Raw genomic sequence first — 267,650 nt, forward strand, 5'->3', positions numbered from 1 at the left:
ACTGATTCCAGGTGACTTTTCAGATAGCCGAAAATCATGCTGTTTGTGTGAGCCGAAGACTGAGCCCACCTCTGGACAGGTGAACAGAGTTCAACCCACAGAGACTGACAATCACATAAACTCTCATTCACACTAAATTTAAACACCAGTTAACCTCAAACATGTTGTATTGGGACTTTGGAAGAGACCTGCGCATGCACAGGGGGAACGTGCAAAGTGAAAGTAAAGGCTCCTGAGACAAGACTCAAACTAATTTATTCATGTATTTGTGATGTCGAAATAAACTTTTGCAAATTTAGAATAAAATTCCCCCCAAATTTTACATTTCTTAACATTACATTAGGAAAATGTGGTGAGTGCGGTTGTTTACTATAAACAAACCTCATTATTCTTTAGATTGGCGAAAGCTGATAGTACTGGTCTTCATCACCAGGAGGCAGTATAGGCCTAAAGAAAGACAAACACTTATTTCAAGTTGCATGTGATTTTAACCAGCAGGGGGCAGACTAACAGCAGCACTCTTCCCAGTAACGGCAGGTCCACTGTAGAGAATTACACATATGAGTATGATTGGCATTTAAGTTGCACGAGGGCTACTTTTTATTAGACGACTTCAAGGGTCCTGCCGATGGCAAATAATCATTGATTTGATCAATAACAGAGATTTCTTGCATCTTTCTTAACTGCATAAAACTTCCCAGCAGGAGTAATGATGGATGCAATAACAGTATATCGGATGGAGGGTTTTTATGACAGGGCATGTTGGGACACACAAAAGCTTTTAAACATGTGAACATGTTACGATCCAGAGAGGGGAAAAGTTCCTCTCCAGCCTGTGTCCTCTCTCCAACACTCCCCCTCTTCCTCTCCTCTGCTTTCACCCCTGTCCAGCCCATCATCCCCACCCTCCTCTTCCTCCTTCGGCCTGCACAGTGTTGAACCGAACTCATCTGCTGTCCATCTGGCTGCTGTGCCGGGCGCTAATACCCCCTCATATTCCTGTGCTTCCCAAGCACCCGTGGACAATCCATTCTCCCCCCTCCACACACCCATTTTTCTCTGGCTTCCCCTCAAGTTCCACTCCTCAAATCCTCCCCACCACCACCACCACCACCACCACCCCTAGCCCTGATCCCCGTCCCAGGACCGAGAGGCAGGATCCGGTGTCAGTGCCCCAGAAAGACCCTTCTCTGAGGAACATGTGGGGGGATCAGCAGCAGTGTTGCCCAGAGGGATCACTTTCACTGTTGGGGATTCTCACAGTAGCGTGCATGTATCCATTACTTCCCAGGTGCTGGCTCGCAAGCAAATCTTACTTTTAAGATAGCAATCAGCTGATGTATTCCCACCAAGAGCATGAGAACCTTCACTTGGACGAACAGAGCTTGACCACCCATCCATGGCTTGAGAGTGATTTCTTCATTATATTTCAGAGCTGTTGGTTCCATCTTCCTTTTTCACCCTGTTTTTTATGTTGAAGTGTCATTAAGCAGACGAATGGACCCCAAATTACTGACTGACGAAGGAGGTTTGGTGGCTTCTATGGCTGCTGTGAGTGAAAACTTGCCATATGAGTAACCACTGAAATAACTTCCTGTATGCCTTTCAGTCCAGCAGTTGGAGGCTTTTCTTGGATGCGGCTCCATTTCCAGTTTCAGTTCATTGCAACGGGAAGCAAATCTCAGGTAGATCATTGATGGCTTTTTTCAAGTACTAATTCAAATGACTAATTATTGTCTTGGTGAAGGTAGATAAACCTAATGTTTTACACGCGGCCAAGCAGGGTTATTATAGGATGCAGGATTCATTGTTGAATCAATGACTCTGCGGTGTCCAGTCCATAAGGTAATGAAGCAAAGCGAAGCCACAGCATTCCCACCAACATGCTTCACTGGTATGACAGTTTTTCTTTAAAATGAAGTTGTTGGTCATCATCATTCACGTCTGCTGAGAAGTCTGATTTTACTGTGATGGATATTTCATATTGCTTTTTCTGGAGGTATGTGAAAATACTAAGATTTGACTGTGATGTTTTGGATAGAAAACACATTTCTTTTGTCAAACCTGTCATGCAGAGTCTAAATACAAACTAGGTCACTTATTCAGCTTTTTCCAATTACACATTAACCTCAGTTCAACCAGTGCTCCATCCAGCTCAGATTATTATCATGATATTTTAACGAGTGTTCACCAAAAGTCCACAAATCAACTGCAAGTTGTTAAAAAATGTCTTTTAACAAAGGCTGAAGAAATGCATTAGGTTTTAATATTTCTTTTTTGGCTTCCTTCCTGTTGGTTTTGGGGAGAGGCTTGAAGATAAGAATCATGACTTGTAAAGCTCTTCATGGCATGGTCTCAGAATATCCATCAGAAAGTCTTGCACGCAGACTGACCAGTGTGTAACCTGAGATCTTCTAGTAGCCACACGCTGGCAGTTCCCACTGCACGATTTAAAACAAAAGGAGAAAGAGTCTCGACTGTGAGAGCAGCACAGTTCCAGCTCAGCCAGAGGAGCTCCGAGTCTCTTTTCATTTTTACCGAGGTGTCTCCAGACTCCATTCAGTATCTGTTTTAGGCCTTCCCTGTTTAGATTTCCGACTTTCCAATCATGCCTTGTTTTATTTCACATGTTATGGAGTTTTTATCTTTGGGATTTGGTTGAAGAGGGAAAATCTATCAATCACCAATATTATCTGAATTTGGATCAGGGAGAGCTGAGGTGGGAGGCAGGGTCAGGTCTCCAGTTCATCACAGAGGGACACACAAAGGACAAATATAAGCAATTAAGGACCTGTTTACACGGCAACGTTTTCAAGTGAAAACTGAAAAAATTACTTGGGGTTTTGGGTGTTTGTTTACACAGAGGGGCTCAGAGCCAATGAAAACACAACTTTTTGAAAACAGCTCCCAAAGGGGAACTTTTGGAAAATGATTCAACTTTGTGGAAACGAGGGAAAATGCAGATTTTCTGAAAATGCTCCTACTGCGCCTGCGCAGCCGTAGTAAATAGTTCTTCTGCACATGCGCAAGTAGATGGACAATAAGAACAATGTTTCCTCCAGAGTGTCATGACTCCCCCGTCCATATTCTCCTGGGACTTGGTAGTTTTAATAGTCGACAGTCATCGTGATAACAATCCAACCTGGCCGTCTGTCCACATGAACGTCTGTATACTCCTATTGTTAATGTTTAGAATTTATTGTTATTTGCATCCATGCATATGGCTGTGGTTTCATTGCAAAAACAGCCAACAGCACCCACTACTGGCCCAATATGCTAACCACATCATTATCAACATTTCTGTCGTTTCCGTGTAAACAGACATCTTTTTCAAAACACTGCAGCATAGACTTGGAACTTATCTGAAATTAAAACACAAAACAATGTGTTTTCACTTGAAACGTTGTCGAGTAAAAGGCGACCTTGCGCGTGAGTGACCCAGTGTTAGATAAAGTGGTATAGAAGGTAGATATTTACATATAAAGATGTACAAAAAGGAACAAAATGAGTACAAGAGGAAATAAAAACCGCTTGTGAACATATGTATTCGGGATTAGTAAATGTGCGGTCATGAATATTAACGAGCGTCCGCCACATTGGGCCGTTTATCATTAACATTCAGAGTTTAGTCAACGATCCTACACAGTTCATCGAGTCAAAGTGATTCAGCCTGGAGGATGAGTGGCTTAAAATACAAATTAAAGCTGGATATCGAAAGGAAGTAACGCATTTGAAATAAAACAGATTTTTATTTAAATATGTTAATCAAGTTCAAGAGAATACTGAAGTAAAATCCCAGTATAGTGTATGTTGAGTATCTCTCTTTGGAAACAATGAGTCACTGAGGATTAATTGGTGTCATGTTGAGATCCACAAGAATGAGAGGTTTCAATAACACACAGTGTGATTATGTACATCTCACCTGACACTACTAAGTAGATTTGTATGGACTGCACAGTTTAGGGCTACTTATTTGTGTTTTGTATCAATTCACAAGGTTAAAAGTAATTTCACAATGTTAATTTGTTGTGATAATCCTATTTGTTCTGGTGTATCTGTTTTATCTGCCAGTGCCCAACTACTTCCTCAGGATGCCATGTCTCCCAGGGCTGAAGCTACATTGTTATATAGTTAAAACCAAACGGTATTCTGGACAGTGGCGTTCAGACAGGCCCACAAAGAGTTTTACTCAGACTCGGTAGTTCTCCTCCGCTGTGGAAAGCCTTTAAGCCTTCTTCAGATCACTATTTTGGTCTTCCAGCCCACAACTTTACAGTTGAGCCTCATCGCTGTCATCAGCCTTGTTTTCAGCAGCAGCAGGCAGCTGTTTTCAGTGAAAGAGAAGTTTTAAAGCTCCTGTTCTCTACCTTCCAGCAACACGGAGCAGGCAGACACGGCGACTGATCAGTTTAAAGAAGCATTTTAGCAGTTTAAGAGCCACGTCACTTCATCAGACCCGAGAAAACTGGACAGAGGATAGAAACAGGACTCTAATTGTTGCTTCACATGTGCTTCTGGAAACACAAAGCTTATCTTGATTGTGCGATTGAAGCTAAATGAATAAAATAATTATTGAGTGAGGACATTCAGTATTTTACATTTGCATTAAATGAATCGACAGAGGAAAATATTCTGCTTATCTGCATAGAAAATAGAATTGAGCTTTATCAGCTGTGTGAATATGTAGTTTCCATAATAACTAACCAAATGGATCGATTATGTTTTCATTATACAAGTATAATGATTATTATTGGGTACATAATATTTCAGCTTCAGTGAGTATCCATATTGCATTTTGAATATAATTATAAATTATTCATAAAAAAAAAAAGGCCACACTTATTTATATGAAAACATATTTACTTGAAATGTAGATGTGAATATATTTATTTTTGGAGTGTATATTTCAATAAGTGCAAGTAAATCATAGTGTTTGTGTTAAATTTTGGCAACTCGACGTGTAAAAAAAAAAAAGAAAAGTCTTATGAAATAGTTGAGCAAACTAGGACAGCTTCGAAACATGTGTCAGTGGTGTTGGCAGAGCTCCACAATGTTCATGAGAGGGATCAGTGTTTGGAAATATTCTCTTCAGCTCTCGGTCAGACTGGTACAGCGTATGTAACATCTCACGAGGCCGAATGTGATGCAAACAGCCGGCCGAGTGCTTCTTCACATCACCGTTTTTAAATATATATATGGACACAGAAACATACCGGATATTGTAGGGGTTATTTTTTATGAGGAAGGTTAATACATTTTAAAAAATGCAACCTTGGTGCATCATAAAGGTTAAAAAAATCGTAAATGAGATAAACATCATGCGTTCAAATTGAAAGATTAATTTCCTCACCCATTCATCAACACAGTTATGATAAACTATAGTAGAACTATAGTAGAATGATTGGACGGCTAAAGAGCATGTCGGTCAGTGTGTGAGTTTTATTTTTCTGAAGTCAAATTCTTAGAGATTTAGACGTAGCTGGATTAGGATTAGAGCCAGGAGCAGGTGAGAGTATCTGTCACCAGTGCATCAACGATGTATCTGAAAGGTGTTTGTCATAATGCAGGATTTCTAAAATGTTCAATTGTTTATAACAAGATTTTTTTATTTTTTTTATTGAAGTGAGCCTGAACAACGTTGTACGTGTAAAGCAACTCACACCAAATGGCAACTCTGGCTGATTAGTAATATTTTTCACACTATAAGATATTATTGTTAACAGCAGCTGGGAGACACAGGCAATAAATAAAATGACTTCTTCTCCTGCTCGTCTTTTTACAGGTACATCTCAAAGAATTTGAAAATCATGAAAATGTTCAATATTTTTTTTTTGTCACTCATTTCAGAAAGTCAAACCCATATTTGATATAGGCTCATGACACATGGAGTGAAATATTTCAGCCTTTATTTCATGAATTGTTGATGATTATGGCTTACAGATAATGAAACCCCAAAAATTCAGTGTCTCCGAAAATTTTAATCTTGTGGAAAACCTGCAAAGATTTCCTGAGCCTTTACATGGTCTCTCAGTCTTGGTGAGTGGGCTACACAATCATGGGGAAGACTGCTGACTTGACAGATGTCCAGAAGACAGTCATCGACACCCTCCACAAGGAGGGTCAGCCACAAAAGGTCATCGCTAAAGAAGCTGGTTGTTCACAGAGTGCTGGATCCAAGCATGTTCATAGAAAGTTTGAGTGGAAGGAAAAAGTGTGGTAGGAAATGGTGCACCAGCAAAATGTATGAGTGCAGCCTTGAGGAGGATTGTCAAGCAAAATGCATTGAAGAATTTGGGGGCGCTTCACAAGGAGTGGACTGAAGCTGGAGTCAGAGCATCAAGAGCCTCTACGTACCGACCAATCCTAGACATGGGATACTAATGTGGCATTCCTGGTGTCAAGCCACTCCTGAACAAGAGACAAGGTCAGAAGTGTCTTACCTTTTTTCACATGAAAGTACATTTTGTATATCATTTGGAAATCATGGTCCCAGAGTCTGGAGGAGGAATGAAGAGGATCAGAATCCATGTTGCTTGAAGTCCAGTGTGAAGTTTCCTCAGTCTGTGATGATTTGGGCTGCCATGTCACCTGCTAGTGTCAACGCAGCCAACGCAGTCAACGCAGCCAACGCAGCCAATGCAGCCATCTCCCAGGAAACTTTAGAGCACTTCATGCTTCCTTCTGCTGACAAGCTTTATGGAGATGCTGATTTCATTTTCCAGCAGGACTTGGCACCTGCCCACACTGCCAAAGGTACTAAAAGCTGGTTCAATGACCATGATGTTACTGTGCTTGATTGGCCAGCAATATGGCCAGACCTGAACCCCAGAGAGAATCTATAGGCTGTTGTCAAGAGGAAGGTGAGAGACACCAGACCAACAATGCAGATGACCTGAAGGCTGCTATCAAAGCAACCTGGGCTTCCATTACGCCTGAGCAGTGCCACAGGTTGATCGCCTCCATGCCACGCCACACTGACGCAGTAATTCATGCAGAAAGAGGCCCAACCAAGTACTGAGTGCATAGAAATGAACATACTTTTCAGAAGCCTTCCATTTTTGTTTAAAATTCTCCTTTTTTTTTTGATCTTACGTAATATTCTAATTTTCTGAGACACTGAATTGTGGGTTTCCATTATCTGTAAGCCATAATCATTAACATTTCAAGAAATAATGTCATGAGCCTATTTCATATATGGGTTTGACTTTCTGAAATGACTGACAAAAAATATTGAACATTTTCATGATATTCAAATGTTTTTAGATGTACCTGTATATAGTCTGTGACTGTCATTACAAAGGACTTTTTCCCAATACTTTAATTTGTCTACAAATACCAAAATAAGCTAAAAGCACAAAGTAAAGCTGATCTATTTTTATTCCCTTCAGGTTACATTTGGAACTGTGACTGAGTTGAAAATTACACCTTGAAACAAATGACAGAAACCCCTTTTGATTTTAAAAGGCCAAAAGTGTTACATTCAACATATAATGTATATTTTAAAATTATAAAAAAAAAAAAAAAAAAAATTAAATATTTCCACAATATGGGATGATTGATCATGAAGAAATTAAGACAAATTAAAACCTGAATGCATTTTTTACTGTGGAAAAACTGGTGAATGAAAGTTTGAAGCTGTAAGCTGAAGTAGCACCAGTCCACCAAACACAACGAGACGGAGTGTGAAACCAAAAGGTTTATCCTCAGAGAAAAAGAATTAATCATTATAGAAAAAACAAATACACTTTATTTTACATCGAGTGGTGTTTTATGAGGCTTACAGTGGTAAAAATCCATCTATATTTTTGTCTTGAGGCCCACCCCAGGATTTACATGTGGCCCTCATCTAATTAGCATAAAAATAATACAATATTGGGTTCACGTGTAGTGGAAGGAAAGCCATTTAAACTACATTTGCAATACATGTCTGGTCTGAACACTTTTTCAATGCAGTGATAAACTCAGTATCAAAATCAAATTAGTAGCCAAAAATATGACACACCCTTGTGTGTTGTGCCTGGTCATGATTTTATTTCATGTAGACTAGATTACATTTTTGTGGCTCTCATAAGTGTGATAAAACTCATCTTCGTTTGACCGAGTTCAAAATATGTGTTTTCTGAACATTGGCCCACATGAAAAGGCTCCTCTCTGTCTATTTGTTCCACATCTATCACTAAACATGTTCTGAAAGTGGTCCGCTGCTTCTCAAAAATAGCCCGGAAGATGCAGGCTGTTCCCGATACGGATACAGCTCTGTGGAGGAAGCTGAGCAAGTGCTCCACCTCTACAGATCAACCAGGTTCTCTGCTGAATATTGTCGCCTACATACAGCACACAGGAGGGACTGAAATAACCCATTGTGCCCTCTCTGAGTGGTACTAGATTTCTGCAACGTGCCAGAGAAAAAGGATGGGGGCCACTTGTCAGAACTGGGTTTTTTAGCTCCTAAGTGATGACGGCTCTGCAAGCTCACTAATGTACAGTAAATGTGATGGGTGGGTTGAATTGTTGAGTTATGCAAGGCTTTCAGCCCTCCGTAATAGTGTAATACTTTGGTGTGTTGTGTAACAGATTTGTCCTCCTCGCTTTTTTAATGTGGGCCCAACGATACTTCCACTGTCCCCGGTCCATATCCATCCATGCCCTTTAACTTTGCATAGCAGCATTGCAGCGATTAATTCACCTCTTCAATAACTGAGAGCTTTCTCTTTCTCGCTCTTTTTTTTTTTATTGGTTGGCGAAGAGTATGTCATTTTACAGCAATGCAAATTTTAATAACTGCTGGATGTCCCTACACTTTGAGTGTCTGAAATATTGTGCAGTAGCTACCAGCAGGAAAAATCAAGAACATCAAAATATGATCATAATAATATTTAAGTCCAACCAATCATCCGTCACCCAATGGATTTTAAAAAATATAAAATTTTTCCAGCACAGTGAATGCAGAACAATTTTCACCGGAAATTATGGTTTCCTTTTGAAATAATAAAAGAAATATATATATATATACACTTGGTTTATATTAGTGACACTAAATGTGTGTGATTTTCTGTGTCATTGTGGCCTGTGCAGGCTGGACGTGCCTTCACCCACAGTCAGCTGGCATCAGTACCAGCATTCATGGAGCTATATCTAAGAAGAATGGAATGAATACAGACCATACTTCTGCTGCATTCCGAGTCTAATTTGGTGTCTGGTTTATTTACGTGGTAGAGTGAAATGGTCAGAACAAGGTAGAACCAAACCAGTCACTCTGCAGAGTACAATCATTCTGATGACAAGAGAACCTTCAAACCACAGGCCTTCTTCAGGGTCCCACTGGTCTTTTAAATCTGTTTTAATGTAATTAAAAAAAAAAAAATGCAAGTTGATATTGGAACATGTATCATTCAGTTGTGGGTATTCTCTTAACAGCCTTCTATGATTCTATCTTCTGTCCGGTATGATTCAACTTAGACCCCATATAATAAGACAGTGTTTTCAAATCAAATTCAGAATTTTTGTCATGTTTTGGGCATAGGTTTACAAGACAACGATGCTCAGAGCCACTGGATACCACTTTTTGAAAATGACTCTCAAAGTGAAACTTTTTGAAAATGCTGTGACTCTGTGGAAATGGGGGAAAATGCAACTTTTCTGAAATGCTTCACTTTAAACATCATGTAAATGAAACCTTAGGGCGTGTTGACATTTCCCTGTTTGACCGGACTGGAGTTCTCTTCAAGGCAAAACCGTTTCTTTTGGGAAACACGAACACGCCCATAAACTCTGAACCGGAGCGAACAAGCCATCTCTGGTCTCCTTGAAATGCTACGTCTCGGTTCGTTTAAAAAAACGATCTTTCTAGTGGACGGGGGGGAGAGGACGTAGTGTGTAATGCATTCTGGGTAGTGCACAAACAAAGCTAACGGCGCGAACCATAAGAATCAGACGCAGAAAGAAAAAGTTGGAAAATATCTTACGGGCAGACATGGAGTCGTGAGGAAGAATTAGTGAAAAAGGCGCTTATCGATATCTGTTCTGAGGACTATATAATGCGGTTGTTTGTGGCTACTCATTAGCCATGAGCTAACTAGCCTAGCCACCACAGGCTAAAGCGGCAGGACTTCGGGTGTCGGTCTGCACCAATCAATGAGCTGTGTTTCTTCTTGGCACTTTCTTTTCTGGTCAGTGTTTGTGTCAGGTGACAGCGCCCCCAAACGTGCAGCTGTTGTAATTGCGTGACATTTTCCAGGCGGTTTGGTCCACTCTCAAAAGTGAATATGAACACCACCAGAACCAATTGAAGGTGCGAAAATTCTTGGCTCCCCTCCAAGTGAACCGAGTCCTGGACTATCCAAAAGTGAAAGGCTCCTTAGACTGAACTGTGAACTGACGATGGGCAAAAGAACCAGGACTGGTCAGCAGTCCTTCACAGCACTAACGAAGAGGCCAATCACAAAGATGATTCGATCAACAATTAACCAAACAATCATGTCTCTGGATTGTGATAGGGTGCCTGAGTACTTGCAGAAAAGCACAGAGAGAATTGAGTGCTACGAGTCAGGTCAAAACAAATCCCAAGAAAGCAATCTAGTTTGAGTAAAATGATCCAGCATGTCTCACCAGCTAGAAAGATAAATCAAAAGCAGACACAGAAGGCTTCAAGCCAGAATCAAACTAGCATTGTCTTCTTCTGTTAATCAAGTTAACAACTAAACTGGTATGGCACTTGATCATATTGCCAGATTGTTGCAAACACTTGGCCATTCTTGGTGCCCAGTAAAATTTTAATCTAGCTGTGTAATCAAGCTACACTACTGTGCAGCAATAACAGCACAACCAAAACACAAGCCTATTTAATTTTGAAGCATTTTCCTTTTCCATTATCTTGAATTGCCACAGTGGTTTGTGATCTGCAGTGTGACTTGGCACAAGTTGGACACTGAATCCTCCTCTGTACACGACAGTCAGTGGAAATTTGAAGCTGTGGGATTCAAAAGCCGACCCTACACCCTAGAAGCAAACTGCTCTAATACTCGACCCTGTCGAGAAAAGGAATCTAAGTCAATGTCTTCATAATGTGTGTGTTAGTTTAGTGTAGTTTTCTATTTGCTTCAGCTCTCCTAATAGCATGCAGACTGGTACATTTAATTCCTGAAGACATACTGTTGATTAAATGTGAGAAAAGGCAAAGCACCGAGTCTTGGAAACATATGGCTTTTTATTTAATTGGAATGAATATTGTAACATTAATTGAAAAGAAACACCTATCAACAAGTATCAGATTTTGCTCCTTTCTCTTTTGAAACAAATCCAAACATTGAACAAATGGGATCTCAAATCCGGTCCACTGTATTTAAATACGGAATGAAGAAGGAGGAGAAAAAAAAAAGTCAGGATACAGAGCAAAACCAGGACATTAAACCATGGGGAAATAATCAAAAATGTACAACACAGTGTTTTTGTTCATTCACTTAAAAAGAAAAACAAACATTAGTGGTGAAATCATCCTATTTTATACTGTATATTTTTTGGTTTCTTTGAGTTTACAAATTACTCTATTCACAGAATGTACATTTCCATAAAGATTTTTGTTTATCTGTCCTCTTTTAAGGGTGCGCTTAATGTTTTGGGCCCACTATAGCAAACTGAATTTTCTCAAGAATATTTCTCAGTGTTTGACTCATTCACAGTACATGCTTCTTGCCTCCAGACGCAGCGTCTCTCTGCTGCTCGTCCAGTCAGTCAGGTCACTGCACGAAACCACACAAATAATACAAGAGCAATGCCTAAATCAAGTCTAATCCCAAGAGTGAATCTCTTTCCAAACAAACCCCACCCCCCCTTTCACCCCTTCAACTTAATTATTTTTCTTCTGTTTTTACAACATTGCCCATGTCTGAATACTGCCGTTAATCACATAGTAGATGAGCGTAAACTGGGGGAGCTTCTTAATACTGCGTACGCCTCACCACACAGTGTGAAGGTTTCTATACACACTGGTGAACGAAGAAAAAAAAATCTTTGGTCAACATTAGCAGTATGCAAAAAATACAGTAAAGACAGATCATATAACACCATACAATAACTTATTGGTCAAGCTCACAAACACTATATCTTTTCAACAGAGACTCTTTTTGAAGACCGTTTTCCTGATGAATGAAATGTTACATGTGGAACTTATTTTACCACAGGTTTTTTTTTTTTCTTTTTTTTTTTTTTTTAATCAGTTCAATACAATATGCACAGCTTCATGAGGAAGATGTGGACATATGACAACAAAGACACAAGAAAGAAAAAAATCACTAACATGATACAGTTTCCTTGATTCAACTGGAACAACACATGAAAAGATTCAGTCCATACAAATGAAAATGTTTTGATCTAACCTGGAGTGAAAGACAAACCAGTACACGGAGTTCAGTACTACCTTACAAGAGGTGGGTGAAACAAATCCACCGACAGATGTGCTTTTTTTCATTTTTACTTATGACTCATTGATTGACTTACTCATTGATAAGTCAATTTAGTTTATTTATATCTCTTCTTTTTTTTTACCAAAACATGATAAAAAGTTGGACTAGTATGAATTTAAAAAGTGCTAATTGGTGAGCTTTCTTTAGGTGCCCCAAAAAGAATGACGACGACGACAATAACAACAACAAATACACATTTAAACAGAAGAAATCAGTCATGTTGGCATTGGTATTAAAGTCCTACTCCTTTTCCATCGTGGCCCCTGAGCTAACAGCTAGGTTCCTGTGGAGGTTCGGGTTCTGGCTGTGTCGGTTTCTGCTTCGCACAGATGAGAAGGACGTATCACAGCCGGGGACTTTACACTTGTGAAGCAGTCGTAGATGGACAGTCTTGTAATGGGCTCTGAATGTGCCCTTGTTGCTATAGACCTTTTGACAGATGTGGCATGTTATTGGAGACCCCCCTCCTCCTCCCTGAAGCCCGCCTTGTCCTACCCCTGCACAGTCCAGGGTCCTCTCCCCCCCAAGTGGCGACTCCTCGCTCCCAGCCCTCCCCACAACAATCCCATCGCAGCTTTCATCAGTGTCCTCCATGGGGAGCGCCTCCTCGGTCTCTTCAACCCCCTCCCCTTCCTCGCTGCCGGCTCCGTCCGAGTCCCAGGAAGAGCGAGCATTGCCGCTGCCGCGAGGCGGAAGAGTGGAGGTGGTGCTCAGGTCCAAGACTGCCCCGTCTTCCCCCCCACTTCCACCGCCCTCTCCTCCTAATCCCTCCATGTCTCCTAAGGGAGACGCCTCGGTGCTGTCTGGCACGGCAGATATTTTGCTCATGGGGAAGACCAAGCCCATGCGGTTGTGTCCTCGAAAGATGACGGAGGTCTGGCTGGTTTGGTCGCGATGGGGCAGATCTCTGTCCCGCTGGTCTGGGCAGTAGTCCATGCCAACAGAGTCTCTGTCTCTACAGTGCGACAAGGGTGAGTACAGGTTGTTGACTGGGCTGAATGAGTCTTTGGTCAGCAGCTTGTGATGCAAATTCAGATTTGCACTGTGCCTGCAAATAACAAAATACATTTTCCTTGAGTCAATTCATCAAATCTTAAAGGAGTCAAAGAAAAATGACAAATATTCATATTACGATAATGAAGCTGTGTTAACTGTATTAGGTTTTTGAGGTACAATTTGCATTGTGTATGTGTAATTTACATTTCTACTTTTAAAATGACCTGAATCAGCCGATTCAACCAAATCTGAACAAATTACTTTTTGTAATTTCTATGTACTTTTTGACAAATGTGTTTCAAAAAAATTAAGTGAATTGCTCACTTTTGACAATGCAATAAAATACAATCAAAACCAAACTAATAAAAATACTTCATATTTGGGTTGTGATTGAGTGCAGTTTAGGCAAAACAATAATTTAATATTCTCTGCAACTCTGAGTACCTATTAAGCAATAACTATCATCCCATAAAGATATGTTTTAAAGTGCCTGTAAAGTATCCTCTATTGAGAAAGTTTTTATTTTTGATATTGCTTGATTTTTTTCCCCCCAAACCTAGCCAGACAATGGAGAAAAAGCTAACTCCATCCACTTAAAAACTATAAAAACACCACACTGAGCAATGAGTTTACCTTTGATCAATGTAAACCTCTATGTCTGTGTATTTTCTGGGCTCCACAACTGATGGAGAGAGTAGCTGAAAGATGTTTTTCTACTACACTGAGTGTGCAGACCTGTTAACACATGAAGATTGTTCATATTGTTTCAGCTGCAGTTGTAGAGCTATTAGACCAATCCCTCACAAGCATGGGGAGAAAAGACTTCTTTTCTTCAAGCAGCTAACTGAATAAAGACAATTTGTATGAAGTTTAAAGGCCCAAGAATCTGCCATTTGTACCTCAACCAAACTAAAGCAACAGCGTTCACATGCTCGCCACCCTGCCTGCACACTTGCATGTTTGAGTAGCACCGAGAACCCCTGATCCAACAAAAGGCAGTGCTAACTAAATACACACAACAGCACGACCTTCAGACGTGCAAAGTGATGCCCGTACTTCTTTAGAAACAATAAACTAACTTGTGACAGAACATAAAGAAAATATAAAGGCTCCTCACCTGTCTCGACTCCTCCGGGAGGGAAAGGCAGCGTTGCAGCCGTCCACCGTGCACATGTGCATCTCCTTCAGGTGGACGCTTTGGTAGTGCATCTTGACACTGTAGGGGTTCTTAAAGGTCTTACTGCAGATCTCACAGTGGTGTGGGAGATCAATCTCTGGGTCCAGGTGAGACAACTCTGAGTCGCCGTAATGGTCTGCAAACCCATCAGATACCTCCCTCTCCATGTGTTGAAGAGCGCCACCATTGGTCAGCCGATGTTCACCGTCGTCCCATTTGGGTTCTGAGATCTTGTCAGGCGCATAGAGCGCGTTGGCATGCTCCCTGTCCTCTCGTTCTTTGTAGCCGTTGGGTTCCTGGCAGAGTGAGTTGTTCTCACAGTGGTTCTCTATCAGGCAGTTTTCAAATGGCGATGATGCACAGGTGATGACTCTTGGATCAGTTTGCCTCAGTCCATCGTCTTTTTCTCCTCTCTCCGTTTCCCGAAGTATGGTGTGGTCCAAAAGTTGCTTGCTACCATTTCTTTCCCTGTCTTTGACAGTGTAAGCTTCTCTCAGCTCCCTCTCCTCTGCAGCTTGTCTTGCGCACAGATACTCTTCGGCTTGGTTACCATCACACTCATCCTTGTCTCTGGAGTGCAGAGGGGCCTCGTCCTCAGAGCTGCTCCCCTTATCCATGAGCTCATCTTGCTCCACCATTTCCTTTTCTATTTTTATTGGCATACTTGACTTACGAGACTTCTTCTTTGGTATTGGGTCTGCTAAGCCATGGTCAGGAGCTGTGATGGGTTTGATGGGTACAGATGAGGACAACAAAGGGAGGGATGGTAGCGTTCCCGGGGTGTTAGCAAGCTCTGCCGGGGTCACCAAGCTTCGGTAGAAAGGCAGCACTGGTTGTACTGTCTTTAAGTTGGGAAAGAGGATACCACTCTGGCTCATGCTGGGAAACGAGCTGTTATGGAGCTTCGAGCCCGTGTCCATATGACTCACCATGTAGCTGGGCACTGACTTTTGGCTATCTGCAGAGCAGATAGAGATGGGGGTTCCATAGTCTGACCTTTTCTCTCCTTGAGAGTTCTCATCAGCGGATAAGCTACCCCGCAGGTCTTTGTCCCGGTTGTTTCTGTTCATGGGCATATGTAGCCGCGGGTTGGGGTTGGCACTGTGGCGATTGCGACTTCGCAGTGAACTAAACACCATGTTGCAGCCCTCAATGGTACACTTGTGCTTAATCTTTAGGTGGACTGCATTATAGTGGATTTTCAGAGTACCCTTGTCATAAAACGTCTTCTCGCAGGCGTTACAATATACACGCCCCTTCTTCAATGAGCTTACTCCCACAGCACCACCTGAGAGCCCCCCACCATTGCTGCCGTTCCTGTCCAGAGAGTGCACCTTGCCCTCGGGCGACATCTGCGTTACATCAGAACTCATAGAAGGTGTGCATGGTGTGGAGGGCCCATCAGAATAGTTGTCACTTGCAGAAAAATCCTCAGCCTTGATCTTGGTGTTGGTGGAGAGGCTGTCCAGTGGCTTGTCTCCGCTTCGGTCGAGCTCAGTGGTGAAAGAGATGGTGCTGGAACCAAGAAGGTTGCCTTCTGAAGGGTGTGAGAGAGAGAGGCAACTGTCCCTCCCTACACTGTCCCGTCCTTGATCATCCCGTCGCTGGCTCTGCTGGTCGACTGAACCATGGCATGACTGCTGATGCTGCTGGTGTTGCTGGTGCTGCTGTTGCATGGCTCCTGTTGACGAGCCCAGAAACGGTGCAGGAACAGATCCCAACAGCTGGAATGGCAGCATGAATGCCATGCTATTGATGAAGTTCTCAAAGTGGTGCATACTGCTGCCGCTCAGCTTTTCCACTTTGGAGGCGGAGAGGTTGGCAGCGGTGCGAGGGGTGTTGCGCTCGATGAAAGTACGGATGTCTGAGTTAGTGCGGGTGCTGGGAACCAGCACTGCCTGTCCCTCTTTGTCCTGTAGTGCCATCAGCTCCACTATTGACTTGGTTTCACCAAAACGCAGGAACTGCTGCAGCGTGGCAATCTCCTCCTCAAATGTCATGATGGCCCACCGGTCGAGCACCTTGCCTGCAACATCCTGCAGATAGTAAAGAAAGAGAACAAGAAAAAGGGTGGGGGAAGCAAAGGGGTAGAGGGTGATTGAAGGGGATCGGGAAGAGGAGGAGGCGAAAGAAAGGAGAGAGTCATTTCATCATCAGCATTAAATTTGTCTGTTGGTTTGCTCATACATATTCACACAGTGGGTTGTATGACACACCTTATGAAGCAGATTGGCAAGGCAGCTAAATAAAGGAATCAGATGGAGTGTTAATACGAGCGGGCAGTGCAGAACTCCACGAACCCTCATTACACAGACACACAGTGTTTCATCTTGCAGGTCATTTCTCTTCATTTAAATCATGAGGATTTGCCTGCTCTGCATCAGTAGGAGACAGAGCTCTCTCGCTCGCTCTCTCTCTCCCTCTCATTGTGTAGGGAACGTGGGGAAAAGTGTACTTGCAGACACTCCCAAAGGCCCGAGAAAATATAAATACGTGAACAACATACCATACACTACACATATGATGAGGGAGGGCTGATCAGAAGGCGGCTCGCATTGATCAAGCGGTCCTCTCTCCCTTAGCCCAGCAGTAATCACATGTGAGTTTGAGGGTCTTTGAAAGTGAGGAGCAGCTTCATGCCGTAACCGTGATTAATATTTCATCACAGAGCATTCATTGGGTGCCTGTCGAGGATTCTGACTCTACATTCGCCATTAGATGAGCTAACATGAATTAAACGCAGCCCAACTTGAATACTTGATGATGTACTAATCGAAGTTAGATCTTGCACTGACACAGTGTCTGCAGCCCGGGCCTTGGCCAGCTTGGCGCCAACATGAGAGGAAATCTGGAGCAAAAGACATAATATTTACAAATCTACCCGGCACAGTTTGGAGACCTCCCCGAGCCGGCGATGCCACAACCGGGTCACATCAGTCGGGTAGCAAGAGAGATCAGGGCATCAGTCACTACATCGCATCCCTGATCTCTCTCGTCTTAACTCAGGCTTTCCTCACAGTCCCTTGTGTTTCTCAGAAATTCTTTCAGTGTCTTCCTTTATATGCTCCCTGGGTACTCTGAAGGATTTTTTCAGGTCTCCAACATGCAGCGTGTCTGACAGAACTGGCAGCTTCATATTTGAGTCAGTCCAGTCATCAACAGATGCATTCACTCATTTTGCTAAACCTATAAGCCCATAAAGACATTTCAAGGTCTATTTTCCATGTAGTCCATACAACTTAATGTATGTGAAACAATTCAAGGTTTCTACTGCCATAGAAACGACACAAGGCTGGTTCAATGAATATTTATTATTTGTTCATGTTTGTCCATATACTGTGGTTAGGCAACTTCCACAACTTTCTCTATTAAGAGACTTACATTTCACCTCGGACATGCTGTATACATACAATACCATTAGGAGGTGCTTTATTAAGTCCCATGTCAATGCAGATGATATTAACGTCTAATTGTAATGAAGCCCAATGAAATCAGCTTGGCTGTCTTAAAAAAATATGTCTGAATTATGCATCTATACTTCAGAACTCATCAAAACTCTAAGGTCTGTATCTGGTTTTGAAAATCCTACAAACACCACCGTCTTTGAGCGTCATTTTACCCTCAACGCCAACATTAAGTAACTACTGTTCCGCTCTTGTGGAACCAGCTTCCAGTTTTCATTGGGAGAACACAGACTCTGCTTTTAAAAGTACACCTCAATTATTTCAGCTTGATGTGGCTCATAGTTATAGTTGTCTCTGGTGATCCCAAACATTTCATGAATTCAGCTGCTATTTAAACAAAAGGGCGTTATGTTTATTGCCCTGGTCTTTACTCCCTTTTCCCTCCACATGCTTCTTTATGCATTATTAGTTGTAATAACTTAGTCTTTCTCTTTTAGTAGTCTGTGCTTTATCCTCTCACTCTGTACCTTCCCGTAGGAAGCTGTAAAAGTTGTTAATATGTAAATTTTTCGGCCATGCATTAATTGTTGTCTTCTATCCTGTTCTTCTCAGCTGCATCATTTAGGCCTGATTTTGCATGTGAGGGTTTAAACCCGGCACCACGGGACAAAAGGTAATAAAACCCTGGAAGAGTCACAAAAGTGAATCCCAGCAGACTATATTTAAAGTCAGGGTCCACTCTGACTGGTCACCGGTTAATCACAGAGCAAAGACAGACTAAGACAATCACACACACACACTCCAAATTTAAACTTATGAGGAGGCTTAAAGTCAGCAATTAACCAACATATGTTAGAATAGTTGGAGGAATGTACCTGAGCAACATTTCTTTCTCCATATGATGAAACTGAAAACCACCAAACCACAAGAGAATTTTCCTCTGTTCTTCTAGTAGGATTTGTTGATTTTTTTTTTTTAATTACGTAGGATTTCTTCTCAGGGAATTCATTTTACAATGTGCTCCAATGTGCCTTCTTTGAAAACTTAAATTGAATATGATTAAAATCTAGTGGACAATTTCCAGATGTGACCAGCAAAGAGCAGGCGCTGGTTCCCTCGACTCCAGAAACAAGGAACGCAATCTTTTTGTGAGTGAACAAGTTTTCCAAGGAGCTTTACCATCCTAAAACAATACACTCCTGAAGGCACAAAAAGACAACAAAATAACTTCTTTTTTTTTTTTTTGCACCGCTCACCTGCAGCACGTATCCTCGTATGTAGTCCTGCAGCGTCCAGTCCAGAGCGTTGAGGATCTGGATGACCTCCTCCTGCTTGAGGACGGAGAAGAGGCGATCCAGCAGGATCTTGAGGCGGATGGGGATGGCCTGCGTGCCGTACAGCATCAGGCTGCAGATATCAAACACCACGTTGGAGTGCACGATCTCCACCTGGCTGCTCTGGTACATGTGGTGCACCTTCAGCTTGCTCAGGGCTAAAACACAGATCACATTTTTGCAGCATTAGATGAAATGAATGCAGGCTCGTTTCTGAGCTGGCAGGAGGACAGTCAGAGAGAGGAAAATAGACTACGAAGTAGCATGCGGGAACAGAAACGGGCCTGACAAAGTGCAGAAACCGGAATAAATACATTTGTGTGTAATCATGACTTCAATTTTGATATCTTACATGTGTTGAAATTTGTTTCGTCACTTCCATTCATTCCCATTATATATTTTAACACAGCGGCGATTAAACAAACAAAAAAAAAAAACTGTCCAAACATCACACACAACATTACGGTGACTGAAAAAAGTGCACAGCCGTCGGAGACGCCAGGTGTACACAAACGTTAGCGCCGCGTCGCATTTTAATAGCAGCCATCTCAGAATTTCTCAAATCTCCAAAAATCCTCCTCAGAATAGTTTTGAGAGAATTACGGCGTTACCGCGGCTCAACAGTATGACAGCGTAACAAATAGTTTCTCCTAATCATTGTTTTCACGGTTTACTGCAGGTATGCATTTACAGACCGATAGTGAAGGTATGCAGGCTACCGATTCCTGCTTTAAAAACGCACGCAGTCAATTAAAGGCTCTTTTTTTTTCTCTCTTTTTTTTCCTCAGCGCCGCAGTGTTTTCTTCTAGTTATAGTTTAAATTAAATGTTCCACCTCGAACAAGGTTCGTCATGACACAATAGAGATGAACTGTTGTTTGTTAAATTCCACTGTTACATTTGAATAAAATTATGTTCAGTTTTTCTCTAGTAAATTAACAGCAGGATGCACTAAATTCATCTATAAAATACAATAAAGGTCATATTTGTGTTGGCAGGGATATTACGACAGAGCCGCTTGTCTCTGTGCTTCTGCATGATCTCAAGTCTATTTAAAACAAACAAAAACAAAAAAAAACAACCTGTGAGCATTAGTCATCCAAACACAGGTTTTACACAGACCCTTCGTTTTGTCATGACGATTTAAAAGTAACTACAAATACTCACATTACTGTAATTCTATCTACATCATCACCTTCATAGCGGAAACGTTTCTCATACCTGTGGATAATTTTCATTTGGTCATAAAATCACAAGTTGCTGCCGAGAACACCCACGATTTGAATCGCTATCAAACCTTTCACCTCTAACAAGTTTATTAGTCTGACCAAGAACACCAGGTCTACATTTGTTTACCGTTTGTCTGAGACGCTCTTTGAACGCGTTGGAAATGTAAACCGAACGCCTCACGATGGACCCAACAGTTTAATACTTTCACTCATTTTTAAGAGGACTACTTTCTACATTCTCTTCCGAATAAATGAAACAACAGTACTTTTACTTGCGAATACGCACAATCTATGCCACGGAAAAGATCGGGCTATAAATTCTACTGGTTATCCACAAAAGTGCCTCATCGCTTCTCACACAGCATTCGAGTACTTGACTGTTACTGTAACAAGTGATTAAATGTTTTTGCAGATTTTTTTGGGGGTATAATATGGTGCCGTTTGCATTTTAAAATGGTGTTTTGTCGTACATATTTTTGCAGGCGGTAAATCAAATTGTGCATGCTGGAGGACATCAGTGGTGAGTGATTTCTCCTCTCTCCTCCCCAAAACAGAAGAAATGTGTTGTTTTCAGACCGCATTGATTTTATACGCGCGCAGAACTGCGTCGTCTTTTCATCACAAGCGCAAACTCTTGCATTGTGCTCTCACCGTGTGCCACCCAGCCATGCTTGCAGTTTTCACACTGCCTCCTCTTCAGCTTCCCAGGCTTGAAGCTGTCACAGTTACAGTTCACCAAAGTGCAGCAGATCGCCTGTTGGTACCAAAAGAAAAGAAAATGAAAAATGCATTTTATACAATTCAATTATCTATTCTCTTTTTTTTTTTTCTCCTTTTCTGTAGCGCACCTGGACTCACAGAAGAAGAAACACATAGTCCCCATTTTTTCAGCCCACACAGTTTTTTGTTTTTTTTTAACACTTGATTATCACTTTGAATTATTTGTCACTTCAAAATGGACTCAAATTAAGTTTCAGGATGTTATTGTTTCCTTCATTTCTAATTTCCAGCTGCACCATTTTATGAAATTAAATTTAAAAAGTCTGTGAAAAATATCTATTTGAGCTTCTAATGTAGTTGATGGGTTAAAAAAACCCAGCAACAACTGAAGTTTCATTTAGACAGAATTTCTAACAGTAACTATTTGATATTTGTTATTTCCTGCTAGTGATCATGCAAAAGTGTGTACACATGCATACATCAAGGACTTCAATATAAACGCATTAAAAATAGATTTTGCCCTCCCGTCTTGCGGTTGCGCTGTCGAGGGAAAATGCTGAATGTGTGAGTAGTTGCAGTGCATAAGAGATGCACAACTGTCAAGTAGCCCATAGAAATGGAAAGAAAGAGCATGATTGCCTTAAGTAATTTGTCTCCCGTGTGTTTCTCTTATTGCCCTGTTTGCCCTGCCAGTGCAGAGATTGTACAGGTGTGTGTCTCTCACATACACACACTCCCACACACACACACACACACACCGCCAAGCCCATCTCAATCAATCAATCACGGCCTGAGGCGCGCGCACACACACACACACACACACACACACACACACACACACACACACACACGCACACACACACACACACACACACACACACAGGTCAGAGGACAGGTTTGTGCCGATGGTTTTCATACATTCGTGGTGCAGTTGCAGGAACGTGGACGTAGTCAAAGTGAGAAGTGGATCTCGATAATGAGTGAAGTTTTACTGGGTATCTGCTGACTTAGCAGCAACCACAAGAGTAGGAGGATTCCAGCACACTCCCCCCCCCCCCCCACCCACCCACCCCCCCAGTCTTCTCTCAGCTTTGGACACACACAAAAAAAAAAAAGATCATTTACACACCAGGAACGAGGGAAAAGCATCATCAGATTTATGATCAAAGCCGCTGTTGTTAGTGGTACATGCTGAAAACCTCGGGGTGGCTAAGCTACGCCACCTCTCTCCCTCTGCATCTATAATGCATGATCAGCGGGGTTTTAGTATACATGAGCAGCATGCTTAGCTCCTTTTGCCAGAGTCGACTCCCTCTCCACGGGCAGAGCGGGAGGAAGAGTGTGGGTGGAGGGGCAAGGAGAGCCTCCTCCTCCTCCTCCTCCTCCTCCTCATAGAGTCAGCTGCTTGGCTCTGTGCTCCAGGCTGGGCTTGTCCTTGAAATGTGGGATCACATTATTTCACCTTACAATAACCTCTCATCATTAGGACGAATAAAGTGACCCCAGATCGAGATGACGGCAGGTACCCGGCCTCGGAACGCAGCGGGGCAGCTCCGGCCTGCCGTCCCGTGACATCCACTCTCTCTCCCTCTGTCCAGGTTTATCTCCTGACCGGCCAACTCGGGTTCTTCAAACCAGCGCTGAGGTGTAAGAACCCCTTTGCTCATCTCTCAGCGACATAATCCCATCATCACAGGCCAACCAAGACCCAACACAGCCCAATTAGTCTAATCCCATCCCACTGTGGGCGCACACACACCTCCTGCTGCTGCTCCTCCTAATATACATCTCAATCAGGTGCCCCGGCTCACACACACACACACACACACACACACACACACACACACACACACACACAGCAAAGGAGAGTGCGCTCACAGTCGTTTATCTTAATTAGTGATTCATTTCATGAGTTCCTGAGAAGAAGAGGAGGAGGAGGAAATATGGCATCAGAGGGCAGGCCGACACTGCAGAGCCTCCTGGTGACCAACACCACCCACCCACCACCACCACCACCACCACCTCCACCTCCCTCCAACACGTCTTTCTCTTTGCTGTTGTCACAACAAAGCCGTGGCTGTTCGCACGCATCAATGAAGTCGATGACAAGAAGACTAATTGCACAAAATGATGCCGCTCCGCCAGTGATTCTTCTTTACTTCGTTCTTTTTTTTTTTAAACACCGTGTCACTTTCTTATTTCGATCTTTGATGCGCGACAGGGTTGAACACACTTCACCCACCTCTGCCCGCACCTCCGACACAGATCTCTAATTAGCATGTTGCTCGTTCGCGTCGTCGTGTAAAATGTAAAACGATCTTGCAACCAGTTATTTTTTTTTTTTTCCTGGTAGAAACTACAAAACTAAGTTATATATTTTTAACAATTTAACCAATGAGGAGGCCACAACACGATCTCCTATTTGTATCGACTCAGAGCTCTTTTCATCTGCCGTTGTTCACTCTTGACCTTGAAAGTCTGAATAAAAACAAGAGAGTGTGTGTTTTTTAGTTTTTTTTGATAGCTTTCCTCCACATCTCAAGGTTTGGAACCGGTGGGTCACATGCCGACATCAGCAGATTGTGAGACGTCGTCCTAAGTGAATGTGGTGTTAATTAAATCCGATTCCAGAAGTAAAAAGACTTTTTTGTGGCACTGCTGCGTCCACTCCAGATATTATGAACCTATACATCCTTGGTCGCGCTGAATCTCTTCTTCCCGATACTTTTGCTATGTGCATACAATTATTTACACCCCAGTGAACTATTTCTTTTGTAAATCCTCAATATATATATATATTTCTTTCTTTCTTAAATGTGAAAACATATTCAATCTGGATGTGTTTTGACTCTGCCACCAGTCCTCAGTTCCTCAGCGGCGGTCTATTTGTTGCCGTTGAAGCCATGGCGTTTGAGAGACTGCACAAAGGTCAGGCTGTGTAGGAAGGATAGATGGAGGCCGTGAGGGGCGATGAAGAAGAGAAAGAAAGGAGGTGATGTTGAGAAACGACAAAAGTGCGAGGTGAAGAGAAGGCAGGGACATCATGAAAACAGCGTCCACACAGCGCGGCGACCCGGTGCCGAGCCGCAAGGATGAAATACCGTTCAGCAACTGTGGGTGAACGCACGCACACACACACACACACACACACACACACACACACACACACACACACACACACACACACACACACACACACACACACACACACACACACACACACACGACGGATGTTTCTGTTCCTAGTTCAGAACAGATTAACTCGCCAACTTCATCAGATTGAATGTAAGCACATGAATTATGAATCATTCTTATCATTATTGAGCAAACTGCAGTATAACAACTAAAAAGCTTTAAAACTATAATTTATTTACCTTGGACACCCCCTGACTGTAACTAGACCGACTGACTTGGAAAGATGTAAACGCTCCTTCTTTCCCAGGTTTCATGAAGTGGTCACACTCCCCCTCATGCTCAGGGTCACATTATGCACAACCACCAGACGGTTTTGCCCCGGGGCCCCCCAAACGATTTTCAACCACCCTAGGACTTCTGGCATTTTCCACTTATTTTATTTCCTCTAAGAAAAGCAAACAAATTCAAAGACACCTGTGTGGGAATTTTTATATAATGTTTAAATGAAAGTGCAAAAAAACTGGGTTTTAATCAGTTTTCCTCAGATTGTGAACAGAATCTAGATTATGATGCAGGGAAATTAAGTACAAAATGACTTTAAACAGTAAACGTTGTGCTGTACAGTCAAACAAAACAATGCAAAATGTTGAAGTTGTATTTACATCGAAGCCAAAGCCCCCGTGACCACTGCAATTGATTTCAGCCCGTCCATCAGTGTAAAAACAGTATGAAGTGACCTTTATTTTTCTGTAGTGCGTGAAGACCTTTCTCTTTGGCTCCGATCTGTATATTTGTAGTGTGGGGCACTTTGAGGGAGGTCACTCTAAACCAGGCGCGCTCAGGCTTTATTCAGTGGGTTGTGATAATAACAAATAATAAAATAAACATGAAAACATCTTTTAACGCCCTTTAGATATGAAGATACACAGATCAATAAAGAATCTAAATACTGGAGGAAATGTTCCAAATCAGAAATAGAAAAAAAAAATAGCCATGATATATTTTACTGATGGCGGACTGCTCACACACACACACACACACACACACACACACACACACACACACACACACACACACACACACACACACACACACACACACACACACACACACACACACACACACACACACACACACACACACACACACACACACACACACACACACACACACACACACACACACACACACACACACACACACACAAAGACGAGCCACTTTGTGCTTCTCTCTGGCCCTTCAAATCAAATGTCTCCATACGTCCGGACAGCGAGGCGGCTCGGGGGACGGCCAGGGACTTGTTGGACTAACACGATGGAAAACTTAATCAATTAGCAACACAAACTCACAGCGAATGAGGGAAAGGAGCAGCGCTCAGCGGTGCCAGAGGAGCGAGCAACAACAGCGAGGAGCTACCAGCAGATCCGAGCAGAAGGGGAGGCTGACATCCGAGCGAGAGGGGATCAGATTTTACTGTCAGCCATTAATCAGTTAACAAGACAATTATAGCAGGTTAAACAAAGCCAGGTTTCCTGGTGGGAAACGGGAATGATCACGGAATTACGAGACACATTTATCACCCGGGGGGAAAAGGTTTTTGGACTTATTGACATAGGGTGGGTTGAAGGCAGGAAAGTTTCCTCGAAGCAGCAACAGACTGGGAGCTCTGCTGGAAAATTTGATTTACACCTGCCGAAGAGAAAAGTGCTCAGAATTTACGACTATAATAATTATCATGAAGCATTTGTATTCGCTTTTGTTCCACGTGTGATCCTGGAAACATAAAACCTTTCACGCAAGTACATAAAAAATAATACAGCTACACGTCAAAAGAAAATAGCCACTCTCCTCAAACCTTTTTTTAACAGTGTAACCAATTTATCAAAAATGATTAATCTGTTGACTAATTGTTATGCAAATCAGCTACAAAAGGTAGATCTCATAATTTTAACTATCAAAATAATCAATAATGAGGCTGTTGATTATATATATATATGTCCTTAGAATGGTGAAAGCTTTTTGTTAATCATAATTGTTTTCACATTTTTAAAAAAAATATTTTAAAAAGCCTCAGATTGCTAGTTTTCTTTTATATTGCTTTACCAATAAAATAGCAATTACGGTATTGGAATAATTAAAATAATAACAAAAATTTTAAAAGAGAGCAATAATTAATTCTATAAATGTAACTATGATTAAAAATATAGGAATAAATTAATAAGAATATGCAACTTTGATGTAAACACAAATTAAGAATCATAGATAGATAGATAGATAGATAGATAGAAATAGGAAATACAACAAATGCACCCCACATGTGTTGCACACACACACACACACACACACACACACACACACACACACACACACACACACACACACACACACACACACACACACACACACACACACACACACACACACACACACACACACACACACACACACACACACACACACACACACACACACACAGAGGAAATTAATCTTTTATCCCAGCCAAAACAGAGAAAACACTGAGGAATTCAGAGGGAGGACAGAGTTCCTGGTACCGCTCAGATATCCCACTAACAACATTGACTTCCAGCCCCCAAAAACCTGCGACTCTGCTCACTACACCTGACCTCATACCCCCCCACCCCCACCCCCCCGTGTGTGTGTGTGTGTGTGTGTGTGTGTGTGTGTGTGTGTGTGTGTGTGTGTGTGTGTGTGTGTGCGGCGCGCACAGAGCTGGAGTTAAGCACCCTGGCCTCATGAATAAATCACACCCTGAACCAAGTTGCGAGTGTGACAGCGAGGTAGTAAAACGTTAATTGATGACAAGTGTTAGTTAAAGTGAGGTTACGATACATGAGCTGCTCAGCAGGCGTCGTCATCCCGGCTCAGCTTATGATTTATTTTCACTCCAACCAAGAAAGAGGAAGCACTTCAACACAGCAGCGCCAGACAAAAATCACCCACTTGAGAGGTTCTCTAAATTAATTACAAGTTTTTACACTGAATATTTATATTTTCATACAAAAAAGCAAAGAAAAACGAAAAAAAAAATTAAATAAAATATCTGTGTGCTTGCAAACCTGTTCCACTCAGCTGCTTCCTCTAAAGCAAACACAGTGTCAGTCATGGCTTTTGAAATGTACTTCAATTAAAAAGAAGAGCTTAAAACCCACGAGTGTTCTTCAAAACGTGACTGCAAAGGAGAAGACAAAACCTGGAGAAGCCTGCACGAGTACAAGTAGTGACAGGCTGTGTTTGAGCCTATTAGGAGTCCATACAGCCCAAAGACAGCGTGAAAAACTCATTATTTCAAACTCATCCAGCAGTCAATCACAGGCTCACACACACACGCACACACATACATACACACTCACTTAAATATGCTGCATGTCGGGACACTAAAACAAACAAAAGATGGCACAAATTTACCTGAAGGTCCATGAGAAACTGCCCGGCCTCTTTTAAGAAGAATTCTAAAAAAAAAATGTCTAAAGACAAAGAGATCGGATAGTGGCGGTGGTGGGGATGGGTGGTGGTGGTGGTGGTGGTGGTGTGTGTGTGGGGGGGGGGTAGAGAAGGAGGCGAGCCAAAGTTTGCTTGGCTTCCTGGTGTATGTGGCTCCCCGTTAGGAACTCGGAGGGAGTGTTTGGCTCGGAGAGGGAGTAAATGAGGGGAACATGTTAGTACACTGAGTCTGAGAGAGTTTGGCTCCCAGCTATGCTCTGATTAATATCAGATCTCCCCCTCTCCTCGCCTGCCTCTTGACAATCTTGTCACATCTGGCTGACAAATCCTCACAAGCCTTTTGGTGGCAGCGCAGAGCAGATGCAGGGGTGGCTGTGTGTGTGTGTGTGTGTGTGTGTGTGTGTGTGTGTGTGTGTGTGTGTGTGTGTGTGTGTGTGTGTGTGTGTGTGTGTGTGTGTGTGTGTGTAGTTTGGGGGGGGTTTCGGGTTGGGGGGATAGGTTGGGGCTAGGAGGGGCGTGTCGCAGCTTGAGGAGACGCTGAAGGGGGTAAAAGGCTGGAGCACACACACACAGACACACACACAGACACACACACACACACACACACACACACACACACTCTCACGGACGGACCATCCTGAAGCTAATGAAGCTGATGAGGCTTGCAGGCTACGGTCGCTTTTTAACCAACACACTCTTGTGTGTGTGTGTGTGTGTGTGTGTGTGTGTGTGTGTGTGTGTGTGTGTGTGTGTGTGTGTGTGTGTGTGTGTGTGTGTGTGTGTGTGTGTGTGTGTGTAGGCCTACGGGGCCAAGACATTCACAGAAAGTGTTTGATAGGAAACAAAAGAAAGAAGAGAGGACATATGTGTGTTTTAGAAAAAAGTGGTCACTCTACTCTCATAGAGAGAGAGACACACACACACACACACACACACACACACACACACCGTATAAATCTAAATAATTTTCATGGATTACTGGAGTAATGGCTGCTCAGTGGAAAATAAGACAGCCAACCTGTTACTACAGGAACATAAAGCGAGCGCCAAAAAACACTAGAATGATGGCTAAGATGGATAATCAGTCTATTTATTTGTCTTACTTTTTAGAAGTATTTCTTACGAGTATATGAAGCAATTCCAAGATTACACTTATTGTCATTGCTGAAAACAGTTACACTTTACAGTCCGTTTTGCGATACACTGGGGAAGAACATCTGAAAGTCCGAGAAAGTAAATATTTCTTCTTTTTTTTATTTTATTTACTGCACAATAAAAAAAAAAAAAGCAAAACAATCCATAAACAAAAACTTAATGTTATGTATTGTTTGGGATCGTTCCACATGTACTTTTCATTCATAAAATCCAGATTTTTGTCACTTTCTGTTGAGAAACTTCAATCACAGCACGTCTAGGCGCTCTGCCACGCTTTGACACACGCTAGTCTAACAGTGAATAAACCACAGTTGTTTTTCCTCCAACTGTTTACCACTGTTTACACAAACACACACACACACACACACACACACACACACACACACACACACACACACACACATACTGTACACACGCACAGGGTGTTTTGCTGCTACCACTACTACCACCACCACCACCACACACCGCTTGGCTAATTGTTACATTATGGCTGCAACAAAACATTAGGCTGCTCTTAAATTACATTCCAATAGACTGTGGCCAACGGCCAGGAGGCTGCTGCAGGAGGCTGCAGGAGGCCGAGACGCTGCACGGAGTGACGGACAACCAGGTGGAGAACAGGCCCAGGTAAGGACTGTGAGCTGCTTCTCTGTTCTGTTCTATTTGTTGTTGTTTTTTTACTATAACATAAAAATCCTGCCGTCACACAGTTTGATTATTAGCCAACATCACATTATTGAAAAATAATGTGAAAAGACAGTCGAAAAGTGGTTCAGTCGGGGGAAACATTAGAGCAGAAGGGAACTATCCTCTACACGTTGGGAAGCCTGTCTCGTCTGGACTGTTATTGTTTATTGGGAGTTGTCTCTAAATTCTTGGAAGGCATGTAAGGACAATCTCTGTCCACGCCGACTAGAGCAAAGATTCAGATGTCTTCATTACTCGCGAAAAGACTCCAGCAGTATCCGGACACACGGCACTTCCAGTGTTTTATTGCTGCAATGTTCTTGTAGGCTGGACTGAGTTTGAGACAAAAAAGCTTTTCGTGTCCCCCCCCAAAAAAGTTCACTTTTTGGGGAAAAGGTTAAGAGTTAGGGTTCGATCAAATTACAACCAGACTTTGTCACTTCATCTTGTCGAAAAATGTGGTGACAACTTGGCATCGAACAAGAAGTAAAGAAAGTACATGTCAAAGCAAATATTTCGGGAAAAACTGTTCAGTTTTCCCTTCAGAACTTTACAAGGATCAGCTCATCAGACGTTACCTGACCCACACATGTACAACATCAGTCTGCACGACTTCCGCCTGTCACCACAGTCTGCGTAAAGTCTGAGCAGTTTGCCTTTGTTGAACACATCATGATCACGCGTTGCAGGCGAGCCGGAGAAGAGCGGTGGCAGACAAGAGAAGAAGAAGAAGAAGAAGAAGAAGAAGTAGAAGAAGAAAAAGAAGCGGTGAAAAGCTCTCTTACCTCGGCCATTGTCATTTAGTCAGATGTTTCCAAGGAGAGCGCCGTGGAGTTTGCCATTCCCCGCCAGTCCCGCAAAACAACTGCCTCCAACTCTCCCTGTCCGCACAAGTACTAACGCAAAAGAGCCATCACACCCAGCAGCGGCTCCTTCAACAACAGACACACATGTACTCCGCTTCTCTCTCTCTCTCTCTCTCTCTCCCTCTCTCTCGCCCTCTCATACACACACTAAGCCACCAACACTCACCCTACAAAAAAAAAAGAGAGAGAGAGAAGTCACTGTGCTTTTACTCTCACTGCACAGATGTACACACACACTTAAACACACACACACACACACACGCCTCCTCTGCTTTCTCTCCTCTAACGTCGCTGTGGACTGGCTCTAAACTACTCAAGATGTTGAGTGTGTGCGTCTGTGTGTGTGTGTGTGTGTGTTGAAACTGGGCACAGGGGATTGGAATGAGATCCTCCCACTCTGCATTCTCACCTCAGGAGCTGCCTGCTCCCTCCCTAGCATGCACACACACTCACAACACACACACACACACACACACACGTGCACGCCCAGAGGTGTGCATGGCCTTTCATGCGTGCAGACACACACACACACACACACACACACACACACACACACACACACACACACACACACACACACACACACACACACACACACACACACACACACACACACACACACACACACACACACACACACACACACGTCTACCCTCTCAGAGTCACAGGGCAGTCCCCTCACAGCTGGCTGGAAGAGGGCATGACACTCATCTTTCACAGAGATTTGATCAAAAGGAATCACAAAGGCTGGAGGCTCTCCTAATGCAGTGAGGGAGACTCTCCCTTTCCCCCTCTCTCTCGCTCTCTTTCTCTCTCTCCCTCTTCGTCTGAGTAATGCTCTAAATCAACGCTGCCCCTCTGAGTGCACACAGCCCTGTGTGTGTGTGTGTGTGTGTGTGTGTGTGTGTGTGTGTGTGTGTGTGTGTGTGGATTCACCTTAACACAGCTCTGTGAACAGCCTCCATAACAAGTTATGCCTTGTGCCGTCAGGAATGTGTAAGTGTCTGTGTCGAGCATTTCTCAGGAAAAGAGGGACTTCACACATGACAAAACCAAATCTGTTATCTTTGGGGAGATGTGTGTACCCGGGGATGGATGTCAACACCCCAATACGTACGTAACACGGGGTCTTGACAACTGTGACCAATGAACAGCAGCCACAGAACAAAAAAAACACACACAAAAAAAAGCAGCATTCAAAGCACAGTTCAGAGTAGGATATTACAAACCCATGAGTAAGTACAAATTACAGTACCCAAGGCAACTAATGAGGAATGTGCTCTGTGGGTAGAGAAGAGCTTCTCGTAAGTCCACAGTGAACGTATGGAGGAAATACAAAGGAAAATCTTTGTGTCCTCAGGACATTTTGAGGAAACTATGATCATGAAATCATGGTTACTCATTGACTTCTAAAAATATTGAGTAATTTACCTGTTACAAACAACTTTTGGAAAGTAACTCAGGTCTGTCATAATACTGCGCCCAGAGTTGTATTATTGTTGTGTTTGCTGTGACTCTTCACTGACTCACTCGTTAGCTGAACTTGCATCAGTTAGTTGGAGGAAGATGCTCTATAATCTACCATTTTGAGAAGACAAAAAAAAGTTAGATATTGAAAACACGCAGCAATGCATGAGAAAATACCCATTTTTGCCGTTTTGACACATTCACGCAGCTGGAAAGCTGAAAAATCACCAGTTGGGGAAACTCGCATGAAAACAAGACACAGCTAATGAGTCCGGGGATAAATGACACACACACCATTGTTACCACCCCTATAAGTCAACAGTTGAATGGATATATACTTATAAAATTTAGAAGTTGTTGCTCTACAAATGGAAATACTTCTTTTTAGCAGGCTAGGCTAATAAAGCTCTGCTTACATTTTCAAGTGAAAACGGACAACCTTTGTTGTGCTTTTGGTGTCCACTTACATGACAACGGCGCTTGGAGCCACTGAAAACAAAAGTTTTTTAAAAAAGGTTTCCAAGGCAGAACCTTTTGAAAACGCTCCCAGTCAGTCTCCATGGAAACCGAGGGAATTGCAGCCTTTCTGAAACGCTGCTACTGCGCACATGCACCGCGGCTACAGTAAATAATTTTTCTGCACACGAGCAAGTAAATGGACAATACAGTCCAGAGTGTCATGACTCCCAGTCCATGTTCTCCTGGGACTTGGTAGTTTTATAGTTGACAGTCATAAGTAATAACAGTAATAACAATCCAACTGTATCATCTGTCAGTACAAAAGTCTGAATACTCGTCATTGTTAAAGTTTATAGCGTATTGTTCTCTCCACACGTTTGTGTATCGTTTCATTATAGAAACAACCAACCGCACATGCAAACCACATTGTTTTCTGCGATTATGCCATTTCCATTTCCAGACATAGTTTTCTCAATGCTGCGGTGTAAACGTGAAACTTTCCTGAAATGAAAAAGCAAAACTTACATTTTCACTTGAAACAACATCCTGTAAACAGAGTCCAAGTCTCACTACTTTCTCTTACTCTAGTAAGATTTGTAGATTATATTAATCCTCATTAATAAATATGGTTTCCCATGTTGATTCCTCACTTCAATGTTATTATATTAATAAATATCTCATTCTTCCCGTTCTACCAGTGAAAATTTGATCTTTGCACGTCAGTTATTTGTGAAAGCACCACCAGTTTGAGATTACTGGGGCGATACAATGGTAAACAGGAGTTCAGTGAAATAGTAACTTAGCATATCTTCACTTTCAACACAACCACTATCGACAATGCTAAAGTTAAACCTGGAGACAGATAGCGGCTCTGCAACTGATTCACACGACCATTAAAACTCAGAGTGTAACAGCATCATTCATTTACCAACAGCAAGCAGTTACCAACAGGTGACTTCTGAAAATAGTGGCATTGCAGTAATGCATTACAACACAATGTGTTGTAACTGCTTATTAGTCATTAAGCCTAACCTTCAATGCTATATACACTTTTTATGTGGGGTTCAGCATTGAGCATTCAATAAATACTGAAGCTCTTAATTGTGATGAATGTTGGCTCACTAATTAAAACCAGAACGTCACCCAGTAGACTGCATACCTTCGCCAACACCACATCTGTTTGCAAAACCGAGTTAGCATCGCAAGCATGTTAGCCATTAACTCAGATTAATGCTAATTAGCCTGTCAGGTAGCATCATCACTGTGTGAAACACTGAGCATGGAGTGTCTCCATGGCGACAGACGCTGATCTCCTGTGGTCTCCATGAGGTGCCTCTCCCATCGGCTTTGTATGGGATATTTTTTCCACAGTTTTTTGAGATTTATTCAGAAACCTTCAACATCCCAAAATCTGATCGATTGGTCCTTGGATGACGACAAATCATCCCTCAAGATTTCATGCAATTTGGGTTAATAGTTTTTGCCAAAAGTTGGTGAAATACATACATACAAACTAATATATAAATAAATACACGCAGACAGAAACATAACCTTCCCTCAACATTCGTTGGCAAAGCACATGAGGACAAACTAAGGTTTTCACCTTTAATTTCTCAGATTTTTGGTCAGTTTTTATTCCGGAAGTTAAATGTCATAATGACAGTTCAATTGACTTACAAAAGAGAAACACCACCATAAAGGGTTTTAAGAGTGAATTTGTGTAAAAATATGTATATTATAAAGCAGCTTTGGGGTGTTTTGGATTTTATAACCTTACTTAAAACTATTAAAGAGATGTGGGTGAAAAAGGAACATGAGAGGATCTCCATCTGGATAAACCAGACCACTTTAAAGTCTAATCAAGAGCGTCGGACAACAAACAATGTCTTATTTCTAATAAGGTTTCATGTTAAATCCAGAAGACACAAATATAAAGAAGCGTCCTTATGTTCTTACAATAAATAAATCTCATCTCACAGCTTAATAAAGGGAATGGAGGCTAAATCCTTCTGAAAGATGGCTGATTTTCACCCGCTGCCTTATCCTTCCCACTTTGCTGTCTTCCCTCTGTCGCAAAGGGAAAGCCCTGATGATTTTAGCCATTAGAGGCATCCACTAATCCACAAATTACACAGCAAGTTTAAACAGGTACACCTGGTCTGCTCTACCTGTGGCAGCTTAAGGGAAGAAGGGAGGGAGGGAGGGAAGGAGGGAGGTGTGTGTGTATGTGTGTGTGTGTAGTGGGGCCATCAAGTGAAGACACACTTAAAACAGTGCCAAACTGCCTTTCATTCGTCTTTCTTTTCTGAAAGCCTCGGCCTTACCCACAGAGTATCAACCATTCCCGGCAATTCACTGCTCCACATTTATATCATTCTCCTTGAATAATCTCATTTCTCTACTTTCACCCGTTGAAGCGGTGGGGGTTCGGTGCCCTGCTCAAAGGTAACTCGACTGAAGTGCTGTAGGGTGGGAAGAGTGTTACTCATCCACTTTCCCCACCCACATTCTCCCAGCGAGGAACCAAACCTGACAACCCTCCAATCATAAACCTGCCTCTCTAACCTCTAGGCGAGCAACACCCCCTGACTGCACGTTCACATTTCTCTCTCTCTTCTTCTTCTTCTTCTTCTGCTTTTTTTTTTTTTTTAAGCGAAGCAGCCTTGCTAACTGATAAAAATGCAGCTAATGGGCCTTGAAGTTGGACATTAAAACTGCATTACTTTCCACAGGAGATCAAAGGCGTTCTTATTCGTGAAAAGCCCAAAATGTTATGAGGTTACATATATGGATAAGAGACATCCCGTCAAGGCATGTATCGTATGGTTGGAGAGCCCTCCACCCGCTCCCCCTGCGGTCGTCCAGGCAAGCAGATCTGCTTACTGGCCTTGTATTTATTCCATACCTAAGGGATGCATACCAAACACAGCCCCAGACCTGGCCTGGATTAGGTCTGCGCTGCTTGTCAGATTGCTGCTCCCTGGGCCGGAGCGCCGCAGACATATTTGTGCCCCGGGGGCTGAGGGTGGAAGCTGCAGCTAAAAACCACAGCAAATAAACTCCATGTGCAGCAGAACAGGTCACGCTGCCTACTTACATGTCTGTCATTAGCCTTCCTGCGGGGAAGAGTAAAAAAGGGGGCTTGAGCACTTGAGCAGATGAGCAGCTTTGGGAGAGCATTTACACACTCTTTTTACACTTTCTTTAAGTGATGAAGCGGAGCAAAACCCCGTTGTAGTGTAGTGACCCGCGCTCTGTAATTATTAGGTTAATGATCAATTTGGTCGACTGGTCTTATTTCGCACAAGATAACACACCCGCGTGTGTGATAATGTGAACGATCAGAGTCACAGCCTCAAGTCTTCCACTACAACATCTTTAATGATAGAAGAATGCACGTTATTATTTCATTCAGTTAACTGACTTAATCTGCTGGGAAGTGTTTTTCTTATAAATATACATATTTGTCCCAGGACCTCACACTTTCACTTGCTTGAAGTTGCACGTCATTGATGATCTGATTCAATATCTCTGTGCCTTATGATCTAAGTTTATTTATTTATTTTATCTGCAGCGCCCCCAAATCCTCTCTGGTTCGCCAAAACATTACAGTGAATCCACAGTTCACATCCTTTCTCAGAGATCAAACACTGGTGGAAACTCCAGTTCTCATGATCTAGTAATAAAAGCAACAAGTAATTTTCCAGAATTGTTTGAACCAAAAGAAACTTGTTTTACTTTGGTTTCCTTTGACATGCCTCGGGCCTCACTATGATCTGTCACAGGGACCACAACCCAGGTTGGGAATGGAGGCCTACTTTTTCTTTTCTTTTTTTATGTTATTAGGCCCTATTTACACAACATTTCAAGTGTTTTTGTTTCAGAATAGTTTTGCATTTACACATCAACATTTTAGTTAGGTCCATTTACATAGAAACGGCAGAAACGCTGAAAACAATGTCATTTTAATGTTGGTCCATGAGTTGGTGCCGTTTTTTTTTTTTTTTTTAATGAAACCACAGACACTTGCAGGGAGCAGTTTTCAAAAACTTGTGTTTTTAGTGGCTCCGAGCACTGTTGTCATGTAAATGGACAACCAAAACACTACGGACGTTTTGCGTTTTCACTTGAAAATGTATTGTAAACTGGGCAGAAGTGACAAGAATTCAATGGAGCAGATTGGATGTTAAACTAGAAATACAATGAAGAAAACGTGCAGAAAAACCTGGGTGTTAACAAACAGTCGCTCTGTTTGTGTTGCTGGAGGCAAAATTAATCTATTTATTAAGTCAACCAGTAAAGGAACATAAGTGAAAATGCTCAAACCCAAACTGATATTCTCTATATTGCTTGAATCATAATTATGAAATTGATCACAGCTTAAAAATGCCTAACATGAAAGAAATCAAATAAATGAGTGGAATTTATATATTTTAAAAGTATACTTCCATTTTTTCTTACAGGAAAGAGAAACTAATAATCATACTTGAATTTGTTATTGTGAAACTGCCAATAAAACCCATTTTTACTGATTTGCTTGTAACCAAGCATGAGTTTGCTTGTTTTTACAGTTTTTTTAAGGTGTTTTCTAATTGCTTTGCGTTTTTATGGATATTTATGTGTAGTTGCGATGTTGCATCAATCGTGTCTTTGACGTGAAATAATAAATTGAAATACTTTAAAGCTGGCGTTGGCTAACATGGTTCAGCTGTGCCGGCCGTTATCTCTCCCGTCCGACGACTGTATCAATCACAACCTGCAACAACACAACCACGCATATCGAGTAAAAATGGTACGTATGTCGTGTGTGTCATCCAAGGGTCGGTCTGCCTTTCCTCACAGGAAAAAAAAAAGGGGGGGGGGGGGGGGGGATTTCCTCATTGTTCTCTGCGAACTGTGCGTACCAGGCGCCGGTGTATCCAGCATCTCCAGGTTCACGCGTGCAGATGTGCACGAGCGGCGTGAGCTGCAGCCATGCAACAACGAATGTGCACGTTACGTTTGAAGAAGATGGAAAATATTGCACGAAGAAAAAAGTGAGGAGAGCACTTTCACCATGCAGCGGCGAAGGGGAGGTCAGAGCTGTTCATGTGTGTGGGAGGCGCGGGGCTTTCACACAGATTGGGTTTTTATATAAAACAGCACCAGTGAAAGCAGCGCTCGCCACTGAGTGCACTTCAAATGTTAACAGAAGACCACGCGATATTAGTGCTTACTATTAATATATTCTTCTCTCTTTAGCCAGCGAGTAAAGTGCAGAGGATGTACTGCCGCAGTAAATATAAATGAAAGTCACGCTGCTGGTCGCAAGTGCAGCGCTTACATGGCAAAGGCCACATTTTAGCACACGGCATGTCAAGAAAACGGTTGAATTGTGTGTTGTTGTTTTTTCTCAAACTCGCCCTGACAGCATGGCATTGATTCTTGATTTCATAGCAGCATCACTGATATCTCAGCCCGGAGATCAGTTTTGTGTTGTGTCCACTACTCTTACAGAATGTTCAGGGGGAATTTGTACAATTTGCTTGGTGGTTTAACAGCGAGATTGGAGCCTCTTTCAGGCCAGTTTTAGCCCACAGGCCTTATGTTTGACACCCCTGCACTGAAGTGTGCACAGTGAAGTAACATTTAGCACGGGTTTGAGTAAGTAAGCGAGTGAATGAGTAAAATCGATTTAAATAGCACCTTTCACAGATAAATATCACAAAGTGCTTTACATCAGTGAAAGCATAAAAGATAACGGGAGTAAAATCTGTGAAATGTATATGGTAATAACAGCAGGGTGACAGCGAATTGAAAGAGTGGTAAAACACAGATGAGCAAAACAATTAATAAAGAAATTAAATTGAACAGCCACAGATCAATTAAAGGCATGTCTGAATAAAAACCTCAGAGCCTGGAAGCTTTTCTGAGGAAAATTAAAAAAAAATCATCTTAGGTTAACTGCTTACTCTAAATTAATTGAATTCCATGAAGTTGTTAAATGTTACATTAGGTGATATTTACTTTGCATGTTTATTTCATAGAAATATTGCTGCTATTCACAAAATGAGGTTATTAGAATGGAGTGGTGTGTAAGTTAAAAATAAAACACCAAACAAACATGGCAAGCAACAAATCAATTCATTTGAAAGTTGATAAGAGCAAGAGAGGTTTGATTATTTGGCCTGTTTTTACAGTGATAGGTGTGGACCTACCTGTAAACCTGTTCAGTGTCTTTTATCTTCGCTCACCCTGCAAATCAGGACTTCCCTAAATAAAAGGGGGAAAAAAATCTGGAAATTGAGTCCAAGTCTGTCAGCAAGTAGATTAGCTGGGTTAAACTTCCATGACAAGCAGTCATTAGGGGATTTAGCCAATTGAAGATTGTCTAAAATGGTCATGTGACCCTCACCCAAAAGTTTTTGGTTTTTCTTTAGGGGAGTGTCCATAAAGTTTGGGGATAGAATTTGAAAAAACTTTGTTTCACATTCACATGGGCATTTTTAACATTGAACCAAAACATGCATTGCGGTTGCGTATAATCTGAGACAATCGCTCAGAACAGGGCTGTCCAAAACTGTCAAGTTTAAATTTAAAGGTTTTTATAGCAATATTTTACTGTATGTATATATATATATATATATATATATATATATATATATATATATATATATATATATATATATATATATATATATATATATATATATATATATATTCACATGCATAGGTTCAGTGATGTGCTTTTATATAAGTATGTTTCTTCCATACATATTTGGTTATTAAATGTCCCAATGTAGTATTTAGTAGTCCAGGATGCAGTAGAATGCTCCATTTAAGGTCTATTTTTTTTCTAAATCTTCCCAGGGAAACCACATGTGGCCCATGGTGAAAAAAGTTTGGACACCCCTGGCTCAGAATATACCTAAGTGCAAGAAAGTGCTTGTTGGACTCACCGACGGCCAAGAAAGTGCATAAAAGTCAAACCGGTGGTAGAAATCCTCCATTTAGCAGGATTCAACACTTCTAATGGATGTTACATCCTGTGTTTGGTCCATTCAGAGTTCGATAGAGACTTTCACCAAACCAGAGTTCATTTGCAAGGACATTAACCATTGGCGCACAGCAAGGGGTGGACTTTAACATAAACACTTCTACCAATGGACTACACTAATGCAGAAATAATATCAGGGTCCATTTTAAGGGGGCTGATGTTGTAGAGTTCAATAGGAAACTTTTTCCAATCCATTGTTGTGCAGCTACTGACAGAGTTGGAAACCACAGACCAAACGATATTTCCACTTCAGCTGCAGATGCTTGCAAGTTGTCAGATTTAGTCTCTATGCAGCCATTAAACATACGTCACCCTCAATTGTTACTTTCCATCCAGTACCGAACAAAAAAACAAAAAACATGTATAATAGAAGTTATGTCGAAGACGTCCTCCAACATGGGTCCATTTCAGATTTGGGGTCTGGACATATGGGGAGACGTCTGGCTCATGTGAAGGGAGACTGATGGGAACCAGCTGCCTGTCTGTTCCAACTGCCACTGAAATGATGTGAGGACAACCCTGCAGGAGACACGTGGGACACATCTGCAGGTAAAGGCATTAGCAGGAACACAAAGAGCTCAGCAGCTTGGCTCCTTTACACACGGACGACATAAAAGCAGCGAGACGGGAGGCGCTCCTCCAAAGAAACAACTCTCCCTCACTGGACAGTAATGGCAGGTACACTTCTTTTCCAATGGCGCTCATGAGGATTTCAAACTGCAATCATGAGATCATAAACATTTATATAAAAGAAGAGGAACCTTTTATGGAGCAGCTCCTGGATGTAACTGAAGAAGTGATACACAATGGTTCTATAAATAACATTTTATTCATGATATTGATTAACTTGTTTTATAAAACCCTTTATGTGAAGAGTTATTGCTTATTTTGTGTATTTTTTCCTTTTAAAAAAAAAGGATGCGTAAAAAACCCCCACTGCATATAATTGTGCTTTTTTGCACACAAATTGTGGTATTTTCTATCTAAATATTGTGGGTTTATCTAAATAAGGCCTGAAACAATCCCATGATTTTGTTGCACAAGTCTCACAATGTTTGTGCAAATATGTCCCCTGTTAATGCTCGGAATGTTCAAACCTGGCTGACAAGACATGTCACTATGAAGATCTAAAACTATTTTTTTGGCACTTTTGTCCTATTTATTTCAGCTGATTGCTCCATTTAATGGCTATTTCAGGCACATAAGAAATAACTAATCCAGTATAAATTGCAGACATGTTTGGTAAATGTAAATAAACTCAAGCAAAAATCATTTCAACCCTAAATTTATGTGAAAATGGCACCCATATACAGTATATATAATGTGTACGTATTTTAAGCTGAGAAAATCTGAAAAATGTTGGTATCATTGTAACAAAGAGCTTGTGCTACAATAAAATAAGGTCTTCTTACACAATTGCAAGTTAATTTCTATGCACATGGTGCAACAATTCAATGTTTCTATGCATGAACTTGTAAAGAACTTGGGGATTTAATCGTCCATAGATCATTAGAAGACGTTGACAATCAGGGGAAATCTCTGTTCACAGGAGACCGGGCTAAAAAAAAAACCTATATTCGATGGCCATGATCTTTCAGCCCTCAGGCAGTATTTTTTCCCCCTCGGTCACTGACAGTAATCTGCTTTTCCCAGCCCTCCAAACAGTCCTCGGAAGAATCTTTATCACTCAATGTGTTATTCTTGCATTGTCTCTGTCCTGTAAAAGTACATTTAAAGCACTGTGTATCAGTATCTGCTCTTCTCATTGTACCTTTTTGTTCATTCTCAATAACTGAGATACAATTCCCCAGAAGGCTCAGCCTCCACTGACAGCGACCTGACGTTCACCGTCCGGCTCAAGGATGCTTCAACATTAAAAATGAAAGAGCTATAGATCAAATCACAAAAACTGACAAAGAAACGAGGACGGGCTCTAACACCTGAGCCACCAATACTCAAGTTCTACATTCAAAGTCTGTATTTTCTAGAAAAAACAAAAAAAGGCAAGAGCGAGAGAGAGGGATGAATAAACAATATACATCAATTCATCTAGTCTAGTTAAAGGCTCCATTTACAGGACAAACTTCAGTTGGATTTTGGGGTCCGTTCACACGACAGAGTCACAGAAAAAACTACTTTTCTTAATAATGCACACGCGCACCACAGCTGTAGTAAACAGCTCTTCTGCACATGCTCAGTAGATGTACAATAACAACATTTGCCTCCATAGTGTCATGACTCCTAGTCCATATTCTCATGGGACTTGGTAGTTTTTAGTTGACAATCATCGTAATAACAATTCAAATTGGTAATTCGTCCATACGGATGTCGGTGTGCTCCCATGGTTAGTGTTAATAGTGTATTGTCCTGTGCATGCACGTGTGTCTGGTTTCATTTGGTAAAATGGGTACTTTGAGATAACAGTTAACATATGACTTTGAAAGAGGAAAAATAAATCATGCTGGCAAAATAACATTCCCTTGGTCAGCCGACTTTCCTGCTGCTGAGCCACACCCCTCCCCTCACCCACCTGAAGCTCTCTGGCGCCCCCAGTGGAGGCATCTCCCACACTTAAAAAAAATCTCATGCAATACAGGTTAAATGACTAAAGTCACAGTTGCAGAGGAATGAAGTCAATTTGAGCAAACATGGGGTGAAAACAAGAAGGTACCGAGGACAGCTTGTTAGTCCATCAGTGTGTGAACTCATCAAGGGAAAGGAAATACCACTGACCAGTGGACCATTAGCACTTTAACTCATTCACTATTTGCACTGAGTCTGTTTTTTTTTTTAACTACTTTGGTAACTGTTGTGGACTAAATCCATCTGTTGTTTTACTTATGTTGTGTGATTTTACCTTTTTTCTATAACAAAACAGTAATGTGAGAATCATCTGGAATCAAAATGAGCGGTGACAAACATACAGATTTTAAAGTCGCATGTGAAGACCTGCATGATGAAGGTTGCTGAACACTGCAAACAGATTATTTTTTCACAACAGTACTGGCAATTAAAAAAGAAAAATCAGTTGAAGTACATTTAAGATTTTTTGTAGTGTTTTTAAAGCTCCTTGCACTAAAACACAGGAAAACATCTAGAGTTGTCCAAACATTTTTTTTTTACGGTTGGCCATGCGGTCACCGTTAGGCACCTCGACCGTTCTTAACCACATTTCAATGATTCAGAGGATAAGAGGTAAGTTTTTTCTAAAAACTATCGAGTCACCTAAGACTAAGAATAAGAACTGGGTTTATTGATTGAGTGTTTAAATGGACAATTTAGCTTGTAAATGTCCTTATACACCTTTTCATTTCATTGTGTGCCAGTTCCTTATTCACAATACAAGGAATTACTAATTCGATTCAACAATTTCTGGATCTATTGGAGATTTTAAATCACATGACTTCTTGCTTGAAGAAAATGCTTTCCTTTGGATGGTACTGTAATGCAAATTGTCACCAGATTGCATCAGACCACGAAAAAGCTGATTTTTCAGACTCCGGCTTTTAGTTTGTGCCCTCCCTCCACCAGTCGCTGCCATCCCGCGGTGTGGCGACAGCGCGTTCATCTAATAAATAAAGCTGCTCCCTTTCCTCTCATCCTTCATCCATCCATCCCTCCATCCCCTCCCAGGAGTCTGGTATTGATCAGACATGTCCACATTAGAGGGAGGGGAGATGCTTTTATGATAATCCACCCACCCTGCCCGCCACTCGTAATGGCTGCATTAGACGCTCATCCCCTCCGCACCCGACACCTGGCCCTCGCTCTCCTCGGACTTACTGTTTGCATTACAACACTGTTTAATGGGCTCTTTAGAGGAGTTGAGGGGGCTGGGGGCAGGGGAGGGCAGGAAACTTTCCAAGAGTTTCCAGTAGATGAGGACCCAGCAAGGAGCCACTGGGAAGGTCCGGTGCAGGAGTGATAGATGGCACCATGTTGAAGTGGAGGGCGGAGGGAGCTGGAAGTGGGGGTCCATTACCTATTAGTGAATGCCCTCACTGTCTAGCCACGCCACTCAGCTGGCTGTCTGATGGCTAACAAACTCTGGGAAGTGAAGCATTGGACGCGTGTGTTCTCTGACCAAACCCAGACACAGCGCCAATCAATAACTCTCTCTCTCTCTCTCTCTCTCTCTTTCCCTCATTACTTTCCAGTCAAGACGATCCAGACACTTTCTGACACAAACGTATAGAGTCTGTCCACAAATGTACCGAAGCTGTAACTGAAGATCCAGGTAGGACACCTATGTTTGTACGGACAGGTACTAATGGGAATATTATTACCTTCCCACCAGCTTGATGGGCTTTGCTTTCACTCTACCCCTGCATTATTTACCAGGCTGGCCAGAAGCAGCAGGAGAGACGAGGTGGGGCTCTCAAAATGCCTGGCTCAGGGAAAAAAACACCCAACTGAAAAAAAAAAAAAAAGTGGAGAAAAAAAGAGAGAGAGAAAGAGCCACCTGGACACCATCAGTCTCGGCGAAGGTAAACATCTCCGACATTCCTCCCGGCACACTGGCCTACAAGGGTTAAAGGTCATGATGACAAACGAGTGACCCACAAGCCCTGAAAGGCCAAGAGAGGAGCCTCTGGAATCTCTCAGCAGGAGGACGGGGGACACAGAGACACATTCACCAGCCCAGGAGCTATGAATAAAAGGATCGTGGACTTCAAGGTCTACGGGCCACGATGCAAGACCAAACCTGTGGCTCCTCAGGGAACAAAAAAAGAAGCCCTCCGAGCACACACTCGCCCATAGCAAAGCAGCAACACACCAGACTGATCACCAGATGTCTTTACATCTCCAGCTTTCCCTCAACTACCAAGTCGACCCCATTACAAAGCTCAAGCTCGGCTTAGAAACAAATATCTAAAGGGTTGATTACCTTGACGAAAATACTGGAAAACGGGTGGATATCAGCCACAACAAGCGTGACAAATTTCAGCCAGGAGTCGGTTGCAGTGAAAGAATGTGTAACAACTATATTTCCTGTTCGAGGAACAGTGTGTTTGTGCAGGGGTGGAGAGGTGCAAGGTTGACAATGATGAGCCACAACTGGAAGATGATGTTCTCCACGGTGTCAGCCGTCAATACAGAAAACGTGACTACTCGCAAAGGGTGTGCAATTATATCACACAACATTTCAGCATTAGCCAGTCACGCCCAGTGTGATGCTGGGATATAACAGAGACAGTCCTTTTAATTGGACTGTAATTGGGATCTTAACATCGTCTGATGTCCTTAAACCCAAAAGTCTTCTAATTTCACAGCAGCCTATTTTCTGAACTGTTGCGAAATCTCTTTCAAACTCTTGTCCTACTGTTCCTTTAGGAAACAAGTCCAAAGGTTCATCATTTGCAATGTGGAATTTTTTTATTATATCTAATAGGAATACAGTGCTACTGAAGATGATAAGTTGTGTACTACCAATAGTGCCAATAGTACCAATGGTGAAATGCGGTGAAAATATGGACCAAGTCAACAGTTGACATGTTGATTTATTTTTATTTTTTTTTAAAGGACAGCGCATGACAATGTGGATGGTTGACCAATTTCAGTTGACAGCGTTTCCTCTTCTAATAGGTAACTAACTTGGAAAATGTTCAATGGTACAGGAGAACAAGGGGCAGCACACTGATCCTCAACCATCTTTATGACCACCTGCTTAATGTTGTTCATATTCATGTTCATTAGGACATGGACTCCACAGATCTCTGAAGCTATTCTGTGGTATTGGGCACTAAGATGTTAGCAGCTGCTTTAAGTTCGTTTGCAGTTTGCAGTTAGAACACAATTCCAGAACAATGTTCAAAGATGCCAGATTCTCATGAATATTTCTATACAAAAACAACAACCAGCTCCTTTCGCCTGCTGCTGTGCAGCTTAGCTCAAGCCTTTGACCCTTGACATCAACAGGCTCTGAACAGTTTCACAGGTACTGCCAGTTCTACTCACTCCTTTCTTCTTTCAACATCAGCTGGTTATAGAAGACAGATGACAGAAGCTGACCAGATACAGTGAGTAGGAACCCAAGTCCGTCACAGATGTGTGTGTGTGTGTGTGTGTGTGTGTGTGGGGGGGGGGGGGGGGGGGGGGGATTTGAGCACTGGAACGAGAAACACCAAGCCCAGCTTGAACTGGGAACTCAATGTATTTTCCTTTACACATATCACACCCCAACAGATACATTCATCCTCATATTCATGTTGGCAAAATAATTCCAGAGAAAGCTCATAGATACTGAGGAATGCGATGACTCACACATCTGCTGCTTTTTTTTATTATTATTATTCAAAAGAAGAATCAGGGAAAATAACTTTTTTTGTTATTTAGTTGTTGTTGTTTTTTTTTAATTTAGATTGGTATGTTGCTCATGGATTTTCCTTTAAATATGATTTTTTTTTTTCCAACCAGAGGGCCACATTAGGGATATACAGTATCCTCATAAAAGAAATGTGAATGTTTTATGGCATCATTAGGAACACAGAATGATGATACAATGTGTGTAATTTATTCTTACCAAAGGAAGAAAATAACTCCACGTATTCTTATGTTAGCACTCCTGTCATGTCGTTAGTTGGTTCAGCTTGAAACAAAGAATGTCTTTGGCTGTTTTGATCAGTGCCACAGTTATGGATCAGGCAAGTGGAACCTATTATTATGCTAAAATGTTCCATCTTTTGATGGGAGGATCAAATAAATCCTGTGAGAGAGGACAGAGAAACCATGTGTTTCGTTGGTCAATACACAGAAGACCACTGTTATGACCACTGAAAGTATATTAATAAGGTATATATTAGTGTAAGCTGTCATCATTATATAATCAAGTCATCATCTTTAAGACAACAATAGTTTTAATAATTCTCTCTACATGATTGTTTATTGCAAAAGCCAATAAATTAAAAAGAAAATCATTACTGGTCAAAGCTCCTTACAAACTCTTCCGAAGGTGTGGGGCAGTGCTGCAGGTGACGTGGTCTATGAAGCCACAACAAGATGTCAAACAGCCCCTCTTCAGGAACTTCTATTTGATATCTGCTTCTAACCCCAACACTGCGACAGTACAACACCTCCTCTCTCCACCCCCGCCCAGGTCGGAAACATTCTACCCCATTCAGTTTCCTCGGATGTTTCCTCAATGTCTTTGCAGCCCAGGGGACCAACGCATCTGCCTGGAATTACCAGAAATACAGAAACACACTGCACTGTGTTGAATGTGTGTCATGCGTAGGATGGGACACCAACGTGAAGGTTTGTGAATACGTCACATGATAAGTCACATCCACCTTTTTCACTGATATACTCATTTTGACAGTGCTGCCATTGCAAATTGCTGGCTTCAGAGCCAGATAATGAACTTTTCCATTGAAGAACCTGTTGTCCCACCTGACCTATGGCCAACACTATCTGAATACAGAAAAAAAATAAATAAATACTTTTTTAGGACGAGTTCTGATTAAGCCAAGAATTTATTGTTAACAACTAGGCTTCCTCTACTGTTGTCACAAAGGGGCCTTGGTTTGAGAACAAGAGAACGGTACCAACTGTAACTTTCAACAGTTCAGGTTAGTTCTGCAGTTAGTCCAGAGTAACTGCAGCTTCAGTTTAGGGTTTGTTTTTCTGCAAAGCTAAGTTGGTGCTAAACAATTGAGCAGTGCACACTTGACTGTGATTGGAGATTACAGTAATTACTATTTAGGGTTGCCGTCTCACAATGTGACATTATGAGAAGCCGCAACAGACTGTGTGTTTAAATACCAAGAAAACCCTCAACGTAATGTAGCCTCTGACAAATTCTGATCAAATTCAAAAAAGAGGACTACAGAGTAAGGTGGGGTTTTTTTTTTAATGTTTTGATAATAATTGTGGTCTGGAAAGTTCACCTTTTAAGAACTTTACTGTATGGCTCAAACTTCCCTAAGGATGTTCATTCTTTCTTGGTGAGTTTTGATATGCACTTTAGAGTTGCTTTGTGATCCTCTGCAAGACGTACAAGGTTATGTAACTTTACCTACTGAAGTTAAGATATTCTATTGTCCTGAATAATGAGTAAAAATCCAATTTAATGCCCATGTTGTACTAAACTGCATCTCAGCTGGAACGCAGTTAAAATCCATGAAGTATTGTTGCTCTCCCAGAGGTTCTGTGCTATCAAAGCTACATATGGCACATTCAGCCCTGACCACTGGGGCAGATCAGCATCGACAAGTGGTGCTGCCTTCAAAGAGGAAATCAGTGCTTTTGATGGGGAAGTGTTACGTACATCTCTCTGTCCCCACTTCTGACAACCATGTGATCTCAGTGCAAACTAAATTAGCAGACACACTCTCTCACACACACACACACACACACACACACACACACACACACACACACACACACACACACACACACACACACACACACACACACACACACACACACACACACACACACACACACACACACACACACACACACACACACACACACACACACACACACACACACACACACACACACACTCTGGAGCAGGCAGGCAGGCTGGAGAGCCCGTCATACAGCAACTCACAAAGGGAATAATTTAATCAGTGAGCAGCACCTTTCATAAACTCACTTTTGGTGTCATCACATCAAACTGGGACACTGGTGTCAGAAGAGGCGGCTAATGATGAATGACTTAAGTCACATCAAGACAAAGGTTCAACCTTCCTGGACTGTGGGTCAGTGTTCAAGTATTGTTTGCCTTTCATTTACATATGTTATAAGTATGAGGCATTTCCACCCATCCGTTACCTCTGAAAGTGTCTGGTGGTACCAGACCCCAAGACGGGAGCACACGCTTTCATCCTTCTTAGTTGTGTGGTGAGGTCTTTATGAATCCGATTTGTTTGTCCAGCATGCTCGACTTGATCAAGATCCGTGAGAGTTAGAGGTCTTTGAACTCATTGTTGTGGTCTTTAAGTCATTACTGAGCCATTTTTCAGTGTCGGTTCAATATCCTGTTGAAAGAGGTCAGTGCATCGGGGAATACTCCTTCCATCAAGGGATGTACTTGGCCTGCAAGGATGTTTGGATAGGTGGGATGGATGTTAAAGGTCTACACGAATGTCAGGACCAAGGCTTACCAGCAGCACTGTGGCAGAGGCATTACGTTCTACTTCAATGCCCCCTCCCGCCATGTACAAGTTAAGTGATGCGCGCACCAAACGATCACTGATTAACTCAATGATCGTCCTCCATTTGAAGGCTTTTGGGATGTCACAAGTCGTAAAAACCAGTAACACCCAATGGGAGCTGCAGTTATGGTTATAATTTACACCAGTTTTAAGATAGACAGCTTACACACTGAATTCATTGTCAAATTTCTCTCTGTAGGCTGACTGAGTGCATATCTTCGTCAGTGCAAATTGAACTAGTGGGTATGCCGATGTAAGGAGAGCATGTTCACCCTATGGAATATTTCTGTAAGAGAATTATGCTACAGAACACATAACAGCGCAGCCCTACATGTTGGGGCCAAGGTCAGAGGCAGAACCGGAAGAGGCTATAATACAAAAACTGTTTTATCGAATAGAAATGTAGAGTTTTTTTCACCAGATATCTCAGGCTGAAGTGCCACACATTCAGTGAAGACACAGCTTCTCTAAGGCTCTGTTTACATTACGTTTTCATTTCAGAAAAGTTTTATGATTAGACATAAGCTTTTTCAAAATTTTGTTTGTTTACACGGAAATGGCAGAAATGCTGGATCATGAGTGGGTGATGTTTGTTTTTGTAATGAAGCCACACAAACATGCACGCAGAGAACAACACACTATAAACATCAACAATGGGAGAACACAAACATTCATACGCATAGGCGAAGTTGGACTGCTATCAACGGTATCTCCCAATAAAAAAAAAGCACCATCTACATGGAGATGGAGTGTTTTCAAAAAGTTCCACCTTGGGAGCAACCTTTAAATAGTTCAGTGCCAGTGACTCAGAGCACCATTGTTATGTAAACAGACACGTAAATGATCGAATTTTTCATTTTCATGAGAAAATGTTGTGTAAACAGGGTAAAGGTTTTGGCATGAAGTTTGAAAATCTTATAAAAAAATCACTGCTGATCTTTGCTCCAAACTTGAAACACAAATCAAAGCAGAGGTCTCCAAATTCAAGGTCTTGAACCAGGATACCACTGTAGCTGAAATATTAAACTTTAAATGAGGCTCCCATATCTGCAGCAGATTTTTGAGGGGAAAAAAAAAAAACCTCCAGAAATGTCTATTTTGAAATAGAACACTGAGTTGAGCTTCTCCTGTATAGTTTTTAGCTCATACTGTACGACAAAAAGCCAAAGTTCACGACTATGAGTTCACAATCTGACTGCTCACACTGTAAACAAGTTGAAGTTTGTTTATGGTTGTTGGATATATCAGCGGTGGTTGGGAGTGCACCTGAAACTTGTTTTCTGACAAAAATCTAGGAGGAAGGAGGAGAAGGTTGTTGCCAGAGAAAGAGCATCAGTTTGGTTGTGGAGGATTCACGATGCTGACAGGGCAGAAAGGCAGTGCCTGGTCATCTGTGCACTGAGATAATTAAAAAGAAAGAGATGCCAAGTGGAGAAAGTCTCGCTAGAAAAATGTAGGCTGTATGGCTTGTCAGTTTTGCAGAGAGAGCAGGAGCAAGGAACTGTGTTTTTTAATATCCATTATGACCACTTTGCATTGGCCTAGTGCTTGACCATTCTGCTGTAGAAAAGCCAACACTGGGAGTTTTAAAGGCTCAACTTGTAGCTTGTTTCTGATGTTTGGGCATCATTCCTGAATCCTGCAAACCAGTGGTTCCCAACATGGGGGCCAAAGATCACCAAGTGAGGGGGTGAGGCTATGTTAGACCCATAAGAAGTCTTGGAAAAAGCAGGTGTAGGAGCAGAACGTACATTTATTTTTCTATGGTAAACAGTGTATTGGCGTCACGGGGTTATTGGCAGGTGGATTTTAAATTAGGTAAGTTTTCTTTGTTGGTCAGGCATTTCATCCGAAGTAGAAAACAGTTTTTGAACGCTGAAGTGATGTACATGCATGGCTGTATTGGAAATATGAGCGTGAGTGTACTGGCCACTCTGAGTTTTGGATATGAATATAGGAACAAGGTGATTAATCATAATTTAGGACTCAGGGGTTTAAAGCACGGGCTTGGCCTTTACAGCAGGTACAGAACATAGATGTATGCATGATTTGTCCACTTTGCAAGTTGCCAACGGCAAGACACCTTGGAAATATAGCACTTAATGGACTTTAGAGTTGTTGTTTTTTTTTTTATTGTGAATATTTTCAAAAACTGCAGCCTTCTTGAAAACTGAGTCATCAATTGTAGCTGGTCAGCCAGGTCATTTTAATTCAGTTCAGTACAATTTTATTGTGAATGGGTCAGATCTTTATAATGATAGCGTGAGTGTAGAATTTTAAAACGTGAACTTAATGGAATTATTTTTGTGCAGTTGTATGAATACATGACCCCCCATGCATTTGTGTTGTTTTTTTATACACTTGTCAATGAGCAGTATATTTAACAACCCAGATTTAGACACAGATACAAGACTCTATGTAGATATGATTGTATCCAAGTAAAAGTGTGCCATTGATTGTACAGCCAACAGATTTTCATTAGATAAATTACAAATACAAGGGCAAGTTTATCAGTAAAAAAACTAATGCGTTGTCCCAATTGTGAATCTGCAAACTAACCAGCTGGACATTAGGACCAGATTTCAGTTTTATTTTATGTACCAATACAGAGTTACTGAAAAAAAAAAAAAAAAAAAGCTTGTGGATAAGCTCAAAGGCTTCAGAAAATTATGGGGGGTGAAAAAAAAAAAACAACAAAAAAAAACATCCTCATTCCACGATCACGTCTGCTCTCGCTTGATCTTGAACCCCTCAGGTCATTCAAGTCTCCGGGGAGTTTTCAGAGGTAGGAGGTGGCGCTGCGAGGTGGGGCGCGGGGGGCTTACCAACAGGTTCATCTACAGGCCTTTGCTGCTGTGACACATTGTGACCTCCCCTGGGCTTTGGGCACAGCGAGAGCTCGGAGAGGAGTGGGGGGGCGGCAGCGAACGAGGGGAGAGTCAGAGGGGAGGGGAGCAGGAGAGAGTCTGTGCGTGTCTTCATGGTGTTTAGTTGTGATTAGATTGAGCAGCATCTCTGTGGTGGCTGTATATCCATCTGCCGCTCGGGGCTGAGCGTCGTGTTCCTGTTGCCATCCTCATGACCTCGGACCTAAACACAGCAATTAACCACCATTGGACTTTCCACTTTTCCTCAAACTCTGGTCCAAACAAACACACCACTACATCGAACCCCCCCCCCCGCCTCAGTTCATCTTTTGATCTGCTGCGTCTTGCTCTGACCTACAAGAGAGAATATCGCTCTCTTTTAGTCAAAAGCAGACACAAGCCAGGACACACATTCACTCGTACTTTTTAAAGCAGCTTTTTAGACCAAAAAAATTAATAAAAAATAAGCTTATTCATGATGTGACAATCTGAAATTCACCTTCACAGCTATTCTGACTTTCAAAGATAATACGATTGTTCAGTTTTAATGTAACTTTTTCAAACTCAACAGCCTCTCTATGTGATTCTTTTGACGTCCCTCAGCTCGTAATAGCTCCCCTTAAAATGACAAGATGAATACACTCAATATAATCTGTAAAGGCTGCTACCTTGAGCGCTGAGCAAAAGAGATCTTTAACTTCTTGTGTTTGTGTTCACAAATGGCTATATCCCAAATGAAATACCGCCGATACAAATTGAAATCAGCAGAATGTGTTGAAATGGTGAAACCGTAAAGTGCACATGTGCTAATAATGTGGACCGATTCCTTCAGGAGCGGTACTCAGAAGCTCCATTCACTCACCAGTTACATTGGATGTTTAATACCTTCTGTCTTCCCTCGGAGTGCAGTGGGTCAAGTCTTGACCTTTCCAATACTACAGAGCAAGTTGTTGACTTGCTGTAAAAAGGACCAGTCGAATACACTCTTCATAGGTTTATCCCTGAGTTACTAAATAACTTGTGAACTTTGGTGCAATATCATGTTTATATGCAAAATATGTTACTTGGAAAGTGGATACATATGAGCAACAAATCATTTTTAATCTTTTTTTGTCGTGTACTTGTACAAAAATGAATGAATTTTTTTTTTTTAAAGTCTATTAAATTAAAGCGCTCTCAGCTCCTGCATCAAGAGGGAAACTTACATCTATATGCTCTAACCACACATTTTACTTTGTGTATTTTTACATAAAAAAGGTCTTTAAGTTTAAGAAAGATTGTTGTATACTTTTGATAAACATCAATCTGTCTCTGTTGTATCTGCATTCAGTGTAAAGCACCTGTTATCAGAAAGCAAACACTAAATGGATGCCATGGCGGGATGTTATTTGACTGGTTTCTTTTGCAGCTCAGTGTTGGAAACAGCCTGTGGGTGGGGGCGGGGGTGGGGGTGGGGGTGGGGGGGTGGGTGTCCGCAGTGAGTCTGGTGGAGGTGTTGTCTGGCGTGGCCACGGTTAGCTCAGGCAGTGCCGTTGCCTGTGACAGTCACTGGCGGTGGATCTGGCCTTTAGAAGTCTGTGCTCACAGATCACCTCGGGGCCTGTGTTGTGAAGCGGCTGTGTCGGGGCCGTGTTGGGACATGTAACGGCTGAGTCTTGACACGGAGCCCAGCAGCACCCGAGGGCCCCCCGAGCATGAGAGGTTGGCCTGTGTCAGGGTACGACAAGATGACAGCGCCATTCGTCACCGTCGGTGTGAGGGGGCTGCGATACGGTGGTTGGAAATACTGGTAAAATGAATCCGTGTTGGAAAAAGTGTGTTTCCAGTGACAAACTACTGATGACGAGTCAAATATTTGAAATCAATATAGACATAACAAAAAAAAAAAAAAAAACACCTCCTGCTGCATGAAGAGAAGCGACGCTACCACAGAAGCATTTTTCTGACATGATGCTGGTCTTCTCAGGACATCATGTGTCAGAGCTTTTAGGATTCGAGCTGTGGTTTGTTGGATTTAAGCTGGGTGGAGTGGACTCAAGTTGTGAAAATAAATTAAAGGTTTAAAGGAATTAGTTCTGCCTTGATCAAACTGTGCATGGTTCATACATAGTTACTGCTTTTCAATGGCTTGATTAGAGAACATGTCGCTCCCGGTCGGACATATTACAAAGGTGAAAGGAAACAGGGACCGTGTTAAATCAAGCCATGAATGGCTGAATGCAACAAGATGATGAAAATACAAAAACGCAATTCAAAAATGCTTTAAATATTAGAGGACCTAATTTAAAATGTCTTTATTACAAATTAATTGTTTTGTGTTTCAACCTGTGTTATGTATGTCACTGAAAATTAGTAGAATGGTATTCTATTACTATAAGTACTATTACTTTTAAAAGAAGCAAACTTAATTTTTGTCACTGAAGACATATAATTAGTTACATTTTTACACCGCTTTTCCTGTTTCTCAAGAACTAACTTTACTTAGTTAATAACATTGACAGATGACTTCATTTTCAAGTTAATAACTTGTTTTTTGTAGGACACTATGCCACTATGTGGTGATTGGGATGAGAGATCAGTATTGTGAAAGGTTTTTTTTCCAATGTGAATTTTATCCTATTTACTGATTTATTTTGTTTATGTTGTTTTGTTGTACACTTTCTAACAGACTTCATTGAAATACAGTGTTGTTGGTGCCCAGAGTCACTGAAAGCAAAACCTTTTGAAAAAGACTCCCAAGGTGAAACTTTTCAAAAACATGAAAACGCTACCTCCTCTGCGGAAACAGCGAAAATGCAAGTTTTTGAAGCGTGTCGTTTCATTACAAAAACAGCACCAACAAGTGGCCCTAAATGTTCTTTAATTAAACCCCAGTGTTGAAATTCTCAGTTTGTAAACATTTATAATATCCCTATATTCACATGGTTGTATTGTAGTTGCAGTGACACATTATCTGAGCTGTCAGCTCTGTGTGGGTCCGTCTGAGGACTGATTCAGAGTTCAGATAAAGTAACACTGAAATGAACATGAATACATTTAAGACTGGTAATGCACCGCAGCTGAGTTGGATAAGGGCTGATGTTATTGTTACTCGTCTCTAATGTAATTCTGAGGAGATCTCAGCTTGTTCAGGATGAAGCAGCCACTTAAAAACAGAAGTTTATTGAAATAGACACTTGGGTCAGTGAGCTGCTTGAAGAGAGAGACAGCAGATCTGCGACTTATCAGTCACTTTACACTTCACTTTAAGTATTACAATTGTATGTAACTTGGTAACTCGTTCTCTGTTTGTCAGTTCCACTGCAAAGAAGAGGAACTTCAGTTGGTATTCAGCTAAAAAAATACAAATAAAAAGCTGACGCCTCGCTCCCCCAGGTTACTGTGCTTGAAAGTTGAACACGGCGAGGCGACTCTGTTTGACTCTGAGTGAACAAGCCTGTTTTCTCTTCCAGCTGAGCTTGACCTAACATGGCATCGGTGAGGCAATTTGAAATGAATACAGCAAGGTAGAAAATTGGATTGTGGAAGCTGTTTTACAAGTCTGGACTGATCGATGCTCACATGGCGCGAGCACAGAAAATCTTCTCCGAGGCTATCATTTCAACATGAGAGGCGAGAGGTGCCTCATTAGGAAGCCCGGCATTCGCCGAACCAAAGAACCTTATCGGGAGACGGTCGACCCGTTTCGGGGGGCGTCTGCGGGACTCCACGCAGCCACTTTCGACTCGATTGTTTTCCTGGCTGTGAGTTGGGGGCGAACGCGTGTTCAGACCATTTACACCAGCAGACAAAGAGACAGCGCTAATCTCCAGGGTGTGTGTCGGGTTGTTTACTGTTGCTACCCGGGCAGCCTATGTGACTCTGGCACAAACAGAGTCGCCTCTGAGACGGAGCAAGACAAGGAAGAAGAAAGAGTGGGAGTGTGACAGACACACACACACACACACACACACACACACACACACACACACACACACACACACACACACACACACACACACACACACACACACACACACACACACACACACACACACACAGCCAATCAAGCCTCACCCGAGTCCATGTCACTCATCAATCACATCGTCACTCGTCGAGATGCTTGTCCTGTAATGGCATTCAGAGGCGGATACATTCTTTAAAATGCCAACTCAACGCACTGTGGCACCCAACACAGGACAACCTCCTCGTGGATAAAAATGAGCTTCCACTTGATCTTTCTTCTCCCCTTTTTTCCCCTCAATTTCAGTGTCGCTCACTCTCTCCCTCGTTTCTGCTTCTTAAGTGAAATGTGAGACTCCAGCAGCATTCCTTTCGAAATAGACTGAGAGTGCCGCTGAGCGAGTGCGTGCGTGCGTGCGTGCGTGCGTGCCTTTCCGTGTGCGTGAGGGTGTTTGACAAAGAAAGGGCAAAGCACAAGAGAGGGATGCTTCATACAATGATTTTTTTTTCCAGCCAAAAACAAGAAAAAACATATTTTCTATTATTTATTCTAGATTTATGTTTAGACAGGAAAGAAGTAAAAAAAGAAAGTCAACCCACTTGATTGGCCCACAGCACAGCACACACACACACACACACACACACACACACACACACACACACACACACACACACACACACACACACACACACACACACACACACACACACACACACACACACACACACACACACACGATAGCTGTAACATGGCTCACCAGCTCGTGAACAGGAACACATCATGTAAAACCAGAATCTGTACACACACGTGTGCGCAGGCCTTGCCGCGGCTCGTCGCTGCCGCTGCAGCTGACGAGTCCACCGGGACGGCCGCTGTTAATCAGAGCAAGATGTTTATTTTCATCTCTTTAATGATCGGGATGGGCTCGTTCCGCGCGGACACCGGCATGTTTTCCGCCAACATACATCTGTTTGTGTCATGATCAATCCACTCTGACACATGCAACTCCCATCAGTCGACCCCCTTTGCCCTCCCCCCTGCACCCTCCCTCCCCCCTCCTCCTCCTCCTCCTCCCAAGACCAGAACACACACACACACACACACACACACACACACACACACATGCACGCACACACAGCTGGGCCTCCCCAACAGCCATCAGGCTAAGGGACATAATTACCCCGGCTGCTTGTGACATTCCTGTTCAGGGGTCAGAGGCGAAGCCCCCCCGGCCACATAATCATATTCCCTACTTTTTGCACAAACACGTGCACACACAGATTTTTTTTGTCCTCATTTACTTTTATGAAAGAGTTTATAAAACATACAGAATCAAACAACACACACACACACAAAGCACGTAAAAGTGGGAACTTCACGGGGGTTCAGATTATGAAAGCATGAACTCAGATTCAGGTCAGGTGGAGCAAGCAGAATATCACAGTACCCCCCACCCCCCCTTCCCCGAAGCCATTCTGGATTACCTCTGAGAAAGGCTGCGGACCCCGTCACTGATCTCTGATTTGTCAAAACATCGCAGCAAAGCCAAATGCAGGTGAACCCGCCGTAAATCACAAAGTTAAAGAGAATAAAAACAACAACTTCCCCTCAGATTCTACACGAAAATATCCAAATCCAATGCTCCAGGTCGGCGACAACGCAACTAACTTCACATCACATTCAGTTTTTAAAGTTGTCTTATAGACATGATTTAAACATGAGACGGCTCCTCTTTTAAACTTCCCGAAATCAGCTAAATTTAGCCCAATATTTTTACATGGACAGTGGAGGAGACGACTGCCATTCATCAACATCCTGCAGAAGTTCCAAGCTGGTCTTTTGAGGTTTATGGTAGTCTTATGCTGGTTCAGCTGGTCCGTCAACATGATGGCTGTATTGGTTTTGCTTCTGGATAATCAAAGTGCTGCACAAGCCGAACCAGTGGCAGATCAGTATAAACCAGCAAGAAAGTCCTTGTTTGTGGATGAACACATAATGCTGTCACTATGACTCTTTTCAGCAGCTGCTGCTGGTTTTCTGTGAAAAAGCTTTGATAAAGTACTTGTAAACTGCCTGCTCAGCACTAAATAACAAGACAAAGCAATCTAAGAGCTAACAGCAGGTAGTGGGAGGAGCCCATATAAGAGCTAAAAGGACTGTGAAAATTAGACTTACTGTATATTCATCAAGTGGCTGCAAGAAATTACAAATTCTTGCCGTCTGCTAACATAATGCGTTTAGTGACTCCGCGAGGTGGCCGATTTGTCTCAGCTTGTTTTTCTGCCAGAGAGCAGAAGTGGAATTACCCCAATAAGACCCAAAGGAACATCTGCATGAATCTTTGATGATCGCTCACAGAGTCACCGTGGTTCTTCTTGTAGAGCTGGAAGCTTTCTGCAGTGCACAATACAGTGTTGCTGAGCTGAACTGAATGATGATAAAAACCACTGAATTTTATCTTTCCCCACAATACTTTTATGACCATGAAACACTAAACTACTAAACTGTTTTTTACAATGTTCCAAGACCTCAATAATTAGACCTATCATTAAATATAGCCATCTTAAAAAAAAAGCCTAATCCTCCCCCCCCCAAAAAAGGTCTAGGATTTCTCCAATGCCCGTCTCATCTGTACAGTTCTTTGATAGTGCAGGTCTTTTAGATCATCTATCTTGCAAAGTCATGTCACCTGGAGTGGGGAGGTGCGGTAATTGGGGCACAGCAGGGGTCAGTGAGTGGCTGGGGGCCGTGGAGAATGTGGGGGAGTGGGAGGCGGCGGTGGTGATGAAATTGGAAAAGCATGTGGAGATAGATGTGACTGTGGGACGGATCCAGACACTTCCAGATGCCCGGGCGCTGAGGGGCCGAGGGCCGCAGCAGAGCCACCCTCCCGTGGGACGTGACTCACCTGGAAGGAGGGCCAAGCGCTGCCAGATGTGGAGGAAGCCGCCTGGGTCCCTCACGCCAAGCCCGTCTAACACTGTCTCGATTGTGCTGCAGCATATGCTTCCAGTCAAGGGTGAAAAATGCAGGCACCAGCACATGCCAGAAGTCTTTCAAGCATAGCCCAGCAGTCAGCCTCCAGCCTAACACCCACTCTGATCCACACACACACACACACACACACACACACACACACACACACACACACACACACACACACACACACACACACACACACACACACACACACACACACACACACACACACACACACACACACACACACACACACACACACACACACACACACACACACACACGCACACACACGCACACACACGCACACACACACACACACAGAGCAGATCCTCCCAGTCATTCACTCGGTGTAGTGCAGACATGTCACCGCACAGCAAGTCAAGGCTGGTTAAACTGTGAAACAGCTAGAAGGGACCCAGTCCAGACACCCAACCCTGGGGAGGATAGCACTACCGCTCAGACAAACACACACACACCCTTTGAATACAGTCCACCTCACCTTACTTTAAATGTCCCACATGTACGGAGGACAATGATAGAGAGACGGAGGCAAAGAAATAGTGATCTCACAGTAGACAAAGAGCCGAACGTGTCAGCAGGGATCCAAACAGATGCCACTGAGTCAGTCCACGTGACTCCAGTCCTGTAGCAACATCCTTTTTCCTCCTAATGGATCGGGGGGGAGGCGGGGGGGAGTCGGGGGTGCAAAGCAGTGCAACCTTGACTACATCAGAGACCAGAGTGACATGGTCGGAAAAAACTCAGCCAGCCCCACTTAACCCGACGCCCACTCTCTCTCTCTCACAAGACGCTGATTTTGCAACAGTGGAGAATCGTCACTTGGCCCATTCGTCTGTCTGTGTGTGTGTCTGTGTGAGTGTGTGTTTGAGCCCTGGCGCTTTCCCAGAGTGTGTAGCGACATGCAGCTGGTGAGCACACATCCCATTCATACAGCAAATCTCATCCAAATCCCCCTCACCTGGAGCGACGCGCGCACACACAGATGGCTACCTCCAGCCTGTAAAAGTCCGAGGGCCCTGCACAGGAATGCGTGTGTTGCACAATGACCTCATTGTGCCGTGATATGGCTTGTCTGAGCCGCGCTCTGTGGCAGAGTCACACCTGTTCCACCTATGCCAAAGGGCTGACAAAGCCAGAGATACATCAATCAGCATTTAGAGCGCATAGACACACGCGGAGATGAACACGCACAGATGGGAGACGCATGCATACACATGCAGAGACGCGCATACACACACACACACACACACGCACAGTGCTGATGTGGCACCGTCTCCTGTCTGCAGCAGGGTGGCTCCTCCAACGCCATTACATCAAACGAGCTGGGATAGGAGACCGTGGTTCGCCCAATTTAATTTGCTTTGACTGGTTGGCTGTTTGAATAAGTTCACAGAAAAACACAACGTGGAAAACACACAAATATTTGTATTTATTGTAAATCTGAAAGTTGCAATTATTTCCCTTATCTAACAAAAGAGAATGTAGAATTACATTTACTTCGCTGAACTTGATCTGGAACCTTTCATCAATCCATCCATAATACAAAGTTTATTGGAAAGAATAAAGGACTCTGTGAAACATGAATCTGAGTGGTATTTCTATCCATATATTTAAATATTTTGGGGAGAAAAAAGTCCTTAAAAAGTTAATCAAATCTGGAACAATACCACTCTATTTTAGAGTATCCAATCTGTTCCTGTTATATTTGAAGCTGTCCCTGCTGTCGGTGCAAAGGACAAACCCCGTGAAGTGGTGCGTGCACGACAATAGTAGGGGAGGGGCTTCAAAATTCAAACTTTGCTATTTGATACAGAATTAGTGAACTCCCTCGACCGCAGCATGACTCAGACATTTCAAAACTTTTTTACAGAGAAAAGAAAATGAAGAAACTTGACAAATCAAGAGAAAAATTAATGATTGGCCCATTGGCTCTGGACTAAAATGTGGGAAATGTTAATGACGTGGAGTCTTCAAAGATGAGAAACAAATCAGGTCAGCTTCCTCCTTCACAAATCTGACACGGTTTTATATTTCATTGAAACATTTGAGCACCTCTGAACAGGATATTTACATATAGAGTCGGGGTAACGTGGAGCTGGAGTTAAAGTCACCACTCCTCCACATTCATACCCAGTTAATCCGAACTAAGTGTCTTTGCACTGTGTGGGCAATATGCACGACCTGCATACAAATGAATGATTATTAATATGGGTGTCAATCAAGTAAAAGATTTTTTTTTACAGCTATATGCACACTGCACAGAGTAAGACCCCGAAATGTTATCAGGTTCATTCTTGCTTTGCGACAGTGCTATCCATGTCCACCAGCTGGACAGAGAAAACCAGATATTTGTTTTCTCCAACACTTGGTATGTTCGAAAGGGATATGCTGAATAATTCATTATTGATGGTTTGATGATGCAGTTATTAGGATTCTTAAAGCATGTAAATAGGCTCAATGCACGCAAAACCCATATATGAATGCTGCTGTTTGCACATGATGTCAGTGATGGAGTTATTCTGAGTCCATCTCAGACATCTTTGTTTCTCATGTCATGTCATCTTGAGCATCTGTGTGGATATTCAAAAGGAAAGCAGCTTCAGTTCCTCAGGATCCATTCAGGTACAACGTTTGCTGCTAGTCAGTATCTTAAACCTGTGCTATATGATATATGAAGGCGGAGGTGTGGGTTTGGTTCCCCTAGGGTTCAGGAGGAGGCCTTTCGTTTAGTATTAGGCATTACTTTGAGAATAAATAGTAAAAAAATAATTGAAGGGTAAAACTAATTATTGTATTAACAGTTGTTAATTATGCATAAAATTGACAGTAAAAACATGTGGTTGGAACAGTAAGACTTATTGTTTTGATTATTTATTAATCCCTACAACCATTCTAATTACACGTGTCTATGCTATCTGTGTGTACATTAACAAACTGCACAATGACTTTAGATGTAGAAACGTTCCCGTCCATTCAATTCTTTTTGTAAAATCAGATGATCTGTTGTGTAACATATGAGGCCTCATTACCGTTGAGTATATCAAGTGTTGGTGTGAGCAGTACGTTCTCCACAATGTCCTTGTGGCACCCCTAAAAGTGTCACAACATTTATTGTTTAGAGTTTAAAATAATCATGTATTGTTTTAGGTTTATTGTATGTTCTAGTTAATCAAGATAATTTAGAGTGTACTCATACTTGAGAGAGGAGTGAGGTTGGAGGGGGGAACCTTTTGTGTCACTGGGGTTGCTGGGGGGACTGGTTTAGGGAGCGCACGCCCCACTGTCTCCTCAGAAATCATTTGGAATGACGTGTTGCACCTCATTCTCATTTCTCCTCATTATCCCACCTATTGCAAGGTAACAATATTTTTGTGTACCGTCCCTCACCCTGGGACCCGTAACGTCCTCATTTCAAGACAGATTGTCTTCATCCTTTGTTTCTTGAAGTAGCAATCAGTGACCTTGAATCCCATTGCTTTGTCTCGAGTTCTACCTTAGAGGTGGTCATGTTCACCAAGAATGTGCAGTGAAAGGGAACGGATGGTCTGCTTTAATCGTCTCTACCCACTTTATCAACAGAAGAGTTGTGGGAGCCGGTGACTGTCCCAGCCAATACTGGGAGAAAGCCAGGGAACACCCAGACAGGTCACCGTTACTTCACACAACACCAAGAAACAGAAACTCACCCAAACACACACACACACTCACGCCTACAGACAAATTTAGAGGTAAATTAAGGAACGTGCTTGGATTAAAAACTGTCAAGAGTATTAGCGGAAAATAATGACACACAACCATAATGCAAAAAAAAAATTAAAATCCTCCAGGTTAAAACTTGTGGTCCATTTTGTAAAGTTGACCTTAAAATATGCAGATGATCTATATTTTACATGTTAAAAACTGTGTTGGAAAACTAAAACCAACACTGTTTTGATAGATACCGATGTTGGTTCTAAAGAAAATCCTTGAAGGAGAGCACTCTTTAGGTTTTTAATCATCACTCCCCTCCACTTTTGAAAAACCTAAACATGTGACAGTCACTTCCTGTAGCCACGACAGAGTCATTAGGAGAGTTTCCAGAGTGTCATTTGATCCGCTGGCTCGTCGGTCTGACGGGTCCCTGGTGCCGGAAGAGCGCTTCCAGTAAGCTTCTGATACTTGTGTGATAAAGGCCTCACTGGAGGGCCAAAGTGATGTTTCAGTGGGAAATGACTGCTGCTTGTCACATTATCACCACCACTCTGAGAAGAATCAATCAATACCCATTTTGTGAAGGTCCATCTGGGAGAGCTGCTGCTGATGCTGATGCTGATGAGGATGAGGATGATGAGGAAGCACACACACACTCATGAGGAGCGGTTCGCCTTCATGTGTCACTCATGAAGGATGCTGATTCAGATACAAAACACTTTGGGATAATACCTCATCAGTAAAACAATAAAACCGAAGAACTAATCAATGCTATAATTCAGAATGGAGAGTTTTATTAACCTCTGAGTGAAGATATAAGAGAACTTAAATCTGCCAGAAGTCTTATTCTGTATCAAATTGGACTTTGCTCACGTCAAAAGGTGTATAACTGATCGTGCATAATAACAATTTCTTGTCATAGACATTTTTTTTTTCACAGTGTTTGATAACTTAATGCTCAAGTGCTAAAATTATCCTTTTGAATAATAATTTACACATTGCAAGTGTTTGTGTGTGAATATCTGTCAAGTTGTGCTCCCTTCCTTCATTCGTGTTTACATTGTCACTTTTAAGTCAATCTAATTCAAATCTTTCCAACAGAGAGATCAGGCTGTCCTGTTTACATGAACGCTGAATAAAGTGATCAGACTAGATTAGTGGGGTTGAAACGCATCAAGAATATCCTCAGATTAAGAGAGTGGATCATTACCATGATGCTTTGCACTAAATGTTCAGCTTTACTCAGAAGCTTGTTGGAAATAAAGATGGATTTGTTAACTGATCGAGCATTTTATTTTGAAACTACAGCACAGAGCACTCCTGTCCATGAAAGCTTTCAACAACTCACAGTCTTTTCATCAGGTTTGAGAACAACGTTGTCTCTTCCTTCAACCTGTTCCTATAAACATTGCATTTACTCAAAACTATGTGTGAAGTGGTGACCATGCACAACACACATTCAGGCAAAGCTCAGTGTGAAGTAATCTGATGTGCTTTTACATGAAGTCTGATCGGATCATAAACAGGGTTTCATCACCGCCTTTGACCAGATTATAATTTTAGTCAGATAGGGCCAATCTAATCTGATACAAGTGTTGACATGACACTGTTTTATTCGGATTACTTCTGGTCCATGTAACAGCAGCTATTGTACATGATCCTACAGATCTCAGAACTTATTGGCTTCTTGTCTCTAAAAGCTCTGCAATAATCAAGACATTTTACTATTTCATAAGAAATATTTTCTCTTTCAAAAGTCTGGAGGTGACACATTGAGCAGTGTATAGGCAGCAACAGGCTAAATAGGGTAAATAGATAGATGTAAAAAGAAACTAGCATTTTGTGGCATTCTCCCCATTTTCAAAAAATTCAATCTTGGGCGCCGTTATGAAAAAGCACCATTGTCATGTAAGACACAGAAAGCACAACGAAAGTTTTCCATTTTCACTTGAAAACATTGTGTATTTGTTCCGTCATGCACTCTTTGGTGCTGTGAACTGAAGCCACTCACAAAGTTTGTCTTGGTCCATTTGTAAGTACTGTATTTAGGTACTTTTTAATTTCAATGCAAGTGTGATGAAAGTAAAGGTCTTCACAGTCTAGTGTAACTTTATTGTGCAGAACAAAAGAATCACTGCTGCTGTTTCAAATCCTTTGTACATTTTATTTTGCTGTTTGTTAAATACTAGGTGGTTAAAAGAAAAACACCAATAACCCAACATGTATTGTGATGATTTTTCTGGTCTGATGTGAAAAAGTTCATTGTGAGCATGTTGCAAACCTGACTGGTGTAAAGTTTGGTCCAAACATTGTGCCACAAGTCTGAACACTTCTTTTAAAGACTGTTGTCATATGAAGAAATACTACTCAATGGACAAAATGCAAGTTTAGAATATTTGTAAAGCATTGCATGCTGTTTATATTTATATTCTATTTAAGTTGGACACATTGTTCACCGTTGGAGTTATACATATATTCTATTCTTTTAATTAAGATCAAATTAAATGTAGTTTCATCTATTCACACTAACAGTAATTGGCAATAGTGATTAAAAAACTGTAATCTCACACTGCAGAAGAAACTAAATGTGTTTATGTGTACCAACAGTACAGTAAAACACAGGCACAACACAAAAAGTGTTTTGTGCATCGAGATGTTTTCACATGAAAGTATGAAGCCACCAAACCTCACGAGACGTCTTGACCTACAGCTCAGTGGAGATCAAATTATTTAATATTTGTACATGAAATACACACCTGAGACTGTTAAAATAAAACTGAAAAGAAGTGAAGACTTTGGGTCATTTTAAATACATCTAATTAAGCATAAAAATGAATAATTCTTCATCTACATCAACATTTAATGCTATTTTCATCACTGGACGTGCTTGGGGAACTTGTGATTTAGGGGTGACAAATTGTTGCTGTCATTTTCATTTGTTATTGTAGTGCTTGAGGTAATTCTTTAACCTAAAGTTGGACTCTTTAGTTATAAGTGTTTTTAGCATGTGTTACTGTAAAAACAGACTATATAGGCTCCACCAAAGCTACAGAACAGCTGAGTGAGCTGTAACACTGCTGCAGATGCCGACAGCGACCAGGTCCTGGTGTGCCGGCGTGATCAGTGATCTGGGTGGGTACGAGAGCACGGTGGGTTAGTGCCGGCTCTGTGGAGGCTGCAGCTGAGAGCTGGGAGCTGTGGGATTGTGGGATTGTGTCAGGCTGAAAGGGGATCCAGCACAGGGCAGAGAAACACAGCAGCTCCCCCTCACTGCTGGAGCACACCGCTGACACGCTGCCAAGTTCTCAGGGCTACACGCACACACACACACACACACACACACACACACACACACACACACACACACACACACACACACACACACACACACACACACACACACACACACACACACACACACACACACACACACACACACACACACACACACACACACACTACATATTCATACACTGGTTCACAGACACGGTCACATGCAACCCAAACACAATACGTCCACAATATCACACTCGTTCACAAAGACACACATGCAGCATCACACACCCACACACACACACACACACACACAGACACACACACACACACACAAGATCATATGCACCCATATCCAAAGCTACACACAAAAGTACAAGCCTTGCACTTCAAATATAAGCTCAGCTGAGTTACTAAAAGCACACATAATATCCTCCATCGTGCTCCTCAGTGACATTCCCTTCTTTTTTTTCCCAGAGTACAGAGAGATAGAGAGATAGGGAGGGTGGATCAGGGAGGGAAAGAGAGTGTTGGACGTTTTACCAGCAAATGGATTTCTTTCTTTTTTTATTGCTCTTATCTCTGCTGCCAAGAGTCGTATGATTTTGTTACGCAAACAGGCTCTGATTTTATAAAATATAAGAGTTTGAACTTTAGGGTCAGAGGTTTCATGATTCAACCTCTCACTTTTTTAGCAACCAGTACCTTTTCCCATGAAAAAGGGACTTTACACTTAGAATGCACATTGTGACTAAACATCCTCTAACACCCGTTTAACCGCATTTATGCACTCGTACACTAAAACATAACCTGTACTGACCTCAACCTAACCCTAACCCGAGTCTGACCTCAACACCTGACTTTTACAAAGTGATGTTTTTCCTTTAGGCCACTTTCTTTTTTGGCCCCTGAAGGATGAGACGTCCCTGTGATGTGAACTGATAAAGGTCTCCACAACATCTGCACACACAAGACTCACACACAGTGGTGACAGACCTGCCGTGCAAGGTGCAGTTCGGCTTCAGTCCCTTTCACAGTGACACTTTAATATTCAAGCAGGTATCGAGCGACCAAACTTGTGCTTGTAAGACAGGTGGTTGTGAACATGGTCAACGCCAAAAACGGAATCTCTCTGAACACTACAGGGTTCCACGTGAGGGTATTTAGACATTGACTCGATTTGTTCAAGACTTAATGAGTTAAACAGGTATTCCAGACGAAAACAAATTTTAAAAAAAGGAGGTTGTCTGTGTTCGGCGTGTGCATGAGCGTGACACGTTGGGACCGATTAGTGTGGGGTATCATCCAGCTGTCGAGTCACTCTAGTCCTTCTGATGACTTCCAGACTGGCTTTCAGTCCCTGTCAACCTTCCCCCCACATAAAGCCTGCCTCTGGACTCCCTTCATCCCTTCCTCCCTCACTTATTCTCCCATGTGTCCCATTGCCGCACATCATCAATACCCCTCAACTCCTCAGTGTTCCCTCCACTACCCCCACGCCCCGAAACACCCCCAACACACACACACACACACACACACACACACACACACACACACACACACACACACACACACACACACACACACACACACACACACACACACACACACACACACACACACACACACACACACACACACACACACACACACAATCCTACTCCTCACCCCTTTAGCACCCCTCTGGAACCCCTCACTTCAAAAGCCTGCCAGCTTAACATGTCATTGATTACAGCAGGAGGGGCCTGCAGCCTGCGGGTAGTAGTGGGGAGGTGGGAGACGGGGGGGGGGGGGGGGGGGGGGGGGTGTAGGGGCTTTGCAGCAGTTATCTATCACGACTGGGGAATCACACACACTAGTGTTAAGATCGAAAATGAATTTACACAACGGCCCACTGTGGTCTATTTCCCTCTCGTTTTTATCCAAATATCAGTCCTCCAAACAGACGGAATGCAAACACTGATAACAGCAACATTTTGCAAGCGAACCATTTTGTCCTGCCAAGTGTCATCAATCATGGGATCGTGTCTCAAGCGCGAGGGAAGCTGTTGCTCCTCTCTCTGTGCCAGTGTGTGACTGTGTGTTGTTAATGGTGGGGTGACTAAGGGTATGGGGGCCTGAGGTGGTCGCGGTGAGCAGCACCCTGGGGTGGTCCAGTAAAACATCCCTGTTACACCTGCACACACACCCAGACATGGTTATGGACCGAGGTATGCTCACCAGCACACACACAATGGCTGGACATGTGGCAGGCCACCCAGAGCTCCTTGGTTCTTTTTCCTTTAAAACACATCTGGTAGCTCCATTAACACAGTGCAGGAGAGAGAGAAGGAGAAACAGAGAAAGAGTTTCCCCCCACCGTCTCCTTCAAATCCTCACTCGCAGTGCCTGGTGGAGACCACACCACCTCTACGATGGGGATAATTGGCCAAATGAGATGTTTGCACACAGCCAACTGTGTATGTCAACAACCTATTTAACAGCGATTATGCCTTGAGCAATGATGTTGTAGCACAGGTTTTCCCTGGCTTCCCTCCTTCCTGCCCTGCTCTGGCGCTCTCCTCGCTCTGCTCTCATGCACAGCAACACTCTCAGGTCTTATCAGCCTCTGAATCTCGCTGTTTTCCACATTACTCCTCAGCAGAAATACAACAACGGGGGTTGTTTCTGCCGGGTAGTGTTGGTGTCGTCATGCAGCGTTCTCCCAGAATGTGTATCATGTTCATGGGGCCAGTAACAGCTACTTTAACACGCCTACACACACGCTGTTTATGCATGAGACAATAGCAACCAGACAGATCCACCGCGCTTTTTCTCCCGGTTATCAGGTCCACTTATCGTCATGTTCACTTCCTCGAACTATTCACATTCAGGTGGCTCGTCTTGTAGCGGCACAAACCTGTTTAAAGTGGGAAATGAGTCTAAATACTGTCCCACAAGACATTTGATCCTCAGTTTTGGTTCATCCTGCTCTTTTTTTCTTTTGTCTTTGCTCAAATAGCTTTCTCCAAAGAGGCCAGCAATGGAAGCACAAATGGCTGAGCAATGGACTCGTAGAGAAAACTTAAAGCAGAGGCGGGAACTCCTACATGATTTCAGTAAACAATCAAAATACTGAGAAGATGTTGTTTCTTTCCCACCGCAGGGCAAGATTGTCTCCAAAAATAGCTAATTATACTGAACACTGGTTGATTTCAATATTTCCAAAGGCAGCAGTGTCCCTCGCCACTGTATGACCAAGTATTGATTTAAAGTTTGTGAAAAGTTAAGTGTAGTTGGTAGCAGATTAGCTTGAAGCCATGAGCAGATATGACAGCAAAAGACCTTTTATTTAAAAAAAAAATCTAAAATGAAAAGTGCACTATTAAGAGTTAAAACTTCCAGGTTCTGAAGTAAGAAGCCCACAGTCACATTGTGCTGACATTCGTATCATGAGTCAAGCAGTTTTCTACATTTTTTTTTTCAAATTTATTTTGTCCTTTGTTTTTTCCTCAATTCTGCTATTTTTTAAGGTGTTTGTCACGTCAAGTGTTTATTTGTGGTTGAATGTTGGACTTCTTGATGTACACATTTCTCACATTAAAAGATTGTTTTGACCTCAGTTTTGCACTAAATTCCAAAGGTATTTTATCATTGTAGTTGGTCTGTATTATACCTTTAATAAAGTTTGTTGTGAAATTTATGTTTTCAATAAAAATGTATAGTTTTACTCTTCATGTGTTCCTTTTTATTGCAATTTCTTTAATACGAATTACTGAGGCCCGTTTCATAACAATGAAAACGGAAAACTTTTCTTGTCTTTTGAGGGTCAGTTTACATGATAACAACGTTCAAAGCCAATAAAAATGCGACTTTTTGACAACGGTCTGACGGCTTCTCCATGGATACTGAGCACCATGGCTGTTGCAAATAGTTCTTCTGCACATGTAGATGGGACTTGGTAGTTTTAGGATTTAGAGTCGCCATTTATAGCAAGCCAATTTTGTTGTCTGTCCATAAAAATGTCTGCGTAATTGCCACAGTTAGTTTCTATATCATATTGTTCTCTGCGCATGTGTGTGTGGTTTTCATTACAAAAACAACCAACAGCACCAACTAGTGACCTGACATGCAAACCACATAATTTACAGCACTTCTGCTGTTTCCTTGTAAACGGACATTGTTTTCCAAATGTTGCCTTGTAAACGTCAAACTTTTCTGAAACGAAAATGCAACAACGATGTGTTTTCAATTCAAGAGTTGATGTGTTAACAGGGCCTCAAGCTTACTGGTGCTCCCCACACTGAAAACCAGAATACTTTATTGGTGGATCGTTCTGGCCACCATGATACAAAACTGTTTATCAGGCCAAATGTCTCAATTAAACAAAAGACTCATTTTCCCCAGAGTGAGGAAATTAAATGTATACACAGAAACATTCACAGTAATTGAAATATTAACTCTCTTCCCGGCTGTGGTTTGATCCCCACTTATGTATCAAGTTCAAGACTGATTACTGTTACAATTGCATTTATTGGACTTTTTTCCATAACAGAAAATTAGTTAGCATAGTATGTAAAGGACCTATTCCTCACATGGTGGGTGTCACAACTTCTTCTACCTGTCATAGTAATATAAGCTAAGGTTGTAGAAGTGTCCCACTAAGCTCATCTAGTTTATAGAAATAAAGATGAGTGATGACATTTTGATTCCTTCTCGTGGCCCATCTACTGTAGAGTCCAAGAGTCATTGGACAAAACAGTGAACAAATCGTTGCACCCAGTGACATGTGAGGATTACTTAACAGCTGTCAAGTTTGGAGTGTGAATGTATGAATAATGTAAATAACAGTGGAAAGCTCTTAATGAGCTCTCAACGTGAAACTGAAGACCATTTACTCTTTACCAATGTTCAACTCCCAGCTGATTAACACTCTTTGCTAATTACAGATTGTGACCGTTTCATTCTTTCCCACCCGAGTTGTTTTCTGTGGGATTTTTTCCTCCTGCTTTCCTTCAGTTAACAGCTGCCCGCTGATGGAAACAACACAGATGAGAGCAGTGAGAATGAACTGACCCAGTAAAACCAAAACAAAGCCAAAACAGATGCTGATCACTTGCTGAGAGGAACAGCGGGGCTGACGACCATATTCTGGGAGTTCACGGCAAGCCATGCACAGGAAGTTAAAAACACAACTTCCTGTTTAACACAGTGCTCATGCAATGAGGACTTTTGAGCCAAACTTTTCACTTGATTTCATTTACTTAAAGTCTCAAAAAGGTTTATATCATAATAGCCAGCTATATAGTGGATAATCTTTTAAACTAAACAAATCCCAGAATGCTTTCTTTTGCTTTGTCAGGATGACCGATCAAAGGAAGCCATGAAGGAGAGACTGCACTGAGTCGCAGGAGCTGACAGCAATGGATGTGACCTCAACATTAAGCTGCTCCTCTGCAGTCACTCCTGAATTTTCTCATGTCCTCATGACTTTTACTAAACCTTAGTCAAAGCTCTTTATGTCCGGTTGAGAGAAAAAACTTTTCCCGAAAATGAAAAAAATAAAAAATAAATTGGAGTTTGCATTCACAGTGCACCTTATTTGCCAGAGAACATCAGCCGAGCTCCCTCCTCAGCGGTGTGGAGGTAGACAACTGTATGGATAGACCATGTCTCTGGGCTAAGCCATCAGAGATGTTCATCTCTCCCTTCAGTGAAAGCGCTCCAGGTCAGTGAAACCAGAGGGGAGAGAGAAGAGGGGGGGGAGTCAAGCTGACCAGACCCTGAACAACTTTCATCTCTGATTACACAGCTTCTCTCTCTGGAGTGTACACTTCTCCACCCCAGCATACTGATCAGGCAGATTCAGCCCTCCACCATCACTCCGGTTCACAGACAGACTGACTGACTGACTGGAGCGCCGCTGCCTCCTCCTCCTCCTCCTTCTGCTTCCCATCGCTATCCTCCATCCCCCAGCTCACTCCTACAGTACCTAGGGTTATCGTCAGAAGTCTATAGCCCCTCCAAAGTCTCAGTAGAAATCAGTCGGGCTGGATCGGTGAGAAGGCCCGGGCCAGAGGAGGCCTTGGAGAGGAGGAGAGGTGCTCTGGCTCTTAAGAGACTCCCCTCCTGGCTTTTTGAAGGGGGAGGGCGAGCGGAAGGAAAATCAATAGGCAAGGAGCAGGAGGCCTGTGATGGCATGGCTAATCGGGTTTCTGCATTAATGTTTCAGACGCTGGGAGAACTCGTTGCCTGTCTTGCTACACTCGGGGCCTCAGCGCAGCCTTGCACAATAAGCAGCGAACACATAGACACAAAGGACCGCTGTGTAGTTTGCAGGTTCACATATATTTACTTGTTCGGTGTACGAAAGATGAGGCCGCATCAATAAGAAGCCCCGCTTTGCGTTTCCTCGCACATTTTTCACACAATTCACTGAACGTCATGCAGCGGGAGCCTGAAACTTTTCTTGAATGAACATCAAAATTTTAAGTCTACTCCAACGATGCAACATTCAACTTCAAGGAGCCAAACTGATAACAGGAGGGGTCTGGGACAATTAACCATGTAGAATAAATGAGAAGGAGGCTGAAGTCAACAAGGAACTGCACTGAAAAAAAACACAATCCACAGGTCACTGATGAGATAAGCCCTGAAAACAGGGAGATCGCTGGTATGTGTGTCCACATGTGTGCGTTTGAGCCACAGAGAGCGGCCAACATAGCTGTGTTGGAGGGGCAGTACTCCCAAACACTGAATCATAATCTGTAAACTCTGCTGGTATTCAGTGTTTATGCCACAGTTTCCACATTGCTTTCCTCTGACATTAGCCGTGTATAAATCAAGCTGCGACAGACAGGCAGCTCCCTTCCAGAGGCTGGTACGGGAAGGGGAGCCGCCACGGGCTGCACCCTGGGCCCCTGCCTCACCACCAGATGTGCACTGCTATCTGCCGTACACCCCAGTGCTACTACGGCCCCCATACGCGCACACACACACACACGTACACACACCTTCATCCCACCACTCATACTGACAACCACTAATGCCTCCAACCATGCTGAAATATTCACTCTCTGCTCTCCTACGCTCTGGCTGTGCTGGTCTGCAGCTTTGTCTACAGCAACTGTGATACTTCAAGGCTGGAAAAAGACACTCAAACCCATGATGCATTCAAGTGCTCCTCTGCCATTACGTTTTTTTTCGTTTTCATTTAAAATGTATCTGCAAAATGTCTAAGTTACATTTATTAAAAAAAACAAAACAAGATAACTTAATGGGTTTATGTGGCTGTTCAAGATGCTGATGTAAAAGTTTGCATCACTAACACTTGAGAGACATTGAAATTCTGAGAAGTAGACACATCTGATGACTTTGCATGCTTGATATTTATATTTTTCTTTGTATCATCATATGTTTTGTATATAGATTCTGGAGGTTTCCATAAAGTCTATCTGCTCATAGAAATCGGACCTGTATTTCTTCGGTCAAGTTAACTAACCTCGTTTGTCAACAATACCCTGTACATAAAAATGAACAACGTGTCAGAAAGTCATAATATTCTCTTTTCCATTCTTCCATAGTGGAGCCTATCCCAGCTGACAATTACTCACATAGAGTCACAAATGAGCCCAACTGGAACAAACCAAAACGCACACAGGCAGAGGTAGAATGTGCAGACTCAACACACAGATTCAAACCAGGGACATGCTTAATGTGAGGAACGATTGGTGAGGACAGCAGTCTGTCACACATCCAAATGAGTTTTTGGACTGTGACAAGAAGCCACAGATAGCAGAGAAAATGCTCAGGGAGAACCTCCAATTAAAGTCCGAACCACTGCATTTTCCTGTAAGATGTAATACAGGATTATACACTCAGGGCTGTGCTGTAGAGCTGGAGTATCTTGCTTTACCTCTAGTGTACTAAAAAAAAGAAATATAAATCATATGTCGATAAATTATGTTTAATGACTGTTGAGGTCAATAAAAGTGGATGACTGGCCATAACTTACTGCATGTTGCAGGTTTATATTTGCAGCATTCTGTATGTACGCTTTTATTTCTTAAAGGCAACTGTACTTACTTGAAGTTTCAAAAGTTTAAAACAAAGCAACTGATCAACACTAAACTGATCAGTACACTACAGACTCAGGTTATCATGTGATCACGGTTGATGAAACACGCTTAAAACAGAAAAAAGTAAAAAGAGTACAGTGGAAAAAACACATTTACTCATTCACTGAGCAGGTGTAAAATATGCAAGAAAGATTCAAGGAAGGCATTAAAAAAAAAAAAAAAGAACATAAATGGATTCTTTTCTGCAAATGTGCAGCTCTCAAACCTGGATATTTCTTGTTTCAAGTAAAGTGGGTTGAGAGTTAATTTGAGCTTTGAGTTAAATCTTTACAATAAAGCTTTGTGGAACACAAATTTATGACAGGAGATGATAATGCCAAGAACAAGTCATAGCAATATATATTCACTAAATCCACGTGATTGCAATACGAATAACAGAAAACATAGGAAAAACCTTCCCAGCAGGAGCAGTGTAAATATAGTCTGAAAACAGCTGCAGCATGAATTTAATGTTTTCACTCACCAGTGACATATTTGAAGAAGGTTTAGTCCTGGCACTGCCACAAGCGATCCAACTGGAACAGGCAGCATTCATTCACCACATGAAGGCCAGCCACAAGTTTTCAGGCACCACAGGTACACAGCACCTGCAGCTCATCAGGTGAAGTGACAATTTAGGCCCCTCCCACCTCGTGGTGACACAGGACACACATGCCACAAGTCAGGAAACCTTAAGTCATATGGAATATTCTGTACTCATCTCTGTAAATGATCATTCCAAACACAGGTTTGATTTAGATGCGTATTCAGACGAACCTGTTGATCAAAGTGTTGTGTCCCTTCAAGTGTCCCAATCCCTCTAAACGACATGTTAGTTTAATTAATTACTCTTAATTGTGTGTGTGTGGCCTGTATGAGTGCATCCTAGCCTGTTGATGTCAAAGCCAGATTCACACACAAACAGACTCACACACATTTTCACCTTGGGGCAAATTTGATGCCACCAATTAAGCTAAATTAATCCAACACACAAGCCTTTGGGCAGTGGGAGGAAGTTAGACACACACACACACACACACACACACACACACACACACACACACACACACACACACACACACACACACACACAGACACCCTGCTAACTCCACGGAGAAAGGTCCTGAGATCAGAATCAAAGCGTTTGGTCACCTCACACAAAACAGCTCCACCTTTGTATCATGTAACCCATTATGAACACCTAATCATCCATCTTCTATACCACTTGCACCAGCTGATGTTAAAAGGGAGATAAACAGTCTACAAGTCCTCCTAGACAACTCACGCACACACACACAGAAAAGCACGGCCCGGATTCAAACCCATGACATCCTCACTATGAGGTGAGAGGGCTTACCGCCTTACCGCATATGAACATTTTGACATAAATAACCTCACAACTCAGGACAGGAAGGTCTCATTGTGTCCCACGTGCTTCGATATACTTGTGTATGTTTTAGTTTCATGTGGCCATTTGTGTTGGCATCATTGAGGCTATCATTGATAATTAGACATTAGGCAAACATCAACAGAGCAGTATTAGACCAACAATAGACCACCATTGGACAGGTACAGACCAGAGTAGTCCATCAGAGACAACCGAAAACCAGCAAAGAACAATATCAGTGTCTAACATTATAACAGCAGTGACCAACATTAAACCCACATAAACAAGCTTAGACTACCATCAGACAAGACTAGACCAGTGTCAGATCAAATTAAATCAGCTTCAACCCAACGTAAACGAGCATAGATAACCAGAAACCAGCGGAAACCAACACAGACAAGCTTTAGAAAAAACATGGACCAGCGTGAGACCAGAAAGGACCCCATAACACCGGCATAAACCAGCATGAATCAACATCAGTGCTAAATCAGTTCAACGTCAGACCTACCGACATCTACAAACCATCCTAGACCAAGACAAACCGACATTGAGTATTCAGTATTTTGTATTTTTGGCATTTTAACAAACAATCTATCAAGTCTATGTATTTTCAGGCAAAATTCAGTCGGTCGTTGTGGATTTCTTCCAAATGATACTCACCGATCGATACACATTTAAAAGCAGAAACATGTCAGAATGCACTGATTCTGTCTCTACAACATGTTTGCAAGCATTCAACATTTTTGGCTGAAGATTGATTTTTTATTTTTTATTTTTATTCATTTGGCACGGTTGTTGCGTTTGGCAAGTTGTCCTTGTGAATAAAGCTTTGTGGTGTCAAACAGGCAGCCGTCCTTTGCCACTCGCTCCAAACCTTTATTGTGCCAGTGGATTTTAGTTTTCCTAGCTGGCTCATGGTTGGCTGAGTTAAAATGTGAAAACTGAACGTAGAAGCGAAATCCTGCAGAGTTCCTTTGTGGTCTCTTTGCACTGGGTGTTGAAATGCTCTGCTCTCTGTCAGGACTGTAATGTTTTCATAGCTGAAAACGCCTCTTTCTGTGCGGGATTGAGAGCCGTGTCAGGTTCATGCTCAGCCTTGGGGACACCTTTCATGCTTCACTGTGTGCTAATTAAGGCTATTTGTTGTCTCTTAAAAACACACAAAGTGCATGTGTTAATACGCTGCACGTGCTGACGATCCAGCTCCAAAACACACATAAAGCCAATCTCTGTACTTCATACGTGCACTCAAAAGCCCCTTTCTTTCTGAGGTGCTCTCAGATCTTAAGGCAGTGCCATTCTTCAGTGACAGTATTGATTGTTCAGCTGTAGACACTCACTTCTCCTCTACCTCGACTCCCAAAGCGGTGATTCTGGGAACTTGAGTCGCTTCAACCCTGGTCTTTGTACTTTGTGCTTGAGTCTGCCATGTTGCTTATTGCCTTCCTCAGGGGGGCCTTGCCCCGGACACGGGTGGACGTGAGGGCTGAAATGCCTTATTCATGTTACTGGAATGTAGTCCTGCTGGATGGCAGAAAATAGTGGTGCACATTTATACAACTGCCAATGTGAGGAAATAAAAGGAGAGCCAAAATACTGGCCAAAAGTGCAGCTGTACTGTGAGTGAACTAGTCATATTTTTATCTCTGCATATTTTGTTCAGCCATGGAGCAGGATCAAGCAAAGACATAACTCCTTGATAGCACACGGAAATCATTGTTGTCTAAAATGATGCAGGTAAGATCGCTTATTGAAAGGATTAGATTCATTATATTATGACTTCATAAATTAATTCTGTGTGCCTGCCTCTTTTAGAAGCAAGCGGCAAAGATTACTATCCTAGAGCCCCGTTTTTATGGAATTTCGGCAAGTAAATAGTCCTGCATTATTGGGAGCACGCACACAGAAAACACATCAAAATGTTAAAATTAGGGAATAGTGTGCTATGACTTTTGTTTACGATTCAGCAAACCTTTTCCGAAAAAAATGCAAAACAAATGCAAAAAAATGTTTTATGTCAAAGCAGATAGGATATTGATAGAAATCGGAGCATGTCAAAACATGCCAACAATTCAGTAATTGTGTACTATGACTTTAGTTAATAATTCAGCAAACCCTTTCTGCAAAACACTGCCAAAGATGTGCCATTCAAAGTGGATGGGAATTTGGTGAAAAACACTCAATGGAGGAGGGGATACTAGTCAGCAGCAAGTGGCAGGCTCACACCAAATTTCATCTGAAATTCTCTAGTTAGGATTGCTATTTTAGATATGCAAAGTTATTGTTTCTCATGTTTGTCTCAGGTGGTGCAGGAGACAAAATGGTTAAGTCCTCAGGTAATCACACATACGTTTTCAAATGTATTCATCCTCTGGCTCTGATGAGTGTTTAACGGTTAAGTAGTGAGCTAAAATCAATAAAAACTGAATCCTGATGATTTTCTAAACCCATGTAGTGAGTTTGGTGAATCTCTGAGATATTAAAAAGCCTTGATAAAACTGTCAAATGTGCCAGTGATGCATTAAGGCTGTGGTTTCCTGGAGAGATGGGGGATGAGGTCTCAGCATCTCCACCTTCTGCTGGAATACATTTTCTTTGTCACAGCAATTAGCACATAAATAAACATCAAATTAATCTAAATCTTAAGATCCGAGCAAAGCGACTGTTTTGCATTGAAACTCATATTAAGTGCAAGATCACACACTTTGCGTGCTTGCTCCATGTCTAGTCTCTTTTCTTTTGGATAAATGATGGATTTTCTGTTTGAATCCAAGTCCATCAAGGCTTTCCTTTTTTTTTTCTTTTTAAATCTATATTTACTTCAAGCATTAGGGCAGGCTGGAGGTGACCACAAATTACCCATCACTACACGCTGCCTTCCTCATGAGTCTACACAAATAGCATGCTGTACATATTAAAATTTCTATGCATAATTTTGCCCTTTTTTTGGAGAACCTTGTGATAATTAATGTAAGTATTGTAAATGTGAGTAATTTAAAAAAAATGTTAAAAAGCTATTGCTATGATGAACCACTGCTTGCAGAAACCATTAATTTCTCTTTAAAAAGCCGGGCAGCATGTCAAGTTACTCTTTTGAATTTCTTTGAGTCCATCTGAGTCCCGTTCGGTGTTTCAATCTTCATTTAGTGAGAGAATAAAAATAAGATCTCCATCTTCACAACAGGACTCTTCGAGAACCCTGCAATGAATTTCTCCTCTGTATGTCTGTTTATAGCGATGAGTGTGTGTGTGATTATTGACTCTGAACTGCCTGTGAATGGGTAAGTGTGCGTGTACGTGTACGTGTGCGTGTGCGTGCGTGCGTGTGTGTGTGCGTGTGTGTGTGTGTGTGTGTGTGCGCGTGTGTGTGTGTGTGTGTGTGTGTCCTCTGATGTACAATAACACCTAAAACAGCTAAAAAAAATTACTTGTTTTTATTAGTATTTTTAGGATCATGACTGTGTGTTGGGATGCTGCTTGTTTGTTTGTGCTGTAAATGTGCTCATGTCATCTCAGTGTCAGCCTCTAGTGGACTGAATCCCTACAACACCTGACCTCCTCCTCATCCTCCTCTTCCTCCTCCTCCTCTCTGTGCTCCGCACCGAAACTTCAGACAGCAGCGTTCACAGTCACTACACCGTACATATCTCGCACTCAGCTGCAGATCACCACATCCTTAATCCTCACCTCCTCTTATTCCTAAACAATATGTGCCTAGATTTAATGATTTCCTCTCATCTCCAGAGGATTAGAGCTATATTTCTGTGTTTTTTTCATGGGTTGTGCTGATCATTTGAAGTAGATGTTGTAGATACACAATGTAGGATGAACCCCTGGAACTTGATATATTTGTATGTATTTTTTTCGAAACCATCAACCATTCATTTGAGACAATCTTGTACTTGACATGGACTTAGGTGAAAGGAAAGGCAGCCTTCCAAATTGAAAAGGTTTGTGGGTCACCTCTCCTTTTCTTTGTGCTGAATTGCCTCTGGCCCATGTCGAAAAAGCCTTCGTTACTCCATGAGGGATGAGTGGGATTAGAAGAGAAATTGTAAAAGTATGAAGCATGTTGGTAAAAAAAGAACAAGATTTAGTTTTTTGTTTCTGTCAGAAAATGTTGTAAAAAAAATAGTTTGAATGTTTTAAATAGTTAGTTTGGTTCCAAAATGTTGCTCCATGATAGAATTGAACTGAAGTGGAGATCGTGAGGAACTTCATATGTCATATCTGCGTTTTCAGAGCCAAGTGTGACCTCATGGGCGTCGGGTTCAGGGTCAAGGCCGGGGCAAGGCATTGGCACATCCCCACCCAAAGGAGGGGTGTGCTAATCCTCCCCGGGCCCAGGAATGCCACCACTGGCCCAGCCGCGGTCAGGTCCCGAAGCCAGCAGCGGGGCGTCCGATGCTAATTGGAAGCTCTGAAGCATCGGGGAGGCATGCAAATATCTCCGGCTTTACTCTGATACCCTTCTGTTCCACTTCCAGTCCTCTCCAATCCCCTCATTCCACCTGACTGGAGGAGAGGAGGCAGAGGAGGTGAGCACAGCTGCTGGTTTGTTGCCTCCTTCCCGTGGGCTCTGGCTTTGCTTGGGGGGTGGGGAGGCGGTTAGGAGGGGGGTGCAGCTGCTGTTGCCTTGATTAGGGGCTGGGCTTCCAGGTCCATGTCATGTACTGTACATCAGAGGAGATCAGCAAGCCAGCCTGAAAGTCAGATGACACCGAGCACATGCACAGCGCTCCTTAACCCCAACCCGCCCCCACCTGCACCCCCCCCCCCACCCCCCCACCCCCCAGTACTGCTTTTATCCCCAACCTCACCCCATCATCTCTTACTGCCATTTCTCATCTCTTTCACCCCCCCCTTCAATCTGTCCTCCCTCCCTCCAGTTTCATCTCACATGTCCCCCCACAACACATGAAACTCCCATCCTCTCGTGGGACGGATCAGAAAAGGAGAACCTGTGAATCCGAGCAGTTACCAAGGGAGGATAAGAGAGGGAAAGACATAAAACAGAAGAGTGGCTTTTTGATGCGGGCCGTCTGTGTAAAGGCCCAGAACAGACCAGGCACGAGGAAGATGTTTAGACTTGGCCGGAGAGCTTGTCAAAACCATCAGGCTTTAGCCTTTGATGAAGACCTTTTGGTTCAAGACTTGAGAGTCACTTGACATTCAGACTGTGTTAGCAGAATAATTGTCCAGAAACTGTCTTCATTATTTGTCCGCAGCGGTATCTTTGGTTTTCATGCTGGGCTCCTTAGTGTGGAGGCAGAATCATGAAACGTAAGATGAGCTCAGTACCTCATAAAACAAACAACAAACTGAAGTATCTTACCCTGCCAGAGAGAACGCACTGTGGAAATCAAAGGTACGCTTCAAGTTAATAGCAGGGACAACCCTATAAACTAGATCATATGAGGGTCTAGTTGATGAGTAGTGGTTAAAAGAAAGTTTCACATACTCACAGGAATATCATATTGACTGTAAAACACAATATATGGAAAGAATGTGTAATTACCTGGACCACCTAATCCTTCAGTATTAAGGTTGAGCAGCACTAAACTGGTCTTGTAGACATTCAGATGCCTTTTGTCTTGAGTTGCTAGTAGAATCATTTAGATACTTTCTGCATTGACAAATTTCAATTATTCCAAAAATGTTTTTTAAACATCCTTCAAGACACAAAAAATGCTCCACAGTTGACTTTTGTTATGTATCCATTGAGGACCTTGGCCCTGTTTACGCAACAATATTTCCCAGTGGACAGAAAACTTTTGTTTTGGATGTCGATTTACACAACAACGAAGCTTGGTGCCAATGAATACGCAACGTTTGAAAACAGTTCCCAAGGCACAACTTTTCAAAAATGCTCAGACTCTGTGGACATTCGGAAAACACATCTTTTTGAAGCGCTGCTAATGTGCATATGCACCACGGCTGTAATAAATAGTTCTATACATGTGCGAGTCGATGGACATTAACAAACATGGCGGCCTTAAGAGTGTCATGCCTGCCACTTCATATTCTCCAGGGACTTTGTAGTTTTGTAGTTAAGAGTCACCTGTAATAGAAAACCAATTTGGTCGTCTGGTCATAAAAAATATCCTTGTACTCTCCATTGTTAATGTTTACAGCGTGATGTCCTCTGCGGGCATGTGCGTATGGTTTTCATCACAAAAACAAACAGCACCATCTCATCGCCTATCATTTCAGTTATTCTGTCTTCTCCGCATAAATGGACATGGTTTTCAAAACGTTGCTCTGCAAACACAAAACTTGTCTGAAACAAAGACGCAAGAGCGGTGCGCTGTCACTTGAAATGTTGTTGTGTAAACTCTTCATGTAGGCTTGTTGAGACGTTGCATTCACAAAACGGGGAAAGAAGTGAGATTGCTGTGAGTTTCACCTTTGACCTTTGGGCCTGAATTTGGCCAGTGCTGTAGCTGTCACATCTGGTTCTTGAGCTGCTTGCACACATTTGTACACCCCTGGGCGTGGTCTTGGTCTTAAAGGTCTGTAACATTGGCTGTACCTTGCTGTCTCGAATATATAAAAAGTGATTGCTCTAATAATCAGAGCCCAACTGTTGTAATAGTGCCATTATTTGGTAAATCCTAACTCGGCTATAGTCATGAATGTGTGTCTGTACCTCTCTGATGAACCAACGAAGTTCACAAGGCGTTTGTTTTGTCTTGGTTGAGCAAGCCTCCGGCCCTTATGACTTTTATCAGAATAAAACTTAATGTCACTTTAGATCTTCCATGCGAAATCTAACTCAACGGTTTTGAACCTTTAACAGTAGCTATCACCAAATCTAGGAAGTGAATCGTAGACTTAGTGAATACATACTTGGCTCTGATTGAGAACTACTTCAGCTGTTTTTTGCTGCAGGGGACGTCCTCTAACAATTCAGACTCTTTCACCTCTTGATTTCTCCCTCAGAGCTTCAGAGCTGTGTCCACTCCCGAAATCCTGACCGCCACACATGTGACTGCCATATGCAAAGAGTGCTTTGTAAGGAAGACTTTTTTTCTTAGCATAAATCAGTCCGTCTCCCCTGGGTTGCGCTCTCTTATCCCACAGGTCCCCTCTGCTGCACATGCACATGGCCACTAACTAAGACAAGTGTCCAACAGGCCATCCTCGCAGCGCTGCCACACACTTTGCTTCCTGCTCGACTAATACTCACCGCCACCCCTCTGCTCCTCCACGCTCTCAGAGGAAGTCCCCCTTTCCTGGAGCTATCACTCTTGGCACCGTGGGGTCAGGACTAAAATGTGACTTATGGGCTGAGGCAGGGACAAGCTGCAGCTTGTGTTTGTGTAGCAGCAAAGAGCAACACATATGGCCGAGCAGTGTGAGGTACTCATTTCTAGCGCACAGAGTTGTGGGCGGAAACCACCATGTTTTCTCGGCCTCCCTTTGATTGAAAAGGAGTCTACATTTATGTTTTTCCAAAAAACGAGACTCAGCCATTTGACCTCTCTTCGAACTGCCATGTACTTATTGGTGCAGCTCGTTTGGCCCGCGTGGACCCACCGGGACTATGGCGCTTTTGTCAGTTGTACAAAATATGACAGTATTTTGCCAGCTTACAGCCAAAACAACTTGAAGCAGCCACTCTGATGCAATTCCAAGCACAACTTTGTGCGATTTGTTGCAGAGCAAAAAACAAGACATCTGTTAAAAACTTCATGTCCAGCTTTTGTCATTCATGCATATTTCAATCAGCCATAACATTATGACCACTGGTAGAATAAATGAGTAATGCAGATTTTTTTTTTCTTCTTCATGGCACCAGTGTCTGGGATGTATTAGACAGCATGTGAATATTTTGCCCTCACATTTTGTGTGTCAGAAAAAGTTTAAGGATTTTATCAAGTTCAACAAAGGATGTTTAGATGACTGGGTCAGAGCATCGTCAACACCGCAGCGCTTCTCAGGTGTTTCCAGTCTGCAGTGGTGACTTTCAGATTATGTTCAATTGTGAGAGAGGACTGAAAGCTAATCCGTCTGTTACAAATCCAACAGACGAGCTACTGCATCTTAAACTTCTGGAGAAGTTCATGTTGGTTCTGACTGAAAAGTTCAGTGTAACCACTATTCACTGCCGAAAGCACCAACAATTGGACATTTGCGCCACAACTTTGGTACTGATCTGCATCTAATCCATACCTCGATGGATCCAGAGTTTTATAGTCATATACATACAAGTCAATTGTTTAGTGAGCCAACTGAAACACATAATGCATGTTTCAGTTGCCTTATGGGGAAACCAACACATTCAACAAACCTAAGTTCCTTGTTAATCTTAAAATTGGGTTATTGCCAAGTTGTTCGTGGCTGTATTGTGAATCAAATTAACTGTGCTGGCATATAACTAAGAAATGCAGGTTTGTTTGTTTTATCCTGAAGCTGTTATGTTGTAATATTTTCCCTGTGGATGTTAAAAGGTAGACTGTGCTGATACTTCATTCATTTGGCTTTGGATACCGCATGAACTCTGATTATCAAGGGTCTTCTTTGTTTGTACTTTAATATTTTACTGTTCATCTGCATGAATTGCATGTACGTATTGTGTGGGCTGTTTGACACGTGTTAAAATTTCAGAATCAATGACTTACACTGCACCTATACATTTGCAAAATAATCCCATTTCTTGTAATTGATAAATGTTTTGTTTTAATCTTTGGCAGAAGTTATGCCCATGCATTGATGTTACGTGTGCTTTGTCCTGCTTTATTTAGTTAAATATGCATTATTCTGCCTCCTTCCTCCAACACCACAAACATCAATAGTTGCAGATCCTGACACAATCATGTAGAAAACAACCTAATCACTTCGGACAGATCATCTAGTTGCTCAACCCTCCGACATAAATTCAAATCAAATACATCAATCCACCACCTGTGGACCCCTGAGTCAATACATTAGCTTCACACTACAAAGTGTGTCTTACTTCAGCTCTCAGGCTGAAATCACCAAAGCATGGAGGACCGGGGTCCTGAAGTTCGTAGAGCTCGAGCATTACAACAATATGCTGAATGCTTTTTTTGTTTAGTTTTTTTAAACAGATCCAGCACTAACTCCTACAATAATTATAGCTAGAGTAGCTCACCTATTGGATTGGACCACGCGGACTTCACTCCCCACATGCATCAACTAGAACAGGCACTTGGTAGAGCGCATACCTTCGCCACATTGGTTTGCAGAACCGAGTTAGCATCACTAGCATGTTAGCCCTTAGCTCATGTCGATGCTAACTACGTTGTAAGATAGCAACATCACTGAGCAAAACGATGAGAGGGAAAAACACAATTAAACCACCCCCCGAGTCGATGCGCTCACACCAGTGTTTCTGGACACTTGTCGAATGTAGAAATTAGCTGCAAGCTCTGGAGGGGAATTAGCAGTGTGTTAGCAGGCGGCTAACGGCAGCTTCCTTGCTGCAGCCCTGACTGATGGCACACCGTGGAGTAAATATCCTACCTTTCCAGGAGCTCTTCAATCTCAAAATCGAATTCATTGGTCCTTGAATGTTGCCAAATCATCCCTGAAGATGTCATGCAATTTGGGTCAGTAGTTTTTGCGAAAAGTTGGTAAAAAACATACATACATACAAACCAATAAATACATGCGGACAAAAACACAACCTTTTCCCCAATGTTCAATGGAGAAGGTAATGACTGTTGGCTGCCTATGACTTTGTTGGCAGTCCAGCACCTTTCCTTCTTTAGATCATTTCTAATAGATACTGACTGCTGCAGGCCACAAACGGTCCGTTAAAGATACAGTCATGAAATTGTTTTTCATAAAACAGCATTTTTTATAATACTGCCTCATGTAACCAAACAGGTGTCATGATCATCATCATTATTGTAGACTTCACTTGTTAGTGGTCATAATTTCATGGATGATCAGTGTATATAAATCCATTGTTGCCCCTCTAAAAGTCACAAGGACTCTATCAGCTGCGTACTCTGCCATATATTTCTTGCTTGTGCTGCACACAGTGATAGGATTCTGCATATGTTCGGACAGACATACAGACACAGTGCTGCAGTGTACAGGAAATGAGCAGCCATCTCCTACAGCTCAATAATAACATCTGACATCCTCTTTTGTCTGCAGGACAAGGATTATTGCAGCAGCCAGGAAAACCATGTGTTGTTTTTGGGGACACGCTGTTAACCAACAGAAGTGTCTTGAACTGATGCACAAAGTAAAAGAAAAAACAGAAATGTTCTGAGAATTAGAATATTATATTACATTTGGAGACCATGTCTTTTTTGCACTGAGCTGCTTTACTAAATGGTGGGTCCGTATAACTATGCAAAGAGGCAACACACAGTCAATGCAACATTTATTTGAAATTCATGGATGGCAACAAAGGATTCTCCAATAACTTAAATTATAGTAATTCTGTAGCACAGCTGATATTAGCAGAATTCTGCTCATTGGTTAGTTAGTTTATTCAGAGCCATCACTCTGAAAGACACCAGGTAAAGTACATCTTCATGGGCTTCATTTCATAAAATGATGGTGTTATGACTGTGGGTTTCTGCTACATTATATCAAATATTAAACATTAATCATTAATCTTAAGCTCACTGCAGAGGTGATGACCCCACATGTCTCATCAAGTCCACCAACTACCTGTTGTTGTGGATCTGACACAGTCAGATTGTTAAATCAAGGCCATGACAAAAAGGATCAAGAAGGAATTTCAATTGGAAATTCAATGAGTGTGCTGACACTTGTATATTCAGGAATCATTGAGGATAGGGAGTCTGGGCCCCCAGTACCTTAAAAAAAGAAAAATTTTACTCAACAAGCATCTTTACAAAAATTTGGAAGTTATATACGTATTCATACAAATGTAAAACTGCTTTGTGAATTGCATATACAAAACAATGCTTTTTAGCCCCCCAAAAAAAGACTGCATCATTGACTGTTAACTCTCAACAACTGGCAGGTCGTCCTGTGGATCGGTGGAAGTGTGTCCAGCAAAAAGCAACTTTACTAATAACAATAGACACATCACGTCACATCTTCAATGAAGTTCCATCTTAAATTGATATCATTTTGGTAATTTACTGAATTTGTAACAGCCATACTTTTCTGTCCCATCCATCTTCTATATCGCTTTATTTAATTTGAGGTCTCAGGAGTAGCTGGAGCCGATCCCAGCCTGGCAGAGGTCACACATCAATCACTGGATAAAACACAGAGGAACAATCACACAGACACTTAGACATACTTCAACATCAGACTACAGTACTCTTCTTTTCTCACTGTGGGAAAAGACCAAGGACAGAGAGAAAACTGATGCACTGGCACAACATGCAAACTTTTCAACAAGATTTGGGCCTAGTTTACACAACAACATGTTCAAGTGAAAACTCAAAACTTTCGTAGCGTTTGGGTGTCTGATTCCATGACAACATGGTCGGAGCCACTGAAATTGCACATTTTTGAAAACGACTCAGACTCCTTCTCCACGGAAACAGGAGAAAACACGACTTTTCTGAAACACTGCTGCCGTCATGGACACCACGGCCATAGCAAATAGTTATTTTGCTCATGTGCAAGTAGATGGCCAATAAGAACAATGTTTGCCTCCAGAGTGTCATAACCACCTGGGACTTCATAGTTTTGTAGTTGACAGCCACTTTGTGGTCTGTCCATGTGAGTGTTTGTGTACTTGCCATTGGTAATGTTTATAGAATACTGTTCTCTGTTTGCTTGTGTGTGGTTTCATTACAACAACAACACTAACTAGTGGCCCAACATGAAAACTACATTGTTTTCAGCATTTCTGCTTATTGTCAAAATACTGGGAAAAGGCATCGCCCTTACCCCTGAACCTCAGAAACAAATTCACAGATGGTTGCTGAACAGCAGCGACTGGACAGGAAAATCAATGGTGCTGTCGCATGATGGCATGGATAGATAAATGCAACTAATATACATGTTATTTCTTTTTATGACACATGTTTGGGTAAATTTGTAACTGATAATCTGGTAATACAGTTTCTCAAAATTGGAAGAAGCAGTCGAGTTCAGCCGAACACGATGGATTTCAGTCACATGCAAATCTTTGTTTTTAGAGTGGGAAAAAGTTTGGCAGGATGAGATTTGGGTGGAGGGGGAAAATAAACCCTCGATGAAGTAAATAATTCAAACTATGTATAGAAAATAATTTCCAGTCAAAAGCCTATTTTTTTTTCTTCTTAATAGACAACCTGATGCTGATAAAATCGCCGGTGTAATTTTGACGAATGCAGAGACAGCGAGTGGAAAGCCTTGAGCTGTTCTAAGTGTTGCGATTAGATAGAGGGACCCAGGAAGCCACAGAGCTCCATTGTACTCATATTTCTTCTGTCAGAGCAGACCGGCTGTCCAAGGCCAGTTTCTCCAGGCGCAGGAAGGGAAGACAGTGGAGAATCAAAGGAGTGAATGGGGCGGAGGAGGGATGGCCTGATAAGAATGAGAGCTGGAGGAAGGAAGAGGGAAAGCAGGAGTAAAATATAAACACAGCACTGGTGCTTGTCTGCTGTGGTAACCGGCGGTAATGGCTCTGCCCACTTTCATGTTGCATCGTAGGGCAGTGGTGGTGGTGGTGGTGGTGGGGGTGGTGTTGAAGATTTATTTGGACGTCAGTGCCAAGGGAGGGGGACCTGCAGGACATGGTCTGACAGGATAACCCCTGACCTCTCCTCCTGCCAGAGCTGCTTGGGGTCCCGTGAAGTACCCAAGGGGCCTCGAAACTAGCCAGTGTGTGTCAGGGCCCTCAGCGGTGTCAGATAGCTTTGGGCCTTTTTCAAATGTATTTTTCAAAAGGGGGAAAATCAATAAGTTGGGTCGGCGAGAGGCGGCTGCAGAAACATGAGCCTGTGATATTTACTTTGCTGTAAGGCACGATGTGTTCAGAGCACTTGTCAAAGATATGCCTCCAAGTGCATGTTTGGTAGTGAGACAAAAATAAGTCGATAAATGGACCTGAAGTCACTTTTTTGCAATCATGAGTGGCATGCTGTTTTTACACTCAGTAACCCGTATTTAACACTTGCCTGTACTATTCTCGGTGAACGTTTTAAAATACGCCGAAAAGAAATGGTGCAGAATGCATCGAGACGGATGAGGAGATGGGACAACGCTTTGCTGCACAGACAGTCGGGTGGTCCTATTGTCTGTTTAACAGGACAAGAAGCTCTCAGCCCTTCTGTAATGGGTCTGCGCGAGGTAAATATATTGCACATTAAAGTGAATAATGGTTTTTGCATTTTTGTTATTGTCAAATAATACCAAGAAATGATGAAGGTAAAGATTTTTCTTAGCATTTTTCTTCAAGATTTTTCTCTTCGGCTCTTTTCTTTCCTTTGTTTTCTACGGTGGCCAAGAGGTGCAAAACAAAATTACAACATGTGAAACACTTTTACAAGCTGCGATACAAATTTACAAATGCAATCTCAACCGGACCACAAGTCTGAAGGTGACCTGGAGATGATCTGGAAGTGATAACGGGAGCGAGTAAATCTGACTTGTGATGGCATAGACATATATAATAATGGCCTTTATTATATATGTCTACGTGTGACGGACGGAGATAGAAAGCGATTGAGTCATGTCCATCATAGATATAATAAAGAGTAGACGCCGCATAGGCTGTCGCGGAGCAGGAAATACAGCCGCCATCTTGGTAAGGTCGTCAAGCCTGTACTGGTCGATAAGTGCCTCGAGACGCTGCACTGTGGTGTCTGCGACATTGCAAGACTGCAACAGATCGGCTGAATTTGCTGGTATTTTAATGAATTTCTCGAAGAATGCTAGTTTGTACGTTTCTCTGATCTAGCAGCGACGTGCCGCCACGTTAAATCAAAACAACCTCTCAATTCTCACGGGATCTCACAGCATCTCGCTTGTCCCTGAATGCATACTTCTTGCTCTGCACCACACCTCTATTTTGTACTCTGACCACAATGATGCGTCACTGATAAAAGCGTTCATGTTGCTTCTTTGTTATTGTCATGTGTCTTCCCAAAGTGTGAATGGGACATTCCCAGTTCTCAGCTGCATAGAATGCATAAGGAAAACATTTCTGTAACTTAATTGCCTTTGTAAAGCTGATAATCCGAACAATAGTTTGATAGAGGGTATTTGTAGTTTACTGAATGACAAGTGGCATAGCAGCAACTTGAAACATACCCACTACTCACCATTGCAAGAATAGCAAAACACATCAACCAGCACTTAAAGGAGATTGTTTAGAAAGTCAGTAAGTAAGTAAGGTTTATTTATAAAGCACTTTTCACAGATAAAAAAAAATCACAAAGTGCTGTACATGAAAGTGTGTGCAATTAAAACAGAACATACAAATTTCATACAATACATTGAAATGAGAAGTTTAATTAGCCGTATCATCGAAATATAAGCTCATATTGTGACAAAATGCATGTTTATCTCAACTGTAGCTTGTAAATGTTTGAAACATGGCTCATCAACATTTACTACTGTATATCGACGATGTGAAAACTGAAAACTTTCATTGCATTTTGGGTGTTTGTTTACATGACAACGGTAGATAGGGCCACTGAAAACACACCTTTTTGACAACGGACTCTCATAAAGTACACAATATATCGTATAGGTATTCACAATGCCCTCCTATCACTTTGGCACACGATGCAAGTGAAGCGAAGTTCATAATTAATCGCTAATCTTCATTAACTCAGACTACATAGAGATGCTGTTGGCATTGTAACAGCAATTTCAAGAGGTAAGTTTGTAGGACACCATTTATCTAGATCCTATTTTATTAAGTGCACTAACTTGTATAACCACAAAAATAGAAAGTGTTTTGGGACTGTGTGCATTTCTCTGTTGATGGATGTTTCAGAACCTACCTTGAATGATTTGGCTCTAATATCCTGCTTTGTCACTGTTTAAAACTGGAGGCACGGCTCCAATAAACAATCAAATAAATGAAAAGTGCTGCTCATCTTGTTATTAAGAATTTCAGACTTAAATGGTCAGAATCAGACCATAGTATCCCTTCTCCGCTTATTCGCCCTGAAAATAGAAAACAGTTTAGGACAGGTTGTGAAATTGCAGTGACAGCAGTGTTATTCCTCCTCACCGTGGGTTTCCCCACCATGCGTCTTGGATTGCACTCTGGCCAGAGACAAAGCGGGTAATTGGATTCACATTGTGTCTGCGAAGGAAAGCAGGGAACAAACCCCACCTCTCCTCGGGCTGGCCCATGGCGGCCAATGTGATGGTGATATTGTACTGACCCCGCCTATCAGGGGTCACAACGGGGAATTATAGTGTCGGCTGTCAAGCTGAGACCCATATTCTGCCCAGAGGTAAGGTACATTCACGGCTCCAGAGGACTAAAACCAGGCTTTCGGACACACACAAATACACACTGGGAAACACACACACTTTATCTCTCTCTTCTTTTGAGCAATCGTTCTCTCTCCCGGCACAGCCCTGCTCTCGTTGGGTTTATGGGCCTGTTGTTGCCCTCCAGGGGCCGGAGAGGGGAGAGAAATTAACAGCTCCGGCAGAGCTCGGCCACTGAGTCAGAGTGACAGACGCTGAGGGCCAACGGCTGCTGGTACATGTAGCTCACACTCTTTATCCTCATCTTTATCTTCCATGCACTTATTTATCTATTTATTTTCAATTACTCCGCCACAGCACTGCCGATACCGGGAAGATTTCCATTTGTAAAACTCTTCCTGCCCTTTGTCCAGTGTCAGCTGGGATGGACTCCTGCAGACTTTATCTTGGATAAAGCTGTAATATAAGATGGGCCATTGATGACACGTGATTTCAGAGGTCTCAGTCATTATGTGGTGTGGTGTGCAATTTTCTTCAGTACATTTGCACACTATTTTACATGGGATGGTCAGGACCTTAAAATAAAATCTGTAAAAAAAAAAAATTTAAAAAAATGAAGTGACAGGAAAGGGAAACTCTGCTCTCTTTATCGGTAAGATGAAATATGTATATGCAGCAGCACATATTTACATGTTTATGTTGCCATTGTAGGGATCAAGAATGTAGATATCCATCCACCCATCCATCCAGGTAACAAGTAAAACATGCAAACTCCACACAGAAAAGTAGATTGTCACTGTGAGCTGAGAATGTATTTTTTCTTTAAAACTAAGCTTTATAAGTTAATGACAATTCCAAAACACATCAGCTGCCATAAAATAATACATTTTTTGCAGGAAACCTGGACCTAGGAGCATTCAGAATAAGACAACCTGATTGGGAAAGCTTTTTCAGGACATCCAGTGAGAATTTGATCCAATCGAAAGATGTTAAATACCGCGATTGTGGTAGTTTTTGGTTTGTACTGCAGTGAATTGTTTGTTTTTTTTGATCATATATAAATACCATTTATGGTTGCTCATTTAAATGACTGACTTCAAGGTGCAAAAAAGGTAAAGAGGAAGTCTTGAAAAAGCCTTTAAGAATGAAAGAAAACCTCAATGTAATTCAAGTATTTAATGAGTGTCTCTTAGAGGATTGATCACATATTTAATCAAATTGTTACAATACAAAGATGATGTTTTCAAAAACAACTAAACTAAATATTGAAATATCTCTCTCTCTCTCTCTCTCTGCTATACGACACCAGTCACTGCTGAGCTTATCCCTGTATATATATATATATATATATATATATATATATATATATAGGGATAATATATTGATATATATATATTGATATATATATTGATATATATTGATATATATTGATATTTAATTTGATATTACTTATTTAACTTTAATCTGCAATATAAGTGACCTTACCTCAACTTCTATCCTATTCCTTCTGTCTTGCTTGTGCTATGTTACAAGAACTACATTGAACAAATGTATAAATGCAACACTTTTCTTTCTGCTCCCATTTTTCATGAGCTGAACTCTAAGATGTAAAATATTTTCCATATACACAAAAGACCTATTTCTCTCAAATATTGTTCACAAATCTGTGTTAGTGAGCACTTCTCCTTTGCCGAGATAATCCATCCCACCTCACAGGTGTGCATTCAAAATGTCATAAGATGCACCTGTGTTCGTTGTCCATAACATACGCCTGCCCATACAATAACCCCACCGCGGGACACTCCATCCACAATGTTGACATCAGCAAACCGCTCACCCACACGACGCCACACAAGCTGTCTGCTATCTGCCCTGAGCAATGAAAACCGGGATTCATCCATGAAGAGAACACCTCGCCAACGTGCCAGACGCTGCCAGATGTGAGCATTTGCCCACTCAAGTTGGTTACGACGACGAGCTGCAGTCAGGTGGAGACCCCGATGAGGACGACGAGCATGCAGATGACCTTCCCTGAGACGCTCTCTGACAGTTTGTGCAGAAATTCTTTGGTTATGCAAACTGATTATTGCAGCAGCTGGTGACTGGTCTCAGATGGTGAACATGCTGGATGTGGAGGTCCTCGGCTGGTGTGGTTACACGTGGTCTGCGGTTGTGAGGCCGGTTGGATGTACTGCCAAATTCTCTGAAACGCCTTTGGAGACGGCTTATGGTAGAGAAATGAACATTCATTTCACGGGCAACAGCTCTGGTGGACATTCCTGCAGTCAGCATGCCAATTGCACGTTCCCTCAAAACGTGCAACATCTGTGGCATTGTGCTGTGTGATCAAACTGCACATTTCAGAGTGGCTTTTTATTGTGGTCACCCGAAGAAACACCTGTGTAACAATCATGCTGTCTAATCAGCATCTTGATATGCCACATCTGTGAGGTGGGATGGAGTATTTCATCAAAGACGTGCTCACTAACACAGATTTTGACAGATTTGTGAACAATATTTGATAGAAATAGGTTTTTTGTGTGTATAGAAAATGTTTTACATATTTGTGTTCAGCTCATGAAAAATGGGAGCAAAAACAAAAGTGTTGCGTTTATATTTTTGTTCAGTATATTTACTACCACTGCGGTGTGCATCAGTAGCAGCATTTCAGAAATGCCACTGTTATCTGCCTTTTCCTCCATTTCCACGGAGAGAGAGTCAGCAGATTAAAAAAGTCCCACCTCGAGAGCCATTTTCAAAAATTTGCATTCTCTGTAGCTTCAAGCACCGTTGTCGTGTAAACAGGGTTTTAGAAACGGTTTTCAAGCTGGAGCCTGGGACCTCCTTCAGGAGCAACAGAGATGCTCTGAGTTTGTCAAAACTATATTTGAAAATGTCAAATGTATGTTTGTATGTTTGTAGGGGTCGAGCCTTTCTTGCTCAGTGAGAAATGTTGTAAGCCACTGATGTAGACAACATTAATATGAATTCTTACACAGAGATACGTTGCTTTTAACTATAACATCAACTCAAGTAAACTCACTCTTTCAATTCTACAAGGTCTCCATCGCTCACCGTCTGTTTATTAGGGGGAAACCTGGAAACTGTGGGACCAGAGGTGGACTTTATTAATGTTAAGTGGTGACTATTTCAGATATACTGCTGATCTTTTAACATGCTCTTACCTCTCTTCAGGTTATACACAATATCATCCACACTCATACGCACGTGCGCTGTGGTGGGGTAGCTGACCTCTCCGAGCAGCCAGCCATGAGCTTAAGAAGAACCTGTCTCCTGTCCAGTTTCTTCTATCAGCTCCCCCATCACACGCTGACACCACAGCAGCACTTCAAAGGAGGCTGCTTTTGATGCTAACCATCAATATGCATTTCATCCTGCACCACTTTCTCCCCGGCATTCCTCTTCTGTGTCTTCTCTCCACAGTAATTGCCTTCAAAGCCAATTAGCACAAATTATTTGCGACCGCGCTGGTGGTAAAAAAAAAAAACAGCGCTTGTCGGTGGAAGTGTTGTGGAGGTCAGATGTATTAGCTCAGTGGCTCTCATTTTCTGTAAGCTCTTTCCGGTCTCTACTTGTACAAATAGGCTATCAGCGTAACCCGTGTCAGCCTCCCTACATTAATCTGCAAATGCGGCGCGTGGAGGGGGGTTCTGTAAATGCATTATTAGAAGAGCAAGCAGCTCACAATTTTTCAAGGCTCACGGGGCATGCTGCCCTAAACATGTGAGACTAGTAAGTATGTTTAGTTAATTTGTCGGGGCTGCGCGCTGGCGGTTTGCATCCGCAGCCCCAGTCGATGTTTGGCTAATGCTGCCAGGGCCATTTCACTGTGGTGCCCGTCTGTATTCCCCCTCGGAAAATACATGTTTTACTCTGTGAGCCAGATCAAAGCGGAGACGCTGGGATCAAAGACGGGCATCACGCCGGTTTGGTCACATCTGCGTTGTTTACATGAATGCTAAAGGCACTTATATCAAATATTACCAACTTTGAAAGATATATGCGTTGAATCAAAGTATTTTGATGTCACTTTTGAAGTACATCAGTGCATTTGGGGATAATTTTCAAAATCTCCCCACAATTTCACAACAATTTTGTAAGCCCTAAACAAGATGGAAGGACTAAGCCCTTCAAGACTACGCATCGGTTTGTATCCCCCCACCACTATTTCGAAATTGCGCCACATCCTCACTATCAACAGCGCAACCCCCCGTAGGTATGTCTCTGAAGAGCTTAGCCGGGCTCCCAGTGTCCATGCAATGGACTTAACTCTGCAGGATCAAACACATCAGCCTTTCGCCATATAAGACAGAAAAATAATGAAACAGAGTGGGAAAACATGGATACTGGACCTCTCTGGAGCAGTTGTTTATCTGTTGACCTCAGATATTCTCTGCTGGGTAATCTCTCCCAGTGGCAGGCTGAGGAAAGAGGAGGAGGTAGGGGCCAACTTGAGGGGGTGAGAAGAAGGAGGCGGGTTGAGTCGGAGAGCGAGGGGGAAGGAGTGAGAAGAAGGGAGTTCAATGACCTGTGAGCTGGCCTGCTGTTGGGCTGGGGGCTAAACACCCACAGGAACTTCGACCCCCTTTTACCTCTAACTGGATTATAGACCTTGCCATTCCCTCCTTGCAAAGCGGCAGGCCTGATCTGACACACCAGCCAACACACTGGTAATTAAAGGTGCATCTTTAAAACAGGGCCTTCTCTTCCCCCTCTCCTCGCCGTCCCCTCCAGGTGGAGTGAGAAGGGGTACAAGGATGGGCTGGGAAGCAATGCACCTACTCCCCTCAAACGCCCTCACTCCTTGTAACTCCCTCCCCTCTCCACCTTACTCTCTGTCTCCCCGCCAGCAGCTGACCCCTGACAGAGCGGTATGTGTTGGAGATAAGTATGTCAGGACTCGGGAGGAATGCAAGCTTCAGTGGTTTGGGGTGATCTGCTGCGTCTGGCTCCACTTCGCCACTGGGACACACTGAGACAGCTTCTTATCTACCTAGATATACACACACACACACATTTGGGCTGTATTACTTGTGGGGCCCACTTGACACAAATCATTTTCTAGCCCCTTACCCTAACCTCTAAGTGTCTAACCCTAACCTCACTGTAACCTTAGCCCTAAACCATGTCTGAACTCTTCAAGGCGAGTCTGAAATGATTTCTTTTGTTTCTGGTATGATGCACTGTTTAGTGACAGCTGAGACCTGCACTAAAGTTTTTAAACTGTCTGGAAATTCCTCAGTTTCAACCTAATTTACTAACCATGAAGCACATCATTCGAGTGATACAGTTGTGAAAACACTGGTTTTTAAAGAAACTGGGTTCATGTGAGCAAATGGACAATATTCATGCTTACAGATAACTACAATGTTAAAAACTGTAATATTGAAAATTAGTATTCTAAAGAACATGGAAAAAGTATTTTTTCTTTTTGTATTATTACATCAAAACCAAAGCTGTATAACCCAATATCAGAGTTACACATCTGAGTTTATTATAGGATATTTTCTGTGTCATACCCTTTAGGCCACCATTTCTGAATCTTTTCTGATGCTCTTTTTTCCTCTCACAGATTGAAATTTCCCATATTGCATGTTTTTTGTTTCATTTGCCAAATTCTGATTTGTTAGCTCTAACTTGTTTGATAACTTCATTCCCCAAAGTGTCCAGCTCCATAGTATACATTTTGGTTGTTTTTTTCCTTTTCTACTTCAGAGCTTCATATAATTACTCCACGGCGAGCACAAGCAACCGCGAACAAGGAAACAATATAATTTCCAGCAGATTGTTCTTGTGTGAACAGGGTCTAATGCATACAAAACTCTGAAAAGAAGTACATCAATCAAAGGTGCAATCAATTCGCGTAAGCAGAAAAAATAGCAAGCCTCATGCAAGAACTTGCTTTAAAAAAATAAATTAAAAAAATGCCCTAAAACTGATTTGTTGATTTTCAGGGCAATTCAGGTCAAACATTTCGGACATTTCCTTGAAGTTAAGCTCATCACTCATCACATTTCGGCTCCTGCTTCCACAACTAACACAAGAAAAATGAAAAGATTGAATTTGTCTTCTCATGTAATGCTTTGAAAACAAGAATTTTAACATCTTTAATACCATTTACACACCATTTTAAATGCTTTAGATTAGCATAACAACTACATGGCAATGTTTTGATAATGATGTCTGTTTACACAGAAACAGCTGAAATGCTGAAAACAATGTAGTTTTCGGGCGAGTGTCCTACTAGTGTCGGGCCACTAGTGGGTGCCGTTAGTTGTTTTTGTAATGAAACCACACACGTGTATAAACATTAACAATCGGAGAGCACGGACATCTGTATAGACAGACGACCATGTTGGATTGTTATTGCGGTGACTCTCAACTCTAAAACTACCAAGTCCCAGGAGAATATGGACCGGGTTTCATGATGCTCTGGAGGCAAATAGTTATTACTTACAGAAATATTTACCATGGCCATTGTGCGCATGTGCGTTACATGCAGTTCACAAAGTTGCGTTTTCCGTGATTCCAAGCACTGTTGTCATGTAAATGAACAAAATGCAATTAAAGTTTTGTAATTTCACCTGAAAACGTTGTTGTGTAAATGGAGCCTACTGTAAATTAAAAACCATTGATCCACACCTCACACCTTAGACAAATACAAGCAAAACTGCAGCAGCAGACTGTTTCATAATGCAAGCAAAGTAAAAAAAAATCAAGCCAAACGACTCTTGTGTTGCTTCTCACTATATTGCCTCTTTCTTCATTCTTCTCCCTATAAACTATGAAAAAAAAACTTCCTTCCCAAAATCAGGAAAAATACATAATGAAAGGCAGAGTTGGTAAATATACTCCCACTCCCAGCACAGGAGAGGAGCTCAGTTCAGCTCAGTTCAGCAAGCAGGTCAGCGCTTCAAGGTCCTGCGTCGGCTGACTGACAGTTCGCTCTCACAGGGCTGAGTGGCCCGAGCATTTCATGTGTAAACCAGCCTTGCTCTGGCTAGTTTCAGATGTCATGAAGAGGAGCTGGCAGGAGGAGAGCAGCCACACCAGATGCAGTCCGACACTCCCAGGCCCCGGAGCGAGCGCACCACCACAAGCGCCTGCTCAGGCAACCGGAAGAGGTGACAAAACACATCAGGTAACTCTGCCTTTTCGGATGGTTCCCACCCTCCCCTGTCATGGATGCAAGATGCCTCCGTGTCAGACGTTCATGGTCATTGAATGTGACACGCGGCGTTTCGGAGGGAGGACGTGTGCAGCGGAGGCGTTTAAGTGCATGTTAACTGGTGCCACAATGCCAACTGGTCGCTGCATGTCAGAGTAACCAGAGCTGTGAACACTGTTACTGTAACCAGACTCTCTTATTAGCCTTGGAGGTCATTAAAGCAATTAGCTGCTCATGCGCACGACGGACAGATGTCAGAGGATAATGAAGAAAGCGACGCTCATTAGCAGCCCCGTTGACGTTGAACAGGACCGGCGCCTGGAAACACTGCGACTAATTTTCACTGTATTCATTTCCATACATTTAAAAACAAGGGCATCACAATGCGGCTCCAGTCTGTGTTGATTGAACAGAGGAAAAAAAACAACAAGATATCAAATCATGGTTTTAGGCAGCGAGCCGTCCAGCCATCATTTAGACGGAAAAGCGGACGGGTTGCTATAAGCCATCTAAAATATGCGTATAATGGCCATCACTACTTGCCGCCTCTAATTTTGCCTAAATTCATCTTTATTCGCCGAAATTTTGTGAATTATGGGCTCGTGTACACAACGCACAACTGACTTCCGGTTTTGTATTACACCCAGTAACAAGATTGGTCAGTTGATACCATGTGGTCTATACTTTTTCAAAAGCGGCCTTGGTTGGTTCGTAGTTCTCTGACTCATCCTGGTGCATTCAAATGCTGAAGCAGAGAGGAGGAATTTCCTTTCCAAAGATGCTGAGGAATTATAGCTGCAGAATCCACACAGGTGGATTTAATTATATGCACCTATGATCTATCTAATTTTTCATTTCCAAAATGAAATGAGAAAAGAAAGGTGTCCGAAAAGTCACCACAGGGATAGCTGGCTTGTCCGCCACAAGCCAGCTATCCCAAGCGTTCATAGCGACGTCGCTTTTTGATCCTTCGATGTCGGCTCTTCCTGTCATTGTGAAGCAGAATTCACCAAGCGTTGGATTGTTCACCCACTAATAGGGAACGTGAGCTGGGTTCAGTGGGATTAACTAAAGTTTTAGCATTACCCAAACCTTTTGTTTTGCAGTGAATGGCACCTCCGTTATTATTTCACTGAACTCCTTGTTATAGCACTGTAAAACAACATGTCTCAATAAAAGGAACGTAAGGTCACACATATCAACGATTGCCTTTGATCAACTCCTTTCGTTTCAGTGGACTTCAAGCCCGATGGCAGTTTTAATATAGTTACCCGCAAAATATGCCTAAAATTGTTATTAGTTCTTTTGTCATTTGATTTATAATATATTACATCCCTTTATGATTTGGCAAATGGTATGTTTCATCACGTGAAAATGCACTTGATTTACTAAAGTTGAAAAATGAAAGACTTATCCCGGGGTTTAAGTCAAATCACGATTATTAAAAACTTCAAAGTTAATAAACTTGAAAAAGCTAAGGAAATCAGTTTCCTCAACTGGTTTGAGTTAAGCTAAATCATTAGGTTATACAGTGGGGAGGCCTGTAAAACATATTCCAGTCACAGTAGGTTTTCTGCACAGAGATCAGCCACGACAGCAACAACAACAAAGAATTTCTGAGTTCTGCTTCTGCCGCTCGCTTTTTCCAATTTAACGGCGCTTCTCCAACAAAGTGTACATTTACGTTTCAGTTATCTGTATCACAGGTGGAGTCACATTGTTTTACACATGGCAGATATTTTGTTGTGTTGGTTATAATTAAGTAGCCATCTTAAGTAACCATCTACTTTTTCAGTAAGTAGTAAGGTCACTCAACCGAATTTGTGAGAATTAACTCGGAACTGTAAAAATAAATGCTAATGCGTTGCAGAACACATCTGTAGTCTGTTCAGTGTTACCAGAATAAATCAGGTAGTCTGTTCAGTGTTACCAGAATAAATCAGCCTAATACACAATGGATAAAATCAGGCGTGAAAACATTACATTCATTCAAGTCAAGGCAAAGCCCTCAGAGGTTACACTGGGGTCAATGGTGACAATGAGGTATTTAGAATATGCCATTGTCCAGGAGGGACTGTTTCACACTGCAGCAGAAAAAGCCACTAAATCTGAAGGCTGAAATGTCTCAACACAAATGTTCTCACTTATATTGTCAGAACAATGGTGCAGCCTTCATATTGTCTCCACATCTTCATTTAGATTGACTCGTTTCCATTCATCACACAACCAGTATCCTTCCTTAATAAGTTGTACTTCCCAAGGCCAGTCAAACTTGGATAGAAAAACACAAACCTTTTTTGCAACTCCACTGGGGGCTGCACAACATATTCAAAATGTTCTCAAATTAGATAACTTGCGACAGATATATACAGGAGCTTGTCAACCACTCTGTGTCCAATAGGATAACAAATATCAGTTTGCCAGTCCCCATCTTGAAGTTCAGGCTTTTATATTGTAAGCTATGGGGACACATATTACCGTTAGAAAGCCATTAGAAAGTGAATTGTGCGCAATATGGGACGTTTAAGGGTCCATGTCTAAAAGCTTGCACCTCCATTATGGATGACAATTTGAACGGGACAATTTTGTAGTTTGCAGTGGATATTCTACACAAGTTTCATAATGCCAATTATAGTAATTGGTTTTCACTAATTAACCAGCCCCATCCCACGATGAAAGTCACCGGAAAAGTCTACAATTCAGAGATGCTGCAGAATGCATGAAAGTGACTCGTGTGTCATTTCAGATCACACAATCAAACCTCCAAACAGCGGCCAGCATGTACAATGAGAAGTATAGAAGCTGACGATATTAGATGATAATTAGCTACAGTTTTGTTCTCTCAGCAGATGTCCTTGAGTTTTCCATGTGGGGGGATTACACGCTGGTGCAGGGATTGGGGGATGGCAGGGTGGCATACCAAGTCCAGTCATTAATCCTAAAGGGCTTCTCAAAATTTTACATCACAGCCAGGGCTGTGGCCGTCAGTGAACCCCCCCCCCCCCCCCCCCCCCCCCCCTCCACTGCTGCAAATAGTGACATTACACTGAAATATTAAACACTCGTGCACGTCATTCCTTTTATGCGCTGAAGCATATTTTGTGTAGTGCTTAGGAATATTAAAGCATAATTTATATTTCAGGAGTTTGACACCTTGACATTTTGGCACCTCTGTTTTGAATTTCAGCATGCGGTTTGACATGTTTGTATTAATAACATTGTGATCTCGGAGGGCCATGGCCTCAGGCTACTTGAACAAGACTACTAAAGAAAGGGATTTCAAAAGGAATTGTAGAGCAGCCTAGGGACTCGTCAAAATCAGCCCTGATACTGTTGCCCTGATAAAAATCCATTACCCACAAACGTGAGGGGGGATGGTGATGTGTGTGTGTGTGTGTGTGTGTGTGTGTGTGTGTGTGTGTGTGTGTGTGTGTGTGTGTGTGTGTGTGTAACTGTTATTTTAGAGAGCCGTTCAGTGTTTTCATGTTTGGATCTTTCCTGATCACGGCCGACTGTATTGTGATCATGCCTGATCTCTTTAAGCAAACATCTTTTTCTCCCCCTTCGCTCTCAACATCGTCTGCCACACTTTATGTGATATTCTAGCAAATCGGCTGACTTGATGCAGAGCCTTGATGCATTGTTTTTGCTTTATTATTCAAATACAGGATTCAAATGAGTAGGGATGCACCGAGACCATTATCGGGTATCAAGTCTGATACTGCACTAATACTCCCGTTACAACCCAGTGAGTACTACATGACATCACATGTCAGCAATGTTGCCTGCAAGCGATTTCTGAGATTCTTTAAAATGAATGACAATGACAAAAGTAAAACAGGCTTTAAATTATGTTCAACCAAAATGTCAAGAGGAGGAGAAAGATTGTTCCTACAACACCAGCAACTTTAATCATCAGTGACATTTGGACCAGCGGATTTAGCCAGATATCAGTCATTAGTTTAACTGCTTGGCACGTAACTCTGAGCCCTTCTACATGCTACATGCTAAAGCGTTTCTTCGGGGCTCACACACCAGTGAGCTGGTGTGTGTGGCGGCAACCAGCGAGCTCGTTCCCTCAGTCTACAGTCTACATTATGCACAGGACGGTGCGTAGTGTCTACCCCAAATTTTATGAAGTAAAATTAAGAGTCAGATTTGTCCACTATAAATTGATTAAGTGTACTGATGTAGAAAAAAAAGCATTAAAACATTTTTTTAAACATATGTCAGCCTTCCTTGAATTTTTCACTATTTCTACCTCTACCTGAAACAAATAAACCTCAGTCTTCATTACTCTGATATCCTTTTATTGTACTATAACCTGCTTATAATCTCTCTTTATTGGCGGGGGTGGGATTGGGGGGGGGGGGGGGGGGGGGGTGTAGACAGGACCGGTGCTGTAAAACGATTCGATCTGAAAGATGAAACATAAGAATTAATATGCAGTTAGTAGTAGACAGGGTGTAACACAACCCATAGGAACAGTGGGGAGTGCCAGTCAAACATGATTTGGTTAAAGCCCTGCAGTTGTGGAGACATGCACTCTATACGTCAATTAAGCATTATCAAATATACCTCGGCCAGACACCTCTGGGGTGACATTTATCAGTCAGACATGTGATACTTCCTCAGCCCAGTGTGTGTGTGTGTGTGTGTGTGTGTGTGTGTGTGTGTGTGTGTGTGTGTGTGTGTGTGTGTGTGTGTGTGTGTGTGTGTGTGTGTGTGTGTGTGTGTGTGTGTGTGTGTGTGTGTGTGTGTGTGTGTGTGTGTAAATTTGCTTACACACTCTACGACCTGTCGTCTTTGTGGGGACTAAGAGTCCCTGTAATAAAAGCCTTTCGATTTTTTGGGAATAAGATTGTTTGAAACTCTGCGGTTCAGCTCAAGTTAACAGCAACAAGTAGCTGTCATCGAGTTTAGAGTTAGTCTGCAGAAAATGTGAGTTTTTGCCAATGCAATGTCTACAACGGGCATGAGAATACATTTGTGTGTATGTGTACAACTTTGTTCTTTCAAGCAGGAGGTAAACTTGACTGCACACGAATCACTAATGGTCACTAATGTTACTGTGAAGACGTCCCGATGAAGGAAACAGTAGATTTTAGGATGAAACAGTATTTTGGTGTCAAACTGTGGTTAAGGTTAAGGTAGGGCCAGCAGATATGAAAATTAGATGTAAATAAGCATCTTTATGTTGATGCTCCACAGCAGAATATCTTTTACAGGGAGTCGTATCTTTCAGCCCAAGGACACAAAAGAGATACTTCAATAAAATGGTTCAATATTTTATTAACGTAGAAAATCTTCAATCCACTACAGGTGATAAATAAATGAAAGAAAAAACACTTCCATTAAGCTTTCTTCTAGCCTAGACTATTATATTTAGGGTGGCAGTGTCCCAGATGTGATAGAGCAGGATACAACTTGGACAGGTCTCTAATCCATCACAGACCAAACACACAGAGACACACAACCACACACACTCACTTTCACACCGATGAGTAATTTAGATTCACACGTTAACTTCAAATGCACACTTTTGGAAAAAAATGGGTCCTTTACCACAAAACTACCAACGCTAAACTTTTGCTTCTTCACATGGTCGTTCTTCATACACATTTAGCTTCTTAAACAGTCGGTGTGCAACTCATACCAAACATTAGTTCCTAAGGGACGTGGTTCCAAATATTACCAGAACAAATTACTTAAAAAGTGAGAAAACAAACAACGACATCCAGTGAATTACTTTAATGGCAGTTAAACTACTTCTTCGCTGTTTTAAAACTCATCCACCCTTTCAGTTCCTCTTCATCTGTGTCACTGGTGTTTCTCCTCAACTTTTTTCACCCACTAGGATTGGGATTTCGATTCCATTTGGAAACTGCATTTGGGTCCGATCTGTCTGCACATGCTGTAAATATGATGAAACAGAGCAAAGAACTAATAACTCCTAAAAAATGTATTTGAAGTTCTTCAAACTTCTAAAACTTGAGCTGCAGTTTTGGTGAGTATAGCAAAACGAGATATACAAGTATCTAAGCTGTGTCGAAGGTAAAACCCATGCGTGTTGGATTTAACATAAACCTCTTATCAACGCAGTCAATCTAAGGCTAAAACCAAATGCGTTGGGTACAATGAGTAAAATGTGACTAAAAACAAGATGCAATGATTTGCAGATGTCGGACATAAAATCAGTCTTAGAAACATTCGAGCAGAGACAAGTTCAGTGAGACATTTGACCATTTCGCTGAATATTTCAACTTCTTTTGAATTTGATGGCAGCAACATGTCTCAAAAAGTACAGGAAAATTAAGCGGGACGGACTGAAAAACATCTGGCAGAGCAATTTTCTAACAATTAGGTTAATTGGCAACAGGTCAGAAACATGACTTGGAATGAGAAGAACGTTTTAGAGAGTGTCTGAAGTAAAGAGTCCAGAAATTGTACAACATTCTTGGACATTTTCTGAAGCGTAAACTTGCAGAAAATTTGGAAAGTCCACTATGTACTATAAATATAGATCTTGTATAAGTATTGTTTTGTTGTATTTTTCTACACTGATGTTATCGTGATGTTTTTTGTTTTTTTTAATATGGTTTGATTCTCCTCATCTTAGAGAATCACCATTTTGTAAAATACAGGAATCACTCTAAAATGTTCTTTTGTGATTCACCAATTCAGACATGATAATAAAGTACACAACAACGAACAGATTTTTTTTTTCTTCTCAATTTGCTCAAAAACGGATGAGAAGGAGTGAAATAGATTCAAGAGGGTGCAGGTCTGCGCTTTCATCTGAAGTGTCTCTCAGAGGGAAGGATGGCCTTCATCTTCCACTTTCTAAGTCGGCGAGACGTCCCGTCACATAACAGTGAGAAGAAACTCATTTCGTTCTTCATTATCGTGGAAGAATGACGCTTGAAAGCCTTTCTCCGGCTCGACTCTGCAGCTTTCTCGTGCAGGCTGTCCTGTGAATGTGAAACCACAGCCGACCCAGACAGTCACAACCACGGTCGCTGTTTTCCATCACTGCACAAAGCAGCCAGCTCCACCTGATAGTCTCGTGGTTAACTGGGCCTCTGCACTGCGCCAAACTCTTCATTCTTTACAAATCTCCCACATGAGACAATAAACGGCTCGACTGTGTAACACATACATCAAGTGAGCACACAATCCGCCCACGCGGTGAGTCACAGCGCTGGCCTGTAGGTCACTACTATTTGAAGGGCTGAACAGGATGATAATACGTTGTAATGAAATGCAGCTTTGTATCGGAGTCAAAATAACCCAGCGACTTGTGACTTCCAAGGTTTCGCCTCCTGAAAAGCTCATCTTCCTCTGCTCTTGGAACGACTGCAGAAGTCCAAAACCAGACATACAGTCAGGACACGGGCTCAAGATACTGAGAACATAGATTGGTTTAATTGAATTTCCAGTGTTCTTCGGTCCGAGTCACCGGAGTAGAGATAATTCCCTTATCCACATCAATGCGGACCCTCTGCTGGGTGCAGTGAAAGGGGCTGTGGACCTGCTGTTTGCTGGCAGGATCTGCCACAATCAATTACACAAGCTTTGTTAAATACCCCCGCGATTTCCTGACTCCGCTCACCCCGCACTGACGGTGAACTAAGTTAAAGGAGCCAAACAACAGCCGCTCAGACAAATAACCCCCAGATCACTGTCCGGCTGCAGTGCAATTTGGTGCTGCGAGATGGCTTAAGCTGGCTGAAGTAATGCCACGAGATGCTGGATTTGTGCTCGCTGATGTGGGCAGTCCCGCAGCGAGGCGGGGGTCTGAGGAGGTGGGCTGAGCCTCCCCCACCAGAAACCATCACATCGCTGTGTTGCCACCCCGCCAGGGAGTCTCCTTTCATCCTGTGCGGTCACCCAAGTGTCCATTCTGGGCCCGAACCAAAGCCTACGCCGGCTTCCACCTCCACAGGTGAGAGGATGAGCGTCACAAACGCAGAGGAAAACGTTTTTATTTTTTTTTCTAAATTACATCTCTGTCAACTATAATTCAGACATTTGAATACGGAAAAGGTGAGACATTTTCACACATAAAAGGATAATCCCTCTTATCAGCAGATGCCACCAGATCAAATGTAATCTGTCCATCTACAAGCACACTTTTCCCTTGAAGTTAAATAGTGTAGGTAGAAACCCTGCAATTCTTGGAGAGTTTATTTAGCAAGCTGCCACTGATGCATATGACTTAAGGATATACAATGAGCCATAACATTATAACCACCTGGGTAATATTGTGTCGGGCAATTTTGCTGCCACAAAAGCACAATTGGTGTGTTGTTGTGTCTTGCACCAAGATATTTGTCTCAGCTCATTTAAGTCCTGAATATTGATAACCATTGGACCGCGTGCAGCAGTGAGTCTTTCTTGACACCTGTTGCAAGTTCAGAACTTCTCTTTTCCTCGTCGACTACTAACACTGACCACTGCACACTGGAAACACCCCACACGAGCTGCAGTTTTGGAGATGCTCTGACCAAGTCTTCCAGCCACAACAATCTGTTCATAAGCGGACTCACCCAATTTTTTCTGTTTCAAGCAAATTAACTTCAAAATGTTGTCTCTGCTCCATGTAATTATACAAAGTTTAGAGTATATTTTCTTGGGTTTATACTTTATTTTAATGCACAAAAGGCTCTGTATTCTCAACAAAATGCCCTAAAGAGGACCTTCAAGTCCTGCCTTTACTATTCTAGTATACAGGGCCTAGGATAGGGCATTTATTGTTCACTGCATAAAGACCATGATTTAAAAAGATGATAATTTAAGTAATATACTCCCTTCAAATTCTTTAAAAACATAAACATTTTGGTACAAAAAGTATGACAATAAATGTGAAGAAGACAAATTAAATCCTCCATAGATTGACCATGGACTTCTCCTGGCCTTTGAATACATGCTCCCATATTTCAAATAAGTACCATATTGTCATTAAAAACTCCTAGTAAAAAAAACCTCAGGTAGACAGAATACAGAGGAATCAGACTGAGAGTTATTTAAAAAGTTTAAGACAATTGGCTTGCGGGCCAGTTTTGGCCCCTCGGGCCTTATAGGTGACACCCATGCCAAAACGCACCTTCCATCCACAGGATGCAGAAAGAAGTATACAAAGAAAAAATATACAAACTTACCTAAAGACTACAACAAAAATGATAAAACTGTCCAAATTGGCTCTATTGAATTCCATTACAACTGTATTTTAAAATGGATCTTTTAAGTAATTTTTTTGTTTGTTTGTTTTTGTTTTTGTTTTTTTAAATAATCAGACTGTTAGTTCGGCATTTGATTCAAATGATCAATATAACATTTGAATCGACTTACCGTTCAGTAAAGTTTGTGACACGTATGTTTGATCTCTAATTGCGTTGATGAGATTCCCACCAAACACACACACGCGCACACACACACACACACACACACACACACACACACACACACACACACACACACACACACACACACACACACACACACACACACACACACCCACACAGCCATATATTAATGATTGTGCTTGTCAAACTGTAACTTTGGTTTGACTGTTGAAAAGGTTGCAACATTTGTATTTATTGTCGGGGATTCAGTTTCTAAGGCGGTTTGTGTTCCTACACTTCATATGCGGACCTCTTTGCTTTTGACCATAAATGGGTCTTTCAGACTGAGACCCGCTGAACAAAAACCGAGCGTTCCTTAATCGAATTCTTTGAGCCGTGCCTGTGTGAAATTATAAATGAAAGTTTTTGAAGTTTTCTAAGAGTTCATTTCTGAAAGCCAACTGTTCTGTGGTTATTTTACTGTATGTCACACTTCTTTTCATGCTGACAAATGGAGGCTCTTTGTGTTGTCCGACGTTTTAACTTGAAGTTTCTGTGAAGCAGCATCTCTCATTGGATATGCCATCGTCTCTGATGTGTAAGATGATTTTTCTCTTTTGTTAGCTGCTGTATAGAGACAGGTTTAAGTGCCTTGGTGGAACTCCTATTCACTCCCATGTTCAGCACTCTCCCATGGCCTCTTCTCCATTTCCAGCACCCAGAAAAAAAAAACATGTCATTGTGAACCATGACCCCACCCTGATCCACATCCACTCTCCATCAGGAAGCCAAACACATGCCTGAACAATTAACTCCTGCACTGCCATCAATTTAGCCCAGAGGGAAGAAAAGATTGAGTCACCCAGGTTCAGGCAAAAAGAAATGGGTAAAAACATCAGGATAAAAGGGTTTTCTTAAGAAAGAGAGAGAAAAACATGTTTTTCAGTCCCTGCAAAGTAACTGTCACAGGAGTGACAAGGAGACAGTATTGAGAGCCTCCGTTCATTCAGCCAGTTTGTCTGAACTGTTCAACAAACAATTACAGGGAGTCATAAGGGTTATGTTTATCTTGAGACCAGGCCTGTGAGGAGCTGCCTTAAAAGCCATGGCGAAAGAGGCAAGTACATCTTCTTCATAAACTTGTGATGTTGGGTCTTAGTATTGATTCCTGCTCTACGTAGTTGTTTCTGGTCAGCGGGAGGCTGATAGCAACGTGACCCACTGTCAGTTCACGGTACACTGAAGCAGCTCAGCTACACTCATGGACTCAGCTCTTGTATCAGAAATAAGGTTTCAGACAGCCACAGTCACCCATCCAATGCAGAATATCTATATATTGCAGTCTATCTCATTGTGACTTGGTTCCTGATCGGTACGTGAAAATCGGTGTTGGGAATACTACGTAAAGAGTCACTATGATGATGCAGCTAATTCCTGCACTAGTGTGCTGATAACATTAACGTTTGGAAAATCAGTGAAGCCGAGAAGTTTAGTTCGTTTTGTTCATTTCTTTGTACGTGGAGAGCTACATTTTGCTCTCTGAGCCAACTCTTTACTCTCAGTTTTTTATAAAAACTACTAATATGCAGACTAAGCAGCATATTCCTCCTTCTAACTGATGTAACTTCAGCTATTGTCCCGATTATAGAGCATCTTCCTCCCACTATCAAACAGCTCAGCTCAGGGTCGATGTTAATAAGGCCTCCAACTAAAACCAACAAAAAGATTTAATAGATATTGTCCCAAAAATATTTCTTCCTTTATATTTCCACTAACTAAAAGTGCTTAATTACCATTTCAGTACCTTCATTACCTGAAAATAAGCATGTGCATGTGCATGTGACATCATAGGTTAGAAATGATTACGGTTTGGCTGAAATGAGTTTTGCTCCTACAGTAATTCTAGCTGAGTTGAGGTTAGTAAAGGTTAATGCATTCATGGGTTTATTCAGCTTTTTTCAAAAACCAACTGCAGAATAGGTCTTTATGGGAGGGTGATCTAGACTCTATGAGCACTGAGTCACAGGCCAGAGAGTCCTGTTCTGTGCGATGCAATAGTTTTAACGGTGTCGCTGATCTCTGGTGAGGCAGAATGAAGATGATTTATTCAAACATTTTGCCTGTCAAAATAGTGTTAAATGTTTGTGTAGAAAAGTTAGATTTCTTTTTTCTACATTTTTGGCTGTTAATCAAATTAGTAGTGTTTTATGAATGGACGTGTGTGAATTGTTGGATACCAATGCATTCCATTCCATAGGGAGCTTATCTGAGGTTAATTGGAAACGTCCCCCAGCTTCCAGACAAGAACTTAATCCATTTCTGTCCTTCTTTTTATGCTTTTAAATGCTAAATATTAGTTTTCTTCAATTCTCCATTCCTCTGTCTCATCCTCCCTTTATCGACTATGTGTCAGTGCATTAAACTTCCACTCTGAGTGCATGAATCCATGTTTGAATCCTTGATAGCTGTGGATTAACATCTTACTGAGGTGGAAATAATGGCTATGAACTATATATCTTATTTCAAGCTAACCTAAACATTGGTTAACTTTCGTATTTCCACTGATTTTATTTCCCCCCTTTACTCCATGAAATCACCACCTGTGGTGTTTATAGTCTGCTTGCTGGCTCACATAAAAAGTGGATTTGTTTCAACTCTGAAAGTGAAGTACTTGTTGGGTTGATAGTCACTCAGGGAGGTTAAAGTGATACAACGCTGCCGATTTAGGGATGTGATCTTTGGATTTTGTGGGACAAACACGATGGAGGAAACCTGTATGAGAATGAGAAACTGTAAAGCTCTGCGTAAACTTGATAGAACCGGTCCTGCTGGATTGTACAACCCACTGCTCCTCTGTCACGCCTTCACTCACTCTGTTTCGTCTTCTCCTTCCCCCCTCATCTGTTCCCCTTTGACCTCCACCCCCCTTCCACCTGCCAATTAATGCCAATCAGGGCAGCGGTGGGCTGATGTGGTTGGGTGGGTTTTGGGACTGGGACCACCTGGCAATCGCTCACAGCTGGCCTCTCCTCCCTACCTGTCAGGACCAGGTCTCTCACCACTGCAGAGGAACCGGAGGTACACAGCGCCAAACGTCTCTGCTATGGTTTATTAATGCCATGTTGCTCTCTTACAGAAGGTAGATAAATACAATCTGAACACAGTGTATGGGCGGGCGGTTTTGTCCACAACATCAAAAATAAATAAAATCCCTTTGTAAGGGAGCTATGTCACCTTTGGTCATTGATCTCTAAATGAAAGTATGGGATGGTTCTTGTGAAGAGCTCTGGGACTGACGAAGCAATTGAAACGCACTATAATACATAAAGCCACTCTAGTTTAACCCTTTCAAACAAGCCTTTTCCTTAAGCCTGGCTCTTCGTTCAGAGTAAAGGGCAAAGGAGAAGAATCATATCTCACTTCGCCCACCAGGATCAGTCACTAGTCCATCCACGTAATCAGGCCTTCCCACCTTCACTTATGAGATCACCACTTATACTGCCTGTGGTGAAATGCCTTAAAGTATCCTATAGCATCACGGCTACGTCAATGTTCCACTGTCAAAACACTGGCGGTTGTCCCCGAGTATAGTGACTGGAGTTTGTTGGGTTAAAAACAATTGTAATAAGGGCTTTTCTTCAAGGCAGAACAGTGGAGTCTCTTTGAAAAACTTCAGCCAATGTGTGCGTGAGTGTGTGTGTGTGTGTCAGGTAGAAAGAAAGGAGCCAAAGAGGCCCTGTCACAGCGCCTCACAGCAGCTTTACCATTGCCCAGGAGTCTCGCCTGCAACCACTGGTTTCATATCTCAAGATCCTTCTAGAAATTGCGCCTGATCTCTCTGTTAAATAATGCATCGACACTTTTTTTTTTGTAATGTAAAAAAGCTGGCTTTTAGCAGCATTAGTTGGGACAGTAATGCCACCTGACAATCGTTCCCTGTAGTCTTGACTGTGGCCTAGAGGAAAAAAGTCAGACTCCTTGTGATTGACAAGGACAGAAAGTGGAGTAGTCCCACTTCTGTTTTTGAATTGTCAACCGCAGCCGTGGGATTTGAGACTGAAGGATGAAACCGTGACTTTGACTACAAGAAGTAAAGGACTTAAGCATGACAAGTGTGATTACAATATCCAGGAAAGTCATTTAGGGCGCCAAGGTAAGAGCCAGTCTCAACAGGACATTCAATTATTTATAACGCAGGGGAGAGTGGGTACGTTCAAGGCCAAACAGCTTAGAGCCGCTTCAAGGAAGGTGTGTTCTCAGATACTTCACCGATACCACTTCTGCTATTTACACTTACAAAGAGACAATTTCAAATAAGTGGGGAGTCACAAAACATTGCCTTATTAAAGTCACAGCTATTTCAATTACCCATAGAGGTAACTAATCAATCGAAAAACAAATAATTCAGGCTGAAATTGGACCTTGAAAGATTTATTTGATCACTCTGTGACTTAAGCGAGACGCAAAATGTATGAAAAGGAGTGTTTAGTAGATTATTTCTTTGTTTGCAACACTCTGTTGCTAAAAAAAATAAAGAAATCAAATGTAGATGTAAGGAGGATGCATTTGCGTGATGAGCAGCAGAGAAAATGTATGAAATCAGTAATCAATATATGTGTTACCATGAAATCATTCCTAGTTTTGTCTTCATCAGGATTCTTCAAACTAAAGCGACAGCATCGTGTTGGGACAAGGCATCCCCATAAAAAAAACACGAAAAAGAATAGCTCTAAAGGTGAGCACTTCTTTTTATTCTTAGCTCTGGGTTGAACAAATATTGTTCCTCATCCACACCAGTGTGAAAAGATCGGTCAGTTCAGTGACGTGTCCTCAGCAGGAGCATTAGCTGGTGTTCTCAGAGTTTTCATGGCACAGACAAAGGAACGGAGCCTCTGGTGTTAAAGGCAAATATTTTATTATGCCATCTTCTTTCTGCACAGTGTGTTTCCAAATTACACCAGTTTTTCTCTTTTCATTTCTTTTCATTTCTTTTCATTTCTTTTCTTTTCTTTTCTTTTCTTTTCTTTTCTTTTCTTTTCTTTTCTTTTCTTTTCTTTTCTTTTCTTTTCTTTTCTTTTCTTTTCTTTTCCTCAAGCTGCTAAAAGGCTTCATCACCTCAGCATCAACGTGTCATTTTGTGGCATTTGCCCCATGTGCTGCTGGTCACCAGTCTCTGTGGTTTGTTGTGCTTGATTTTGAAATGCAGCCCTCCCTGTGAAAACCTCACCTCAGTCAACAAGAAGAATTCAGAGGCCAGACTATGAATAAATATGTGAAAATAAGCCAAAAACTACTCGACTTTGTCACCACTCACCCTGGCTTTTATTGCTTTGCCTGTGTCAGCAAATCCCTCTATTGGTTTGCCTCGAACTGAAAACGCACTCGTAAGACTCGAGCTCCCATAATGCTGATCACCTTTTTGAGCTGATGACGTGTTTCAAGGTTAGAATAAGCTGGCGGTTAGTTAACTGGTTTGTATGATTGATGTTGAAGTAAGCCTGTAAAGAAATGAATGTAAAAGTGAAGATTAAGAGATTTAAAATACTGTTGTTTGTTGATGATATTCATTTTCTCATAAGCTGAGTGGGACACATGAAGGTGGTTTACTGAGAAACTCCTGCAGGTGAAGGTCACTGAAAAATCTCTGACGGTCCGTGAAGGTCTGTAGAGGTCTCTGAAGTTCTATAAATGTCTGAAAGTCTCTGAAGGTCCATATAGATCCATGAAGATCTGTAAAGAATCATCCATCCATCCATTTTCTCCAGCATATCTGTTTCCGGGTCGCAGGGGTGGCAGTCTGAGCACCATCACTCAGATCACATCCCACCGATTAAGAACCTGCCTGCCGGTGGTGAGCCCACAGGAAGGTGGCCCCCGGCGTGGGACATGAACCCACTACCTTGAGATTGTGAGACTCATGCTCTACCAACTGAGGGAGCCGGGGACACCACATCTGTAAAGATCTGTGAAGGTTAATGAAGGTCTGTAAAGGTCTCTGAAGGTCCATATGGATCCATGAAGGTCTGTGAAGATCTGTAAAGATCTGTGAAGGTTAATGAAGGTCTGTAAAGGTCTCTGAAGGTCCATATGGATCCATGAAGGTCTGTGAAGATCTGTAAAGATCTGTGAAGGTTAATGAAGGTATGTAAAGGTCTCTGAAGGTCCATATGGAACCATGAAGATCTGTGAAGATATGTACATCTTTGTTTCAATCTTTTCTGTAAAGGTCAGCGAAGGTTGTATCGTTGTTGTCTACCGGGAGCTGAGGAGAAAGTAGATGTGACATTATAAACACTTGATAATTTCCCATTTCTTTTCAGGTCAGTTGAATTCCTATTAACCATTTCTAAAGACACTCCTCACTGTGAGAGAAAGGATGAACTGCTTCAATTAATTCACCATTTGAAAGAAAATGGAATAGTATGATATGATATGGTATAGTAAGATAACTTTTTCGTTTAACCTCAGTTTCATAACACTAGTTTAAATGTGGGTTGTTTTTTTGTAATGGAAATTGTTATAAAAAAAGAAAAAAACAACAAAAAAAGAAACCCTGATTGCAGTTCTGATTTACACATTCACATCATTCACATCTCTTTTCTGTTTACAGACTGGATTCCCCTGATGTGGGCGATACCAGCAACCATTTAACAAATTAGTCAAATAATGTTTTTAATGGTTTGTCATTCCTAAGAAAAATGTTTTCCAGTCACTTTTTGATGGAAGAGTTTGTGTCCTTTTTAACTCTTCAGAAACCTGACCTACTTTGAAACGGCAGAGCAGCCATTCACCCATTTTTCTGTTAAGAAAAATACACATTTTTATACATTTCTACATCTGACTGAAATTTTTTTATAATTTATATATATATATATATGTGTGTGTGTGTGTGTGTGTGTGTGTGTGTGTGTGTGTGTGTGTGTATAAAACACACATATATACAAACCACACAATACATATATATACATCTCATGAGAAGTAACTTTTATCTTAATTCAATCTGTGAAATCATCTGTGAAAGATACTAACTTGAAGAACAATTCAAGTTAGTATCTTTACACAGATATATCTAGTATTGAAGTCAAAAATATTTGTTTAAAATACAAGACACTGATTAGTTTTGTTTTGTGTTTTTAAATTAATCCACACGACAACAAATAAATGGTCCTGTTATCTTTACTGTGCTTCATTTAGTAAATCAAAGCACCAAATACTAAAATACCCATAAGCCATCATCATTCTCAAGCACCACAGAAGGATAGAATGAAGATATATAAAGACAAAATTAACTTCACTTAACTTGGATTTTATTTTTCATGTAAAACAACAACAACAACAACAACAACAAAACAAGTAAGTTGTTTAAAAAAAGAATAATCTTGCTTGGTCAACATAAATGAGTTCTGCACAAAGTTGCTGTATTTTTTCTTAAGTAGATCTAGTAGAATATTTTTTATCAGTGTATAATGGACCAATGTCTGCCCTCTGTGTGGCCCCCATATCTGCCTGGGTCCCTAAGTAATTGCTTAATTTACTTAAAATCCTACAACATGACTTTAACTTCAAATTTAATAACGTCTCCCATCTGGACTTCTATTCTTGTTGATGATGTGACTCCTATCTTCATCTCACAATCTGAAATGAGTGCCTAACCCTAAATTAACCTTAGCCCTGAATCCATATTTTCATCCTTAATTACATGTAAAACTGTGTGTGATTTAGCTGTTTGGCCCCCCCGAGCTGGAACACAGGCGTGTAAGGTCTGTTAAATGAGGGAATGGAATGTGGTTAGAACACCTGTAACAGAAAACTGCGAGTGAAAAAATATATATCAAAGATCTCTTTGATTTCACACTGCCAATGTGCTTAAAATGGAAAAAAAAAAATGGCCGAATCTTTTCAGTCTGAGGACTGTATGAAGTGTCTTTTTTGAGACACATTAGCTGAGGTTGCACGGCATCATGGTGGGATGATGAACTTTCCTCTGGACAGTATTTATTCTAATCATCTTCTTAAATATTAGTTCTAGAAAGGACTTATGTAACTGCTGCACAACAGACACTTGATGAGACTCTCAGTACCTCTGTGTAAACATGACTTCTCTGTCCCTCTCATGCACACACACACACACACACACACACACACACACACACACACACACACACACACACACACACACACACACACACACACACACACACACACAAACACACGCTTGAGCCATGCTCAGTGGGCTGCTAATGCAATGTGAGCGGATGTGAAAAGTATCACTGGCGTATAGTCGCACACGTATGCGGCGAGCAGCGTCGTGGACAGACACCCATACCAGATGCCGTGTGTGCCCTGGGCTCAGAGGCATCACTGCGAGGGGAAAAAGCCAGTGCGGGGAAATAAGCACCTGTCATGTGCCAACTGAAGTGTTAAGTGCACAAATTGTGGAGGCGAGGGTGATGTTTCCGCAGGGGTGACAGCTCTGGGTCTGGGTGCCATGTCAGGGCCTGGCATATCATGCAGGGCCCCCTCCCCCTCCCCCTCCTCCACCACCACCCTTCCCTCCCATCCCCTCCCTTCCAGCCCACCCCCGGCCCCAGATCGCTGAGGGGCACAATGGCAACTATTATTTACTGGATGTCTGCCTCATTTCCTCATATTCATCCTGGCTGGCCTTCACAGGGCCCACGGGGTGGGGGGTGTTCGGGGGGGGGGGGGGGGGGGTTGAAGGGGTGCGTTATTGCCCCCCCATTCTCTTGTGTCATCGCTGAGGGGCGGCAGTGGCAAAACAATCTCCGGCGAGCATTTAGATCATTTATTTAGGACGCCGGGTGTCAGCCGCGAACCAAATTGCCCACATTTGTGCGCCGGGGTCCTCTCCTCGTGTCCTCTCCCTTCAGGTCGGGGCAAGAGTGCGAGCCGTGGAAGGTGTATCAGGGTGGGTGTCAGAGGGCCTCTTTGCGTACTAACACTAATGCCACATGAAGGTCTCTCTGTGAACAGTGTGAAAGTGCGAAATGTATGATAAATTGAGCGTGCCAGGGGGGCTTTATGGCTGTGAAGTGGTGTGGCTGGTCACAGGCATTGTTATGACTAGGGCTATTTAGGATCATGGGAGTTGACAGTGTGCTACTGGCAGCCATAGAAGCCAGATTTATCTGTGTTTTGTGCACCAGTGAACAAGAGTCACAATGCGAGAGAAAAGCACAAAGTTTTCCAAACATCTCTGAATTAAACTCAACTTCAAGGACATGGCCAACACCAATGACCCAGGCTAATGCTATTATCTCAAAACCCTGATCCGACAGGACGAGGCAGTACCTTTTCCATTCAGCTGCCCACCTGTTGTGAAGGTGTTAGCAGGTGAAACACTCGAATAAAGGAATAAGTGAGTGTATTCAGAGACAAATAGATGGCAGGCAGGTAATCGTTTGAACTTAATGGCTTCCTGATGTTGAAATAGCGCAACATGACACTTTCTCAACAGCTCACAAATACCTACAGGAGACTGATGGGAACCATGTGAGCCAACAGGAGAAGCAGCGGCGCTTTTGTTTCAGCCTCTGCTGCCACCCACAGCCCAAAATCCACTCGGAGAGTCCAGAACTCACAAAACACAGATTAATGGGGAGAAAAACAAACTCTCTTCCTCTAACTGTGATGATAAAGAGTCCTGGTTCTGGCCTGATTGTATTGACCTTACAAAATGTAAACATTATTAACAAAACATTATTGGCAGATTGTTTTTTTTTAAATGTAGCTTATGTTTCTGATTTATTAATTCAGTATCATGATGTTTTAGCCAGCTTAGAAGCCATAACACGCCACTGAGGCCAGAGCTGAAATAAGGTTCTAACAAAGCAGTGGAAGCTGCTTTACTTCTTTACTTTTTGGACATTTGACTGTACTTTGTATTCAAGATGTTGCTTTAAAATTTACTTTACTAATTTTCTCCAGCTTTTATAGAAATATTGTAATTTTCAAATTCTTTTCATAAATCTTGGCACTTAAACTAAGGTAAGAGTTTGAAATCATATAAGAATTTCTATATAACTTTCGTAATGGAATTAATTCACTACACCTTGGATTAAACTGGACTACATTTTGAGTCTAACACATGACCTGCGGGCCATTTGCAGCTTACCAGAGGATACAAACTGGCCAGAAACTTTAAAAGAAATGCAAAAGGCTCCAAAAATCCTCTCTCTTGAGATTCGTAAATATTTTTATGCCAACCTCAACCTGAAACGGAAGACTGTTGTCAAGAACATTTTGGATTGGGCAATGGATTTGGGCAACCAATAAAGGAAATATCAAGTAATTTTTTGCATTTTCAGGATCAAGAAAATTTACAGAGCAAACACCTTCTGGGAATAATGGACTTGTTTTTGTCATTTTGCTTTATTTGGCACCTGGAGGCATTGTTCAAAAGAGCTTGATGTGCCAACTGCAATTTTTCTTTATAAATGTCCCCCCTTCAGGGTTTGGTAAATAAACAAACAAACATTGGAAATGATTTTTAAGTAGCTCCTGTTGCATTGAATCAAAAAGGAAATATGGCGAGTTGTGGGTGATTACAGATAATTAGACTGTAATTTCATTGGTCCAAACTGAGTTGTATGTGGCCTGTGAAGTGAACTGAACGGGACACCTTTGCCTTACTGAGCTCAAAGAGCTTTGAGCTTGTCGCATATGTAGGGTAGATGTTGTGTCCTGCTGCCATCTGCTGGAAAACCTTATGAAAAACTGTCCTGACACAGTTTAAGAAACTGCTTGAAAACTACAAATATGACCATATAAATTGGTGTCTCTGTGAGGAAAAAAATAAAAAAAAGGAGGAATGTATACATGTTTTCTCTGGCACATCATTATGATGGCAAGTAAATTTACATGTTAAATTATTGCAAAAAGTTAGTATATCTTCATTACAGCACTCACTATCCTAAAACCAGGGAAACTATTATCTATAGAAAAAGGCATGTGTATGGAGACATATTTCAAGAAAATGCAATTATGCAAATATTTCAAACCTTGAACTCTTATGAGGAAAAATGCATGAGATGCTTTTTATTTTATTTTATTGTGAACTGTGTGGCTAGCCTGGTAATCCTGTAATCATCTTACGACCCCTGTGGAGGTCATGACCCCAAGGTTGAGAACGGCTGCTTCACACCACCAAACACTGTCTCCATCTGGAGATTTGTCCTTGACCCTTGTGTATTCCAGAAGAAGAAGAAGAAAACGATCATTATGTCACATTACCTAAGGCACCTAACGTAATGTAAGTGGAGAAGCTTACATTATCTAAGGTACATTATATAAGGTACATTATCTAAGGTAATGTAAGGTTCCCACGTGACATTACCTTAGTTACCATATGTGCGTCAGCGGTGCTTTTATTTTGTAAAGCGGACGTAGTTTCACCGCTCTCTGGCTGAGCTTGCGCTTCTTCCATGTACTCTGCGCTAACGTAGGCCATTCACCGCCAACTTTACGCCTGACTTTGTGCGTAAGAGGATAGCCCTCTGTCAGGCCCCGTTTTCCGCGTTTTTTTTTTTTTTTTTTTTTTTAATTATTTATTTCCGTGTAAACTGCAGTCTTGATATAAAAACATTGATGGTGGATAATTTCGCCCTGCGCTGAGGGCCCCGGGGAGGATCGCGAAAGGACCGTAGGAGTCAGCTCAGATCTCGGTATCCATCCAGCGACATGGCTCGACCACGGCCGCGGGAGTACAAGGCAGGAGAGCTGGTTTTCGCTAAGATGAAGGGATACCCGCACTGGCCGGCCAGGGTGAGTCCGGGATGCGGCCGTGCTGGGAGCGCAGGGAGGCGGGGTCGCTCCGCTACATCCAGCCGCGGCTCCCGCTGCGCGCAGACATTTAATCTGCGCGTTTGCTTCATTAGCGGAAACAAACAAGTTTGTTTTATTATTATTGCTGTTATGAGCGCACGTGAGAACATTTGCGAGTTACCATCGTTCATCGGGGCTTCATTTTCTCAGCACCTGCTCTCCTTCACGTGTGGCCCCCACCCCCCTCATGTTTTCAAGTGTAAACGGAGCGTGTTTGTTGATGTGAATGTTTGTGTTTTGCTGTCACGCGGAGAATAAATAATGAGCATGCAGATGACCTCAGGTAACCCGGAGAGCTCGTGAGTCTGCTGCTGCTGCTGCTGCTGCACGCGCGTTTATTGTGAATGGATGCAGATTATCTTCTGATCCACATGGACCCTCACTGTGGATTATCTCCCCTGGCCCTCTCACGTGAACTTACTTTAAGCATCTTTCTCTTCTTCACTTAATATTTGATTTATTTATGTAAAATTATTAAATAAAAATTAAAAATTCGTTCCGAGTTCGAGAATTCGAGTTTGCATGTTCTTCTGTGTGTTTGGGGCTTCCTCCAGATTACTTGGTGACGCTAAATTGTCCCTTGGCGTGAATGTGAGTCTGAGTGGTTGTTTGTCTTTATGTGTTTGTCCTGTGTCAGACAGGTGACTTGTCCAGGTGTATCATAAATATGCATATAATAAACTGAGATTTTCTCCTGCGGCCTGCGCAGGATAAAGTGGTGTAGAAGATGGATGTATGAATTGATCTACTCTATAAACCTAAATACATGTGCACATTTTACAGTGCTTTTCCTCTTACTGTGGCTAGCCTGAGAAACACATGGGTGATAATCCTGCTGTCCCATCAGTAACTAATCAGAATCTGTAGCACCTTTTTTGTGTCTGTCTCTCAGATCGATGAGCTTCCTGAAGGAGCCGTCAAACCGCCTGCCAACAAGTACCCCATCTTCTTCTTTGGAACCCACGAAACGTACGTCCTTTGCTTTTATTCAGGTAGAAGTCCACGCTCAAGTTTGTAAAACTATCTTTTCTATATACACATAGAGTTGCTCATACATTTACTCCACGTTTGTCCAGTCACTATGAGCACGCTTCATGCTTGATCACAGAGTTCTACCCATGAATTTCAATGAGTTTCAAAATTTTAGAAACGTTAGGCTTGTGATGATAGGAATTTGCCTGTTACTTTGCCATCTGTCTTTAACATTTACCAAGTAATGTACCATTTGTAAATCCTCTGAACTTCCTATGGCGTCACAGTGATAAATGTATATAACTTCTATAGATAAAAAAAATTGGCAAACAATGTCATGAGCCCCAAAAGTTTTTATTCTTTTTTTTTCCTTTTTAATCCATTTTAGCCAGTGTAGACCTTTTTGAAAATAAGCTTGGTGTGCAAATGAAATATCATAAAGACAATAATTGGATGAAAATTCCGTATAATTTTCCGAGAGCCGAAGCAGAGGAACTAAAGAGCCACAGGTTGCAGACCCCTGGTTTAAACCAAGGAAGTTGTGACATTTTAATCTTTTTGAGATTTGAACATACAATCAAATTACTTTTTTTTTTTTTTTTTTTTAATAAAATTTTTTAAATATATTAATTTTACTATCTGGTGTGCTGTCTGTCTTCTATAAAATATTGTTTCATGAGATTTGCAGCTCTCACTTCCTGGTTTTTATTTGCATCTTGCACACGATCCCAACCTGACTGAAGAGTAACTAAAAACATTAACAACAGTTTTTTGTTTCTTCAGTGCTTTCTTGGGTCCAAAGGATCTTCTGCCCTACAAGGAGTACAAAGACAAATTTGGCAAGTCGAACAAGAGGAAAGGTTTCAACGAGGGCCTGTGGGAGATCGAGAACAACCCGGGAGTCAAGTTCACAGGCTACCAGGTCAGCATGTTTTGGTTTTTGGTTTTTTTTTTGGGGGGGGGGGGGGGGGGGGGGGTTGGTCTGCAGCTTCACATGGATAATTTTGAGTTTTAAACAAACCCATTCTTCTTTTGGCTGTTTGTCGGCAAACAGACTATCCAGCAACAGAGCTCTTCGGAAACAGAAGAGGGGGGCAACGCCGCTGATGGCAGCAGCGAGGGTGAGGAGGGCGACTCTGTCGGGGAGGAAGACGACAAGGGGAAGCTGAAGGGAGACAAGACCGGATCCAAACGGAAAAAGACCGCCAGCGCCAAGGTACTGGGATGACAATGGGACTGAAGGTGAAATATGCAGTGACAAAACTGACTCTGGGACGAGGGGGTGGATTTCTAATGGTGCAGAAGCATGATGGAGGGGCTATTTCTTTTCTTTAGGAGTTTCCTCAAATCACATCAGAAGTAATATATGCTATATATGGAGTTGTTTTCACGATATATTCTTTTATATTGAGTCATAACTCTGCAGTACACTGTACACAGGCATCATGTTGTGTCACAATTTGTTATAAGAACACCACAGAGCTGCAAATGTGGATTAATGTTTCACTGAAACTGGCTGTAATGTCTTAAATGCTCTCTGAGAAATAAGTGAAGCCTGTGTGCTGTAGGGGATTACTTCAGCGGGATACTTCCTGTTCATGAACACGGTACTGGAAGGCCATAAGGTTGATTCCTTCAGGTGTGGATTTTCAAACCAGGTCAATGTGTTGTAGTTTCTCTCTTCAGTCGCCCAGATACCAGTTTCTCTTCTCGACGTCTGTTCCTGACAATCTGTCATCGCTAATGTCAGTCGTCGGTTTGAATCCCTCGTTAGTCTGTTTTAAAGGCTCCCGGTGTACTGCGGGGCTGAGCACCGCCTCACTGTGTTAGAGCATCGCTGCTGTAAATGGAAGCAGGCACGCATCCTCTCCGTCGCCTAGCAACCACAGTTCCCTAGCAACCGATCTCATTTACACACGGCATGAGAATGTGTGTGTGTGTGTGTGTGTGTGTGTGTGTGTGTGTGTGTGTGTGTGTGTGTGTGTGTGTGTGTGTGTGTGTGTGTGTGTGTGTGTGTGTGTGTGGAGCATCCAAGTCTTTGCTCATTTCTTTTATGCCAGTCAGAAATAAAACACCCAGCAGTTAGTCTCAATTACTGCCTTTTTTTTACACACACACACACACACACACACACACACACACACACACACACACACACACACACACACACATTGACACCAACAGCTCGGTAGCACTTCATTGTGCGTCATCATTGAGACATTCGAATGGTTTTAATCATTCTGCCGCCCTTTTGTTGGATTCATCCACATTATTGGCAAAGACAAAACACATAATTCATAAACAAATAACATTTGAAACCGACTGAAAAGAAAGATAAAATCTCTGTAACATGCACATATATTTTAATCTGGCCCTATTTGAGCAAACTAACTGCTGTGCATGTTAACAGCCTGCTGCACTGTAACATTGAATGCCACTACATTCTCTACACTAACAATATTTGTTAATTTCCCTTTTTGAACTGAACTTTTTTACCTACCAAGCTTGATATTTCAATTTGCATGTGAATCATTTTATCGTGGTTGTATTCACTGTAAAACCTAAAGAATCTGTTGTTATCCACTGTTTATTGGCCATTTCATTGGTAAATCTGCCAATCCGAAGATGATCACCTGCCACTCTGCACAATGGAGTTCATAAATGTGAGAGCAACAGTAAGTTTGACTTTGAATCAGACCTGATGTCCATTAAATTAAATAGTGTTATTCTGTACATCAGAGTTGTTATTCTAAATGCATCGATTTGTGGGGAAACATACAGACTGTGGGCGTGGCCCATCACTGATCACTTTGGTTTTGGTGCTGCGCTCTGAGGCTCCGTTTACACGACAGCAAGTTTTCAAGAGAAAACTGTTTTTACGTTTTAGTGTTTTTCATGCATGGCCACTCGTGGGTGGTGTTTGTTTGGTTTTGTAATGAAACCCCCACACATGCTATAAACATTAACAATGGAAAGTACTGTATGTGGGCCATTTTCGTCTCGTTTTCCATTTACACTTAAAAATGTTGCCATGTAAATGGAGCCTAAGTCACTCTGAATGCAACCCACTTGTGCGTGTTTTGAGCCACTGAAAAGAAGCAATTTCCATTAACTCCTATTCTGTTTACCAGAGACACTCAATATCGCACACTGCATATTGTGTATGGAGCCATTCAAAGCCCAGTGATTCTCTGTGTTTACTGGATATATTATGGATAAAGTCACACACATTTGGCACACCGATGCCAGGAAGTTATATCATTATATTTCATTGTGAGCCGTCTACTAGAACAGTGAGGAGGCACCAAGGACTCAAGCAGGGTCGCATTCCCTCTTGACTATAAGGGGCGTGACATTTTAACATTTTTCCAAATAGGCGAGTCAGCATTTAATTATTATATGTCATCAAAGTATTAAGCATTCACATTACTGGCCAGGCCTTTATGTGTGGAGTTTGCGTGGTCTTCGTGTGCGTGTGTGTGTGTGTGTGTGTGTGTGTGTGTGTGTGTGTGTGTGTGTGTGTGTGTGTGTGTGTGTGTGTGTGTGTGTGTGTGTGTGTGTGTGTTTGTGTGTGTGTGTGTGTGTGTGTGTTTGTGCGGAAGCTGAAGTGGTCCCAGTCCACCAAACACCCCGAGACGGTGCGTACACCCAAGAGGTTTATCCTCAGAGAAAAGGAAGTCATTTTTACAGAATAGAACAAAGACACAAAGTAGTGTGTTATAAGGTTCCTTCAACTTTTTTTTTAATGGTATAAAGTGTAGTGGTGGGGGGGTTGGTTTGCATTAGTCAAAACGTGGGTGTTCCAAAATGAAAGGTTGGGAAGCACTGCACTCGAAGTTGTTATGACAGCGGACGACCCAGAATCATCAAGTGTTGAGATCTGGAAGAGAGACTGATCATCGCTGTGCTGGTTCATCCTGTGAGAATCACCATCTGCTGCTTTTCATGCGTCGGTGGCAGAAATCCTCGAAGCTGTCGCGGCTCTCGTCTGGGGAGGACGACCTGGAGAAGGACGGGAAAGACGAGGACCAGAAGAGCGGCTCAGAGGCGGGAGACCCCGACAACGACATCATCCAGAAGACCCCCGACAGTAAGGTGGGCGTCAGGCACCCTGCGCTTGAATTTCACACGGAAAATGTGCATGAAATGGTCCACATTTCTTTTTTCCTGCATCCCTCCCAGAACCAGCTGCTCATAGAGGAACATTAAAAGAGAAGCACGACGGGGAAGTCGCTTTGTGCACCTGTGAAGTTGGAAAGTGAACCTTCAACAGGATTTCTCATCAGCACCATCACCTGGCTGCCATCGTCACCTCCTCCTCCTCCTCCTCCTCCTCCTCCTCCTCCTCCTCCTCCTCCTCCTCCTCCTCCTCTTTGTTAGACTTCCACTGTGTTTGTGTGTCCGATGCACCTTTACCGCTGCTGGCGTCCGTCTCCTTGTGGACGCCATGGTGAGACTGGGCATTATGTCATATCCAGCAGATTAAAGTCACCGTGGAGGAGCCGTGTTAGGAAGCGAAGCCCTGCCCATCGTGGACGCTCAGAAACAGACAGCTCAAGATTTCTAATTTCTTCTGAATGTTTGTAACGCTCTGATTTACGGTGAAACATATTTAAAGGGGCATTAGTTAGTTCAAGGCTTTTATCGTACTCTTCTTACCAAACACTAGGAGCTGTGATGACTTTAGTTGTAATTTATATGACCTTTTTTTTTTTTTTTTTTTTTTTTTTTTTTGTACTTGGGTCTGAAGGCCCAGGAAGAATCTGAAGACAAAAAATGTTTGAAATTGTGAGGTGTACCAGGTCAATAAGCTGTTAGATGATTTTAGGATATTGATGTCCAGTGTGGTTGGATATTTTTTCTCCATTTGAATTGTGATAGTAGAGAGGGGAAAAAGGCAGAGGAGTGTCTCATGTTTTGTAAGACTCTGCCTGTGTTGGTTTTTCATGTTGAAGTATTTGTTCTGATCACCATGAAGCACAGAAAACTTCAATAACTTTAAATCAATCAGCGCTCCATGGCTCCATTGGTATGTAGAAATAACAAACATATTCATTCATGTTTCTTTATTATTCCAAAGGCAGTGGACTCTTTTGAAAGCTATATCCACTAAAATGGAAACGGTACCAATGTGATTACCTAATAAAAAAGGCAGTGAAGTCCTATTTCTATTTGCCAACCCGGACCATACATGTGTTTTGTATGGCTTCACGAGAAGGCTCTTTAATACTAAATAGGTATTCTGTGATATTGAGCAGCTTAAAGCATACAGGTATTATTACATTTCTGTTTGCAGGAACAGAGTGTGAGATGCTGCTGCTGCTGCTGAGTGTGGTTAAATGACATTAACATTAAAGACGTTTTCAAGGATGAATGTAAATGTAGCAGAGACATGATCGTAGGCTGATTTGAGCGGCGGACCTTCTGTGATGTTAGTAATTAGTAGGCGTTGATTCAGGCTTAAAAATGGTGTGAATTTCAGAGGGGCATTTGAACCATTTTCCATTGCATTTTATGTGCTTTGTCCCCCGAACACTCGATTTGATATCAAAAGCAGGAGACAGTAAAGCTGCTCCGCGTTGTGTGAATATACGATATGTGATACTATTACGATAAATACAAACAGTTCAGTAGCTTATTTAGGATTTTTACTTTCAGGAACCGTGCTCGTTCTCTCACCTATAATTTATACCAGCTGTGACAGAAGCGCTGCATTTTGTTCACTTATTTTTTTGTTATTTTTCCTAAATTTATTTTCTATTTTGTGCTTTCGACTTCTTTTGTAATATGTATATTGGGCAAGCTGATATTGGGATAATGATAAACTTTTGATATGGTGCAGCCCTACCACATAATCCATCGAGAACAGGTATTTAGGAATCCGATCCCACCGAACATTTCAGTTTAATGCAAAATTAAGAAATGTCCTTAAGTCTTTAGACATTTTATCGCATTTTACAGACAACAAGTTAATTCATCCAGTGTGAGAGCACACTAACAATTGTTAATATTTGAAAATATACAACAGATGAAGCGATGAAAGGAAAAATCAGCACATAAGATAATACCTGGGAAAATATATTTGTCCATTTCTTGAGGCTTTTAAGTGATGAACTGTTATTGTAACAAGAAGAAACTACTAAATTAAAATTTACAATATAATGACAAACACCACAAGAACCAGGCTCCTGGGTAAAAAAAAAAACATATTTACTTTAAACAGGTAAAATTCCAAAATTAACAAAAATAATCTAAAATGTGCCTGGATTCATATCTCTTAAGTTTGTTTTTTGTTTTTGTTTTTAGGTATACTCAGTCATTCCCACATACAACACAAACAGTTTGGCCAGTAAACAAGAAAAGCCTTAAGTATTGTTGAAAAGTGACTGATTATATGTACTCTAAGCATCACAGTTAAGGTAGTTTGTTAAATGTGTGTCACAAATCAAATATATAACTGTGACATGATACCATAGGTATAATACGCCTAAAGCAGATTGGGGTGTCTTTAGTTCACTCCAGTGCTTCATAGCAACACATCTACAAAATTTATACTGGCTGTGCATACCTACGTGTATTGTCATGATCACCTGTCACTGTGTACAAACGCATCTGATAAGACCTCTATATATATATATATATATATATATATATATATATATATATATATATATATATATACATACACACACACACACACACACACACACACATATATATCTAATCTCCTACCGTCGATGATATATGTTGGTATTGCAGTGTACTGATCACTCTAGTTGTAGCTTGAAATAGGATTTTTTTAACAAGGAGTGACTTAATGGAATATTCAGTAGCTATCCAAACATTACCCATCAGGCTATATGTTACTCTTTTATGTAACCACAAAAAGATGAATGGAAGTACATAGATAAATGTATGGAGTGTTGTGCACAACAGAGTTACACATTGTAACTCAGTATTAACTCTTATCTGTATATTTTACTTAAGTTGTAGAACATAGGACCACTATTCTTACTGGGATGGCTCTAGATAACAGCTCATCTTTTTTATGGAAAAGTGACACATCTGTTCTTCTGTGTACCTGTGAGATAGATCACTGTATATTTCAGAGCTTTTTATAGTGGCATGCTCTGCTGTTGTTCTCCAGATCATTAATTTCTGAGTGTCCATCCAGCCTTGGTTAAAAATCTGAGGAAGACAAAAACTCAGGCCACTTTTTTTCTGTGAGGAGGGTTTACTCCGGTCAGCCTGACACTCGATTGCTTTTTCTTTCAACTCTGCAAACTGCCTTTATTTTGTCCTTATGAGATACAGACCATTTGCTTTTGAATGATAGTTGATTATGACACCTTCTCTTTGTAAACTCGTTTTTCCCCACCCTCGCTCCTTAAACTCTTTGTTATGCTCGTTTTCAGAACATGTTTTGCATTTTCAAAGTTTGTAATTTACTGTAAACTGTTTTTGCTGTTTATGGACGAGACTTTTACAAAATAAACTCATTGGAATGCAGAGAGAGGCGGCAATGCTCATCCTGCACATGCACGCACACACATACATCACGTCTTAATTTCAAAACGTGATCATGTGTTACTTGACATGCTCACCAGGACAGAAGAACAAGAGCATATACCAGGGCTGTCAAACATAAGACCTATGGGTCAAGACTGGCTGCAAGAGGCTCCAATCCAACCAAGCCACCAATCAAGTTGTCAACATTTCAAAGAAAACATAAATATTATTATAACTAATTTCTTAAGAGTAATGAACACAACACTGAGACCCAAGGTGAGATATTGGTGATGCTGCCATGACAGACAGCTACCTTGTTGTTCAAACCCATGCTGTCAGGGTTTGTAAAAACATGCATCATACAACAGCTGCAAGAGACGTTTTTTGGGGGGACATTTCACTGTATTTTGCACTGAAGGTTTAATTAAAATTGGGATTTATGTTTAGAATGTTGTTGTTTTCCATTGTAATTGTTTGTTTTTGCAGTAATATCGAAATTTTCACGGTGACTCTGCTTCATGTTTAAGCTTGATTTTAAATGGAGAGGCTATTATAGCACTATTTCAAGATGAAATTGCGCTGTATGTGTCCCCTGACCTCAAATGTATTTGACATTCTTGTTTTAGATCCATATAGATCGTTTTCTTATTCCATTTGTTATCTAAGCCATTTCCCCAGAATGCATAATTAAAAGTGGCTTTATGATGACATTGTAATCATTTTCGTCAGTAATTGTTTGGCTTTGTGAATTATAGACATTTTCATCACGTATACTCTGCGTCACAACAAAGAGAAACTTTAAAGTTTAAACTTAAATGTTATTATGGCGTTATGTCATGATGCTGTGTGGCCCCTGGTCTAACAGAGACTACGCTACCCAGCAGCATCGTGCGTCTGTCTGCGCAGTAACCGCGCGCAGCCTTGGCTCACGGCGGCACCGGCGCGCTGACGCTACGCGCTGACGCACGCGCAGTCCGCAGCAGCATTTCGGCGGTGAAAAGGAAGGAGCGACGCAACCAGAGCGGCGCGGAGGCAACATAGCGGCTACAGCGACAACACCGAGTTACCGTGCTTTCCAGCATCGTGACAGAGAGCAGACTTCGGGGACATGGCGGATAAAGAAGGTGCGGGGGACCAGAAGTTTCCTCTGCGGGTTTTTTCTCCGCGCGCCGCCTGGTGCTCCGTTAGCATGACATGCTAGCTCTGTGTATTGAAGTCCTGTCAGGCTTCTGCGTTGTTTAATGAAGAGGCAGAACTGGTCTCCTCTCTCTCTTGTAAATATACAGTTAGGACTTTCAACATAATTGAACAGATGTTGTGTTGAGGATGATAATGGTCATTGAGGCCATTGAATTACAGCTTATTGCAAACAGATCAATCATAACAGCACGTTTCTATAAACTATCACAATAAATGCTGGGTTTCTGTGTATTCTATAACGCTGAAAACAACTTTTCTTTGTCTTCCAGTGTATGATGATGCAGTGGAAGAAAGGGTGATCAATGAAGAGTACAAGATCTGGAAGAAAAACACTCCTTTTCTCTATGACCTGGTGATGACCCACGCATTGGAGTGGCCCAGTCTCACTGTGCAGTGGCTTCCAGATGTTAACAGGTACGCAAAAGTTTCTCCAGATGAATGCACATGGCCCCAGCTACAGTTTGAACATTTGTAACATCTCTAGTCTCCTTATGGCAGCTATCGTTGTCGGATGTGGCTGCACCAGATCGTAAAAATTCTAAAAAATGTTGTATCTTCAAGCCCTGGTGTTTATTTTTTCCAGAGCTGTTCCGCCAACACCTCAACCCCCCCCCCCCCCCCCCCCCCCCCCCCCCCCCACACACACACACACTTTTCTTGTTTTTTTTAATATTCACACACACCGCCATATTCTGGGGTGTTTAAACCTGACATTAACATGCATTTAGGGTGACCCAATCACAGTTGGCGAGCCCTAAAGACAAGTGTAAACGGACACCAATGCGCTTTCACTCAAACAACTTCCCGAGATGGTCAGGGACGCATTTGACCACATAGGCTTCGCATTGTGAACAGCATGTGTCGAAAATTCCCTCAAGGATGGTGGACTTGAAGGAAAATATGTAAACGTCATCAGTGCGCACTGTCTGAGTTATACAGTCTTTACACCTTTTAAAAGAAACTATAGAAAAGAACATGAACGTCTTCAGAGATGAGGTCCCTTAAGGCCAATTCATACTTTCAGCGTGCGTGTGCCCATGTGACGTAAACAATGTCATCTACCGCTTTGTGCGAGGGTCAGCGACTGCGCACTGACCATGGATGCACCAAAGCAATGAACAACAACAACAACAGATGCCAACTTGTGTGAGGAGATCTGCTGGTATCCCAGTCTGCACAATTACAATTTTTAAAGATTATAAATATAGCCAAATGGCTCAGAACTCTAAGAGTGAAATATTAAAAAACATTAGGGAAGTAGCAGAATACTTGCTCCAGAAGTGGAACTATTTTCAGGATCGTTATGTCACGTTATAGGATGCGCACTGACGTGAAACCTAAAATGAAGTATGAATGAAACTGTGTGTGCATAAACGGTCTTGTGCAAGTTGAAGCAGTCTGTGGACGCGCAATGTAAAAAGTATGAACGGGCCATTATAGTGCTCTGGGCTGGGGATACCGTTCTGATCTTTATCTGGGGACAGACTGAGCTAATGACTGCACATCAAGTGACGTAGACGAAGTAACAACATCCAAACCCGAGTGGTACGCCCAAGACGCATGATAGTGATAAGTGTCGGTGTCAGGGCTCGCCACATGTCATCTGATCACCTGAAATGCATGTTAATGCAAGGTGTAAACTGGCCCTAAGACAGTGATTCCCAACCAGGGGGGCCGAGATGCCCAGGGTTCATGAAGCCCTCTTGACTTTAGTGGTATAATAATTTTTTTATGTCTTGAGTATAGTTGAGTCGTCATGTACCTCATTTATCTTCCACAACTACTAAGTTTAAGTATTGCATTAAATCTTAAAAAGTAAAATCACAGGAGTAAACTTGTGTTTGGTCAAGTCTCATGTTGGTGTTGCTTGCAGGCCCGAGGGGAAGGACTATACGGTGCACAGGCTGGTTTTGGGGACCCATACGTCTGACGAGCAAAACCACCTTGTGATTGCGAGCGTCCAGGTACCAAATGACGATGCACAGTTTGACGCCTCGCACTACGACAGCGAGAAAGGAGGTGAGTACGCAGAAGTAGATCTCATAACTTACTCAAGTGTTGATGTGTCTGAAATCAGCAAGTGAACAACACAGTGACTTTGATAAATACTTTATTGTATACAACAGAGTAATGTCTGCTTCTGAAACTTTCAACCAAGAACACAACTCATATTTATTTGAGCCCACATGTGCAAAACATTTGAGCAAGAATATTTTAAGAGCTGCGCACCACTTGGCAAGGCGTCGTCAATTTGTGTGGTTAAATTAAATCCACACAGCGAAGAAAGAAGAAACACAGACATCCGAATACTCACAGATGAATTATTTTCAGTTTTTTTCCTGCACGATAATATATTTGGCTAAGTAGACATTGTACATCATGAAGGTGTAACTAGAGACATAAGTAATTCCTGCTTACACAGTACATGTCACTGTATCACAGGGACCAAATGCAGAGAGTAGCGCTTGTCGTGCCCATTCGGTGTGTTTAAAGTTCTTTTCTATCTTGTGTTTTCTCCAGCAGGTAGGTCCTATTTTGCATCGGTGGGCAGAAATCTGTCCCCTCCATTCATCTGCCAGAGGTAGTATTAGCATGTTAGCACACCACTCAGTAATGTTAAGGTACAGTGCAAATCTCAGTATCAGCACACACACAAAGCCAGCATAGCTTTTCTCAATAAGTGGCAAAGAATTTGTGCACTTTTTGTGCTTTCACAGATGATGAGTGTTATTCAGAAGCTTATTTTCATTCATGTGCAGACAGACCTAATGGATCTTTGATAAATGTGTGTAACTGAGTGTCACAAGTTTACTCTGGACTTCTGTTTCCCATGTCCAGCCTCGGAAAAACTACAGCCCGAGTTTGCTGTGTTTTCAGAGTTTGGTGGATTCGGTTCAGTCAGTGGGAAAATTGAGATCGAGATCAAGATCAACCACGAGGGAGAAGTGAACCGAGCGCGCTACATGCCCCAGAGTCCCTGCATCATTGCAACGAAAACCCCCACGTCTGACGTGCTGGTGTTTGACTACACTAAACACCCCTCAAAGCCAGGTTCGATCACCACTACTTACGAGCTCAGAACTACACACGCGCTTGCTCTGAAGTGAATCTCACACACACACACACACACACACACACACACACACACACACACACACACACACACACACACACACACACACACACACACACACACACACACACACACCGTTATATAATTGGAGTGTGTGTGTTTGTTTCAGATCCGAGTGGTGAGTGTAGTCCTGACCTCAGGCTGAAGGGACACCAGAAGGAAGGTTACGGTCTCTCCTGGAATCCAAACCTCAGCGGAAACCTGCTCAGTGCCTCCGATGACCACGTAAGTCAGAAGAGTCAAAATGGAGCAGATCTGCAGTGGTGCCACAAAGTGCTTGGAAGGGGGAACCATTGAACTTAACTAATTGCGTTTGGTCAGAGCAGAGCTGTAAGGGTTTTGCAAACAACTCCACTTTAAGTGGATATATACGACTCAAGCATTTCTGTGTGAGAAGTACTTGGACGCTTTAGCAGGTTGCGGTGATGTTATTTCATTTAGATTGTCACACACTGTTGCTTTGGAGAAAATCTTCCATTCCACTCTGGATTGCTGAAGTGTTGTTTTTTTTTTTTCTTTTTTTTTTTTAGCGGTCTATTCTAATTAATTTTAAAGGTCAGGAAGCTTTGGTTATTCTTCTGTATAATATCGGGATTCCTGAAGTCTCACCGAGATGCACTGAATGATTTTCCGATGGCTCATCTAATGTGAGCAAAATTCGATTTATTTGCATCAAAATACTTGCTGGTGGTACTCAAAACAAAACCCCAGTTTGTTGGTGTGAAGTGTGGTTACACACTTTCCCAGGGACATTCACACTTTTCCGCCATGAGTTTAAGAGCAGTGATCAGGTGGAATGAGACTCATAACGATGATTTAGCGTTGATAATGATACCAGCGGTCCCTGGCAGGTGAGACGCAAGTGCAGCAAGCTTGTGGCTGAAAATGGATAGTTCAAATCTCCACTGGGGGTCACGTCACAGGGACATCTGGTGTAAAACGTGTGCTCAGTCACACATGCGGATCAGCCGTGATCAGAAACAAAAAGCACAATTTTCACGTTTGATAATGATGGCTGATGCTGACTCATTAGCTCTCTGCACTGCAGTGTTTGAGCTCAGTATCCTTTCATTTGGTGTGGGAGTCTGCAGTAGAAGTTAAACCACTGAGAAAACATCCATGAAATGAGTAATACTATGATATTCACTCTCACTGATTTCTAATTAGCGCTGCAGCAAACATTATTCTAATAGTCGGCTAGTCATCAACTATGAAGACGTCACAATGGACTCTCTAAAAGTTATTTAGCTGCCTGGTTATTTTTTCTTTTTCTTTATTCAAGTTTGCTGCCGATACAAAATGTAAAAAAAGGAATATATTTAATATGTTGCAATATACATTTTCTAAGAAAGAAAGCCGACTATTGATCCCTTTGTGGAAATTCTTTTCTGCATTTAATTCATCTTATTCATATCAAATACACATACGAAGAACCATTTAACCCACATTTTATTTAACACACAGTGAATTTACCAGCAGTGATGATAATAGTAAGTGTTTTATATGCGTTGTTCTGTAGAGACTGTTTCATGAGATGATGTCTGTCACCGTTTATTCATACTGAGAACTATCAACATCTCCACATGGCCTCAGGTCAGACTTGCTCTGGTGCGGTCAACCTTGCAGATTTGCTCAGAAAACAATCTTCATTTCGCGCCATTACTAACAAGGCTCCTCCGATTCTACTGAGAACATCCTTTTCTGGATACATTTGATGAATTTCTAGTTGTGAGGCATTGTAGGAACAACTCTTAAAACTAAACGGATTCTGAAAATCAGTCTATGATGACCTGTCTCACGTCATCATAGACTCATATTTTTGCATTATCGATTCTTTTCTGTGATACGCAAGAGCCACTTTGCAAATCTTACTAGAAACACTTTTATTTCAGTTTAAGGTAGTCCCAAACTGTGGGTATGAAAGTCGGACATGCTGCTGCACCGAGTGGCCACCATTACATTTGATTGTTATTGTTGAATTTTGTCAACCACGTTGTCTAAGGCTGACTTACAGCTGACCTGCAGTGGGAGAATAGAGAAAAGGTAACCCTGGCAAAAGACCAGATCCATCCCATTGACTATCTCGGCAGAGATGTTCATGTCCTTCAGGGAAAGTTGGCAGCCCGTCCGGCTTTGTGAGCCCCGCCCTGTCCAGATTCTGACTCGGCTGGATCTCCCCGCTCAGTACAAACCGTCCTCAGCTTCTGAACAAAGCAAATCAATGAGACGCACGCTGAATCAGATTATCCTCGCCTCTCCGCCGGCTGTAAAACATGTTTGTTGTGCGACGGAGAGAAATTTAAAAATGCTTTGATTCCTCTCCAGACCATCTGTCTATGGGACATTGGGGCCAGCTCGAAGGAAGGCAAAGTCGTGGACGCCAAGACCATCTTCACCGGCCACACTGCAGTGGTGGAAGATGTCTCCTGGCATTTGCTTCATGAATCCCTCTTCGGCTCAGTTGCTGACGATCAGAAGCTTATGATGTAAGTGATTGATGCAGGCTCTTCTTTTATTAGCGTTTTCTGCCGGCTCTGACTCTCCTGTCCTCCGCCAGATGGGACACTCGGTCCAACAACACTTCTAAAGCCAGCCACGCGGTGGATGCTCACACTGCTGAGGTCAACTGTCTGAGCTTCAACCCCTACAGCGAGTTCATCCTGGCCACTGGCTCCGCTGACAAGGTGAAGGAGAGACCTTACAACACAAAGTCTTGTTTCACCTCGATAATTATGTAAACAACGCAACTAAGACTGAGTCATGTTTGTTTTTGTTTCTCTCAGACTGTTGCATTGTGGGATCTGAGGAACCTCAAACTCAAGCTGCACTCCTTCGAGTCGCATAAAGATGAGATTTTCCAAGTAAGCACTGCATTTTCTTTAAAGGATACAAACGCTAAACAAAGGACTTTGTCAATGCTGATGTGTTTATACAAATGTATTCTTCAATTAATTCCTCCAAATTATGACAGAAACGTAAATTATAGCTGATGACTGATAACTCTGTTTGACGTCAAGTTACTTCTGTGGTTTGTTTTACACCAAACTTCGCAGAGCTCATCGACACCGACACATTTAGATCAATGTTTATTCATTCTGCAGCTTAATCCTATTTGACATGATCTGTGCTCGTTTCTATGGCAACAGCAGTGTCACTTCCCACATGAATGAAGCCGTCTGTCGTATTGCTCGCAGGCGTTTGAAGAGCCTAAAGAGACTTTTTGTGATTTAAGCACAACGTTGACTTGTTGTGCTCTTTAGGTACAATGGTCTCCTCACAATGAGACCATCCTGGCCTCCAGCGGCACCGACCGACGTCTCAACGTCTGGGACCTCAGGTAAACATCTCCACCTTCATCTAAAGCTGCAATCGTTTTTTTTTTTAGAGACCGTACAGACTCAATGCTAAATATCAGAACACTGGATAATCTCAAACATCACATTGCATTGAGGTGTTGTTGGACTTTTTTTTAGTAAAATCGGAGAGGAGCAGTCTGCAGAGGATGCCGAGGATGGACCACCAGAGCTCCTGGTATGTCATCTTACTTAACCATCCCTACCCAAACCAGGGTTTAAATCCTTCTCCACATCCAGTCTGTCCTATCCTTTGCTCTCCTTCTATCCTCTAACCCTAACCAGATCTCTACCTCCGAGTCCGTTTCTGCAGGTTTCTTCCTGTTAAAAGGGACTTTTTCCTTTCCACTTTCTCCTCTGCTTGCTCGTGTGGAATTGTTTTTCTGTTAAATTGCTTTAAAATGACTGTTGTTTGGTTCAATATTAAAAAAAAATTCAGTTGGACTTTAAACTCGAGGTGGCACATTCAACTTTTGTATTAGTTAACCATACAGAGTCTGATCGACCACCCCAGTGGTGGGGGTGGGGCTTAAATAATTAAAGAATTGTATAGGATGCAGAATTGGTAAATATATCCTTAATTGCAGTATGTGTTACAAGACTATTTTAAGAAAAACAGTAACAGGGAATTTTGATATACAAATATTACACTTAGGTGGTAATGATTGTCGTGTCTGGCACATGATGAAAAGCATGTATTTTTCAACTCATTAAGTCCTAAATTAGACATGACATACACGGCTTAGTGACATTTTCATTGTACAGGCACACAACTTTGACATTTATGTTACACCTGAGTGACGAGTCACATTCGTTTCCTCACTGGACGCCTTGTGCAGTTAGCCTGTTTACCCCCCGAGCTTATTAAATCTCCGTCCCTCAGTTCATCCACGGTGGACACACGGCCAAGATCTCAGACTTCTCCTGGAACCCCAACGAGCCCTGGGTCATCTGCTCGGTGTCCGAGGACAACATCATGCAAGTGTGGCAGATGGTGAGTACCGCAGCCGTCAACACACAAATACATGAGTTGTGGAGAAAGTGTGATGTGTCTGTGAGTTTCATTAACTGCTCCTTCTCTCCCTCGAGGCGGAGAATATCTACAACGACGAGGAGCCAGACAACACCCCTGCTTCAGAGCTGGAGGCTCAGGGATCGTAACCCATCTCCAGCCCTGTCTATCCTCATTCCCCCGAGCTTCACACCCAGTCCAGCCTGTCCTTTCCCCCCCTCTCTGGCTTATCTCAAGTGCAACAGGAACTTCGGGAGAGTCGGAGGCAGCTCAGACTCGCTCTCATTTTGCTTTACACCCAGGTACCTAAAAGCACAGGTTTGAAAGGCTGTCCCTGCTCAGGTGGTCGCCCCGGCAGCGTTTGTGGTGAACCGATGCAAAGTCACCAGAAACTCTGCAGACCAGTTAAATTTGAAAGGGCTCGTGCGGATCGCTGTACAGATGCTTGAGCTCCCCGAAAGGTCTCCCGTCCGGCTAAACTCCTTGATCCTTCCTCTCTGCTCACGATATTGCTCCCAGCAGACATGTTTTGGTTCCCCTTCGAACATTCCCGACTGCTTCCGCCTTCCTCTCATCAGGTACATCAACACTTTGGATTCTGTGGGGCTGAGTTAGAGCACTTGAGGGAAATCCACTTTCCTTTCTTTTCTTCTGTTTGTTACATAATGTGAAACCGCAGTTTTTGTCTCCTGCGCCACAAATTGCAATAAAGCTTTTGTAACTTTTCAAAAATAAATTTGGGGATGCCTTTTTTTTTTTGTTCTATAAATGCATAGACAATCTGAACACAAACACCCAAAACAGGTTTTACAAATTCTACAAAATGTTTATTGAAAAGCAAGACAGGACTAGAAGAACATTGTACAATCAGAGGAGAAGGGTTGTGGGCTATTTTTTTTTTGTTTAGTGGAAGGAAAACAGAAAAGCTCTCCATATCTCTGGTGACTCTTGCCTCTTGTTTCACAGTTGGTCTCACCTGCAGAGGTAGATTCTGACGTTACCTGAGAGTGAGTCTGGGGCCAAGGGAAACGAGGAAAAACATGCTGCAGCGGCCGCTGCGTGTGGTCAGCTTTCAGGAGGAAATCTGTACTGTGATGTTCAGACTATAGTGTACTGACGTGCAGGCCTTGGACCTCACAGGAAGTGTGTGGTTTGTCTCGCAGGGAGAAATCGAGACGATGCCCGACTGACGAGTTAGAGCAGGACAGAGTGAGGCAGCAAGGTGAAAGAGTGACATCGGGGAGGAAAGTGCTAAATGACAAACTGAAGCATCTCTCTATGAGCCCCGAGAAGAGAAGGAAGGCAGACATCACCACAAACGAGATCCGGAACGGCAGGTACATTCACCTTATCGAGTGTTTACATACATGCCCAAGTTTCCTTCAGTCAGAGTTCCTACTCATGTATCACCAACAAAAATCCACTTAATTGGAAAGAAAAGGAAATGACATTCAATATAAAATCCATAGTTATTAAGTCACTCTTCTGACATCTTTCACATGAGGTCATGTGTCGGTGATGATAACCTGCCGACTCGTCACTTTTTTACCGCGCAGACTTTGGAAATCTAACTACACGGTTTGGTGTGCGGACATTCATTTAGTTCTCATGCCTTTACAGGATGTGTTGACATGTCATTCATTTTCAGACTCCTGTGATGCCGGAGTTAATTTGAGAGTTGATTCCAAAAGCCATATAAACCAATTGCATTTAGCGTCACATCACCAACACATGACCATCAGTCGGCCGCACACACACACGATACAACATCGATGTTCATGAGTGCACTCGTACACGGGACTTTGTCTTCCACATTGAACAAAACAGGCTGAAACCTTTCCAGTCTATCACTTCAAAGACTTGTAATGTCAGGGCCGTTTTCAGTAAAGAGACTCCCAAAAAAACACTTATTACAGATATTTAAATAATAAAAACTATAATTTTGATCCGTCTTTTTCTTTGGCCTTCTTCCATCCAGTCTACGTAGAGACAATAACCAAAACAGATGTTTGAGTCACGAATCACTCGCCATCTTCACCGCTAGTTAAGCTGGTGTCCGAAACGGCAGCTTACCGTCACCAGCGACACACGATCCTCACTTCAAAAGAGAGCTCCATCTCTTCCAGCCAATCGGATGGCTGGAAATTCAAACCTATGGCTATCTGTGATGTGATGGGAATTTCTAAAGAGACTACGAGAAGAGAGCAAGAGGGAAAGATAAAACAAAAAAACAGCCAATTAGACTTTGAGTACCTTCAACTGGGCTGCAGGAAGTCTATGAAAATAGTTATGCTAGAAAAGAGGGAGTACTAAGTGCTCGCCATAAAGCCAATTATTTCAACCGATGTAAATTTGGGCCAAGTTTCAGAATACAATCTTTAATACAATCACTTAAGTTTTCACACTAGCGCACAAAAAGATAGGGGTTTGTGTGTAGAAATCTGCAGAACAGAAAGGAAATCTATCTCCACTGAAGATTGTTTTACTGGCTGGAGCTGCAGGCTCCTTCAGTCCTGCTGCGTGCTGCTCTCTTCTGCGGGCTGGCTGCTCGGCTGCACCGCCGTAGTGGTTTCATCGGTAGCATCCGGTGTGGGGTCCATTTCAGGTGGTCTGGGAGCTTGGTGGATGCCCCCCATCTCCAGGCCGTCTCCCTGTACCGAATCCTCGGAGTCGTCCTCCTCTACCTCCTCCTCGGCCGGCGGCTCTGGGGGCGTGGCTTCCGGGGGCGCAGCGCTCTCTTTGTCTCCCTGCTCCTGGAGCAGGCTGAGCCGGTTGTTGAGGTCGTTCCTCTCCTTCTGCAGAGCCCTGCACAGCCTCTCCAGCAGCTCCAGCTTCCCCTGCAGCGCCTTGAAGTGGCCGTCACGCAGAGTTTTCTGCAACACAACATTGGCATTTAAGCCCATTTCTCTGAACCAAGTGGACCCTGTATCAAGATTAGAAGCTAACTGAGCAGTCTGGTGGTACTTTCATGGAAACTCATCACTACGAAGACCTCGACCATCTGCTTCCAGCTAACTTAGTTAAAGGTAAATGCTTCTAGATATTTTATATTTCAGGTTATCTGGTTGATATGAGTTACCAGCAACATTCCTACTTCTGTCATGACCATTGACACTTCTTGAAAGTTCACTATCAATTATTATTTTCACAATTACAGGATGAACAACGCATATGAATCTCACATTAATAGGGATTCTCTGTTCAAACATACTCCATTACATAATACATATTGCTCCTGTTTCTATCGACTCACTGCAACTTAAGGTTGAACTTGTTTCGATCTGCGAGCAGGTGTTCTGAAAGGAACACTGGATGTTGCGACCACAGCGGGTTTGAACCTTTGACCTCATGTTTCCAGATCCAGCGCTTTGATTGATGATTTCACAGTTGCTCTGTGGGGTCAGAGCATGCTCTCATGCAGGCCTAATTTGCTGGAAAGGGGTATTTTACCGACGGTTTTAGCAGCATTTCTGACTCAGAATGGAGCCGACACTGAGAGGAGGATAGATACGGGTAATCTGGAGCCTTTTTTTTATGACTGACGGGACACGCAGTCTGACTTGTGAATAGCTGCAGCAGACACAGCAGAGTTGTGACACAATATAGGTTAGTGGTTTTAAACCTATTTTCCTTGGTTCCTCCTGAGAATGCTTCTAAAAAAAAGTGGCTCTGAATCTCCTCACTTATCTTGGATATCCCAAACATACCGTGAAGCCAAAACGCTCCTATTGTCATCCAACAAAAAGAAGCAGAACTGGGCAGTTTCCCCAGATTCAAGGAAGTGTCTAATCATGGTTTTCTTTGACAGGTACAAAGAGTTTTTTTTGGCGACAACCGTATTTAATTATTCTTTCCACACTGGCAGCGAATGTTTTCCGTTTCCTTTTTACTGCCAAAATTCTCCACCGCAAAGAGTGTACAACATGAAGCTCACCTCCTCTGCCATCTGTAGCAGGGCCTGGTTGTTACTCTCCCATTTGGTCCTCCACTGCGTTGTTTCCTTTTCCAGCTTCTTGATCTTCTTGGTCATCTGGGGATGAAGCCACACAGTTAACATCCAGCAGGGGGCACAACTGAGACTCAAGTTTTTCACCGTTTCTCTGCCCTCACCTTCTCCATCTCTTGTCTGAATGTGGTGAAGACCTCGTTACTTTTAGCCAGGGTGCTCTGGAACTCCTCGAACTTGTCCATGTAGAGCGAGAGCTGAGAAACCAAGGCAGCCACACGTCACTTTCAAACCTTTACAGCCACAGTGCGGATGTTCTGAGCCCGGGGACGACGGTCTGTACCTGCTGTTTGAGCTGCGTTTCCTGATCCTTCATCAGCTCACACTTGCGTCTAGACTCTGTGGCATCTTTCAGCAGCTGAAGCATCACAGCACAAGTCAGGAGTTTACTTCCTGTCCATACATCTCACTTTCACTCATGCAGAATTAAAATCTGAAAAAAGAAGAAGTTCTCACAAAGTCTCTCTCGAGCTGCTGCTTCTCCTCCACCTCCTTCATCATCTCGGTGATTCTCTGCAGCTTGGCATCCATCAGCTGCTGCTGCAGCTCCTTGTGCTTGAACACTTTGTCGATGTGCTGCAACAAGACACCGCATTTCTATCAGGATGAACAGCCACTGTGATCAGAGCCAGGAAGCACAGCAACAGGACTTCTCTCTTCAAGCGTCATTAGACATTTATTCAGAATTTATTCTGGTCATTGCTACCCACAAAAAACATTAAAGACACAATGTTTGCAAAAAGAGCAAATAGATACTTATGTCTTCCTCGTTCTCATGAATAAATGACCCATCACTAATCCTCACACCTTGGCATGGCCGATAATTAATGCAAAATACAAAGACATAGTAAGTTTGTGAAAAGGCCAATTCAAGGAAGAAACCAACTCCCCAGCTATCCTGCTTCATTTCAGACTGACAAACTAAAAATCTCGTACAAAAAATAAGTAATTCTCCTTCTGAGCGGTCACATTCAGCTTGATCCTCTACAATAGACATGTGACGCAACAAAATCTATTGTAATTATTTTATAATATTGTGACAATCAATACTCAAAATTAGTGCTGGAACAGGAATGTAGAAAAAAATGAAACTAAATCTAATTAGGGGCTCCATAATTATTTAATGGCACTTTAATCATATTTCGGTATTTCATGCATGAAGCAGCATTTTTCAATTCAACCTAATTTTGGTAGATAGAATGAATCAATGAACACACACGATGAAGTTTACTCATCCATGTTGTCAACAAGTGTGTAGTTTAATTGTACCACTGACTTGTGTGCTGAGAAATGATACAAATTTGATTTTAAAAATATATGGAATCAATTCCTCAAAATTAATTTAATTCCCGGTCCGAGTCGAAACCCCAAACTTTTAAAAGCCACGGTGAATTTGTTTTTCATCACAAAGGTTAAATTACTGTTAAAATGCTCCAACTGCCCTGCATGTGTGAAATAAGTGACACACTTCCACCGGCCTCACCTCCTCTCTGAGCTCGTACTGCTCGATGAGCTTTTTGAGCTTCTCGGCCAGCTCCATGTTCTCCTGCCTGAGCTTTGTGTTGTGGGAGCTGTGCTGCTCCATCTGCACCTCGATGTCACCCAGGGTCATCTGGAAGTGCAGCATGGCCTCCTTCCGTTGCTCCTCGTACTCCCGGGACCGCTGGGCGTTCTCATCCTGCCGAGGGCAGAGCGAGGGGATACCATCACAGAGTTTCAGCGAGGAGGGGGTTAAAAAAGGTCTTTCACATCACATGCCGGAGGATAACTTATCAGGCCCCATGGTTTTAAAGGGGGTTGTTTGCGTGGTGGCGGTGTGGCGGCTACCTTCAGCGTCTTGTTGTGCCTCTGCAGCTCCCGACACAGACTCTCCAGCTTGCTGCGGGCCAGGATGGCCTTGCTGTGCTCTCCCTGCAGGTGGACCTTCTCCTTCACGATCTGGGACTGCTTCTTCTGCAGGGCTTTCAGCTGCTTCTGCATGCAGCGACTCTCCTCCAGCTGAACACAACACACGGTCACATCACACACCGTCATCCCTTCATGTAGATAACGAACTGCACAGGAACGCAAAAGTCCCACTCCACTTGCTTGGAGATCTGCCATGGGCTGATTGTACACGACATGTCATTTGTCAGAGAAAATGGAAGCCATTAAAAACCTGACACCAGTAATATAACACAGAGCAGAGCTGTGCTGACTTGTACTGGTCCTGCTTAGTGTGATCCTTCATAACCACGTTAATGTCTTCATGTTCTCTGCTCTTTCTGTAAAATACCTCATGTTGCTTTAAGGCCTTCGTCAAACTCACACATTGCATTGCCTGTAAAGGCCTGACAGACAGTTGGCTCGCAGCTGCACCGAACCATTAAACTCAGCTCACACATGTTCCGAGGCTGGAGCCACATTAGCTGCTCAGTGTTTTATGATTTCCAAGTGAGACCTCTCACAGATCTGACTGAGCCACACATTCGACTCACCAGGTCTGCATATTTCTTGCACAGAGCAGCCAGTTTCTCCTCGGGAGTGGCGAGAGAGTTCAGGGCTTGCATCAGAAGAACCACTTCTTTTCCTTGACACATGAAGGAGACAAAGAATGAATCAGCGAGAGAAGAAACAAGAGGTTCGGATCAACACCCATGAAATATACACAGGCTGATTATCAGGGAACTCATGGAGGTGATGATCTAAACTACTTTTCAAGAGGCTCTGTTCTGGAGTCCAAATTAACAGAGGCCATTTAGGCTGGTCTTGACATGTTATTTTACAGATCACATTAATGCAACTGTACTCTGGACATCTAGAAACATTAACTAAACTACATACAAAAAACAACATTTGTGTTTGGTGTTTCTTTTGGTGATTGTCGCAATGCTTCTTGGCAAAAATTTGTATTATTTCCCCTCATTTGTAAGAAACATCCAAGCTGGTTAGGTGGACTGTGCCTACTAGATTGTCTGGGCAAAGAGCTGTCGGCCACATCACGCTGCAAATCTGTAGATGACTGCCTACGGTTCCTAAGTGCTGACAGGATGAGGAAAAGGTCCTCTCAGGACGCCCACTTTATAGTCCATCTCTGACACCCCCATTATATGGTTTGCAGTTACGTCTCAACATCAGCTGGAGGTTGCTCTATGCTGCATACTTCATGCAGATTCTCAGCAGACACCTGAACATCAGGTGGATACCAGAAGCTCCAATCGAGATTTAGAAACGCTCTTTGTCAGAGATTTGGCAAATTCTTCATTGGCACAACCAACATGCTCAACTCTGCAGCTCATCTCAGAAACACATGATCTTCACCTAAAACAACCACTCAGGCTTTCTGAAGCATTACGACAAAGAAATGTTCAAACTAACACGTACTTCCTTACTTTTTGTGTCTACTTTAGAAGAACAAAGTTGCATATGGGGGGGAAAAGAATAGAAACAGAGGATGTAAGAGCATGTAAGACATGTAAGAGCACCCCAAAACAATGTTCCAGGCTGTACTTGACCCAGTTCCACCAAAAACAATACATTCTCTGGATCTAAGGAAACTCGATCACCAGCGTGGCCTCATTATTAGTTATCATCAGCATGTCACTGTATGAAATGCTGAATGAGTCAGGTCTGATTGACGTTTTATAGAGAAAACTGCAGGTCTAACCCGGTAATTGTTACTCTAATACGACACAGATGCTACATAAGACACCACACGGTGTAGATAATATTCATGTGACTCGATGTGCGTCTCAGGGGTTTTTACCAAATGCCTTGTCCTCGCCGGTCTTCACGTCTCCTCCGGGATCAAGCTCTGCCTCTCCCAGGTCACTGGGGCTGTCCTCTCTGCCCGGAGTCTCCCCTCTCTCCTCGTCCGTGCAGCACAGGCCCAACGCAAACTCGGCCACCTCCTCCTAATGACAAATGACATGAGGGTTGCTAAGCAGCTCTTCAAACCACAACGTTATCACCCACCGTCTCTGCTGAGACTTCATGGATTTACTTCACTTTTCACAACAAACTTTTTCTTGCTCGTTTAATGTTTCAAACATCAGTTATCACTGAAACTGTGGCTTTTAACCACAAGATAAGTGCAACACTTCCCCCAAAATGTGCTTGTAGCTCAGTAGTGTGACACAGTCTGCTGACTGCTCACCAACAAACAATAAAATGTCTCTCACAAGTTTTCTCCTGGTATTTATTATCTGATCAGACATTATAACAGCACTGAGGCTAAAATGAACAGATGCTACAGATATAGCAAAAAGACGGACTGAACTGCGATACATTAGATTTATAAGAACTGTGTATTCAAAATGACAGAAAAGTGGAATTAATTTACAAACAATGTGTGATTCATTCAACAGTTTCTAACTAACTGAGCTGTTACCTGGAAAACCAAAGCATCATCTACTCGAGTGTTTGGACTTAACACAGATCACATAGATATCGTTACACTCGAGAAAAAGATCACACATCACAAGTTCATCTGATAGCGTGCAGTATCTACCTGACAAGGGCTGTCTAGATCAGAGGGAGAATCACTGCCTCCCACAATTCTTCTGCTCTCTACGTCGATCTCACAAACTCCCGTCGTCTCCATTAGTGTTGATCACTGAGAACAAAGTACTGAGTGTTAGTACATACACATTTAATCAACATGTGGCAAAAAAAGATCACATAAAACCACTAAATTGTATTGAGATCACAGTTTTAAGATGTACAGCAGGGTACACATTACAAATCGGACTACCCCCATCTTTCAGGTCGACTCCTGTGTGGCTATCTTCATATAGGATTTCTTTAGAAACATTTCTGTGGCTCTCTCCACACATTATAATCTCTTGTATTGTTGAGAGGGGCAGTGCGGACTTTGTGTGGGTGAAAATCTACTCTTTTGTCGGGTTATGTGGAAACACTTTGGTTGAGTGACGGGCAAATTAGAAGAAATCGGTGTCAACACACATTGGACTTATCGCAAAGCTGTATTTTGTAGACATTTCAACAGATGAAGTCTATCTGTATGCAGTATATAGTTACAGTTACATCGAAGTGATGAAAGACTGTCAGACTTTGTGAAAAGCACACAGCAGGAGAGTAACCACGTGTGTCCAGCTGCAGGCTGAGCACAGTTCTGCCGATGCACAAAGCGGCGATCAACGTGCAGGAGGTTTACACTGGAGCTCAATCCAATACGAAACCCTCATGTTCATCAAACAGCCATGTGTCCACTGGCACAATAACAGTAAATACAAGCTAAACCTAAGCAACAAACTGAAGCAGAATAACAGGTTTATTTTCGTATATTTTCTACTATATTTAGAAAGATGATAGATTAGACGCCTTTTTCTTTTTTGTACCACATTTCTGACTCACAGGTAACTCACGGAAGTTAGCCACCGAGCTAGCTCACCTCCTTAGCATATGTGACAAAACCACATTTTAAATCGGTTACTGTGATTAGGTGGATTCCATGAGACAGAACCGATAAAGATGAGATAACATCACCACACACTGGATTTTAAGTGTGTGTTGAACATCTCCAGCCTTCAAAACATGAAGCACACCGGGGTTAGCTGGTGAGCTCCGCCGCTTCACTGCATGCGAGGAAAGTTCAGGTCAATCTCGATTCACACAACCTCAGCCTGCCAGCACTCTAAACACACCTCAACGTTGTGCTGGGAAGACTTCAGACATTACCTTAACGTTGAGCTTTTCTTGTAATCAACTAACTCGTGTGTCACTGATGAGTAAAACAAGTTAACCAAGTTCAAAAAGTTCAAAAGACATGGGTAACTGCGCCAGTTAACGTATATTATTCGAGCCGAATTCGGAAGATATAAATAGGGGTCTGAATAAAAGTCTTAAAGTGAGTGTTGCTGGTAGTTTGGCTCAACAGGTGAGCCGGGAAGCGGTAAAGTGAGCGGATTGTGAGGGGAGTCTGGTGTGACGTCCGAGTGACACTGAGCAGAACGGCGCGTACGAGGCTCGTGTTAGCCTCGAAGCTAACACAGCACGCATTTCATCAACATTTACACACTATTACAACGCTTCCGCACAAGTCAGATGTTATTACCGGAAGTAAAGACCATCTGGCGTATTAACAGCTCCAGATGATGGAGGGGCTCAACACATTAAAAACAGGTTTCGCTATTGTTAGAGGGGCTAATCCTGGGCTAACGGCTAGTTGGCGACTAGCCGCGCTGGCTAACACTGAAAGTGAACTTCACTTTAGCGAGGGTGAAAGTGAAAGTAACACGCTCAGTCTGACAAGAGGTTCGTTTCCAAAGTGAGTGGATGTGAGACAAAGTGAGCGTGATACAGTACCAGCAAGTCAGATCTGTGGCTGAAGTCCGAACAGCGTTCACCTGTATGTGTTTTCAATGTGGATAAAGCAAGAGAGTCAAGATCACTACCACTTCCGGATACATATTTTCACAATAAAACCACGGCGAGCGCGTATCCGCTGCTTATTACGACTTCAAAACGATTAACGTTTCGGTCGCTCTTTCTGGAATATATATACATAGATAGATAGATAGATAGATAGATAGATAGAGAGAGAGAGGAGAGAGAGAGAGAGAGAGAGAGAGAGAGAGAGAGAGAGAGAGAGAGACGCTCATTCACTCACGTTTTATATTGAAGTTACAGGAAGTTTTTCCACATGTTTTGTCGTGACGTTACTATGTGACGCAACTCGAGTCGAAAGCAAAAGCTGAGAGCTCTCTTCCAGGACAACAACAACAGCAAGAACTACAACAACCTTAAAAACTGCTCAACCTCCATGGTTATCTCATGAATAGAGCTACAATATATGTATATTGATCTAAATTTTTCCCCACACAGTCAGTTGGTAAAGAGTGATTGTACAAATTCCAATTTTACTCTGTCCCTTTATCGTCAGTGTTCATGAATTGGTGAAGGCTGAAATCACAACACCTACATATGTAGGTGTTTTGCTTGAGAATGTTATTCAATACAAAGTTTAAGGAAAAAACTAAAATGACCATCATTTTGGTCATTTTAGTTAGTCGTCATTATGTTTTAGGCCTCTCCTCTGCTGGTCCTAATGAGAGGCTCCTTCTTATTAGGCTTTCTTATGAGCTCAGTAGAATTGAATAGAATACCTTTATTGCTTTATATGATGGAATTCCAGGTGCAGCTCCCTGATCACAGTGAGATCCACAAAGGTATTGTTCTCTCCAAACTGTAGTAAGTTATTTGTCAATATATGACAGACACAAAACAAAACAGAAACTCCAAAGCAAAATCAGCAAAAAGATCCATTATTTCTTGATTCACAGTGTTCCTGGATGTGATGGAGTGAAGTAGAATCTCAACAAGTGAAGTGTATGGAGGTGGAAACGGCAGATAAAGCACTTCAGCACACTAAACTGGAACCATGCGGAGAGCTACTCACGCACAGAAAAGGCAACAAGTCGATGGGATCATGTTCTGTGGACAGATGAGACCAAAGTAGAGCAAACTGACAATGCAGTGCTTCAGTGTGTTTGCCTACCGGGACACATGGGTTCATTTGTACATCACCCTGCTGTGGGGCTGGTTCCCTGCCTATGGTACTGGAGGCAGTAACTGTGTCAAAGGACTGAGGAACAGAGAGGAGGCTCAGGTCAAATAGCTGTGTTTGAGTTGTGAGTGACTGGAAAGAATAACGTTGGCTGTTTAAAAGCTGCCTGCAACATTTGGCCTGAAGTACATCCAACTGAAACACTTCAGGAAGAGTTGTGATCTGTTACTGCACAAAGGACTTTTCTCAACTTAACCCTTTACCAGCCACGATATTAAGTATAGTAACCAAAAAAGTCCGATCGAAGCCTCTTCACAATCTTTATTTAACTATTGCAGACAGAATACAAAACCTTTCCAATAAGATTCTTTCTAACGTTTACCTGTAAATGTCACTTTTCCTTCTGGTGGCAAAAAAGTTCAAAACAAATGAAAGTCGTGAAAAAATGTATCCCTCTGTTACTTTTTAACAATAAGACATAACATAAAATAACACTTATTTGCATTTGTTACATTTTCTGATGAGCATAAAAAAATATAGAGGTTTTTAAAATGCATAATAAATAGTTCAAGAAGAAACAAATTTGGTAAATCAGGTTGAATGAAATTCAACTTAAAAATCGATACTCAAGAGTTTTTCTGCCAATCAGCTGATCAGTTGGTTAAATTGTGAAGAGCTTGAAGGCATCACGGTGGAAAGATGCCAGAAACTGGCAGAAACACATACAAGAAGCTTCTAGATCGGGGGTGTCCCAACCATTTGGGGGGAAAATACAGAAGTCAGATGTGAAGTAGTTTGGTCAGTTTTGGTAGGAAGCAACATTTTTCTTTGATTTAGGAAGTTCCTGGTCAAACACCAGTTTGCTTCGACGTGACTCTGGTTTCAGGTTCATGATTCCTGGGATAACTTGATGGAGCTCAACCTAATCCAAGTTTCATGTGTGATATTCTGAGAATTGAACTTGAGCATCAGTTCAAAGTTTCAACTTAATAATGATGAAATGGGTCCTTTTTTATATTTGACTATTCAAGTCACTTAAACACAAGTTTTCGTTGGTGCTCTTGGACAACATGTTAAACATCCTAAACTCATACGATTAATTGATAGCATTCGTAACCAAACACATTCTCAGTTCTGAACTTACAAATGGGGATTATGAGTGACGTGGTGGCCTTGGAGGCCAAACAATGAAAGTTAAATGTGGTTTTGGTTACAGCTGCATAATAGGTGCGTCACACTGGGCAGTTAAAAAGTAATACTAGCAGTTTAAATTGTGATCCCTGCAGGTGGATAACATGTTTCAGTTAAAAAATGAATCCAGGAATGAAGTCTAGTGCCACCAGATGTTTTTTTGTTTTTTTTTTAAACCTTCCATGTGACTCATATAACAGTTAATAAAGAGCTAACACAGTCAATTTGAATCACAGCTAAAATAAATCAGGTACGATCCCTCTCAGTGAACAGAGAAGCTGAAAAGACCATGGTACTTTTTGTCAGTGAGCCTGTGGACCTCAAGCTTGAGTAAACTGAAGCACATTTCAAGTCTCTACAAGTTCCCCTGTCAGACTGTCCTCAAATGAATACTAACCTGCACATGAAGGAATTTACTCCGTTCCATTTCATCATGCAACATTGTGTACATTAAGTACCGCAACACACCTTGGTCAAGTGTCAGCAGTAAAGTCATCACTGATAACTGCATCTGATAGACAGTAATGCATTGCAAATACTCACAGTGCCATTTTAGGGTAGGTGTAGTCTGATGAGTATTATATAAATATGCAATTGTACAGCGACCTGAGTACAGTTTACAGCATGTACTCACTCTGCTAAGCAACTGTTGGTGGCAATACATCTTATGCAATTAGGATGAGTGTTTACTTCTCTTTTTAAATGTAACAGCATTTATAAGGTGATGCAGTGGTTTGTACTCTTGTCTCACGGTGTTGATATTATGGGTTCACCTTTTTGTGTGGGGGTTGCATGTTCTTCCTCTGTGAGGCTTCTTCTCTGGTTTCCTCCCACAGTCCAAAAGATTTGATTATCCACAGGCAGAATCTATTGGAGCGTGGAACTTTTTTCCAGGGATTTCTTAGGGAAATTATTGCTGTATATTATATAATGAATGGGTTTTTATGTTGTATATGTTTTATAATGTTTTAAATAATGTTTGCTACATGTAATTGTAACTTGGTGCTGCTGCCGTCTTGGCCAGGCCTTTCCTTAAAAATCAAGATCCGGAAATCTCAATGGGACTCACCTGTTTAAGTAAAGCTTAGACAAACAAGCCCGTGAGGTTATTTTCTGTCCTTGAAATTGGTTGACGGTGTGAATATGAGATATATGTTCAACCTGTGATGGATTGCAGGCAAACCTTCACTCATAACTTCTCTGCTTTACTTTGCCGTTTGCTTTAAGCTTCAGATTCTCCCCGAGTGCTGACAATCAGGTGTCAGTTTCAGAGCAGACAGATATCGAGATGAAGCTCCGCAGCCAGTGGCGATCCCATCTGTCTGACAACACTCGCCCCCACACAGCAGGATTTATCAGAGAATACCTCCTGAATTTGGGAGTGGGGAAGATTTAAAGGCCTGCGGCAGGACTGACCTCAAACTCATGGGATCAGCTGGAGTCTGTGCCAGAGTGACAAACACAACCACACTGGATGAGTTATAACAAATGGTTTTTGAGAAATGGGATCCATCCCACAGCAGTGTGTGAGCAGCCGGGGGATCACTGTGAGGAGGAGGAGGAGGAGGAGGAGGTCCCAAACTGTTTCGTTCCAAACAGCCAAAATATTTACAAATGTTCCAAAGGTTTGGTCAAGTATTAGGTATTTGACTAAAAACATGACCTAAACACAGCGAAGGTCACAACAGTGTTTTTTGCTTTTTTCATTTTCAGTGTTTCTTTAAATTTTTGGGAGATAACTCTCCTTGACCCTTCTTCTTGATTATTACTGTGTGTGAAATGTTGAGGCCTTTTCAGCTTTGTGGAATGTGCTTTCGTCTTGTGTTGTAAATAATCACTTATCATTGTGTTTTGCTGTCTTATTTGAAAATGTCCATGTCTTGGCAGTTGCTATGGATACAAAATACTGTTTTGTTTTGTTATTTTAACTTGAAAATAGGTCTGTTTTGGCTGTTTTGTACTGATAAAGAACCTCTTCTATTTCCATTTGGTGTATTTAGCAGTGATATTGATTCTCTGTTGTCCAACCAGTTTTCATCACATATGTATCTTCTGTTAGCGTATTTAATCTATATTAGATTCCCTGAAGTAATTCACATGTCTTTTTGTCTGTATATTATCAAATTCAAAGTGAGTCTCAGCTATTACATAAAGGAGAATCAGATCTATAAACTTTAAAGCAAGATGAAACAAGTGTTTTTAAGCCGTTCTTACTTGGATGATTCACATCAGACATGGGCAACTGTTGTCTCTGTCCTCATTTATTGTCCCCTATGAGCCAATTTCTGAAAAAAAAAACAAAAACAAAAAAACCCCAATGAACTATTGACTTTCCGGGTGAATGTAAGAATGCCACAATAAACACATTATTTCAGAAATCAATTCATCACATTTCTAAACTAATAAAAAGAGTAATTTCTTTGGCCATGTCATCTGTTACAATCGACTGTTTTATTTGTCCCCATGACGATGTTATTTAGAGAAATATTCCGTTTCTCAGGTTTTTTCACAGAAATTTTTTTTTTCTAAGAAGAATATCCCCTGATGGTTGCATCGATTGTAAAGTGTCTTGTTTGCCTTCTGGTTTGAATGAAAGTTGGTGATCCCTGATGGGGGAAGCTGCTCTGCCATCAGGGGGCGCCAGTGTATGTGTTTCTCAAACTACTGCCATTAATAGAATGATCAGACCAATTTAGGTCAATCACACCATTATCTTTTTTGTCTGGTATAGTTTTTTAAAGATACACATGGGATACTATGGCTACTTGCAAGATCTATTTCCAAGGCATTCCATGCTGCTTTATTAAAGGAAACACAGAAATACAGCGAAGACATCATCAGATGAAGCAAACGCAGATAGTAACAAAGCAGCAGCAGAGCTGAAAAGGTGGATACAGCTTGAATAGACTGAGATGCCAGTTCTGGTAAAGAGGGCATAAGCAGAAATCAGTGTGAGACAGGAGAGTCTGGGCCTCAAACGTTCCTGAAATCTGTCTCTATCAAGGAAACTGTCTACATCTAAACTATTTGATGTTAAAAACAGTGGTGTTTTTGGTCAGTGCCTCGTGCTGCAGAGAAAACATCCCCAATTCAAGTCCTGACCAATCCTAAAGCTTGCATGTTATCCCTCTGTGTGTGTGTCTGTGTGTGTTCTGTCTCTGTTTGAGATTAGGTAATGACTGTCTTTATCTTGTGATGGCCTGTGCAGGGTTTCTTCTGTTTTTGCCCATGGTGAGTTGGTATGTGTTGTGGCCTTAGGTGACCCCTGAGCTGGATGAAGCAGGATGGTAGATGGAAGGGAAAGAAAACATCTGTGCCAATGACATACTCAGAATTAGACATTTAGATGGACTTGTATCAAGATATGAATCAAGAATCCCAGATGATAGTGTCATAGTTATTACTTATTGGTGGCCCGCCCCATCTTTATTGTGTCCCCACCAATGATCACTGACATTGATTATTGTGTCGTTTGGGTTTTTGATCATTGGCCTTAAATCATGAATTGTTTTGTTTGACTTTTTCCTGCATATATTTAAATGATCTGGATGGTTCCTGATGAATTATCGACATTTAAATGCCTTGTTGCACAGATCTGATCACATCCACCCGGCGCTGTAGTAAATTTTAACTCGGGAAGTCCTTCTCCCATCAGCCAATCAGCGCACGGCTGTGCTGCTGGAAACGGGATCTGATTGGCTCGCGTCAATCGATTGTTGCAATATCGAAAGGCGATTGGTCGGACTGGTCGAAGCTCCGCCCCCTCCTCGCTCCTCTGTGAGGACGTCGATGTCCATCCAGAGCGGAGGAGAAAGACGGCAGAAAGGGGAGAGCTGGAGCGGAGATTGGCAGGAAAAAACAGCGGAAACCTGCTCTGCTTCACCGGGATAAACACACAGAAGAGTGGAGGAGATATCGGGAGTCCTGCACGGTACGATCCTAGTGTGCTTTTGTTGTCCGGAGGCGGATAGTTTGAAGCAGGGAGATCACACTGGTGTCAGATGACACCAAATCGTGCTGTTCTTCTCCTTTTCTTTCCCTCAACATGGGTCTTTCTCTGTATTCACTCCTAAATGTTGAACCGCCAGAGCTCTGTGAGGAGGGCTGATGCTTGTTTTGTCTCCTGGACTGTCACATGCGTTACTGCTCTGAGGGAAAGGCACTTTTGCCTCCTGGTAAGTTTGCACAAGGTTTCTCTCTCTCTCTCTCTCTCTCTCTCTCTCTCTCCTCTTTTTCTTTACTTGTAATTACCTGTACGATGGCTGGTCCTCATGAAGAGTTTGACCCCCTAGACCAAACAGGACACTGATGTGGCCACCACTGTGTAACCTGACCTGGATAGCATTCAGAAGAAACCCCTCATACCTGTAACATCTGGCTCTGCAAAGGGCAGGAGGAGCTGACCCATGGCTGCAGCAGCAGGGGGGTTGGAGGAGAGGTCCTCTGAGATCTGTGCTGAGACCTGAGGGAGCTTCTGCACAGCTGAGTAAACCATGATCGCTGTGGAGTTGTGGTGCTTTGGGATCAGCTGCATGCCAGCTGTGTGTTCCAGGTTCAGGTCACAGTGTTGGATGTGATTCCTCATGTAAGGTTTGAATGAGGGTGGAGAGAGGAAATGTGTATTTCATTAAAAAGCAATGACTACTTGTTTCAGCAAAACTTAAATGGATGTGATGCACATTAAAATTTGCATGCACTATATACAGATTGAAAAAGATTGAGCTGCAGCTAAATGAAGTTTCATTGCACTGTGAAGTCATGCTCTGTGCAAACATGTCTTTAGATGATGGAGAATACTTGTGCAGACACAGCGAGAACATGCAAACCCAATGATTATAAAGAAACCAATAAGAAGCTACAGCAGGGCATTATGGATTGATACGGGAAAGCAGGATGATGAGTCTACCTGATGGGGAAGTGTGATTAAGTGGAAGCAATTGTTTGCAGTTTAAGCAGGTGGATTATATCAACATTCTCCCATTTGGTTGTTTATATTCCTTCAATCAAAAAAAAGCAGAAGCCTTTATATGACTCTTTGTCAATCCATTAATATCCTGCTTCAGATTTACTGAAGGAATCCCATGTGAACAGATGTGCGTTTTCCTTTTGTTGGATTACTGTGCTGAAATGCTCTGTGGCCTCCGGTCCACTCGCTGACAGGGGTTAAGATGCTTGCTCTCTTTGTGTTTGCGACTGCAAAGCTCCCCGTCAAAATCTTAACAACTGGTTCTTTTTACTGAGAAACCTCTGTACGTGTTTGCTAGAAGCAGGATGAGAGGTTCCTGAGGCTGGAGTTCTCAGGGTGAGTTGAGTGTTTGCAGACAGAGTTCACGTACTCTCTGAAGCCTGCATCACCTTTGGAAATGGTTCAACTTGCCAGTGACCATTTTCCAAGAGTTTGGTGAACCACCTCCGAAAGCACATGGTGGAAAGAAGAATTAGCTCCAGAAGAGAGGAACAAATGGAGCTGGTGGCCTGCTGCTCTGTAATCAGCATGGACGCTGATTGAAGCTGGATTTTTAAATTAGAGGGAGTAGAGCACGGTTATGTGACCCTGCTTTTGTCTGGCTGTGTGTCATCGTGAAGCACCCCGAGGTTTCACACAGGAGACGGCGCCATCTGTGACGGCGCTGCCGCTCGGCTTCGAGCTTGTTCCTGTCTCCATCCAGTGCTGTCCTCCGCCCTGTATCGCTGGTGGATCTATCCTTTTACTCTGGGAAAAAACACACACACACACACACACACACACACACACACACACACACACACACACACACACACACACACACACACACACACACACACACACACACACACACACACACACACACACACACACACACACACACACACACGCTCTGATACGAATGAAACCGACTGTTGATGGCTGCAAACCCTAAGGGTGATTTTTATTTGTTGTTGTCATGGTAACAAATGGCTTCTGAAGTACCAAGTATGGGCCATGTGCTGCTCACTCCGAGAGTGTGTGTGTGTGTTTGTGTGTGTGTTCATGTCTTTATGGCTCAAGTGTCTGAGTCTGGATGAGTTCGGTGTCAGTTTGTATCTGTGGTTTCTCAAACTACGGGGTGTGACCCCCTCTGTGTGGACACCAGAAAACATCAAGGGGGCCCCCAGCAGGCAGAACACTGCGTAAACAATGTCATTGATTTGAGTGAGCAGATAAACTGAATGAAGTATAGTGATCATTCCTTGATGTTTAGATTTTTATGATCTGCATTTTTATTGATGTGGTCGCTATACCTCACAGAGTAATCATTGTCATATTGAGCTAAAGACCTAAAGTTGGTGGCACGGTCATGGGAATGGTTAGATAATCGCTCCAGAATGCAATTCAGCATTGAAAATGCAGAAGTGCCTGAAGCATTTGGAGGCCTTATGTATAATGATTAATTGCTGGAGGGTTCATCCTGTACGAGTTCGAATACCCCTGTTTTACTCATTATATACAACTTACCCTGTATTAATTTTTTTGGGGGATCTAATGAGCCAATAAATGTATTATAATCCTGTAGAATGTACATAATATCTATCTTAGGATATATTTTTGTATCTCAAAATATCTGAGTTCTGAGTTTCGTCTTGTGATCGAGTGAAACAGGTTTGAATAATAAGGTAAACATTCACTTGTCCTGAAGTTATTGGTTTTTAAATGGACTATATCTATCTATCTATCTATCTATCTATCTATCTATCTATCTATCTATCTATCTATCTATCTATCTATCTATCTATCTATCTATCTATCTATCTATCTATCTATCTATCTATCTATCTATCTATCTATCTATAGTTGTGTCACATACAATCAACAAAAAGACGGGTCACAGTTTGCTGGAACCAGAGTGCAGCGAATGTTTAATTAAAACGAAGTGACAGGATTGGTCACTCTGATGAAACTATTCATAGATCAGGACACGCGGTCGCCAGTCATAAAGTGCACCAAGATTAAATTACCATAATGAATTGTTTGTTTGTCACAGAGCTTAACAAGCGGTGCTCTTCTGTTTTCTCTCTGGAGATTTCACAAGTTATTTTTTTACTAAAAAAAAAACCCCAACAACCCTGCAGTCGGCATACTGATGTGTCATATAGCCAGGGAAGGTGTGAATGACAAGACGGAGATGCTGTCCAGCGTGCTCACTCACTGTCACGGCTGACTGAGTCCTACGAATATAGTGCCGACAGCAGTGCGGTTATCAGTAACACCTGTGCGGTGCACCTCCTGCTGTGACACACATCTGCTGTGAACAAGGTCCTCTGCTTTTAAGTTTGATGCAGACCGCCTCGTTCCCCTTCATCGAAACACGTTTATTCATAAGATATTCTGTGGGCTTTCAGGCCGTTGAGTCCCTCCATTCGTCCATCGTTTGTGTTGGGATCAGACTGAGCTGCAGCTCATCTAATCAGACAGTGATTGAATGGAAGACCGTCAGTCCAGCGCTGTGATACTTGGAGACACAAGAACAGAGTGAACGAGCATCTTTTTGTAAAACTGCAGAAGCAAACTATACAGGCCTTTTCACTCCACATCGATAGAGTTTATCAATCTCTACACAACTGTTCTTTCCCTTCATTGACACTTTATGAGTAGATTGGGATTTTCTAGAGGAATAATTGTATGTAAGACTGTCCAAATGCTGCCTGTTTTAATCAGGTGTGTCATATTTTTCCATGAATACTCCTCTGGATGTAGAAATGTATCAAAACTCAACACGATATAGTAATATTAAGAAGCCATGCATTATCCGTACTGTGACTAAAACACAAAAGCAACAGTTTAGAATCGGAATGGAGTCGTGTGAAGGAGGTTCACTGCTGGTCCTTTCCACCAACAAGAGTGTACATTTGTGTAAGCAAACACTGCTGTGCTCTGACGGTGCACCCAGTACGTGACCTGTGTCTGTCCACCGAACCTTTTGTTTGTCTGTCTTCCTGTGTGGAATATCAACATCCTTTCATTTGTCGCTCCACCCACAGAACACCAGGCCAAACAACAGTAGTTGAGTCTTTCTGCTGCGTCCCCTTTCCCCTCAGTGTGCAGACCTCTTCTTCTTCCTGCTCTGCAGATTGATCTCCTGATCCTTCGCCGGTGATGAATCCACATCTGAGCTCCGCAGCTCTGTGGGAGGAATGCTGCGTTATTTGCTCTGGTGCAGTTAGAAGAAGTTGGTGTGTAGCTGTCGGCCCGTGATGCCGGGCTGACAGTGTACCTTCACTCTCTTCGGCTGCGTGCACGAACACATTCCAGTCCTCTTGCGCTGTTTGCTTTCCTCCCAGCATCTCCTGACTGTTTCTTTGTGTTTTTAAGTCGCTCACTTCCCAGTCTGTCCCCTTCCGGTTATAAGTCTGTTTCTCCTGCTGTGCGTTGGTCTTTCTAGTTCAGTGAGTGTCAGAAGGGAAGATACTGTATGATGCACTCTGAAGCAGAGTGAGTGTGTGATCCGAACATCCAGACGACAAGAGGGCTCTTTATTAAGTCATGTTGCCCTTTATTTTGCCGTCCATCCTGTTCTCCGCGAGCCAAGGACAAGATGACAAAGTCAGTTATTTTTCTTTTAGACGGATAGAGTGTGTTCAGTCGTGGCATCTCACATCGATGCCATTCATCTGGATTGAACTCTTTGCAATGACTTTTATGTTGTTATATTGTGACCTAAAGCCCGTCTGGTTCATTGAAAACGTAGTCATACCAGTCCATTAAAGGTGTGGTCTGAGAGGTGAGATGGTGATATCAGCATGCGTAGTACACATATTAATAAAGATTGACTGAACCGCAATATATTAGTTCAATGCACTGTGTATTCAAGCTCTGCATGTCAATGTATTTGGCCAATCAGCTGAAGCCCTACTGCCCAAGATGCCTGCCTTCCACATGTATGTGTATGTGTATGTGTATGTCTTCGGTCACAAAGTGTGAATTAAACAGGTTGTGAACAAGAAAGAGCACTGTGATTTGATAAAAACAAAGCAGAAAAACATTAACATAATCTACATAAGTGTTTTTATTTATCACTAATCACATCATCATTGAACAAGACTCCGGCATATTGCATGTTCTCTTGAGGTTGTAGAGCCAAAGTAGACCGTGGTAGACAGTTAATGGGATGTTCTCCAGAAACATGATGAGATTCATTTTCACGAATGAATTTCTCAAAGATATTTGCATTTTTCTCTTTGAATGTGCTTCCTGTTGGACTCCAAATAATACAAAACATCCTCTGAGTGAAATACTGTAGTTGATTTTCCTGGTACACCTTTGAACCTTGATCAAACATAAGTGAATTATATTCATCAGATAGGACAGCTCTAGGTTCTGGTTGGATTTGAGTGGTTGAGGTCGTTGAGTGTGATGCCAGCAGGCAGCTTTATCACTGTCAAGTATCAAGTATTGACCTCCAGAATATAGTTAAGCTCATCGGTGAATGAAATTATGACAACCATCCCCCCACAAAGGAACACAAATGGATAAACATGCAAAGTCTTGGCCTAGGAATGGATGTTGGTTACCACAGTGGGTGACGAGCTGACCAGGCATGTTAATGCGTCTAACATCGATGGCTTCATTACTCTGAGTCTTTTCATCCCTACTCTGGGCTTCACTCATTTGCCCCAGTCATTTCAGATGTCCCACTGATCCAAGACAGCTTTTTGCAATTTTCTTCTATAAGTCCATCCATTTATCTTTTATAGAGATGCATTCTTTATCCAGTGCATCGTACTCTGGGGGGGCTGGTGTGTAATCCAGCTGACTTTGGATGTGAGGCCGAGGACATGAGTCCATCACAGGGCTTACATAGAGACACTGTCTGTCTTAGACACATTCACTCCAGTGGCCTCTTTAAAGTCCCCATTTAACCTAAGAATCCGAAGTACCTGTCTAAAACCTGTGTAGATGTAGGGAGAACTGGTGTTTGGAAGTCATGACAACCCGTTCCTGTGCATTCAATGTGTTATGGCCTCAATTTTAGGCCATCTCAGACGAAAGAGCCCGAGAGAATCCAGAGTCATGGCGATATCTTTGGTCTTGGCTCTAAATCGATGGTCTTGCGTCACACTGTCAGACAGGTACTGTTGACGAAAGACAACCTGCGATTAAAATTGTGGTAGTGTTGGGAATTTGTGATGACGGTGACTGCCGTTGCGACCTACGTTAACTAACTCACTAACCAATAGAAATGCAGTATGAAATGATATACTGATCAGCACACTGCCACTAATCCCAAATAAATACTTTGCGGCTATGGTGGCAAAACGTGTCCAAAAAAGTATGTGGGATGTAAACAAAAACTTTTTGGGGATTTCTCTTCAAACACATAAATGCCAGAAGGGCGCGGGCTCCATTCATGCTTCGGTAGTTTATCTTCCATGAATGGTTGGTGCACGGTTTTGACGTTTTATTCTCGCACAATCACGTCAACTCACTTACATAATAAGCTACGATTCAGCTCGTTTTCATTGTGCAAATTTTATGTCGTGTCCAAAGTTTCTGAAATTCATGTCGTGCAGTGTGGCTCGCTGGGAACATGTTAGATTGTTAAAATCACACAGTGTGTAGTGGGCATTGGTTGTATCTTAGATTACTGTCGCCATTAAGATGAACTTTAATCTTGGTATCCCAAGAAATCCCTTCTTGTGCCCTGTTTACATGACTCCACTTTTTCAAGTGAAAACGGCAACGTTTTGTTGTGTTTTGACTGTTTACACAGAGTCACTGAAAATACAACTTTTTAACAATGTGAAAATTGGGAAAAAAAAAAACAACAACCTTTTCAGGTGCTGCGTATGCACATTACGATCGTAGTGAAGGGGATTGTGTCTCCGCTAGAAGTTGAACAGGAGCTGTTGTTGCTGATCCCTGTTTTAAATTTAAGAGCACTTCTCTAATAAACTGTAGATTTACTCCAAACAACAGATGCTGAGTCGGTCATACCAATGAAGAAAGACAGTTTAAAGGCGCTTTAATGTTTACAGCGTACGGTTCTCTGTGTGCATGTGTGGGCGGTTGTATTGCATAAACACAGCACCCACTAGTGGCCCCACATGAAAACTACATTGTTTTCAGCCGATCATTTTCAAATTGTTTCAAACCCAATTTAGTTTTTCTTTCAGGAAAAAAAAGAAGGAAGCAGGGTAAAGACGGGATTGAACGGCCCCCAATATTTATTTTGCATGGGAAATACTAATTGGACTCGGAGCACAAAACCTTTTAAACAGCGAGCGTGTCCGGTACTTCCTTCCTACAAGGGTTGTACGAGGATCTAACAATGGCACTGGCCCAGAATCAAACGTCTGCACCTTTGGGTTTGCATCAAACGCGAATCACATGCACAAGCTTAAAATCAACCACCAAGCTTGCAACGTTTGAAAGGTCATGTAAATATACAGATATCAAATAGTTTCACATATAGGTTAAACACTTTGATACGAGGACTCTCACCATGTTTTAGTTTGACTGCGACGATTATAGATTGTATCCAACACCCATCACAAGGTACAAAAATAGTCTGAGTTGATAATGTTGAGATGAAATCGACGGGCTTTTCTAAGTACATCCATGGAAGACTTTTAAAGTATGAGACTCATCGACTCATCAAAGATTCACAAGTACATTTTTCTCGTTTATGAAGTCGGCTTATGGAGGAACTTTGATGTTTTGCTTCAGTCTACCAGAATCGTTCTGCTCTGATCCAAACTGTAAACCACAAACTCCACATCCCACACAGCTTGGAGTGGGGTTTTATATCAGGCCAGGAATCTTGGGCAACGGGGCTGAGTATTTGTCTAACACTGAGTTAGCAGTGTGATGTTGATTAGCATCAGGACAGCCTGAGGTTTGACTCGTTGCAGTAAACGTTATCAGACTCTATAAAGAATGAACAGGGAAAGCTGCTGTGTGTGTGTGTGTGTGTGTTCACAAACTGTTTTATTCTTGGTTGTGTGTCTTCATCTGTGTGTGTGTGTGTGTGTGTGTGTGTCTATGTTTAGCTGTGTTTGTATGAGACTTGGTAATTATGGCCAGCAGCAGAGTTTGAGTCACTGTGGAATGTCTTTGGTCTGTTTCTGTCACTGAGTAGCTTTTTATATGTCCACATTTCAAATATGGTTGTGTGATTCACTGCCTTTGTGAGGTCCGAACGGCTGGCAGCACTCTGTACTTTGGGAGTTTGGCCTACCTTGAGTCAAGTGATTGGTTAGCGTAGTTTGCAATTAGGTTTGTCAGTGCGTTATGTCAATAAGACGTTATCATGTACATGTATATGCATTTGTATTTGTATTTGTGTGGGTGGATTGTTATTATATATTTGTTATAGGATTAATGCAAACAAATGTTAAACTCTCCGTATGAAGCCTTGTGTGAGGGTTAGGTCAGGACAAAGTGCTGAGTCTGAGTCCAGGCCATGAATCAGATAAATGACAGTCAATGTATTGTCTCCTAAAGTCAGAAGAAGAAGGTTTAAGATCGCCCAAGCAAATTTTGTTCTGACCTCTGAATTTTTCCCCACACATTCTGCATCCTGGCCAAGAAGTCATAAACTCACTGTCAAACACACACACACACACACACACACACACACACACACACACACACACACACACACACACACACACACACACACACACACACACACACACACACACACACACACACACACACACACACACACACACACACACACACACACACACACACACTTCCTGTCCTGGTGGAAGCATGGCGGTGACGTCAGCGGTTGCTTCTGGTGGCCTGGAGGTGAGCTGTCTTCCAGATGTGGCGGATCGCAGAAGCAGATGGCCGTGATGGGTGGAGTCCCGCTCATGGTTGGGGGTCACACTCATCCTGTTTGTTAGGCCCATGTTTTGTTGAATAGCTCAAAGACATCTTTTTTTTTTATTGACTTGTCAGGACTCTTGTGAAGAACAAAAATGGTTTAAATCATCTCGAGTTTTAGGATTTGTGTGTGAAATATTCTAGTTAAAAGTTTAATTCGATTTTTTTTAAGGAGAAAATGAGAAAAACTATTTGATCAGAAAAATTTTGTTTTTTATTCTTGTGTATACTGATGTCTTTTTCCTGCTAATTGTATTTCACAGTGACCAGTAGCATTTATTTACCTGTGTATCTTTTATATAGGTACCGGCAGCATTGCTTTAACTTATAACAGACAACTGATGCATTAACAGTTAAAAGCACGTGCCGTATTTTTAGACTGTTTATTGGAATCCACTCCCTCTCAGTGGGTTGCTTCACCTCCGCTGGATATTAATTTTTGGCGCCAGCGTGGCCAATTCTGCTGCTCGACCGGAGCCTGTAAATCTGGTCTGCTTGCTTTTACAACATCCATACATCTTTAATGAGTCCTTATAAACTGTGCATGTAAAGAGGCTGCTTTTAAACCCTCCGCCATCTTTGACCAAACTCCTGATCTGAATGAGTCGGATGGATGCGGTCGCTATTCTTTTTCTGGATGCCCCTTCAGTCTGAGCACTGAACAGTAAACACCAGAGAGTGATGCAGACATATTTTAATGGATTGGTGGTATTGATCCAGTGCAGTCTTTTCTTCTCTCTGCCTTTTATCCTCGTCCGTCCAGCTGAGGGCTGTGGCAGGTTTTTAGCTGTTCTCTTCCGACCATGAGGAAAGGCAGACAGACGAACAATCGTCAATTTCAAGTCGCCAAGTAACTTCAAATATGTCTGGTTGGACTGTGGCCTGAACCCTGAGTACCTGGAGGACACCCATGGTCAGGGAGAAGATGCAATCACTGTTCAGAAAGGTCCAAATCCTGGACCCAACCTGGGCTTATTCTTACTGTGAGATGAAAGTGTAACCACCAGTTGACCAACAGGCACATTCCTTTTTTGTGTGATGGTAAAATAATCTGTTTGAGTCCGTTGTTTAATGCCTCCGATGCCTCAGTGATGTTGATGAATGCTGGGAGGCTTTATCTTTTACACCAGTGGCTCCTAACTTTTTCCACTTAAATACCCCAAGATGGCCTCAATGAAAGGCTGCCGATTGGCTCTCTGATCAGTGATTTACCAGAACCTTCATGTGAAGCAAAAGCTGGTGGACAAAAAAACCCACAAAAACTGTAAACATATGGGAAATTACAAAAAAGAAGACGACATAGATCGAATAGATGGATGAATATAAAACGGGGGTGAATTGGGGCCAAGAGAAAGAGCCTCATTATTTGGGAGAACAAATATTGAAGTACAAAGACATTGACATCATCGAGATAAGTGCTTGTAATTACCAGAATTGTATCGCTGCAGGTGAACCTCACATCATGCAGCCCTGGTACTTATGTGTTTATTGCGTTTGTGGAGATCTGAATTTGTTCATAAACTCACATAATTGGGACTTGTCATCTTTTGTAGACAAAACAAACACAAGCTGTTATGATAAAATATAGGCGATTTGTTTAGTTTTTAGTCAAATATATTTTAGAAATGCAACCAAACGTTTTTTTAGCGGACGCAGAATTAGGGAATTGAGAGCTGGATGAGTCATCCCACATTTTTTTCAGATTAATGGACTCTGATAAGGAGGCAGATGAGAAATTACTTCAAAAATACAAGGGGAAAAAAAAGCAGGAAAACGTTTTTTTTCTCGAGTCATTGCGTCTTTTTTTGGTTTTGGGGGGGGGGGGGGGGTTTAGGAATTTTGGTACAGTCAGAGTAAGGTTATGCTTGGGTGGGTTAAAGTAATGATTGAGTTTAGTGTAAATCTGCAGGAATAGTGTGTGTGTGTGTGTGTGTGTGTGTGTGTGTGTGTGTGTGTGTGTGTGTGTGTGTGTGTGTGTGTGTGTGTGTGTGTGTGTGTGTGTGTGTGTGTGTGTGTGTGTGTGTGTGTGTGTGTGTGTGTGTGTGTGTGTGTGTGTGTGTGTGTGTGTGTGTGTGTGTGTGTGTGTGTGTGTGTGTGTGTGTGTGTGTGTGTGTGGTCAGACAGATTTACTGAGCTTTTCCGCTCTGCTGCCTCTGCTGGTACAGGGACAACCCCAAACACAGAAATCATAGAGACAGGTCCTATCGGGTTCCCTAATCCCCTCAGCATGTCTTTAAAGTGCCTCTTTCCTGATCCCCATCTGTGGGTCCTCTAACCAACACACACACTCGGTTGGTTTGTCTTTACAACTGCGTTCTCCGTAAACGGTAATCTATGTTTCAGTTTGCGTTGCAACAGAGTACTTGCAGCCCTGTTGCCGCTCTGTAAACTAACCTATAATCATTCTGTTAAGATGTGTTATTGTGATGCATTTCAAAGGACTGACTCAGGATTTTGGTGTGCTTTCTCACCTCCCTGGAACGCAAACCCTTTAAAGAAGAGGGTCTGGTCTTCTGGATTAAAGCGTGTTGTCTCGCTACTTAATCCTGCTTCGCCACCCTTGCCGTTTTCGAAAAGGTGTGTTTTCAGTGGCTTCGAGCACCTTTGTCTTGTAAATTAAAACCCAAAATACAATCAAAGTTTTCCATTTTCACTTGAAAACGTTGGGCTGAAGATTGGAGTTCTTTTTCACTCAGGCAGTAATGTGTGTGTGTGTGTGTGTGTATGTATAGACTTTAAATCTGTTTGATTATATAATAGTGTACCTCGTGAAGACGGATGACTGCATTTTACTTTCACTTTGTATTGTTTGGTTCACAATTGTGCTGACAACTAAAAAGATTTATAAAGTGTGATGGACTGCATGCTTTACAGTCCTTCTTTGTGATGAGCAAAGCAGATCTACATGACGGAAGTGAATTTTGCAGGTTTATTATTATTATTATTATTATTTATTTATTTATTTTTAACATCTTTTATGGAGAACTGCTCCAGGAGCTACGGGAGTGAAACGTATGTCTGAGATAAGTGTTGGAACAACATCTGCCTCAGTGCCGAGTTGTGGTTTTAAGGCACAGTGCGATGCTGCTGGAGGATTCTGGTGTGGATGTCCGGGTGAAATATAGAGGAGACCGTGTTTGCAAGTGATGTGCAGCTCCGGGCCGACCTTTCTGTCTCACCTGCTTAAATGCTTAATTAACCTTAAAGCAGAGTATAATTAATGGCTCCTCGGTGAGCTGCTGCACTCGGCACACTCTGCACGACAACATACGTTTACACCTCCGTAGACTATTAAAGCCCACGGTAAAAAGAAGAACGCAGGACACCGGGTAACTAGTCTGAGAATTTGGAATTTGAGAAATGTTTTTTCTCTGAGCTGTTGCAGCCTATAATTGTTTGAAACTCGTGATCAGATGAGAGGAGGTTGTTGCATTAGTCTGAAAGAGATTTAAGTGACAGTCGCTTTTATTGTGAGTTTGTGTTCTGCTCAGCTTTTACCTGAACTCATAGGAGTTAGATGAGAAGTTAGACTTTATTTTACCTCCATAGCCGTAAATAACTGGGGAAGATCCCAATTTTGAATGGGGAAAGTTGATTGAAATCCTGTGAATTTCAAAATGGAAATGTAAGAAATTGCAGAAAATACCACTTTGCTCAACACCAGGACATTTATGCATTTACTGTACATAGAAATAGTATACACTCATAATCTACCTAATTAAACATCTCGTGTGTTTTACTCGTTCTGTACCCTTAACTGGGAAACATATCTTTCCCAACTGCTAGTTTTTCGTGTTTCCTGCCGCATAATATTACTAGTCCAGTTTCGCGTGCAGAACCAGAGTACATGAGAAAAGTTTCTTGCAGTCACGGAAACAACATGCAACCTACACAAACGGTCAAACATCTTGTTGTGAATTGATGGCGCCCACCACCAAACCAACTTTAATTTGTGAGCGTTGGAGTGAAAGAAACTTCCCTTTTCCTTCATTGTTTTTGTTTCTGAGTTCAGCTCTGAGGTGTCTGGTGTCTCCCCAACTTCAACAAGTGCAACTTTATACACTCATTCACTCACTGTCACACAGAAACAAAGCTTAATGTGGGGAAACATGGCAGACTGGTTCTGTCTTATATTGTCATTTTACTTCGCATCACCTCTGGCAATGAAAGGATGACGTGTCCTCCAGTGGGTTAAAGGCCTTGAAGACCCGCATTTCCTATGTGCTTGTGCTATTCTCTCTCTCTCTCTCTCTCTCTCTCTCTCTCTCTCTCTCTCTCTCTCTCTGCGTTTTGCATGTTGGTTTGGATGTGGTTGTAAGACTAAGGTTTCAATTAAGGGTTAAGGATTAGCATTGGGGAACTTAATTGAATTGCTTAAATCTAGTTTTATTTCTGTTGTGACACATGATGACGGGGTGAACAAGCCTTTTTAAGCCCCGAGCCCCCATGTGCCGGCGTTGCACCGTAAACCTGCTGATTTGCTTGCATTTAAAAAGTGTTTTGATCCCCATTAGGCCCCGTTAACCCACCCTATCCCTCCGCGACCCGGCTGCCCGCTGAGCTTTGTGTCACACGGGCTTGAACTCTGCTTCCTTGTGGGAAAAGATTAGAGCCAGACAAATTCCTGGTCATCTGAGGTTTTTTTCCCAAACAGTATTAGAGCAGAGCCGCAAAGCCTCTCAGCTGGGAGTACAGTAACAGCAGCAACCCAAACACTGCCTGTCCCATCCAGCGCATCATGTGACCTCTGCTCCAGACCTCTGTGAAGTGTGTGAAGACATGCAATAACAGAGAAGTCATTGCTCGCTGCGAATTGCTAATTTTCAGTTACATGCACATCTTTGCTTTCCGTTTTGTGAAGCAGTAGACGATGAGCTCTGCTGATGATTAACTGCTCCAGTCGTAGATTCAAGGTTTAAAGTTAACGCCAGTGAGTGTTTTTGCAGACCGAACTGGAGCGAAGTTGTTTGATACCATCCTTCTCTCCGTTGGAGCCGTTTGTCAGCACAGTTCCTCCTGCACGGTGTGAAAGACGGCGAGATGAATGAGAGCGGCGGGACTCCATCAAATCAGTGTAAAACCAGAGCAAAGAGCCCGAAGATGCTAAAACGCCCCATAAAGTCAAATAAATATAGAACTGAGGAGGAGCGTGGCACCATCTTTTATTTGACCCACAGGACACATAATATTCCATTATTGATCAGCGCAGGCTGAGACTTATGGTCTGGTAAAAGTTTAAAAAAGCCCCGAGAACATATCGAATAGAACTTGTTAGTAAACGTTTGGAGCCGTGAGATGTTTTATGGAGAAGGTGTGACCTCCTCTTGGGTCTTTCTCCACGTTGTTTTCTTCTGCTTCGCCGCGCTGCCTCTTTCCATCTCCACTTAGGAGTTTCGTCATCTCCTCCACGGAAGCGAGCCGCGTCCTCCATCTAATTGTACACGTTATGCAAACCTCGCTCCGCTTCTCCAAGTGGGAGACGCTTTGAAGTTGAACGAGCCCCGCGGAGACGCACCTTTTTTTAGCTCTGCTTTCTCATCAGCCCAGGCGCGTTGGAAAATCGCTTCTATGAACCACATAATGGTGAGGATGATGAAGGTGGCGGTGAGGCGGTGGTGCGTTCAAGAAAAACAAACTCGGTGAAGTTTCACTGACTCCGAACAAACAAACTTCAATCCGGGGCGTCCAATACGTGGACTATGATAGAAAATGAGGGTCGTGCAGGTTCGGCAGGGTTAAGGTGACAAATTGAATCATTGATTTGTCCATTTTTTGCACAACCAGGTTTGTGAAAGCGCACGTAAACAGCAAATTTTGGCTATTACTGACACCAATGCAAGTGGGTTGAATATGAAATCGGGGTATTGAGAACCTTAATTCAAAAGACTTACTTTTTGAAATGATTCAGTCTTATTGATTTTGGTCTTAAATCATTTTTGTGTTGCTTTTTGTCAAAACTTCCCATAAAGAAGACGTGTGCGCACCGTTCCCCCTTGCTTCCCCAAAAAGGTTTTTAAAAAGCAGAGTTAGGTGGGATGTTCCTAAATGGATTGTTAGATGTCCTGAACTCATCCCAAATCGATAGATTCCTTGGTCACAGCAGCAGAATATGCAAGAATTTAAAGGTGCTGTTCTCAGAATATAAGCAAATTCATCCATCTATTCATCTTTTATACCATTTTATCCAATTCAGGATCCCAGGGTAATACTACTACTACTACTCGTATATGCTTGGTCCCAGACGATTATATTTGAAGGTTAATTCGAAAATTAAACCTTAAAATTGAACATTGGAATCAGGAAAGAGGCATTAATCCTGTAGATATGTGTTATATAACTCTCCATTCTAAGTGTGTTATGTTGTGAAACAACCTTGTTGGAAGTCTCCTTTAAGTTTACTGAAGTCTCAGTTGGTGCTGTCCCAATATTGTTGTCGCACATTGTGGCATTTATTCAAAGTAAATAGTTCTTTTTTTTCTCTGGGTTCCAACTTAATTAGAGGGCTTAAATGTTTGCTCGCGAGCTGCAAATGTCCAGTTCCACTTCCTGTTTGTTTCCAGTCTGTTTCGTTTCAGAGGCTCAACAGACTTTATGACATTGTTTTCTACTTGGGGACCTGGAATCAGACTGCACATCACGTTCGTGCTTTGTGCACCACGGAGGACCTTTCCTGCCCTCCTGGGGCATTAGAGGACTTTACCTCTGCTCCTCCGGGCTCGGTGGGGCCAAGCTGTAACGCCATCGACGACATCCTTCATGGAAGTGTCACACATAGAGCCGTGAAGCAGAGTGTCTCCTTGTTTCTGTGCCTCCATCGATCATCCTGCTCCTCCATCAGCTCAACCCGTCCGCTCCTCTCCGTCTCTCAGTGCTTTGTGAATAAATGATGGCAACATGATACCGCAGCTGCAGCCGGTGCTGAGCTGGACACTCTGACACGCTGCAGCTCTTCAAACACAAGGTCGAGGAGATGCATTTTGCCGATGTGCCAGACCACAACTGGTTTACAAACCCGTGTTTGAGTGTGAATTTATTTTTATGTTAAAACAATTGATGAAAAACAATATCATAACCTGCATCAAATTATCAACAAGACAGGAGAGATTTAGGAGGACTGGGTCTCGCTGTGTCATTCTTATCCAGATGTAGCGTTCAAAGATAGGCTGTGATGATATGCAGGTAAATATATCGATTTTTCTGAGGAAATGGACTTGACCTTCACATTCTTCAAACTGGCCCAATATTTGTTTTAACCTCACGGATAAATGATTCAACATTACAGTGAAAAGACCAACTCAGCTGACATTAGCAGATACTGGATATACTGTACATCTATATATATATATGGTGCAGAAGAACAAGTTGCATCAAAATATGTCTTGAATGCTAAGATAGTTTCCTTTTCAAAATTCATAGTGGAAGATATGAAGTTTAGTGAAGTAGATCCCTGTTTTGTTCAAATTATAGTTTAGTTTCTGAGCTACAATACATGTTGAATCATCTACTTCAGTACTTTACGGACAATGCACTTTTTAAAAACTGATTTACATTAAAAAGTTGGTACTTTACACAGATACCCATATTTGTACTTGACGACTCGACTTGTACTTTAAACAATTTTTTTAAAGTCCTTATTTTGTGTTACTCTGTCCTCCTGTCATTTCAGTGTTGGATGAAACCTTGTTGGGAAAGAGGTTCTGTCTGTGTGTGTGTGTGTGTGTGTGTGTGTGTGTGTGTGTGTGTGTGTGTGTGTGTGTGTGTGTGTGTGTGTGTGTGTGTGTGTGTGTGTGTGTGTGTGTGTGTGTGTGTGTGTGTGTGTGTGTGTGTGTGTGTGTGTGTGTGTGTGTGTGTGTGTGTGTGAGTGTGAGTAAAAAAAGCCTAATTACCCCCGGGCAGAGGGAAAGCGTTTGCTTTACTTTGGTTGCAGTGGGTGTTGCCAGGTTGGAGGGGTTTATTATTGATGTGGAATTTGGGCTTCAGCTGTGCATACACTGTTGGTTGGATATGTGAGAAATCTGTATCTGAATACAGGCCTTTCAGTAAATACTTGAGTAATTAATCTACCACTTCAATATTGCATCTGGACTAAAGCATCATTTAGTCATATTTTTTGGTTAAGTTTTTCATATCTTGCTGAATAATGACCAAAAAGGCAGGGTACATCTGGGACAGGCCACCACGTACTCACAAGACTAACACATAAGAACAATCACTTGCAGGAAATTTTCACTGTGTTTCGGAGAAAACCCACTCATGCACAGGAAACACATGCAAACTCCACACTCAGGCCACGTTTACACGTACCTGGGTTTTTACAAAAACGGATATTTCCCCCTCTACCTTAAAAAAAAAAATCATAATCTTCATTTACAAGGACCCACATATACACCTGGTTCAGAGCTACTATGAGCATGCCAAACCTGTAGGGGGCAGTGTAACAAGAAACATGAAGCCATGATAGCCAATCAGAATCCTGGAAAATAAAACATGTCACGAATTGTGATGTAAATATCTGCCTCCCCCCCTTTAGATGCATCCGAAGACACTGAGGTTACCCAGATCGCCAGTGTGGCCGGAATTTTCAGGAATCGTTGTTTGTAGTGAGTCGTAGCTGCGTTTATGTGTAAATGCGCGGCCCAAACGCAGAGCAATATCACAGTTTTTTCAAATACCCGGGTACGTGTAAACGTGGCCTCATTTCCAGGGCCTGGATTCACCATGTGAAGGTACAGCTGCAACCACAGCACCATTTGCAATAAAAATTCGGAAATTTGATGGAGGGTTTACATGCTATTTTATAAATGCTTAAGTCATTTCTGCCTTTCGGGTAATTCACAGAATAATTATATTTCCCGTCGCTTCTTTGTTCCTGATATAAGGAGCAAAAGTTTCATTGACCTGCAGTTTCTCAGTCTACCTTTGTCCTTCTCCCCCCTCATGTTTACTCATCACTCTGTGTGAATTGTCTTTGCAACATTAGTAAGTTGACTGTGTGAAACTGGCGCCAGGTTGCATGCTGTGTGTGTGTGTGTGTGTGTGTGTGTGTGTGTGTGTGTGTGTGTGTGTGTGTGTGTGTGTGTGTGTTTCTGTTGGCATGCAGGGCGTGTGCCGTGTGCAACCACAGGCTGTATGCGAGTGCACAAAAAGAGTGGCCGGAGTCATGCTTCAGGAATGTACTGTATAATTTGCAATGGTGGAGCCTCTTGCTGCAATAACACCTGGGGCCCCATGGGAGTTGAAGTTCTCCTGTTAGACGGTCTTCTAAAGACAAATATAAGAGAGGGAGAGACTATCCAGCAAGGTATACGCAGCACGTGGGTATTAAAACCCCGGCAGCTGGATGTTTTTTCTGTGTTAACCACAATTAATAGGCTTGTAAACGGTAAACTTTTCCACTGAGAACCTTTGGAACCAGCAGCCTCTGGAGTTTAGTGGGTAAGCGGCACCTTCTTTGATTGATGGCTGTAATAATACTTGGCAGAGCTGACCAAACCAACCGTTGGCCTCACCGTTATGTTGTCGCTTCCAAGAGTTGACTTGGAGTTGGATAAATAGATCCGCTTTTAAACCGGTTTTTATGAGTTTTGTCTGCCTCTGAAAGTACTACAACGTTCAGTTAAGTACTGTGAATTTCTTATAAGTTGACCAGTAGCTTTGCCGATCAATTTCATTTAACATAAGTGAAAAATAGAAAGGAAATTTGTTTTTGAAGTAGTTGTCTTTGATAACAATGAACATTTCAATGTGATGGATTTTAACTGATGTCAAATAATAAAAAGACCAAAATATGTGAAATATTTTCAACTGAGATGCTCACCTTTGGTGCCATGTACTCTTCTGGATTTCATTTCATAACTTCCTTGTACGACAAGGTGCATTTCCAAGACGGTTAATTATTTTCATATTGATAGATTATATTACTTTCATACTTGCTCGTGTTTTCCAGTCATACAAAGTTGTGAACGTGAAGCCGACTGACTTTGTTGATTCCCCTTTTTCTTTTTTTTTACTCCAAAGGAGCCACATAATCTGATTAAATTTGAATAAATGAATACGTTTATTGACCTGACACCTTCTCTTAACCCCATTTACTTATTGAATTCAGGTCATTTTTCATTTCATTTCACAAACTAAGAAAAGTGGAATCTTTACTGTGAAAGCAACACTTTTCATACCAAGTCTTCCAGGGCTGTGCTGCCCAATATAATAAAGTGCTCAGATGAATTTTTCAGACAAAGGAGAAAGTTTTGGCAAACTTCCACAGATTTCTGTGCCTTTCTCTCGAAAGGTCAGACTGTACTTCCATGTAAGTATATATAGTACATGGTTCTACAGCTGTCATCTCCATCCTCTACACTTTACTACCAAAACGTACAAACAAACCATCAGAGCTTGAAATTCCTTTGCCAGAGCAGTGTTTGTATTTAAGCGTGGTTTCATACTTCTTTATACTTCGTTCAGTGGGGACTGGAGCCAGTAAACCATTATATCAAATGACCAAAGCCTCTCAGAGGGACTTGAAGGAGCGGGCAGTTAAAACCCTGAGCCAAGTGACCATTTACTGCAGCGTGAACCTCCACTCAGACGCCATCCAAACCAGGCTTCCACACAGACATATTTTAATAGAAAAGCTATTTTCTGGAAAGAGCGAGCGCACGCTGACCTCTACATACCTTGACATGCACTTGTTAGCCTCGAGCACACAGATTTATGATGAGATGGAATGAGACAAAAACACAGAGCGGTGATATGAGCAACAACTGGAGCCCCAGTGAGTGATTTATTGTTAGTAGACTCAGAACTCTCCTGGAAGTTATAGTGGACATCTTAAGTTTTTTTTACACAATTATTTACAAAAAAATAAAGTTTCATTATTTACTGTGTGAACTTCACACTTCTTTTGTGAATAAGCTCATCAAACTCGGCATGTAAATAGTGAATGTTGTCAATGGTATTTCAACTTATGCCGAAATCAAAGGAACAATCTGAACACGCGTTGACGCTTTCATGCTTTTATCTTGCTTTTATAGGATCAGAACTGTGAACAGCCAGAAACTGACGTTTGTAAGAAATAAATGCTCAACAAAGATCAATTATCAATTCTGAGTCGCATGTGTAGACAAACCCAATTTGTTTAACCTACAAATAATCACGAGTTCAATGTTCATTGAATAAAGCTGTTAATTTGGTGATTTTCAAGTCCTTTCTGTTGAGGGATTTTTAATCGGCCTGTATGATCTCAACTAGGCCAAACCCCTAAAATCACACGAAAACCAAAGCAGAGGTGTCGCGGCACTTTGCTAATGTTCAGTTTGAAGACACTTCTTAGAAAACCTCGTCTAAAATGTATTGAGTGAAATCACTGGTGATAAAGTGAGTTTCTTCTCAGTAATGCTGGGAAAATCCTGTCGCTTCCCAATCTTTGAGATTCCTGCAGCTTTCAGTGTTGAGGTTATTTTTATTTTTTTTTTCCAAACTCATGCTAATGTAATTCTGGTAACAAACTGAAAGCTGGCTTTCAACCGCAGCATCTTGGTGCAATCGACTTTCAGATCTATATAGTGTGTCTCACTAAAATGATTTAGTTTTATTGAAAAATGGCATTTAGTGTCTTCATTACACATTTTAATAAATGGGAAGGATTGAACATTCTGACGGGTCGGTTCTGGCTCACAGGCTACGTGCTTAACAACCATTGATTAAACATTTACAGTGTTTTTTGAAAATTGCTTCAGAGAATAATCCATTTAAAAACTAGTCCAACCTTCTCTGGCAATAACCTTGAATTCCTCCTCGTGGACCTGAACTGCTTACAGCTCAGCCTTTGCTGTTATGAACAGTTATTTGAGCTCAATCCTCAGAATATCTTCAAAAGGTAGATTTTCTTTTTTTCCTCAGCTATTCCATTTGTAGATTTACTTCCATGGTTAAGGTCATTTTGCCGCGGCAGCAGCCAACTTCTACTGAGCTTCAGCTGCTCCACAGACACCTTGACGTCGTCTTGTTGAATAGCTGACCTTGAGTTGAGATAACCTTGAATAAACTTAAGTTGTAACACAGAGTTTGGCAAATCCACTTACATGAGCGTCGACTTTTAAGGAGAATAGCCATGGGTATAAAGATTTTATTATTATTATTTATGATTTTATTTCATTTTATTTATCTGAAGATTGTCAAACTGTAGACTGGTGAGTTCCTATAGTCTTTGAGACGACTCTGTAACTTATTTTGATATATAATAATCTCAATTGTCAGCCGTGATTAACACAAACAGACGCATGTGTGAATATCAAATTCAAAAGGTTGAACTTACAGGTCAAAGTAACCTCACACCTCTCTGACTTAAACATACGATTTGGTGACTCTTGACCCCAATTAGCTTCTTTTTTTTTTTTGAGTCACAAGTTTCCTCACTTCCTTTTTCCCAGCATGCCTCTGAATGTTTAATTACTGTGTTGAACAAAGACGTGTATTTATGTGGTAGGAAGTGGAGCATACTTCTGATTTCAGATGAAAATCAGTTAAGGCTGCATGACTAATTATTGCAGCCAACCAGGGAATGTCAAGTATTTGACATACTTTTTTTCTTGACTGTTAATTTCCCTCTATGTGACCGTGCAGAACAGTCCACCATGGTTCAGGTCCTGAGTGCTTATGGCCGTTCTGACGAAAACAAGAGACATTTTCTTTTCTTTTTCTGACATTCTTGACATTGAAAATGGTCAAAGATTAATAGCTGGAGATCGAAAGACAACGGCCCAACTCCCTCCGAGCCCGTCTCGTGCATTTAAAGACTAAGTACAGTAAATGAAGGAGTTATTACTGCAAACCTTTGCCAGGTCTCTTCCATCATCACATTGTTACAGCTCAGATCTGTCTGTTCTTTGTCTTTGATACTGGAATTAAGATAATCACTCTTGATGAGGTGTCTAGGATAGACGACTGTTTACAAGCCCACATGCAGATTTCCTTCTGCGAATCGGCTTGTTTTTTTTCAGTCGGGGAAAACGAAGTGAAATTCTCATGCTCTGCTTTGAAGTTTGGAAATCTCCCACTGGCTCAGTTTCAAGAACGCTGTGACTTGGAAGAAGGAAAAGGTTTGATGTAGAAGCTTGGAGCCGAAGCCGAAATGATGAAGCGTGCATCAGAGATGGAGAACGGCTCTGTCAGCTAATCTTTAATATAATGGGAAGATTCACAAGGCTTTGTCCTGTACATTAGATGCCATATTGGTCCAATGCTGCTCTTTGTGAAAGTCTTTTATTTATTTATTTTTTGCAGAATGTCAGAAAATGACTGATTTATCTTTTGACTTTGGTCCTAAATGCCGTTATGTACGAGATCTGACCTGTCACATGTTGACTTATTGTCCTTGTTGTTTTTCGTGGACTCAATCAAACCCATGTCGCTGTTGTAAAGACGCATTCGAACAGAAAACCATGAATTAGTCCGTGTTGCTGAACATCTCACATGTGCTGTTCTGCGGCTTCAGCTTAAGCTCGGAGAATAAATCCGTCTTGACTAGCAGTCGGCGTTAAAGGAGATCTTGCTGCGACAGAGCGGGTCTGGTAACGACTGGATGTTGGAACGGCGTAACTGTCGCACTGTTTTACTGTGATTAAGTATCGCACCTTCGAAATCCAAATTTCTTAATTAGCTCAGCGGGTCAATACTTGACAAAGCATCTTTTAATGTTCTGAACTTTGCTGAAGATAGTTAAACGGTAAGGTTTCAAAAGCCAAAGACTGAAACTGCGTGTGCAGAATGACCTCTAAGATATTCAGCCATTTCGACTAATGCAGTATCGTAATGCAGCACTTGGTGGGAAACCATGATTTTGTTTTTTTACTGCAGCTGGAAGGGACCATTCAAGTCTTGTGGCAATACTGGTTTGATCTTTGTTGTGTGTTGTTGTGCTGCAAGCATTTTATGGACATTTTAAGGCTGACTCAAATGTAAAGGTGGTTCCTTTATGGCAAATGTGAATATTTGTGATGATGGTAATGGAAATCCTTCCACAGCTGTTGAGAGATTCCCCTCAGAACTAGAAATAGGAAATTTGTTTGAGATTTCCATCAAAGCAAAGCCGGTTTGTCTAATAAACTAAGATTTCATCCGATCAGTATTTTGTCACCTGAAAAACTTCCTGTCGTGTTAAATGACGTTCGTAAACATGACCTTTCTAATAAGGTTTTTTTAGAACAGGTCAGTAGTTTATACCATCACAACTTTGATTAACACAAAAAAAACTCTTTTCTGGCCAAAGTAACGGTGATCTAGCTGTTGATGGAGAAAATAGTTTTGGTGTAGAAGCCGGTTGTTTGGCAACGTCCCAACAGACATGGCGATTTGTAATATGGTGAAGAATATGTCTTTGCCAAATGTCAAGGGAATCTATGCTGAAGTTATTGAGATATTCTTGTATGTGCAGAAGTCAGGTTACATAGTACAGTAATTGATAGCACCATCCCTGGCAGTGGCCTTGTTCCCGCAGCACATCAGGACCACTCCTATTCTCAATCCAGTGTCCCTCATACGCAGAGATGCATTCCCTTCTCCCTGTGTCATCTGTGCCGACTCAACCCAGCGTGACGACAGTAAGGAGGAGGAGGTCGAGGAAGACTCTCTGTGATGCGTCAGACAGGTCCCGTACTCGGCACATTTACCCAGCAACTTGTAAAGAGCAGCAGGGTTTGCCTCTTGTAATAAACTCTTACAATCATGGGGGGAGTGTCTCACAGAACAGAAGGTCAGATCGAAACAAGTGAAAGAGGCCTGTGTGTCAGATGTTGGAGTAATTAAGCTTCTTTTTTTATGCGGTCGAGGCTCACAGGCCCAGCCCCGTCGCACTGAGCCAAGCAGTTCTTTGAGTACAGGTTCTGATTTAACCAAACAAGCGCACACGCTGTTTCACTGCAACACAAGGACTTGTCGATGAGCGCTGGGGGGAAATCTTGTGTCGTAGCATGCTGGTCACATTTGCATAAATCAGGGTTTTCTGCCACCTTCAAGGACTTTTATCTGTTAAACCGTTCAGGTCAGACTCTGACTTCCACTCATTTCTGCAAGATAAGAGGACGTTTACGTTTACAAAGGAAATAAACAGCGGTGGAGGTCAGAATAGCGCGAGAGCGACAGCAGCTTTACGGCGTGACCTGGTGTGGTCTGATGATTTGTTTGGACTGTCGGAAATATCTGAGATGAGGTTGAACTTTCAAACTTTGGGCTGTACAGCATATGTCCAAAGAGGACAGATGTTCTGTCAAAGAGTTTATTGCCTCGTAGTCGACCCGCTGGCCCCATGTGCATTTTATGGACCCTGTGATGACTGAGGGTGGGGTTCACATGGAGGTTGGGCAGAGAATGAGGAGAAAAAAGACAAACCCAAAGCTCAGCCATGCAAGGTGAAGAGAAGCACTGGGAAATGGGAGAGACAAAGAAAATGGATAATAGATTGTGTATTCAGTTTTATGGTTCATGTTTTGCTATAATGACTGACGGCTCAAAGGTGTTTGAGGTAAGATTGAGCGTGAAACTGTAAATTGAGTATGACATTTTTGTGAAAGTCTTGGGACTGTTAGTGAAATTTTAATTTGGCAATCAAACTACAAAGCGTCATAACTGTTGATGTCCTGGTGTATCTTCTGCATCGGTCTATTTATTTTAATCTGTTTCACGTAAACTTGAATTGATTACACTTTCTTGGCTAAAGATCAAAGCTTGGTTATTGATCAGCAGTTGTCGCCTGACCAATGTCATACCAAAGTCAGGTAGGGTGCAAACATTTGGTTTCCTTTCCTAGCTATTATGTAGAAATTTGTAACTACTTCCTAGTGAAGACCAAATCCCTGTCTGAATTCAAAGTTGCTCTGACTGTGTTGATTTCACTTTGCTGTGTTCATGCTGACAATTACACTGGCCACTTGTTTGTTTACCAAGTGATCTAATAAGCAAATCTTTGGGTTGAAGGAGAAAGCTCAATGATATGAAGACATCCAGTCCAGACACAGGACTGAAGTCCAGGCCCAAGATGAATTCCAGCTATTCTGACGGGGAAGCAGGCCTGCTAATCACTGTATCGTCTACAGTTCTTATTTGATTCAACCAATGAACACTCGCCAAAAATATAACCAAATGTGATATTTTCTGAAGACGTTTTAGAATAGGAAGCAGGCATTGTTTTGCCGGCTGCAGCTTTCCTATTTGGTGCGTTTGCACAACTGCATGTCATTAGATGTAGCGCAGCAGTGTAGATCGGTCAGGTAAAGACAAGTGTGGCACTGTCCGATACTGTGTTGTACTGGAATGACCACCGACTTTTGTTTGCTATCTTGAGAAGCGATCTGTTTGTGATTAGTATGGAGGGTTATGATATAGTGAAAGATCAACATCTCCTCAGTGGTATGGAAACGTGAGTTCTGTTGTATGTGGCTGAAGAAAGTGTAATGTCATACAATTAGTGTCAAATTCGTCCATCTTAGCCTGAGACAACCTTCACAATGTAACACTTGCTCTAATCTGACAAGCGTCTTGAGACACAACTCGCACATGTGTTCGTGGTCGCGCACTTGTTGGTTTCCTGTTGCGTCTTGTAGAGTCTCGCTGAGATAAAAGCGCCCTGGCTGCAGCAGCTCGGATGTGTGCACCAACAACCTCCATCCATCATCTTAACCATCAGCTGATCTGGAATAAATGCCGGCTTGATCACCCGTCCAGAGACATCCGTCACTGTGCTGGCATGAGAAGGGGAAGGGAACAGGTGGTGACAGAAGCTGGCCAGACAAAGACGGTGCATAAACAAGTGAGATTTACTGCTTTGTGTGTGTGTGTGTGTGTGTGTGTGTGTGTGTGTGTGTGTGTGTGTGTGTGTGTGTGTGTGTGTGTGTGTGTGTGTGTGTGTGTGTGTGTGTGTGTGTGTGTGTGTGTGTGTGTGTGTGTGTGTGTGTGTGTGTGTGTGTGTGTGTGTGTGTGTGTGTGTGTGTGTGTGTGTGTGTGTGTGTGTGTGTGTGTGTGTGTGTGTGTGTGTGTGTGTGTGTGTGTGTGTGTGTGTGTGTGTGTGCGCTTCAGAACCCCCTCTTTCAGCAGAGAACCACATCATTTGTTCTTTAAGCCTTTGAGATCATGTCAAAGAAAGTAGAAAATACAGTAAATCTTCAGCTAATTCACTTTAAGTTGCACAATATATGACAATTTATTATTGGGGGAGTGGGAGAGAAAGCGCGGTTGTTTCAAAGAACAAACCACACAGCACAGAGACGGTAACATCATCTACATAAATGCGTGTCTTCGTCATAAATCACATCATTATTGCAATACGAAACAACATTTTTGCACTTCACATGTTCACCGAATATCCTGCTGCCCGAATTAAAGCCAGCCAATGTCTCTGATTGATAATCACTCGCAGCTTTCTTTTTTCTCTCTTTATCAACTCTGAAAAAGTACAAAATGGGAGAAATTTCTCAGACGCAAGAATTTGCCATTCCATATTTTTTCTTGGATGCTTGTGCTTGTACTTAGTTATTAAAGTTGATGAATGATTTGAAAATCAGCGACTGATTATAAAAAATAAAGTATATTTGCAGCTGCAGCGCTTTGACCGCCTGAAAAAGAAAAAGCAGTTTCCTGCTTATTTAAACTTGGCACATGGCTGTTGATTATTTTAAGTAAATCATATGATGAAGTAAGCTGCACTAATGTCCTAATGTAATTCAATTCAGTCAATCTCGTTTTGCTCATTGTGGGCTGCAGCAGTCACTCGCTGCTCTGATCTGAAAACGCAAGTCAAAGACTTCCACATCATCAGTTGGCTGTGCACACATGTGGAGGACTGCAAGTTACTACAGGCTGCTGATGAACGACAGTGTGTTTTACACATTCCTACATTGAAGTAAATGAATCTATCTGCGCTCATTCCTGTCAGGTAGACACACACACACACACACACACACACACACACACACACACACACACACACACACACACACACACACACAAATGAGCAACGACCACCCCCTCCTTCATTCCCCTCTGCTGCTCTCCTCATCTCGTCTGTTGCTGGCTGACTGAGTCTGACAGTAAATAAGATGTGTGTGCGCGTGTGTGTAGTTGGGTTTTTATTACTGTTGTGGGGACTGAATTCTTGTAATTCATTCATCAACATGGGCCTTGTCGTCTTTGTGGGGACATGTGTCAAGTCTATGGGAATGAGACATGATTTTGAGGTTAAACTGTAGTTGGGGTCAAGCGTAGGTTAATATGGGTTAAAACATGAACGAAAGTCAATGCAATGTCTCTAAAATGCTCGACATTTGTGTGTGCGTGTGTGCGTTGGTGTTGTATTTCGTACTTTGTCTGCCCCATCATCTAGGCAGTGCATGTATTTAAGAGTTAACATGTGGTTGTGAAGATTAGGGTTAAACCCTTATGTGATGGTAATAATTAGATAAGAGGCTGTTTCCTGCATAAATAGGAAGACCCCATTAAGTGAAAACCACAAGTGTGTATGCAAATCACTGAGTATCACTGTCTAACATGGCAGATGGTAGGTAGGCGGTTGGCACTGTGTGTGTGTGTGTGTGTGTGTCTATGTGGGCTGATTGTGTGTGTTTATGACCAATCGGGGAAACCCTGCCCTGTTGACAGAAGCTCTCTATTACCATCTGCTGTGTTTAGACAGCCACACACACTCAAACACCCTGTGAATTCTGATAAACCCGCTGTGTTACTTTACCGGAGTGTCTCGCTGTTCAGTGTTACTTGGTGTTGAGTCAGCGTTAAATTCTCACTGGGTGACCCATTGTCATTCTGACAGAGTCCCCTCCATCTGGTGAACCCTGTCAGACTGACGGCCTCATTGAAATGAATGAGAGGGTAGAGTGCTGCATCACAGATGGACTCTGTCTTTTGTGCATCTGCCCTCATTGAAACAGCAGTAAATGCCTCCTTGATGGCCCGGCAGGGAGCGCAGAGCCCCGCTGCAGCTCCACACTGGCACGATATGCTGCTCACGACTGCTCTTAGTTACACTACTGATTGGATCTTCTTAAAAAATTCATGACTCCTTCACATTCGGTCTCCTGTGTGATCGGAAGGTCTTTACTCTCTGTCTGGCAGCCGCTGCCCCTTCTTTACCATCATCTATCGTCACTGATTGGTCACTTTAATGGCCATCTTAAATGGAACTGAAGAATCAATTGCTGATATTGGTAAAACCCATCCTAGTCCTCAAGTTTTTATTATTCCCGTCTAGATTTAATAGAAAAGAATTGTTGCGCCATGATCTCTTTGTGTCCATTTGACAAATGTGACATCCCATTTGGCAGAGAAGAGTGGCAAAGAAAGCTCAACAGATCAGGAAAACTCCTGACAAGTTGTCTGTAAGGAAGGCGCTGTTATACCTACCTCCATGAAAACCAATTTAAAATGCAGAAATCTATTAGAGCTGAAACAACTGATCGATTTCATTGATTAAAATCAGTTATTGAAATAGTAATGAGCCACGTGTGGCTGCAATCTACCAGCGCAGCAGGAGAAGCAGCCAGCAGCCAATGGTTGGCCTTGTTTTGTGTCACGTGCACCACGGCATGAAAATATGTTCTTAATAACTTATCTGGGTAAACAAAGGCTAAACGAAAATGTTTCAAATAATTGCAAAAATAATCTACACATTCAACGATTAGCAAAATAATTGTTTGTTGCAGCCCTAGAATTTATATTTCTTCACCGAATAGACTTCCTAAAGCTGCCAGTGGTCTTCATCATGCAATTCTCAGATACATGGCGACTGTGTATTTGTGACATTGATGCTCAGAATTACCAGAGCTGAATGATTGACAGATTTATTGTTCCCTTTTGATTTATACACTTATGAAACAGTCAAAAAGTAATTCCTTTTAGTGAGGAAGTTGTTGAATGGATGATGTGAAGAGACGGCTGAAACTGTCATCCTGTTGTGTGTTTAGGATTTTTCCAATCATTCCACAGATCATCCCTCTGTCATGGCGGTAGGTTCAGCAGTGTGTCTGGGGTGACCTGCTCCTGGTTATTATTTTATCAAGGTCATATGACTGACTTGTTGACATCAATAGATTATTAACCATCAACCTTTTATTATTCTCGGCTACAGAAAAGTTTTTTCCCACTCTCGTTGAATACCAACGTCACGGTCTGAAATCTTCATACAATATGAAATCCATCACTTCTGTACTGAAGGACATCCAGGGGTTATTTCAGATATATTGTTTGCTTTACTTTTAAGAAACCCTTTTCTCTGAACACATGAAATGCTTTTATGGCTCAGTCCCTTCCTAACAAAGCCTTACTTGTCTTGCGGCCGATAGAAAACAGGGCTTACTTTTGTCAAGCACACATTTTTAGAGCTCGTCTTTCTAAAAGCCTCTTGTTTGTAGCTTCAGCACAGTGAAGGGTGGAGCGTTTTTTTTTCTTCTTCCTTTTAAAACCTCACAGCAGTTGGTAGGCCACATCTACACTGGTACCTGTTAAACTCCCGCATGACATTTGGGTTTTGGCCACAGAGGACCTTGGCTGCAGCTTCATTTCCCACTTCAGTAATATCACACTTCTTTTAAATGCCACCTGACAAGATTTGCAATGGTTGGTTGTTTTAGGCTCTACAGTGTGGCACTTTTCAGCGTTGCCCTGGAGTTTTTAGACGCATGCAGTGATTTTCTTTAGTTTGTAGGGTGTGTGTCATCAGTTTAACCCGCATATTAAATTAGTCACACTGTGAATTTATAGAGTTATAGAGAGGCTTGTGTCTGCAGACCAGTGCTGCGTCTTTTCTGTGCCGACTCCGGTCACACCAGCAGGCATCCCGTGCCATTAAACACTGTTATAAGAGTAATGCTGGCTAATTGTCGGTTTTTCGGTTGTCAAGGTAACTGCTGGCCAATGAATGTGTCACGCTGTGATTGGACCTTTCATTGGACTGACAGGCTTTTATCGATCCTTCTGTCTCAGTTGTCACTTTGCCCGAGTTGGCCTGAATCACAGTTCATCGAGGTCTTTCATCAAGAGAGACTCTGGAGTTTGATACAGTCTGAAGACATTTTTCTGTTTGTGTTGGATAAATCATGTTTCCCTCCAGTTATAAAGAAATGTCAGCTGTCAATCACCCCATTAGGTGGCCTTTACAAACTAAATTTCATTTGCAGTTGGAGTACAAAACGATCCCGTATCCTGAGCCGACCTTACCAAACTGCAGCTTTGGCAGCATTTTCAACACACTTGTGGCCAGATACTGTAATACTTTACATATTGAAGGCAAAGCTCTGCTTTTTGAAGGATTCATATACTGAGAATGAGCCGTGTTAGTTAGAAGAAAATGAAAAATGTTATATTCAGTGTGTAATTTGTAAATACACCAGAAAGAGGGGATTTTCAACAGGGGGAAGGACAGGGCAGGATAAAACTCATATCAAAATGCATAAAAAGAGATTTATAAAGTAATATTTTAATGGAACATATTGGGGGAAAAAATATGAATACAAATGAAAATGTATATAAAAGCCATAATACAAGTGTTGCAGGTGCCATTATGAGTTGTGTATGACTTTATGTGATCTATAATATGAAGGCAAAACCCTATTACATGCAACCAAATGCTATTTATTGTTTTCACTCCCAACTGCAGCAATGGCCGTCCCAAAGGTTATAAGATTTATGTCATGCAGTGTGGCTAGTGTTGAACGTTATAAGATTGTTAGAATCGCAATGTGTCGTCGGCGTTACAGGGACAGGCGAAGTGTAAATGAAGGCCAAAGACGTCGACATAATCTACTCGAATGTTTGGAGTTCACATGTTGCAATACTGAACATTATCGCATGCTCATCTGATATTGTGCAGCCCGCCATAGCCTGATTAGTCGGCAGTCGTTTCACTCTCACCTTTACTTTACCCTGCGGGATTGAGGGGAAAGTAAAGGTGACTGAGTGTTTTCTGGAGGTGTTCTTCCCGGTGACAACATTTACTTAATGCTGTTTGATCCAGTCTGCTGGTGAAGTAGAGAAATGATTTAGCTCATTACCTTCAAAACATTATTCATTCTTGGGTATTAGTAGACCCAGAGGGTGGGGGTGCACTCTATATCCCTGTGTCTGGCAAAGCACATTTTAATTCTGTTTCCCAAATTGAGCGTAATAAAGCAGATCCAAGTTATTTAAACAATTATTAGTTAAACATCTCTCATGGTTTGAATAGTGAGCTTTGAGTTTCAGTCAGTGCTTGTTAAATGTGTTTGTTGGCTTTACTCTGAGCTGTCCATTGAAGTATAAGGAAACAAAGGAGTTAGTCACTTGAAGGTAAAACTGATTATATCGACCGAAGCCTAATTACCTTAAACAGGTTGACTCTTCAAAGAGAGTCAAACTTAAAAGACACGACTGCTGTTCAGATGTCAGCCGGCTCGTGTTGAAGCCACGTTTTTGGTTCACAGTGTGAGGTGAAAGCAGCTGAAGTGTCAGATGAGGACTAAAGGGGTCAAAGCCCAGTTGATCATTAACAACAGAGAGCTGATGAGGTGTTGGCAGGAGGATCCCTGCTGCAGTGGGAGTGCTGGGAGTACTGGAAGAGTGTGCACGCTGACGGCCGCTGATGTCAACGGGGATATAGGAGATGAAAATAATTGAGTAAAGGCAGTTGAAGTGTTGACTTTGTGTTGAGTAGTTAAAGGCACGGAGGTCTGAGGTGAAGGCAGCACACAGTTTCCACACTCGGCTCAAACACTATCAAGGCTGACAGAACGAAACAACAACTGTGTGGGGTCCGGTGCCTCATAAATAAACTCGGTCTTGTCAGAGTCCATATTAACTGTCAGTCTGTGGCAAGTTCAAGTTTCAGCTGCTCAAACTGACGAATTGGGAAAATTGAAAGCAGTGGATCCTCCTAAAGTGTGTGTGTCTTTCACAAAGCTCTCAGTAAGTTTTCATAAAGGCAGGCTTTTTATTCTTTTCCAAGTGTTTAGGTTCTGCTTGACCATCCATGTCACCACCGACTCAGCCTTGATTGTGTTGAAGGAGAAATACATCAGGTTTTCATTTGGCTCTTTTGCCTTCATGACCCCCATCCTCCACTCAGCCCTCCTCCTTCCTATACTGGGACCCAGATTTGGGAATTTTCTTGAATAGACGAATGTGTGTGTGTGTGTGTGTGTGTGTGTGTGTGTGTGTGTGTGTGTGTGTGTGTGTGTGTGTGTGTGTGTGTGTGTGTGTGTGTGTGTGTGTGTGTGTGTGTGTGTGTGTGTGTGTGTGTGTGTGTCTTCTGTCCTACAGTTTGACTGCAGGGGGGGGGGATTATATTTGGCGGCGGAGTTGCTGGATCATTCAGTGCCTTTTCCCATGGATTTTGAAATGTGGGGGTAGAGATAGAAAACACAGAGCAGCTTCTCATCTTTGTTTATTTTCTGCCTCAGAAAGAACTATTTGATTCATCCTCAGCCAGCCAGCTGTGGGTCGAGCTGTTGGTTTCATTGTTGTTTACGCCTCATTCTCAGACGAGCCTCCGGCTTGCGGTGGAGCATGTGACTCAGTTTTCATAGTAAAACAAATCTCTGGTGCTTTCAGTGGTATGCTTGTTGTTGTATGACAGGATATAACACACTGGGTATTTGATATAATTTCCATCCATTTATGCCCCCTTAAAAAAAAAATTGCTTCAATCAAGTTGGCGCTCCAGGAAACAGGAGTCGGTCCCACGTGACGGCGATTGTTTACACAGGTTATCAGTCCATCACAGGCCAAACACATAGACCAGAGGTGTCAAACACATTTTACTTCAGAGGCCATATGCAGTCTGATTTTATCTCGAGTGGGCCAGACCAGTAAAATAGTGCCATGATCACCTTTAAGTTGAAACCGTAAAGTTTTTCTTTGTTGTTAGCAGGCTATATGTGGTGAAAATGTTGATATCTTTGCAAAACCAATTACTCTCAAAAATGATTACAATCTCAACATGAAGCCAATTTAAATGGTATGTCCTTGTGCAAAGTACAACAAAATGTCACAAAGACTTCTCCTATAGCTGTTGCATTATGCACATTTTTACAAACTGTGAGCCAATTTTTTTCTTAAGCTTCACACCTCCGATCTAAACAATCATTTCAAATTTGAGGGGAATTTAGAAAGAAATATTGACACCAACATGGAGAACGTGTAAACTCCACAATCAACAATTGACAGAATCGGACTTGGGTATTCTCCCCCTTTGAGGTTAAAGTGCTAAACGTTAATAATTCTCCAGAAACTCCTTTAAACTAGAATATTGTTGGTGGTCTTTAACAGTCACGACTTCACTGTTGTATATGAATTCTCTCAGTGAAAAATGTAAGCGCCACGTCGTGATAATGTAAAAAGAACACATCTTTTTCATTAATTGTATATGTAATTCTCCTGTTGTTTATATGTTATAAATTGTAGCCTCCCTTTCATCGTGTGTTGCAAAGCCAAAGTATAGTTTTTGTCGATGTGCAGCAAAGTGACTTAAGTCAGTGTTAGTCTGGTCTCTTACAGAAAACATGTTCATTGGGTTTTGAATTGGTTCAAAAAGTAGGATCTGTGAAAGTTAAGATTATTTTTTTGAGGAAGGAAACAGACCGTACAATCCTGTTGTTTTTAGAAGAGTGAAGACAATGAAGAGGGGGAGACACTAAAAGTGCTTTACACAGCAGTGTTGACATTAAAGTCATGTGATTGGGAAGCCTCTGACCTGTGATGACACTGAGCATGTTTACTCTCTGTGTGACCTGGAAAATAATAGAAAGCCATCAATCTAAACGCTCTCAGTTAAAACAGAATGGGTGCCAGCGTAAATCCATTAATGCTGTAAAGGAAAACTAGAGCAACTTTAGCATTAACGCATCTGATTCCGTCCATAAACTCAACTATTAAAGCAGCACGACTCACAACTGGGGCTCTGGGTCGTCGGTTTTAGACTCATCATGCAACGGTCCTTATGTTAAATATAACTCATGTGGAATGGATTTGATCCCAATCGAGATGTTTGACATTGTTGGCAGTAACTTGAGTCACATCGGTATCAAATGGAATTCTTTGGAAACGTTGGCTTGCATGAGTACTTTATTCTCACACATAGCTCATGTACAACATTATTGTTTACAAGAGAATGGCGGCCATGTTTTACTTGTTTCTGTAGTGCAGCGATTTCCAACATGAGGTCTGGGACTTGACCAGAGGGCTCCTGATACCACATCGGGAAACCCAGAGGCTTTGTCTGATCAGAGGTTATGATAATGATAATAGTAATGCACTTAAATTATAGGCGCCGTTCAAAACACCCAGGGTCACAGGTTGTCAATTAGATTTGCGCATGTTAAAGACAGTTATAATAAGACTCTTTCTGGAATGTCAAAGCAAGTGAATGAAGTCAACTGGACTTGGTCTTTTGTCTTGAAAGTCGTTTTGTCTCAATGTGGCTTCATATCAGGTCAAGCTGTTGCCTGGACGCCTCCTACCAGGACAAATGAGAATACTTATATTGCTGAACATTGATGAATATCCTCAAAATGGTGCAAGAACTTGAAAGAACAGCTCAGAAAATTGCCCTGTTTCCATTACTTTGAGATGCTTCCAACCTGGATGATTGAAAATATGCGTATAAACTTTCTACATCCCAGAGCAGGCTTGGTGAAGATCACATTGCTTTTATTTTAAAAGTTCCTGCTTTGGTATGTTCACAGTTTTTTTTGACGCAGTCGTGTGGTTTTCTGGTGAGAATAGATGTTGTTAACTTCTGCTCTATTGGGAATTTGCCAGCATATTATATGATATAATGTGAATATCAGTTGAGCTGTATCTAAATAAATCATGATGACTATGGGCTCACTTGATTTTTAAAAAAACAAAAAAACAACAAACAAAAAAAGTTTCAATGCGTATCCAGGGGGATTTATCATTTCTTAGTGATTTATCTGAGAGTTCAGCTTTATACTGGTGGAACTGTTCATCTTTGATGATGTGGTTGGGGTCTGGTCCATCTGTTGAGCTTTGTTTTTTTTACAGATTTTTGATGTTGCTTCAAAGTTCTTAAAAGAGAACTTTCAGTGGAACAAGGGACCTCACCACCACTCCATACAAAACATGTTGAGGGATAGACGGATAGAAAGATGGATCCCTGAAGGAAAATTCAACTATCCTGCAGCTCGTAAAACCAACCACACTTCCACTCAACGACTATACAGCTTCAGGGGGTTTATCAGCGTTCAGCCCACCAAGGCAGACGAGACCCACGAGCTCCATCTTTGGAAAAGATCGAGTGTTCACGAAAACTGCTTTTTAGTTGTTTCCTGATGCACGCAGTTCTGCGGAACAAAACAGACATGCTTTTGTGTTCACTCCATTCTGGCCACACTCAAATATGCCGAAAGCTGTTCCCAGAATGCAACCATTGTTTATGCCGCGTGTTTAAAAAGCAGCATGTACTGTATACTCATTACCAGCAACAGCTTGACTGATGTGGTTCGGCGGTAAACTGCGATACTCTAAATATCCGAATGAACACGCAGCGATGCGGCGTGTGTACATTTTTTGAGATTATGCTCCTTTCATTGCTCCATTATATTCCAATCAGGCAAACAGTGACGGAGGCATTGAAAAAACCCCGCAGCTGCTAATGCTAAACCTGCTTCATTTCCGCTCCTTTTCTTCCCAGGAGTCGTTCCCACAGTCCCAAGGATCCTGAGGAACTTCCCTGGATTCCTCCAGGAGGGGGAAGTCGGGGGAGCAAAGTGAGAGAGGGCAGGAAAGAGTAACGCTTTTCTTGGCATTGAATGTTCGGGGCCAATTTTACCACAGGCAGAGATTGATGTTTTTCCTCAGGATTTCTCAATCTAACTGTGGCACCGAATGCAGATAACATCCAAGTCCATAGATGTGTGAGCCCTTAGGAGAAATGCAGTCATTACTATATACAGCACCGCTGTGCTTTTATTGGATCAAATGAAAGGTTGGACGGAAACTAGAGATTTTGATTCTCATAAATGGAAGGCTGAGATTCAGAAATACGACGTGAAAGTGATAAAAAATAACTATAAAATGATTGTTTGAAAAAAAAAGTTTAAATGAAAAGTTAGTGATGTATGAATCACCAACATATCAAATGTTAAAACTGAAAAATTTGAATGCATTTCAAAACTATGTCATGTTCTGCAAGTTGGTGTCGTGGTTTGCCTCTCAGCATGAATACCTTAAAGTAAAATTCTCGACCTTTTCTACGTTTTTCTCTCCTGAGTTAGAATGTTCTGATTTACACCCACAAGCTACCCTGTTCGACTAATCATCGACTCTGAATTACCAAACTTCTCCAAGGAGACATTCTTACTTTATAAAAAACTTTATTTGCTCAACAGTACGGGTCCTTTTCATATCTTTTTGAGCTGATGTGGTAAATGTTTTCAGTAAGTGGGGGGATAAAAAGGATGCACTGGACCCAGGCCCCATTAGCACAGCAACGTGTATTGATTTTGTGTTTTCATTTCAAAAAAGTTTTGCATTTACACAGCAACGTTTCGAAGACGATTTCTGTTCTCATGGAGATGCTTAAAAGAATGTAGTTTTGATGTCGGGCCACTAGTGGGTGCTGTTGATGAGCATCAACAATGGTAAGTACATGGATAATTGTATGAACAGATGACGAAGTTGGATTGTTATTACAGTGACTCTAAACTCTAAAACTACCAACACCCCAGAGATTATGGACTGGGAGTCATGACACTTCTTATTGTCAATCTCTTCGATCATGTGCAGAATTTATTATCTTCTTTTCTATTTATTATGTGGGGTACATGCGCCGTAGCAGCATTCTCATAAAGTTGTTACACTGAAACGAAATTGGAATGTTTTCAAAAGGGTTGCGTTTAGGGGAGTGTTTTTAAAACAAAACAAAAAAAAACAAAACGTTTTTAGTGGTTCCAAGCACCGTTGGGCAAACGGACACCCAGAACTCAACAAAAGTTTTCACTTGGAAACGTCGTGTCGACGTGCCCCCAGACTCTTTAAATGTGAAGCAATGCACAAGGTACTTCGACATTGTCTTGATTGAATGAATTAGCGTTTTTTGTTAGAAATGTACCCTGGATGACAGCATATGTGACTCAACAAGCTTTAGACATAAATATATCACAGTATAGATACTATATACTGTAGTGTGATTGGAGCCGTCACACTCGTGCTTTGTGCACTCGTGCAGCTCCACGCTGTCACAATACTGGAGCATGAGCTCTGCGGCTATAATGAGCTGGATCGTCTCTCTCCTCTTTAGCCTGAGCAATACTGCTTCCATAGCTTCCCAGAAAAGGTTCACCTTTTGAGTCATCAAACCAACCGACACCTTGCAGCTCTTTTCTCGGCTCATTTTAAATGAGCTCGGACCCAGACAGCGTCGTCAGTAGTTTCTACTTGTGTTAGCAGAGCTGTTTGTGTTTGAAGCTGTGACTAAACCTGATTAATGTGGCTAATTCGTGAGCAAATGTTTGCATTAATTTGCGGTCTGGCTTGTGTTTGAATTCCACTTCTGACTCTTGACGTGGCTTTGTTTGGGTTTCCCCGACTCCTCAGGGAAACTAGCTGTGTGCTGAATGTCCTGTATAAACCAAATGATCTATAAACGGACTATGTGCAGTGCAGGTTGGATTATCATGTGTAGATGCCGTTTCTAAAAACAGCTGATGAGATTAGATGGAAAGAATGAGCTTCAGATGCTCATATTCTCAGTTGATATAAAATGGTACCGCAGCGTCATCTGTGGGCTGATATTACTGAGAGATGGATTTCAAAAGCAACAAAATTGTCTGAACTGATAAAAAACAAGCAGTTTAATAAGCATTCAACACTCAGCTGAGTTTTCTTAATGTGCTAAAGATTGAAAACTGAGGAAAGTGACATGCATGTGTATCAGAGAGTATATCAGAAAGTATCTGGTGAACAGGAAGTGTCTGATTTTTCCTCTTCTTGTCCTCCTGTGGGACTGAACCGACGAGTCCAGGAACATGCGTCAGATGTCCTGACCGTGTTTCTGTTAATGCAATCCTGCCCATTGGTGTTTTTTGTGGTACAAAGAGCTGCTTTCCATTAAACGGTAGAGGCAGATGCCGTCTCACTCATGTGCACCAGCTGTTGTTTGTAGTATTGGAGAGCAGGTCAGGGATTTTCCATCCCAGGCAGCACTGTGTCTGGAAGTGATTTAAACCGGCTCTTTCAAGTTTGGCTGCATTTTCTTATTTATATCATTTCGATATGACTGAGTTTTCGGGTACTTAGTCAACAGGTGACAGATGTGTGTTGTCATCTTATTGAGCTGACTCGTGTCTCTCTGCCATCAGGTTGATCTGCTGCTGTGGAGGACCATGCTCTCCTGAATCCCCCCGCTCTCAAACCCCCGTCCCTTCATCCTCCTCGCCGTCCTCATCCACACCGCCTCTCCCATCATGAACCACACGCCGAGCCCGCACCTGTCCGACGGCGGTAAGTCGGCCGGAGGCGGCCTGCTGTGCAGCCTGGGTCTGGGATCTGACCGAGGGATCCGGTCTCCAGATAGCCTAGCCCACACCCCCAGCCCCACCGGGGAGACGCCCAGCTCCAGCCCCCCTCTGCTGCTGTCGCCGGGTCTGGGGGGCTTTGGGCTGGGCTCCCTCGGGGCCATGGGCGAGGGCGCCGGAGGAGACTGGGAGAGCAGGGAGGAGCTGAGGCTCAGGGAGCTGGAGGAGGCTCGTGCCAGGGCGGCCCAGATGGAGAAGACCATGAGGTGGTGGTCCGACTGCACCGCCAACTGGAGGGAGAAGTGGAGCAAGGTGGGCTTAAGTTCAGGAGAGGACATGTACTGGAAAGCTGTGTTTGACCATTTTCTCATGTTGTGCATGCAGCGTTGCAGTGTCAACAAAAAGTTAATCTGAAAGTTATCCGATAATGAAAGTCGTCATGTCGCCGGGATGCCAACATTGTTTTTGATGGAATTCGCAAAGGAACTTCCAGAATATTTCAAAACATTCATAAGAATTTACAATTTCCTCCTGTGAGTCGCAGGGCCTCACAAACATCATTGAACATGTGGCTTTTTTTCAACAACATGGTCTCATAATGATCCCAGATGTTCAAAATACTTTTCTGCAGAAGATAAAAAGTGCTTTGAACATGTGCTTCTGGTCTTCATCCAGGTAGAAATCTTCTTCCAGGAGATACTAATTCTATCTAATTTGAAAGGATTTGATTACTTTAATTTGTCACTAATATTGCTTGTCTTGCACTCTGTGGTGACAAATGTGACACTGACATGAAAGAATGGTAAAAACACTAAATATAAACTGCTTAAATAATAACAATAGCTGAAATGTCAAAATGATTAAAATGGCTACAAATTCTAAAATGACTTTAACTTCTAATACTTCTAAAAGATTATAAGCTGTGTTATCTTTATTTTCAAGCTTGTTTTGCAGCTCCATATATTTGGTAAAAAGTTGGCAATTTCTATATTGTCAATCATATATAGTACCTTGTTGCATGACTGCATCACAAAGTTTGTGGGTCTCTTTACAAGACATTCCCAAAAATTCCTAACTTGTTTTTGCAAATGTCATGGAAATTGTGACCGAATTCAACTAGAGTTTGTGCGATATCCTTATGGTATTTATGCAACACACACAAAGTTCCAATCCATTGTGATTCCAAGTGGACAAATGTCACTTTTTATTGTATTTTCTCATGTTTTTGTCTCCAACTCGTCCCAACCCTTTGAGATGTGGAATGATTCCATGTGTCTGAGTGCACTCAGGTTTCTGCCTTCGTCTCCCCTCTGGCTGATCACCTGCTCCGTGTTCCAGGTTCGAGCTGAGCGTAACCGGGCGCGTGACGAGGTCCGCCAGCTGAGGCAGCGGCTGGACACCCTCACCAAAGAGCTGACCGGCGTCCGGCGGGAGCGGCAGGAGCTCGCCTCTGAGAATGAGACGCTCCGGCAGGACACGCAGCGTCTCCGCGGTGACATTACAGCTCCTCCCCCTCTTCCTCCTCCCTCCACCACCTCCCCCTCCGCCTCCCCCGCACACGCTTGCGGGGCTTCCTCCTCATCCTCCCCGTCCATCCCTCCTTCCTCTCCGGCTTCCTCCTCCTCCTCCACTCAGGTCCACGCCGATGGCAGGCCGGACAGGGTCGGGGAGGGACCGCCGGGGTCTCCGGAGCCGGAACCAGTCAGGGATGTCGACCTGGAGAGACAGAGGGTTGCTCAACAGAAGGTGAGCCATCAATGACAGGTGTCCATAAACTGGCATTTGGGTCAGGATTGGTCGGTTGTTTGTGAGCATCTTGTCAAGATCTTACCCAATGTCTTTGGTGTTTGGTGAATGTTTTATAGTCAGCTGTCAGTAGAGTGTGTTGTTCTTTCATCTCAGTGTTAGTAGTTCAGTCCCCGTCTCCACCGCTCCCTTTGTGAAAATGTCCTTGAGAAAACCCCTGAACCCCCCAGTTATGAAGCTATTTGTGTGAATCCGAAAATGCGACTTCCGTGTTGAGTTGTGGCTTTGAGTGAAATACCTCAACTACAGTGCAGATTTCAGAGTTCACCTGCCCTCTTATAACCATGAGTGCTCCAGCACTAGAAGTGGAGCCGCCTCACTGCACCAGCTCGGTAATTTACACGGAATGGAGCAAAGGCACCATGTAGAGCTCTGATGTGAGACTTTTTACAGGAAAGTGGCTTCCTGCAGTCCCGATGTGATGGAGGTGTGACGTGTGTTAGTGCTCCTCTGAGAGTGTGTGTCGTCCTGACTGTGTCAGCTCTCCTCTCCACACACAGTTTAAGCTCTACGCTCTCTCTCTTAATGCCTCCACTTCCAGCAAAGAGCTGCCACCGTGGTGGAGCCTCTTTAACCTCTTGGCCTGCCTCCTGTCATCCATACAGACACGGCGGTGTTATAGAAATAAATGCAGTGGCTCCTTAGAAAGATGCTGCTGTGGATAATTTTTTTTCTTGACATCTATTGTTGAAAACCTGCATCTTTTCTTTAAATATTGACCATGTAGATTTGTTCATGTGTTTAATATTCGATTGCTTTTGATTCCTGTTTGCATCCACACCAACATCCTTTTTTTTCTCTCTCTACATACGTCAAGGCTTTCTTGTCTCATACTGTGGATTGTTTCACGATAGATCTGGCCTTGTAGACATGAAAGACAATTACTGTGTCCCCATTATCAGTTTGCTGGTGTCCTTTGCTGCTACATCTGACCTGAGCCTCAGCGAATGTAGGCCACGGAGGCTGTCGTCTCTCCTCCAGCATGATAAAATACAGCTCTGCTGGAATCGCTCCCCAGTGTGTGTGAGCATATCGGGGTTTTGTCCCATTTTAGGAGACGCCAACAGTGTTAGTATCCTCAGCTCAGGTACTCATCCTACTGACTGCAGCACATCCGATTTCTCAGCCTGTTCCGTGCAGTCAGTCCTGAATCTGAACCCGCCGCCTCCCTCTGTGCCGACCGTGGCGACACATTCAGAGACAGAACTCAAACTGTTAGGATGAAGTCAAACCCAGTGTTGTGAATGATGCGTTATAAATCCGATTGTTTAAGCAACGCTGTTTCTCTGCTGCCAAGGCTCATTATCTTAAGCGCTTGTCTCTAGTTAAATACAGCTTTGTTACCATTTCACTGAAATTTACTGGAGGAGTAGCCCCTCATTAATCCTGAACAGTTTCCATGAGCGCAACCTGAAATAATATTCATTTTAGAGACCACAAATATTAAAATCCAACCTCAGAGAGTGCAATGCATTAGCAGCTTTAATTCAACATTAGCTGCGACTCGAGGCTTTTTGGTTTATTTCAGCTGTTTTTGTCATTCTAATAAATCTTTCAAGACATACAGTTTGTAGAGCATCTTCCTCCATCTGTCTGTTGCTGAAGAGCTGGCAGCTCAGGTACACTACAACAATACAGCTATATGCACAGAAATAACAAAATCAGAAGTGACGCAAGTGTCAGTAACTCCACTTCATGTTTTTGTATCTTATGAGAAACTGAATTTTATTACAAATTTTCGGTATCTTGCCCAACACAAGTCAAATTCCTATCACAGGTCAGATTATACTCTAATACTTGCTTGTTGCATTGCTCTCTATAAAAACCTTATGGCGTTGATATTGAAGCATGGAGACCATGCACAAGCATATAAATACAGGATGTAGTTCATTGAGTAGCCTGAGTTGGAGTGGGCGTGCCCACCACGGTTTAGCTTTCTAGTAATGTTTTGATAAATCTCAGACCTGATAGAATGTCCACAGCTTTTCCTCTTATCACTTTGAAGGCAGGGTCTTTTATTTTTTAGGAGCATGACCTGCTCAGATTGTGTGAACACTCGCAGGGAGCTGACAGGAGACATCCGAAGGGACGCTATTTTCTGTCCTGTCAGCTTAAAAAAAGATCCCAGAGAGCCATGCTCGGTCTGCTTCACACACATTCACAGAGAATAGAGAGCTGGTTTCAGACGCACAATTAAAGATCAATCCTCCATACGGATGGTTTTTAGAACATTGTATTGATGGAATAAAGCGCGTCTGTATGATAATGACCCAGTTAGTGACTCATACAAAGACTGCATGTAGTTTGAGATGTGAAGACAATAAAATGAGACGTTTTCCGGAGATGAAAGATTAAATGATGCAGACAGCACTGCTGGTTTTGAGCTCCAGGAGGCTTCCAGAAGACGTCTTCTTACGCGGAGCTCCTGCAGCTCCTCTGTGTGCATCTGTCACACCAGGGCTTCCCCTCTTCTTTCATGCTGCTTATGTCTGAATACCTCTTTTTGTTTTGTGTATAGCACAAAATACTGTGTGCTTATTTTGTCAGCTGGCTTTATCCTTCATGACAAATCGCCGTCACACTCTTCAGTCCGTTTCGATTTAGAGATTTGTCCACGTGGCTGAATTATGAAAAGTGCTGTTCGGTTTATTTATGCACCAGCAATGCTACTACTGCAAAGAACACCTGTTCGGAGTTCTCCAATGCCATTAATAACAGCAGCTGAGCGCTTGGAAAATGAAGAATGTGGCTAAAATCCACAAATCTGCTGTCCTAGAAAAGTAACCGTTATACAAACTAGTCTCTCAGCTGTAGTTTTCATCCTCCCAGATTATGAACCATCTCCTAATATCCTCTTGCAGTGGGTAGAAACCTGCCCAATACAGTTTGGTGTCAATATTTAGGACCTCATGGTGTTCTTGATAATAGAAAGCGAGTAATCTTTAATACAAACGGGACCAGAATCCTCTTGTTTTTCCTCTAAACCATTGCCTTTTTGCTGACCCATGCTTGTCACATTTTGCGAAGGCTGGTGTGTCTTCCTGTATACATACTACCTCAAGAAAACGGATACTCATGACAGTAAACCATCACCATTAGTTTAATACTAGTGTTGTTCCGATACCAATTTTGTGTCCCGATACCGATACCCGGTTGCATAGTATCGGCCGATACCGATACTCGCCGATACCGATACTTGCCTATACCGCAGTGTTTAAAAAAGATATGGCCTGTTTTTCATCCAGTTCTTAAGAACTGCATACTCACTTGGTTGTATGAATCATTGCTATTATGGCTTCATCTGGCACTGCTTAAACCTTTGTGAAACAGGAAAAAAACACCAACACAGTAAATGTAGGACAACTTTTTTATTTCCTACCTGGTATGGGTGAAGCTGAACAAAGAATAAACTTTTCTTAAACCTGAGCTTTTGCTCACAAATGCCACAAAATAGTGCAATATCCATGTACCGATAAATACATGTAAAACAGTAGTGCGACCGCAGTTAAATTTAAATTAAAATAACAAATGATATAGATGTGAGGCTTTCGTTGGCATGCACTGAACACGTCACCATATATGGATCAGGAGTCACGGCAGCAGTGAGTGAGAGTCGGGAGAGAGAAAAACACGCGGCGAGTTAATAGTTCGCACCTGCCGATACTGATACCAATTTTTAGTGTGGTATCGGCCCCCCCTCCCGATTCTGGGATCGGTATCGGCACAACACTATTTAATACTTTCACAACAAATATTTAAGAGGGTGCAGTTGAGTTGAAGAGGCAGTGGTGTCCAGCTACACGTGGACCCATACAACACTGGCTCATTGTAATCTGATATGTTGGAGACATCCGATCACATGAGTCTCACTGCCATTTAATTCTTTAACGACTCCACACGTTAATGCGGTTGTGTTACATATTTAGATCCGATGTGACTGTTATCGTGCTGCAGTAGACCTAAAACAGAAGCACTTAATCTTTTTTTTTCCTTTTATCGTCACTGTAAGCCATGCCGTCTGCCTCGACCTGCATATTTATGGTGCAAAGCTTATCATTAATCAAACCCTGACCCCAGTCTTCTGTTATAACCTGTCTTCTTACTGATTTCTCATTTGAAGATGACACTTTTTGACAGTCCCCAGGGGAGTGCGCAACCAGATTGATGTTCTTGCCATATTAAATAAATAAATACATGCATACTTGATCATTCAAATCAGCATGGACATCAACTCTGGTCGATTATAGTGTATCATGATTTCATTAGTTGTTTTTTTTATTTGAAGTGCAACCGTTCAAAAAATGAAATACACCTCTGTGTTTTGAAAGTGCGAAGTGAGCCTTTTTCATGAGGTCGGTTTGTGTGGCTCAGGCCCCACCCCTTTCGCCTCATCAGAAATCACTACACGTCAAAGCTGAAAGCATTTCAGTAGTACCAGAGATTGGAAGAGTGCAGAGTTATTGACACATTGTCATAATTGTGGCTGCACCTCGGTTTATCTCAGGTCACACTAACATAATATAGACAGATATATAATGCAATCATTAAATAAGTTTGATGTCTGCCATGATTTTGTCTTAAGAATATAAAGTGTGATTAAAGAAAAGCATGCTGAGAAAGCAAGCAACTAAAACTTAATCTGAACTGGTTGCCTGTGGCCATAAGTACTAATAGCCTGACCCTTACCATACCTCAATCTCTCCTAAAGACATGTTACTCCCAAAAACCACATTGGAAGCGTGCTTTTTGTTGCTCGAGGGTAAACCATATACATCATCCAAGTGCAGACAGATACATGAATCGTACTGTGATCCCAGCAGAAGAAGCCCACCTTTATTCAGGTTCACTGAGCTCCATCTCAGAAACACTACTTCATCCTGACTAAAACAGAAATGCACGCAGGCCGTGGTGATCCAAGCAGATCGTAATAATGTGTGTCAGTGGTGGCAACAGAGGTGGTCTTGGAGCAGTGGATAGCTGTTGCTCACACAGCACTGCCTCATTTCCTGTCTCCCTCCATTGTTCTGGTTCTCACACACCCTGAGTGCTTCCACATGTGGCACAATACACTTTGTCTGACAGACATCTGTTACACAGTGGGTCCCTCTGTTGGCCATTACCTGGAATAACAGCAGCAGCATTACAGTTTGTTTCCTATTTGCAAAATACCCGGTTGTGTGGGTCAGTACTGCACATCCAAAAGAAATGAACTGCTCAATTACAAGTTGGACTTTCATATTCTGTGTCTATATAAAAAAAAACAAATCCACAATCCACATGGGAAACCATCTTGTTTTGAATATGATAATGAAGCTATGCTGTGTAAAAGATGGAGATAAAACCTACAGAGAAATGCTTTGCCCGCCGGTTTGTGTGGAGCTGCGGAATATTTAGTTGTAAATTGACCTCAATGCATATCATCAACCCTGAATCAGTGTCATCAACCCAAAGCGCCTAGATCATTTTGAAAATACTCATCTGTCTGTGATCTAAACCATGGCAGAGGTAAAGCTACTCCAGTCCACCTGATGGTGATTGTGATGATGACCATAATTTACATGGTCCAGTTTGCAGCCATCCTATCTGTGCTCTATCAGTTTTACATTTGAATCCTGTGTTGTCGAGTCCCAGACTAGACCTAGACTGTGTTCCCTTCTACAGTAAAGATGAATAAAATCCTATTTTTCATGCAAGAAATGTCATGCATGGGAACTTGTCTCTGCAAAATATTCCATTTGGGATAGCCTTGCTCCAGCTTCTTGCATTACCATTGGAATACAAACTCCCTAGATATTTGTGGCAGTTCTGATTGGTCAAATCAAAGACCGTTATAGTTTACCTGCTTGTAACATTATGTTGAATGTAAAAAGGTGAACAACAGCTTTTTTCTCCTGTATGATCCATAACGGGTAATCTTACTTGTCAACGTATTGTGAAATCAATGTACTGTTGTTTATTTCTTCCTCTACAGTTTCCTTTGAATTGCTTATTTGGCTCCCTACGGTGTAGAATCCCTCGTAGAGACTCACCCCCGGTCCTGAAGCACCACTGTTGTTCCACCAACATACCTCAATCTCATGAATATGTCATCACCAAGCCCCGCAGAAAGGCTGATAATGAGCTGCTGGATGTGTTGGAGCGTCTGAAACATGCAGCAGAGGCGCCCCGAAGGACCAAACGCTGATACCACGGCGCTGTGATAGCTGCCCGATCATGTCAGTTAGTGTCTCCCTCAGTTGGTCCTCTGGTTTAATGTAAGAGTCATTTTATCTTTTCTCCACTTGATACTGTGAGCAGTTGTTTGGTTGGTCTGTCCTGTAATGCAGTGCAGTGACTCCTTGCTCCTGTGAAACCAAAACATTTGTAAACTCTAGTATGTTTCATGTTTCCATTGGTGAGATAGCTGTCTGAGTTTGCCTTGTCATGCACTGTCAGGGTGTACACTTTATTTGTCTGTGCCACCTGGTGTTGTTTTAAGCCACTTAAGCGATGGAGTGGATGTGGAAGATGAACACATGAGTCTTGGGTTTGTTGTTAAAGCTCTGTTACACTGTATAACAACTGCAACTTAAGTAAGAAAAATTTCCAGGGTAACCTTGGGCAAAAACAACAAATATGAATTTTATCAAATGGGAAAGTTTAAATCCAGATCACGAAATAGCAGACCGTAGTTATGACAGTGCACAAATCTCTCACAATCTCTCCTTTCCTATATTCTCTCCAAACAAAAACTATCCATCCATATAATTCACTAGACCTGCTGTATTAAACACGGGGTCACTCAGATAGTAGTCGTTTATGTTGGACTAGAATCACACGCTCACGTATTTACATTGAAATATGAGGTCAGAAATTAGGCTCCAGTCTTTGGACGGTGAGAATAAGCACATGAATTGGAGAAAACAAAGCCATACACACAAAGATTAAACATGTAAGCTCCACAGAAATGCTCGGAATCGAACCAGTGTATCCTCGCTGTGAGGCCAGATTTCTGGCCACTGTTCAGCCTGGCAATAAACCACGTTACGAGAGAATCCGAATCATCTGGAACAAACAATTTATCATGGATCTACTAATTTATTGATGCTTTTTCTTTCATTTGTAATCGATATCGTCACATCTGCTGGACTGATTACTGTTAATGTCAGACTTGCACCGATTATCGCTGGCTAACGTATCCCACTCATTTTCAGACTTTCCCGATCTCTTCAGTCAAGAAAATTCAATTTTCTTCTTGCGCACATTTTTTTTTTTTGTAAGTGCATGGTAAATCAGAGTGACTTCTGTAACTCGATCGCTTCCCACTACGTCGACTATGATCCAATACCTGCAGAGCTTCACGACGTTCCCTCCAAAAACGTCGTTCCATTTGAAGAAGTCTTTAAGTCGACGCGGTGAATATCTTCCAGAGACGTTGCAGAGTTATGACGCCTGTGGGAGACAGCGGTAATATTTTACATCTTGCAGATGCTGTGAGAGATAGAGGGCAGGGAGGAACTCTGATTTTCACTGTTTCAGTGCCAGGGCGGATAGATTTACCGTGCAGGGAAATGCTCTACATTTCTAATTCCTTCTCTGTTAAGGCCATTAGCTAGAATGAGACTTGAAAATGTTTGGTCATGAGAAAACACTCAGGGACGACTTGGCAGTGACTTCAGGTGATCGGCCGGATGAAAAAGTTTGATTTGCAGCCTCGGTGTGGTGGAACTGAGGGCGAAGTGCTAAAGGAAGAGCCAAGTATGACAAAGGAGCGAGATGTGAGGGATCGAGACTGACAATGAAAAGAAGTCTTGGTTCCTGCTAATGTTTTATCAGGGGTTACGGGATGTGTCTCAAAGGCACCGCTGATAAAAGGCCCATGTGTACATTTTTTTTTGTCCTTGTATGTTTTATCTGAAAGGGTTTAAAGAATGGCATCTATCTTGTGTATAGAAAAAGAGACTTTCAAGGGTTTAACAAAAGTTTTTCAAGTTTTGTAATGTGCTCTGTGTAAGAATTTCTTTTTGGTATAGATGAACCGCTCTGTGGCAGAAACCGAGTTGTCTCCGACTTTGAGAGACAGTTTCAGTTTTCAAAACTCAATGTAGACAAAGAAAAGACACGTCATGTTTTAGGTTTAGTGAAATTGACCTTGTTGCAAAGAAAACAGAATCATGGTGCTCCCTCTCAGGTTTTTAGTACTTTTCTTTTTTTAACTTGGTTTTCATATGCTTGTATTTTTTTATTTTATTTTTCTTAACTCAACTCTCCTCTTTGTCCCTCACTCTTTCCATTTCCTTTCTCAATCTATCTTTTTTTTTCACAGTTTCTCTCACTGTCCGTCTTTGTGTTTTACTTTATTTGATTTCCTGGTTTTGTTTCCCTGTTTTTCTCTTTTTTTCTGAATCTTTTCACATCTCTCTCTCTCTCTCTCTCTCTCTCTCTCTCTCTCTCTCTCTATATATATATATATATATATCAATATATACATTTTGCATTATCCATGCTATTTGTATCCTAAAGGTTCCCTGTCATGCATGTTTTTTTCCCACTTTTCCACTGTTTCATATACAAACATACATTAAAACCAAGGAACCAAAGCCACTTGGGCTATGCCTTTATGTTGGCCTGGAAAACAGGTTTATATATTGCTTATCATTCATAATCCTGTATTATCTTTTTCAGTCTTGTATTTAGTTCATTTCATTTTATTTTTTCCAGGTCTGCTTCTTGGACTCTGAGTATGTGTGTTACCTTTCATCTTTTACCTTTTACCTATGTCGTGTTTCCTTACCTCAATTTCCCCTGATTGTTTTCGTGATGCACGTTTTAGATCACTCCTCGCTGCCACGCCTGACTGCAATGAGATGCCTCTTATCTGTTTTGTGGCGCTCAGTAGGGAGTCGTTAGATTCTGGTGTGTTGAAGCCAGGAGGCATCTAAAACCTGCAGGACACTGTTGCTCCAGGGTTGAACACCCTTGTTCAATACAAACAAAGTGTGATGTCTTCCTCTTTTCTCTCTCGCTCCATCAGGACCTGGAGCTGCTGGAGTCGGTGCTTCGTTCCCGAGCGGCAGGCACCGACACCCCGGAGGGCTGGGACGGCCGCGGCTCGCGCTCCTCCTCCTCTGGCCTGAGTCGGCAGGAGCGCAGCAGGCAGCTGTGGGATGACATGGGCTCGGTGGAGGAGGACTCCAGCAAACTCAACGCCCTGCAGCTTCGTCTGGACGAGTCCCAGAAAGTCCTGCTGAAGGAGAGAGAGTAAGACAAAAGTCTAAAAGAGCACAGATAGTAGTACAGTCATGCACAAAACCTTCTAAAAAGGATCAGCACACTATATAGCATGACACGTTGGCACACTAATAATGTAACTATATTGGAAATAGTTTCACTTCACATCTTTTAAGAAGAAAAGTAATGGATTAGTCTTTAGTTACTAGTTATTGTTCTATTGCTCCGGTCTGTGTTGTATTGAATATAACAAGGGGTGCAAAGCATCACCAGCTTGGAGGTGGGCCTGCATTGGTACGATAGGGTGTGTAGAGCTAATCTGAGGGGGCTCCAATTAAAATCACCACAAAGTTATAGTGCAGATTACACAATTCCTCATATATCTGATGTGTAGAATATTATATTAAGAAAAGAAAGCATTACATAGGAAAAAGTTGTAAAAAGCTCCTAAAGGAACTGTTCCTATATTAAAATGCTCCTTTGGGCCCCCTGTGCTATAATGCAGTAATAAAAAACTGAATAAAACAAAAACAAATTGCATTAACATAAGAGAGCAAACTGTATAATACTTTTATTTTCAAAGGACAGTTTCGGTTTTTCTCCACCAGGTTCACCAAGCAGCTTCTTAAATCATCATCCACCTTTTGAGAAACCACTTTAAACTCCACAATTTAAAGAATTTACACACTGATGCCCACAAAAACACTCAAAAGGGAGAACAGTTCACAGATATGTGTGCTTTCGATATTCTCTGCATCACTGCGCTCTATTATTGCTTTCTAGAAATATGGTTTTCTAAAGATCTAATTTGCCTTGTGAATGAAGGAAAGCTGTCTGTGATCATCAAGCTTTAATGTGGACATCTCTACTGTGAAAATAAAATCTGCTCAGTCTATCAGAGCGCTGGGACTGAGTGACGGACGTGTGTTTGTCTTTGCGTCTTCCACAGAGACAAGCTGGCTCTGAGTAAGAGCATCGAGAGGCTGGAGGCTGAGCTCAGCCAGTGGAAGCTGAAATACGAGGAGCTCAGCAAGACCAAGCAGGAGGCCCTCAAACAGGTGAGGAAGACGCGCGGCGACGGGGTGACGGAGTGATGGCGTGACGGAGCGTGACGGTGGGTCTGTCCAGCTTCACTGAACTGGTCCTGTCACTGCGGCTCACTTCATGGAAGAAACATCTGTCACATGGTTCAGAGGTTTACATGCCTTGAGAGTCAATCTTTGTCACCGCTGAGAAGCTTTAAAGCTTTAAAGCTTTTTGAAATATGGTCCTTGCTGGAGATTAGACGCTAAACAGATTAATTGTTCCTCTTTTTAAACATGACGTACCCCAAAGTACGGTGTCTTAACAGATTCCATTTGCCACCATGACAATAATCAAAGCGCAGGTGGACTCAAAGTGTTTGTTTTCAATCCTGCATGGTCGTACACTCCTTTTATCTATGGGCACCATTCTGCTGCTCTCTGTCAGGGTAAAAAAAACTAAATGCAACGGATGTGATTATTATTTATTTTTTTTAATCAGTTGAAACTCAAGATCATTAAGGAAAAGGTAAAGATATAAATGTAAATCGTGAAATCCATCAGTCATGTATGAGTAGGTGGGTGATTGTATGACTGTACAAAAAAACCCCAAACCAAAATACACTTGGTTTGTACTGATTGAATTCAAGTGGTTCGGTCCAACAGTTTTCAGGATTTGTGGTATTACTTTGAGGAAGTCCCTCTTCTATTGCCTTAAAGTCCTGGTTTCATCAGTTTTCTGTGGAAGAACGAGACTTCAACCCCGTCCGGCTCCTTTGGGACGAACTGGAACAGAGTTATAAATGCTCCACAGAAGGAGTGAGCTCAAATTCCTACAGAAACACTACAAAAATTCAAAAGCATTTATAACTGCAAAAAAATAAAAAGGCCAACTCTGGATTAAAGTGTAATCGAATACAATGTCAATACAGTCTACGCTGGTGTAATATATGATAATATTGATAATAATGTGAGTCGTCTGGATACTTTAGTCCATATAATGTGACGCCATTACAAAACACATGTCAGGTTCATAAAATAAACTCAAAGGTTACCTAAAAGCTAAGATCTTTCAGGTGAATATATTTTAGTTTATTAAGACTTTAAGAGTAAACATATAATTAAAGTCTCTGTCCATTAATGATAAATCATGAATAATCTCTTAAAACAGTTTTTCAGCATCTGCGGCGTTTCAGGCAAAAACACTTTGGCAGCACAGACCTGATCAAACTTCCCGTCACATCCAGACTCCTCCATGTGCGCCTGCAGTCGTTCTCTCAAGCTCCAGTTTCTTCATAAAACTCCAAATGGACTGTAAAAATACACTTCATCTGCAGAGTGCTTTGATTGGGGGCCTGCCTCTGTCCACTCCGATAGCAGCACGTGAAGGAGAATATTCTCACAGCACTGTCCAGCGTCAATCTTTATGTTAACTCTTCTTTGCCAGAAGCTCGGCTCCAGCAGGCAGTATCTTACTCAGCACATTGCTTTGTGCTTTTGGGCTTGAGGCACGGATTTCCTTATTGTTGGACGAAGGTGGTTTTCCTCCATCAGCAGCTGGACTTGGGTCCGGATTCAGTTTTTGACAGATTTTATTGGTCTCAGGCTTCAGATTAAATCTGTAGCTGGCAGCAGGGAGGCAAATCATAAAACTCAGCAGGATGCATATCAGATGTTTTCACTCCACTTCTCTGATTTCCAAGAAACAGAAATACAAAAGAAAGAAAGACAGAAAGAGAGAATCGTCTCTGCTTCTCGTACTTTTCTGAAGGATGCTGAATCCAGTCTTTGGGCGATGGCTTATTTGGAGCTTGTGAGCATTTTAATACAAAACTGTCACTTTAGACCAGAGATTTTCACATATAAGACTCATAAAGGGACCTCCAAATAAAAAGTGTCTGGAGCCACAAAACACATTTACCCTAAAGGTAGATTTTTTATTTATTTTTTAGTAATAAAAGAAAATACGAGTCATGATGTGAGTCAGTATGTGTATACTTATTGTGCTGTAGCCTCTCCAATCTTATAAAGCAGCATCCAGTCCAGGGATGTCCATGATATATACAGCTCGATTTCATTATGACCTGTTAAATAGTGCCACAGTAACTCTTAGATTTAAACTTCAAACTTGTTCTTGAATTCGTGAGTTTGTTGTTTTCAGCTCGTTCAAGCAGCAGCCTGTGGTTTTGATTGGCATCGAACAGTAAACACATCGACCAGTGAGCGTATCGTTCCGCACAACAATCGTTCAGGGGAGCAACGTCGCCTCAGTCTTCGTCGTGTATCTCAGAAAACACAGTGTGCTGAGTCGGCAGTGGGAATCCACGGGGGTATCCTCTGGTGACTTGCCGTGGTTAGAGGGGTGGATGGTGGCGCCGTAGTATTAATCACACGACTGCACACGCTCGACAGGAACCACAGCACAGCGCAGCTCAACATGGAAACCGCTGACCTTTTCCCACAGTGAGTGGGAGGAACGTGTGGTACCACGAGGTTTCAGAGAAGCAGCACAAACCCAACAAAGACTCACAGCAAAGCGCATCGTTTCACTGCAGCTGAATACAAAATAATACAGATGTGTGTATATTTACACATACAATAGTATTTTCTGTATCAATATGTCTTAGATATGCATCTAATTCTCGAGGACAATCGTATGATGTTTCTATCACACAAGCAATTCTGACATGTCATGTTTTATTGAACATAGCCAGTAAACATTTACATATTGGTCGGAGTGATATCAATCACGTTCTTCCTGCAGCAGCTGATCTGAGCTGCACAAAAGAAGAATTATGTCTTTGAGGATTACTTCACCTCAGATAAAATTCTCTTTTTGGTCATTTCACAGCATCTCAGCTCCATAGAATCATTGATTCATCCTCCACCACGCCTCATCGGTGAGATTATGTTATTATCTTCTGCTCGGAGCTTCTAATTTCAAACTTTTCTCACATTAGCAGATCAGACGTATGAAAAGACTCTAGATCAGAGATTTAACTTTAAATCAGGTCAACATGTCGGTGTAAACATGACTGTTGTTTTTGTACTGCACTTTTCAATTGAATTCCACTTCTTCCAGTTTGACATGCCTGGGTGTGGACTTGGAGTGTCCCCAGTGCTGCATGATCGCATTTGTTTGCAGCTGTGAACTAGTGAATATTAAAGAGTCTTTGAGACGACTTTGTCCTCCAGTCTGATGGAAATCAACACTTCCTGCTGGAGGGCCGTTGCAGGTCTTTTTCTTGGAAGCTTTTTCTCACGTCAGCAGAAACGTTTTCAGTGTTTTCTGTCCATCTGTCTTCTACACCTGCTTCATCCAAGTCGGGATTCTCTTGAGGTTTTCTTTCAAAGTCAAGAGTATAGCTCCACGTCGGGCTCAAATCTGGTTTGACTTTAGATTTGCAAACTCCTGACTCCAATCAGCTCCATTTGAAGCCGACAGATTCCCTCTTCCTTAACGTTTTACAAGAAAGACGGCCATGTACAGTGATGGTTTTAAACCTCGGTTTTTCTTTGATAGAAATAGAAAGATGAGTTAACTGGATAATCATATATTAAAGGCTCTTCAACCATCATGACATCTTCATGCGAGCTTCTGTTTAGAAGTTGACTGATGTCACCATTTGTGCGTGTCTGTTAAATGCCTACTATGTGTAAGTAACAGTTAACTAGGAATAGAATCGGCTTCATTTGAATTGCATTTAACCCATCACTAAGCAGCAGCTACTGTGCCAACTTGTGGAACCTGCAAACCTCCAAACACAAGTTTTACATCTCTAACCTCCATACCTCCAATGTCCCCAAAGAGATCTTAAATATAAAGATCCTGGTCATGCTTTATAAACAGACGAGAACTCGTCCGGCGGAGTATTCAGTGCAGCGCTACACACAAAGTTAGACATATTCTGAACGTAAAGGCCGTCACAGCCAAGTGGTGCCAACATCGAAAAATAAACGACTAATCTCATCACTCCACGGCTAATTACTGTAAAAGGTGGAACTCAGTCATTTTAACTCTTTGGGTGTGTCACTCAAGGTTTCATATGGGTCGTCTAAACATTTAGGTAGACTGGCCGGTTTCGGCTAGAGAACAGAGCCAACTGATGAAGCCACGTGGAGAAGAGGCGAAACATCTTCAAAGGCAAATGGCCGGATGATATTTTTCATGATATATTTATTACTTTTATTATTTATACAAGAAATTATTGGACAGAAGCATAAAAGTGGCACATAATACACACATAGAATGTGATGAACAAAACCCCCCACATGGTGAAAAATAAATAACAATTGAATAGATAATAGTTTAAAGAAAATTAAGAAATAAAAATAAATATAGATATTAACAGAATTAAACAAAAATAAGATTTTGTGTTCCATGTGTGTAAGAACCAACTTCATCACACTTCAAGTCCAAAGAAAAGCAACATAAACCGTTTCCAATCTTGGTTTAATTGGTTCACATTTATTTTACCAGGTAGGTCAGTTGAGAATTCGATCTCCTTTATAATGACGACCCTGCCAAGAGGCAGCGAGGAGACACAGCCTCCCCCATAGAAACAATTAAATGCATACAAACAAAAACAATGTCACACAACATTAAAAGAAAGGAAGCCCTATTTACAGTTGTTGGATATTAAAGAAACAAATCGATAAAAGTGAAAAGCAAGTGCACTGATCCGTCATTATTGGTTGGCTGGTATTTGTGAAAGACGAGAGCGAAATAAATGTAGAAGGTTTGGAGATCTGTTGCAGATATTCTACTGCAATATACTGTATCTTCCTTCAGTGAACAACTTTATTTCTTTACTTTTTAAAGCTTGAAAAGAGCAAGAAACTAGCAGCTCTACAGATTGTCTTTTGTTTTCTGTATGTGAAGTCATCGTTGGGCACACCGCACTCTCACCTCATGCTTTCTTTTTCATCTATTCACTGATAAAGTCCTTGCATTTAGAGACATGGTCCACTGAAGGCTTCGGCTCATGTTCTGGTAGTATCTTTCACCACTAGGGGGCGGTCCAGGCTTGCAGGAATAGATGCACACAGCAATCCCAGGCCTCACTGAGGGAATCACAAAGTAACAAAAAGAGTGAGATCAAACCGACAAGAGAAAGAAAGCACAGGGGAGATGTTAGGACGGCGATGATGGGTGTTTTGAAGAGAAGCTCTTTGGGAGGGATGCAGATGAAAGCAGGATAGGGCGAGATGTTGAAGGTTGAGAGGAGGCGGATGAGACGCAGGCAGAGAGGATTGATCAGATAAGTACAAGGAGGGATGAAAAGGGATGGGAGAGGAGATTGAGTCATTCTTATCTACACACTGGTTGTTCCGGATACGTATCCCAGAATCACATGAGACGTTCAGTCCCAGAATCGTCCACACACACACACACACACACACACACACACACACACACACACACACACACACACACACACACACACGCACACACACACAGATTAACACAGAATGTCAATGTGTTTAAAGTGGTGCTGCAGATTGAAACATTCAGAGATGAATTTTTGTTGAGGATTGACATTCCCAACATATTTACTGACCACCGAATAATGGATGGTAAAATCATCACATTTAATTGAACGTAGCACACACCATGTTGCACTTTTTCTTCTATCAATTGCTTAATCTTAATTTCTAAATGGTTATAAAGAAATGTACAGTAATTTTATGACGTTATTCGCAAGTAATCGCATTATTTTTCTTTACTACTTTGAAAATGTTCCAAATGATTACATGATAAGCAGGCGTCACATTGTTGGCCATCGTTACATTATTGGTTGCTGCGGTCTTGTCGTTCATGGGTGTCAAATATAAAGGCTGTGGACCAAAACCGGCCCACAGTGGCTCAAATTCAGCCTGTTGCATGACACTGCATTGTTTACAAATGACAAGAAACAATAAAGTTTTCTAGAAAAGTAACTGCTGTTTGTAATTTTTCCACTTGGGGGGGTTTTAGTCACCTCATTGTTGTGACATAGCATTAACAGTGTCATGGTGACATGTTGGTATCAGGCAGAAAGCTGCAAAAGTCCTTTTGTTCTGAGGATTTTTCCGGCATTTTCACACCTTAGCCACACCTTAGCCATGAACATTTCAAAATAAAACATAAAGTTAAAAGATGTGGTACAACTGTTTTGGTTGAAATCAAGGATTATATAAGAGCTGCCAATGGTGAACATGTTGTCTATCGCACATCCCACTGTGTTTTGTGTCAGGAGACATTGTGGAATATTGTTTTATGTTGAAATTGTATTTGTTCATATTTAACAATATCAACTTGTCTAAATGTTAATCCTTAATTTGTAGTAAAACAGGGTTGAATGTGTCCCCTAAACGCAAATGCGTCTGACTCTCCTGCTCTTTTCCCAACAACATTTTGCATTATTTCCTAATATTGTGTTTTTCTTCCTTTCTCCTTGTCACATTTAGCTAAACCTGCTGAAGGAGATGCATCAGGATGAGCTCGGCCGCATCTCTGAAGACTTGGAAGATGAACTGGGGGCTCGGACCAGTATGGACAAGAAGCTGGCTGAGCTACGAGCTGAGGTGAAAGAGGGAGGACTAGTTGTTAGGAGTGTGAGTGAAGGAGGTGGAAATGTAGAAAGATGAACACAATTCCTACTTCTACTGGCAAATAAATGTTCATGCCTTTTGTAATTAAATGTGTTAAAGTCTTTTAACACTTTTAGATGTTCTTCCTTCTTAGTTCTACAATTTGGGATTGTTGAGGGTCTGATCAGCTGCATGATTTTCTTTATTTAGAACGGCATCGGACTGGATTATTGATGGAAATCAGTCCATCGCTGTTCGGCCGTCTCACTGCGTTCAGCCTGCAAATGCTTTGCAGTATTGTCTCTTACTGTTTCCACCAGGATTTTAAATGTGCAGTCTTGGCTGTGGGTTTTTCCGTCAGATGGAGAGGCTGCAGGTGGAGAACGCTGCAGAGTGGGGGCGCAGGGAGCGTTTGGAGACGGACAAACTGGCCCTGGAGAGGGACAACAAAAAGCTGAGAGCTCAGGCCGAGGACCTGGAGGAGCAGTTGGCAAAGAAACGCCGACAGGCCGCCTCGGCGCTCGACACCGACCTCAAGGCCATCCAGACCGAGCTGTTCGAGAGAAACAAGGTTAGCAGAGATGTTCGTCCCTCGGATGTGTGAGTGCTGTCAGCTGCTGCCGCTGCCGCTGCCGCCGTCGCCGTCCTCTTTCCCTGTTGCTCCTCTAAATGGAGCTTTAAGGCCACAAACCGAATAATTACTCTCTTTACATAAAATGTGTGAGAGACTAAATAACAAAATTAATTTCGTTCATGAAGCTCTGCAGACCGCTGTCATCTTCTAATATGTTCTGTTTGATACTTTAAGAATGAACATGATACTTTAAAACACACGTCAAAGCAGAAACATGAGCATCACCACTACATCACCACTGTCTCTGTCCGCTCCTGCTTCCGACACGCTTTGGGAGTTTTACTGAGGCTGGAGGTAAACGATCAGACGGCCCCTCTCAGGACCACCACCGTCCTCCATCACCTTAATGCTGCTGCTACTGCTGTGTGTGTGTGTGTGTGTGTGTGTGTGTGTGTGTGTGTGTGTGTGTGTGTGTGTGTGTGTGTGTGTGTGTGTGTGTGTGTGTGTGTGTGTGTGTGTGTGTGTGTGTGTGTGTGTGTGTGTGTGTGTGTGTGTGTGTGTGTGTGTGTGTGTGTGTGTGTGTGTGTGTGTGTGTGTGTGTGTGTGTGTGTCTGCTGAGATTGCCAATTCAGCCACACATCTCAGTTCAATGCACTGAGGATTGTCTTTTTTTCATTTTAAAGTCCTGCAACCAACGCGCACACACATGGTCTGAAGATTTTGCCCTTGTCTTTCTGGAACAATGCCAGCTGTGTGTGTGTGTGTGTGTGTGTGTGTGTGTGTGTGTGTGTGTGTGTGTGTGTGTGTGTGTGTGTGTGTGTGTGTGTGTGTGTGTGTGTGTGTGTGTGTGTGTGTGTGTGTGTGTGTGTGTGTGTGTGTGTGTGTGTGTGTGTGTGTGTGTGTGTGTGTGTGGATGTGAGATTGATCGTGTTTTGTGTAAAGTGTTAAAACCACAGTATTGATCTCGGGACAAAGAATGGGAAACAGAGCAAGCGATTAAGACGGAAGATATGGACACACACACGCACACACGCACACACACACAAGTGGGTTGATTGATGGTTGAATCATCTTCAACCTCAGCATGGACTGTGGGCATCCATACTGGTGCACAGATTGATGTCGGCCATCACATGAGGGCTTTGTTGGGTCCTCACAAAGGCGTACACAAGATAACAGGGTGCAAGAGAGAGAGCATGTGTGCTACAAGTTTTAAATTAATTTTACCAGAAATATAAAAAAAAATAACTATAACTATAACTGTGCCAGCTCATCAATAATTTAGTTTTACGTGGGTTTGGGGCCCATTCTATCTCATTTATCTCAATGCAGCTTGTCATGAGTTTTGATGCTACCAGACCCCGAGCAGAGCTCATGCTGCTTGATTGTTGGAGCAGCCTCGGGCTAACGGTGGAAACTGTGAGGACACATAGCAGGTGAAAAGAGTCAAGCTGGATCAATGGAGTCATTGAAGTTGCAGTTAGAACATTGGTTCTCAAAGTAGGGGGCTCGGAGCCATTGCAGGGGGAAGGCAGCCCAGTCAGGAGATGACCAACGTGATGGCTACAGGAAACATTTTGTTTTGGTTGTGTGAGCAGAGCGGCTCTGACCACAGGTCCTGTTTGATTCTATGAAGCTAATGTTCAGGTTCAGCATGCTTCCCCCTCTTTCAGAGCTCAAAAGCTATTCGTGATAGTTTTTAGTGTTGAAAATTGAAATGTTTCACTGTAAAAACAGTAAAACATTATGCCGTTTTAACAATTTCACCGTTGATGTCAAATTTTTCGTACCTCAGTTGATCTGTTTAATATTAATTTTGCAGTTTGCTGCAATTCTTTTCTGCTTAATGTTTTGACTCAGAGTTTGAATGCATGCATGTCTGGATGGGGAAGTTGTGGACATGTCAGTTCTAAAACTACTACTTGATGCAAAGTACTATTTAGCCTCTTTATAATCCAAACCAAAAGGCATCCACTGATTTCCCATAACAATATGACCACATATCTAATATCATGGGGTTCTTCCTTGACTCATCAAAACTCTCTTTCTTTTAAAACGAGCTTTACATTCTGCAGCAGTTGGAGCCATTGGAGCATAAAGGCCAGCCTCTGGCCACCCATGACCCCCCCAGCTCATCTCTTCCTCGGATCCGTTTTGATGAATACTGACCTCTGCAGATGGGAAACGCCCTGCAGGAGCTGCAGTTTTGGTCATGTCCAGGCCAAAGTGTCTTATCATCCTAGTTTTGCTCCTTTCTGACTTTCTCAGATCGCTTGCCTGTTTTTGCCACTTCCAACACATCAAATTTTAGGACAAAATGCTAATTTCTTATTCACTCTACCCACCATGTTACGGTTGATTTGGTTAAGTGACATAATGTTATGACACTTTTGGTCACAGGGCGAGGTGGTTTACCTGGCATGTGTCCTTCTGATGTGGTTAAAGACCTACCGTGGTCAATTGTTAAGAACATCTAAAATCCTTAATTAGCTGGAATCCTGCAAGTTATATATTACTCACAAAAAATAAGCATCTACTTCTACTTCTCGTTCTATTTCTTCTACTGAATACCAAAGGGACCCAAAGTTCTTGCACAATAAAGCAATTAATAGGAGGAAAAGTCATGTTTTAAGAGTCAGGTTAAGGTTGTAGTTAGACAATAGTTATGGCTGAGCTCAGAATAAGTCCTAAAACACAACATGTGAGTATTTATGGAATTGTGTCGTTTAAACTCATAGATTTTGTGGCCACACATAAAGGGTCCCATATAATTTACAACAACTATACATTGGCAACAATAAGTATGCATTCCACAGGGTTTAAGGGGGCGTCTGGTTTATTTATTACTAAAACCAACGAGCACGTGCAGATGAGGTAATAATGCAAAGAAAAAAGGAAAAAGTGAGAAATGGAGAACAAGGAAGCCAGTTGGTTTACCTTTAAGACCAAACACACAAATAAACAGACATATGTTAAAGGAATCCAACACAAACAAGGCTTTTCTTCAACTTTCTCTGGACATCAAAGCAATTAAATACGTTTAAAAATCCATTCATTCAATAACCCGGTGTTATGTGAGGTGAAAAAAGCTGAGACAAGTCCCAATTTATGTTTGTTTTACTCTGTGCTGACAAAAATGTGGTCGGTTTCAAACTCACTTAAGTCCACTTAATTCCTCTAGTTTCAGTTGACACAGAGTTTGAATATAATGTTAAAAATCTACATTTTTGTGGGTTTCTTGATGGTGACTTATATTAAATCGCATTATAGTGTGCTGCATTTATTTATTTATATTCCAATATCTCATGCTTTGGTAAATGAATGCTCCTCTGTCACCACCTCCACTCTCATGATCATTTTATATGCTTTTTTTTAAATTTATTTTATTGTCTCTGATTCTTGGGTCCTGAATTTTTTCCCATCTCTTTTCATTTTCTGCCTCTCTATTCTTTATTGAGCCGACCTGCTTCAGCCAATCCGGTGGGAGGAGAACTCATAGGCACCTCCCCCACTCGCTCTTTGGTAGCCCTGATTATAAATCCAATTCTGGTGTGTGTGTGTGTGTGTGTGTGTGTGTGTGTGTGTGTGTGTGTGTGTGTGTGTGTGTGTGTGTGTGTGTGTGTGTGTGCGCACACAAAGGAGATAGACTTCACTGTCTAAATTAATGCTAAGTTCTTGATGGCAGAGGGGGAAGGGATCAAAGAAAGTGCGTCTGTGTGTGTGTGTGCAAATGAGAATCTGAATTTTTTATTTATTTTTTAAAGCAGATCCAGTTTCCTCCCTGCTATAAATTTCAGAAGAAGCACTCTGCTTTTTCATGTAAATAGTCTTTGTGTATATCTACGGTTAGCTGAAGGGACCTGGTCCTGTTAACATGGCCACGTTTTGGGAGTGTGTCGTTCTCCTGGGGAAAAAAAAAAAAACCTGCAGTCGTAAGGTGTGTCATTAAATTTTAAAGTGTTTAAAGGTTAAGATGAGCAGAGGCCCAGTAAAGTGGTTGTAATTATTAAGGTTAAGTCTCCAGGAAATAAATGTAGTATTCCCTAAAGTGTGTGTATGTGTGTGAGTTAAGGACGTTTAATGGTTAAGTTAGGGTGAGGATAAAGGTTAGACAAGCATGGAGTATGGCGGTCACAATAGGTCTGCCAGAAATAATGTGAAACTATGCAGCGTCCCTGGAAGGTCATGGATCTAGTGTGTGTGTGTGTGTGTGTGTGTGTGTGTGTGTGTGTGTGTGTGTGTGTGTGTGTGTGTGTGTGTGTGTGTGTGTGTGTGTGTGTGTGTGTGTGTGTGTGTGTGTGTGTGTGTGTGTGTGTGTGTGTGTGTGTGTGTGTGTGTGTGTGTGTGTGTGTGTGTGTGTGTGTGTGTGTGTGTGTTTCTTATTCTTCCAGACTGGTGGGGACCTAAACCTGATTTCATATTTATCCATGGAGACAAAAATCAAAGTCCCCATGAGGGTGAAATGTCTAAATTTGATTTCAGGGTCGGGTTACAGTTCAGGTTGGGGATGTAGTTGTCGTGGCTGAGATCAGAGTAAGTCTGCAGGAAATGAATATGAGTTAATGTAACGTCTCCAGAAGGCGTAGAAACATGACTTGCGTGTGTTTCTTTGTTTTATCTGAACAGATGTAGCAGCAGACTTCAGGGTCTCTCCAGTCAAGGAGAAACATTTAGCAGGCACACACACACACACACACACACACACACACACACACACACACACACACACACACACACACACACACACACATTGAGGAACCTGAATAATAGTCATGCACAGATCCGCATACACACATGTTAAAGCTCACATTGATGCTCATAGATCATTCTGCAAGCTGTGTATAATAGAGCCAGCCTCCCTCTCCTCTTCCATTCATTACAGTGTTGGAATGATAGAAGTTCCGGGGAACACTGACACTCCTGTCCTGCGTGTCTTGTTTGAGGCAGACGTCAGAAACATGCCTCATTTATCACGTCTGACAGATCCCAGGTCAGGATTGTGTGTTCGCTGTCATGGTTTGTCATTTTATGTTTTGCATCACAGCATTGTATTCTCATATGTGGTGGCTATAAAGGATTGCTCCTCTTGTATTAACTCTTTGAATTGTAATATGTCCTGGTTAGGAGTGTTTCTTTGGATTTAGCTTTTTACATGAGTTGGCTATTTAATTTCTCTACGAGTAAATTATTGGATTCCCTTTAATACAAAAGCGTCTAATATGAGAAGGATGCTGGTCTGCTGCTTAATTTGAAACCTTGATTGAGCTTCAGAGATGCTCCGAATGATTTGATAACATGTGATTGACAGTATTGTGACCGAAATCATTTAAAACAATTTAAATTTAGAATTTTTCTATTTAACATAATAGAAAAGAGATTTCTTAATTGTTTTATTTCATTTTTGAAATGATGACAAGGACGTACACACACCAGGGTTACAGAAGTGCTGAACTTTATGAAAATCTTATTTTCTGCGACAATAAATGTCACAAACTAATTTTTTAAAATAAAGCTGGAGTCACCATGTGAATTTGCTCACAGAGTCATGTGTGCATCCATCCACCAATCGCATCACTTCATCCATTCATCCATCCATCGTCTGTCCTTCCACAAGCCTTGATCCAGCCATCCCTCCATTCATCCGTCCGTCCCTCCCTCCCTCCGTCCACACCTCCAGGCAGTTTGGTATTTACATGAGGAAAACATGCAAACTCCACACAGAATGGCCCCAAGTCTGAAATCTAACCACAGTCCTCTTGGTGAGAGGATAGACTGGTAATTCACCACTCTGCGGCCCTTCTCTAAAAATCAGCATTCAAAGATTCCCCTCCATCAGTGGGCGGGTGAGAATCTACAACCACCCACTGCATTTTGACAGACTGACAGTAACAGTGTCTCGTGGTTGTGATTCCCTCCATTCCTCCTTCTTGTTGGAGGTCTTTCCCTCGCTCATACACGGCACTCGTTTCGGCTTCCTTTTGTTCTCGCGCTTCACCTTTATCGTGCGATGATATACCACCCTCCCAATTACCTCGATCACCACTCCCTGCTCCTCATCTGTCTTCTCATTCCTTCATCCTGATACCCCACCCCCTCCCTCCATTTCTCTATTCCCTCTGCATTACCCCACCGCTCCCTTTGTTTCAGCTCGCCTTTGGTTGCTACGATCTGGCATTCAGCCAGTTTGCCTAAATTATCGTGGAAATAATACTTTCTGGTTTTTGCCTGTTGGTTTTAAAGAACTAAACGCTCTCTCTGTGCTCAGCGTTTTCTGCGAGAAGAAAACCCTTCTAATGATTAAGAAATGAAATATTAACTACATAATGAAGGTGAGAGGTTTATCCGAAATTCCAGATATGAATAAGTAAATAAGTGAAGGGCATTTCCCAGTCCTTCATGCGGGCTGGTCTTTTATTGTTCCTGGAGATATCTCATTTCTCTCCATCGTGTTGTGAGTGAGTTCAGAGAGGCTTCTTGGAAGCTGCTGTGCCTGGGGAGCCATTAGGTGTGAGACGGCAAGGGCGGGGGGGGGGGGGCTGAATCAACGCCATCAAAGTACATGAAAGTGCAGTGAGTGACAATGGTGCATTATTAATGACGCCATTAGTTCCAAGTGCAGACTTTCCTTACCTCATCCCAGGGCAAACCTGTGGAGGAGCTTTTTGTTGGACTAAATGTGACCTTAACCACAAGCACCAACAATTACACCCCGATGAGTCGATGAGAAAAACACATCCAGGTATCAAGATTGAGACATTTCCTTTCAGAGGCCATTAGGCCCATACGCCTGGTGTAAGGACATCTTGGACGTCGTTGCCGGTCTTTTAGATAGGGTGCGGTTTCCTGGCCACAGAAAGCTGAACTAGAGCTTGATGCACTCTCTGAGGTCACTTCTCTTTTAGAGCCGAGTCCAAATTCTCTAGCTTCTTGTAGCTCTAGTCATACAGCACGTATTTAACAGCTCTGAATTCAGCTGCTCCGACTGGTTCAAACGTGACAGGTTTCCTGAAGTTCTGTCTCATCATTCCTCGTCAACAAGACAATAAGAGAAACAATCTCTTGTTGTGGCTCGAAACCTTTTCTCCTGTGTCGTATTGTGAAAGTGTTTAGATCGGCCATTGTCATGGTTGTGTGGCTATAGACAGGCTGAGATTATTTCCTTACAGAGTCAGAAAATCATAGCGATTCAAAATGTGTTCATACAACTAGAATGACGACTCGGCTCCCTTCATGTGTTTCTCAAAGGCGTTGTGGCATTTGTAGACTGTGTTCAAAGAAAGCAAGAAAAGTCCCAGGAGAATGTGGACTTGGATTCATGACACTCTGGAGACAAATATCGTCCCTCTATTTGCACATCTGCAGAAGAATAGTAGTGTTTTTTTGTATGCTGTATTGTTTGTTTTGTAATCTGGTATTTTTTCTCGTGCATGTTATATCGTATATGTATTGTGACATGATAAGTTTTGCCTTACATGTATAGTCGTACTTATGTATGTTCTGGGTTTGGGGATATGTTTTTACCACATGGGACTACGTGTGTATTAGCGCCGAGCTAAATTTGGCATATTTACTGTCCCATTCAAATAAAATAATAAATGAAATGATTTTTGCTATTTACTTTGGCCGTGGTGTGTATGGGCAGTACTGGCGTTTCAGAAAAGTTGCATTTCCATGGCGTTCCATTGCGTTTCCATGGAGACTGGGTTGGAGCGTTTTTGAGAAGTTCCACTTTGGGAGACGTTTTCAAAGATTTGCGCTTTTAGTGGCTCTGAGCAGTGATGTCATGTAAACTGAAACCAAAAATGCTCCCAAAGTTTTGCTGGTTCGGGTTAGAGTCGCCTTCTAAACTGTTTTTCCGCTGTTTACACGCCATTAAAAGCATTTAATGTGGTATTGTGTTGTACCGATTTCATATTTTCAGGGTTGTAATTTTTAAGTTTTTATTTATTTCAAATTAGAAGTTGCAATAAAAGCTGTATGAATGTGTGTTTGGGAAATTTTAGCTTTAGATTTATTCTCATGCCTCATTATTCTGAAGTTGTTGCAGTGGTCAGGTTGTTAAACTGAGAGGCTGTGTGTCGTAGGTTTTGAAACCCCTTTTGTGTTCACTCCTTCAACAAGACATTTTACTTGGATGCTTCCCAGTTGTATTTATTCTTGGGTATTTGTCACAGTATGCCATTGGTGTCCTATCCAGGCCCTGCAACTTTTTGACATCTTCCTCATCCAAAACACTTGGATTTCATGAAAGTGTCATCATGAAGCTGAACGGAGAGCTTGGAGTCGAGCCTCTCAATGCAGTCCACAAAAAACAGCACTATGAACAAAACTCAGCACTGCTGCTGTAAATGAAATCCTCTGCAGAATGTTCGTTTGCCCATTAAATGTCTCTGTGATTAATGAATGAAATTCTTTAGAAGGCATGAAATAAAAAAAAATAAAAAAAGAGCAATAGAAATGTTTGGGGGCCTTGATACAGTTTGTGGAACCAATTGGATTAGTTTTTTAATGAGCACTTTGTTTAACAGTGTCTCTGTCAGTGATTGAGGGGATCCTAGTGAGTGTTTCCTGTAAACACAAAGTCCAGCAGCAGTTTTTTTTGGTTCCTTTAATTTTGTGCGATTTAAAAAAAAAAAAAAAAAAGTGGGATAATTTGGTTGTGGGACTTTTAGTGCAGGTAATTTTAAGCTACAGTGGGTTTATACTTTGATTTCACAGTCACAACAGATTTCACCACTGATGATATTAATGATCCTATAAACATGACAAAGCATTGCTAACAAGTCCTGGAAATTGGCTCTTCTGTTTATTCTTAACGTGAAAGTATATTCTTACAATATGTAAAATGCTGTATTAAAATTGCATCTGCCAAGAAGGAAAATAGAAACATCCCGAAAGGCTCAAACATTTTAGCAGGTTCACCGTAATTAATTGTCTCCAGATGTTATGTTTTGATATAAAACTTATTCCCTCTGATGGAAGACTTAACATCGATTTGATTAATCGAGCAATGAGCTGGATTGTTGCATATTTTCCACAAATTTGCAGTACATACGTTGGTGTTCTTTCATGTTTACGATGATTATATTCATCTGGATAGAGGAAAACTCAGCATTTTCTAACATGTAAAAGACTTTAATTACCAGAGAAACTAGTCACTGTGTGTATGTATTCATCCGTGCATCTTCTGTACCCACTTTATTAAAAGCAGGGTTACGAGGATTCAGGAGCTCTTTATTGTGTTCAAGAGTGTCTCCATCACACAGCATCACACCCGTGATCAGTTTAAATTGGCCAGTTAACAAGCACGTCTTTGGACCATGTAGAGACTGTGTGTCACCGCCTGACTGTACCGCAACATAACGGCTGATAATGAAAAGAAGCATTGAGACAAGCTCTACTTTTAGCTCTGTTTTTACATGTTTGTGATAAAAATCGAAGGTGATTTCATGCTTAAAAAAAGTCTCCTCTACCACTGATTTCAAATCCAGTGCTGCTCTGTACAATCTACTAATCTGGAGACGGAGGCTGGTGGGTCTATTAAAATAACGAATGTCTGAACCTGTGTTCTCAGGAGCTGGCTGACCTTCGCCATATCCATACGAAGCTGAAGAAACAATTCCAGGAAAAGACGGCAGAGCTCGCCCACGCCAACCGGAGGGTGGACAGCCACGAGGCGGAGGTGAAGAAACTCCGGCTGAGGGTGGAGGAGCTGAAGAAAGAGCTGGGACAGGCCGAGGACGAGGTACGGACGGCTTTGGAGGAGGAGTTATTGCAGTTTTAGGGAATTCAAATGGGTGAATTTTTAGGTGAAAACAAGTTTTAAAGTCAGTTTAAGGTGAAGCTTGCAATGAAGGCTGGGTAAGGAAATTAATGTAAATTAATACATTTACACACAATGTCTATTTGGATGATATCCCTTATCTAATCCCAAAACCGAGTGTGGCCGAAACAAACTTCTAGACATTCTGTATTTGTTCGCCAGAGGAAATATTTGATTGTTTGGATGAAAGAAACGGTGGCCGCAGCCTCTAAGGCTGAAGGCATGAGACTAAATAAAATGCTGTAATCACACATCAACAACGTGAAAAGTGTTCTGACTCTCTCGTAATCCCGGCTGCATTGTCTACCGTTTGTAAAAACCGAAAGTGGCAGCAGGACAAAGTGTCCCAGCTGCTCAGCCTGAAGCACCAGTGAATGAGAAAGACGCACATCAGCACTTCTGAGACGGCTGCTTCACTTACCAGCGTCGCTCACATGATGAGACAAGACGCTTGTGGAGGAGAAAATAACACTTAGGATAGAACAAAATCATGAAACATGTAAGAGGACAACGACCTCACTAATGACGCTGCTCCTCTGCCGCATACTTGTTGTGCATCTGGAGAAACGAGGCTACACAGAGCGAGAGTGAGCTGCTGGGGACACGTTTAATGCCTCAATTCAGCAAAAATACGACAGGGAATTGAGGTAATTAAGTTTCCTTTAAAAACAAAGCTCGGAGCGACATTGTTTTTCTTATATGAATGCAGGAAACGTCCATCCATCTTCCATGCTTCCTAATCCTCCAGCATATTTTATATGCGTTTGCAGCTGGATGAGTCTCACAATCAGACCAGGAAGCTGCAGAGGTCTCTGGACGAGCAGGTGGAGCAGACCGAGAACCTGCAGGTACAACTGGAACACCTACAGTCCAGGTAAGACACACACACAAACACACACACACACACACACACACACACACACACACACACACACACACACACACACACACACACACACACACACACACACACACACACATACACACATACCACATTCAAGACTTTACTCCTAAATACGAACATATTAGAAAATTATATCTGATAAGATTAATAGCTTGTGGACAGATCTTCTGTTACATTCGACTGTGCCCCACAGCTCAGACTCTGCATTAAAACTTTGATGTGGATTGAGCTGGTTTCGTCCACACCAGAAGCTCCAGGCCTCTCTAAGTGACGCTCATGTCACAGATTGACAACAAGACTAAAGCACTGATGCAGTACCTCTAATGGACTGAAGCAGCTCTTTGGATCTCACGTGATCAGCCCGGCATTAACATTGGCGGATCTCACTTTTATATTGAGATAACAAACCTACTACAATCTGAAGAACGTGTATTTGCTCCTAATGATAATGATTTAATAAAGATGCATGTGAGCTGAGCATCAGCAGCAACACCTGCATCTAAATTCATCACTTTGCACTGGATAGGTTGTCTAACTTTGATTTGAAGGGACCGAGCTTCATGGATTATCTGCTGAACCTACCTTCACCCTCCCACACACGTCTGACACCGTTATCAGCAGGAGCCAACCTTTTATTTATTTATAAGTCACTGCGTGTGCATACATTCTTAGCAGCTCGTTCAGTTTTCTAATCGGCTTCCTTCAACTTCTAGAAGTTTAGCTTTGAGCTGATCCACGTTTACTTGAGGTGCCATTAGCAGACGCTATCATACCAGATCATATGAAGGGCTGGAATTTGTTTTGGGTTTTTTTCATAAAATTGCTCATTTATATGTACATATATACATTTATATATAATCTAGACTCCCCTGAGATTTCTATAATTTCACAACAACCTGGACCACACACATGCAGATCCTCTGAGCTTCGCGGGGCTATAAAATTCAGTTTCTGTGTTCTCGGGGGATTCAGGTAACTCTTCAGCAGCAGAATATGCTGCTGCTTCAAAACAAAATAACACTTTGCATTCGATTCCCTGTGAAGGAGCTTAGCGTGATTTTGCATGGTGAGTAGAGATGTGACAGCACCCACTGGAATGACTTGCTTATAGGAGAGGCTAATGGACACTTGATACTCATACCATGCTTGAGTGTAGCACATCATGATGAAGCTGTGCTGGAGCATCTCTCTTAGGGGGATTTCACTCTCATTGTGGATGGAAATTATTCAAACTGCAGTCAAATATTCAATGATTAGGGATGTTTTAATGGTATGTAAAACAGTTAAGGAAAATGTTTTGTAATAAATAATGCAAACAATGATAAGATGTGTTGCAAGTTTCCGCAGTAAATCTCAGCAAGCTTCCCAGATGTACCAGCACACAACATGTATTTGCATTTTTTTTTTTTTTTTTTTTTTTTTAAAGTTCAGTTTGGGTTTGATGCAGGATTTTCACATGCAGATTCATACCATCAACTCTTCAACTTCTGTCTTTCTGCTGTGAAAAACCACAAGGACAGTGGATGACTGCACGGAGAAGGTTATTAATCCCGGAGAAGAATTTCTGTACTCAGAGCAAGAGTGGCGTCATGTTTAGCAACAGCACTCGTTCCCAAATACTTCTTATGTTCAGGTGCGTGCGTGTCCGGTAATATGTGAGGCTGACAGCCTACTTGTAGTTTTTAGTGTCACACTTGCTTTTCTTACTGTTTAAAGATTTGTGTGTGTGTGTGTGTGTGTGTGTGTGTGTGTGTGTGTGTGTGTGTGTGTGTGTGTGTGTGTGTGTGTGTGTGTGTGTGTGTGTGTGTGTGTGTGTGTGTGTGTGTGTGTGTGTGTGTGTGTGTGTGTGTGTGTGTGTGTGTGTGTGTGTGTGTGTGTGTGTGTGTGTGTGTGTGTGTGTGTGTGTGTGTGTGTGTGTGTGCGTGCGTGCGCGTGCGTGTGCGCGTGCGTGCGTGCGCGCTTTTGCTCTCTGTCTTTCCCTCTCCCTCTGCACTCTCCTTATTTTCTCCACGTCGCTCCGCTCCGGCGTCCAGCAGCCAATCGCCGTGCTCCTAGTCGCAGGTTACCGTAGTAACAGAGAGCTCACTCGTTGCTCCGCTCGGTGGAGGAGTGACAGGCATGTCGGCATGGTAACGGTTTTGGAGACTGACACAAATCTTTGTGTGTTCTTTCAGAGGGTGTAGCTTAAGCCCTTCTCTCTCTTTTTTTTTTTTTTCTCACTTTAGTGTGTCCGCATGCGTGTGTGTGAGTAAATGTACTGCTGCGTGTGTGTGTGTGTGTGTGTGTGTGTGTGTGTGTGTGTGTGTGTGTGTGTGTGTGTGTGTGTGTGTGTGTGTGTGTGTGTGTGTGTGTGTGTGTGTGTGTGTGTGTGTGTGTGTGTGTGTGTGTGTGTGTGTGTGTGTGTGTCATGTGTTGATGGATGGCTCTGTTGTCACTACATCACTTGGTGCTGTCAACGTGTTTTATTCCATGTGCCACCGACCTAAGTGATCATACACTCTGTGTGTGTGTGTGTGTGTGTGTGTGTGTGTGTGTGTGTGTGTGTGTGTGTGTGTGTGTGTGTGTGTGTGTGTGTGTGTGTGTGTGTGTGTGTGTGTGTGTGTGTGTGTGTGTGTGTGTGTGTGTGTGTGTGTGTGTGTGTGTGTGTGTGTGTGTGTGTGTGTGTGTGTGTGTGTCATTTCCACACATAAATGTACGGAGATGTTAAGGGAAAGTGCGGCCGTTCTCCAGACAGGAGGTTCGAGTCGCTCTGTGAGAAACGTACAGGGTAGTGACAGAAAAACCCTGCAGTGACACATCTCTGCTGCAGTCGCAGCTCACATCAGTGGATCGGTGCGAATCACCGCTGCCTGTGGGCTCTGAGCCTTTCTTCGTGGAGCTTGCATGTTATGCCTGTGCGTCTTTCTTTCTTTCTTTCTTTCTTTCTTCCTTTCATCTTTCTTTTTTCCTCCTGTCCTGCTTCGGCCTTCAGTGACATATATCCAAATGAATTATGGTGCCACCGCAGGGTCTGATACACGCTTCCTGTTGTGGAATTTATTGATTTATTGGCAAGGCCAACGAACCGCAGTGAAAATAACGCGACAGAAAAAGCATTACGGTGACAAAAAGAACAATGAAAGCAACAGTGAAACAGACATGACATCCTGAAAGAAAGAGACGTAAAAATGCCTGTGCATATTTCAATTTGCTCTTGTTACTCCAGCTTCTTCCTGCTTGCGTCTCATAGTTATTAGTGGCATTGAATTGACTGTAGGTTTAAGCGTGTGTGTGCGTGTGTGAAGGGTTTCCCTCCTTTTCAATTGAAGATGAGCTGCTTCAGCCGCAGCTACTCGTATCACTCGGTGGGATAAAATGGAACTACCAGATAAAAGAACAGATTTAGGGTGGAGGTCTGCAAGCAGTGGCTCTTCAACTGTCCAGAAAGATGTCATGTGAATAAACAAGTTTGTCTTATTTATAATTTATGTGCAGACAAGACTATTTTCCAAAGACGCAAGTTAAAATAGCACGAACTGCTCACAATAGATAAAAACAATTTAATAAAGTAAAAAAAATTAAAAAATGCCAAAGCCACATGAAAAGGTACAAAGGAAAATAGATAAAAGGCTAAAAGGGATAAAAACTGCTAATATACTGAAGTACTAAAAATAAGAAAAGGGCAAAATGGTGAAATATTCTAAAAATGGCTAAATAGGGTGCAACAGCTAAAATGCCTGACCTAAGTCTTTTTGGAAGTAAATCAGAACTCTATATAAAACTTTATGAGCTGTGTTACATTCCGTGGCTTGTTTAGTCATAGAAGTGGCAGACGCCTGCACCATAGTGACTAAATGCTCTTTTTTGTGTCCTGCTCAGTCTGGTTTTTACTGTTGTTTTATTGTTGTTTAAACATGTTAAAATTGACTAGAGCTTTGCTCTGAATAGTGGACTTCCACTGATATTTCAGGTAACATAAGGCCAAGTGTCTTTTTTTTGGAAAATCAGCCATAATCCCAGCGATGAAGGATAGATTCTCAGAGAGCACCATGAGCAAGGACAAATCAATCAGTGGTTTTTACAGGTGAGAAGTCAGCGAGGGATCAAATCACAGGGTTACATGTCACGGCCTCTGATCAGTTCCTTTCCAGTTCTTGGTCGCAGTAATTGAAGTTGTACATGATGCAGCAGCTCTGGAGGACTTCATTGGTTGTGAAAGGCATCCACCCCAAAGTATTCTCGAAGGTTCGAGATGTTTACCACTACGTCTTTGTCTGAGTCAAATTTGAGGAGAATTTTGAGAAGAGAGCCAAAGTTAGCTGAGACCCCCCCCCCCCCCCCAAAAGAAACACATGCTGGTGAACTGAAGTCTATTCAGATCAACATTTGTTCTTGGAGTTACACAAACCACAATTGAATCTCCTCCTCATCCTAATCATGTATATAACTACTCAATATACCTTCAAACCTCATTAAAAATATTATTTTCCCAATCCATCTTTCAGATTCACCCATGTGATTGTTGACAGTTTGTAGATCAGTATTATTGTGTAAGTCAAACTTCATCAGGTAAGTGTCACACAAGAAGGTGGTGAATGAAATAAAAACCCAGGCGTTGTCATGCATCACAAGTCAATGAGCTTTAGTGCAGTTTAGTTAGATTTGACTGATAACGAAAAGTCTCAAACGACATGTTGAATGTCGACATATTAAAAGATTCTTCACAGCAGATTTACGTCAAGCGATGGTTAAAGAAGAGTTGTGGAAATGTGAACAGATGGATTACAATGGTTGGACTTCCGGTGGGATAAAAATTGGGCCGCTGTTGAAAAGCTACTGGAACTGTCGATTGCATTTTATTCGGCTTACTGTGATTCTGTTGAAATGACCATGACGCCAGCGAAAATAAAATAAAAAAAGTGAAATTCAGTTGTGACGGGACCTTAAAAGCGACAATTATCCCACACAGTTATCCTGGTCGCTGTGCTGCCGCGGTGAAGCATTATTATCGAGCTCCTCTGTCAAAAAACATCACGGTCTTCATTTACACACAGTCACACTCTTCAGGTTTCTCTTTGTGGTGTAAGGAACATGATCCGGTGCATCATGGCCGCAATGTTGCTCCTTTGGGTGTTTTTGTTTTTCCCCCTTGGAAGCCATCAATCCTCATGTTGACTGACCACAACGTTGTTTGGAACAAATACGCAGCAGAGATCTCTTTTTCTTTACTCTATGACTCGACTCGGTTTTCTTGTCTTTCTGTAGATGATAGTCATTCTCTCCTGCAGCTTTGCTGAGTGGCTTTTAGTGGCCGAGCTGGTTTTGTTGTTCAAACGTTATGATTGTTTATCTGCTCGTTGCTCTGAGCCTGACCCAACGTGTTCACGGAGAATGTTTTGGGTTGATAGAAAGTGAGAAACCCTCTTGTAGAAAGTTAGAGACTAACAATCGACTGGCGGGAATAAGACTGCTCAACTGTTAAATGTTAGATATAAGGCAGTAATATTGTGAAATGTGCATGGGATAAGGCAAAAGAAGGTTTAAGACGAACCCAAAATGCTCAACAATAGTGCGCGGATAGCATAATAATAATAATAATAATAATGATACCATTGATGACCTATCGGGGCAGTGTTGTGCTATATAGCTCGTGTGCGACCACCAAAAGAAACAAAGAAGACAAGAGAAGTAATCGTTCTGATAAAATACAGAATGTTTTTGTGATGCAGGCAAATCTAGGACATTACTTTACCTGGACATTGGGACAAAGAAGCTTCAGATGACTTGTGTGAGTAATTTATATATGTTTTCACTAACAGAGTTGACAATACAAGGTGAGTTATTAGACGGAATTTTAAATACAAATGCATATTTTAGTTTTTAACCTGTTTCGTGGATGCTTGGACTCAAAATGTTGTCCCACCCTGTGAGGAACCCATGGGAGTATGGCGGCAGTAATATATATATAATAGCATATTTAGGCCTTTATTAGTAATGTGATCACTGCAGAGGCACATATACCCCTATTGGTGTAATTCTTCTGTTTACTCTGAGGACGTTAAAACAGAGGCTATTCTGTTTTACAGATCCTAACATGCAGAGGAGATCTTTAAGGTTTTATCTCATTGTAATACGATTAATACCAGCCATCATCTGTGATATGAAAGGTTTAGAGGTGTGAGACTCTCAAAACTCCAGACGATAAGAAACACACACACACACACACACACACACACACACACACACACACACACACACACACACACACACACACACACACACACACACACACACACACACACACACAAAAACCACACTTTTCCAGTATTAGTCATGTGATCATAGTTCAGTGCTCTTTGACTTCTTAAGAAAATTGTGGGATGAGTATATCATTAAAGCTTTTCTGTTCATGCCGAGAAAAACACCGCATGGTTTTATCCAACAGTAGTAATCTGGTTTAGGTTCACAGTGGAATCAGTGGGTTGGATGTCTGTGTGGCTCCTGCTTCAACACTTTTAGTGACAGTCGTTTGTCATAATCACCTGAACCTGAATGGGGAAATAAAATTGTGAAGGAAACATGCATCACTTTAATGCCGTCCCCCGGTGTCACAGAAGAAATAACTCCATGAGAATTTTTTTTACTGTTGTTAGACAGCCGATGACGGATGATGACAGGGGGGCATAAAAAAAGAAGGATCTACAATACTGCGGTTTTATTTAGCAAGCTGCTCTTTTCCAACTCAATGTATTCAGGAGAGTTTATACAACACAAGCAAAGATCCAGTCAGACGACGACACTTTAGTTAGAGTATAATTGAGTATGTCGGTGTCAACAAACGATGCCTAGCGGCAAGACAGGGAGTGCATATTGTCTGGGGTTGGTTTTTTTCTTCCCTTCAATACCTTCAATCAGACCAAAGATTTAAGTGAGTAGTCACTTTCTAAAGACTGGGAGTGACTCAGCAGTTTGAGCTTGTCTGCTTATTTGATTCCTGGGGAAACACAGAGGGAAAGAGTCCAGCTATGACTTGCCTTGAAATGGCCTGGAAAGACGTGTGAAGCTGAAAGAAGGCGCCTTAGTTTTATCTTTGTTAACCATTAAATAACAACTTTGAACAGTGCAGGTTTAAATCTGGACCAGTCACGTGGTTGAAAAACAGTTCTGCTGGTTTCCTTCAGGTTTCATCCAGTTTGTCTGTTCCTGTTTTGTGATCCTGGGATTTGCTTTTGACTCAGCAAACAAACTGGTGTCCCCTTCACTTTGGAAACTGACCGTCCTGAAGCTCACAATATGTGAATGTCAAGTTGGCAACATTTTAAGAGCAGCAGTCAATCGGGCCCACATGTTGGCGGTGAAACAAGACAGAGAAAAGTAACTTCTTAAACATTTCCATCTCACCATCTCCTCTTCTTTTGACCTTTGTGAGTTAGTTTGGATGTGTTCCTCACTACAACAGCGGTGTTCAGACCTGTGCATGAACTCTCATTGTTCATCTTTATAGTGTATTGTTCTCTGCGTGCATGCGTGTCTGGTTTCATTACAAAAACAAACAACAGTGCCAACTTGTGGCTTGAGGTGTTAACTACATTATTTTCAGTGTTCATTCCATCTCCATGTAAATAGGCATCGGTTTTCAAATGTTGCCGTGTAAACGTGAAACTATTCTGAATGACTGGTTTTCACTTGAAACGTTGTCGTTTCAACGGGGCCTTAGCAGAGAGACGTTAACGCATACATTTGTCGCGGGTCGACTTGACGACTGTAATTCTGTCGTAACTGGTGTTCCTGAAAACATTTGAAGAATTCCGAAATTAAATCAAACAGATGTTTCAAAATGCTGCTCGAGTTCAATTAAGTGGACCACATCAGTGCAGTTCTCAGGACTTTGCTTCCTGTCACACAGGGAATAGATTTTAAATATTACCGCAGGTCTCCAGAGCTCTGAATGGCTCTCAGGTCGTCTGGATCAAACCTTCTTCATCTTCCCAGAGTCTGAACCAAACATACAGAAGCTGCTTTCAGTTTTTATTCACCAAACATTTGGAACAAACTCTCTGAAAACTGCGGGATGGCTCAGACATTTAGTTTTAAAACCGGGCCGGTGACCTTTCTGTTTACTGCTACCTTGCAACAAAGACAGAATTTATGTGTTGCACTGCAACTTTTTTACTTCTAAGCTCCAATGCTTAATGTTTCTCTTTTAGTTGTTGTTTTAGAATCCATAATTGATTATCTTTCACTGTTTTTATTCACCTTTAACTCAATGCTCTTGCAATAAATGCAAAGCACTCTGAATGGCATTGTTGCTTACAGTATATCTGCTATACAAATAAAGCTGCCTGACTATCCAAAAAGGCTCCTCCGTGCAGAATTGACATGTTCTTCCTGTAAGTGTGATGGTTTTCCTTATTGAAACTTTGAAATCTAACCAGTCCATCTTATGTCTTTCTAACCTTTTACAGTCCCAATTATGTTAATTATGTAACTGATCATGTCCTGATTCATTTTTCTCTGGTGGGAGTTTGGATTTCCGCTGGAATGTGAGATCAATACATACACTGTGCAAACAAAGAGGGAATCAGCAAAGACTCACTTTAATGGATTCAACTCCATTCTGCCATACAAAGAGCCTTAATGCCTCAAGCCTTGTGGTCGCTCTCACATCTTGTGTTTAGTGGGAGAACAAGGACAGTCTGAGAAAAAGAGCCTGGAAAGAATTGGTCTTCAAGGTCCGTTTGGTAATAGAATGAGCTTGCACCTGGGGGGGAAAAATCAATAGTAATTGTCTTTCTAAACCAGTTTGAGATGAATACAGCTCAGAGTGAGATTGCACCTATTTTTTTTCTCTCCCTTTTTTCTGGTTCATTGATATGAACTCTGTCATGTAGATCGACTTCCTGTGTCTCTATTCAGAGATCAACGCAATTAGATAGCATAATTATACCTCTCATAAACCGATTGGTCCAACTTGAGTTTTTGACTTTTTGATTTCACTTCAAACCAAACCCATCATCCAGTTATTCCCCCGGTAATTAAAATCATATTGAACCGGGGTTTGAACCTGGAGAGACGGATAATTAACTCAGATGAAAAAGAGAAGTAGTCGTATTTGCTGTTGAGAAGCTCCGAGAAGAGCCATTTCAATTCAATTCAGCTTTATTTATATAGCGCCAAGTAGAACACAGTCATCTCAAGGCAGCTTTACCCAACAAAACCCAACAAATCCACATGAGCAAGCATAAGTGACTGTGGAAAGGAGAAACTCCCGTTTCTATTGGAAGAAAACTGCAGAACCAGGCTCAGTGGTGGCGGCTTTCTGCTATTCTGGTTGGGGGGAGGGGATAGAAGGAGAGAAAAGGATAGGACAGACAGATAAGTCAGATCCACTCAGTGAAGACGGATCAGGGCAGGAAGTTTCTGACCAGCAACTTCAGTTCCATTGTCAGAAATCCTGCAGGGTGATAGAGGCAGAGAGCACAGACTGGGAGAGAGGCAATATTAGTGACATGTTCTAGTGACTCATGGTGAGTGAGAAAGAAAAGAAGCTCAGCAAAGGTCCTTCATCAGTCCTAACCAATGGCAGCTTGACTAGGATATGGACCAGGGTGTCCGGAACCAGCCCTAACTGGAAGCTTTATTAAATGGGAAACTCTGGAGCCTAACCTTCAAAGTAGAGATTTTTCAGCCTGCTTTACTGAAACCAGAAGCTGGTTCCACACGAGAGGAGCCTGATAGCTGAAAGCTCTGCCTCCCATTCTACTTATTGAAAACCTAGAAACCTCCAGCACTATGACAACCAAGTATTCTTCTGGGGTAATATGGGACTAACAGTTCTTTAAGATACAATGGAGCCTGACGGTTAAGGGCTTTATAAGTTAAAAGAAGGTTTTTACATTTTATTCTAGATTTAGAATTGTCTGGAGGCTTTGGAGAAAAACCAGGTTTTAAGCCAGTACTGGAGAGAACTATTTCAAGTAGACAGAAAGTAGCATGTGTCTGGAGGAAGAGTTTTCATTTCAGGTACATGATTTGTCATTTTATTTGTTACGTAGCAAAAATCCTCAGTCTATATTGCTGGTTATTTAGCCTAATATCAAATACAAACTTGTTATTTATGAAAACATTGACTGTTAGTTTTGAAATGTTCTGATGAGTAACACAATCTTTTCGACGGTATGTTTCACATCATTAGAACAGGCACGTCTCCTTTTCCTTCTTCTGTCATTTGTGTGCGACTGTATATCTCCCTAACGCAGTAATACACAGAGACACGCTTTCACTTCCAAATGAACACACAGGGAATGGATTGTTCTGTCAGCACTATTGTGTCTGAGGTCTAATCCTCCATTGAGACTCCTTGGTGCGGTGATGTCGTCTCACGCCCTCTTGTCTTCCTGTCTTTCTCGACAGACTCCGGCGGCAGCAGCAGAGTCCCGGTCTGTTCGGGAAGATGCGATCGGCTCGGTTCGGTCCCGAGAACCCGGACGGTCCCGGCAGCGACCTGGACGAGGAGGAGGAGGAGCTGCAGCTGCAGATCCCCTGATGCCTATGAGCAGTCACGACGAGAAGGTGAACACTGTCGTTCTGGGATGAATGAACTCTTTTCCAACCTGCAAGTAAAACTTTTTATAGACTGCCGGATCGAGCGGACAGGTTCGCGTTTTCCTTCCTGTTGGTGTCAGGAAGGCGTCAGTTGGTTTTCTCAATAATCACTGATGAAAAATACAGGACAAGGAGGTATGTATCTGGGTTTTTTGGGGGGTGGGGGGGGTGGATCAGACATGCGTGGACACACTTGTATTTGTAGACATAAAACAACAACATCAAACCCAGCTGGAGTGTAACAGACGTTACCGAGATGTCCGGACGGTGCGGACGGATCTGCCCATCAAAGCTCCCGTCACTGAACTGCACAGGCAGAGGCAAACATGTACAATCACGTGGATGTACTCGTTCTCTCATACCTCACAAAGCATCCTCTCCATCCAGACTGTCCTCATGTCCCTCAGCTCCTCGTCTACACCAGCAGGATTATTGTCCGGTGGTCATAGATTACCAATGTTCATGGATCAAATTCAATTTGTTTTTGTTTGGGTTTTTTTTTCATTAAAATCATTACCGATTCTGATGAGTTGTAGGACAGAGTTTTCATGCTTCACACAGTACACACAGTAGCCAGTCTTTTGAGTCTTGTGTGTGTTATAAGAGTTACTCTTGAATGTGTGAAGCTCAAACCAAAGTGTGAAGGAACAGATGGTTATAAGCTACATTCAGACCCGGCGTGTGCCAATTAAACTTGACCAGAGTAAACACCTTGTTCGACGTCCTCGTTAAACAGATTGAGCTCCTGTTTACAGCCTCATGTATCAGCATTAGGAAGGGACAGTGAGGAAGCTAATGTAGCGTCTATCCGCATCACCATCCTTTTATTCCGGGAGTTTTGTGCTCCGCTGAGGAGAAATCAATGTAAGGAGAAAAACACTGAGCGGCCACGCCAAGGAGTTTTTGAACTGGCGGGTCCACGTGGCACGAGCATGTTCACAGCTCATGAAAGGATGATTTTATCGTCTCCCTGGTGCGATCCGGCCTCAATCAAATCTGAGTGCCGAGACTGCGTCTTGAAAAGCTGGAAGTGAGTCTCCTGCTTGAAGAAAAGCTGTTGTGGACCTGTGTGTCTTCACAGGTTTTATTCTGTGGACGTCCAGGAGACGAGAAACTTAATACCTTCAGATGACTATTGTTGTTGTTGTATTGGGTTTGAATGTATAAATCAGGGATCTGCAACCTTTATGACCAAAAGAGCCGTTTTTGTCACCTTCCACCAAATCAAATTGAACTAGAGCCACAAAAAAAAACTTTATCTTTTTAATTTGAGCTGTTTTGACTCTTTTCCCCCCATTTTTAAACTTTTATTTGTTTTTGCTTTAGCTATTTAAATAGTTTTAAAAGCCCTTTTAAGCCAAAAGTTAAAAATAAATCAAATGAAAACCAGATCAAATGTTTATTTTGGTAGAATTTAGTGAAAGCCACAGGGAGCCACTACAGAAGGGCCAAAGAGCCACAGGTTGCAGACCCTTGATGTAGATGTATTACTTTTTTTTTCTGCAGTGTTGATGCTGATATTCACTTTTCCATTAAATATTTAAAAGTTCCTGCAAAAAGTCCTACAAATTTTAAATAATTATAGCCAGTAATTCTCTTGACGATGTAATAAAAACCCTCCACAATTAAATGAATTTAAGCTTCTGTAGGTTTAATATTAAGAGGCTCCTTTGAAACAGCTCATGTTTTCAGTAGCAGGAAGTTGAGGGCCGTGATCATTTCCAGCTTTGGCGAATCTCCGCAGTTGTAAAAGCAATAAAGCGTCATTAATCTTCCAACACCGTCCACGCTCGCTCTGCCTCGGTCTCGACTCTGGAACGCTGGAAGGGGACCAAGACATTTGTACTGATCAGGATTCTGTATTACTGCTATTTATGTTGTTGTTGTTTAGGTTTTTATAAATGATCTGTACCACAGTTGTTTTGTATTAGCTCTATAAATGTCAACTGTACATACAACAAAATGTGACTCACTGTGTTTTTCTTCCTTCTTGTTGTGTGCAGGAGTAATGTGTGACGAACAAAACATGTTGATGAAAACCTCATTGACAATACGACTGTTGCTATTTCTTATTCCCTTGGTTTAGATAATCCGATTTTTATTGTATGTCAGCCTCAGGTTTGTTGAGAAAGTCTGTAGAAGATGAATACTTCCATCTTCTACACACTTTAAGAAGAGTGGCCATTTGATATTATTTCTTTGTAAAAAATGTATGCTGTGTATTCGCACATTTGGTCCAGTTAAATTAATCTATAGGATTTATGTTTTTTGATTAAAGTCTGTTTGCAGTAAAAACAAACAAACAGCTGTAAATGCACCAAGCACAGGATGTTAGAAAGCATTTGAAACATACAGTCCACAGTTTATTATAATTGATGCACTTAACAGGATTCCCTGGAGCTGTTTTGACTCCTTTATACATTTTATAGGTAAAGATCCAGCATGCATTGTTTTGCTTTTAGGTCAGCCTCCAACATTGTTGTGGAAGTAGAATGATAAAGGGAGTTTAATACAGCAGGCGTCACATTTATACACCGATGGCAACAGTGACCTACTGAAAGATAAGTCTGCATATGGGCACTGCAAGATAAGAATTTACCATTTTTAGACAATCAACTCCACCCACTTATCTACAAACAAGTTATGTTGCTGAAAATACAGTACGTCACAACAGGTGAGATTTGCTCACAATTTCCAGCTTGACCGTGTTTCCACGCACTTTTCACTCTGGGAATTTGGACCTTTCCCACTTCCCACTCATGTACACATCATAAGGCCAACCTGAGGGAACTGATGGTGATAAAATAGGACCTGCAAATACTAATTCACACTAATTTGAAGTAAACTTTCTGTACAAACAATTTTCTTTTTGAAACTGCTGGAAAGAAAGAAGCAGTAAGAAAACAGTAGCTGTGAGCTTTTTGGTAATTTCATGTGCACGTGATTCAAAAATAATACAGGCTTGGAAAACGTTTTTAAGATGCTTTTTAAAATGAGCACAAACAACCTCCACGGGGCCGTAATAGTAATTACTATAGCGTGACTAAAATAAAAACACATAGCACATTAAGAAAAAAATAAATAAAAAAATCTTCAGACAAAGGAGTTGGAGCGCAGAGAATAAAAGCTCATTCGCACTGCTGGTGTGTGTTGGTGTGTGTTGGTGTGTGTTGGTGTGTGTTGGGCTGCACACGGAGTCGACACAGTAATGAGATGGAACCTCCGCCTGACTCCCCACACTCAGCATGGGGGAGCAGCTCGCATCTTCCTCCGAGATCAGATTCATTACTGAGAGGGAAGCCAAGACGTATAATGAATGTTTTTACCCCGGTGTTCGCTGGAGTCAGAGCGACTGAAACCGCAGACACAAGTGTGTGTGTGTGTGTGTGTGTGTGTGTGTGTGTGTGTGTGTGTGTGTGTGTGTGTGTGTGTGTGTGTGTGTGTGTGTGTGTGTGTGTGTGTGTGTGTGTGTGAGACAATGTGTGCTTACTTAGCATAAAGCAAGCAGTTGCATATTGACATTACAGACATATAAACTTCACGATGATGCCTTTGGGATAATAGCGAACACATATTGTGCCCACACACTCAAACCGTGTGTGTGTGTGTCAGTGTTTAGTTCGATCCCATGAGTACAGTAGAGAAAAGATCATTCTAAAAACTGTTGGCTAAGCATGACAGACACTGTAATGCACTGAGAGTATGTGTGCGATGCATGTGCAGGAGGTACTTGTTCTCCTGATGTGTGTGTGTGTGTGTGTGTGTGTGTGTGTGTGTGTGTGTGTGTGTGTGTGTGTGTGTGTGTGTGTGTGTGTGTGTGTGTGTGTGTGTGTGTGTGTGTGTGTGTGTGTGTGTGTGTGTGTGTGTGTGTGTGTGTGTGTTCATTATGGAAATTTCTGCACTGTCTTTCTCATTAAGACAGTAATGGCTGACAGCAGGATGGCAGCACATTACATTGATCCCTCTATAATTATTCCACAGCTTCCAGGGTGTATGTGCGTAACATGCAGTCTGTGTGTGAGCGTGCTTATGTATCCCTGTGAAAATACAAACAATGTGACGATTATTCGTTGTGAATAATAACTGTTTGATTTCTTTCATTTCCGTGCATCGACTGCAGCTGTGGTAACAGGCTCTCCCCCCTCCTCTGTTCACTATTATTGCACTAAATTGCTGCCTGTCGCTTTGGTAATAAACCAATTTAAGCACGTGAACAAGGCCAGCAAATGATCCCGACGTATTAACATTGCAGGCCGTCTGTTTGCGAGCTGGGACACAAAAACGGACAATGAATCCGCTATCGATCTCGGAACTTGTCTTTACTGGCCGTCTGTTGGTGTCAAATTACACCATTGGTGTCGGATCCTTCTCTGTTTTGACCACTTCATTACATACAACTACACGTATTTTATCAAACTTTGAGTGACGATTGAAACGACATTGAAATATAACGTATAAAATCTCTTTATGCAAAAAAAAAAGATGACCACGCTTTACAAAAGGCGATTAGATCTACAAATCGTCCCGCTCGGCTTTAACAAACCAGATGACAGCTTGTTGTCTCTCATGAGTCATGCTGGTGCCTTTAAGCAAAAAGAAAAAAAAAAAATCAATTAGCCTTTTGTCGTAGTTGTTTATCTTCACCAATAAGCATACCTGCAGTTGGCATTGCTTTCCGTCTGGACTTTCATTTCATCTTTATTTATTAATTTATTTGAATGGGACGATGCATATTGATGAACAGACACCCAGTGCTGTACATATGCCAGATTGAGCGCAGAGCTAATTTCCATCTGTAGTCCCGTTGGGGTAAAACCATACCAACAAACATACATAGGTATTATAATACATGCAAAACATACCACACACTAAAAAAACACATCACATTGAAATACATATACAGTATGACATAACACACAAGGAAACATACCACATTACCAAACAGACAGTGCAGCATTTAAAAAACATTACTACATCAATCCCTGAAGTGCTAAGTTTAGCTGCCTTATCACATATTCCAAATATTACCCACACACTCCCCCCCCCCCCCCCCCCCCCCCCCCCCCCCCTACAAATGAGATTATTCCATTCATCTTCATCCACTTCCTCCGTATGGTGTCACGGTGGCAGTAGAGTAGTATATAGTATAGTATTATTATTTAATAACTAAATTAATACAGATTGCAACTCAACTTTCCAAACATAACACCCACAAACTCTCATAAATACATCGCGTTACTCCGCCGATAGAAATAGTCCCCAGGCTACAGCTGCCACACCAAGAACTAATTCTTCAAATGAACCGCCCTCATTTCCACATTTATACAAAACAAATCAATCTCATCTTAGTGTTTGATTGAGAAATACTGTTTTTCAAGTAGACACACTGTCCAGTTGAGTTCCATCTAAATTGAAGGTCTTTAAAACTTGCATTTTCCCAGTGGGACGTTCCAAGTTTTCCAGCATTGAGCTCTATCTTTTTTTTTTTTTTTGGTTTGTTTTTTTACGACAGACGTTTGTTTGAGTCCCAGCTTCACCGAAATCCTCCAAAGTCTCCTAAAGATCAGGTGCTGAGACTCCCAGAAGAGGCTGTGAGCCAAACATCCACTGCAGGTTTCTGATGGACTAATCACACTTTCATCGAGAGAGGAGCTCCAGAGGATTTCTGTTTTCAGGCTTTAAACAGGGCAAGGTGAAAGTCCTCCAGTCCAGAAGGCTGTTTACTTGCTGACGTCAGACTGAGTGCGTCATCATCGAACTATTTACTTTGAACCTCTGTTGGCCGATGACAAATTAGAAATGTGTCCTTCGTGGTTCCTTAAATTCGTCGTGAATAAACCATATTTTAATAAAACCTAAAGCACGGGAAAAATAGATTAAGCTCAAAATTATTCTCAAGAAAAATCGCTTTGTGAATAAAAAGAGTCTGATTAGATGAATAAAGAAGAAAAATCCTTCAAAAGCACAGCAGAACTCTGCGCGTGCATGGAGTGGAGAAACGTTGCCGTCCGCACACGCTGACAGCAAACACCGTCATAAATCATCTTTATAAACACGACATTAGGTGAATAATGAGTCGGGACAATTCACAGAGGTACAGGAATCCCATTTTCAGAGGCCGTTATTTCTCAGCAAGATGAGGGGAAGATGCTCCGCTGGGATTTGAGCACAGGCACAAAGAGAAGGAGTGTAGAGGAGGAGTGCAGCCCTGAAATAATTGTCCCCTTCAGTGCTGTCAGAGCAGGGAGGACGGAGTGTCAGCGCTAACCGTCTGATGGGCACATGAGACAGAAAACCGCAACAACTGATACGATTGCTTTTCTGGCTGCGTCTCGCTGTCTTTGCTACACGAACCTGAGATGTTCCTGTCACACACACACACACACACACACACACACACACACACACACACACACACACACACACACACACACACACACACACACGTCTCATCGAGCGGCTGTCATACACAGTCTGAGCAGTCATTTACACACACACACACACACACACACACACACACACACACATACACGGCCTCATCGACAACGCTGAGAGTATGAGAAGTTGATCTGCTAAGTATCAAACACTCTCATTTAACCACATTTAATAAATGAATATGGATGATTCTGTTCCAGACTGAGGAAAGATGTCACTGTTAATGCTATTGTGGTAAGAGGCGTTTTCACTGCTGGCGTCCAACGACTTTGACCTGCAGACTTCATCACAATGGGTTTTCTGTGCTGCTCCTCTTCTGTTTCTTCTTTTTCCCCACAGCTTTGACTCTGTGATAGACCATCTTTCATTTAAAAATTTTTTTTAATCTCTTGCCAAATACAGATTTATTTGCTTGTACTGCTCTGAGATGTTTGATCGTTTTCCCGGCCAACACGTCCAGCTCCGTGATATGACATTTCATTTTGTGCTTGATCCAATCACTCCGTGTTGAACTTGAGCAGTGAAGCAAGTCTCGTTTGAATATTCCTGTTTGCTCGCAATGTCACTATAGCATTGTTGTTTTGGAAAGATTTTGCGTTTGCACCACAACATTTTGAAAACTATGTCCATTTACACAAAAATGAGAAAAAATTTGGAAATTATGTGGTTTTTGTGTTGGGTGCTGTATTGGAGCATTGTCAAAACGTTGGCTTTTCAGTTGCTCTGAGCATCGTTGGATCCCTTGGACGGACCCCTAAAATGCAACAAAAGTTGTCTGTTTTCACTCACTCACGAAGCTTAAATTCAGCCCTAAATAATGTTTCTATGCTTTGAGGAGACAAGCCATTATCTTATATTGACTTTTTTCTGTTTATATTATCAATAAGAATAATGTCTCACATATGATCATAATCATACGTGCACATAAACACTCACAGACTTGACCACCTTCTTTGGTGGGCGTTTGCATTTTAAACTTTACACGCAGTCACCCTTCAATACATGTATATTGGTGTTGGGCAATGCTTTTTTTTAGACTCCCACAACATAAGCTGGGCCTCTTTATCAATTCACATTAGGTTTTATGACCTTTAGGCAAGGCAAAATGATGGCGTTGGGGATTGGTGTTTGTTTTTTGTTTTCGACCATATTCATTGGTTCAGTCGACGGTGAGCCGCTAGAGACGTCCATGAACCTCCAGTCCAGCGACTCACTTCAGCCCTAAAACCTAAGTTAAACTGTATTTGTGCTGCACACATCTTTACATCTCTGTGAACCGGCCCCTTTGAAGTTAAGCAACATCAGGAGGCCACCTATTGGCAAAGGTTACCTTTAAGCACTTCAATCAGAGCGCCGGCGAGCCGAGCGGGGAACATCACTGACACAGAGTCCTTTTGATGCCATCAGAGGAATTAAAAGTTACACTTTCTTGATTAATTTTTTTTTTATCTGCCTGTTATGTGCACATTCTCAAGCTCAGTCTGCAGGATCGGTTGGGTCAAAGATCGGTCTTTATCTTTATTGATGTATTTTTCCACAACATTTAATCAAACACCAGGGCAGCTAATATTTCTAGAACTATGGATTCTTTTCACTTTATTCGATAGTTAGAAAGCTCATCTCAGTGTCTAAATTAGTTTTGCTGAGCCATACCACTTTTAGACCCTGTTTACACGAAAAAGTGAAAATGCATCATTTTTGCGGCAACATTTTTAAAATGATGTATGTTTCTTCAGAAACGCTGAAAACAATGTAGTTAGCGGGCCACTAGTGAATGCTGTTGGTTGTTTTTGTAATTAAACCACACTCATATGCGTGCAGAGAACAACATGCTGTAAACATTAACAATGGGAGATGCAAACATTTGTATGGACAGACGACCAAGTTGGATTGTTATTACGGTGACTGTCAACTTATAAAACTAATAAATCCCAGGAGAATGTGGACTGAGAGTCATGACACTCTGGAGGAAAATGTTAGTGTCCATCTACTTGTACATCTTCAGAACAACTATTTACTGCGGCCGTGGTGCGCATGCACAGGAGCAGTGTATCAGAAAAGTTGCGCTTTGGTCTTTCGTATGGAGACAGAAAACGAGCATTTTCAAAAAGTTTCACCATGAAAAACGTTTTCAAAACATCATGTTTCCAGTGGCTCCGAGCACGGTTGTCATGTAAACACAAAACGCAATGAAAGTATTTTGCTTTCCCTTGAAAACTGTTGGAACCCGGCCTTGGGCCTGCTGGTTCCTCCCGGTCCTTTGATCCTGAACTTGGTTGTCTAAAAAGTCTCAAGACAGCAAAATGCGTTTGAGCATTTATTTGAGTAAATGTAGCCAAATGCAATGTGCAGCTCTGGACACGAGGTGAACTCACGCAGGAGGACACCCCGAAAGGTGTGTCCAACTGCCCAGGATCTACAGTTTTCTTCTTGGGCGTAGGCCTCGCCGCCACATTGGTTTGGTCTTTTCGCAATTGGTCAATTTATGTATTGACGTCTGTTACCAACCAAAATTGGGCTTCTCGTACATGATGAAACTGTGTGTGTCTGTGTGTGTGTGTGTGTGTGTGTGTGTGTGTGTGTGTGTGTGTGTGTGTGTGTGTGTGTGTGTGTGTGTGTGTGTGTGTGTGTGTGTGTGTGTGTGTGTGTGTGTGTGTGTGTGTGTCTGTGTGTGTTTCACCCGGAGAAGCTAAAGAGGGAAACTCATGTGTCTGGGATGTTCCAGTCGTTCTTGTCTCAAGGACACAGTGACTCCCTCGTAAGCGCTTCCTGCAGGTGTTTCACGTAATTGGTGTGGATGTCTATCTGACTCCCCGGTGCAGGTGTTTTCTCTTATTCAAACGTATAGTAGCGTTGCAGCTCAGTTAAGCATATTATTTGCCACCCTTTCAAAACGTTGTCAAAACGGAGATTAAATGCGAAGAATTATAAGGACGTCATTAACTTGATCTGATTTGCGACATGTGGTGCAGTGGTTAACCCTGTCATTGGAATCTAGTGGCCGTTCTGTGTGGTACTTTATGCCTGTGTGGGTTTTTGGTATGACAGTCCCAGATCGTTTCTTAGATGGTTCCATTCTGGAAGAAATGAACTCAGGAAGTAGGTGGTTGGATGTGAATCTGCATGGTTGGTACAGTGGGAACCACTGACAACTCACAGCAAAGAGGTCTGTGTAATATTGTCTGTCACTGCTGATCTGACCACGCTTGCTTTTATTGAGGTATCCTGAACCAACAAAACATTCTTTACAACTTGTTGTACATTTATCTTTCCGTTCTCGGTTTGATAAATGTGAGTCATGTCGTGTTTTCAGGTAGCAGAGCTCCCTGTTGGTACCAAGCGTTGCTGCTTGATTTGCTGCAGGGACTCTGCGATCAGCTCACATTACCCATTACCCTGCTGCTGGCCTCCTTATCCCGGCTCCCTGTTAAATATTGAGTTGATTTTAAAATTTTATTGCTCCCTTTTAAGGCCCTAAAAGGCCTTGCTCCTAAATACATTTCCGATTTACTGACATGGTATGTTCCCTCCTGGCTATTAACATCAGCAGATGGACCCCTGTTTTATACCACCCGGGTCGTTCTGGTGACTCGAGGTGATCAAAGTCTCTCTGACTCCATCAGTATTGGTCCCAAAAAATATGAGCGATACAGGATTTGATTTATATTTCACATTGCTGCATTCTTACTGGTTTTTATCCTCACAACAAACCACTAATGTATTTTCTCTGGATCACATGGCCTCATACTTTTTCTGTAATGATACCCTGATACTATGGAGTTACAATAGTCGACTCTGGAAGTAACAATAGCATGGATTTTTTTTTTTTTTTTTTTTTAGCATCGCGCTGAGTCAACATGTTCCTAATGTCAGAGACATTAACCACAGGTGAAAAATGTAGGATTTGAAGTTCCTCACAGTGCTACTGGTGGTCCCAGTATTACCATCCAGTGTGACTATCTTTAGATGCCTTCAGTTCAGAGTCCAGAAGTGGAAAATTATGGCTCATCCAGGATTTCTCATGCTTAAGAAAAGCTTCTAGTTTAACAAGTTGATCAGCATCATCTGGTTGTGTGTGACGATCTGTCCTCATACCTGCGGAACGCCATTAATATGAACTAAGTGGAACCGATCTGATATACTAATCAGGGAGAAAATGTCTTTTAAGGGTCTAGTCAGGAGTCAATGCAACAAACATGGTATTGGTTTAGAAGAACTGCGGAGACTGACCAGGTGTTTCACGTCTCAATAGCTCCTGATATCTTAGAACTTTGACAAGAAAAATTTGAACAATCAGCATTCGACTCTCACCGCAAGTCAGAGTTGTGTGGGTGCAGTTTGGTTCGAGGTCTCTGAGCAGCTTCATCCTTCCACAAGATTTAGCGCTCAGATCTGTTGTCCACTTTCTACAAAAATCTGTGGAAAAATAGGAAAATCACAGTGTTAACTGTGGGTTGATGATAAAGTATATTTTCAGGATAATTTTGACTTTGAAGATCCTTGTAGTCAGTGTAGATCATTCAAAGTTGTTCAAATTCATAAACAAATTTCTGAATGTGTTCATTTCCTCGCTGTATTTACATGGAGGCTAAAACATGGAGTCAGGAGGACATCAGGTTTCATTTGGAGTTTTATGAGATACACATGTTTTCTTGAACGTGTCTGTCCTCATTGTGGTGTGAAGACATGTCCTTTTGAAAGCTGAGCGCTTTTCTTTTCTGTCGTGTTCAAGACCACGTTCATGTTTCTTGTTGTGGATGTTTTGTGATCTTCTTGGTTCCATGTCGCCCCTCATTATCACCACCACCACAAACATAAACCGAATCTACAAAGAGTTTCATTCAAATTAACAAATTAACACATTTTCAGAACTCTTGCTCAGGCTAAACATCTGTTTCAATATTTAACACAACCAACAAACCATCTCTTGTTTGATTGTCACGAATTTACCTTTGTTCATCTGGAAGAAAGTAAAAAAAAAGAACATGCAAGTTAACAAATACAGTCACTTTCTTGACAAAGTGTTGAAATAGATCGATCACTCATCACAGCTGACAACACATCTGTGCCATGTCTGATTTTTGTCTTCAGATTTTACATAACCGCCTATTTTGTCTTGCTGAACGTCACACTCGGCTTATTATCTGCCCCGATGTCGCCTGAACGTCAATAATTCCATCAAACTGAAACTTTCCTGTCATTAATCTGACCGTGTCAATCGGTTCTGTTTGAAGCGGACCCACAAATATATTCCACTGCGTTGGGGTCTGTGCACGTCTCCGCTCTGTCCGGTCTTTATTCTGCAGGGAGAAGACAGGCTGTCTGCTCTCATTGGCAGTAATTACAGTCCCTGTCAGCTCCCCGCGCAACCCCGCTATTAACACACACACACACACACACACACACACACACACACACACACACACACACACACACACACACACACACACACACACACACACACACACACACACACACACACAGTTTTGTCTTCATGACTTCAAAGGACATCACTTTGACTTTCCTGGATGCCCACAACAACTACTCAAACTGAAGCTCTGTTTACAACGTTTTCAAGTAAAAACATTAAAGTTTTGTTGCTTTTTGGCAGTTTTTTTTTATTTTTACAGACACCAGTCTCTAACCGCTATTTACTACACCATCATCTGGATCACACACAGACAAACATACACAAAATACTGAATGGCCCAAAGTGTGTTTTTGTCTCCATGGTGGTAATAATTAGTTTGTCTGACATGCAAACTTTAACATTTTCAGCTTTTCTGGCATTCTGGGTGTTTGTGAAAGAAATCTAAAACAAAAACTGATTCTCTCTCCAGACGATCGTTGCAAATGGCCTAAAACTTTGAAACACGGCTCCACATTTAAAATGTTAGTTTGATATAATAAAGGCCAACTCATGCTTCCTGTAAGCTGATTACTATATTACTATAAATTTATTTTCTATTCATTTATTTTTCTATTGTTTTAAGACAATAAACAAAAATAACATTTTAAAAAGAAAAGAAAACTATTTCACTATAATAGCAGGTTTAGAACTCGACAACTAACAGTTGTACAAATTAGGTACCTGCACCTAATAAACACAAGCACACATTTCCTGAAAATTGAGTAACTCTGACCCTTTCTGTGCAGCCATAACTACTAGTTACTCTTACTCCAACTTTAACTTAACCCCGACTCTAACCTTCGAAATATGTCTCCACCATAAACATAATGACTTATATTACAGGCCTGATGACAAGTTCAGATAATGTGAGTGTTAAACAGGTTTTGGTTCTCACACACACACACACACACACACACACACACACACACACACACACACACACACACACACACACACACACACACAAACACGCGCTCAGAGTTTAATGATAAGCAAACAAGATGAGCAGCAAATGGAGACCGGGAAAGGGAAATATTCCCAATTAGTTGCGCTTTAATTAAATCTGAAACTCTTCACTTCAGCGGCCTCAGTCTTTTTTAACAGACGCCTATATTTTTAACTTAACTTTGTATTTTGCTCTGGAAAACTCCTGTGACACATTCGACATGTCAGTGATGCATTTTAGGGTCATTACGCAGGCAGGTACGCTCTTTAGTGACTTGGATGATTGTAGGCATTTACAATACGACAACACACAACATGGCTTTTCCTCTTGTGGGGAATGACATTTGAAAACTGTTTGCCTTTACACTGAGGTGACAGAGTTTCTGCAAAGTTTCCATTTATAATTCATCAAGAGGACATGAAACTTTAATGAGGTCCACGGGGAAACGCTGTGGAATTATTGCAGGCACCAATAATGAACTAAGCGGATACAGAAAAATGTTCAAACATGAAAATCAGCCTAACTGAAACACAAATAAATAGCATTCGACTGCTGGAAATAATATTTAAGACTAATGATGGTTCAGTTTAATGATTGTTATTATTGGCTGTACTATAAAGGAGATGTGGCCTGTGCATGTTCAGTTACGTTGCTACGCTGTGTCACAGGTAATGAAAAAATATCTACACCGTTGTCACTTGTTTTAGCTGGATGCTGACTGGCAGTGCACAAAACACACTCACCTGTAGTTTCTCATTCGTACGTGCGAGCCTCCAGGGTACGAGACTTATGTAAAGTCAGCAGCTACAAACAAAACCTCGCTGAGCCTCCGCGTTTGCACTGAGAAAAAACAGGATTTATAGTCAGAGTTCAAGATGGTTTTTTTTGGCAAAACAACATTATAGTTGAAGCAGCTTCAAGTGAGTGCTTATATTTTCATCTGAGTTTAGCACGCATTTGTCAAAAAATGTGTCACGGAGAGGAAAAAATATAAAGTCACACTTATATTTCCATGCACAGACATAACATCACTATTTATAAACCTCAGTCAAGTGAATTTGTTCCTCGACTCTGTCCATCATGCTTTTAACCCACAATTATTCTTTCTTGTTTTCTTCATCACAGTAACATTTTCCCAGCTTTTTTCCAGTCTGTATGATATATATATATATATATGCTGTATATGCATTACAGTGAACACTGGCTTATTGTTTGCGAACCAGATTATGGAGCATCTTACTAAAATGGATCATTAAACTGCTAAACACTGCCACAGAAACAACACTCATACAGTATGGCAAAAATAAATCAACAGCAGCTTTTTAAAGAAAGTAGTTATCTTTATAATGTTGTATCTCCACACATTTTGAAGATAAGTCACATTTAGCTGTAAAAGGAAAAGGTTTGTTGCGTTTTGAGTGTCCATTCACATGACAGCAGACGCCTGTACTACAAACCCTGATCAACATATCCAGGATCTTGCTCTGTTGCTGGGTTGATTGATCCAGACACGTGCGATCCTGATAACCGTTAATACGAAGCAGACCTACGTGTGCGTGTTCACATGAAGGGGGCGGCGTTTTCAGCATCTGACCAAACACACACACGGGGAAATCCTGCAGCGCAGTTTACAGATTACTGAAGGAGCAGTTATTCTCTGAGAATATGAAGAATAGCGATCATAATAGTAATACAAATGGTTTCATTACAAATACCTACACCAGCACCAATGCTGATTACATCATTTTTAAAATGTTTCTGTGAAAACGCAAAATCGATGTGTTATTCACTTGAAACGTGTGAACGGACCCTCAGAGGCACATTATCGATCACTTCTGAATCAGTCAAACTTGATGTTTTACCTCAGTTTACGAGATCCATGTCGCTCAGTAAAGCATGATAGATGTATAAACTTGCCAATTGCTTTGTTGAAGGAAAGGCAGTTTAAATCCATGAGATAATGTTGGAAAATGTGCAACCACAGCGAGTGACTCCTCAGTTCGGATCATTCCTCCTGCTGCTCCCGTAGACTGTCTTAAGTGTTCTAACTGGGCAGCGCTGCCTAAATGTTTGTGTGAGGCAGGAGGGGGACAGAAAAAAGAAACATAAAAACTGGAATAAAATATGCATTACAGGACACGGCGAGTAGGACCTGAGGGGCACCGAGCTGCTTTCAGGGTTCCGTCTTGATCTGGTGGCTGCAGTCGCTCACCCATCTGTTCAGCCCGGATGTGGTACCACGATACTCCCACCATTGCCTCTGTGTTTGCTCTGCTGGAGAACACTTAATGGCAGCCTTTATGTCATTCCGTTATGCCTGCTGATGTTCCTGTAAATGTGTGTGCGCGGCACGAATGTCTCAGTCGCCCCAACGCCTCGCAGCACTTTAAGACTGCAAAGACGCTTTATGATCTGGGATTCATCTTTTATGATTCAACATTATGATACTAATTACCTTGTTCAGTGGTTCAGCCCGAACCGAGGGCTTTAAGGTGGGTTTCCACTGCCAAATCTCCAGTTAACAAGCCTTTTAAAACAAGTTAGAAACTGTCGGTAGGTGAGGTAATTCAACGTAATTACAACATAGTTTCTGAACTTTGATTCCAAAAGACTGAAATAGACGATGAGGATATTAGAGCTCAGCGGCGTGCGCACAAGACTGAAGACGGAGGAAATACATCAAACAGGAGCTGTGATCAAAGTGTCATTTCAACCAAGGAACACACAGATGTCAATGCTGTGCTCCTTCTAGTTAATCATGTACGAAACATACAAAAATAGATGAATGCTACAACAAAGTTAAACTTGATTTTAGAAACTTGTACTCCTGTTAAACCCGGAGTGTTCAGGTTCTTTTTGCTTGTATTTCTCTCATTTCTGGGGTCAAAGTTTGTGAAGAATAAACTGCAGGAACTCCAAAATATTTTACAAGGGTTTTAAGGTGAGTGTGTTTCAGGGCTGAGGTTAGAATTGAGTTAAAGTTGTGGTTAGGAGCGTTATGAGGGGTTAGCAGTTAGTTATGACAGTGTAGGTAAAGAGCAGAGCAATTAATATTAATGAGAAAAGCCCACAAACATTTTGCTTAAACCACTAATCCTTTTTAATTCTAGAGGTGAAGATTTGCTTCTCAGGTGAGAACTAGTTATACCTGTCATTGTCAGAGTTTTGTAGGATTTGCATTATTTTCCTGAACTATATTCCTAAACTGTCTTAACTATTTATTCAGCCTCCAGTCCAGTAATAAACAAACAGCTTCTTTAAATGTATGTCGTGATCGTCTATCAACTCTTCTTGGTTCTGCTTTGCAGGTGAATGAAGTCCTAAATGTTCTATTTTGTTGGCCTAGATGAGTGAGCAGGCTTGAAATGTGAGTATTGTGCTATCCAGCCACCTTTAAATCACTACCTGCGAGGAGTCAGAGGAGGTGTGTAAGTAGATACGACCTTTGACCTCAGTAACTGAAGCTGTGTGTAAGGTTGGGGCTTTTAAACCTGATGCGAACCGAGGAATCTAAAATTCTGACACTTGAAAACATTGCATCTTTATTTCCATTCATTTTCGATGTCGGTTTATCCTGTTCAGGGTTGCTGGGTGCTGAAGCCACCATAGGGCAAACACACAGAAACAGAAAACCACGACCACAAACACTCCCATTCATATTCACATCTAAAGGCAATTACAAACGGGAAGAACATGCAAACTCCTCACAGAAAAGCCCAACTGGTATTTGACTCCATGATCTTCTCACTGTGACGCAAAATCTCTTATGTAACTGAGAACTTTTAGACTGCTGGAGGAAGAACCCACACAGGCCCAACATGCAAACGCCACACAAACAGGTCCTGAGACCCGAATCAAACAGGAGTCAGTGAGAACTAAGAGGTTGAAGCACCACACCACCATGTGGTCCTCATTGCTGTGTAAACATATTAAATCAAAGACACTGTGACCGCTTTTCCTTTGGGCAGAAATTCATGAAACGGCAGTGAGCAGAGGAAGCGTCATGGTCCTGCCGTTACGTTTCTCTTTTTATGTTTTTATGATGTGTTCTTGTCTGTTTTCCCTTCTGGCTCCTTGTTTCGTCTCTTCTCCTGATTCATAATCGCTTTCTGTGTTTCGGTGAAGTTTATCTCTTGTTTCAGGTGTCTCATGTTGACGGTTGCCATTTGTGAATGTTTACCTCCCTTTTAGTCTGGAGATGAGCCTCATCCCATCCTTGTTTATCTGTGGTCTCTCTGTTGAGCCTGACTCAGGTTTATTTGTCCAAATGAATTTCTCCTGCTGCTTGCTTTTAGTTACGTGTCTCCTTAGTCAGGATTGTAGATTTGTTCCATCTCTTATTCTGAATCGTAGGTCCTTTCTCCACCGGCCCCTGAACAATGTCATTTTCATGTAATTTAGACACTATGAAACAACCCCAGTACGGCAAATAAACTTCAGTTCTTGAACACATTTCTTGTAATTGTGTTGGCAGCATGTTCAGATTGCATCATTATCCGCCTTGAAGAGGTCTTTAAAATTCAACTATCAGACAATATTGCTCCAGTCAATCCAATCAAATGTTTTTCTGTGTGCATGTGAAGAAATAATAGGTAAATAAATGGCACACCCGAGGAATAAACATTCAGAGGTAAAAATGATGTATTGTGAAATTATAAAGATCAAATACCTTAATTAAAAAAATGTATAGTCTTCCTCTTGTATGTTTTTGATCTTTCCTCTGCTGGCCTGAGAGAAATTCCTCTATGATCAGAGATAGATGACCACAGAGGGCCGTTCTTCTAAAATAATGAAGCTATAATTTTCAGACAACTTCCTGCTGCAACTGATGTACAGAAACAATAAGGATGAACTCAAAGCTGATGTGAAAGCTATGCACAGGTTTAATGGCCGCCTCAGGACCAGGCAGTGTTCAATAGTTGCTGCCCACACATTATGTTTCTTTATAATTTCCCTAAACTCACACATAACGTCATATAGCTGCATTATTTTACTATTGCTGTAACTTATTAGCTGAGCTATCAGCACCGTGTGTAATAAGCGACTCACTTTTAACTAAAGCTACATCAGTTATTTGGAGGAAGGTTCTCCATTATGTTCTTTATTCAAGAAAGGGTTAGAGCAGGGGTGTCAAACATAAAGTCAAAAGCGGCCCACAAGAGGATCTAATCCGGCCAAACCACCAAATAAAATGGTAAACATTTAAAAAAAAAAAAAAAGATTTATAAAAAATAAAAATATTCCTCTGAGTATTGGACACAACACAGCGCTGAGACCCGAACTGAAATAATTAATGCTGCCATGAAAGCGAGCTACCTCGTTGCTCTCAAACCAGCCTCAAAGCCATGCTGTCAGGGAGAGTTTGTTAATCCTGTTGAAGAAGTTTTTTGGACACTTCACTTTATTTCTCAACAGGGGGTATCAATAATTGTGGCTTTATGTTGAAATTGTACTCATTTTCCATAGTAATTGTTTGGTTTTGTGAAAATATAGATATATTCACCATGTATACTCAGTGCCACAACAAAGAAAAACACTCAAGTTAAAATTTAAATGTTATATGGCAAAATTGGGCTGTTTAACCGCACCTGGTTTATGTCCAATGAAAGTCACAACAAAGACTAACTAACTCCGAAGGGTTAGTTATAAAGATTAATACAATAATCCAGATCATTATACGTCATTCTGTTCCTCAGAGTCAGAAAGAGGTGTAATTCTGTGATTGAAAGAAAAAAGAAAAGAAAAGGATGCTTACACTAAGATTAGTTTAAGGTTATCTCTGTCAGGACTCTCTCTCCAGTACTGGTTAACTTTGTGTTTCTTGTCTAATTTTTTTCAGTTTGAGCACTTCCTGTTTCATTTTGTCCCTGTATGCTTTCCCTCAGTGTGTGATTATCTGACTCCTCCCTAATATGTTTCCCCGGTGTATAAAAACTCCCTTCCCTCATGTTCCTCTCGCCAGATCACCTTCGTACCTTTGTGTCGAACCATCCGCCGTTTCTTCTAGAGTATCTCAGTGTACCATTCATATTTGTTTCCCGTGGCCTGTTTTTTGGGGGGATTTCCCTTCTTTGGATACCTGTACTCGATTTGCTTGAAACTGTTTTTCAAACAAACCTTTACAGCCGTACCCTAGTCTCTCAGTCTGCATTTGGGTTCAAATCAGTTATTGTGACTCTCTCCTCAGGTGCCTGAGCTCAAAATGAAACAAGTAAACACTGAAGCCAAATACTTTCAGACATAAAGTATCACCTGAACTAATGGAGTAATATCACAAAAGGAAACAGTCCTTTTACTCCACAATCTTAAGTTTACGATTCCAAATTCATGCATCAGCATTGTTTAGTGGAGATAATTGGATAGTAAAAGTCTGCAGAGAGCAATATAAACACACCGCACGATGCAGAAAGAGAGGAAGTGATGCAAAACACCCAGTATAGAATCTCTCCCAAACCTGTACTCATAAAACTGACAAGTAAACAACAACACTTTCACTCCCGTATGGGTGCAAAGGTGCAGTCGTGGTTAAGAAATGCAACCTACTACCAGAAGGTCCTGATTTGAATCCAAATGTTTGCCTATTTGTGTTGAGTTTGCATGTTCTCCCTGTACTCCATCTTCCTCTCACCTTCTATAAACATGTTCAGGTTGGTGACTGTAAACAGGCCTCATGTGTGAATGTGTGCGGACGACCGTCTGTCTCTTTAGTTCCGTGTTTAATAAGAATATAAGATGAGACGCAAATGTACCTCTACCAAATGTAGAAACCTTCAGTGGAACAAGCAGCAGAGATGCTGGCCACCATCGAGCCAGCACTATACTTTCTAAAACTTTATTTTATGACTAAATCACCCATAGGTGCCAAAATTAATAAGTGCATTAGCTATTTCACCAGCACAGAGTGGAAACTTTGCTTATCTGAAACCAGCAACGACTCCACGCTCTGGGCCAGGTAAGAACAGTCCTGTGATCATTTCTCTTTCTTTTCTCTTTCACTTTTCAGTTTCTACAACACTGAAAAAACTTGTTCCTCATGTTTCTTTTTAAGGACTAAAGGTGGAGTGCATCTATTAGAAACCCACACATTTAAATGAGGACACATTTTAGATTTGTAGCCACTTTAAGTGAAGTAAAAATGTTTTTATAGGTGTTCCTGGGGAAAGTAATATTAGCCTGCTGAAAGCAGCATCTTTTTTTACTGCCTACTTTGCACAGTTTCACTCTGCCCACCTCTTCACCCTTCAGCTGTCCCAGTGAGGAGATAAAGAATCTGAACCATTCATTTTCTTGCCCTGCAGGTTCTTTGAGGAGTCGTTTCACTTCAGCAGAGAGCGATCAAGGTATTAGTTTGTTGTGAAATAAATGCACGAGTACGACACACAGGGTAACACAACATAACTTAAAAAAAAAAAAAAAAACGGACAACATTACATAGAGATAACAAAAATACAAGGTAGTGAGAAGTGTGAAAGCAACAGATATTAGAAATGACTTACAACACAGCAGCAAAATGAATGTCTCTTTAAATTTAGTTTAAAATCAGAAACACTTTATTTCTCAATGGACTACTACTAAAATGGAAAATAAATGGAGAAGGTAGTTTCATGATATAATGATAATTCATCAAATCTCGCTGGTTTCAACTTAAGGATCTTTTATGTGCTCTTACTGTTTTATGCATAATTTACATGTTTCACATACAATATCCTCAATCTCGAGAAGAATGATCTTATTCATTCTGAATTAGTTGCCTTGTTGAGCAAAGTAGACTAATGTCATCTTGATTCATCATTATTGAGATATAATGCCCCAATTTACACTTTAGAGAAACAGTCTTTGAAATGTGATTCTACATTGATCAGAAACAACTAAATTGTGCAGCTTTTTTTGCTCCTGATTTATTGCCTCATCAGGCCAATACTTTGAATGCAACAGTACTATCCTGCAATAAGACAAATATTATGTGATGTTGTTACCGTATAGTTTGAAGCTCATAACCACAGACTGTCAAATCTCAAAAGATAAAGCTCAAACTGCTGCTCATCACCGGGAGATGCCTGCTTGCTTGTATAGCTCGTGGATTTTGGGACTCAAATCTGCCTCATAGCTCTCAGAGTCTCTGCACCCGGCCCCTTTATGGCTTTTGGCATAACGTGTGTCCTTGTGTTCACCTGAATATTAATAGGAGAAAGTCAATCAGCCTTTTTCTTAAACATGTTTGAAATCCCTCTCGTCAGCCTGAACCACTCCCACATCTCTCCACTGCAGCTGAGCTCACCAGCCCTCGACCACAGGGGGTTAATTCATTTGCTCTCCCAGCCAACTCATTTGGAGTGTATAAGCACCCCCCCCCCCCCCCCCCCCCCACCCCCCACCCCCTCCACCCCCCCAAGCGCAGGCATGACTTAAACAGTCCTCAGTGAGGCTGGCGGGGGATTGGACTCCCGGTTTTTGCCTTTTTGACTATGAGCCAGTTGCACAGGTGGATATTTTCTACTCATCAATGACTTTGAATAGAGGCTTTTGCTGTGGAGGACTCTACTGCGTCTTGGACCTGAAAATGTATACAATAACCTGCTGAATGAAGACATTTGAATAATATCTTCCTGACAAACCAGTGAAGAAGGGTTTCTTCTGAAGACGTTTATAGACATAAGGTGTCTTCTTCGGAAGTACACACTGGGGCTCTGACGTTCAAACCGAAAAAGGCTCACATTGACGAAATGATGCAGCATAAATAAGTCCAAAAGGGAGTCATGAAACAAAGAGAAAAGTGTGAAACTTATGAACTGCAGCTGATGAAAGAGGAGAAGCTGGCAGGCCTGGGTGCTTTTGAAGCTAAAATTGCATTTAACTTTCAGTAAAAGAAAAAAACCTTTGCCAATTTCAAAGTAAAAAGGTTAGGAACAATTCTTCTGACTGCTCTGATGTATTTTCACAACACCGGAGTGTTATGCTCTTTCAACTGTAGTGGGAATCAGTATTTATGAATTTTGCAGACTGCAGTGTTGTGGCACCACAAGCTTGTTCCTGAAGACTTGCTTGCAAGATTTCAGTGAAAAGAAATATCACCCCACTTATCCTAAAGAAAACAAAAAACCAAAAGAATGAAATGTAATATATAACCAAAGTACATAAGCAATTTAACGATCCAGATGACAATGAGATGAGGAAGTGAACACACAGATGAGACTTTTGGATCACAGACACAGCCATTTTCTCCAAGGCAGCAGAATAGCCCTTGGAGTTCCAAATATTGCTACAATAAAAAAAACACAACAAAAAAAGATATCCATCACCTGAAATAAGTTGTTTTGTGTGCTCTACTGACATCTTGAGTGCAGCTTCCTCGTCAAGCACAATGTTTCACTGAAGTCCAAGTGATTGATGTGACTCTATGAAGGGAGGAGGCCATTTTCTTTCCTTGGGAGCTGTTATCAGAGGCTCCGAGCACTGTGGGCGTGTAGTCTGACCCCAAATCGCATGGAAAGTGTTCCGGTTTCACCTGAAAACACTGTTGTGTAAACAGGGCCTATAACTGTTCTCCCCTTCATGTTTCTGCAGCTTCCATCTTCTTGACGGTTCTCACGCTTCACTCTCTCTGTATATAAGAGAAGTCTGCAGCGCACCACTTCACACCTCTTCAATGCATGACGTTCCAGCTGTACAAACTCTGGAGAGGAGCTGGAAGGAATTAACTTGACTCGAGGTTAATGCAGACAATTTATTACCGATAAAGATAAGATGTATCTTTGAAAATTCAGAGAGAGCAAAGTGTCCTTTCTCCACCAACACGTGGTGGAGGACGTACAAAGCCACGCAGGAGTGTGCTTTCCCAGGTGGTTTTATTCATAAAAGAACAGAATAGAATATAAAATAATTCCAGCTGTATAGATGAAAACTCAAAAAATAATAAAGAGGAAAAAATAATGGCCAGTAAGTAAGACCAAGTACAAATCTCTGCTGGCTCTCATCAGGCAGGTGGAACCACCATCACTCTCCCTCCAGGATCACCTACTGCAGGCCTGAAATACCTGCTGCCCTTCCTGTGTGACCCGACCATTAACAGAATGAATATTACTTTGAGGTGCTACACTCACCTACAAATTCACCCACAACAGCTACTCTTGACCGTCTTGTGTTTGCAATGATTTCCTGCTTCCTGTTTGCCCGTCAGACCTGGAATCTGCTTGACGAGTTGGACTGACCACAAAGACCATCGAACATTTTGGAAGCACATGAACAATAAGAACAATGTTATGCGAGTGTCTTTTGACATAGTTTTTCAATGGGTGTGAAAAAGATGACTGTATGTTTATTTACAACCAATCAGGTGTGCTATGCTCGCAGGCCTAAGGCTGTACTCTCCCGCTATCACGCCAACCAAACATCAAACCCAGAGGCTGAGAACAATGGGGAGGACATTGAACTCATAACGGGACGTTTTCATAAAGAGACCCAAAGCAGACCAAGGAGGTGGAATTCAGGTGAAGATGAGTGTGGATCGTGTGCTTTGTCTCCATTATGACCATGATGAGCTTGTTTACAGGGATTTAGTTGAAGGCCGCCAGACTGTAGGACTCCTATGAAAGTCACAAAGTGGAGCAAACTGTCTTTGCTGTGATTGAACCAAGTACAAGGACTGACATTAGGTCAAATGAAGTGGGCATGGAGTCTATAAGGTGTTTAGTTTTTCTTCATCAGTTATGTTTTCCTGTCTTGTTTTGTCTTGTGCCCTTGAATAGCATTGTTCAAATGACTTAAAATGAAATGTGCTGATATTAAAGAACTTTCAGGACAAAGTGCGACTCACTGAATAAGATAATAGGTATGTGTCAAAATGGCTGTAGAGCCATGAATCGCTCCTTGAGTTTGGAAATGAGCCATTAGAGAACCTTGGGCTCGTCAACCTTTCCTCACGTCAGACTCTAAATAATCGTATCATTTTCAGTTACACTTCAAATCCCCTGCAGAGTAAACAGATGATGCTTTATGTCCTGATGTGACTGAAGATGACAGTGACATTATTACTCTTCATGTGGCTGAAAATGAAAACTGTCCTGCATTTTCTACTTTCCAACTAACAAACCCGACAATTGTTTTTGCTTCGACAGTTTATTGTTCCCTTCTTTTCATTCTGTACAGGCCTCCTGAAGTTTCAGGTCAGGTTGGTGTACGCAGCCGAGGTCGAGTGTGCCTTTCAAAATGCCCTGTTCCCCTTGTGCTGCTCTTTGCTGGCAGGTTAACATTGTTGCGGAGCTTAAGCAGTGTTGCTGCATATTGGTGATAAAGAGGTTCCAAAAGTAAATCCTGATTGCAGCCCAGTGTATGGTGGCTCTGGGGCCCCTCTCGTGGATACACACCATATACTTTTTTTTTGCACTCTCTGCAATCAGCAGGTATTGAGATGAACTTTGTTTTTAAAAGTGTGTCGCTTGTGTATTCGCTTTATGAAAGGCTTTAAAAATCCAGTTGGAATCAGGCATTAAATGCAATTTCTTTTTTCCTGGTTACTCAGTAGGGGTCCGTCTCCTAAAGTGTTCTTGTCAAACATTACAGTAAATCTAGTTGATAATATGTGGCTGGTGCACCGTTTTCCATTCCTTTATACTCTGCAGGCCTGTGTGTGTTTATCACGGAAACTAACTGACGCTACCCAAGGCCAATCAAAAACATGTTACACCACTGGTTCGGAGATAGAGGTGGAATAAATCCGGTGGGTTTGACAAAAAGTGCTGCAGTTTTTCAAACCTCGACTGAGAGGCACTGCGAGCAACTAAAACTTCTTAGTGAAATGATCCACGAGACAATGAAACAGAGCAACACATAAACATTTATAGACAATGGCATAAAACTGCACCTGTTTTCATTGTAACAGATGCACAGCCAGTGGTTTGTGTGTGTGTGTGTGTGTGTGTGTGTGTGTGTGTGTGTGTGTGTGTGTGTGTGTGTGTGTGTGTGTGTGTGTGTGTGTGTGTGTGTGTGTGTGTGTGTGTGTGTGTGTGTGTGTGTGTGTGTGTGCCTGTGTCTGTGTGTGAAGTGGTGAATATTTCAAGGTTTTACTTTTAATTTTAATAACATTTTAGGGCTTTGGTAACATCGGGGTTTAAAAGTCAGATATGATGGTTATTAAGATATATTATAAGACTCTATGGCAAAGAAAAGGGATCCACCAAATACTCTCATGTTTCCGTGTGTGTGTGTGCGTGTGTGTGTGTGTTTGTGTGTGTGTGTGTGTGTGTGTGTGTGTGTGTGTGTGTGTGTGTGTGTGTGTGTGTGTGTGTGTGTGTGTGTGTGTGTGTGTGTCAGCACACTGGACATCAGTTCCGGCCCATTAGAGTAGCTATCAACCTCGACCTAACAGATGGCTCCGACTGCCCCGTTCAGCCCATTTGTTACTGTGAGATAAAAACAGATAAATAAAAACACATCTCCACTCTGATGCCTATCAGACCAAAACAATGTTTACAGGTGTTCAGAGGCTACTTGTGTGTGTGTGTGTGTGTGTGTGTGTGTGTGTGTGTGTGTGTGTGTGTGTGTGTGTGTGTGTGTGTGTGTGTGTGTGTGTGTGTGTGTGTGTGTGTGTGTGTGTGTGTGTGTGTGTGTGTGTGTGTGTGTGTGAGTGCGTGCGTGCGTGCGTGTGATGGTGGATTAATGGGTTGTTGGAGTGTCCAAAGCTCAGAGCAGAGATCCAAATTGCAGCCCGGCAATGATGTGGAAGCGAGCCGCAGAGTTGCCGTATCGGAGGCAGTCTGCAATATTTATTCCCCTCAGTTTAAAGTTATGAGCTCGCTTTTACAATGTTTTGCTCATTTTTATTTGTCGGCATGTGGGAAACATGCTGTATAGCTGCTCTATACGCTGTGATGCCTGAAAGCCCGTTGTCACAAAACAGCAGTTTTACTCAGAACTGATGTTTTGAATCACAAACACTTTACACAGAATCATTAGAGGAGTCATCTTTTTGCTTTTTGCTTCGGGATTTTCCACCTCATAAACTAACCTTACATATTCATTGAAGAGGGTAATCCCCTGCAGTTAGGTAAAGAATGACATATTCTGAGTGGGAGCTGTTTGTTTTCATTTTGGTTTTTAAAAAACTGCTTTGATCACTTTACATATATTTTTTTTTCCTTCAAATTTTTTATTTACTTTTTGTATAAAACTCTTTTCTTTTAACAATCGAGGTTTGACCATCAGCCGTTTTACACTGGAGCCACACAGAACCTTTAAACAGGCGACTGGGCTTCTTTTTCTGTAAAGTCTAAACAGACATTGTTTTCAAAACGTTGCCATAGAAATGCAAAACCTTTGGGAAAACAAAAACGAATAAATGATGCGTTTTCAACTCGACTGAACGGAGTCGAAATGTCTGTTCTTCAGTCACTTTATGCTTCGTTTTTTTGTGAGACTGGAAATTGTACCGCGAGTGGGAGAATATTTGTTTTTATATTAGTGTTGGACGTCAAAGAAAAAGAAAGATGTCTGGATAAGAAAAACAAACAATAAAATGCAATTATCAGGGGCTTCTCAGGAATGTAATGTGCTTCCGACAAGAGTCTAAATCTGATTTGCAAATGTTCACATTGCATCTCTTTGACGCTGTTCATTGAATCTTAAACATTTTAATGGTTTCACACCATCAGCAAGTCCTTTATTTATTTATCATTTTAAATTGTTCATTTCGATTCTGAGAAAAAGTCGCTTGTTTTAATAACAGTGTTATTTTCTGTCTCTTTTATTAAAGTGTATCGTTCGTAAATGACTCTATTCATTTATGTTCATGTAGCTTGTTCCAAACAAGAGTTAAAGGAACTGGATTTGACTTTATTCCTACTAAACACTTGTAAACACCTTTCCTTTGAGTTTCTTCTGCAGTTTTTGCCATTTTGATTGCTGATACAGGAGTGTAGCTGTATAAATCTGAGCGCTCCTTCAAGAGGACCATGTAATATGAAGGGCTACTTGTTAAACAACCTTAAACAAATCATGTTGTTCATAATCAACACTAATTTTAAAGATGTTTTGGGGACATCCCTGTGTACTATCCAGGACCAACAGGCACTGGGTAAGCACATCCAAGTTCTTGCAGAAACTGGAAAAGGGCGCTCTGATTGGTTTACACAGTCAGTACGTCTCTTTTGAACTGTGTGCCCGACTTTCTCCCATGAGATTTCTTAAAGGAGAGAACATAAACAATATATTTGGATAAGAGTAAAGTAAGCATAAAATCAAGCATTACACAAGTGACCAAAACTAGGACGGCCAAATAGGTTCAGTGTCTGTGTGCTGAGTGAAAAACCGAAATGAAATCAAACATGGTCGTCACCTGTGGCTCATTCTTTTCACTGCAGACGAAGAAAGTGTAGAGGGAGCTGCGGACAAGGTTAAACAAAGCCGGGCTGTTACAGAAACTTGGGCTGTTTATTTCGGAGGCGTGTTGACTCTGAAGGTTAATTACAACGCTCACCTTTTCACCCTCTTCTTCCTCTCCCCTTATTTCCCACTCATCTTCCTCCCCCACTCATTTCATGCTGCTGCTGCTGACTCTGAAGATACACAGGCGCCTGCAGGAATTCAACCTGCACAGGACAGACAACCTTTCTCTCAAATCTGCTGTCCAAGGACAATCTTCATTCCAGCTTTCCTCTTTCTTCAGCGGCCTTGTTCTTTCTTTCTTTCCTTCCTTCCTTCCTCCTCCTCCTCCTCCTCCTCATCCCTTATGTTGTCCAGTTATTTGCAATGGGTTCATCCCTTTGTCATTTATTTGTTTACCTCGTCTCTTTTCTCTCCCGGCTGAACTGACTCATTCTCCAAGAGAGCAGTAACATCGGCGCATGTGTATGCATGAAAGTGCGTGTGTGTGTGTGTGTGTGTGTGTGTGTGTGTACCATGAATTAGTCACAATGCTCTTTATTACTTCATCTCAGTGCAGCTCTAAAGTGCTGCAATTATTGCACTCTCCAGTAGGAATCTCAGCCGCACCTCCCTCCTCCCTCCTTTCAAACATAAAGTGCTGGCAGCCTTTTGTGGAAAGTCTCGCTCCTTTCTTTCTTTTTTTTTTTTTTTTAGTATCAACAGACTGATGCATTAGCCAACACAAAAGTTTTAAAGCTTTGACACTGTGTAATGTCGGAAATATTGAATGTGATGTACGGCATGTCAGGAATCCTGTGAATCCGCAATGAAACACCCTGGGAATGTATTTACACCCTGCAGATATACGTGTATTGACATCATATGATTTGTATCCATCTTTGTATTTTTAGATATACCTTTTGGAACTTAGTTGGCCCTGGTACTTAATGTGCTGCACAAAGTGATGAAGAAGTGATCATTCTGGGTACTGAGCATGGAAAATTGAAGACTTTAACAAACTCTGAACCTCCGTTCAGTGCTAAAACATATGTTTCATAAGGTAAAACATATGTACGTCACATAGCTGTACAGTGGCGTAGTGGTTCAGTTTCTTACTTCATGACAAGGTTGTCCCCCTGTCCGAGTGGAGGCGACATGTTCTCCCTGTGCATGTGTGGGTTTTTTCATAGTTCTTGGTTTTCCTCCCACAGTCAAAATACATGCATTTGAAGCTATTTGGTGACTGATTTTGTAGGGAGGTGTTAATGTGAACATGTGTGCCTTGTGATGGACTGGTGACCTGCCAACGGTGTGTTGTCTGCCTAAAGTCAGCTGTGATGAGCTCAAGCAACTTACATCCACTATTTATGAGCCTCTGGAAAATTACTAAATTGGACACACATACTCTGTTAATTGCTGAAATGCATGTTTCACACAAACCCATTTGAAATGAAAAAATAAATAAAAGAAATAGATGAAAATGTTTTCTAATGGACTTAAAAGCTTTGCTGGTCTGGTTGATTAGCGCCATTCCGAGTTCATCCAGGATAATGGTGACAATGTGAGGGCGCACGCCATCTTCTCATATTTCAGAAGAATAATTGGGCTCATTTGCTTTATGCAGTGCAAACAAAAAACCCCAAACAAACTAATTCAAGCCAGGGAACAAATAATTGTGTTGTCATGTTTGTAAATTCTACTTCTGCAGATGTCTTTTCTGTTCTGTCTCTGTTTGGTCACATCATGATTTTTATACTGCGTGTATCTGGGTCCTCATCTATAAAACATTGTGTGGATTCCTACTAAAAATGTTGGTGCGCCGAAAAGCTGAAAATGGCATGTGCCAAAAAAAATTTGGATTGATGAAACCCTGCGTAGGCACATCTGCCCGCACTTTCTTTATAGATCCCAGTCCACCTGGAAGGTTGTGTAGTTCAAATCCCACCTCAACACGCCCACTCTCTACCATAAATGGTCAATGCAAAGCGCCTCATCAATACTTTTGCATCTCAAGCAGCCTGCTGATCGATGGCATTTGACGCTAAATCCAGGAAGAAAAGACAAAGAAAAGGAATTTTACGGAGAGAGAAATAGTCACGGGGAGCTGGAGGGCAGGAAAACGAGCTCATTTGGTGTCACAGGAGTGGAATCACTAATAAAAGAAACAAGTGATCGGCAGCGCGTCTCATTGCTGTAAATAGTGTGAGAGCCACAGAGAGATCTGAGACTGCAGAGGTGGAGAAGAGTCTGATCTGAAGGTGGAGGTCAGAGGAGAGTGACATCATGGGGGCAGCACCAGAACTCACTGCCAGACACCAAAACAGCCTCATGGTTGTGTCGGCCAGCGTGTGTCAGAGTGTCGGAGAGGGAAGGAGACATTTTGGTGGAGACACAGCAGACCGATAAAGCTCACGTTTATCTGTTTATTAAATGTATAAATAATATTTGAACAGAGACTTGAAAAAAGGCTCAGTGGACTTTGTGTTGTGTCCTCAGTCACTCCAGAGTTGGAAGCAGTGGGTGACTGATGCGCTCCGCACCACTGCGCCCCAAGCACATGGCGGTGCAGTGCATCCACATAGTGGCGTGCGCATCTTTCAGGACCCGTTTTGTGCGTAAGTAACCTTTATAAATGAGGCCCCTGTTCTTGTTCTCGTCCAGCTTGATGTTTCTCATTTTTATCGTCATCTGAGTGAGTCTGCTCTATATTTCTTTCTCAGTCTGACAGTTTGAACTGGTTTGCTTCCTTTAACCAGTTGTTGTTTTTAGTTGGGGAATTTGTTGAGTCCGGGATCTTTTTTTTTTTGTTCTGATCTTTAATTAAAAAAATTTTTTGTTGTTGTTTTATTTTGACATTTCTTCTTTTGGGAGGGTTCGGTTTTTGGAGAATGTCTTCAATAAACATCTTATTTCCCTCAAACTGCTTCTGCATAGCGGCACAACAGACAGTGTTCACACTTGTGATGTGGTATCTGGCTCCACATCAAAGTTTACATAAAAGAGAAAAAGTCAGTGCTCAGGCCAGTTTGACGCTGATATTTTTAACACGGGTCCTAAAGATGTAAACAAAACAAATGCTGTTGGGAACATTTTGTGACATTGCATGTTGGATTGTTGCAATGTGACAGCCAATAGAATACACAAATAATCAAAATTGCATCAGGAATTTCTCTGATATGAAAAGAAATTAAGTTCTTTACTGTTTGTTGTGTTTGTGATCCATTTCAATACATTTTCACGTATATATAGTTTTACATATTAGTGAAGGGTGTGAATTAAAGCCCTCTTGAAAGCATATAAGGACATAAATATTGCTGTTGAAGCTTCTCAAACCAATAAAATGATGAAACTAAAGAAACCAGCACTGCTTGGTGCTGTCTCTCGCAGATCTTGAAGAGCGAGACGAACCAAATAAATTCATCAACACAGAGATCCTCATCCATCATTTGACCATACCCTTCCCACCGCCAATGTCCTTTCTGTTGTGATCCCTAGAGAACAGCAGAGTCTCCATGTAACCCCTTAAACTGGTGCTTATCACAATCCATTTTCCCCTTAATTGAATACTTCCTGTCAAACTACTCCCAGTGGGCTGCGTGCTGACCCAGCTGCTCTCCCACCCACTCCAGAAACACCATTTGCTGATGACACAGTAGTGTTGAGTCTTTGGAAAAGGATGTGAGTCTGCTTACCACAGCGGAATGAAGCTGTGGTCTGTATGAGGTATGAACAAGCCCCTGGTTCATAGTACTAAGAACAACAAATGTGGTTGAGTTCCAGTTTCTTGAGATACAGGTGGAATAGGACCTGACCTGGAACTAACAATGTTTTGGGGTGAACTACTTCGAGAAGGGTAATCAAAACATCTCACTCGAATTGACTTGTGACCTTCTACCACAGCTACTGAAAAAGCTCAAATTCATCCCTTGTATTTCTTCCTTTTCATGCTATATTCAGAGAAATCCTAAATCAAGCCTGTGATTCCTGTATGTTTCACAACTAAACCCTACAAGGCTGAACACATTGCTGGAAGATTAGGATAGACGGAGTGGAACTGCATCAGTGTGTGCTTTACCAGCTGTACAATAGCAGAGAAAACCTCTCCAGAGGGACTTCTCCGCCATCCAGGAGATCATCACACGCCCCGGTCCCTCTCTCCCACTGCTTTTAAAAGAGCACAGAGCATCCTCCAGGATGCTCCCCACCAGAGACGCCATCTGTCTGAACTGCTGCCCGGAGGCAGACGACACAGAGAAAAATAAAAACACAGACAAACAGGCTTATTATGGTTTTAATGCGTCGGTGCGATACATTCTCCCCAACACTGTGTTTCTACAAATGGGATAATATTTCCTTTTCCTATTTAGGTCTGAGCGCAAAATAAGAACCAGACGTTTCTCCAATTAAAAGGATTCGGCACATCATAAAACAGAAATATCAAGGACCCCACACTGTGAATCTACAATAATACATCAAGGGAAAACATTTTTCTCTCACAGCTCTTTGTCTCCCGGCCTCTCAGGCTTTCACAGTTGCGGAGAACAGGAGACATTACACAATGTTAAACATGACACTGTTGCTTTTTTTTTTTTTTTTTTAAGATACGGAACTTCCATCAAATTAAAGAGGTTAATGTTTTTCATTGTTACAACATGTTTATTTTCAACATATATTTTGAACAAAATAGGACTTTATTATTATATTACTTGGCGTTTGCTGATGTTTTGCTTAAATTAGCCAAATGTTCTAATCAATAGCGGGCGATATTTAGAGTTACTGCTACATGACGATAAACCAAAGAAAGCAACACAGTTACATCCAGTAAAGGAATGCTTTGATCAAGGCTTCTGATGGCAATACCTGAAACACATTATCATTCCATGTTTTCTGCATTTGTCTTTGGTCGCAGTTCATTCCAAGCAGTTATTGCAGGACATTGCACACATTTTCCTACATTGGACATTTCACTCAGAAAAAAATGAAATGCCTTCCTTGCATTAAGAAAGAACTTTTATGTGTAATGCAAATCACATCTTGTAATGGCAAATACTGAAAATGCCTTCAGCGGCACAAAACACTGTGCAAAATCTGTCTGACCTTCATTGTATTTATCCTGGATGCAGTTCGATAAGGTTGGTCATTTATCTGTGTATCTAAATGTGACCAATTGATCCCAGATGAAAAATATCATAGTAAATATTTTATATGTCAGGGTTCTTCAACGCTGTTACTCTCTCCTTGCTGCGGCACGCCTGATTACTTTGTATTGACGTTCTCGGGAGCTTGGTGAGGATATAATCATGAGTTTTATGTGTGTTTAAGCAGGGGCAGAGCGGAAACATGCAGGATGAGAGATCTGCAGGACCATTCTTTGAGACCACGGAATATAAGTTTCATTTGATGATGTAGCATCATGTATTCATTTCTATAGATGAAGCCAGATTTAATTTTGATAAAACCAAGCTTTCAGTGCGGTTGTAAATGTACTTGTTTTGTGTAGTACAGTATAGATGACTGTTACCGTAGGCTACATTATTTCATCATTCTCATGCATTTGTTGTAGGAAAAAACTAGAATGGAAAAAAGTCTTTGTTGTAAAATCAAAAACAGCTGATTACTGTCAATTCTCCTTTGAGCTTCAAAGAGAATTGTTTGAGGGCAATGCAAGTAAAAATAGAGAAGAGAGCACTTTTTATCCATTAAAATGCAGCACAAAGTGTTTGACATGTTAAAAACAGAAATGAAATCATGCTGCTCACTAAGCTAACTAAGACCCTGTTTGACTCGACAGCGTTTCAAGTGAAAACAGATTGTGTTTGCATTTTTGGTCCAGAAAAGTTTTGAATTTAGACAGTAACTTTTTGAAAATGTTGTCTGGTTACATGCAAAACAGCAGAAAATATCTAGTTTTCATGTTGGGTCTCTAGTGGATTCTGTTTTTATGTAATAAAATCACATATTTATCACAGAGAACAGTACACTGTAAACACTGAAGCTTCTTTAAACGGTCTTTCCCCGTCATTTTGTTCTACTCAGCATCTCTATGTTAAAAAGACAATTGCTTCCACATGCGATGCAGATGATGATGAGGTAGTAAATGTAGAATTTAAGCACTATTAAGTTCAAGATTGAACAGCACACACAGCATTTATCATTATGAAAGAATCCTTTTCACACAGAGTCAGAGCATTTTCAAAAAGTTCCACCTTTAAAGACATTTTCAAAAGGTTTCCAGGGGCTTTGAGCACTGTTGCCGTGTAAACGGACACCCAAGATGCAAAGAAAGTTTTGCGTTTTCAATTTAAAATGTTATGTGTGTAAACGAGACCTAAAAGGGTGGCGCTCAGGCATTTAAAGTGTTGTCATGACCTCAGGTTTCCATGTTGATGGACCATAGGGGCCCTGGTGTGGTTCTTTAATTGTCTATTGTGTTTTGAACAATTTTCGCACATTTCACGTGGGGTTTCGAGGAGGTGGCTTGTGATTGGCCCTTTGAAGTTGGATTATTGAATTTCTTTGGCAGAGAAGCGAGGACGATGTTGTAAATGGGGGAGAGATTATGGCTTAAGCCTCCTCCACTGGTAAGAGCGGACTTTCACTGTCTTACAGACGGCTTCTTTTACCCCTCTCTCCAAGCATCTGTTCTCTGTTCAAAATGGCCTCATTGCTGTCTTCAAAGACACTGCACGATATGATGTGCACCAAATACCTTTTCTCTTGCTTGCATGTGAAGTTTTTGCACAATGAGTGAACTTCTGAAAAAAGTTGGTAAGAATTCAGCAAAAACTGATGTTGCATTAGAAATACAGTCAGCCTTTTGAATGTGAGGCCTGCTTCAAAGGCACTGAGTAACACAAATTGTAAATGGTTATAAACCACTTAAGTAAAGGGTTTCAAGTCATATTGTTTATCCTGACCAACACATGTGCATGTACTCGCATGGTACGCCATTGACTGACTGCAGAAGAGCCATGGATACTTTCTAGAAACTGAACTGGAGTCCATAGCTTTCCTTGGAGGCAATCTGGAGGGTTTCCAGGGAATAATTGTTCAGGACGTCGGTACGACAGAATGGCAGACGTTCTCTCTCACTACAACTGAATGTATGTAACTTGTTTTGCTGTCAGTACACAGACAAAACATCAAATCCATTAAGAAAACATGGTATTTATGTCGGTCTCTTGATTGTTAAACTCTTTTTTAAAGTAGCCTTTATGTGGAAGTGACAATGCCACCACAGCACCGCGCCGCTCTCTTTCCCCCAGAATTAGAGTGCCAAGCTGCTGTGATGAGTTGAGGTCGGGGCTCAGAGGACGCTCTCCTCTGTCTGCTCAAGCCCTGGAGACAGATCGCTCTCAATCCTGCTCTGCATCTGTCACTGAATGTCTTGATCGGCTCTTCTTTTTTTTACCCACGCTAATCAGTTCAGTTGTCTACTTCCATTTGTACAAACGCGTGATGTGATGCATGTTGTTGCATGTCTCGCACAGCCTCCGGCTTTTGTTAGTTTCTTTAACCAGCGATGGTTATGTGGGTTAAGTCTGCCTGCAGTGTGTGTGTGTGTGTGTGTGTGTGTGTGTGTGTGTGTGTGTGTGTGTGTGTGTGTGTGTGTGTGTGTGTGTGCGCAGAGACTTTGAAGTTTCTTCTCAGCACAGTGGGACCAGTTAGCTGCTGACTAGCACCGGCAGTCTAGACTCTCTTCCACTTAAAAATGTTAGAATATCAATGGCGTATTGAAATTCTTTGGGGCGGTGGGTGAAGCTTGATAGGCGGGCGGCGGTGTGGCGCTCAGCATCTGCGACACACATTAAAAATTAAATCCCTTTTGTTATACACAGCTGCATGCACGGCTTGCTGTAGACGCAGCATGAAAACTGTCACAGTGGAAACAGAAAGCATTTTTGCATATGAATGAAATTGTCCAAAAAAAACAAACAAATCCAAAATGTCTGAAAGACAACTGTGGTGAAAGACAAGTGATTCCTATGGATAATGGATTGTATTACAATTGGGTCTGCACAAAATAGTAAAACAATTAACATATTTAATCATCTTTTTACACTCTACACATGAAGAATTCCCTTCAGTCTGCTGCTGCCGAACATACCGATGCTTCAGAAAACAAAGCATCATATGTAAATTGGCTAAACACAGTAACAGACTAATGAATGAGATGCATGAGAAAGATGATACGGATCAATGGTTTCACTTTTAAAACTGGTGGAACAAGATTTACGACAACATATGTAACAGAGGTTTTAGAAAACACTGCAGCTGTTGAAGTCTCAATGCTTAACGCAGACGCCAGACTAAATATTAATTGTTATTTAAACACATTTAAAAATACTGGTTGAATCAGACATCCACCAAAATCTGCTTGAATTAAAAACGTTTGGTCGTCTTGTATTAAATGACGAAATCAAAGTACCTAAATACAGAGCCTCTGTATGACTATATTCACCTTCTGATTGAGTTCCCCCACTGTTCAGGGGCACTGGAGCCAATATGTACGCACACATATTGTCGCTTTTGCACTTTTGTTTCCAAAAGGTTTCATGTTAATGCGCCAACGTTTTGAAAACGATGTCCGTTTGCACGCCAATGGCAGAAACGCTGAAAACAATGCAGTTAGCATGTCAGTCCACTGGCTGGCGCTGTTGGTTGGTTTTGTAATGAAGGAACACACACGTGCACGGAGAACAACACGTTACAAACCTTAACAACGGGACATTCGTACGGACAGACGACCGAGTTGGATTGTTATTACTATGACTGTCAACTATTAAATTACAAAGTCTGAGGAGAACATGGACTGGGAGTCATGACACTCTGGAGGCAAACATTGTACTACTTGTTACTCACAGTAGTAGTGTTTCAGAAGAGATGTGTTTGAGCCGGAACGTTTTCGTCAAGTTCCACCTTGGGAGACCTTCTCAAACAGTTGCGTTTACAGTGGCCCCGACCATTGCTGTCGTACGAGCCAACACCCAAAACACAATGATATGATAGTTATGTGTTTTCCCTTGAAAC

The 267,650-nt window shown here is 42.0% G+C and overlaps 5 protein-coding genes across 8 annotated transcripts; 3 read left to right on the forward strand and 2 right to left on the reverse strand.

The window, feature by feature from the left end:
- Window positions 1-11,196: 11,196 nt before the first annotated feature.
- bnc1 (basonuclin zinc finger protein 1) lies at window positions 11,197-30,925 on the reverse strand. Its single transcript, XM_080458607.1, has 5 exons — window positions 30,545-30,925; window positions 21,252-21,354; window positions 19,295-19,530; window positions 14,575-16,670; window positions 11,197-13,509 (listed from the first exon to the last, which is right to left on the reverse strand). The coding sequence occupies exons 1-5, from the start codon at window positions 30,557-30,559 to the stop codon at window positions 12,702-12,704; spliced, it is 3,258 nt and encodes a 1,085-aa protein (XP_080314733.1). The 5' UTR covers window positions 30,560-30,925; the 3' UTR covers window positions 11,197-12,701.
- An 87,524-nt stretch (window positions 30,926-118,449) lies between these two features.
- hdgfl3 (HDGF like 3) lies at window positions 118,450-125,937 on the forward strand. The gene is made up of 6 exons (XM_080490956.1): window positions 118,450-118,672; window positions 119,625-119,701; window positions 120,488-120,626; window positions 120,759-120,920; window positions 123,665-123,799; window positions 123,887-125,937. Exons 1-6 carry the CDS (start codon window positions 118,589-118,591, stop codon window positions 123,911-123,913), a joined length of 624 nt encoding a protein of 207 aa, XP_080347082.1. The 5' UTR covers window positions 118,450-118,588; the 3' UTR covers window positions 123,914-125,937.
- A 2,178-nt stretch (window positions 125,938-128,115) lies between these two features.
- LOC308106886 (histone-binding protein RBBP7) lies at window positions 128,116-136,664 on the forward strand. Of its 4 annotated transcripts, none has more exons than XM_080458902.1 (12): window positions 128,116-128,337; window positions 128,683-128,827; window positions 130,287-130,432; window positions 131,252-131,464; window positions 131,656-131,771; window positions 133,872-134,032; window positions 134,104-134,230; window positions 134,330-134,407; window positions 134,807-134,883; window positions 135,020-135,077; window positions 135,783-135,893; window positions 135,989-136,664. In XM_080458902.1, exons 1-12 carry the CDS (start codon window positions 128,322-128,324, stop codon window positions 136,058-136,060), a joined length of 1,320 nt encoding a protein of 439 aa, XP_080315028.1. In that variant the 5' UTR covers window positions 128,116-128,321; the 3' UTR covers window positions 136,061-136,664. The 4 variants fall into 4 exon arrangements, with proteins under 4 accessions (XP_080315028.1, XP_080315027.1, XP_080315029.1 ...); XM_080458901.1 differs by having other exon boundaries at window positions 128,183-128,337; window positions 131,249-131,464; XM_080458903.1 differs by having other exon boundaries at window positions 128,183-128,337; window positions 131,288-131,464.
- Window positions 136,665-136,712: 48 nt separating this feature from the next.
- On the reverse strand, window positions 136,713-146,301 carry txlng (taxilin gamma). Its single transcript, XM_080458900.1, has 11 exons — window positions 146,224-146,301; window positions 144,407-144,511; window positions 143,663-143,810; window positions 142,395-142,486; window positions 141,745-141,915; window positions 141,401-141,595; window positions 140,374-140,493; window positions 140,201-140,275; window positions 140,022-140,114; window positions 139,846-139,941; window positions 136,713-138,784 (listed from the first exon to the last, which is right to left on the reverse strand). The coding sequence occupies exons 2-11, from the start codon at window positions 144,497-144,499 to the stop codon at window positions 138,419-138,421; spliced, it is 1,449 nt and encodes a 482-aa protein (XP_080315026.1). The 5' UTR covers window positions 144,500-144,511; window positions 146,224-146,301; the 3' UTR covers window positions 136,713-138,418.
- A 6,105-nt stretch (window positions 146,302-152,406) lies between these two features.
- ccdc102a (coiled-coil domain containing 102A) lies at window positions 152,407-233,427 on the forward strand. The gene is made up of 10 exons (XM_080458624.1): window positions 152,407-152,546; window positions 190,820-191,287; window positions 192,314-192,721; window positions 201,795-202,021; window positions 202,941-203,049; window positions 209,464-209,580; window positions 209,948-210,157; window positions 219,735-219,905; window positions 220,754-220,857; window positions 231,280-233,427. Exons 2-10 carry the CDS (start codon window positions 190,925-190,927, stop codon window positions 231,410-231,412), a joined length of 1,842 nt encoding a protein of 613 aa, XP_080314750.1. The 5' UTR covers window positions 152,407-152,546; window positions 190,820-190,924; the 3' UTR covers window positions 231,413-233,427.
- The last annotated feature ends 34,223 nt before the right edge of the window (window positions 233,428-267,650 follow it).

This window comes from Lipophrys pholis (assembly GCF_963383615.2).
Source record: "Lipophrys pholis genome assembly, chromosome: 2".
NCBI lineage: Eukaryota > Metazoa > Chordata > Actinopteri > Blenniiformes > Blenniidae > Lipophrys > Lipophrys pholis.

Excerpts from the sequence above, each read along its gene's own strand:
- LOC308106886 (XM_080458901.1), top strand. Across the intron at positions 131,465-131,655 it reads TAAACACCCCTCAAAGCCAG|ATCCGAGTGGTGAGTGTAGT; the intron begins GTTCGATCACCA and ends TGTTTGTTTCAG. Across the intron at positions 135,894-135,988 it reads TCATGCAAGTGTGGCAGATG|GCGGAGAATATCTACAACGA; the intron begins GTGAGTACCGCA and ends CTCTCCCTCGAG.
- txlng (XM_080458900.1), bottom strand. The coding sequence starts at position 144,499 with ATGGAGACGACGGGAGTTTGTGAGATCGACGTAGAGAGCAGAAGAATT. Across the intron at positions 141,916-142,394 it reads GCAAGAAATATGCAGACCTG|CTGGAGGAGAGTCGCTGCAT; the intron begins GTGAGTCGAATG and ends TGTTGTGTTCAG. Across the intron at positions 138,785-139,845 it reads TGCTACAGATGGCAGAGGAG|AAAACTCTGCGTGACGGCCA; the intron begins GTGAGCTTCATG and ends GTTGTGTTGCAG.
- ccdc102a (XM_080458624.1), top strand. The coding sequence starts at position 190,925 with ATGAACCACACGCCGAGCCCGCACCTGTCCGACGGCGGTAAGTCGGCC. Across the intron at positions 202,022-202,940 it reads GTCCTGCTGAAGGAGAGAGA|AGACAAGCTGGCTCTGAGTA; the intron begins GTAAGACAAAAG and ends CGTCTTCCACAG. Across the intron at positions 220,858-231,279 it reads CTGGAACACCTACAGTCCAG|ACTCCGGCGGCAGCAGCAGA; the intron begins GTAAGACACACA and ends CTTTCTCGACAG.
- bnc1 (XM_080458607.1), bottom strand. Across the intron at positions 19,531-21,251 it reads GCATGGCTGGGTGGCACACG|CCCTGAGCAAGCTGAAGGTG; the intron begins GTGAGAGCACAA and ends TCTGTGTTTTAG. Across the intron at positions 13,510-14,574 it reads TCCCGGAGGAGTCGAGACAG|GCACAGTGCAAATCTGAATT; the intron begins GTGAGGAGCCTT and ends TGTTATTTGCAG.
- hdgfl3 (XM_080490956.1), top strand. The coding sequence starts at position 118,589 with ATGGCTCGACCACGGCCGCGGGAGTACAAGGCAGGAGAGCTGGTTTTC. Across the intron at positions 118,673-119,624 it reads ACCCGCACTGGCCGGCCAGG|ATCGATGAGCTTCCTGAAGG; the intron begins GTGAGTCCGGGA and ends TCTGTCTCTCAG. Across the intron at positions 120,921-123,664 it reads AAAAGACCGCCAGCGCCAAG|AAATCCTCGAAGCTGTCGCG; the intron begins GTACTGGGATGA and ends CGTCGGTGGCAG.